The sequence below is a fragment of the Vombatus ursinus genome, unplaced genomic scaffold (genome assembly GCF_900497805.2).
Source record: "Vombatus ursinus unplaced genomic scaffold, bare-nosed wombat genome assembly UNPS02006779.1, whole genome shotgun sequence".
Taxonomy (NCBI): Eukaryota; Metazoa; Chordata; class Mammalia; order Diprotodontia; family Vombatidae; genus Vombatus; species Vombatus ursinus.
The window spans coordinates 22,448,942-22,737,299 of NW_020946557.1; the positions used below are offsets into that span (position 1 = coordinate 22,448,942).

General features: G+C 36.7%; 2 protein-coding genes and 1 pseudogene across 8 annotated transcripts; 1 reads left to right on the forward strand and 2 right to left on the reverse strand.

Annotated features, from left to right (window-relative positions):
- Nucleotides 1-4,650: 4,650 nt before the first annotated feature.
- On the forward strand, nucleotides 4,651-161,154 carry L3MBTL3 (L3MBTL histone methyl-lysine binding protein 3). 5 transcript variants are annotated; one of them, XM_027848665.1, is made up of 24 exons: nucleotides 4,651-4,738; nucleotides 25,697-25,767; nucleotides 26,760-26,871; nucleotides 35,771-35,882; nucleotides 37,341-37,500; nucleotides 39,416-39,551; nucleotides 44,136-44,186; nucleotides 50,875-50,959; nucleotides 52,360-52,451; nucleotides 57,030-57,134; nucleotides 58,466-58,601; nucleotides 63,953-64,044; nucleotides 68,823-68,974; nucleotides 77,591-77,667; nucleotides 91,593-91,678; nucleotides 95,015-95,125; nucleotides 101,983-102,097; nucleotides 106,369-106,471; nucleotides 115,492-115,641; nucleotides 116,783-116,941; nucleotides 141,498-141,583; nucleotides 148,776-148,945; nucleotides 149,189-149,251; nucleotides 159,251-161,154. In XM_027848665.1, the coding sequence occupies exons 3-24, from the start codon at nucleotides 26,770-26,772 to the stop codon at nucleotides 159,392-159,394; spliced, it is 2,487 nt and encodes an 828-aa protein (XP_027704466.1). In that variant the 5' UTR covers nucleotides 4,651-4,738; nucleotides 25,697-25,767; nucleotides 26,760-26,769; the 3' UTR covers nucleotides 159,395-161,154. The 5 variants fall into 5 exon arrangements, with proteins under 5 accessions (XP_027704466.1, XP_027704470.1, XP_027704468.1 ...); XM_027848667.1 differs by lacking the exon at nucleotides 4,651-4,738 and adding an exon at nucleotides 6,546-6,577; XM_027848666.1 differs by lacking the exon at nucleotides 4,651-4,738 and adding an exon at nucleotides 24,601-24,764.
- A 4,047-nt stretch (nucleotides 161,155-165,201) lies between these two features.
- Nucleotides 165,202-226,139, reverse strand: SAMD3 (sterile alpha motif domain containing 3). Of its 3 annotated transcripts, XM_027848523.1 has the most exons (11): nucleotides 226,122-226,139; nucleotides 225,683-225,780; nucleotides 224,724-224,916; nucleotides 220,285-220,398; nucleotides 201,232-201,417; nucleotides 200,592-200,676; nucleotides 192,194-192,361; nucleotides 172,665-172,865; nucleotides 167,078-167,249; nucleotides 166,743-166,825; nucleotides 165,202-165,684 (listed from the first exon to the last, which is right to left on the reverse strand). In XM_027848523.1, exons 2-11 carry the CDS (start codon nucleotides 225,759-225,761, stop codon nucleotides 165,400-165,402), a joined length of 1,566 nt encoding a protein of 521 aa, XP_027704324.1. In that variant the 5' UTR covers nucleotides 225,762-225,780; nucleotides 226,122-226,139; the 3' UTR covers nucleotides 165,202-165,399. The 3 variants fall into 3 exon arrangements, with proteins under 3 accessions (XP_027704324.1, XP_027704325.1, XP_027704323.1); XM_027848524.1 differs by lacking the exon at nucleotides 226,122-226,139 and having other exon boundaries at nucleotides 220,285-220,395; nucleotides 225,683-226,091; XM_027848522.1 differs by lacking the exon at nucleotides 226,122-226,139 and having other exon boundaries at nucleotides 225,683-226,091.
- On the reverse strand, nucleotides 215,227-215,637 carry LOC114033070 (annotated as a pseudogene).
- Nucleotides 226,140-288,358: the final 62,219 nt, after the last annotated feature.

Sequence of the window (288,358 nt, forward strand, 5' to 3'; positions counted from 1 at the left end):
GTAATGTCCTTTTCCCTTCACTTCACCATTTATATTATATTTTATTATCACAAACTCTGTAGTTAAGAATTTATACACATTTCTCTTGGGAACAGATAATCAGTATTCAAATTAGACTGTATGAACATTTATTTTTGTCATAGCTTGCATACTAACAGAAAAACCAAATGCAGATGTTACAAATATCAATAATTGGAATTCTGGCCAAGCCAACTTAATGCCATTTTTTTCATCCATTATTGCAGCATAAGAACAAGGATTACGGTGTTTAAAAATTATAATGTGAAAAATATTTTTAAAAGTAAAATGTAATGTTGATGATTCAATTTGAAATATTGGTTGGTTTAGAAAACATCTTACTAGAAATTTCCTGTTACTTTATTGTAATCATCAATAACACACATTTGCAAGATGGCTGACTGCAGTCTGAAATGCTGTATAGAGCAATGAAACTAATCAAAATGGACTAGCCAGAAGGGGACAAAATCTTTGATCTTGGCTTCTTTCGTACCATACTCTACTCCAAAAAAGCAAAAATACCACAGATAAAATGTGATATAAGGCAAAAATGTTTTGCTAGGCTTTTACTTTAAATTCAATATTTCCTTCTTTGTTTATGGGTAAAAATATAAAAATATGATGAGAAAACAGTTATACTATCCATATCAGTAGGCATTTATCAAGTTCCCAGAGAGCAAAGAGAGCTAAGGATTTTTTTTTTTTTGTGCAGGCCTGTGAATTTCATCTACACTCAATTCTCTGACACACTTTGCCTTTGTAGGGAAAAAGCTGTGCCAACTCCTGCAGATGTACAATTCCTCTGTAACTTATACTCTTTGAGAGTTGCTAGGGACACTGAGAGGTTGAGTGACATGTCTATATTGACACAGTCAGTATGTGTCAAAGGTAGTACTTGAATCCATGACTTCTTGCCTCCAATTCAGTTCACTATTCTTTACGTCACCGTGCCTGTCAGTGTTTGGCCAGAGCACTACCTTTAAGAAGCTTCTAATATAATGGATGAGATACGACATAAAAACAATAAAAATAATGTACACATATTTTAATGTTACATGCATTATTTCATTTGAAAATGATAACTGTATCTTGTATTTGCTTGGTGGATAACAGAGTCCAAAATATTTTAATATACATTATCTTAGTCCATTCTCACAACAAACTTACATGATTGGCAGGTTAGAGATCATTATACATATTTGGCAGATTATGAAATGATAGCTCAGAAAAGTTGTCACTTACTCAGGCTGTAAAGCTAGTCAGCAGTAGAACTGGGATTAGAATTTGGGTCTTCTGATTTTTATTCCAGTATTCTATATACCTGGGTATTGATTTTTATTTTCTCATTATAGCCCTTGGTCAACATTTTTAAATTGTTTTGGGGGTCAGACCTGTGATTTTATGTGTATGAGAATTCCCACTGTGGAAATTCCCTCATTAATGCAGATAGGCAACTCTTAGATCATCTACCATAGTCATAGATGGTTGTCTGGGCAATGAGAGGTTAAGTTATTTACTTATGTCACACAACTGTATATGTTAGAGTCAGGATTTGAATCCAAGTCTCCTGGACTCCAAGGTCAATCCTCTACTGAAGCTGATTGTCCAATCATTGTTAGGTTTGTACAATGAATACAATAAATGAAGAAATAAAATTGAAGGGAAAGCATGAATTAATTGATGGGTCTAATCTGTAGAAGGTTCTAGGAGGAGGCTGTCTTCCAGTTGTGAAAGGAAGGGGATAGTATGGTAAGACAGATAAGAGAAAGGATTGTTTCATGAACATGACACTATTGGAGATGGGAAAGGGATGCCTTGGTTCTGGTTGGCTGCAAGAAATTGATTCCGTGGTGAAGTATAGGTTGCTAGTTGGTGCATGCTGGAAGAAGAGCTAGGCCAGAACCACACTGGGGCACTGGAAGACATTTCCTTTTTTGAATGTGTCTAGGCCCCAGCCAAAATGCTTTACCCTCTATTTTTACCCTTATTATTTACATCTTTATGTGCCCATAGTTATATTTGGGGCTCCACTGGTAGAGAATTCCTGTGTGCAGACTTGAAGAAGTAGTAAAGGTGGTTGAAAATTTTGAAGTCCATAGTCAGAATTTAGAACTAGATCTGGATGGTGATAAGAAGCCACAAAAAGGCCATGAATAGTAGAAGGACGTGATTGCCATGTTTGGCATGGAAAGTGGTTTTTTTTATCAGCAGTTTTCAGAATGTTTTAAGGTGTGGAATAAAACTCTAGTAGAGAGACTAGCAATGAGGTTAGTGTAGTTCATGTGTGAGAAAATGACCTAGACCTGGAGAAAGGATTTGGCAGCCAGGAAAGGAAAGAATGGTTGGATTCTGTCTACATTGTGGAAGCAGTTACCATTAACCACTAACTGTATGTAGGGATCAAAACCCAAATCGGCATCTAAAATTGGTTTAGGGGTCAAGTTGGAAAATCGAAGAGTCTAAGAACATTAAAAAAAAGTACTAGACCAGAGCAATAGTCTGTATTCTTAACCTCTGTGTCTGTTCATGTCACTCTTTGAGTGGCAGCAAAGGGTATTTTTGTGACAGAATGTCATTATCCTGAAAGGTTAGAGATATACCCCTCAACATCCCCAAGTTTTGTTTTTCAACAACTCATTATATTGAACTATGAAAAACAATCTTTTAATTGAATTTTGGGAAGAGTTGGGTCAGAATCTTAGAAATCTTATTGATGCTCTGTGAAGATGAAAGGAAAATGAAATTTTATCAAAACTGGAAATGTCTGTAGGAGATTTGGGAATATACATGTTTTAAACAGGGTACCTCAAAAAAATCCAAGATTGGGGGCATGATGTAAATTTGGTACAGAAATTATCCAAAGAAAGTACTTAGAAGAGATTCTTGGAATGATAACTTAAAATCACTTTGAGTTTATCATGGAGTAGATGAACAAATTTTCACCTAGTTCACAGACCATATTTCTCTTCCCTTCTTTCCTCTTGCTATGCTATCTTTGGTCATTTCACAGCTCATTCTTAACAAGGCTAGTAGAGAAAGGGAGAGGAGCTGAAATTCAAATCAGTTCATTAGGGTGTTTGGTAACAGCTCTTAGAAAGGCTGGACACAGAGAAGGTTTTGAAATCAATAGCCAACTCAAAGTTTGGGATTATCCATGGTTTTCATTTATTCACACACTCTGCTTAAACCCAGCCTCCTTCACATACCCTTCAACCCAATGGCACAGATATTCAAGTGGGTTCTTTTATAATTAATTTTACAATTCAAATAAAGGAATTTAATAGTTATATTTTCTTATTTTGGTTCAGGAAAACATTTCCTCACTGAAAGATAAACATCAAGAATAATCTTAATTTTGGAAGTTTAAAAAATATGGCATACTCAACAGAGAGATAAATTTAAATTCTAGGTAGGCCTTACTGAAAATTTTCAGAAAAGGCTCTCCTTCCCTTTGTTAAGATGCAAAATAAATAGGCCTCTCTCCAGCAGAGAAGGGGCCCCTCCCCTATCCAGCGTTCAAGGACTGCTTTTACACCTTTTATTTCTGATTCCTGAAATCACACTTGCTAATCTTTTCTTCAAATTGTCAACTGTTATGGTATTGACATACAAATATTTAATACAACCCCAATTATTTGAAATTTATGAGGGTGTGTTTTGTTGTTTTGTTTTATTTAATTATATTTTTTAGCTAATAGAGAAAGAGAGGTCTAAATGGAGACATGTTGTCAATAGTGGAAAATTGTCAATATCTAAATGCAATACTGACCCCCTCCAGTTCTGATGTGTTGACAAAGGTGTACCAGTTCTCAGTCCTAGGACTTCATGGCCACTTTATAATTGAATGAAGTAATTAAAGCTTTCAATAAGGTAGTAATTTCTGTGTGTTTCATTGTCATCTGCTTAAATCACTGGTTTCTAAGTTGTGACCTAGACCTAAACGTTTCACATTTTCAATAAAAGATCACAAAACCTGAAGAACCCACAAGTTTCATAGTCATGTTTTTTACATAGTTTGAGTCCCAAAGAAACCAAATCTTTATCACTTCAAGAAGTGAAACTTTATTTCTTATTTTTCTCTACCTGTGGCACGTACCGCTACTTCTCTAGGCTTTGTGTGAGAGATGCCTTTGTAAAAAAAAAGAAAAAAAATCTTTAATGGCCGAATGCATACGTTTAAATAAGCACAGAGAAGATTAGCGGCCATGAACACTGTTTTAAGAAAAGTAAAATAAAAAAAAAAAATAAACAAAGAAACCTAAAACCTGGCCACTCATTCCCATTTTGTTTGTGTGTGTGTGTATGGCGTGTGTGTGTATGTGTGTTTTTACTGTGCCTTAACGGCTCTGAGTCGTTTGACAAGGCTATAGAAAAGATGCACCTGAAATAGTATCTGCTGGTCGCTGCATTTGCTAACAGGCTTTAAATGCTGCTTTCCAGCCGCGAAGGCGAAGCAGCAGTAATAGGGAAGCAAGAATGAGACACCCCAGCAGCAGCGGCGGCGGCGACGGCGGCAGCAACAGCGGCGGCGGCGGCGGCAGCAACAGCGGCGGCAGCGGCGGCGGCGGCGGCAGCAGCAGCAGCAGCCTTAGCAGCAGCAGCGCAGTTTCCCCTCTCCCCAGCCCTGACTCTACGCGCACATGCGCACTGCGCCCACAGCCCTGGACCATTTGTCAGGACTACTCGTGAGACGGAGAAAAAAAAAAGAGAAAATTTGGGGGTAAGAAGCGGTTGATCTGATCTAATCTCTAATTAATCTGAAGATTTGTACGTGCCAAAGCCATTCATTTATTTTTCTGGGTGAAGATGAAAGTTCAGAGACCTATAGAAGGAAGGAAGCGCACCCTCCTCTTGTGAAACGATCAGGGGAGGGGAAAAGGACAGAAGGGGCTTTTCCCCCACTTCTCTCCGCCTCTGGGAAAGAGAAGCAAACTTAATCCCGGGGAAAAAGTGGGCAAGTGACTCGGAAATGGCTGGAGAGGGGCGTCTCTGGGCATCACCCTGCGAAGTAGAGTGTGTGAGAGTGTGAAAGAGGAACAAAAGAGAGAGAAAAGAGAAAGGAAAAAAATGGGGGGGGGAGAAGGAGGAGAGACTTGTATTTTTTTTTCCTTTGGCGTGCACACAGAGGAGGGTGTGGGGGGCTGCGAGGAGGGGAGCCGGGGCTCAGCTTGGCCGCCTGAAGGCTCTCGCCAGGCGCACAGGCTCTGGGATGCGTGGGGGTGCCACCTCCCCCGCGCGCCCCCCACCCCCCGGAGATGGTCACTTTGGTCTCTTTGCTGACACTGAGCGCGGGGTTGGTGCGGGGAGGGGGAGGGGAGGGTGGGGAGCGCTGTGTCGCCGGCCCTGGGTGCGTGCATGTGTGGGTGCAGCGGAGCCGCAGCCCGGGGAGGGGGGGAGGCGACGAGCGGGCGGGGAGGGGACGAGAGGGGAGGGGGGGGTTAGGTGGTGGCTGAGGGTGGGGAAGGGCGACGAGGCGAGGGGGGAGCACGGGGGGGGAGGCAGGTCTTCCTGTGCCGATCTCCCCCGCTTCTCACCCCCCGGCCCCGACTCTCGGTCGTCGGCCCCCTTCCTCTCCTCTCCGCTCCCCCCGGGGTGGCCTTTGTGCCGAGCGAGCGCACGGGAGGGGAGAACGAGCGGGCGAGCGAGCAGGACAAGTCCGGGAGCTCGAGGCAGTGGGAAAAAGAGGCCGGGGGACTTTCTCCGGACTCGGACTGCGGAGAATAGACTGGTTGAATGTGCAAGCGCGTCTCCCCCAGGGTGTGCTCGGTGTGTGCGCGGTGGAAAGGCCTCTCCGACCCACGGCGCGCACACGCACTCATACACATACACACACACACTCGCTCGCGCATACACACACACACACACACGCAGGAGGGAGAGGAGAGAAGGGAAGAGGAGGAGGAGGAAAAGGAAAAGGAAGGGGGGGGAGTTTGCATTTTCTTCTTCTCTCCTCCTCCTCCTCCTCCTTTCCTACGGAGTGTGTGAGAATTTAATATAGATCAGCTCCAATTTCCGCCATTTTGGGAAAGTTGCACAAAAATACCCCCCCCATACACATACACACACACCCCGGTTTATTTCTGCCGGAGGCAGGAAAGTGCTCGCGGGCAGGAGGCGCTGGGGGCCTTCGGGTCCCGTTTCAGGGAGGGGGGGTAGGAAGGAAGGGGAAGGTGGAGGGGGCTGCTGGAGGACCGCCGGGGTCTGGGCTGCCGCCGCCGCCGCCGCGCCGCCGGCGGCTCACTGCACTCGGCCGGGTGCGGGCGCGGGTGTGTGTGAGTGTGCAGCCGCGGCGGGGAGAAGGGGGGGAGACGCGGTGGCGGCTGCTTCTCCCCAACTTGTTTACGCCCCGATTTGGGGGAAGGGAAAAGGGGGCTGGTGTGTGTGTGTGTATGTGTGTGTGTCTGTGTGTATGTGCGTGTGTGTATGTATGGAGGGGAGGTAGAGGCAAAGTCCAGCCTGCGCCCCCGGCGCCTGCTGCGCGTGCGGGTACAGCCGCCCGGGCGCCCGGGGCTGAGGGGTGTTGGGCCCGCCACCCGCCCGGCGGCAGGCGGGAGACCAGGTATGGGGGGCAGGGAAGTCGAGGCCGGCCGGGGGATGCGGAGGTGGGGGGGGCGATGTGGATTGGGGAGCTCCGAAGCCGAGGCTGTCCGCCGCGCACCCCCATCCCCCCGAGGTGAGGGAAGAGAGAGGGTTGCGGGGGTGGGGGCCACGAACTTCGAGCGTTTGCAAAACTTTTATTACCCGTACAGATTTTAAAAGAAAGTCCCTATGATTTTTTTTTTCCTTTTTGGCCGGAGCCCGACCCACGGTTAGACCGTGAGAGAAAGTTTAAAAAGAGGGCGGTTTCCTTTCCGCCTTCCCCTTGGAGGGGTGGGGGTGTCTGGGAGTCTGTCTGCTCCCTGCGGGGTGGGTATGACCCAGGCGAGCCTCAGTCCCCGGGAGATAGAGGTAAAATATGCCGGCTTCTCCCTCCTCCCATCCCGTTCCCCGGACACGCCGCCGACTTTGTTGGAGGAGGAAAAAAACGGAGCCTCTTTCCTTATGCAACTTCCTCAGGCGCATTGAACACCCCGGCCCTTCCCTTCCCTTCCCCCAGCTCAGGATCCATCCCTCCCTTTACCGCCTTGTTTTTTTCCCCCTTTTTAAAAAAAAAAAAAAAAAGACAGAAAAATTGATTAGGAGAGAAAGGAAAGTGCGCCGCAACCAAGGCGGAAATAGATTTCTAATTGTTCCCCAAGTTCACAAGAAAAGTCAGATTGCAGATGTGAAATTCACTTAAGAAGAAAGAACTTGAGGGTGGGGTGGTTGGGGGGGGTGTTATAACCCGCTTCAAGTTTGCAGGTTGGTTAGTTTAAAAAAAAACAACACTTGGAGCATCGTTAGTGATGCCCTCTTTTTAGATCCCGTAAAGCCAGGGACCTGGTTATTGATGAACCTCGGTCGCGTGGATTTTTGCGCAAGTTTTTCAGGGAAAAAAAACACTGGCTGAGTCGAAGAGAGAGAGGCTTTCTCCAGAAAGTTTCAAGTGCAGCAAAAATAGCGTACGTGCAAAACTGGCCAAGGGGAGACCTCTAGTGGTTAAAGTCGCGTCTTCAAGTTCGGAAGGCAAAATACAAAGTCTGGCCTTTACTTGGAGGAAAGTATCTATTTAGACCTGGAAGTAATTAGGAGCCCTCAACCAGTGTCCAAGAGTGGATGTGGAATGCTGTGTACCTAAGAACAGTGAATTTGCTAAATCATAGAGTCATGAAGGTAGGATTAGAACCCAGAGGTCTGTGCCTTTACTTGAGATCCAAAGGTCACTGGATGAGCAACAAGCATTTATTTTATTGTGAACGAGGCTGTGTTTTGAGGCAGCCTCCAACACGCATAGTACTGTTTTTGAGTTTTAAGGCAAAATAGACTTACTTGTAGTAAATTTTGTCAAGATACAAAGGCTGTTTATATTTTTAAAACATTAAAAAATGGAACAGCAGTTTGACTCAAAATTGCCTTTGATGTTTGTTTTAGTCCCATATATACTTAGAATGATCTCAATTACCTTCTGCGAAAAATGAGAGGGATTGATTTCTAAAGTTCCTGCTGTTTATAATTTTTTGTGATTCTTAGAAATCATCAGTTTGAAAAAATCGAATTTATTTTGAAAAAGCTTTTTATAATTTAAAAAAATCTTGAAATACATGGAAAGACTAATTATAGCAGTTCCTTTTATTCCCCCCTCCCACCTTCATGTGCTGAATGTATTTTTTTTTTTTTTGGAGACTTGTTAGGTTTAAAACCTGATAGATGTAGAGACTTAGTGCAGCAAGTGGTTTTCATCTTTTTCTTTAGGTGGCCAATCTATGACTTGGTAGACTTTTTACAGTTTTTAAAAGACAATTTTTGTGTGTGGCTACTGTTTGGGGCAATTAAAGCTTACAGCCCAAACGGCACTTTAGTTTTAAACAAGTTATAAAGTATCTCATCAAAGGAATTGTATTACAGGAATGACAGGTGGACAACCAGAGTACTTTATTGGTACCTTCAAAATGTCAAGAGAATTCAATGAAAGCCTGTAGCAAATTTGGTGGACCTCTCCCTACCCCATAACTTTTGGGAGAATGTTAACAAAAGTTTCAGGGGATGGCAGACACAAATGAGTTGCAATTTGTGTTGTTGGAGGGAATCAATTCACAGATCCATTTTGTATTCAGCTGTCATTGCTTCAGAACTTAGGTTTCCAATGCAGAAATTGTGGAAGAAATCTTGCCTTGGATTCCTGTGATACCCAAATAGACCTGTGATTTCATCAGCATGAGTGTTTCCTCTGTGGATGCAGATACCTTCTATGCTTGCCCATCTCATGCGACTCTTGTCCATGGCCTCCTCTGAGTTCAGTACTGGGAGTTTATGGGATGTGCTAGAGACCTTTTTTTGCTTTCTCTTGACACGTAGAAGATAACAGAAGAATACGAAAGCTGTCTACTCATATTCTTGTTCTGGCCATATCAGCAGACAATTTTTTGATCATACATTTCTGTGGGGACATCCTTCACTTCTTTTAGGTTACTCATTTGTTTTATGTTGTGCCTTGCTCACACCCTGGGCATGAGAGTGTGAGTGAGTGTGCAGCTGAGGTGGGTATGAGTAGGGGGGAGAGAGACACCGTGGGGGCTGCTTTATATTGCCTCTATATTGCCCTCTTGAGTGATACTCTTTTCTAATTTTTTGGTAATTATGAGTGTTTGATGACTCCACAGACATGAAGTGGCACTGATAGAATATTGGTATTAAAAATATGGACCTTTGTTTCTGGCAGAAATTTGGGGTCATGAAAGTTATTTTGCAGTTTCTCCTGCCAGTCAGTTCTGTGTCCACCTTGTCCTTTTGTACTATCCGATCAAGATATATATATATACACAAATGGACAAACTCTATAGGTTGTCCATTTAACTACTTGTGATATAGTCTGGACAATAGTAGTGGGTTTTTTTTTTGTTGTTGTTGTTGTTGCTTTTTGGTGAGGCAAACGGGGTTAAGTGACTTGCCCACGGTTACACAGCTAGTAAGTGTCAAGTGTATGAGGCTGGATTTGAACTGACAATAGTAATTTTTTATCCACTTGGTTTTTCCTGTGTAGATGATCCAAACTCTTTTGGGTGGTTTTGTATTTCTTCCAGCAGACTGCAAATACTCTGGGGCTTGAGGTAGCTATCATGATGTCATCTGTCAGTAGGAGTACTTGCAGGAGCTCATTATCCCTAGGGAATCCTCTTCAGATGGGACCTTGGACTGAATATTTTCTATGACATTAGTGAATACTTCTGACTAGCATACATCTCCCGGTTTCATTTGTGATCAGATGATTATCAAAGAAGGCTATCTATGTTGCTAAATCTTTCAAGGGGCCATGTGTAATTCTGATGTTTGGATGGATGATACCTTGTGGGAAGAGAGCTGTATTTTGCTGTATGAAATCAAATGCTTCTTCATAAACAAGAAACAATAAAAAGTGGGAACTTGCATTTGATACTTTTTTCAGTTAGTTGTTATTTGCTAAAGATGGGACCTGTGGAATTTAGTTTGCAAAGGCCTGCCTATTCTTCACCAGTGCCTTCATTGAAAATGTGTGTTCTCTCTCTCTGTATAGATGATTTTCATAAAAAACAAATATATGTTGATTGGGAAGTAGGAATATAGTTTGGTATTTGCTGATGTTCTTGGTTGCCTTATTTTGATATTAATAGATCTGAAAAAAAATTTTCCCTCAAACCTTGGGCATCTTCCTTTTCTTCAGATGTCTGTTGAATAGATCTCTTAGCACCCCCGCGATTGTGTCACTTCTAGAATGGATCTTTTATATTGTCTAATCTAGCTGCTTTTCCCATCTTTGTTTTCTTTGGTGCCATTTCTACCTCTTCTTTAAGTTCAATTAGTACTGTGATGTTAGAGTCCAAATGTAAGGATTCTGTAGACCTTGGTGGTTTAAAAAAAATATGTATATCTATATTTATACATATAGATATACATACATATACATACACATATATGTATATGTTGGTTATAAAAACATTTCCAGATTGTTTCCATTTTTTCTCTGTGGTTCTTCCATTTTCAACCTTAAATACTTTTGGGGTGACTTTATTTAGTTAGGTTTCTCAACAACATTTCTTAAAATGGTTTTTTTCCTCTTCTGTTTCTCCAAGGTGATATCACTCATAAGCTGCCTACATCCTTTAAAAGATTTAGCAAAGACATTTATATTCCATTCTGGTGCTGACCTTGACTACCATATATATATACATATATATGTATATATATATGCAAATACATCAAATGTTTTCTAATTAAGGTACTTTTTAGCCTCTCTCTTATTGCAGTTGATTCACATGGATTGAAGTTCTGTATGCTATTGTTATAATCTGAGTCCATGATCTTTCTTCCATCCATATCCCATTTTCATCATAAGTTACTGGTTTAAATAGGTCAGGGCAGAGTTGTTATAATTTCATGCCATATCTTTTTCTTATTTTCTTAAGTTTTGAACTCATTTTAATCCTCCCTTTAGTAAGTCAGTGTTCTAATTGGTATGCACGTGATTAAAAGATGAACCCCACATAAGTAATGAGGCATTTCCTGTTTGTTGAAATATAATCAATTTCATCTTTTGTTACGTAATTTGGTGCTCATCATGCCTATGTAGTATTTTCTGGTATTTTTATTAAATAAAGTATTCATATGTATAGCAGTGAGGCTTTTGCTTTATCTACAAGTCTTTGACCTTTTACATCTTTACAACTGATTCATATTTTCTAACATTTTTCACTATTTTCAACTATTTCTACCTTTGCATTGAAGTCACTAAGTACCAAAGTGTATATTTATTTCATTTGGAGGATGTTACCAAGTTCTTCGAAGAATTTCCCTACCTCTTCAATCCTCTGCAACACATATACAGACTTAAATCAGCACTATCTTCAGGTGGTCTTTTTGCACATATTTATAAGGAGCAATGCATTTGGGACTGATTAAATATTCCATGCAATGATATTTCTTGTTGTCTTTGGGGCATGACAAAACCAACACCTACAACTCTTTAATTTGCTTCCAAGAAAAAAACTGTAAGCCATCTTTCCATTTAGCTGTCATACCTTTATTCCCCCTACTGATTTCATTTGTAGCAAAAGATGTCATGATTAGTATGGTTCGGTTCTGTCAGTAGTGGGTACATTGTTGAACCATCGGTCATTGGACAGTGATCTCACAGTTAGAATGCCAAAGGTAGTGTTAAAGATTGTGAAGGGTCTAAAAGCTATTTGATTCTTAGCATCCTCTGTCCCCTTTTCTGACCATCTGGCACTGTCACTACAAAAGAACAGGGCCACATGCAACTGAAGTCCATCTTGTATTTTTCTTTGTTGCCATTTTTTTTATCATTTGTTATGATTCGTTATCATTTACCATAGTCAAAGAATTTGTCAGCACATGGCCTGCCTACTAGTGATGAGTCTCTCTGTATTTAGCTAGGTTGGCCTTTGGAAAACCAACTTAGAGCTTGTGTTCCTCTGGAATAGCTTTTGAAGAACCCAGGGTCGCTTATAAATCCCAATGAGATGATAGATTAGGGCTTTATGAAATAGCACCTTTTGTAATTTGTTTGTTTGTTTGCTTTCTTGCCATAACATCAGTGTTATGAGATATGTAAATAAGGTATTAAGGCTTTCCGGTACCTGGTCACAAACAAAAACACTGGATGAAGACAAGGATCTGGTGTATGGACGAGGAGAGAATGTCCTGGGGATTTTTAGGTGGAGGTTTGCAGGTGTCTCTTCTCCCTCACCTGCACCCCCATTTGTCTAAGGAGCGCTTGAATTGACAGTTTTAAACAGCCCTTAAATTTGTCCTTGATTTTTTCTGGATGGCAGGTTCTTAACTAGCATTTCATTTGCACATGTTCATTACTGGAGTTAGATTGTTTTATTCTTAAGTACTGGAGAACTGGAACGAAATATTTTAAATTTGCATAATAGCAGTAGTCTGAAAGATCTTACACTGCATCCTCAGTATAACTGCTTTTTGGGAACAGAGGGAAGTTTATAATGAGGTCCTGTGGGTAACTAAACCCCCCTTGGTTAAGGTGCAAGATAATCTGCCTCAAACCACTCCGTAGCGCAATAGAGTTATAGTGACTTTCCAGTGCATTCTGTGCCAACTTTTTGGCAGAGACAATTCAGAGTTTTCAGCTGGAGTCCCATAAGGTTTTTGTTGTAACCCATCTCTTCTCTAGAGTTTGTTTTTTTTTTTTCTGGGTAAAGGACAGGTGAGGTCAGTGGGAGGTAATTGGTCACATGGGTGTAGTATATCAACCAGTTGATATTCTACTATTTCATTCTTTGTTAAAAAATATTAAGTGCCTACTGTGTGCAGGACACTAACGTATGTTTGTGCACCTCACATTGTGGGGGACAGGGAGGAAATGAATTTTAGATAATGGAATTTACAGTGTTTGTTAATTTTTTTTATATCTTACCTTTCTTATTTTCTTCCGCGTCATCTTTTTGTTTTCATTTCTCTGCCTTAAAGATCAGGATTAGTTCAGATTGAGTGGCAACATTATAACACATGTATATAAGGTCTAAAAACCGTAAGTTATAAATAACCAAGAAAGTAATATTAACAAAGTATTTACTATATCCATCAACTTGTGGAGCACTGTATTCAACATATTAAACAGATTTGTTCCCCACTCTTACAGATATTAACCTTGTCTACAATTTAGCACAGACAGCATGAGGAAAATAAATATATGGAAACACTGCAGACAAATACTATATTTTCTTTATGCATAAAGAGTACAATATGTTGCATATTAAGACATGGTGGTTTGTTGAAATTATCTTTGTGAAAGGGAAATTTAAAGGACAAAGTATAGAGATTTAATTCCTAAATGATATGTTTTAAGGAGTGTTATGCATTGACTTTTCAAAGTACTGGAACAGGATTGGTTTTCTGTAAAAGAATATGTGGCTTCTGATTTTTAGATAGGCCTTTTTTATATAGACCTCTCTTTGTCTTTTACATAGGGCAAAGATCACATTTTTATACAATTCTAATGTCGAGGTTTTTTTGTATGAGTGTGAGTGTGTGTGTTTGTCTGTGTGTGTAAGCTGGGTTGGGTAGCAATAATTGGATACTTAAGTGATAGTAGTAAATAGCATGAACAAATGCTCCAAATTTGGAACAGTGTTAATTTTAGTTACAAAAGTGATAGGCTGATGGTCCATAGGAGAACTAGAGTGATGAGAACTTATATACTGTAATTAATATTGGAGTTATAGGAATTTGTTAAGAAAAGTCAGGATAAAAATTAGGTGACTAGAATAATGAAATGTTATAGTTGTAAGATACCTTCAGAGAAGATTTAACCCCCTCGTTTTATAGGCAAGGAAAATGAGGCTCAGATAGACTTGGTGTGGTAACACAGAACCCCGTGGTAGGGCTGAAAATAGAACTTGAGTGTCCTGCCTTTTGGATCAGTGTTTTGTCCCCCCACTTTGAACCACCCAGTCTGCTGGAACTTTAGCTGTGTAAGGTCTGGATTCTGATTGGGGTCCTCAGAATATATGTAAATCAAATATTCTTTCCATTATGATATACTCTATATTATTCATAATTTTCAACCTTTGTCTACACCCAACTTTATGAAGTTAAATATTGACACTTTTGAGTTTTACTTTTTCTTTTATTACTTTTATATCCTCTGATGAAGTTGCTACACAGTCAAAATCCAAATTATTGAGGAAGGAGAAGCATGGAAATTTCTTTTCCAAACAAAAATTTCTCAGCTAACAGATAGTTAAGATAGCTTGTTCCTAAGTAGTTAAATTTTATGTGGGGTAGGGCCGGTACCTTTTTGAACCCTCAGTGCCAAAAATTTGCTCTGTGAATAAGCTGTGAATAAGAGCTATATTTCTGCAGGTTAGTTAACCAGCTTTTACGTAGTGCATATTCTGTGTAGAAGTTTTTCCTTAAAGGAGTTTACTTTTTTTTTTCTTTGGTCCAGGTGCTATTTTTTTCTGGTTGGTATAGGAAATCTTGATGTACAAATCTTCAGCTTGATAATCTTAGGGAATCAAGAAGATCTGGGTTTAAATATCCGTGCAGAATTAGACCTTAAGGCCGGTCATTTAACCTTCTAAACCTTAACTTCTTCATCTGTAAAATGGGGCTAATAATTCTGCCTATCTCTATCAAAAAGAACAAATATATGTCTGTGTATATATGTGTGTGTTCATATGTATACAGACACCCATATATACCAATGTAAATATTAAGAAATATCCTGGAGACACTGAGGTGGTTAAGTGACTTGCCTAAGATCAAACAGTTTATATATCTCAGAGGATGGTCTTGAACCCTAGTCTTCCTGAATGTAAGGCTATCCCTTTATCTGCTAAGCCACACTGCCTTTCAAGTAGTTTATTCGAGTCTTTTAGTACCCTATTACAATGATGAGGACAGTGTAACAGTTTCGAAGTATGAAGGAAAAGAGATAAGGCCTGAGTCTCTGTTGGGAGCCAGTGAGCCAGACTCCTAGAAAAATCATGGATCAAAGACTGTTAGAGCTAGAGGGTACCCTTAGATTTCACTTGGTCTTGAGGTGTTAAATTAGCAGCCCACAAAACTCCCGAGAGTGACCTGAACCAGATTATAATGTAATTGGGAACTGCTTAAGAAATAAAATAACACAATACAATGAAGATAATGTTAATTTATGGTTTTCTAAATCATAGGGATCTGTGTCTATTTGAGTTTGACACCACTGATCTAGTCCAACTTTCTCCCCTTACAAATGAGGAAACTGAGACCTAAAGAGGTAGAGTGACTTGTAGTAAGTTGCAAAGCCAGATTCAAAACCTGATCCCCAAATCAGCTCTTTCCACAGAATCTGGTGCATTAACTTTTTTGAGGTCCTGTGGGCTACATTTTAATGCATCATCACCTTCTTTCATGTTTTGCTCTATGACAAGAATATTATGATGCTGATCTAATGGAGTATGCCCGTTTAATTTTTCCAGTGCTGGTTATTGATTTGGACTGATCTACCCACAGTCTCATTTCCAGTGTACTTTGTGACCATTGACATGTTCAGAAGATGACAGTCTGGATAGGGTATGGTTCTGACTTGGCTGACCTGTTCTGTTCCTAAGGAGGGACCTGCTTTGGAAAGAATCTGTATCATTCTGTTATGGGTAAAGAATTCTTTTGTAGAGTTAAGAGAAAAACATGATTCTTTTTTCACAGACATAAATATGATAAATAAGAATAAATTTCAAGTTTTGGGGAGTTGAATGAAGGAGGAGAAAGATGCATTTTATAAAGAGCTTTCTTACCTTCAGGTAATGTTGTCAAAATGACTCTTTATTGTGTTGAGGCTACTCTTGTTCTACTGATAATGCAAACAGGGCTGAATAGATGGTGACAAATTAGGAAGTGGATTATATCTATTCTAGCCAATATTCAGCATGAAGTCAGTGAGTGAAATCAGTCTGAGGGAGTGGTGTTGAGGGAAAACCGAAACTGGAGAAAGACATCTCCTTAAGGCATGACCATTTTAATTTACAAGATGGGTCAGGAAAGACACATTTACTGAATCTCAGGTGCATTTAAAACTTAAATCAGTGTTTGCTCAAGACATTTTTTTTTTTTAGTTTCTGTTACATGCAAGTTGATGTACTTTGCTGGTGGGCAGTTGGAATATGGAGCCTCTTAAGTCCCCTGCCTTCAAAGAGAGAGGGGAAAAAAAGGCATGTACTTTAAGAGATAACCATACAAGCCAGAGTTTGAAGTGTAAAATGAGTGGTGCAGGTGACAGGTGTTCTGCTTTACAGTGAACATCAGACCACCCATCAGACATAACAAATATTGGCTTGTTGAGCATTAGCTGTAACTAGAAGAAAGCATTCTGCAGGTATAGATTTTTTTTCTCCTCTAATTTCTTTTTACTTTTAAAATTTTAAACATTTTAAAAATTTTGAGTTTCAAATTCTATCCCTCTCTCCCTTTCCTCCCTGAGGCAGTAAGCAATCAAATATAGGTTATACATGTGCAGTTATGTAAAACATTTCCATATTAGTCATTTTGTATAAGGGGACTTGAATAAGAAATAAAACGAAAGAACGAAAGTTAAAAATAGTGTGTTTCAGTTTATATTCCATCAATATCAGTTCTTCCTCTGGAGGTGGAAAGTATGCTTCATCATCAGTCCTTTGGGATTATCTTGGATAATTGTATTGCTGAGATTAGTGAAGTCATTCACAGTTCTTCATTGACAAATATTGCTGTTACTGTGTACAATGTTGTCCCGGTTCTGTTCACTATGCATCAGTTCATGTAAGTCTTTCTGGGTTTTTCTGAAATCATCCTGTTTATCATTTCTTACACCACAGTAATATTCCATTAAAATCATGTACCAGAGCTTGTTTAGCCATTCCCAAGTTGATAGGCATCCCTTTAATTTCCAATTCTTAGCCACCACAAACAAGCTGTTACAAATATTTTTGTACAGATAGGTCCTTTTCCTTTTCTTTTGGATGTCTTTGGGATATAAGCCTAGCAGTGGTATCTGTAGGTATAGATTTGAGTATCATGGCAACTCTATGGCAGGGATTTCAGTTGCTATTTATAGAGGAAACCTGATGAGACAGTGGAGTTAAACTCTCAAGAAAAAGGAAGGTAAATTCGCAGTTAGTGACCTAGGTCTATAAAAGCCATTAAGACAAAAAAGGGAGGGGGGACAGAAAAAAAGAGGAAATATTTGGGAGGAAAAAATCAGAAATGAGTTGAAAGACAGCATTTCTGGAAATATGACCAAAAACTCATTTGGATGATAAAGAGAAACTTCCTAACTTCCTAGAAGCAGCGAGAGGCAACAATTAAGTTGTTAAAACTTTGTATCTTGTATAGTCATTCAGTGTTACAAATAAGAAAATCGTTTGACCCCTTCGAAGTGGTTTCAAGCTACAGTAAACATTGTAACACCACCAAAACTTAGAATCCTCCACTCTTTAGAACTGGAGGGGATCTTAGAGAATCAGTTTATGTTACTAGAGTACCCTATAGAACAATAATGGACTTAGAATAATTCAAAACTAAAGAGATAAGTTCATATCCAGTTCTGTTAAATATCTCAATGCTTGCCTTCCCTGAAGTGTGGCTTATGTAGTAAGGAATTGGATTTCCACTAGCTGGAGCATCTTAGCAACTAGAGAGACTCCAGCTTTATGCTGTATGTAATTGCTGGAATAAACCAGTAGTTACTTAAATAAATTATACCAGGATACTATGAGTGTTGTAAGAAATCTGTTTGATTAGTGTTGCGCCTCCCCCTCCCCCAGTCCCCAATATGTTAAAATGATTGAGCTCTGAGAAGTGAATTGAAACCCTAAGTGGTCAATATAATTTAGGTATTAAGATGATCAGACCCCATGTTTGTGGTTTTATAATTTTGGCTTTCTTGACTAAATGTTTAATCTAAATGGCATCATTTTCCTATTGACCTGCAAATGATTGATTGAGTTAAGTATGAAGACATGACTTTTCTGTGGAGAAAAAAAAATTAAAAGCAAAATCACACTCAAATCTGAATCCTGTATAGTAGTGATTCTTTAATTTAAATCTTGTTATTTGTGTACTTATGAAAACGTTAAGACAAATTAATGGAGAGTGAGCAGCTTTATTTTTAGTCTTATGATATATTACTTTTTTAAAAAAATTATGTTCTTAACACAAATACATATCTTCCTTCGAAGTAGGCTCTTTCACATTGTTTTTTAGTTCCAAAAATGTTTGTGTTTGGGTACTGATCTTTTCTAGTATGAAAGTTTTTGTTGTACTAGGTATTTTAAGGGTATTTTTGCTTCTTATCTTGTGAAGTGTATATTTAACTTAAAACCAAATAAACAGCGAGAGCAGAGCATATCAAATATAGCATGTCTTTTTACATTGTAGATAATAGTTTCTGACTCCAATTCCCATGAGTTCTCTAATCTAGATTTTTTTGGGGGAGGGGGTTAGCTTCTTTTCTTATTTTTCTAAATCTTCCCCTATCCACCTCCCCCTACCTCCCTCCTTTAGAGAGGAAGTAGGTTAGGTTTCAGCCTCAAATAATTTTATCCTTCTTATGGTAACACACAGAAGGGCAGGAAGTCGAGATTTATGAAGAACTGGTGCCTCTGGTAGCTAATCCTTTGCATATAATCATCATGGCAACAACAGTGAAAAGGCCAAATGTACCATTACTGCATTATAAACAGACGAGTCTTGTCATGGTACTATGAAAGAGGTGGAAGGAAGTAATTTAAAGGTCGTATAAATAATCAAAAATAAATAAGAAGACTATATATTTTTAAAGGGTTTTTTCTCAAAATAAGTGCTGGACAGTAGACAGATGACCAAATGCTACAGAAAGGTACTATTTTGGCATCAAAACTTACTTTGCAATCTTCTAGATTTTACTCACTTCACTAGGATTTATGAGATGGGCCCCAAGAACAAAATCTCAGTTCTCCATACAACTTTTTGCTATTCTAGTATGTGTGCAACTCAGAGTTCTTATCAGGCAGGGTGAGCACACTATCAAAGCAGGCATCTGTCATGGCTGATTGAAGTTTTTACTTTGTAGCAATATCTGTTTGTTGAAAGATGCTTTGAGTTTGACTTTGCACAGACAGACACACAAGTCATTATTGAATAAGTTTGTTCTAAAGGTCTGGGTTTTAATTTTTCTTCATTTATTCTTCCCCACTGATGCTGGATAGTAAGGAGGGTTTCCTGGTTTCCTGGGGGCAGTGATTGCACTACTTTTGCTATACAGAGAAGTAAATAACTTAGAGACCAGTTTTTATGTAGAACTTTGACTAATAGATGTTCTTTAGTTTTTCTTGATCAGGTTGAGATTGTAGACTGTACTGTTATTACAAATGGGAATTGTCTTTTCTGGAAGCAGTTAGGTGGTCCAGTGGATAGAGTGCTATACTTGGATTCAAGAAGACCTGAGTTCAAGTTAATTTTCAGGCACTTACTAGCTGTGTGACCCTAGACACGTCACTTACACTCTGCCTCAGTTTTCTCCTCTGTAAAATGGGGATCATAATAGCACCTACCTCACAGGGTTGTTGTGAGGATAAAATGAGGTAACGTAAAGTGCTTTGTAAATCTTAAAGCACTGTACGAATGATAGCGATTATTATTTCCTTATATTCTGCTTCCCCTTCCCCCTTTGTTTCTTGTTCTTCTCAGGGTTTTAAGCAGTTGAAACACTACTGTGATCATGCTTAGAAACATTCTCGTTAGTTTTCTACCACTTCCTTTGGAGGTGCATGTACTTTACAAGAGGATCTAGTTCAGTTCACTGAAGATTTTTCAAAGTGGCCACTGTGCGAGGTGCTGTACCAAGGGCTGAGACAGTGTTCAGCTTAGCATTTAAAGCCCTTCACAATCTGGCTCCATCTTAGCTTTCTGGGCTGATTATACATTACTCCCCCTCACATACTCTATGATCCGGCTAAAATGACCTACTTGCTCTACCTCTTAAACGATATTCCACTTCCTCTTTCCATGTCTCTTCATAGGCTGTCCCCTATGCCTGGAAAGCTGTATTTAACCCCTTCCCTGTGCTTGGAACCCCTAGCTCCCTTTAAAGACCAGTTCAATTGTTAACATCAATGGGAAGCTTTTCTTGGTTCTCCAAATTGTTAGTACTCTCCTGCTCCCTTCACTCTCTAAATTACTTTGTATTTATTATTTGTTTATTTAGGTATATTTTGGTCAAATTTAATCTCCTTGAGGTCAAAACATTTTAAAAAAAATTTTATATGCTGAGATTGTAGCTCAGTTTCTTACACATGGTACCTGCTTAATAAAGGCTTGTTAAATTGGCCTGAATTGTGCTAGGCACAGGATATACTAGGACAGCTACGTGTGGATAGGTTACAGGGCCTGAAGTTCAAATCCAGCCTTAGATACTTATTAGCTGTGTGACCCAATATAAATCACTTAACTCTGTTTGCCTCAGTTGCCTCATCTGTAAAAGGAACTGGAGAAGGAAAATGGCAATCCTCTCTAGTGTCTTTACCCAGAAAACCCCCAGTGGGGTCACAAAGTGGGACATGACTGAACAAGGCATAGGATATATTTATTATACTTCTGTTATCTGCTGAGATTTTCACGTGAATGAAAGAAAGGTAGATGCAGGGTTTGGCCCAAGGAGCACATATCTATTTTATGTCTCTGTTAGCTCTTATTACAAAGAAATACAGGAGCATACCCTTTTCCCATGGTTCAAAGATACCATGTCTTCTACTTTTACTACCATTCCTTTTATATATCTTTGTTAAGGCCTTATCCTCTTCTTTATCCTTTAAGGCGAATGTTCCCCAAATTATATTCTTGAACTTCTTCTGTCTTATCTCATTCATTTCCATAGTTTGATTACTATCTCTGTGCAGGAGACTTCCAGTTCTAAATCCCCAGCCCTAGTTTCTCTTCCTAACTTTGTACCTGAATCTTCTGCTGCCTTTAGGGCTGCACCTTAGTTCCTCAGAGCCTCAAATTCATACCCCAAACCAAACTTGCTCCTAAATTTGCTCCTCTTTCTGACTTCACCATTTCTTTGAATAGCTCTGCCATTCAAACAGTTGTCTGCCATGTTTGAAATACTCCTTCTTCCTCACTTCTCCTATCTAATCATTTTCCAGATCATACTGATTCCACCTGTCAAAGTGAATTAGTAACCATCGTGAGAGAATTCTTCAGATAATTTTTATATACTAACTAATTCTTTTAGAGTCTGTCTTTGACTTCTCTTCTTCCTCTCCTAATCTCTGATGTCCTTACTTGATTACAGGCACTTGTTGCTATATGCCTTAAATTTCAATAACTTCTGGTTTGTTTTTTTCTTTCCTTCTCCAATCTGTTCTTTGTACTGTTATCAAAATAGTCTTTAGAGGTCTTGATCCAGTCATATCATTCACCTGTTTAGAAGTCTTGTGGCTCCCTATTAACAGTAAGTAAAATTAAAATTCTTGTTTATCAACCAAGCCCTTCTACATTTTGACACCATCTTATCATTTCTGTGTGACCTCATAAAAGTCATCTCCATGCTCTCTGTACTTCTGAGCAGGCCTCTTTCTGTCCTTAGACCACACCTTGAACTCTTCCACCTCTGTGTTAGAACACTCAACTCAAATGTTGCCTCCTTCTGATGACTTTTCCCTTCAGACTTCACATACCTCTTTTTTGTACCTTGTGATTCACTTGGAGAGAGGTAGCATGGTGGTAGTAGCTAGAGAATAAGCCGAAGAACCAGGAAGACCGGGGTTCAAGCCCTGTGTCTCATGTATGCTGGCTCTTTGATAATGGTATGAAGAGCAAATTGGAGGAGGGAAGAAAGAGGAAATAGAAAGACCTAAAGCTATTGAAATACATGGTATGGGGCAAAACAGTGCTCTGGGCAGTCCTCTTAAGACTATAAATTACAGAGCAGGTGTAAAACTGCATTGGTAGAGGAAGTTATGTGTACCAATCAAATCACAGTTACAGTTTCTGTCTTATTCTACACACATTGTGCTTTTGTGTTATTTACGTTTGTCATCTCTCTACTTGATTGTATTGAACAATTAAAAATTCAACAAAAATACTGAATTAACTTGTCTTATTCCCTTACTTGACTGCAACCTCTGTGAGGTCAGTGACCTTTCATTACCTAAACTTTGTTTCACCACTATCATCACTAGCATATTTCTCTGGGAAAAGTAGGTACTTAAATTTTTGTTGAATTTATTGACGAAAATTGAATGAAATTATTGAATGTGGGATCAAGCAAGTGGGTTAACTGTGATGTCTTCCCTTGTCTGACCCTTCTGCTATCTTTCTCCTCTGTTTTTATGGAAGGTTCAGATTGATGAGATGATTTTGGGAAGGAATGTAGTTAGCAGTGAGTGGGCATTATGTTCCACCCATTTTCTGCAGAAAATCGTAGTTACTGCATTCTTGGCTACTGCAGTGATGAAGAGATACCTAATGTAGTTTTCTCAGTAAGTGCTTGTTAAACTAGCTACCTGGCAAGTGGTATCCACTAGAAGTGTACCCTACGCATCTTCCCTTGGTTTATAGCAACAGAGGAAGCCACGCTTTGAGGAGAGCTGTTTCTTCTCATCATTTTCAAGAAGAGGTATTTGAGATGGTCCTATATTTTAATGTGTATATCATGGGAGTAGACATCCAACATGAAGACCTAATCTTAGTTTATCATTTCAGCCAGAACTGGCATCGTGTAGATATGACGAATGATTGACTTCTTCCCCCTTCTGACTGTTTTGGCATCATAGTGACTGACACATACACAAAGTCTGGTTATAGACTCAGCCATAAGTGGATTTTGCCTCCTTTCTGTTCTACCTGCCAGTCAGGGGAGACACTGAGAAGGCCTTAGCTTACCTTTTCAATCTTGTACTTAAAGATCATTTTTTTTTAAACACCAAGGTAGGAGTCATGTATTGGGAGGGCACGGTCTTTACTCTATTTTGTCCATTTAAAAGGAGAATTTCTTTTATTCTCTGAGTAAAGGCATTCAAGGGCCCTTTTCTTTCCATTTTTTACAGTTTTTTTCTCAATTATCAAGCATTCTTTTTTTTCCCCTCCCTTCCACCTCCCCCACCCACTGAGGGAAAAAAAGAAAGAAGGAAATACAGAACCCCTCCATCACATAAATATGGTCATACAAAATGAATTCCTACATTGGACACATCCAAAAATGCATTTTTTCTTTATTTTAGTCTACAATCTCTTTGTCATGAGGTGGGACACATTCTTTTTCAGCAGAAATCTGGAATCCTGGTTGAGTATTTAGTTGGTTAGAGGTCTTAAGTCTTTAAGAATTGTCTTTCCTTTTCTGCACTCCAGGATGATAATTTTGCATATAGTGGTTGAGTTAAATATCAGTTTTAGGTTGTTGATTCATCTTAGCAACTTCCTAGCAGTGACTTAGTATAGTGGCATCAATTACAAACATAACTGTGCAACAAGGTTTTTGAACAGATTAAACTGGTTTCATCACTGCCAGTGTTGATTATGCATTCACCAGTTGAATTGAAGAGAAAAATATTCACCACAGTATTTAAAATGTTAGCTTTCAGAACTCTTATTTGTTGAAGTATAAAGTGCTTTTTTTTCCTTCTTTTTTTTTTCCTATGGAAGAGGAAAACTGAATACTGAGGAGGAAGGACTTGTAATGTCACAGAAGAGACAGCTCCTGCCAAAATAATATTGACTGTTGGCATTGGTACCCGATTAGTAGATGGAAGAAAAATGCATAATCTGTGCCAGTGGCTCCAAGACTTAGCAATGATATTTAACCAAGGTGCAAAGTAGCCACTGGCTTTAAAATTATGTTACTGGGATGGAAACATGGTAAAATACTCTTCATGCTACCATTTTTATAGAAAATTTTAAAAGTCATGATCTTCAGGGTAAAGCAATGTGTAAATTTTGAATCTGAAGCAGTATCTTAAATATATGGGCTACTAGTTACCATCTGTAACTTAAATTTCATTGTTGTGTATCGAGAGCTTTGAATGAGGAACTTATACATATCATTACAGATGACATATAGTTCTGCAATTCAGAGTTTTAAACGTTGGTCTGGAGCACTGAGAAGTTAAATAATTTGTCCAGAGTTATAGAACCAGAAGATGTCAGAAATGGTACTTAAACCCAGATCATCATGACTTGTAAGCTTGTTCTCTATTCACTAATCTATGTTGCATCTTAAGCTTAATATGATGCAAAAACAATAGACATTATTTATAAGTATTGTGTAGCATTTGTCTTCAACTTTCCTTTTTCTATAGTCATCCAAAATACATACAATATTTTAGAACAATTCTAGATTTGGGAAAAGGGCATTGGAATTTGACTAGTGTGAATTTTTTTATGGTTGTTTATGAATTTTAGGTATGTAGATTATTAATTCTCCCCAGTATTCTAAATGACTACTTATCAAGTCCCAAGCATTTTGCTTAGTGTAATGAATACTGTGCAGCAACTAGGTGACTTGACTCATATGTGCGTGCGTGTGTGTGTGTGTGTGTGTGTGTGTGTGTGTGTATTGTAATATGTGAAATTCCTGAACTTTGCTATCCCTCCCAGCTGCTAGTGAGAATTGGTTATGTTATGTTCGAAGCAGCAACTTACACAAAGCAAGAAAGGTATGTGATGACATTCAACATGGTCACATCTGACATATAATAAGCAAAAATATTTATATTGCAAATAATGTCTTGACATTATTTTTCTTTCTCAAAAAACTTTTATTATTCAGTTGCAAAAGAAAATAGTGGGACTAAACATGCTGTTTACTGAATGACCAAAAAAAAAAAAAAACCAAACAAATACCACATTGAAACTTTTCTCTAAAGGGCTATTCAGGTTATACTCAGCCTCTATACTGGAAGAAATTGTGTAATTACTGTTACTGTACCAGCTGTTAGAAGGAAGTCACTTTGCTTACCATTAGCTAATGGGAAATCAGTGCCTCTTGCTAGATAACACATATTTGGGTTAAGAGAAAACCCACTGCGTAGCTGAAAGCCGTGCTTTATAGTGGGTTTTTTGTTCACTGGGTATTTTATAATTTCTGTGGGCCAATTTCCTCTCCCTCACCCCAGTCCCCACATTTTGTTTTTTGGAGACTGAGTCTGTCTTGCCTAGGCTGGGAGTAATAGTGAGCACTGTTAGGCTGATCCCCCTGTTGATGGGAACAGAAGCTTTGACCTGTTCCATTTTTCTGACCTGAGCCGATTCTCTCCTCCTTAGGCAGCCTGATGACTCTCTGGATCTGGGGTTCACCATATTGGTATGAGTCTTAGTATGGATACCCAGTCAGCTTTAGCCATATTGCATCTGAGAAGGACCATACTCAAGTAGCCCACTGCCTCATACTCTTTGGCAGCAGGGATTATGAAAATGCCCATCATGCTTGGCCCTCTTCCTTTTTAAGCTCGATCCTTGCCTAAAACAGTGAGGGCAAATCCATCAAAAAGGGAATTCTAGTATTTTCTCAAATTCTGTGTTTTAAATCTGGACGGCAAGAAATGGACTTGAGAATACAAATCTAACGTGTCATTTTCTTCCTCTAAAGGAAGAAAATAAGAAGAAAGAATATTGAAGACGTCAGTCAATCCTAACAGCAGAACTGAAATCAGCACACAGGTATAGGCTATTCCTTGTTGAATGAAAACAATATTTAAGTATTATATGTGTGTATGTATGCATATAATGGGCAGCTAAGTGGCATAGTGGATAGAATGCTGGGCCTGGAGTCAGGAAGACCTGAATTCAAATCTAGCCTCAGACGTTTACTAGCTGTGTGACCCTAGGCAAGTCACTTAGCCCTGTTTGCCTCAGTTTTCTCAATTGCCAAATGAGCTAGAAAAGGAAAACCCCAAATGGGGTGATGAAGAGTCAGACATGACTGAACAAAATGTGTACATGTCTGTATGTTGCATGGATACAATGTAACATTGGTCTTGTTAATGTCATTTTCTTGAGAATTGAAAGTAGCATCAGAGGTTGCTGGGCTAACTTTAACTGCTTTTGTCATTTGGATCTTCTCAGACCTCCTCCCTGAAATTCAAAATAATCAACTGATTGTTAGTTTAGTTCAGTGAAAGAATTTACTGAGAGAGTTTTTACTTTTCAGTGTCCACACAGCCCACCATAATTCTTGTCAGTGTCAGACTTCTATAATAACCATATTCCCTGTCCTGCTTACTTGCTGGGCTCATGAAAACAAAACTGAGAAATCTGGTTGACAATCTGGGATCATTAAATTCATGGCAAGAATTTTTGATATTCTGTCATGATACACGTTGTTTATCATTTAAATTTAAGTAACATTAAACCGAGCAATAATTAAATCAGACTTTTTGCAGAATAGCAGAATTATTCCATGCTACTTTTTTTCTTGTTTAGCTGGAAATTCAAGTAGGACTTCTCTTATTCTTCACCATAACTTAATATTTGCTTCAGCTGCAAAATTTAAATTTTAATCTTTTATGAAGTAGTCATTTAAAAATCATTTTGGATTATGAAAGATGTAGAATTAAGTGGGTTTGAAGAAGTGAATATAAAAATTGAATCTCAGAAGTAAATCTGAGCTTGGAGTTAAGTTGTTAGTTATATGACATTGTTGATATTTTCAGTACATGCATCATGAATGAACCTGCTTCTAGCACAAGTGGCCAAGAGTTTGATGTATTCAGTGTCATGGATTGGAAAGATGGAGTAGGTACTCTGCCAGGAAGTGATTTAAAGGTAAGTTGTCTTCAGGTAGATTTTTATTGCCAGTTCATTTTTAATAAATATGTGTATGTATATCCATTCTGTCAAACACACATCCAAAAATAATAAGTACTTAAGCACACATCAAGTGAGTTCTTAGCATAGATCTGAAATTTTCTATTTATCTTATGAATTATGGGCCCCTAAAATAGCTATGAAGCCATTCTATTATTTCCAAAAATTAAAAATATTAAGAGACTTTCATTCCCAAAAGTTGTGAGGCCCAAAGGTAGAGGACAAGGGAACTTCGTATTTCTGTTTATTGTGCAGAATTTAAGTAACAACTTCAGTGTTTAACTTTTCAAGTGTATTTTAACCATGAAAAGAAATGTATAAGACTTGTCTTCTTGTTCTATTGGCTATGTTATTTTAAAAAAATTACTTAACCTCTCTATTTCAGGTTCCCTACATAAAATGGGTATCCTGTTATAATAAGAGTAAATATAATTAAATTTGTGAAGCATTTTTGCTTCTTGGGGCAAAAAAATTTAAATATATAAATGTTTTATACTTTGTTATTCTTCTAGTGTGTAAAGTGCTTTCTAAGTAAATCAAGCTCTAGTTGTCTTATTCTTTTTATCACTTTGCTAGAGAATAACTTACTAATTGGTATTATAGTATTATGATAGAGTTAATAAACTTCTTTAAAGATTCTTAATTCCTCCCATTGTAATGTATATCGAAAGTCTGTCTTGTCTTTAGTTCTAAACTTATACCTGTCTGAATATTAGAATGAATAGATTTGTCTGAAGTTAAAGGCCTATATTATATATTATTTTGGAATAGAATAATTGCACATATTTGCCTAAATGTGTGAGTTGAATGAAGATGCTATATGAGAGTATGAATGAATGTACCATCATTTGATAAGCTTCTACTCTGTATTCATATAAAAGTGACTATACATATAGATTTACAATATATAATGGTATACATATAGATCAAGTAATTGTCAAATGAATTGATTTTTTTTTGTAAATAGAATCACTTTAAATGTACTAGAGTACTTGTATTTTAAAACAATCTATTGAGCAAAAATTTTTGGCACCTGCTATGTGCCAAGCACTGTGCTTTTTTTGTTAAACAAATATCTTTTTTGTAAATAGATCACTTATTCTTTAAATAATAGATATTGTTATATACTGGTTTTTTTTTTCAGGGACACTATACCTGTAAATCAGACCCTCTTGGTAAAGATAAAAATAAGTCTTCATAGAAGGGTATCCTCAGGCTTTTCATTTCCTTCCTTTGCTCATGCTTGTCAGTGACCAAACTAAAGTTAACGTAATTTTTGTGTTAAGTTGAAGTACATTTCCAGCCAGAGTATACTGGAGCTGATTGTTAAATTTTCAGTGTGGGCATTTACACCTCAGAAATCATCAATCCTGCAACTCAGGGCTTGATTTATTGTTTTACTATTGTGTAGAATTAAGGAAAAAATGGACAAAATGTTAATAATGCAGATTAAATTTAAAAATGTGTTGTGCACATATCCCTCGGCCCCTCAGTTGCTAAATATTTACTCGCACACCCTTATATTGTTCTGTAAACATTGCTTGAGCTCAGCAGGAGTACAGTAGAAGGCTCAGGGAATGCCATCATCACCAGACAAGACCTGTGATGACTCTAGATCATAATAATAATATTTGACATTTATATAACATTCAAGTTTGGATGTAACCATTATCTCATTGAGCCTCACAACACCCCTGTTTCTACCTGTATCCCTCTCTAAATTAGATCACAGAAAAATACTGAAGGCCTATTCCACTTCTTCATTGTGTGGAGGTGGTTCTGGACTCTAGAAGTCAATGTCATTCATTGGAATTCTAGCTCTGGCAGGTTTCACCAAACTGTAATGCTTTTGAGAATGGTCCAAATATAGACTTTATATCTATCATCTAAAAAGTAGCCAAGTTAAGGCTTATCACCAAGTTAAATGCAAGAAAATTGATTTTTCATTTATGACAACTCTTAGATAGGATGGACTTAGTTGAAGAGGGGTTGTAATATTCATTAATAGAGGAAGCATCTGTATCAAATAAATGATGGATCCATGAAATGCTATATTTGAAGGAGCATTGGATGAAGAATCAAGAGATTTGAGTTATAGTCTTGGTTCTTCTAGTTTGTCTGACCTTGAGTTATTCCACCTCTCTTTCCCTGAGTTTTCTCATTTGTAGAATTAGAGGGGTTGGACATCTAGATGTTAGGAGTCCTATCCAGCTTAACATTCTATGCTCCTGTATCAAGGTTTGATGCAATGAAGATATTGATTTGGAACTTGTCCTCACATTAATACAGTTTCAAAATATGTCCTTATAAGTTTGATTACAGAGGCTTTTTACTTTACGTCATGAAAGGAATACTCCTATACATTTTTTAATAAGCTCTTCTGATTTCATTGATATAGGAAATTCTGGTTGAGGAAACTACCTTTCCCAATGCAGGTGGGCACCTGCTCGGCAATTTAGAAACTTAGCAGAGTTTCCTGGCAGCACTGAGAGATGAGGTACTCATATAGCTAGTACGAGACAGGTCTTTAACTCAGGTCTTCCTCATTCCAAGACCTGCTTTCCCTCTACTGTACCTAGTAGCCTTTCAAATTGCTATGCTATATATGCTATATACATAAGTTTTATGATGCTCATGTCTTTTTCTGTTGCCATTTATTATTATTTGGTCCAGGTGTATATTGTTTAAATTAAGTTTTATTTTAATCACCTACTGCTACTATCTTTTTGCTCTGATGTCTTTTTATTTTTCAATGACTCATTTTCTATAACAACTTATAGGAGATTTTCATCTTCTGTGCTGTCATTAGTTTAGTGAGTTTCAGACACAGTTCCATGGAGTGAAGTTCCTTCTTGCTGAATAGTTTGGATTGCTTCAAGGTTGGCCAAACAATGGAATTGTAACAGTTTCTCCATTAATTTGATCAGTATAGAAAACTAATAATACTCTTTTTAGTTTGAATTATCTAATTCAACTTTGTTAAGGCTAATCAGATCTAATTATGATATATTCACCTCATTTTGTATTGTATAGATTTAGCCAGATATAGTTTCATTATCTTTATTGGTCATTATAGTTTTCATTATTATCTTTTATTGTTGTTTTGGGCTTGTATCACTCTTTTCCCTTGAGGCAGTCCAGACATTACCAAGTCGATTATGTAGCTTGGATTCTCTAAACCATATTCTGTTTTTGTATAAAAATCTGAGTTACGTAAGAAATCTGAAGGGAATTTGCTCTTACACAAAGTTAAGGTTGCAGGGGAAACTAGATGAATCATGGAATCTTCCATATCTCTTATCCACAGTCTCCCATTGTCTGGATTTCTGTTTTTGATAGAATATAAATGTAAGTACTATAGGGTGACAGCATAGTACTTAGGGAGGCTGTTTGGTTTAGTGAAAAGAATACTGGTTTGAGGGACAGAAGCCCTATTTCTGACCAGTATCATGACCTTGTTAGAAGTCACTTAATATTTTTCTGAGCCTCGATTTTCCTCATCTAACTAATGGAGATAATAATTCATGTCATGCCTATATTCCAGGGTTAGGCAAATAAAATGTTGGATGTTAAAGCTATTTGATAACTATAAAGAATTATATAAATATAAGGTTCTTATAATGTGTTTCTGTAGTATGTAGGTTGTGATGTTAGCCTCAGAACATCAAGCTCGGCAAAACAGCAAGCTCAGGTTTCAGAAATAAATCAGTTAATGCAAGGGATAGTTTGTTAGCCCTATAGAATGTTTCTTTACAGTGGGATGTGTTGCTGTTTTGCAGAGTTTTGCCTGTAGGGTCTTCTAGTCAGCTTCACCTCAGGAAGCTTTATACATCCTACTTAACCATAACAGTTTATGGATGACAAATAGAGAAACTTGAGACTGAATAATGCAGAATTGTTGGAAAAACACTTGTCAAGTGGCCTCTAAGATCCCTTCCAGATCTAAGCCTATGATCCCGTGTAGGATTGTGACCTAGGATCAAGATTTGGAAGGGAACATGAGGATCATCTGGTTTGATCCTCTTCTGTTACAGATGAGCAAACTGAGACTCCAAGAGGTTAATCAGCTTTTCCAAAGTCACAAAGGTAAGTAGCACAGTCAAGATTTTGAACAGATTAGATATAAAGTCAGGATTTAGCATCTACATACAATAATTAACTAAATCCATTCCATGAAGAAATTTGCACATTGGTAATTATCACTAGTATTAACTATGTGAATATATTGCTTATACTACAGATAATCACATTTATATAGTGCCTACTTTAAGGTTCTCAAAGCACATTTAGCATTACAAGTCCTTAATGTAGGTTGTGGAAATATTATAATCCCCTGTTTCCTGATGAGAAATTTCAGGGAGATTCATTGTCTTGTTCAAGATTATATTATCTATAATTGTTGAAGCCAGGAGTCACACCTATTAATCAGGTCTTAATACTACAAACTTAACATTCTTTCTTAGTGTATTTTTTTAAAACATTATTAATGTGGTTACCTTATATTTTTGAGATGGTCTTTTTTATCTTATTTTCCACATGTTTCAAAACAGAACAGAGCAGTTTGTAGCATATTGGCACTCACCATAGATGGCAAGGTCCTCCAGATGCTCTAATTCATGGATAACATTGTGCTGTGATTGCATCAATCCCTGGAACATGGCAGGGCCTCCTAAATGAGATCCATAATCTCTCAAAAGAGTTTGGCCTAACAGGCCACACAGGGAAAAAAATAAAACAAAAAAAACCATATAAAATGAAGGCTGCCTATTGTCAAAGCTTCAGTTGGGTAAACAATCTGTAGAGCTTGGACAGACTTTGAAAAAACACTGAAATGGACAGTGTGCTGGGCCTAGAATTGAACAGAAGGGGAATAGTCTGAATGGGAAATTGTGCAGTGATTTCAGTGATCCTTAACGAGACTAAAAACCTGTCTTTTAGCAATAGTTTGCTTCCAGTGATGTTCTTTGGCTGAGAATGATGGAATACCACAGTGTACAAAGAATTAAAATTAAAGTTCATTCTTGAGGCAAAGAAGAGGTACGTAAAGGGGATGAGTAGGTCTCTCTGCATCACTCTGTTTCAGGAATTTAAGAAAATCTTATTGATATAATTATCCATATTTGGTTTATGCAGCTGTAGCTGTAGTACAAACTAATTTTTAAGGTACGAGTAGATAACACAGTATTGTTTGATAAATTTAACATTTTTGTCATTGGTAGTGCAGAGAACTTTTGTAGAACTGAAGCACTGTTTCATATTGCTTCAAACAGTGCAGGCCACCCACATTGATGACTTCAAAGTGGAATGCAGGTAGAAATATGTATTTCTAGATTTACCCTAAATACATTCACAACATCTTGATCAGCCTCAGGATTTGAGTGTTTTTTTTATTTTTCCAGAATGAAAGTTAGTATTAGTATTAGTATTAGTCTTTATGGAACTCTGTGCCTGAAATTTGAGTCACAATGTATAGACAACATAATTAACTTAAATCCAACATTTTCATCTATATTAATCAGCAAGTATTTATTAAATGCTTACATTCCAGATAATGTGCTAGGTGCTGAGGATGAAAAGATAAAAATGGAACATTCTCTGCCTTTAAGGGGCTTACTTTTTTGGGGAGGAAGATAATGTCTACATTTATAATTATATTCAAACATATAAGATAACTTGTAGGAGGAAGGCACTAGAAGTAAGGGAAGGAGGGGTCATGAAAAACTGCAGGTAAAAGGTGGTTTTGAACTAAGTTTGAAGAACAAGGGATTGTTCCAGGCTGAGAAGGGAAGAAATTATATACTACAGGAATGGGGTGAATCAGGGCAAAGGCACAGATTTTAGAGATGGAATGGTGTGTTTGTGTGTGTGTGTGTGTGTGTGTGAGGAATGTTAAAAAGACTAATTCGATGGGATTGTGGAATACAGAAAAGAGAAATGGATAAACAGGCTGGCAAGGAAGGTTGGAGCTAAGGTATAAAAGGGCTTTGAATGCCAAACAGTTCATATTTGATCCTAGAAATAATGGGGAGCCACTGGTGTTTATTGAAGATGAGGATGACTTAGTTAGACCTGAGTTTTAGGAAGATCACTTTGGAAGTTGTGTGCAGGCTAATTTGGAGAGAAGGGAGATGGGAGGCAGTGACACCGATTAGGAGGTTATAATTGTGCAGGAGAGAGGTGATGAAGCTATGAACCGGGGTCACCTCTGTGTGAGTTCAGAGAAGGGGATAGCTATGAGAAATGTTCCCGAGGATATATTGTGATTACCCTGAAAACAAGGATAACACAGAGGAGCTAGGTGAAAAAACAAAGCACTCAATACCATTTATTTTTATAAAATAGGGGATGGGAAAAATAACATAATAAATTTCCAATGAAACGCACTTATGTGAGGTATTTTAATTTTTGAGATGTAACAACTTTTCTTAGAAATTAACTATGCTAAAACTTAGTAAAAACTTTAGTCAGTTAGTAAAAAAGATTATTACACCTATAGCGGTCAGCCTGAACCTCACAAAGGTATTGGCTGTCTGCTCAGAGAATAGGTGACTTAAGACCAAAATATTAAGATACTTCTTGATCGTAGAGACCTATTGTTTTAGTGCTGAAGCCATCAGAATTTATAGTCTCTGTGTTACAGATCTTTATTTCAAGCGACAATAGTGGCAACTTGCATAGATAGTAGGTGTTTAATAAATAGTCGTTGAATTTTATTTTCACTTGAAGTATTTGATCCTTTTGTGGAAAGAAGCCTAGGATGGTTTGCTAGATTTAGCAGCAGTTTAGAAATTTAAACCCCACTGATTTGATGTGTTACCTAATTTTTTCATATATGCTCCTTACGTTTCTTAATGACAGAATCATCCATACCAACACTCACTTGCCTCAGCAGTGAGATGAAGAATGAAATATAAAAATGAAATATGACTTTCCTAATAGGAACTTTTAAATCCACATTTATTATTTTTCTTTGATAAGTAGTATTTGGATTTTTTTTCCCAAAATGATTACCGATGCTATTAGATTTATTAATTAACAGTAATTATTGTGACATCCTGTTTTGTCCAACCTTGCCCAGTAGATGGTACTGTTAGGCTTGTTTTGAAACTTACAGCTTTCATGCTTTTGGGTCCTGATATTGAACTTTTCACTTTTTAACATTCTATTTTTTATTGGTTTAGAAAAGTCAAATCTTCCCTCTCTATCCTTTTTTTTTTTTCACTAAGCTAAATGATAATCTGCTCATTTCTTTCTTTGTCAGGAAATACTTTTCTTAGGCACAGCAAGCAATGCTTTCTCCTTTGTTCCACAGTTGTCGGATTGAGTCCTGTCTTTCTGAAGCATTCAAAAGAACTCTAGATGTGTTCACATTTTATATGTGAGGAGAGGGAAAGTCCCAGAGAGAAAAGAACAAAGAGATTCCTGCATGGGTAGAACTGGGTCCTTGCCTGGAAAAGATGCTCTTTTGCTCTGTTTTTTTCCTACCTACCTCTCTTTAGGCCCTGCTCACTGGGAGCAGCACATTTGTCTGACTTTTCAGAGCATCCTTGCTATGTGTAAATGAGAGAAGACATTTTTACTTGTCCTCAACAGCTCTTCTGGCCTATTAACACGCATCAGCTCTTCTGCTAGAAGAAAAAGTATTGAGTTCAGTATAGCAAATAAATGCTTTGCTAATTTGATAGAATCTACTCTTTTTCTTGAGATTTTTCAGTCTTATAAAGACACTTCAGATAAATAAAATAAATTCATTTTTGTGTACCGTAAATGATAAATTTTTAGCTTGGCAGGTAGAATATTTATTTAGACAATAATTGTCTTGTCTGAAGCAGCTAAGTGCTAAAAGGAGGAGCCTTTGAATTCTCCTTTTTGAAGTAGTCTTCATTGCATGTAACATGATCATGAGTTCTGATTAATGCTATTTTTGTTTCTTTAAAATAAAAAGAATTCAGACAAAAATGAATTTTAATTAGTTAATGATCCCACTATTTCAGAGACGAAAAGACTAGGGCAAATAGAAGATAGTGTTTTATTTTTAAATTTATAAAAAATTAGTAACAAAATCCAGCCATAGTGTTTCAGGAAAATATGTTGTTAGATGCTGGCATTGCAATGACAGAAGATTTCCAACCAATGTCTTTGCTGCTTTCTTTGATTATTCTCTTGCAGGGATTGAAATGTCTCTAAGAGGGAATTGCCCTTTCTGGCTACTTCTTGAAAGCTAAATTGGCTTGTGGCTTTTAGATATGCCTTACTCTCACAATTAGTTTCACTCTTCTGCAAGGACAGAGAGAGGAATTCAATGGGCAGCAGAAAGAGATATTTACAAGAAAGTGTAGCTTCCTGTGTGTATCCAGTGCCCATCTCCATGACGTCTCTGTTATCTTCACTTTTGCCCTTTTTGATCTGAGATGTCCTGTTTGTTTTTTAAGAGTAGAGACAAGATACTGAATTTCTAGGGTCATGGAATTTAGAGCCAAAAATCACTTTATATGTCATAGATTCCAATCCCCTTACTTTACAGAGGAGAAAACAGAGGCCGCATAGAGTAGATAACTTAGACAAATGAAATTTAAATGTGAACTCTTCTCATTTACCATATAGCTGTACAGAGCAATATGTTTTTATTATTTGTTACATCTTTAGAGTAAGTTGTAGACTGCTATTTCCCATATTAGAAGCAATGCTGTTTTTTCCTTATTTTAAAAAAAATATTTTTAACCACCTATGTAGACACAATTGTTTAAAACATCTAAATAATATGCTTTACAATGAACATTTGTTTCCCATTAAATAGATACTGGGCATAAAGACCTTAGTAAATTTTGCCTCATTTCTTTTGTATTCTCTTGTATAGTTTCGGGTAAATGAGTTTGGAGCCTTGGAAGTGATCACAGATGAGACTGAGATAGAAAGTGTTAAAAAGGCAACTGCCACCACAACCTGGATGGTGCCTACTGCACAAGAAGGTCAGAAAGAAATGCCTTTCATTTTTCTTCTGTTTCTTTTCTGTTTTGAACATTTTCAAGTGTTGTAATGTAAACATGTATGTATGTAAACATCTAAAGTCTTATAATGGAGGATCTTCCATTTCAAGGGGTTTGTGAACTGGGATGGGAAAACATTTTTAATTCTTATAATTCTTGTATTTCTATGTATTGTAATTCTATGCATTTTATTTTATGTATTTAAAGACTTTATTCTGAGAAGGGGTCCGTGGACTTTATCAGACTGCCAAAGGTTCCATGACCAAAAAAAAAAGTTAAAAATTCCTGGCTTATAAGAATTTGGGGCTTATGCAGTCTTCTTTTTTGTTCTTTTTGTATATGAAAATATCTATATTTGTTCATGTTTAAATTCATAATAAAAATAAAGATTTTAAATCTAAGATAGCACTGGAAGGTGTCCATGGAACATATTCTTATATAAATTTTAACAAGATAGAGAAAGAGGATAAACTCTAACATTTTAAAATAGCTGCAGCCTAGTCTTCTAATTCTAGATGGGATTAACACAGAATGAATTGGAGGATTGGTAGCTCTCAAGCTAACTCATAAAATGACAGTCCCTCAGGTACTTTAGCAAAAGTGCCACCACTTTTCTTTAATTTACCAAGTACTTTGAGCAAAAAAATGCATTTCGAGGTCCAGCCTATATCTGGATAATTGTAATTATATATATTTGGTCTTAGACACAAAAAGGGAAATGGAGAGATGTTAATATTTTGAATTTTAGTTATGTTTGTACCTGTAATTCAGGTTAAAAAAGCCTATGTTAATCAAAAGTCTGTTTACGTGGACCACTGTTTGGGTACTATAGGAAATACTTTTTTGGTAGTGTCAAAAAAGAACCACTTTGTGAAATTCAGAACTCCAAATTAGCCACCAGGGTAGTCCTAATCTATTGGCAAATTGCATTTCTCTTTCCCTCTAAAGTTTTCTCTAGGATAGTGCTTGGATAGATTATTATTTGATTTTATTACAGATTTTTTTCCTATCTGTAAACTCTGCCTCAGTTTTCTGCCCACTATCTGCCTCTCTATCTCCAAATCATTTCAAGTATATTCTTACAGTGTTAATCAAAGTATTACAAAAGTATTATATTGTATACAAGAAAGAGCACTTCACCTAGATTCAGAAGATGGGTTCAAATCCTCACTTTATCTACCACTTACTACCTTTACGACTTGGGTAAGTTACTTGGACTCCGTGATTGTCACTTTCTTATTTGTAAAATGGATCTATTACCTTTTCTACTTATTCCACACAGTGGTTATAAGAATCATATGGGAGAATGTTATATAAATTCCTTCATGACTGCAGAACACCATATGGCTATTATTAACATTATCATGCTGGTGATGATGTATTTTGGAAAAAAAATTTGAAATGATACTAATTTAGTGATGCCCTTCTTTTACCTTTTAGTTTTTTCAGAGAAGACAGGGGTGCCTTTCCGGTTGAAGGAAACAATGAAAGTAGAAGGACTTCAATTCTGTGAAAACTGTTATCAGTATGGCACTGTAGATGAGTTTCTTTCTGGAGGAAAATTTTGCAGTCAGAAATGTGCACGTCAGAACAAAGACAAGTAAATTTTGTTTTTATCATGTGTAAAATGGGGTTTGTAAATATAAAGATAATGGGGAATGAGACCTTGAGCTTTTTCTAATTTATGTCAATTTCTTATTTTTTTAAAAACAGTTTTTTAACGCTAATGGTGGTTTTGATAAACATTTATTAAGCACTTGCTATGTGATAGGCATTACTCTAAATGCTAGGGATGCACTTAGTAAGGCAGTTTCTGCTCTTAAGGTGCTCCTTTCCAGTGGGGGAAATTTCCCAATTTTCAACAATCATAGATATTCTAGTATACATAGAACAAGCAAAAAAAAATGAGTTTACATAAACCTTCTGAACTTTTGTTACATAAAGTTTGTTTAGAAGATGTATATTTTATATCCCCTCCTGCAGACTTTCAGAGACTAATGAGATAGTTCCTTGGGAGGATAGAATTGGCTACAATTAAATATGGCAAAGTAGTAATAAAGTTGCCATTTGTGTTCCCTTCTATATTTCTTTTTATTTTTGTCCATGTAATTTTTGCTTTGTTGATACTTGTTTCTTTTTTTTCTTGTATCTTCATCTCTTTCTACTTATTTTTCCCTCTATTTCTTTTCTCCAAGACTTTCATTTTAATGTTTAAGTATACTTAAAATTTTTGATAAGCTTATTGATTCTGACTTCTATTATGTTGTTAGCTTTCTTTGTACTTCATAGGCTCCTTGAAGCAGTAATTGCCTCTTTTTCATTGTATTAATTAGATTGTTAGTCAGGAATATGATTTTTTTAAAAACATTTTTCTGTAACATGAATATTGACAATCATGGGTAGCATGGTTGAAGTGGAAAGAACATTGGCTCTGGAGTCAAAAAATTGGGGTTCAGATACCTCTTTATACTCATGTGATGTTAGGCAAGTCACTTAACTTCCCCAGACCTCAATTTCCTCATCTCTGAAACAGTCTAGTCTCTGAGGTCCCTTCTAGTTCCAGATCTTTGAGTTTATTGATTGAGCTTTGTAGAAACAAATTGTTTTTTTTTTAATTAAAAAATACTATTAGAATATGAGCTTTTTAAGGGCAGAGAGCATTTTTTTTTAACTTTCTCCATATCCCCACTGTTTAGCACAGTCCCTATCATCTAGAAAGCACTTACTAAATTTTTGTTGACTGGTGAAAATAATTGTGTTTAGACCTTTCATTTGTAACAAAGTGTTCGAGGTTCATTTGAAGGAAAATGACCATTGTTTTTGTAAAAGTGTGTACGATTAGTTAGTCAGCCCAGTACCAGACTGCATTTTAGAAGAGAAGTGTGGCACACCCTGACATGTGGTGGTGTTTGAACTGCTTCCATTTTAGAGACTTTAACAAAATCAGTCTAACCTCAAAAATAAATTTTTAGAATACATATATTTATTGCAAATAATTGTGTATTTGACACATTTAGTGGGGTTTTCTGATGTCATTTTATGGGCACATCATTTTTTAAATTGTTTCTTTTCACTGAGTAATATTTTACAAAGTTAACCTTTTGCAATTTGGTTTTATCTGTCTGAATAATAGCTAGCTAAATCCTTGCTTTAAAATAGACCTGAAGACTTTCTTCTTTTTTTTTGAAAAAAAAAATCAGATTCTTTATTAGTTTTGATGACAGATGTGAAAGGCAAATAATTTTTAACTTGTAGAACTTGTTCAACATGTGCTGCTGGTGTCTCTTTTGCAATTAATATAAGATAATTTCCACTTTCTCTACCCTGACAGCTGTCATGTGCATTAGTGGTTTTAAGTGTGCTTTATATATGCTGTCCAGTTGTGTTCCAGTTCTTCCCTTTGATTAAAAATGTTTCTATTAGAGAAATTAAATATTTTAATGAATTTGTCATTGATAATTATGTATATGTTTGACATATGGCGTCTTTTAGTAATATTTAGTTTATTTTCACAGCAGAGAACAGAAGGAAGAAAAAGATTTAGGTGAAGACAATGAAGAAGATGACTCTAAGTGTAGTCGGAAGAGGAAAGCAAAATTACCTCTCCGAGTAGAGCCTAAGGAAGATGGAGAGGAAAGAGAAGATGAAAATGTTAGTATCGTTTTGTGTAATTAAGTTATGGACAATAGTTACATTTACTCAATAGAAGTAGTAAGTTGTTTTGTCATATTATAATTGATATATTTAGTAATTATAAAATACAACTAATTTTACTTTGGGTGTATGGTTGCTTTAGTACCTTCCTTTGTATTGCTTTCATACCCATAGGGCAGCCATTTTTCAGTTCAACAAAGCCCAAAGTATTGAATCATGTTCATACCATTCTACTAGGTGAAATAAAAGGTTGAGATAGGATACCCTGTCCAAGGATACCATGTTTAGGCCTCTGCAGTTGCTTCATTGATGAAGAGCTTAAAGATAATAATAGAATCCTTATTAGTCTACCATATTGGACCTTCTACTTGAGTACAAGTAGAACAATAAAATTAGTTACGCTGGAATGCTCCTTTTGCTATTTTATTGGCACTTCTACTTTTCATAGTACTCAGTAGAGAGAGTTTCTATTTTAAGTAGATGGAAAGCAAATTCATGGTATTTCTTCATTTTCCTGAAGTGGTTCTTTGTATCTTTGCGTGAACCAGGGGAGATGAGTATGGGAGAACCTACGTCCTGTTCTAAAGATGTAAAATCAAATCTTGGCAGAGTGAATAGGAACCAAGAACATTTAGATAACTATCATCGTAAAATAAAGACAATAGGAAGTACCTCTTAACTCTGGGGATAGGAGCATTTTACTAATGAAGCCCTACTAATGAAGATGATAATGAAGTTACTAATGTAACAGTTCCAAAATTGCTCTTTTTGAAGGATGAAATTGTTAATTGTTAAGGCAAATCAAGAAGTTATTTGCTGATCTACTCTTGGTGGGGAGAGAGAGAAAGAGAGAGAGAGAGAGAGCGCTCTACCAGATAATTGAAATCATCATCACTACCCTGTCAGACCTCTGTGCCAGGCTTATGATATGTTTCCTGAACCACTAACTTATTTCTTCTTTTAGATGAGGTGTTCTATACTATGCTCTGATGTCAATATCACATCTGTTTCTGTCTCTGTGTATCATCATCATGCTTTTCCCTTCTGTTTACTGGACTTCATCATTTGGTATATCTTCTTCATGTTCCATGCTATTTATTCCCTTTTAGTTACCCTGTCTTTATTAAAGTAGATATTCTTTTCTAGAGCCACATTCCAGTGATGATCCCATCCCACTAAACTCAGTGAAAACTATGAGCTCTAACTAGCCTCCTTGCATTGGGATCTGTGGTTACTTTGCTTGCTAATCTTATTTTGGGTATTTGTGTATAGATATCTAAGACTGGGTTTTGTTGATGATTCCTTTCTTGAGTTAGATATAGCCTGTGAATTTTTGGGCTTTTTAAAATTATTTTTATTACTTTTTTATTTTATTATTTTTGTTATTCCTCATAAACAGTTTCCTTTGTATTCCTTGCAACCTCTAGTTCTACCCCTTTCTGTTTTTCCTGCCCACTGCCCTCTGTTCTACCTTACTTTCCTTCCTTTTAAATCTCAACTCTTGTTTTACCCAGTTCAACTTTATGCTGTCCATGACTTTTCAGTATTTTGCTCCATTGTTCTGTCACCACTTATTCCTCTTCAAACTTTAGTGCTGTATTACTTGGGTTGCTGCAGAACGCTGCCAGAGGAAGTCACATGATACTGGATGGGCCTATGATGGATTTATGGTTTTGTTTTTTTTTAAAGGCAACTGGGGTTAAGTGACTTGCCCAGGGTCACACAGTAAGTATCAAGTGTTTGGTATGAGGCCGAATTTGAACTCAGGTCCTCCTGACTTCAGGGCCGGTGCTCTCTCCACTGTGCCATCTAGCTGCCCTTATGATGGATTTATATTATCCTACATTGACTGAGCCTGAGATGCTGCATACCCATCCTTTTATTCTTCCTTAGACAACTCTGTGGAATTCTCCACAGCAGCTGTTCTTTTTCTTTACTCCAAAGCCACCCTAGAACAGGCCCTCATCCCCTCTAGCTTGTATTGTTTATTACAGTAGGCTTTTAATTGGTCTTTCTCTATCTAGTTGTTTCTCCAATCCATTCTCTGCACAGCTGCCAAAATCATAATTCTGAAGTTCAGATTTTACCACGTTATTCCTGTTCAAGTAGGTTCTGTGACTCTCTATTGCCTTTAGAATAAAATAGAGATTCCCATTTGCCTTTTAAAGCCCTTCACAATATGGGTCTAGTCTATCGTTCCAGGCTGATTACAATTTATTGAACACTGTACCTTAAACTCTTTTATGTGCTGCTCCCTATATATTTCATTCTGTCTTTGCATAGGGTATCCCCCATTTCTGGAATTCTCTCCTTACTCATCTTTGTCTTTTGGAACCCCCTCACTCTCTTTAATGTTTAGGTCAAGTGATACTTTTTTAAAGAGGTCTTTCTTAATTCCCCTAGCTGTTATTACTCTACTCTACTTTTGTCCTTGTGTATTTATTTTGGATATATCCAGTATTTTTTCATCTGAAAACACTTATCCCTGTAGTACAATGTAAGCTCTTTGAAGGTGTGCATTGACTCTGTCTTAGCCACAGTGCCCGACAACTAACAGAGATATAGAATAGAGATTGGACCTGTGATTTCATTGGAAGAGGATACTCCCAGGTAAATATTAGGTACTTTAAGTGCTTGTTGATTGATTCTGTATCTTATCTGACTTGCTAGGTTTATGTAGACAGTTTTCTCTATCTCCTTTTAATGATAAAGCCTTTTTGATTAAATTTGCAGGACTTAAGCAAGTGCTTTTTTTTTTTTTTTTGGTCTTAGCAGTCTTTTGTTAAGTATACTCTATCTCTGACCAAACATCCAACATTTCTGTTTTATGAGCTATGGTCCATAAATCCAAAAACTGTTCTGATATATTGTCTTCTTAACCAGCTATTCATTTCTCAGCTATCACTTTCTTTTGCCTGTGATCAGTAACAGTGATGAAAATGCCACCTGTACTCCTAAAAATCTTCAGTTTCTTGGTCAAGACCTCATAATACTTAGCAGTCCTCTTTAAAAAAAAAAGTCTTATTTTTATGGTTGTCTTTTTGTTTTATTTATCTTCAATTCTTAATGCATCTTTTTTCCCTTCTTCTACCTGTATAGCTTTTCCTTTTTATCAAAGAACCAGAGAGAGAGTGAGAGAGCAGAATATGCAATGTTCCATACCCAAAGACCCCTTCTTCTGCAATGAAGGGAGGTGCATTTTCTCAGCTCTTCTCTGTTGCCAAGCTTAATTGGACAGCATTTAGGGTTTTTTTCCTTACTGTTGACATTGTTGTACTTGCTCGCGCGTGTGTGTGTGTGTGTGTGTGTGTGTGTGTGAAATTATTATGAGTATTGAAGGAATGGGAGGATAGTAGATCACAGTGAAGGTTTACTGTAGAGGTGAAGCATAGAAAGATAATGATAGAAGGTTATAGTCAGTTAGAGTTTTAATGAAGAAAATAGAATGTTTGTGGAAAATAGTGAAATCCAGGAGGTGACTGCTTCTGCCTCTGTATGTGGCTGATGTGGTGTAGAAACATAAGTTGATCTTGGGATTTGAAGAGATTGAGTTGCAGTGAGGATAGGGTACATGAGGGAACCTCATTGTGAATGTTGATGTCCCCTAGGGTAAAGGATTAATTCTCTGGGGTTTCCTAAGTAAAATATTATATCACTTGCAAATAGCACTAATTTTGTTTATTCTTTGACATTGTTTATGCCTATAATTTCTTCTTCTTGTCCTACTGGAATCATTAGCATTTCTAAAACGATGTTGAATAGAAAGGGGAGTGAGATCATTACTTTGTTTCAATATTTATCATGAAAGCTTCTAGTGTTTGCCTATTGCAAATAATACTAGCTTTTGAGAATATATAAACACACATATATATGTATTATACTTTTTATCATATTAAAAAGATTCTTCTCTGTGCTTTGTAGAGATTTTTGGCGTAGGTGAATTTTATATTTGGTTAAAAACTTTCTTCATCTATTAACATAATCATGTGTTTTAAAAATATATCTATTTGTGATGTTGGTCTGTCTCTCTGATTTAAGTATTAGGATTATATTTTTCTAATAACTATTGTTTTGTAAATGTTTTTCTCACTTTTTGAAATAATTTATTTAGTGTAAGTATTGTTATTTAAATGTCTGAGAAAAGTTACCTCTAAATCTATCTAGATCAAGATTCAGAGTTTATTTTCTTTGATTAAGTTGTTTGACATTTATCTAGTATTTTGTTAATTTGGGAATTTTCGTTTTTGTAGGCAATTCTTTTTAAAAAAAATTCTTAATTGGGATATGATAGGTTCTGGTAATTACTTTTATTTATTCTCTGTTGTAATTTCACCTTGTTTGCTTTTTATTTTGTTTTCTCTCCCTCTTACTAGGTTAGCTAAAGGTTTATTGATTTTATTAATTTTTTAAAAAACTTTTCTGTTTTATCTTATCTGTTGTCTTGTTATTTTTTGTATTTTTTTTACTTAAAGATTTCCCATTATGTATTTACATTGTTTTCTGTTGATTTTCTAATTTTAAAAATTGTATCATCAATCAATTAATCCTTTCTTTTTTTGTTTTGTTAATGTGTGTTTTCAGAGATATAGTTTTTCCTCTGAGGACTGCTTTAGCCGCATCCCAGAAATTTTGGTAGGTTGTCTTATTTTTATCATTCTCTTTTTTATTGTTATTAATTGTTCCTGTGATTTGTTCTTTTATTATTCATTATTCAGGAAGCCATTTCTAAGTTTTTGTTTAGGTCTCATTTATTTTATTTTATTTTTTACATTCAGTGTATTTCTAGTTTTTTTTCCTTCTGGTGGGTAAAAGATGTGTTTAGTATTTTTGCCTTTTTTTATTTATAATTTTTCTGTTCCATAGTGCATGGTCTGTTTTTATAAAGGGGATGTGAAGAAATATATATATTCTTTATGTTCCTCTTTAGAATATGTTATAAATCTTTCAGTTTGTTCAGTTCTACATTTTCTTTTTTGTTTCTTTTTGCTACATTTTTCCAGCTCTAAAGAAGGAATATTAAAGTCATGACTTTTGCAATTGTTAACTTTTACTTTATGAATTTAGATGTTGCTATTTGATGCGTATATGTTTATATTAATTATTGATACTATTTCTTTTCTGTGTTTTGTTCCTTTAAGCATAATGAAATGTTTCTTTTTATCACTTTTAATATTGTGGATTTTTATTTTTGTTTTGTCTGATAGCACGATTGAAATTCTTGCTGTTAAAATGCCTGATATATAGAAAATTTTGTTTGTCTCTCATTTTCATTTAGTATGAAGCTTTATTTTTTTATTGAGGTGTATTTCATTTATTTAGTAGATTGGGTTTTGTTTTTTTCTTTATCTTGTTGGCATATTAGGGGGATTGTTTAATGTATTGATGTTTAAAGTTATAATTGTCAAAATTGTGTTTTGATCTATTTCTTTTGTGTTGATTATTTTTGTGGCCCTATACTTTTAAGTCAGTGTACTGTTCCTGACATTAGTTTTATTTACACTGTTTTGATGCTAATCTGTTCCTACAAACTCTCTTCCTGTCCTTTTGCTCCTATATGCCTACTCTATTCCAGATTCCTTGAAATTTATTTAAAATCTTTCCTCTTTTCATTTATTTCTCTTTCTATTTTGGTTCTTCTTTTTCCTAGATCAGTAAAATGTATAATTCTAAATTTTGCCTTCCTTATTTCCCCATCCCCTTTCTTTTAGTATATTCTTTTGCTGGGCCCTTTCCCAAGAATGTTTTTCTTTCCGTCATTTTCTTTTTTTTTTTTTCTATTTCCTTTTAGTAAATTCTGAATTCTCATGATTAGGGAATTGTTATTCTCTGTGTCTCTTACATAAGGGTAGAGCTTTTGAAGATTCAGATATGAACTCCCTTTTTTATGCTATTTCTTTGTAACAGGATTTATAGATATTAACAGATTATATCTCTGTTTTCTATTGTGCTTTTTTCTTAAAAGTATCAGTTCATGGAGGAAGTCACATTGGATGGAAGTAGTATCATATAGTGAGAATAACTCTGTGTCCCAAGGCATAATGCCTTCTCTTTTTCTCTATTATTAAAACATGCTCAGTCTCCACTCTGAAGGCCAGGTTAACCCAGCTGTCATTTGATGTCTTCTCTACAAGTGAGTTTTGGTTGCTTTTGGGAGTTTGTTTATACCTCCCCTTTCCCGGGATAAGATGTAACCTTGGAAGTTATAGCTCTTTACCTGGAAGGTGTTCTTCTAATGTGGAGATTTCTTTCAGACAAAACCCATTTTAATATTCTTGTCTCTTATCATAGATATACAGCTCTTTTCCCGTGGAAATGTTCCTTTTCTAGGATGAGCCCACTTTTCTCTCCATCCCAGTTCTTATTCTCCATTGCTTTTATCCTGTTCTCCTATCACACCAGCTCTTGTTGAGAGTATAAAGACATTGTCCTTTCCCAGTTCACCTACAGATTTGGTGGGGGTACATCTGTTTTTTATCTTTCCTCCTTCCATTTATGTAACTTCCCATTGTATTCACCTTCCTACGAAATATATTGGTTCAGTTATAGAGAGTCATGAGATTTAGTCCATAGAATATTAATCAGTTCTTTCTACGACCATTTTTCTCATTCTTTAAGTTCTCCTTAGGTTTTTAGTCTGTCAGGTCATTTTTGTCTTTTGACTGCTTTCCTTGTTTTTTTTTTTCCTTGTTTGCTTGCTCTATTCCAAGTGGCTTAAATTTATTTAAATTCTTTCTTTCTATTTATCTATTTCTCTTTCTCTTTTGACTCTTTTTCCTTGCTCAGTAAAATGTATGATTCTAAATCCTCTCTTCCTTACCTTCCCTCCCCTCTTTTAAGTGTATTCTTTTGCTGGGCCCTTCCCAAAGAGAGGCCTTTGTTTTTTGAATATTGTCTTCTCTTCTATCCTCCAATTTCTTATAACTGTAGAGTAATCCAGAGTTATTCAAATTTGTGTTCCCTCATAGCTGAAGATCTTTTTCCTGACTGCTTACAAAATTTGTTTGTTTAGCAAACAAATTCTGAATTATTTTGTTTGTTATTGACATTGTGACATCTAACCACTACAAGTATAGAATGTTATGTGTGGGTTTTTTTCCTCTATGTCATTTTGTAGACCTGATTAAACATTCAGAACAGTTTTTTTGTGTCATTACCTACAATAGAATGTTCAGGATTTTTAATTTGTCATGTTTTTTTCTGGAAGAGCCATGATGTTTAAGTTATCTCTCTGCATCTTATCTTGAAGGTCAGTTGCTTCAACTTTTCTGGAATTTATATGTTCTGTAACATTGCTACCTTTTCCCAGATTTTCTTCTACATCAATATTTTTATAATCCAAATTGTTATTTTTTCTTTCAGAATCTATATTTTTGGAAAGAATGCTCATCATTTTTCTTATCTCTTATGTTTATCAGTTCTTTTCTGAGAGCTCTGATTTCCAATAACTTAAATATGATTCCTGATACCTTCTTTTAACAGTTTCATTTCTTTTTTGAACCATTCTGGATTTTCTTGTAGTTGTTACATGATCTCTGGAGAAGTTGCAAGAGTTTTTTTTTTTTTGAATCAGGGAATTTTGGTTGATTTAGCTTTTGTTCATACACTTCTGTCCTCCCTTTGGGTTTTTACTCATTCTGTCTTCTGGTTTTGTGAGTGTCTTTGTTGGCTTTCTCCCTTGTCATTTTGATCATTCATCCTTTTGTGTTCCTGGTGACTTGTCTTTGGTTTCCGTGCTTCCTCATTGTCTCTTCCCCATTTCTTTGCCATTCAGATCATCCTTAGGATGGGCATCCTCACACTCAGCCTTGTTGGAGGCTCTAAGGTCTAGGTCTAGATTGTTGCTGAGAGCTAGCTCTGGCAGAGATCGTGCTGGCCTGCATTTCTCTTAAGTGGGAACTCTTTCCCTGTTGACATATGGTTCTGCAAAAGTGGTCTTTGCTGCCAGTGTTTTATATCCTGCCTCCATTCCCCCAACCCCTTCTGCTTGCTTTCATTTTCCTTCATTGTGGTTGAACAAAATCCATGTCTGCCACCTCTTATGGGATGAGGGTTGAGTTCAGGCTGAATCATTCTCATGGGTGGGAGTGGACTGGAACCCTACAGTTAGACATTGAAGCATAAGCCTACTAGTTCTCTCATGTTTGCTGTGTCCCACATATGGATTGATTTGGAGGGTGGGGTCACTAATCATTAATTGGGAACTCTATAGATATTTAAGTCCTGTGATGTTATTTCATGAGGTATGTATGTATGGTATTTCTGTGAAATGATATGACAGATTACCTTTAGTTATCTATATTATAGACACAGAACTCCAGTTATTTATTAAGCACTAGCTATGTTTTGGGCACTGTGACACAGACAATAGATGAAACAATCCCTACTCTCAAGGATTCCATATTCTATTTTGCTGGTCACATGATACCTTTAGTAGTACTTTCTTGCTTCCTTTTGGCAATGTTTTTTGTATCTATGTGAATCATAAGAAGGGAGTAGTAATCATTAGTTTTGACAAATGTTGGGAAGTTGTGATCTTTGTTAAAGATCACAAAGACAAATAACTGCTTCATTACCCCTCAACTGGTAGTAAAAGGGGAAAATTTTTTTTAATGGAAATAATCCAAATGAAGAGAACAGAAAAATCCACAAAGTATGTAGGGCTATTTGCAAACTAGAATTAAATGGTCCAAAAAATAATTCAAGGAGTACTTTCTAAGAAGTTATGTAAATAGATTACAGAAAAGAAGCCATCTGTTGAATCACTGAGAGTATTACGTTGATGTATATAGCAACATGAAAAAGCAGATAGCAAAAGACAGAATTAGTTGTTTGGCATCTCTACTACTAAGGAAGACAGTCTCAAGTATCTTTTAAAACAGGGTCATTAAAGATGTTAGATCAAATAGTACTACATGTACAAGATATTCTAGAACTTAGCAAGGAGGGGTGCATGGATATCACCAAAAACTTTGGAACTTTTGGTCACTTTACCAGCTGACTGGTAGATTGCTAATGTGAGCCTGGTATTTAAGAAGGGTTTTTGGGATGTTCTTAAAACCAAATACTTTTACACTGATGATGTTGATAAATATAATTTAAAATAATGGCATCAAGCCAGTCATCATAACCTGTTTGAAGAAATATCACAAGATTCTATAGTGGGACATCATGCCTGATTAATCTCACAGATTTTTAATGGGGGTAAATATTTATGTAGATGAAGGAGCTATTGGATGTTATCATTTACATTTTTAAAAAACTTTTCACAAAGTTGAATAAATTTCATAATAGTTAAATTCTATTGCATTTTCTCTTCTGGTCCTTTTATGACTCTTCCACAACTTTTGGGTACTCTCATCTTCTGAATGCTGTCTCTTTCCCTGCCTTCCATGAGAAGGGTAAATCATTTTCCATCTCTTGCTTGCCTCAGGGTGGTAGTCCCCTAAGGCTTTTTCCTGTACTCCGTTCTTCTCTCTTCATGCTCTATTGCTTGATGTTATTATATCATAAAATCACTAATGTTATTACTTCCACGAGTTGAATCATTATCTAGGTGCCAGTGACCATACCATTTATATGCTTTGTTTTACTCTCCCTACAGTGCCAGCTCCCTGCTCAGTAGCTCTACCTGGGTATCTCCTTGCTATTTCAAATTCAACAAGTCCAAAATGGAAATGATTATTTCTCCCCTAAACCCGCCCCTTCCCCCATATTCCAGATTTTTCTTAAAAGCACCATTATCCTCCTAGTCACCCAGATTCTGAACTTTACTCCTCCTTTTCAGCTTTGCTCTTATTTCACCCCTGTAGCTACTTGGTTTCTAAGTCTTGTCATTTCTACCTTTAGAACATCTCTTGTAACCATTCCCTTCTCTCTAATCACATAACTACTACCCTGGTAGAGTCCCTTTACCTTCACATTCTGTGATAGCTTTGTAATTGGCCCTCCCTACTTCTGCTTTTCTCCTCTCTGATCTCTTACCCTTCCTCTGTGTGGCTGCCAAAATAATCTTCCTAAAATGCAGGGCTTATCATTTCTGCTCACAAATTATCAGTGGCTCTCTACAGTATGAGTCCAACTTGCCTTTCCAGCCTTATTTCATATTGTTCTGCTTCATTTGCTCTAGTCAGGCTGGCCTGTTAGCTTTTTCACAGACTTGACATCACATTTCTCCATGTATTCGCCATGCTAGCTCCTGTGTCTGGAATATACTCCTTTCCTATCTCTGTGTTTCAGAATTTTTATCTCCCTTCAATGCTCATTTTAGATACCACATCCTCTGTAAAGCCTTCACTAATTTCCCATCAATTGTTACTTTCTTCTTACCTCCTGAAATTACCTTCCCCATATTTATAGATGTTATATCCTTCAGTAGAATATAAACTCTTTGAGTTTTGGGACTGTGCTGTTTCTGTCATTGTATCCCCAGGGTCTACTACACAGTATTTTGTAAGTGCTTAATAAAGGTTTGTTGAGCTTAATTTTGATGGAATCGACAAGGTCCATAGTAAGGCTGTTGAGGTGCCATGGGGTTGTGATGGGATGGTTTTTTTCATGACTTAGAGACAGGAAACAAAAGTTAAAGATACTTGGTTACTGCTTTCAACTGTAACCATGGAATTTCCTGAAGAACATTGCTGCAATAAGTCCTATTTTGTGTGTGTGTGTGTGTTTGTGTGTGTGTATATGCACACATGTGTGTGCACATGTGAGTGATACAAAAGAGGGGGGTTATAAGAACAAACCTCTCCAGATACTAATTTTCCTAAGAAATAAAATATCCACCAGTGGAGTCAAATTGCTTGAAGATCATGTGAGGCTGTGGGAATAGGCTACAGGATGGCAGCTGATTTTCAGTGTGAGCAAGTGCAAAGTAATGCATTTTTGGAAAAATAATTCAAATTATTTGGACTAAAATGTAAATGCTGTCAAAAAGGGATAAACTAATGGATTGAGGCTTCACACAGAAGTTTAGACTTGATCTTTGAGGTTGAGGATAATAGTGCCTGTCCTATAATATGTCAACTTGGTGTATTTCCAGAAACAAAATATTGGTTTGGCTGAGTTGGGAGTCTAAGTATACTAAGTTTTATGGTATTATCTTGAAGTGCCTTTGGCCTAAAGCAACAAAATTATGTGACAAGCTCCGTGTTCTTTGAACATTTACTAGCAGTGTATTAAACTGCAAGAATAATTACTATAAAATAAAGAGAAATGTAAGCTAGAGAATTTATCATAAAGTTTTATTTTTGTATCTTAACCTTTCCTTGGTGCAGAATTAATAAAACCTGTAAGTCATTAATTTAATTTGTTAATCTAGGAAAACAAGCATGATGGCAGAATCCTGAGGGGCTCTCAGAGAGCCCGAAGAAAAAGACGAAATGATTCCACCGTTTTAAAACAGAGTAAGTTGATGGCAGATACAATTTACTCCTTGGTATTTTTATTAAAAGGAAGGAATTTCAACCACTTTCTTTCACTGCAGTTTTCTGTTTTATTAATGAAGTATTACTATCAGCTCTTCCTTGATATTATCTACTGAAATTGTGCTTGGAAGATTTTTAGATAAAGATTGAAAGCTAAAGAGTTAACTTTCTAATGGTCTTGAAAAAAAAGTATAATACCCTCCATTTTTTCTCACAAATAAAGCTTCTAACTCCTTACCATGTTGGAAACATGACTTTCTTTTGGTAACACCATTTCCCTCATCTCACTTACCTACTGAGAGAAAAAAGGGGAATTGATCATATTTCTTGCTTTCTACTGACACATCTAGATTGTTCATTACCTTTTAACTTTGTGCCCCTTCTCTGAGGCCCTCATCTGAGGACCACCAGAACACTTTCCCAGCCTCAGTGATTTCTATAGCACCTGTTCCAATGTATTTCTTTCTGTCCTATTCCCTGTCACATTCTTACTGACTTCAACATCTACTTGGATGACCCTTCTAACATTCTCGTGTCCTTGAAATTCCATTGTAATTCTCAACTCTGATCTGCTTTAACCACCCACCAACATAGCTCCACCATGGACCTCATTATCACTTTTGAACTGCTCCACCTGTACCTGTAGTGCCTGGAACCCAGAACTTTCCTTCTCTTCTTACCCACATTCTTACCTTCCACTTCTGCCCATTCACTCCTGTTGCTCCTGCTTTTCACCTCCATCACTCTCATGTTTACCTTCTGATTCTTGATCCCTCCCTGCTTTCCCCATCTTCAGCTCTAGCTTTCCAACTTCATTTGCTTTTTCATCTGGACCTCACATTGAGCAATTTTAAGAGTACCTTTGATTGCCTGTCATGATATGGCCCTTCCCTACCCTTCAAACTTTATTTCCCACCTGCATGTACTACTGGATATTTCAGGCAAACTCACTACAGTTTTCCACTCCCACACCTTTGCTTATGCTATTCCCTCTGTCTGGAATACTGGATTTTTCCCTCCTGGCATCTTACCTTGTGTTGGTCAGAATCGTAACTATGCTTCAAGGCCCAGTGCAAACTGTGTCTTGTCAATGAAGCCTTTTATGATTCCTTAGGCCGTTCTTCTACATTCCTATTATTCTTTGCTTATGTGTCTCTTATGGCACTTAGAAACATTCTATCTTGTCAGCAGGTGTATATATCTACCAGATTGTAAACTGTTTGAGGTCCAGAGCCGTCTTTAGCATTTTAACCCTCACAATACTAATAGTGCTTTGTCCACAAATAGGTGTTTAATAAGTATTTGTTGAAAGACAGTGGGTTGGTAAAGTTTATTCACATTTTTGAAAAATAGTAGTTAACTTTTACTTTCTATCTTAGGTTTACCTCCAAAAGGAAAGAAAGCGTGGTGTTGGGCTTCCTATTTGGAGGAAGAAAAAGCTATTGCAGTGCCAACTAAGCTTTTTAAAGAGGTATGGTGCTCCTTCGAGTCATGGAATGTTAGAATTTGAAGGATAAAAGAGAATAATAGTATTATTGAGAGCTGGACAAAGCCTCAGAAGCCAATGAATGCAACCCCTTCCTTTTACAGATGGGGAAACTGAGGCCAAAAGAAGTTAAGCAGTTTGTCCAAAGTCACATAATAAAGTAATAGAGAGTAAAGATTAAAAGTGGGGTCCTGATACAAAGTTCTATGCTCTTTTCATTGTACCAGACTGCTTAAAAAGATGTCTTTAAGGGAAAAGGTACTTAAATATAATAGTTATCTTCAATTTCCGTGGTTGGTTTAGGAAGTCTGACTTGGAATCATTTCCTTTCCAAGTTTCCTACTTCAGGTTACGTGATTCAGTCTTTCCCCCTCCCATTTCCTAAATGAATAAACTATGTTCTAACAGGGTAATTTATTTTAATAGCAGAAAGTTAATTCTGAGCAGCATCCTAATAATTAATCCAAATAGCTATGGAATTGATGCTATCCAGTCCCCGCTTCATGATGATAGTGCTAATGTATACTGACCAGTCAAGGGCAAGTAATATCTCATCTACAGCACATGCTCCAGCTAGCATTTATATAGCACTGCGATATTTGCAAAGTAATTTACAAATATCTCATTTTATTGTCATAACAACCCTGTTAGGAAGGAACTGTTATCGTCCCCATTTTATATAGGGAGAAACCAGGGCAGGGAGAAGTTAAATAATAGTAAGTTCCTGAGCAGGATTTGAACTCAGGCCTTCCTGACTTCAGGTCCAACTCTCCACAGTGCCATCTAGCTCTCATGCCTGTGGAATGAGAGCCACAACCTTGATCACTGTTAATATGTCTACAAGGTAAGATAGGAGTGGTAAAATGGAGGTCTCAAAAGCAATGTGATTGTTGGTTAAAGAGATCAGCACTTCATTGATCTGGTAATAATGCATGACATTGTGTAGGGACTTGCCTGGATGATAGTGTATACAGACTCAGCAGATAGTCAGTCAGCAAGCATTCAAATTACTGTGTGCCAGGCATTGTGCCAGGTACAATATAAAGACAAAAGTGAGATGGTCCCTGCCTTCAAGGAACTTGCTTTCTACTGGCAGGGATACAGTATACTTGCAGATAAATAAATATAAGAGTTATTCAAAATGCATGCAAAGTGATTTTGGGTGGTGAGACACTAAGAATTAGGAAAGTAGGGAAAGGCACCTTGAAGGAAGTAATGTTTCATCTGAGCCTTGAAGGAAGCCAGGGGTGAGGAGGAAAGGCATTTCCAGACGAGTTGGCCTGGGGAAAGGTAGGGACACAGCATGTGGATGGGTTAAGTATGTGGAAATGTGGTTAGGCAGGAATGTAGAGTGTATCATGTGGAGGATAATGTGTAATGAGCCTTGAAAGATGGGCTCTTGTCAGATTCTTAAGGGCTTTAAATGTCAATCAGGAATTTGCATTTTATTCTGAAGGCAATAGGGAGCCACTGAAACTTTGTGCTTTAGGCAACGTCAAATTCTACTTACCAGTTCTTCTATATTGCATTCCCATTCATTTTAGGGTATTCTGACACATAAATTTTGGATCAGAGAGTTGAGGCAACTGTATAATTCAGAATAAAAGTAGATTTGCACCTCAAACACCCAAATAATTGAGGGAAAATAGTTTTTAACCTCAATTTTCTACTGTGCATGGTTAGACACATCCTGATGTCTAAGATATGAAAGTTTTTTTTTTAACATGGCTTAGAGAGAATTTAAAGATTTATTTAGATAGTTTGTGCCAGAAGTGACCTTTGAATGACAACAATTGTTATGATTTGATTGAGTGAGGGAACATTTGGGGGCTTCAGTTTCCTTTTAGCTTTTACTGGGTTGTAAATAGACATAGGAACCATGTGATCACAGATAATCGAGAGTTTATAAAGCATTCTAGAGATTCCTTTTCCTTTTTTCCTTTTCCCTTGTTTGTTGCTTTCCCTGGGATTTCCTGTTCGAATTGTGTGAATAGTCTTTTTACTACACGAAGACTATGACAGTTAAGGAGAATTGGCTTGGGATTTCATGTCAGTTTTATAGTTTGGGGAGAATAAAAGGAAATAAGCACTTATTAAATATTCACTGTGCTAAGTGATGTACAGATTTTACCTCATTTGATCCTTACAACAACCTGGGAGGCAGGTGCTGTTATCTTTACTTTACAGATAAGGAAGCCAAGACAAACAGAGGTTAAGTGACATGCCCAGGGTTACATAGCTAGTATGTGTCTGAGGTTATATTCAAGTCCAGGCCCAGTACTCTATATGTTGCATGGCCTAGCTGCCTCTAGCTTCAACACTGCAATACACATCTGTCTGTAAGAAAGTGTTACTGTTTTATTTTTTAGACGTACTCTGCCTAATATTGTTAATTGGTTCTGCAGAAATAGAGCTCGGCAAAACAACAGTATTGTTGTTGTTGTTCGGTCATTAAGTCATGTCTGACTCTTCCTGACCCCAAGGACTACAGTATGCCAGGCCCTTCTATCCTCTACTACCTTTCAAAGTCTGTCCAAGTTAATGTTCATTGCTTCCATGACAGTATATATCCATCTCATCTTTTGCTGTCTCCCTTTTTTTTTGCCTTCAGTTCCCCTCTTTTTATTGACTATGAAGGCTACTCCATTTCCTCTAAAGGATTATTGCCCAAAGTAGTATATGTCATGATCAGCTGAATTATATTTCACCCATTTCTGTCTATTTGAGTACACTGACACCCAAGAAGTCAAAGTTTAACCTTTCCATCTCCTGTTTATCCAAATCCAGCTTAGCTTAGTTCATAGATCTTATATTCCAGGTTCCTATGCAATATTGATCTTAATAGCATCAGACTTTCCTTTTATCACTAGACACATTTGCCATTGAGCTTCCTTTAAATTTTGGCCCAGCTACTTCATTAGTACTGGAGCTACTTGTAGTTGTCCTCCGCTCTTCCCCAGTAACATGTTGAACACCTTCCAACCTGAGGGGCTCATCTTCCAGCGTCAGATCTTTTATCACTTTAATACTGTCCATGGGGTTTTCAGATACTGGAGTGGTTTGCCATTTCCGTAGATCACCTTTTATCGGAGCTTTCACTATGACCTGTCTGCCTTGGATAACCATGTACGGCATAGCTCATAGTTTTATAGAGCTATGCAAGCCTCTGTGCTATGACAAGGCAGTGATTGAATAGGAGAGAAATAGCAGTATACAGGATAGCTAATTCTGCTGGATTGTGTTGTTGATGAGAGAAATGTTCCTGGGCAGCCAAATTCAGGTGGTAAAAGTTTAGAGTGGATCTTTGCAGAAAAGTGGATTATAATAGGATTTTGAGTCCATAGGACTGAGCTGAATGGAGGTAGATGAGGCTCAACTTTGCCTGGGCTGGGCTTCTTAATTTAGGATTAGAGCTGAGGGAGAGAAAGTGGCAGGCACAGAACTTAACTACTGTCATCTGTGGAAGAGGAGTTAAAGCCATGATAAAGAAGAGGTTATATTTTGGGGAAGGGTTTTGGTTGTGGATTCCCACAACTTCTTTGATTTGGCAGGAAACTAAGTGCTCAATCCCTAGGCAAAGGGACTGGAGGAATTGTGGCAAAGGCTTTGTAAGCCCTGGAATGTGGAAGCAGGGATAGCAGGTGAGAGGTAACAATGTCACCCAAGAATAGGAAAGGAGAGGGCATTGAGGATGGCTGGCTATGGCCCTTGGTGGATTGGAGGAAACTTATATTGGAAATCCTCATTACTTTCTTTAGTGGGATATGTATTTTACACCTTTGTGGTATGGCTCAGGTTCAGAATGAAAAAAAACATTTACCAGGAGATAAAAAACTGATTTCATACCTTTTTGTAAAAGGTGCATAGTAAATTTTTAAAATCTGTTACTTTATAAGGTGATCAACCAAACAACTATGTAAACTACATAATAGGCTTTTTTATTATCATGGTGGGTCTTTGCTAAATGAGATTTGTTAGGGCACTATTACTCAGGGTACACATTATGAAATTTTTTGAAAACAATAAACTGAAAATAAAGATGTGAAATTTATTTTTGTATAGGAGCATGTGCTCCTGGTATAAATTACATTTGCCAGATAGTAAATCTGGGATGTGGCATGTGGAATTGTAAATAGTGATGATTAGCAAACATTAGGGGAAGTACATCCATAGCATTATAATTTGCTTAAAAATAGTAGCAAATTATATAAAGTTTTGTAAACTTTCACTTCATAATTAACTAGCACATTTTGCCAGACGTTTTCCTTTATAAGCATTTCTACTGTGATTTTTCTGTCCTTCATAAAAATTTCTTCCAATATTTCATGTTATTGGATTTTAACATTAAATAGTTAACACTATACCAAGTGTGTGTATGTATCTTTATTTGTCTATCTTACCTGTTTATTACTTAAAAACATTTAGTATAAATATTAAATTCCCAAATGATTTTTTTTTCCGGATGATGTCTTATGGAAGTGACTCTGGGATCCTTTCACTTTTTTATCATAAAGCATAGGAGTAGTTTTGAAATGCTAAAACTGTTGTCATTTTATTTTCTAGTACCAGTCCTTTCCCTATAACAAAAATGGATTCAAAGTTGGAATGAAGTTAGAAGGTGTGGATCCTGAACACCAGTCAATGTACTGTGTTCTTACTGTTGCTGAGGTAAAAGCAACCTAATTTTCTGGGGTTTTTTTTAAAGCTTATAAATGTGAAGTTGTAAAGGATTCTAAAATAGCAAATTCATGTGAATGCTAGATGAACTCTTTATTTTTTAGTTTTTCAGAGTAGACATTATAGAATTCATCATAAAAGATTTCAGCCCTAAAAAATATACTTCATTACCCAGAGTATCAGTATTTACAATTGAGTAATACTGCTTCTCTCCTTGATTCTTCCTTCTTTCTCCTTTGAATGGGTCTATCTTTTAAAAATCTTCTCTTTTATGTAATTATATTCAAGCTATATTGAAATTGTGTCCCCAAAATCAGCAAAGTTCATCTCATGTAAATGTATTTACTTTGGTTTCTAAAGACCAAACTATTCTTTCAGGTAATTATTTGGTAAAGGCTTGGCTCTTTTAGGAAAGTAGTTAGTACAGTGTCATAGCACACTTGTTAGAAGCAAAGTAAGTTAATTATGGTTCAGTAAAGACATATTTCTAGATTTTCTGAACTATAGGTAGAAGACATATATCTTTTTGTCTATATATATAGACAGAAAGTCTATATCTTTATTTTCTCATGGGAGAAAATTTTTTGGGGACACAATTTCAATATAGCTTGAGTATAATTACATAAAAGAGAAGATTTTTAAAAGACCCATTCAAAGTAGAAAGAAGGAAGAATCCAGGAGAGAAGCAGTATTACTCAATTGTAAACACTGATACTCTGGGTAATGAAGTATATTTATTAGGGCTGAAATCTTTTATAGATGAATCCTATAATGTCTACTCTGAAAAACTAAAAAATAGATGAAGAGAGTCTATATCTTTATTTTCTCATGGGAGAAATCTTAAATCTTTTTTTCACTCTGCATGAGTGATTCAAGTCTCCAACATCATTTCCCAGATAACTCCACACCATGTTGCCTCTATGCTCACCATCATTCCCACCTCTTCTCCACAAGAATTTTAGGGATTTTCTTGCTTAATTGTTTATGTCTTACCCTCAGCACTTAGCACAATGCCTAACATATAGCAAATATTTAATAAATGTTTTATTTAGCTAGCTAACAAATTAGCTGGCTACTTTTTGGCTCAGTTTGATGTGAATAATTATTACCAATGCATATACAGTACAGTCTAGCTCCCTTTAGTACAGCCTTGGCCCAAGGTTTTTATTATGTCATTTATTTTTCTTTAATCAAAGTGGTTTTATTAGCATGGACTGCATATTCATATGTGGCATAAATGTTACAGTTTAATTTGACTGTATTATGGACATAAACATTTTGAATCAAAAAATTATTAATTAATATTCTTTTCCATGTTTCAGGTTTGTGGCTATAGGATAAGGCTTCACTTTGATGGCTATCCTGATTGTTATGACTTCTGGGTAAATGCTGATGCTTTAGACATTCATCCAGTTGGATGGTGTGAAAAAACTGGCCACAAGCTTCATCCACCAAAAGGTATTATTATACTTTTGTTTACTATTATTATTATTAGTTATTATTCATATTAATTTTGTTGATATGGCTTGTTTTTATATTCTGTTAATTTCCAAATATATCCCTTCACCCTCCTACCTATTGAATATTCCCCTATCATGAAAAAGAAAAAAGAAAAGAAAGAAAAAATTCAACAAAACTAATCACAATATCAACTGAGTCTGATCTTCTATGCAAAATTGCGTGCCTAAATTCCCCCCACCTCTGCCAGGAAGTAAGGATGAGGCATTTTCTCATTGGGGGTGAGGGGAACATTTCCTTAAGATTTTAAATTGCGTATGACCCCACCTATTTAGATAATACTAGTTTGGAATTAATAACAATAAAACATAATAATTCAGATGGTGTAAACTTAGATTGATATTTTTAATATGAGAGAAGTTTATTAAATAAATTGTGATATAAATAAAATGTTTTAAAATATTCATTTAACTTTTATTATTTGTTTGAGTCCATTGTTTTAGCCTGTTGGTATCTTTTGGAAATCTGATTCTATTTTCCAGTGTTTAACTATTTTCAGTTTTCTGCCATCTGAAAATTTAATAAGCATGTCATCTATGCCTTCATGAAAGTCATTAAGCAAAATATTAAACAAAACATGGCCTGAACTGTCATCAAACTGAGCCAAAAATTAGCCAGCTAATTTGTTAGCTAGCTAAATAAAACATTTATTAAATATTTGCTATATGTTAGGCATTGTGCTAAGTGCTGAGGGTAAGACATAAATAATTAAGCAAGAAAATCCCTAAAATTCTTGTGGAGAAGAGGTGGGAATGATGGTGAGCATAGAGGCAACATGGTGTGGAGTTATCTGGGAAATGATGTTGGAGACTTGAATCTGAGCAAGGTAAGGTGAAAACTGTCAAAGCTCAGGGTGTTCCAGGAGTGGAATCCAAGGTTCCAGTGGGGAACATATGGAGATGATGCCTGGATTATGATATGGACATAGCTCAGAGAAATCTCCATCAGAGTTCTACATAGTTGAAGTATAACACATGGCAGTGTTGTAAATGTTCTGGATAATTTTTTAAAATCATTTCATCTCAGATATAAATAATTAAATTTTAACTTGTTCAGCTGGATTGAAAACTCCTGTACTGTCCATTTTGCCTCGCACAACAGTGCACGGAGTAGTTGTTTATGCTGATTGTTTATTTTCTCAGAATAACACGTGTGTGTGTGTGTGTGTGTGTGTTTGAAGATAGGTCTTTAAGGAACTTACAAAGATACCAGCCTCAAATAATAAATAGTTTTATTAACTTGACATGTTAATAGTTTTATTAACTTGACATGTTTGTAAATTTGTGATAAGTTATCTGAAATAGTGCCAGGTGGTTAAGGAAAGAACTGTATAAGGACTGCCCATTTGTATTTTCAGTCAAACCCTCTTATATCTGACCTCATCACTCATTAGAAACTGATTTCTTTAAAATTACCAATGATCTCTTAATTGCAAAATCCACAGAACCTTCTTCTTAGTCCTCATCTTTCTTGACTTCTTTGTAGCATTTGACACTTTTGGCCTCCTTCTCCTTTAGACTCTCTCCTCTCTGTATATTCAAGACACGGCTTTTCTCTTGGTTCTCCTGCTACTTGTGTGGATACTCCTTCTCAGTCTCCTTTCCTGGATCCGCTACACCCCAACCCCTAACTATATGTGTACATGAAGGCTCTTGCTTAGACTTTCTCTTCTCCCTGCATACTTGTTCTTGGTGACCATATTAGCTCTTATAGCATGAATTAACACTTCCATGTAAATGATTCTTAGATCTATATATTCAGCCCTAGTGTCTCTCCTGAGCTGCAGTTTTGCATCTATGGGCTTCTCAACTCAACATGTCCAAAACAGAACTGATTATCTTCTTCTTGCCTTCTTCCCCTCCCCCAACTCACTCTTTTTCAAAACTTCCCTATTATTGTTGAGAGTACTACTCTCAATCTAGTCATTCAGGTTCACAGTCTCAGAATCATCCTTGATATTTCTCTCTTCCTCATTCCCCATATCCAAATGGTTGTCAAGACTTAGCGATTTTGCCCTTGCAACATCTCGTGCATACGGTCTTTCCCCAATCCAGCACGTTAATTCAAACCTTCCTCATCTCTGACCTGGACTGCTGCAGTAGCCTCATGCCTCTTGTCTCTTTTCTATCCAAACCATACTCCATACTTCATTCCTAAAGCACATGTCTACCATGTCACTTTCTTGCCTAAGAAGTTCCAGTGGTTCGGTATTGTTTTCAGAGATCAAAGACAACCTATTCTTTTCGGCATATAAAGCCATTCTGGTTTTAAATCTGGCTTCCTTTTCAGATTTGTTATTCCCTTTCACACACTTTATTTTGTAGTCTACCTAAAGGGCCTACTTGCTGTCACTCACAAGACATTTCCTTATCTGTCTTCATGACTTTGCCCAAGGGAAAAACATGCCTGGAATACTCTGTTTCTTTCCTTCTGATTTTTTGACTCTTCAGTTTCATTCAAAGTTTAGATCAAATGCCACCTCCTCTATAAGGCCCCTCTTTTCATGACTACAGCCTCTTCCCTCCCCCAAATTGCTTTGTATTTATTTTGCTTTTATTTATATTTACCTACATCTGTAACTATGAATTTCCTACAATTATTCTAAGCTTTTTGAGGACCAATACAGCTTTATTTTTATCTTTGTTATCACCAGTGCTTAGCACAGTGACTGGCCCATAATAAATGCTTGTTGATTAATTGATTGATTGATACATAACATCATTTGAGAATCATTTTAGAATTTTATTTCAGTATCTGAAAAGGTAAGATGAAAGTGGCTTGCTTAGTGTGGTGGTTCTTCAAAGGCAGGAAAAGGTTACTAAATTAAATTGCAGTTTAGCGTTTGTTATGGAGCAAAATTTTCTTGAAAATAAAAAGGAAACACTCAGAGATTCCAAATGCTATTGTCAGAAAGCAGTTTTCTGCTCTTTGTTCCCAAGGCTACCACCCTAATAGAGGCTCTCTTAGCCAATCACTCCAAATAGCAGGTACTCCCACTTGCATCCCATCTCCACACCGTCTCATATTTCATAATCTGTCAGCCTACTTCCTTACTTTCTAGTGTAGTGAAGTCATTCCTCTGCTTAAAAATGATTAGTGGCTCTCTTTGTTTTTATCTAAAAGAAAGTTTCAAAAAATAACAAGCATTTATATAGCACTTTAAGTCGGCAAAATGTTTTATTATTATTATTATTATCTCATTTGAGCTTCACAGCAACCCTGGGAGATAGGTGCTGTTATTATGCCCATTTTATAGATGAGGAAACTAAGGCACAGAGAGGTTCAGTGATTTGCGAAGGATCACACAGCCAGTAAGTATCTGAGGCCAGATCTGAACTCAGGATTTTTTGACTCCTGGCTCATTGCTCTATATGCTATCCCACCTAGCTGCCTTAAAAATTTGTATATTAATCAAATTTTAAATAAGTTAAAATTTATTCAGGAAACTTATTACTTAATGAAACTTGTCAATACTTTTTTGTGAGACAATTCTTTTGCAAAATAAATTAATCACCTTTCATTTGTCTCTTTTATGCAATTTCCCTTTTAAGTCTTAAAAAGTGAGCACATTTGAATTAAAACATTTTATAACAACATTGTCCTTCCTTTTTATCCAGCTATTTCATATGGTTTTTCTAATGGATTTTGCATTCCCAGTGGAGTGCCAACAGGGTTTTCTATTTTTAGGTTCAAAGACTTATATTCTCTTATTACTTAATGCCAAAAGGCCAGGTTACTAAACCTCTGTTTTTGTTGGGGTGAAGTCTGTCTGAAGACTGCTGATAACTAATTAACAGACCCTTGTTCAAAAAAAATGGAAGAATGATAATTACAAAAAGCTAGACTAAAACATGGAAAAGAAAAAAAATTAAAAGGAAGAAGGGTGTGAAATTTTAGATAAAATTGATATTTGTACATGGGAACATGAAAATAAAAAAAAATTGAAGTTTTGTTACTAGGTTTTGTTTTGTTTTTTTGTTTTTTTTATTTTTTTGGTAACACTGCTTTCTGAACATTAATAGAAGTAGAAGTACCCATACTGGCAGGAATAATAAAGTGAAATAGCCAATTTCCTCTTTTAGGAAGTGCTCACTTCAGTGGTATTAGAACATCAAGCCAAGAACCTTTACCCATGGCACTTAAGAAACACGTATATTGGATGCATTTTATTAGGTTTGAGGTGGCCATTCTTGCAGTAGTAAACTATGAACATCAGTGGCTCAGTGAATAAAGTGCTGAGCATGGTGTCAAGAAGACTTGAGTTCACATCTGGCTTATAATGGACAAATGACATAACCTCTGTCTGCCTCAGTTTCCTCCTCTATAAAATGAGGATTATAATAGCATTGACCTTACAAGGTCACTGTGAGTATAAAAATGAGATAATACTTGTAAAGTGCTTTGCAATCCTTAAAGTGCTATGTAACGCTATCTAGTATTATGATATATTTTTTACTTTTTTTTTTTAGCATTTCATTCATTTCTATATTGAACAAATTACTTTCTAAACACAGAAAAAAAATTGGCACAGTCCCTTACATATAATAGGAGCTTAATAAAAGCTTGTTAACCAATAGACCAAACTCTCCCTCCCCCACCCCAGCAATCCATAGGTCTTAATTCTTCCTTTTCAATAAGATTTTGCTGGGGCATTACTCATAAAACTAATGAAAAGCTTGTAAAAATGACAGTTATACCTTTATCACCTAACTACTTTTCTTTGTAGCTATTTAGAATGGGAAAAAAAAGCCTTTGGAGCAAATATTAAACTGTATATTTGGTTCTACTTGCTTTGTGTAGGAAAACCCGTGGTTGAAATTAAATTATTGTGTATTGTTTAATATTTTGATTTTTAAAATTCCAGTTACATGTGTGGTTTGAGATGTGTTAAAGTGGAGGGTAATACTGAAATAAGTGAAGTTTTGTTTTTGTTTTGTTTTTAGAGAGGGGGTGTATGTGTGTGTGTGTGTGTGTGTGTGTGTGTGTGTGTGTGTGTGTGTTGGGGGAGTCATAATGAAAAGAATGTTAGACTTGAAGTCAGAAGACATGTAGGTCATTATTAGCAGAATAACATAGGCAATTCGCTTAATCTTTCTAGCTTCACTTTCCTAATCTGTATAGTGGGGTTAATAATACCTATAATATTACTTGATCAAGTCAGATAAAATAAGTTAAAAACACTTGGCTAACTTTAAAACCATAATTCTTATTATTATTGGCAGGTCAATTGAAGAAAATTTTGAATCAGATTTTGTAAAGTGAAGTAAATTTGTCTTAACACATGTTTTTAGGGTATAAAGAAGAGGAATTCAATTGGCAAACATACCTTAAGACATGCAAAGCACAAGCTGCTCCAAAGTCCTTATTTGAAAATCAAAATACTGTAAGTATTTGTCAGTGTACCTTCTGATGGAGATCAAGAATGTGTTTTCTAGGACGTGATGCTTAGAAATCATAGCAAGGAACTGTGGCAACTTTTATTGCTTAATGTTTAGTTAATATGAGAGCTACAGTAATCTCCTTGCTGAAGAAAAGTTATACAATTACAATTTTATATTGAAAGATATGTTTGAAGGCAATATAGCACAAGTCCTGGTGCCTTTTCTATTTGTAAAATGTCTGTTAATTAATAGGACCTTATATGAACAACTTAGGTTTACTGGGATATTCTTTTTCTTATAGCTATTGTATGCATATTAACTGTGGTATCTGTTAGCTGAGTCTTGATTATATACATGAGGAATCTAGAATAAGTCAGTTCAGTTCATCTGTGTGGGCAAGGCATCAGTGCTTGGTGCTGGGAAAACAAAGACAAACAAAATGGTCTCAACCCTGCAGGAGTTTGCATTCTTCTGATGATATAGGTATTAAGAGATCAGTAAATACAAGTTAAATTTGAGGAGGAAGAGAGCTCTAATCATGGGGCCAGGAAAGGCATTGAAGAAGAAACAATGTTGATCCAGCTAGAAAGAAGCTAAGGATTCTGAGAGGGAGGTAAGGAGGAAAAGTGTTGCATGACTAGAGGAGAGTCTTTTTTTTTATTTTTTTTTTTAGGCAGTTGGGGTTAAGTGACTTTCCCAGGGTCACACAGCTAGTAAGTGTCAAGTGTTTGGTCTGAGGCTGGATTTGAACTCAGGTCCTCCTGACTTCAGGAGCAGTGTTCTATCCACTGCGCCACCTAGCTGTCCCAGGAAAGTCTTTATAAAGGCATAGAGACAGGAAAATTGGTGACCAGGTTGGCTTGAACAGATTACATGAAGAATGATTGCATAGGAATGTGGTCTGGAATCAGACTGTAGGGAGCTTTAAATGCCAGTTTTAGGCATTTGTGATTTATCTTAGAGATAATAGGGAGCTAGGGAAGATTCTGTTCAGGGGAGTGACATAGTCAGAATTTTGCCAGTTTTGGCAGCTCTGGGGAGTGTGATTTGGAGAGGAAAAAAATCTTGAAACAAGGAAGTGTACCAGTTTGAAAGCTGCTGCAAAAGTCCAGTGGAGAGGAGATGAGGGTTTAGAGTTGAATCTGAGTGTGAGAAGGGGACAGATAGACACAAGAGCTATTGCGGAAGTAGCCCTGATAAGACTTGGCAACAGATTAGACGGAGGGATTGAGGGAGAGGGAAGAGTTGAAGAAGACTTTGAAATTGGGAACATGAGTGGCTAGGGCTTGGTGGTTGGTTCTCTTAATAGTGATTGAAAGTATGGAGGGGAGATGGGAGAAGATAATGACTCTATTATGGATGTGGTAAAAAGACAAGTAGGTGGAGCTGTCCAGCAAATGGTTAGGTGGGAACAGTGTACAGGAGAGAGATGAAGGTGACTCTCTAAAACCATAAATTGCAAGGTGTTGCTCGGCATTGTTAGAGGTATTTCCCACATTGAGGATTCCCTTCACCACTAAAATCACAGCTCTAGTCCCATGTGGATTTGGATATCCTCTGCATAGAGATAATTAGTTGAACCAGTGAAATCAGAAGAAATCACCAAAAATGAGTATATAGGAGAGATTCTGAGAGAACACCCATGCTTAGGGAAAGGGAGGAGTGATGAGACAGGTAGGAAGAGATCCAGGAGAGAGAGCTGTCATGGAATCATCTGCAATGTCAATAGTTGCACAGAGGTCAAGTAGAATTAAGACTGAAGGCACTAAGACCCTTCAAGAGAGCAGTTTCTGTCAAGTGATATGGTTGGAAGCCAGATTGTGATGTGTTGAGAAGTGATTGCAAGTGGAGGTAATAGAGGCAGTTAGTGTAGATGGAGTTTGACTGTGAAGGGGAAGAAGAGATATAAGATGATAGCTTGAGGATCAGGTGAAAGTTTTTTAAGGATTATGGAGACATTGGCACTTTTTAGGCAGCATGAGAGGGAAAGGAGTCAATATATGGAAATGTTGAAGATGAGTGAGTAAGAAGCACTAAGGTCACTGCAGGAATGATGGACCAGGCAAATAGGGAGATGAGGTGGACTTGGAGGTTGCAGTGAAAATAAAGAAGTTTAGGAGAAAAAGGAAGATAGATGTGAAAGGATAATAAGAGTTTATGGTCAGGGAGAGAAATTTGAGAGTTCAAGATCATAGATATAATGTAGTTATGGGTATTGTAAGTATAATGTAGTTATTATGAATGAGAGTTCATTTATTACCATCCCTGTGGTGTGTGAGGTGGAATGATAATGTAGGTCATGGAATTCTTTTCTTTCTTTCTTTTTTCTTTTTTTATTGCTAGGCAGTGGGGTTAAGTGACTTGTCCAGGATCACACAGCTAATAAGTGTCAAGTGTCTGAGAACAGATTTGAACTCAGGTCCTCCTGACTCCAGGGCTGGTGCTCTATCCACTGCACCACCTGGCTGCCCCAAGGTCATGGAATTCTTGTCTCCACTAGAGGATACAGTCTTTAGATGCACATGTAGGAAAGAATAAGAATCTCATTTGGCACTAGCTGGAAATATGGTATGGTATAATGAGAAGATGACTGGATTCAGGCCTGGACTTTCGTTTTGGCTCTGATAATTACTATGTAGGTGGCAAACAGCAACTCAAGATCTATGAGCCTGTTTCCTTATCTATAAGAAAAAAGAATAATAATTCTTAAACAGTTTACCCTGTAGGGTCCTATTTAAGAAGAGCTTTGTGACTTTGCCATGCTATAAACTTGTCACTCATAAAGTACTATATTAGATGGATTGTGTCAAAGACTAGGTTTTTTTTTTCCATCTTGTTCTTATTTAGGTCTTGCTCCTGTTGCCACTTTATGAGGAACTAGCACTTTATACATAAATAACAAAAACTGAAGCGATTCAGTGCTTGCATTGAAATCAGGGTGTGTGAATGATCCATATAGCTCAAAAAAACATGGTTCCAGTGATCTTGCACCCACCTTACACCCACCACCATTAGCCATTTCCCCAGCTAGTATGTGGTCCACTTTAAGGATTCCTTAAGGATTTTTAAGAGGCACCAAGGAAACTTTTAACACTTTGCCAATAGTGGAACAAATTATCTGATCCAACTGATGATAGACTGGTTCAAGTAGAGTCCTAGAAAAGGAAGAAAAGAGGCATTTCTCAGCCTGGTAGAGCTGGAGGGAAGCCAGACTATTATAAGTGAAGATTTTCACCAAGATCACAGCCTAATTGTTGAAATGTAAATCTGGCATAGAGAGCAGACACTCTTTTTTTAAACCACTGAAATCCACTTAAGTAGAAAACAGCTATGCGGGAAGATGCTACGCCATACTTCCTGATCCCCTTTTGGTCCCTTGCCTGTAAGCTTCAGCAGGGATTTTATTCATTGTCTCACTAAATTCTTTTCACTGTTGTCCTATAACTTAATATATGTTTTTCATATAAGTGATAACTCATTCTCTTTGCTAAAATTACTTTCTGTTGCAACTCTCAAATATTTATGGGCAGAAATGGGCAATAAATAATTTTATGACATAATTCCTTTAATAAAAACTTAGGTAGAAATGTTTCCAGGATAGCAGTAGAAGTACATCCAGCTTTAGTGCCTAGTTCATCAATTCAGGGAGCATTCATTTTACATGCTTACAGAAATATCATTAAAAATTGCTTTGTACATTGCAGCTTTCCTAATTCTTCATTATAGTTATAGTAAAAAGGATCATGAGATTTATAGCTGGAGGAGGCCCTAACAATCAACTTGTTCAACTCATTGTGGGAATAAATATCTATTTTTGCATAATGAGGTTAGAACCTGATGCCTAACTTTGTCATTTCTATAATACTTGAGCATTTTCAATCCCCCTAAGGTAAAGGAAAAGTAGTAAGTTAGACACTGAGAAAGGATTGAAGAATTATGTAATTGTTATACACATATCAATGCTGCTATTAGGAAAGAAGTCCTATTTTAGCCTTCTTAAAAGATAGGAAGAAAAATTTTCATTTTTACTCTCTCTCTTCCTCCCCCCCGCCCCGTCGTTCTCCCTTCCTTCCTTTCTTTTTTTAACTACATTTTGATTTCACTGTACTAGTTTCTTCATGTTCCAAATGCTTGGTGTAGTCAGCTGGTTTGCTTAAAATACACCTATTTTGAATGATTTCCTCTCTGAATAGCCATTTTCTACTAACGTGGAAATATTACAGCAAGACACAGTCCTTTGCACATAATAGATGTTTTGTAAATATTTTTAATTGCATTAAATGAGATATCTCTGGCATTGGATTACAGTAGTCATTTGCTGTCCTTCCTGTATAAAAACAAGCCACTGGCAGTTGAGAGTGTGCTTTTTAGGATTTTTTTTTTTGGCAATGATAATGGATTTGGACTGATGCTTTCTCACTTGTGTACAGAGACTACTGGTTAAGTTCTGTAGTCACGAAGCAGGACAGTTAACTAAACCTTATGGGGTAAGTCTACATCTTTAGCCATACTAGCACTCCATTCTCACCAACTGAACTCACAAGCCATGGATGGTAAAAATAAATATATCTTAATGCCTGGTGCATCTGAAAGCTTTGGTTCAGTGGCATAGAGACCTACTTGACTCCTAATGATACTTTATGAGGAGCAGCCATGCTGTAAGATGAGCACCTCATTAAACCAAGCTACAAATGCGTTGATTGCATTGATAGTTGGTGTTATGGGTAGTCTGAACATTCAAGGTATGTATATCGTTAATCAAATCTGTGTTTCTGAGTAGACAGTGATCCCATCAGGTTTTCGTGTCGGAATGAAACTTGAAGCTGTAGACAAAAAGAACCCTGCATTCATCTGTGTTGCTACAGTAACAGATATGGTGGACAATCGGTTTTTGGTGCATTTTGACAACTGGGATGAAAGTTATGATTATTGGTAAGATTTTTTTTCTCCTTTCCCATTTCTATAATTTTGTTACCTTAATTTTGCTTTTGTGCATAGCTTATTTATCAGTCCATTATAGCTGAATGCCACTGCTCCCTTTTTATATTCACTTGACTCTTGGAAAACCTTGGAATGGCCTGAAGTCAAAGGGCCTCTCCTCACCCAGACCCTTTTGGGTACTATTTTCCTTTTCTTTTTCCTTCCCTGTCCCAGCCACTATCTTTAATGACTGTTTTTCCCTTCTCCTGAGACCTTACTCCTTACATAACTCTAGAGCTAATTTGCAGGAGCAGGACTGGTGAAGACAAGTGTTGGGATAACCTTCTATTGCCTCCCCTCTTTTGCTCCTTGGCTGCTGGTGCTGGCTTCCTCTCGTTTATTAAGAACCTACTGTGTGCCAGACACTGTACTAAATGCCGAGGATACAGAGAAAGGTAACTCCAGGAGTTCACAGTCTAATGGGGAGACAATTTTTATCTATTTGTATCCCAAGTACCATCGCTAGTTTCTTTGGCAGATGCCAAGGAAACAGTCATGTCAGTTGCCTTCTCAGACTTCATCCATTCACTTCAGAATCCCTGTCTGCTCTCCTGACAGGAAGTGATCTGAATAATTTGGTAATGGTTTTCTTCTGAAATATTGGTGAACTTTACTTCAGTCATTTGTATGTACTCCTGTGCTTTCTTCTTGAATTGAAGAAGGAATCAATCAATCAACAAATATTTATCTATGAACAAATGAGTAAAAGATATACTAAGTGCTTACTATAATCAAAGCATTGTTCTAACTAAGCTGTAGGAATACAGATAGAAAAGTAACACGGTCCCTGCTCTCAAGGAATTCATATTCTTTTTTTTTTTAAGCCAAAGACAGGGTTTATTAGAACATCTGTCATATTGGGCAGACTCTTAAGGAGTCTGAAGATTAGTAAGCTATTGGCTAAATTTTAAGAATTTGAGCAGTGGCTAGATTATAAGAATCTGAGCATCTTAATGGAGACAAGATGGACCTAATATACAGAAAGCCTGTGGGAGGATCTAGAAGTGGCCAAATAGTTTGGGGTGACAGGAAGAGGGGCCTAAGGAGATCTGGATGGGAGAGGAAATGGCCAGGGGCCATAGGGAGGTAAGACAATGGAGGGGAGATTGAGCATAGCCACAGTGAAAGGCCTGTTGATGGGATTATAGCCTCATGTTAACCAGAGATTTGGCCATGTGGGAAAGTGTAGGGTTTTTCCTTTCTGGGACCCAGATCCCAACCCTATCATTCCCCCCTCAAACAAATGGGACCCAGATTCTTTTGGAGTAAGGGGCAAAGCTCTCAGTTTCTGAAACTGCTTCCTGCTGGCAAGGGGCGTAGAGCTGTCCCTGCCTCAAGAGGGTCCCAAAGAGGAGGTTGACTGGAACTGAGCACAGGCTGCATCTAGGGAGCCATGGGGGGACATTGGCTGGTACTCGCTGTTTGTTACCAACTGTAGGTGAATGGCCCATAGTCTGGAAGACATAAATCTGACAGAAAAAACTGCAGTGCCCAGATATAAAGCAGGGACTAGATTTAGGGCCCAAATTTGAGAGGATAAAACCATCCTTAGCTCTGTTTGGATTCAGGTAATTCAGTTTTCCAACCATGCAGTATCAAATCCACCTCATAGCCAGACTCAAACATTCCCTTTCAAAGGAACATAATGGGGAACTGAACTAGGAGGATCCCATCTTAGACTTAGCCTAAAATTGAAGGAACTCATATTCTAATGGTTTTAGCTGTAAGTTGGATGGATAAGTCTCTGCTGATATAATTGTATCAGTTTCAGACTTTGAACCATTTGACATGCCAAGGACTTCGTGATAAGTACTTTATTTATTTTTTGGGGGGGTCTTCATTAGCTGTGGTTGTAGCACCTACAGGTATAGCTGTCAGGCCACATCTCTACAGGAGATACTTCCTGAGATGATGGCGGAGGACACTGTTATTCCCGTTCTCAAGCTTCTGGGGTTCAAGATCAGTGTCCAGTGGGAAGAAATGGTCAAGGAGATGGTATTCTTTTGGCATGTCTGGTACCTGTTACCTCCTGTTTCTCCCTCCAGATGCCTTTTTGAGACTTATTATTAGGTACCTTATTAAGTGCCTACTATATGCTACTTAGATACTGGAATGTGCACATAATAAGCACTTAATAGATGCTTGTTGTTTGATTGCTCATTTGAATAGCAGAATAAATCATCACATAAAATATTAATTTAATAAATGATATTCAATAATTAAATATTTTACTTAATGATTGTATTACAACAATAAGTAGTAAATACTTTGAAAAGGATCATCAGACTTTTACCCACAAGTCTGCAGTGTTAAAAAGAATAGTATTTTAGCTTTCCCAGTTTATCCTCATTTTCAAAAATTGATGGAAGGGTATTATAAAATTTGATTTTAATGCCCAGTATGAAGGTAGAGTGAAACTGAACAGGAAAAATTATTGAAAGCAGAATTTTCATCTGTTTATTTGATTCCAAGATGTGTATTTCCATTAAAAGTATTTTTAAAAAATGGTTGAACATTTACCTTTCACAGACATCCATAAGTCATTCACCTTCATTTTCTTCTGGGGTAAAAAATGGAATTCCTTTAGTTCTGCTTTTATAGCCTGAAATAACCAGCTTTAATACATGTTCAGACTGTAATAACATACTCTTAAGTGTTTGTGTAAATATATAACTATGAATATTAAGGTATCATTAGGTTTTTTCCCCACAGAGAATAAATGTCTACCACATTTTTCACTTTGTCTCCTCCCTCCACCCCAACCTGCAATTAAGGAACATTTTGAAAACACTTTAAATGCTCTGAGATATCTGCAGGGTTATTTGATATTTCACCCTTTGATCTTTGAATTGTGGAAAGATAGCACTTATTTTTAGTAGTATAAACTTGCTCACCAGGTGTGTAATTGAGGTTACAAATTGGATTGCTTTTCCTGATCTAAAGTATTTTTGGAAACTAGGAGATTGTTCTCAGAATTTAGTCAGTGATCTTTTCAGTGAGAATGTGTGTGTTTTTTAAAACCTCATTGAGAGTTACTTTACCAAAAGCAGAAGCTTACTTTTCTTAGTTAGAAATGTTTTTGTCTCTGTAAATAGATCACACCGCTTAATTTAGTGTCAAAGGCGAGTTTATTTCTGTAATGGAAAATAGTCATTCTGAATTGAGGTGATATTTGCATGCCATAACTAGAAGCCAGTGAACACAAGAGATTAGATTCCTAAGACTCAGCGTACTATCTTTTGTTCTATTAAAAAACCAAAATTTTCTTATAAGGTGAGGTGAATCCTAAGATTCAATAGAGAATTTCTAAGTGCCAGGAAATTAAAAAGTTCTGAAAGCTTGAAACCTATTTCATCTGCCCATTTATGTCAGCAGAAGTATATCCGGAGCTAGGAAAGTGTACCTAAGATTGAAATAATATTCCTTCCCAAAATGGAAATGTGGTTATTATCTGCTAATAGTGTTAATTTGAATTTGAGTTTCTTGTATATCAGTAACGCTTATTTTTGGGAACTGTTAAATTTTGCCCCTTTGGTATTCATCATACTTGGCAGAATGACATTTGAGTCTGATACTAATCTATGACTACTACCCATCATTGTTTTCCTTTTGGTTTTGTATTGAGCACTATAATTTAGCAAAGAAATAATTTTGTATTTTCAGATGTAAAGGAATGAGGAGCTAGAATAAAAATGGAGAATATTACGTTGATTAAACATTTAATCCATGTCCAATGAAAACTCCACTTCAAACATTTATTCTTTTGGCTACTTCTTCTTAAAAAGAATTATTAGAGCAATGATTTCCTCACTTGACCTTTTCTTTAAGGAGCATAAGGCTTAAAAGCAGCTGATATTCGATATGCTAATGTAGTCAGATTAAATTGGAGCACTTATTTGTCCCCTGAGTGAGTCAAGATGAGGGACGTAAGTGGATTTATGAAAAAGGAAGCTATAGTAAATAGTGATGTTGCCCATATTACATATTGCTTCTAATCTATTGTGTGAATTTGGTTAGGTATCCAACTTATTTGTAGCTCTTATTTCCATTGCTTCTAACCTATTGTATGAATGTGGTTAGGTCCAACTTATTTGTACCTTTGATTTCCATCGCTTCTAACCTACTGTGTAAATTTGGTTAGGTATCCAACTTATTTGTACCTCTGATTTCACATACTGTAAATGTAAACAATAATTGCTCCTAACTTACCTTACATGTTGTTGAGTAATTGTGATATACTCTGATGCTCAGAACTCTTCGGAGAGAATCACTCTTGAAATAATAGTTAACTATTATGAAAGACCTGAGTTTCCTGAGCGAATTATCTGGTCCAGTAGTTTAGAGATAGGATACATAATAAATGTATGGGGCTTATTTTGTACCTCCTTGTAACTTCTCACGTATCTTCCACTGCAGAAGGAAATTTAAATCTGGTTTGGCACAGTCAGTAGTAGGGTATTTAAAAGTAGTTTTCTGAGCAGTGCTATCCTGCCTTTAGACCCATCAGTGTATTTCTCCTTTTTCCAAATAGTGCTCTTTACTTTGTTTTCTAGTCATAATTTGAAACCACTACAGACCATTTCATTATCTATGTTTGTGCTTCAAGAAGACTTTCCAAGTCTTCTTGAAGATTATTCAAGCAATTCAAGGGATAATTTATTATATATGTGCTGAAGAATACAAAAGCAATAAAGTTAGAGGCTTCAGCCTTATTTACATTAATATGTAATACAAAAATGTCTTTTTGGTAATATTTCCATTTATGATCACTAGATGGGGCTAAGAGATGATTCTTTTTAGTCCTGCAAGATGGATTTTGTAACCTGCCAACTGTGAAATAAATTGCCACTGCTGATACGTTTTTGGTTCTTTTTTCCCCTTCTATTTTTATTGCTATATTGAAATGGCTTCATTGTTTGAATAGAGACTGTGGTCAAATTTTGGGGACTCTGACAATTTTGCATATAATTAAACTAGTGTAGGAATAGGCCAGAATGTGCTAGGATGAATATGTTTTATTACATAGGTTTAGAGAGAAATCCTCTGTTTTGAAAATAGGTTTTTATTGATATCTTTTGTTTTTACTTTGTCTAGATTTCCTCATATATCTTTCTTCCTGCCCCTCCCTGAGAGTCATCCATTAATAACAATTTTTTTAAATAGGAGGAAAAATTGATTAAAACTCATAAACACATCGAGAAAATCTAATGTTATATGCAGTGTCTCATGCCTTTAGACCCTGATGTCCACTTAGGAGCAGAAAGAGGTGGCTTCTCATTTTTCTTTTTTGGGTCATTCTCATTTCTCTTTTTTGATTTTTATTATTTTTATAATTATTATAATTTTGATTTTATAATTTCACAACATTCAGTTGAATTGTTTTGTGGTTGTTGTCCTTTCCATTTACATTGTTGTAATCATTTTGTGTATTGATTTTCTGACTGCATACTTCACTTCGAATCAGGTCATGTGTTTCCATAGTTCTATATTCATAATGCTCATCGCTTCTTACAATACAATAATATTGCATTATATTTATGTATTACAAGTTGTTTAGTGATTTCCCCAATGGATAAGCATCTACTTTGTTTCCATGTTTTTGCTACCAAAACTAGGTTTGCTGTAAATATGTTGGCTCATATGGAGCCCTTCTTTTTTTTTCAGTGATCTCCTTAGCATATATGCCTAGCAGTGGAATCTCTGGATATGGACTATTAGCCACTTTATTTGCAGAATTCCAAATTGCTTTCAAGAGTGGTTGTATTAATTCATAGTTCACCAATTGTTTATTAGTGTGCCTGTCTTTCCATAATCTCTTTAACAATGACTTTTATAATTTATCATCTTTTATCATTTTTACCAATTTGTGCGGTGTGAGGTAAAATATCAGAGTTGTTTTGATTTGCATTTCTTCTGTCATTAGACACTGGAACATTCATTCACATGGTTGTTAATAGCTTGTAGCTCTTTTCTTGAGAACTGTTTTTTGCTATCCTCTGACCACTCATATATTGAGGAATGACTTTTGGTACTATATGTTCTTGTTAATTTTATATATATAAAAATGTATATATAAATAATACACATTTTATCAAAATAGATCAATAGTTGATACAAAAATTTTTCCCAGTCAGTTGCTTCTCTTCTCATCCTAGATGCACTAATTTCTTTTGTTTAAAAACTTCAATTTCATATAATTAAAATGATCTGTTTTGTCTTCTGTGATTGTCTGTTTCTCTTGTTTGACTGAGATTTCATCTGCCTATGTCTGTGAAAAGTATATGATATTCTTCTCTTCTGACTTTTTTATGGTTTGATCTTTAATATTCAGGAAACACATCCATTTTGAATTTATTGTGGAATGTTAGTCTAAACCTAATTTTTACCAGATTGCATACCCAGCAGTTTTCAGTTGCTTCCACTGCTAAGGCCTTCCTTTTGCTATTAACTTTCATTTACACTGTGTATCTCATATATAAACAATTATTAGCATGTTGTCTTCCCCATTAGAATATGGACTCCTTTTGCCTTTCTTTATATGCCTAGTGCTTATCACAATTTCTGGCACATGGTAAGCATTTAATAAATGCTTGCTGACTGGTTGACTGACAGTTCTTACGACATAAGGAGTTTATTCCTAGGTAATTGATATTTTGTGTTTACTGAACACTAGCATATTAAATTCCATTAGTTAAAATTTTTCTTCGTCTAATCTTTGTCTATTTTTTTAGCCAGAACCAAATGATTTGGATGATTTCTCCTTTATAATATAGCTTGAGGTCTGAAAGTGCTCTTTTCCCTTCATTCCTACCTTTTTTCATTATTTCTTTTGATATTCTAGATCTTATGTTTCTCTAAATGAATTTTGTTACTATTTTACTAGCTCTGTAAAGTATCCCTTTGATTGCTAGCAGCAAGAGTGAAAATGAACTTTGGTAGTATTGACATTTTTATTATATTTGCATGGCCCAGGCATGAACAATGAATATTCTTCAGCCATTTAAGTTGTTTGAAATCTTATACATTTAAAAAGCTAAACATTGTTTCTCATATGAGTTGAAGATCTTACTATTATGAATATTGATAGATGATTCAAAGAATATAGTACTATATATTAGGGTTAGAGCAGAAAGAAACAAACCTCAGCCTAGAAATTTATTTTTCCAAGATGTTTTCAGTCCTTTATTTTTTATTCTCTTTAAATACACTTATTTAGCAAGGAGATACTGGGTTTATTACTGTTAGTTAGCTTTTCTTTGTGGTCAGGAACTTGCAACCCCCACTGTCTGTGCATCTGCCCAACTTCTAATTTCCACACTGCTACATTGAAAATTGAGATGTCCTGCCCTTTGATGATGAACTTAATAGAAAATTTAATAGAAGCTCATGAAACAGAACTGGTCCATTTGTGTCTCCTGAGCTATTTTTTTCTAATTTTTTCACTGTGTAACTCGTGTAACTATGAACCTAAATTTTCATTGATATGCTGTATTCTTGAATGCTGGAGGAGGGTGGGGACAGGAAAAAAATGAGTGTAGTAGGTGGGGAAATGGTGAAGGAATGGACTTCAGGTGTTACACTAGTCTGTAGCTATATACACACCTCTTTCTCTCTAATGGGAGAAGGTTGAGGACAGGCATTGGGGAACTCTTCCTAAATTCCCTTTTTAAGAAGGGGGAACAGGACAGACATCTAACAATTTCCTACCCAACTATGGGACTTCATCATGCTTTCACTTTTCATCTCCTCACTTTTCAGCTTTGTTTTATATGTTGTCTTCTTCCATTAGATTGTGAGCTCCTTGAAGGCAAGGTTTGATTATCTTTTGCCATTCTTGTCCCCAGTGTTAGCACAGTGCCTTGCACATAGGAGGCATTTAATCATGTTTTTTTTCCCCTAGAGATTGGCTTGTGTTTGTTAGTGTCAAGTGTATCAATTATTCATTTAAAAGTGTGTGGCTTATATTTTGCAGTTGTAGTTTAAAAAAGATTATTTAGTTTCTATAAGTTCTCCTCTGGAAGAGTGAAAGATCCATTATATAAATTTTTAAAAATCAACTTTTATTAAGCACTTATTGTGTGCTAAATACAGGGAAATGAATAGAAAAAACAAGACAGTCCCAGCCCTCAAGGAGCTCACTTTCTGTTTGGAAACAACAACTTCAGTTCAGCTACAGGGCAGATTGAAAAGTCTAGAATTCTTAAGGGTTCAGTAGCAGGGCAATTGGCAAGGTCCAGGGATCCGTAGGGTATACCAGCAGAGTAGCTAACAGTGCCCCATGGTCTGGAGGCCACCGAAGCAGAACACATGAGAAGGCCTCCTCTATGGGGTCTGGCCTGGGTTAGAGTGGAGGAAATGGAGTGTTCTGGAGAGGTGCTAAGGGATGGCCCACCCTGCTGCTCTAGATGAGATCTAATGCAGTGTTTCATTAAAACTTTAAAAAATTAGGTTGGCTGTGAGAAATAAGAACTATTCGTTTAAAATGGTCTTCTAACCTTGTTAAATCAGTGTGTTATTCTTAACATGTCATTCGTAACAGTGGAATTTCATTATTTACCTTCTCCTCAGGTGTGAAGCAGCAAGTCCACACATTCATCCAGTGGGTTGGTGTAAAGAGCATAGAAGGACCCTTATCACTCCACCAGGTTTGTGCTGTATTACATATTTATGACTTTTCAAATATCCTCAACTAAAAGTAATATTAGATTTTGTCCGTAATAGAAATCACTACATAATCTTTAAAAGAATTTAAAATTATATTTATAACTTTTTTCATTTATACAGCTCAAATCTATTCTTTAGATTCTGTATTCATATTTGAATGTGTTTCATCACCATAGAATTGAATTATCTAAGATTGGTAAATTAGATATAGGATTTAAGGTAAGGCACGAAATATTTATTGAATGTCCTTACTATGTCCCAGATTTTACTGAGCACTGGGAATACTCCCTGTCATAGTGTATATAGTGCTTGACGTGGAGTCAGGAGACCTGGGTTTGAATCCCACTTTGGGCCAGCTCTGTGATCATGGAGCAAATCATTACTTTCCAGAGCCATATTTGCTTGTTTGTAAAAATGGGAATAATACCAGTGCTACCTAACACAGGGTTATTTTGAGGAAAGTGATTTGCAAACTTTAAAATTCTATATAAACTGTCATCTTTATCATTACCATCATCATCATCATAATGTCCTCTTCATAGTTCCACTTCAGTGCCTAATGATAGCATGGATCTGACCCTGAGTTCTTTTTTTTTTTAATTTAATTTTTATTTTTTTATTTTTAGGGAATTAGGGTTAAGTGACTTGCCCAGAGTCACACAACTAGTAAGTGTCAAGTGCTTGGTCTCAGGTCAGATTTGAACGCAGGTCCTCCTGACTTCAGGGCTGGTGCTCTATCCACTGCGCCACCTAGCTGCCTCTTGACCCTGAGTTCTTGAAGGCTGCTCCAGTCAAGTACAAGGTCTTATGGACTGTAGCATTATGGAAAGGCCTTGAGTTCCATCAGCAGATTATGTCTATGTCTGCTTCCCAAGGATTAGCTTAGTTAAGGACATAGAGACTTATCAGCAGTATGCTGACCACTGAGTGATGAATTCTTTAGTCATGGAAACCTGTTAAACAAAAACAAATACCAAAAGGCCCTCAGTCATGTGTAGCTGTTTGTCTTCTGATCAGCAGGTGTCAGAATGATATAAAGGAAAGTGGAAGGTGCTAAGTATCACCCAATTCTTAGATGTCTGTAAGCATCTCATGTCATAGTGCTTATGAGATACACACACACACACGCACACACACATACACACACTCCACATTTTTTTTTTTGTATAAAGGCCACCATAAGATATTTGCAACTTATACAATGACATCTGTTGTAGGATCATGAAGTACAGAATTTTTATGGAGAATTTGAAAGGACTCTCCAAATTAAATACTTGCTCATTTTGGTGCAGAGGTGGGCAGTGGGGGAAGATGGCAAAAAAATATGTTGGAAAATATGGTTCAGGAATAAAGAATAAGAGAGACTAAAAATTTATTACTTCATATCTATACATAAGAAAATAATTAGGAGTTGCTGAGTGTGACAAGCATCAAATAACATCATAAAAATTAAATTTATAATATTTTTGCAGAAAGGAAATGACTCATAGATATGAGAGTCATTCTTGAATTAACTCTTTGTGTATAATCAGACTACCAGGTTGCAAAACATTGTAGACAAAGAATTATGAAAAGTAAACAGAATAGGAAAGACATCATAACATAGTGAACAAAGACTGTTAGCCTTGAACCCAGGACAATCTGGGTTTAAATCCTGCCTCTGACACATACTGACTTTGCTACCTTAACTTTTAACTTTTTTATTTAGCTTTTCATTTCACTTAACTTTTCAGTGCCCCTGGTAGCTCTGAAAATACAGGTTGCAGAAAAGTTTTGATCTTCATTGGTAGAGGGAAATTCCATACTGTGGATTTCTGTAAACTAAATGAAATTATACGTGAGGGCACAAATAAAAAAAGCAGAGTAAAAATGTCCTTAAAGAAATGCATGAGGGGTGGAGCCAAGATGGCAGAGTAAAAGCAGTGACTTGCTTGAGCTCTGCCCCCAAACCCCTCCAGATACCTATAAAAAATGGCTCTAAATGAATTCTAAAGCAGCAAAACCCACAAAAAGACAGAATGAAACAAGTTTACAGCCCAAGACAGCCTGGATGGTTGATCTGAAAGGTATATCACGCTGGGTGGGGAGAGGAACACAGTTTGGCGTGGGCGCGCAGGCCTCAGCAAACCTGGAGCAGGCCTCAGAGGAATGAATCACGGGCAGCTGTAGTGGCTTCCAGACTTCTCAACCCACGAACGCCAAAGACAACTTAGAAGGTCAGTAGGAAAAGTCTGTATCTACAGGGAGAGAGAAGCAAGGTGGTTTCAGCCCCAGTCACCGAGCCTGGCTCTGGGGTGGCAGCTCCTTCCAGAGCTTCTGGCCCACAGACTGAAGGAGAATACAGTGGCTGATCAGAGGAGGATTGCAGGGATCTCTCTGTTGGTGCAGGATTCTCTTGTTTTGCCCGTGCTGCTTGGGTATGGGTTACAATTCTGGGTAGCGATTCTGGGTCAAGGAGGAGTGCTGGTGTGGTGGAGCTTGTAGTGGTTGTGGAGAGGAAATCCTCCTCACAGTTCCAAGATGGAAAAGAGTGCTTGTGGTCACTCATATACCAGGGCACGGGCCAGGAAAAGAGTAAATACGTCACCCTTGATCATAGAACCTTGAAAGAACTGAAAATTTACAGATCCCTAGAAGTATCTCTGAAAACAGCTGCACAAAACCCCTGAAGCTTGGGACAGTATATTCTCCACACTGGAAGTAGACCCCTACCTTAACAAAAGAATTTATAACTCAAGTAATTGGCTGAGATGATGAGCAAGCAGCGCAAAAAGAGTCAGACTATATTATCTTACGTTGGTGACAAAGAAGATCAAAACATACAACCAGAAGAAGATAACAAAGTCAAGGCTCCTACATCCAAAGCCTCTAAGAAAAAATGTGAATTGGTCCCAGGCCATGGAAGAGCTCAAAAAGGATTTTATGCAAGAAAATCATGAAAAAAAAGTCAATGGCTTGCTAAAGGAGACTCAAAAAAATACTGAAGAAAATAACACCTTAAAAAATAGGCTAACCCAAATGGCAAAAGAGGTCCAAAAAGCCAATGAGGAAAAGAATGTCCTAAAAAAGCAAAATTTGCCAAATGGCAAAGGAAGTCCAAAGGCTTACTGAAGAAAATACTTCCTTAAAAATTAGAATGGAGCAAATGGAAGCTAGTGACTTTATGAGAAATCAAGACAATGTAAAACAAATCCAAAAGAATGAAAAAATAGAAAACAATGTGAAATATCTCCTTGGGAAAACAACTGACCTGGAAAACAGATCCAGGAGAGAGAATTTAAAAATTATTGGACTATCTGAAAGCCATGATCAAAAAAGAGCCTAGACATCGTCTTTCAAGAAATTATCAAGGAAAACTGCCCTGATATTTTAGAACCAGAGGGCAGAATAGAAATCGAATGAATCCACCGATCACCCCCTGAAAGAGATACCCAAAGGAAAACTCCTAGGAATATTGTAGCCAAATTCCAGAGTTCCCAGGTCAAGGAGAAAATATTGCAATCAGCCAGAAAGAAATAATTCAAGTATTATGGAAACACAAACAGGATAACACAAGATTTAGCAGCTTCTACATTAAAGGACCAGAGAGCATGGAAAATAATATTCCAGAGGGCAAAGGAGATAGGATTACAACCAAGAATTACCTACTCAGCAAAACTGAGTATAGTCCTTCAGGGGAAAAAAATGGTCATTCAGTGAAATAGGGGACTTTCAAGCATTCTTGGTGAAAAGATCAGAGCTGAAGAGAAAATTTGACTTTCAAATATAAGACTCAAGTGAAACATGAAGAGGTAAACAGGAAAGAGAAATCATAAGAGACTTATTAAGGTTGAACTATTTACATCCCTGCATGGAAAGATGATACTTGTAACTCATGAGACCTTTGTCAGTATTAGGGTAGTTGGAGGGAAAAAAATTATATGTATGGATAGATAGATAGATAGATAGATAGATAGATAGATAGATAGATAGATAGATAGATGGCACAGGGTGAGTTGAAGATGAAGGGGTCATATTTGGAGAATAAAATTAAGGGGTGAGAGAAGATTATACTAGGAGAAGGAGAAAGGGAGAGGAAGAACGGGGTAAATTATCTCACAAAAAAACAGAAAAGAAAAGGCTCTTACAGTGGAGGAGAAACAGGGGAAGGTGAGAGGGAATGATTGAATCTTATTCTCATAGGATTTGACTTAAGGAGTGAATAACACACACTCAATTGGGTGTGGCCCATTTCATTTTTTGACACTAGTAATTTGGTTTTCTTTTTTAAATTAAATTAACCAATGGTTTATCTATTTTATTGTTTTTTTTAAATAAAATCAGCTCCTTGTTTTATTCATTAGTTTAATGATTTTTTTACTTGAGATTTTATTAATCTCTCCTTTGATTTTTCAGGATTTTTATTTTGCTATTTAGTTGGGGATTTTTAATTTGTTCTATTTGTATTTTTTTTAATTATATGTCCATTTCATTAATCTGATCTTTCTGTCTTTTACTGATGTGCATGTTTAGAGGTATAAAATTTCCCCTACGTTTTGCTTGACTGCATCCCACAATTTTTGGAATATTTTCTTATTGTTGTCATTCTTTTTAATGAAGTTATTGACAGTTTCTATGATTTGTTCTTTGATCCACTTATTCTTTAGGATTCGATGATTTAGTTTTCTGTTAATACAGTTTTTATTGCTTTATGGTCTGAAACATTTAATGGTCTGATACATTTAATATTTCTGCTTTTCTGCATTTGGTTGTGAGATTTTTATTACCTATAAGAGCAATTTTTGTGAAGGTGTTATAGACAGCTGAGAAAAAGTGGATTCCTTTCTATTCCCATTTATTTTTTCCAGAGGTCCGTGATATCTAATTTTTCTTAAGATTCTATTCATCTCCTTAACTCCTTTATGGTTAGATTTATTTAGCTCTGAGAGGGGAAAGTTGAGGTTCCCCCACTAGTATAGGTCTACTGTCTATTTCTTTCTCTAATTCATTTAATTTTTCCTTTAAGAATTTGGATGTTATACCATTTGGTACATATGTGTTTAATATTGATATTACTTCATTGTCTATGGTGCCTTGTAGCAAGATGTAGTTTCTCTGCTTATCCCTTTTAATTAGGTCTATTTTTGCTTTTGTTTTGTCTGAGATCATGATTGCTACACCTGCCTTTTTTTATTTTTGGCTAGGCAATGGGGTTAAGTGACTTGGCCCGCGTCACACAGCTAGTAAGTGTTATGTTCTGAGGCTGGATTTGAACTCAGGTCCTCCTGAATCCAGGGCTGGTGCTCCATCCACTGTGCCACCTACTTGCCCCATACACCTGCCTTTTTTACATTAGCTGAAGCATAATAGATTCTGCTCTAGCTCTTTATTTGAATTCTGTATATCTGTTTCAAGTGTATTTCTTGTAAACAACATATTGTTGGATTCTGGTTTCTAATCTGTCTAATTTAGTTTTATGAGTGAGTTTATCCTATTCACATTCACAGTTATGGTTACTAACTGTGCATTTCCCTCTATCCTATTTTCTTGTGTTTATCTTTCTTTTTCTCTTTTTATGTTTTCCTTCCTCTAAAGTTTTGTTATGCTTCTGACCATTGCCTTTTTTTATATGCCTTCCCTTTTATCACCCTCTCCACACTTTTTTTCTTATTCCTTCCCTTCCCCCACTTCCCTGTTGAGTAAGATATATTTGTGTGTTTATGTGTCTTTCCCCCCTCTTTGAACCAATTTAGATGTGAACAACATTCAAGCATTCCCCCCCATTTTCCCCTCCATTGTAAAACCTCTTCCTTAAGTGTCTTTTATGTGACATAATTTTCCCCATTCTTCTTCTCCCTTACCCCTTCTTTCAGTCATCCCTTTTTCTTGCCTGTTCATTTTTTTAACATCATTCCAAAATAATTGATTCATTTCTGCATCTTCTTTCTATGTAGAATCTTTCTAACTGCCTAATAATGATAAAGTTCTTATTATCTTCTCATACAGGAAGATAAAATACTTAACCTTGAGTTTCTTATTACTTCTTTTTCATGTTTACCTTTTTATGCTTCTTTTGAGTCTTGTATTTGAAAGTCAGATTTTCTATTCAGCTCTGCTCTTTTCATCAGGAATGCTTTAAAGTCTTCTATTTCATTAAATGTTTATTTTTTTTTCCCTCGAAGGATTATATTCAGTTTTTCTGGGTAGGTTATTCTAGGTTATAATCCCAGCCCTTTTTCCCTTTTGGAATGTCATATTTCATACGCTCTGCTTTTTTACTGAGATGGCTGCTAAATCTTGCAGCATTAACCTTTTTAGAATTATGTATTACTCCTTGTTTGTTTTCATGCCCTTCTTTATGTTCTTAAATGTCATGCTTTCTAATTTATTTGTTTATTTTTTAGGCAATTGGGGTTAAGGGACTTGCCCAGGGTCACACAGCTAGTGTCAAATGTTTGATCTGAGGTCAGATTTGAACTCAGGTCTTCCAGACTTCAGGGCTGGTGCTCTATGCACTGTGCCACCTAGCTGCCCCTCTAATTTATTTTTTTAAATGATAAAAGAACCTAGCACTTCATAAGATAGTCCTCTTCACTACTGGACAGCCCTGATTGTTAGGAAATTCTTCCTGATATCAGGCCTAAATTTGCTTCTGCCACTTCTACCCATTGCTCTTAGTTTTGCTCTCTGGGGCCAAAGAGAATAAGTCTAATCCTCTTCCACACGATATTTTAAATGTAGAAAGGACAATTCGCTACTTAATTAGAATTTCTTCATCATCAGGAATATATAGATCTCGATCTCAAAGAACCAGCCTGGATTAGTTGAACTTTTAAATAGCCACTATGGTTTTATCTTAATATATAGTACTAATTTCAAAAGAATCAAGAGAGTCATAATTGCAGAGCTGTGCTGAGGCCTGAATTATAAGCCTAAAGCTCCCAGATGCTTATCTTTACAGTAGTAGAAAGAACAGGACTCAAGGTGACAGAAGTCATTTTCTTATGCACTCTGTCCTTTGTACTCTCTGGTGCAAGTTAATGAAGTGATATACTTCTCACCTGTACCTCTTTAACCCCCATCCATCTTGAGGAGAACTGTGATCAGAAAGATGGAAAATATTGTTGTGAAGTCAGAGGGGCAAAAGAAAAAAGGTTTGTGTCTTTTGTGTGCCCTCCATTGAGCATAACTGCTTAGTTAAGGGTACTTTGGCTGTAGCAGCGGTGATGTACTAAGCTAGCAATGTTGCTTTACCCTGTGCAATCTAATGGTTTATTAAGTAAATCTTTTGTGATCCCTTCTGGCCTTCTAAGGTACTCAGCCATCTTTGAGTACTCAATAAATACTCATCCTAATGGCCACTGTATCCAAATGACTAAACTTTCTTTCTTATCCTCTGAGAGTCAAGAAATTGGAACGGAGTGCAGAAGTTATTTCTTCCAACCCATACCTGAAAAAGAATACCCCCTTGTTTCCTGGTTCTGCCTTCTTGGGTCAAGCAGAACAAGTCCAATGTCTCTTCCACATGATAACTCTTCAGAATCTTAAATACAGCTGTCATCTCCTTATTGATTATTTTTTTCTCCCAAACTAAATATCCCTAGTCCCTCTAGCCCTCACCATGCTAGTCAGCCTCCCTTGTATCCTTTTGTCAGTGCCCTTCCAAAAATACGGTAGCTCATCATTATGCCTTGTCAAGATTGATTTTCATTCTGATGCATTAGCTGTCCTTTCCAGCATTGTGTCATCTCTACGGATTTTGATATATGTGCCTTCCATGCTTTCATTCAAGGCATTGATAAAAATATTAAATAGTTATAACCCTTGGGATCAAAGGACTGTAGAGTTAGAGCTGGAAGTTAAGTCACTTACCTCAGGTCACTTATCTAAGGTAATAATAAGCAGAGCAAGGATTTGAACCTAGGTATCCAGGTCATCTGGCTGCAAATTCAGGATCCCCTTATTTTGTAAATGAGGAAACTAAGTAAAGGACTAAAGGTCTTATAGCTATAGTGTTTCAGATGAGATTAGAACTGTATCTTTTGCTTCCCATTCTACCTTTATCAGGTCCAATGTTCTTGCCACTGTATGAATCTCTGGTCTGCACATTTTTTCTGATAATGGGAAACATCCAAAATAGTGTTTGTTACATCATTGGTTTGTGCCCTCTTAAGCACGGTATATACATGCTTTAGGAATTGCCATAAAAAATAGGAAAGAACATAAAAGGTTAAATAAAAATTTTGATGACATGAGTTTGAAAAGCTTTTGCACAAGTAAAATCAATGCAGCTAGAGTAAGAAGAGAAACTGATTATTAGAGAAAATACTTATATAATTTTTCTGATAAGGATGTAATATCTAAGATAAATAGATAACTAATATAAATATCTGAAATGGTGTGGTATAATATATAAAAGAACTGGACTTAAAGCCAGAAGGACTTGGATTCTTTCTTGCCTCTGACCCATGCTTTATCAACCATCAACCTTCACTTCTGTCAGAAGATATTTAGTATGATTCATCATTAGTCCTCTGGAATTATGAGTGGTCACTGCGCTGATCAGAGTTCTTAAGTTTTTCAGAGTTTTTTTTTTAACTTTTTACAATATTGTTAATGTATACATTATTCTGGTTCTGCTCACATCATTCTTCATCAATTCATATGAATCTTCCCAGGGCTCTCTGAAACAAATCACTTCTTTATTTCTTTCAGCACAATAGCATTACAGTGCATTCATGTACCATAATTTGTTCAGCCATTACCCAATTGATGAGTTTCCCCCAATTTCCAATATCCCCCTAATTTGTAATTACAAAAAGATGCTGTAAGTATTTTTGTACAGGTGGATCCTTTTCTTCTTTGAATTCTTTGGGGTATGGATTTAGTCGTGGTATTGCTGAATTGAAGGATATCCATAGTTCATTAATTTGGGGGGCATAGTTCTAAATTGCTTTACAGAAGGCCTGAATCATTTCACTGTTCCATCAAGAGTACATTCGTGTTCTTGTTTTCCCAAAGCATCTCCAACATTTGTCATTTTCCTTTTGTTGAGGGAGGTTCAACTTTGTCAATCTGATGGATGTGAGGTAGACCCTCAGAGTTGTTTTAATTTGTATTTCTCTAATTTCTAGTAATTGGAGAATTTTTTATATTGCTATTCATAGTTTGTATTTCTTAGTTTTGCAATTTTGAAAAATAGTTTTTTAAAAAAGAGATTCTAATGTTCACCCCTTTGACTCAGAGGTCCCACTGCTAGACAGGTTAAAGGACAGAGCCAGAAAGAAAGGTCAAAAATACATGAACTATTTATAGCAACATCTTATAGTAACAAAGACCTGAAAACCAAGTAGATGCCTATAATTGGGAAATGGATGATCAAAACTTGTATATGAATATAATGGAATATTACTTTACCATAAGAAATGATTAATACAAAGAATTCAGAGAGGCATGAGAAGATATATATCAAGAAACAGTGTCATGAACAATATATGCAGTGACTGCAACAATTTAAGTGGATAAAATTTAAAAAATGAAATTGAGCACAGGATCATTGCAATCACCCAGAAAATAAACCTCACTTCCTTCTTTCTAGAGGTGGGGAATTCTGGATGTGGAATATATCATACTCTATCAGACTCAATTGATTAGTTTTGTTGAACTGCTTTGCTCCTTTTTTATTTTATTCTTTATTATAGGGGATAACTCACTTGGGGAAGGTATATACTCAGAAATAGAAGTGAATAAAAAGATTTCAATTTTTTTTTAAATTAGTACAATAAAATTCATATTAAGTTAGTTTTAGAAACTAAGAGATAGGGATAGTTCAGTATCATGGGAAGGGCATTAGCCTTCTAATCAGGCAAACTTGGGCAAGTCACTTAATCTCGTTAGTTATTCATCCATTTAGCAAACATTTATTATGTGTTTACTTTAAAGACTGTTGTGCTGCTCCATGAAAGAAATAGCAAGTTTAGGTAAAGACCTTTAAAAGTTTTAGTGTAGAGCTCAGGGTCTCCATGGTTTTGGAAGCTAGATTCTTGATTTCCTTACTTGTAAAATTGGAGGTGAGAGTTGGCTTAAATAACATCTAAGACCCCTTCTAGTTCTATTAGTCTACCATATAGAATAAATATATGCCCCACCATCTTTTACTTGCATTGTATTCACATGTCATTAAGATGACTTAAATTTCCTGAGTCATAAATCTTACATCTCTCTTCCCTCTCATGTGACTATTTAATCTACAGCAGACTGTGTACCTTGCTGCCACTTGAATGTCCCTGTTACACCAATCAGAGCATGTTCTTGTACTGACTAACCATAGACAGAGAGATTCTCCTTTCCCTTTAGGTTTCTAAGCACATCATAGAAGGGATAACTTTTCTTCCTTCGTTATCATGTTTGATATCAACCCTTATTGTTGAGAACAGGATATTTATTAAGCACACACTCATTTTCTACAGAAGTCAAGGCAGCAAGCATTTATTAAGGACCAACGATGTTCCAGGCACTGTGTAAAGTACAGGGAACAGAAAGAAAGACAAAAACCAGATGTCCTCAGGAGCCCACAGTCTAACACTGGAGAAAAGTGGGCTGTGCATACAAATGATAAGGCAGTTGTGTGATGTTAGGAGAGAGTGCTAGCCTTGGAGTCAAGAAGATTTCATCTGATTTCAAATCATGCCTCAGGCTCTTAATTATCCATATGACCCTTGGAAAGTTAGCCTCAGTCTACTCGTCTGTGAAATGGGGATAGTAATAGTATCTACCTCACAGGGTTGTTGTAAGGGTCATATGGGATAACATATATAAAGCATTTTGTGAACCTTTAATGTGCTATAGAAATGATAGCTATTATTATTATTACTTTTTGTCGATTGTGTGATGGTAACTGCAGTTTTGTCAGAGCAACTTCTCTTAGATTTAATGCTTTCTCAAAGGTTCATCTCCTTGAAGTCATCCATGGCCATGCTGCAAAATGTTAGCAGCAGTGTTTGTCAGACTTAGGACCCAAGTCTTTTACTCTGGTGTAGCAGTTATATTCATTTTCAGTACTGTTGTACTCAGTGGTTGTTTTCTTGGGGTTTCAATTTTGGCTGCTTTAGTATTTCATTTAGAGTCCCTGGGCACTTAGTTACCCAGGGAACCATTTCTCATAAAATTTATTTATAACAAACACATATCTAACAAGCTAGCATGCAATCAGAATTGGTGACACATATATTAAGGAGGGCAAAGTGCCCAGAAAATTCTTGTGAGCTGGACCCAGGTGTGTCCTGTGACTCACTTGACAGTAGAGACCATGTGGTTATAAGCCCACATAAACTTTCCTTTCCACTACCTTCCCCTACCCACCATCCTGGATTACCCTGGCTTTTCTTGGAAGTAAATCCCTCTGGTTATCTTTCCTCTTTACTCCGTCACTTGGTGATCTCATTAACCCCAAGGCTTTAATTGTCATTGCTAATGTGTATAATGTCTAGATCTGTGTGTCCAATCCTACTCTCTCACTTAACTTACCATCTTGTATCACTTCATGCCCTTCAAACTAGATGTCCCGTAGGAATCTCAAACTCAAATGTGTTTGAAGTAGCTAGATAACATAGTGAATAGAGTGCTGGATTTGGAGTCAGAAAGTCCTAAGTTCAAGTCGTATTTCAAATGCTTAATATGCTTATGGGACCCTGGGCTTGTCTCTTAACTTCGCTGTACCCTAGTTTTTCTCGTGTGTAAAATGGTGAGGTTGGCCTCAACTTCTGAGGCCCCTACAGCTCTAATTCTATGATTCTGTATCTAAGACTCATTTTTTCTCCCAAAACTACCCTTCATCTGAACTTCGCTATTTCTTTTGAAGTTGCTACCATCATTATAGTCATCCAGCTTTTCGATTTTGGTGTCATCCTTAACTCCTCATTCTTATTCACCCCCCCGTCAAGCCGGTTGCCAAATGTAGTCATTTCTGTCTCCACAGCATCTCTCAGAAATATCCTTTTCTCACCATTCAGACAGCCACCACTGTAGGCCAGACCTCACCTAGACAATTTCAATATTATCCTAATTGGTCTCTCTGCTGCAAATCTCTTTCTACTTCAATCTACCCTCCACACAGTTGCCAAACTGATTTTCCTAAAGCATAGATTTGACCATATCACTCCCTACTTAGTAAACTCAAGTGGTTCCCTATGTATTTTGTATATAGTTGTGTACAAATAGGTGAATCCGTCTAACTATATCCATATCTACATATACACATAAAATTTCTCTCTTCTTAGAATGTAAGCTCTATGAGGTCAAGGGCTGTTTTTGCTTTTGTCTGTCAGTATCTGTCATTTGAGAGGAGCTCAAAAAATAACTTGATGATAAATGGAATGATTGATTCCTACATGCTGTTCTTTATATTTGTGGAAAGATCTTCCTAAATTTTTTTATTCATTCATTTATTTTTAACATCCTTTAAACATTTTTTTGAGTTACAAATTCTCTCCCTCAAACCTCTTCCCCACCCATTGAGCAGGCATACACTATGATATTGATTATACATGTGGAGTCATACAAAAATATTTCCATATTAGCCATGTTGCTAAAAATGAATAAAGAGCAAAAAACATAAAAAAGTGAAAAAATATGCTTCAGTCTTCTTCACTCATCAGATTATCATCAGTTTATCAGATCTCTCTCTGGAGGTAGATAGCATTTTTCATCAAGGATACTTTGGAATTGTCTTGGATCATTGCCTTGATCAGAGTAGCTAAGTCTTTCACAGTAGATCATTGTTAAAATATTGCTGTTATTGTATACAATGTTTTCCTGGTCCTGCTTACTTCACTTTGCATTAGTTCATATAAATCTTTCCAGGTTTTTCTGAGAGCATCCTGCTCATCATTTCTTATAGCACAACAGTATTCCATCACAATCACATACCACAACTGTTCAGCTAATTCCCAATTGATAGACTTCTCCTCAATTTCTAGTTCCTTACCACCACAAAAAGAGCTGCTATAAATATTTTTATACATATACGTCCTTATCCCTTGTCTTTAATCTCTTTGTAGTATAGACCTGGTGGTGGGTTTGCTAAGTCACAGGGTATGTATGCACAGTCTTATAGCCCTTTGCTATAAATTATTCCAAATTATTCTCCAGAGTGGTTGGACTATTTTACAGCTCCAACAACAGTACATGAGTGTCCCTGTTTTTTCAAATCCCCTCCAGCATTTATCATTTCCCTTTTCTATTATGTTAGTCAATTTGATATGCATGAAGTGGTACCTCAGAGTTGTTTTTACTTTCTATTGTTTTTAAGGAATACTCTGGTCCTGTAGATTTTTGACTGTGGGCGGGAATCTACTTTGGCTAGTTTAATTATTTAGCCATATGACTGAGTGCTATAAGCCAGGTCTTGTATGGGATATGAATAATGATCCCTGCCTCACAGATGTTCAAATCGAGTTGAGGAGAAAAGAGGTAGATATATAAATACATAGACTGGTATATAAAAACTTAAATAATGCAAAGTATCATATTATTAAGTGACAAATGTGAGTTTTTTCTTTTTTTCTTTTTTTAAAAAATTTAAAACTATTTATTTAACCTTATATTTTTAAGTTAAAATTTCTGAAGGTGAAAATCAAGTGGTCAGAATGAAAAGAAACCAGTTAATTTATATAGCTGACCTGGAATAGCATCAGTGTGTGACCTATCTGAAAGGTTGTTTGGGGTTATTATGTGAAAATGGGCTCAGAAAAAAAAAATTTTTTAAAAAAATAAAAAAAGAATAAAAAATTTAAAAAAAATTTTAAAATGAGCTCAGAAACCATAATGTTAATATTTTCTGCTTATAGCAATAATTTTGTACATTATTTTGTGTATTAGAATTTAACTTTTGTCTATAGATTTTTCTTTGTTTTTAATCTCCTTGTAGATTACCCAAATGTGAAGCATTTTTCCTGGGACAAATACTTGGAAGAAACTAATTCTTTGCCTGCTCCTGCTAGGGCCTTTAAAGTGGTAAGTGACTGTATTTTATGGTGTCCTATTAATTTTTGTTAGTGAATACAAGTTTTTTTTTTATTTTTCTAAATAAATTCTAGAAAATTACAAATGGTTACTTTCTTAGCAACTTTTTGCTTTTCAATCCAGGTGAACACTTTTAGGAACAAATTGTTTCTTTTATTAATCAAAACAACCTTGTATGGTACTTTTACTGAGTTATTCATCTGAATAAATTTAGTCCACTTTTTGAAAAATTAAATTTTATTTTATTTTCATTTCCAAGTTTTCTCCCTCCCTTACCTGTTAAGAAGACAAGAAAAGCAAAATCCATGTGTGTGTATAGTTATGTAAAACAAATTTCCTAAGCCATTTTTAATATTATATTTTAGTTTTAGATGAGAGATTCATCCAGTGGAAAAAAAGAGCGCATTAGATCATGCTAAAGACACCAAAATAGAAGCAGATGGGGAACAGAAGCAAAAAATAATCATAGGCTTAAAAAAATTGTACATTTGAAAGTTAAACTAAAGAATCCAGTAGTTCAGGATTATTTTTAAAAATACAAGAAAAAAATTCAATGCAATTTTGATTTGCCATTGATAGCCAGCAAATGATTTTTTGAGTGAAAGGGTTCACTGAATTTGATTTGCTACATGCCTAGTTTATATATGAAGTGCAAAAGATAGCATATTTGACTTTAATTCTATTGTTTTCCATAAAGTCATTAGAAGCAGCCTAGAGTAAATGGTACTATCATTAGCTGTGTATTTTTCTAACTAGACTTCCTGAGAACCTTTTCAATGTAGTATGAGAGGCTTTTGTTTGATCAAAACTATTTTTCTGTAGTTTCAGTGGAAATGCCATATGACAAGTTAAGCTGTACTTGATTGTTTTAATGCTTTTGGTCCGATGTATTTATTGAGTTAAATGCAGCAGAATCTATTTATTACAGTATGTTTCTAGCATCTGTCTTGATGATATGAGGGATGACTAAGGCATGACATGCATGCCTCTCTCCTGTTAGGATTGGAAGTGACCAAGTTTACTGTGAGAAGAGAGATAACAGAAATGCTGTAGCATTGCTTTTTCTCCTTGCCACAAACATTTACTTTGACAGTTAGAAGAACAAAGTCCTTATTTTTCTAAGAGTTCAAAGGAAAAAGGAAGAGAAAGATCTGTTAAAAGCATTTGTATTTGTCTTTTTTTTTTAATATGGCTATTTAGTCTACAGGAAATAGGGAAGACTTTTCTTTGGCATCATTTTATAGTTGCTAGGATATTAAGTTTAAAAAAATTACTCTGTGGTAATTAATTATATCAGACTGAGAGAAAAACAAAGGGGAAAGATACCTTATTTTGTAAAAAATAAAAGTTTCCAAAGAAATGTCTTATTTCAGTATATGTGTGATCCTGTACAATATAAGATGAAGCTTGTTTTATCAGTTATGAGTTCCAGAGAAAGAGTAATTTGTAGAATAACCCACCATTTATTCAGTATTGTCAGTGAATCAAGTATTCCACAGGAATACATTTTCCAAATAATTGATGTTTATCCTTTGAAATATCAATTTTTTTAAAAATGAGGGAAAATTTCCAAATGTGTATTATATATCTTTGCTTTCTTAAACAGATTAAAATATGCTAAACATAATTTAAACTTATTGATAACTCAGATTTATAATCATTACCATTAATTTTATACTATAGCAATAGTTTTTCTGTTTCTTGCCTCATTGTTAATTTCAGCTGTGATTTTTATTATCCATGTGCCAGCTTTTAATTTGATTCTTATCTACAGAGGTCTGAGAAATCAGATGACTTAAGTTAGAATTACTTATGAAATTCAGTTTACAGTAAATCCTGTGGATTGAAGTGTAAAAGTGATAAAGTCTTGACTTTATGACACATGTTTTAAGACTTTAAAATCCTTTTTTTTTACTAACTTTTTTCCCTGCCTTTGAAGAAAGTATGAGAGTCTAATTGTGTGTGAGAAGTTTGAACTTTAAAGTCCTGATCTCTACATAAGTGGAATATAGAACCAAAGGAGTTTGTTGTTACAGTCTGGCAGTTTAGAACCCTCAGGGAATGAAATGCTATAGGTAGCAGAGTTTTCTAGATAGCTGACAGATTAGCCCATTAGGTACTAGAACATTTTTAAACATAGTGTATTGAACAGCAGAAGATTGCTGAAAAACTTATCATTTATATTGATGACTGACGGATGGTTGATGTTATGAGTATCCACTGTCATGATATATTTGTGATACAGGTGCAGATACATCAAGGTGGGGTGTGACATAGGTTTGAATGGATCCTGATACTTTGCAACTGGCTTTCTTTGGAAGAAGTCCCCAGATACCATGTTCCTTTTGGACCATTCACCTTTTGCTTCCAAAAGTAGAATGAAATGATCAGCTGCCTGACTTCCTGAGGAGAGTAGTTGGACTGCTATTTTTGCAAAGCTAGTTAACAAATCAAATGTTAAAGCAGCTTTCTCCTTAGTGGTTTTCTTGACTTCCAGAAAAGTATTGTCTTTATTTTTTTCCCCAGTGTCATTTGACTTGTCAGCACCATTTAAAACATCTATGTTTACCTTATCATTAGCCCACTGGATGGATCAGAGTGAGCATCAGCTCACCATCCATCATTCTGTCACTTGTATTCCTTGTTCATGGAGTATGGAGTGAGCAATAAAGCTGTCATGGAGATTGTCCTCTTCTTTTAGTGTGGCACACTGATGCTTTCAAGGGCTAATAAGGCATGCCACAAGTATCGGTTTCTCTAGTTTTCCTTCTAGCTCCTACATACATACAAAAGATCCTCTGTATGCTTTGGTCTGCAGGAGCTCTCAAATTCTTTCAGGTAGGGATAGCTTTTTCCAGTAGAACTTGGATGCCATAATAAGATAGCCCCCAACCAAGAGAACTGAAGTCCTTTATGCCATATGTCATGCTTCTGGTAATGAGATGTTTTGTTTTTTTTTTTTTTTTTTATTGGCTGCTCTTGGATTAATTTGGATACTAAGAGCGTTGAAGAAATGAGAAGACAGTTTTCATGGAGGCCTAGTTTTCATAGTCATGCCCAGTTTTTGTGCCAAAAATGTATTGTTCACAGTTAATTTGGAATTCCTGTGGACTTTTCTACAAAATAGGCCTTTTACTTCCTGAACTGAATGTGACTTTCCCCTATTCTGATTAATTCTCTTGTCTGGACCCATCCTATTGCTAACACATGTATGCTAATTAGATTTTAAAGGTTTTTTTTCTTTGAATTAGATTTCTAGCATAAAATGTGTACCTGATTTAATTGTTTTTTAAGCATTTCACTAAAAATCGTCTTCTATTATTTCAGAAACCACCACATGGATTCCAGAAAAAAATGAAATTTGAGATTGTAGATAAAAGAAATCCTGTGTTTATTAGAGTAGCAACTGTTGCAGATACCGATGAGCACAGAATAAAAGTAAGTTTTTCTCGGTATGCATGTGTTTTTTAGTAGCAAGCTTTTCTGAGTAAAAACATTAACAAGTGGTATGTTACCTTGTGATGATACCATGCATTTTAAAACTGGGGGACATTTGGGGGTTGTCTAAAGTTTACCCACTACTCTTCCCTCCGCTTAGGTTTGTATAATAAAACTTAAGATTTTCTGTCTGTACATCTGGTGTGATAACAAGTGTTGAGTATGTGATGGTGATGGTGGTGGTGGTAGGAAAGTGGTTTTGTGTTTATATGAGTGATATTCAGTTCACAGAAGTAAGATAATAGCTGATGTTTATGTAGCATTTTAAAGTTTGCAAAATACTTTGTATTTATCATTCTGATAAATATGAAATCTTTACAGAATATATACCTTGAGTCAAAATATAGGAAGATAAATGCCTTTATTTTGTTTTAAATTTGGATTTTTATTTACCTTTGCATTGCTTTAAAATGCTTTTAATAAAAAGAAACAAGTAAATATGTGTAAAGAAGGTGCTTTTCTTGGGTTAAGAGAAGATCATAGACTGAGAGTTGGTCCTCTTGTCCAACCTCCTCGTTTTACAGATGAGGACATTGAGGCATACAGAATTGAAATATCGATCAGTTAAACTCTTTCTATGTGCAAGGCAACAAGCTAGTCAGTGGAGATATAGAAACAGACAATTTAAATCCCCTCTGCCTTCCACAAGCTTATATTCTGTGAGTTAGGTAGTAACAGACAAGGTCAACATTCAAATTATTTTCCTCTGATTCGAAATCTTATGATCTTTCCACTATATCTTGTTGATTTTCATGCAGGGCATGCTCAAGTACAGTACAGTATAATCAACAATATTGGCCTAGGAATCCGAAGGCTTGAGTTTTGGTTCTGGTATCACCATTGATTAATTATCTACACACTCACACACACACACATTTAATCCTCTGTGTCTCAGTTTCCTCATTTGCAAAATCAGAGTAATAATAACTAACCCTACTGACCTCATGAAGTTGATCTGAGGATATGATGAGATATAATTTCTATCATTTTGTAAATTATAAAGAATTATATAAAAGTATAAGGCATTATTTTATCATTGCAGAATAAGGATTGTAACTTTTAATTACATTATGTTGGAGACAAGAAATTCTAAGTGGTGTATAAATATCTTAGCTTATTTTTAGTAAGAAAATAGTCTGTACAATAATGGAGAAGTAAGGTATTTACTGCCATGTACATAGTCTGAGGAGTCATTAAAATATCTCATTTTAGGGGCCAGCTAGGTGGCATAGTGGATAGCATACTGGCCCTGAAATCAGTAGGACCTGAGTTCAAATCCAGCCTGAGACACATAACACTCACTAACTGTGTGACTTTGGGCAAGTCACTTAACCCCAATTGCCTCACACACAAAAAATAATAATAAATTTTTAAAAAATGAAATTATAAAAAAATCTCATTTTATGAGTGAGGAAACTGAGGCACAGAGAGTAGCAAAGCCCAGGCTATCCTGTTGGTCTCCTGATTCTTAGTCCAGTGCTGTTTCCCCTGGTTAGTCCTTAGTGTCTAAAGAAATGTTAGGTATTCAGCAGTCATCTTCATAATAGGGATAGTGATTGTCATGGCTAAGGGTGAGTGATAAATATACTTTTGTTTATAAGATTTTAAAGAAAGGTCAGTGGACTGATCAAAGTGACTTAAGCAACTAGATTAAGCAAAGATGACTAGAGTGGTAACAGCATTTAATAGCTCTTAGTTCTTCTTGGAAAGAATGCTGGATTTAGAGTCAGAGGTTGTTATTGTTCAGTCATTTTTCAGTTGAGTCTGATTTTTTTGTGACCTTGTGAGTTTTCTTGGCAAAGATACTGGAGTGGTTTGCCATTTTTTTCTCCAGCTCATTTTACAGATTAGGAAACTGAGGGGAACACTGAGGATTAAATGACTTGCCCAGAGTCATGTAGCTAGTAAGTGTCTGAAGCCAGATTTGAACTCAGGAAGATGAATCTTCTTGACTGTAATTCCAGAATTCTGTCCACTGTGCCACCTAACTCTGCTATTACCAGTCTTTTGGCCTTGGTCAAGTTATGTACCGTCTTTGGGCCTCAGGTGACTAGGTTGGACTAAGTGATACATAAGTCCCTTCCTAGCTCTAAATCTTTAATTTTATGAACAAAAATATATATATTTTTAGGGGGAAAATATGCAGTCGAGTTTTCTTGACTGTGATTCACATTGGTTGTATCCCATAGGCAGTTTCCTCTTAATGTTGTTAGTTAAAATAATGGTCAGAGCTATGTGTATGGGGGTACAGTTTATTTAGGACCTATGTCCCCCAGATTTCTATATTTCTCTTTGAGGGAAAGGAAATCATTGTTTCATTTTTCTATGGTGTGTATTTATACCACGTATCTAGTATTATTATTGTAGTTTCCTGACAAGCGTTCCATTTTTGTACAAGGTATTACATAATAGGAAGAACCATATCATTTTACTTTTCCAGAACTTTTCTGTTGTTCATTCAGACTTCTTGACATTCTGAGACATGAGGTCAGTTAAAATGAACCCTCTTTAAATAGTCAGATGAGACCATAGAAATTCTGGTAAAATAATTAATGCAGTATTGGCTTCCAAGGCACAGCTATTGTTTGGGAGTTAAGGTTAATTTATAACATTAATTTCAAGTGGTGTATCTTAAGATACATTTTCTGATTTTCAAAGAGCAAGAATTTAGTTTATAACATGAAGGTCTTTAACCCCTAGAGCCCCCCACATTTCCAGAACACCTACCAGCCAAGTATGTAAGATGCAATATTTGTCTGTAGCAAGTAAGGTACAGTAAACATTAAATAGTTATCTTTAAGTAGCCAAATTGAAAAGATTTAAAACACATGCTAAGAATCAGTATGGTATGGTATCATTTAAAAAAATCTCCCCACCTAAATAGTCTCTCTTTTTAATATAGCTTATGTTTGCCAGGTGTTGGAGGAGGGAAGTAGGAAACTTCCAAGGATAATTTATTAAGATATTAAGGTTTGTGATTCCTAGAGTAATGGTTTATAACCTTATGCTTTAGGTTGGAAATAATTATTTTAATCCTAAGAAAATAAGAATGAATTCCTATTAAAGATAGTAATTTCATCATTAGGATTGCTTTTCCCCCGTTCCAAGCAGGCTCACTAACTGCTTTTTAACAGCAGAATTAAATATTTTAATCCACGACACTTTAGAAAAACTAAATTTCCTAACAGTTATATGTTTTTCTCATTTATTTGGTTTTAAAACATAACCATTCCAAATGCAGATGTTCTGTAGTCAAAAAATGGGAAACAGTAGCATTGAATAATTTATTTGTCCTGATCACAGTAGGTTAATTTCAATATTTTAAATGGTATTTTCAGCTCTTTTAAATGGTATTTACAACTGTATTATTCAGTTTGAAGTACAGCTCAATACTCAATGCTCAAATGAATCTTTGATTTCATTGATTTACATGTTATGTATTGCATCCAGTTCATGGCTACCCTTCACTTGCAACTCTTATCAATATCTTTCATTAGTTCACTAATTGGAGTCTCCCCAAAGTGCTGAGAGTTTTCTGCTTATCCTCTTGACATCACTAAGATAGCAGTGGAGCCCACAGTATGTCCAGTGATCATCCTTCACTGTTCCGTGTACCTTGGCCACCTTTTTTGCTCATATATGTCTTTAGTGACATCTTTTACTTTGTTTCTTCTTTTTAATTTTTGTCAGTAACAGATTGCAGACTACCTGTGTCCACCTCGCACCTTTCCATTGTCTTTTGGGTGATTTTCAATCTTGTTTCTTCAGAGGCTATTCCATCTGTTCATGACTATAGCATCAGAATGGGTGAATGAATGAAAAAAGCATTTATTAGGCACTGATATGCCTAGCATTGGGGAAACAAAGAAAAAAGTCAAGTCAAAACAAAGAAAAAAGTCAAAGAAAAAGTCAAAGAGCTTATAAAACATAGGACAGTGCTGGCTATGAAGGAATATTTTGATCAGAGAAGTCACATAGATGGAGTTACAGGGTACCTGACTAACATGTCCTTTATAGAAATGGTAGTTTGATTTGATTACTGTTCCAAGAGTTAGAGGTGGAAAGGTGTACAGGTTGGGTAGATAAAACATGACCCTGGCCTGGGAGTAGCACCATGATAGGCTCCAGGCCTGACTGAGTATGGTGAAAATTTACCATTCAGAAGCCAAACTGGAGCTGGCATGGCGGGTTGGAAGTAGAAACTGGAGTGCAGGAGCTTGGCATGATACTGATATTTCAAAAAGCTGAGTCTTTATTTTATGGAAAAGTTTGTATTTATGAAACTGCAGTTTCCCAAAGACAGTCTAGCCCTATTTAGTTTTCAAAATTCTGGTTCTACTCATTGTTGCAGACATTCTTTGCCCTTGTGGTTTATACCTTATCTTTCAACTCCACCCTCATTCCCCAGTATTTTGCAATCTGGTGACACAGGCTTTTTCGCTCTGCCTTGCACAAGACTCCATCTCCCAACTCCAGGAATTTTCATTGGTTGTCCCTCATGCCTGGAATTCTCTCCTTCTTCATCTCTGCCTCCTGGCTTCCTTTAAGTTATAGCTAACAAACATCCTCTTGCATAGGAAACATTTCTGAATCCCCCTTAATGCTAGTCCTTTCCTTTCATTATCTCCATCCTATCCTGCCTATCCTATCTGTGACTTGCGTGTACATAGTTGTTTGCCTTTTGTCTCCTCATTTGTTTTTGAGCTTCTCAAGGGCAGAGGCTTTCTTTTGCCTTTCTTTGGGCAGAGGCTTTCTTTTGCCTTTCTTTGTAGCTTAGCACAGTGCCTGTAACATAATAGGCTGGTAGTGCTTTCAGTTTAGCCATCACAGCCATTATCTGGGGAACCAATTCTAGTGGATAAAGGGTCAACCATCCCACCCATATGGCAGACAAGCCAGCCTAGCTACAAGGCCCCCAGAAAGAGAGAGGAGGCAAGATATTCCAGGCAAGTCACTCACCACCACCTTGGCCATTGTCTCCCATCAGACCTTAATGGAGATAGTCATGGTCTCTGAATCCAAGAATTTTGGGAAGAACAATGCTTCTAGCCAATGCTTCAGCCATCCATCTTGGAAATGAACCCTGGTGAAGATGTAGTCCAGCAAATGCTTTTTTCAGATGCTATATGCAGCCTTAGCTAGGGAAGACCTAGAAAATAAAGTTCTTATCACTCAAATATAGTTTAACATCATGAACTGATAAGATTTAGTCAGTAGGAATAACATTAAAGAAGAGATACCACCATCTGTTTCGCTGTTACTCCCTAAGGACCATGGGACCTTTCCATCTCACTTAAACCTGAAACCTTCCATATGTGTTGTCTTTCCTCTTTGCACTTCCTTTTAGCACAATGCTTTGCACATAATAGGCCCTTAATAAATGTTTTTTTGAATTTATTTACTCATTCATACATTCATTCATATTTGCATTAAGTTCCTCTGCATCTTGGATATCAGATTTGATGCAAAAAAAAATTTCTCTATTGACAGCTTTCATTCTTAGGGCTACTCACTTTTTTACTGCAACTGATGACTTAGGAGATGAGGACACCTCACTCTTTTAAATTTTTTTTTATTTTGAACTTAATCATCAGCAAAACATTTCAGTGTATAAAGAGGAACAAAAATATTGTATTTTATAATAATAACGATAATAGCTAATATTTATATAGGCTTACTATGTTCTAGATACTGTGCTAAGTGCTTTATGAAACTATGGAGTTCTTTCATAGTTTTTTTTAAGTATTACATTTAAGAAAGAAGAAATAAAATTGCCATGTTTGTCAGTGTCCCTTTCTGAATTTTTTTCTTCTGTGTATGTAAAAAATAAACTCAGGATCCTTCTCTTGTACCTCTGTCCGCTCACATTTCTTGCTATCCCTCCTCCATTTCATTCCAAGTAGGAGGTTTCGTTTTCTCTGTAGTGGTGTAAGATCTGATCTTGACATCTGAATTCATTTTCTTATATATGCATTGAGACTTGTGGTATTTTTATAGGAAAATGCCTTTTGTGTTCCAGACAGCTGAGTTGTAGAGGAGTTTTTGGAACACAACCTGTTTTAAGTTAGAAATCGCATATATCTTTTTAGCTATTTAGCTAAAGGATAAGCCAAGTAATTCCTTTCATTGTAGCTTCTGGTGATGAAGGAGGCAAAGAAAAGAAGTTAAAAGAAGACAAACAGAGTCACCCTTAATAACTAAACAGATCAATAAAACAAAAATCCAGCAAAGGGGAAGAGCTTTCAACCAGCTACTGAGCAGATTAGGTTTCACCACCACCCACAGTTATCTCTTGTCTTTACAGCTGGTGACCATGTAGCTATTAATTCAGCATCATGAGGGATTCTTCCTTTTGGTACTTGGGCCAACTCTCCTCCAATCAGTCATGCATGCTTTTTAGATATCACTATCAAACAATGAAATGTTGACTGCATCAGTGATTGTTGTCCTACGGACTTAATTTTTACTTAAAATTTTAAAATAGCCATTATTTTTGCTACTAAAGCCAAGTGAATAGCATAGTTAAGGTTTAATTTAAATTATTTTTTACTATAGTTGCTCCAAGATCTCTTTGCTTCAGACTTGACCATTTGATGTTTCTTACCATTTTCATACTTTGTTTGAGGCTACATAATAGAGGAAAATAACTTTAGATTCCTTTAAGTAGCATAACAGACATTAGCATCTACTTGACAAATCAAAATATAATGAGTTATTAATGTAGACATTTTTCCTATTTTTATTATTCTTATTCCTATTCTCTGAAATATATTGTTTATCTTTTCTTATGTCTCTAGGTGCACTTTGATGGCTGGAGTAATAGCTATGATTACTGGATTGAAGCAGATTCTCCTGACATCCATCCAGTTGGCTGGTGTGCAAAAACGGGACATCCTCTTCAGCCTCCTCTTAGTAAGAGAGCTTAGAACAATAATAATGACAACAACAATAAGACCTAGCATTTATATAGCACTTTAAGGTTTGAAATCCTCAAAAAAGCCCTGTGAGATAAATGACATTGTTATCGTTATTCTACATGAGGAAAGTAAGGATGAGCGATGTCAAGTGATTTGACCAGGGTCACACAGCTAGGAAGTGTTTGAGTCAAGATTTGAAATTGGGTCTTCCTGACTCCAGTTCCAAGCCTCTATCCGTTGGGCCACCTAGCTGCCTTAAAAATTATTATGGATTAAAGAAACAACTAGGCATCTTGACTGTTGGATTATCCCTTGCCAACTTAGCCCTTATTATCCATTGTAATTTTTTCTCTTCGTTTCACAAATTATTTTGCCTTGAGATATTGAAATTAGTTGGGAGGAGAAGATATTACCCCCATTTTATGTATTGGGAAACTGAGATGTAAAGAGGCAAAATAGCTGGCCTTCTTATTTATTCTCTATTGCTATATCCTCCCCATAACCCCAAGGGTCTAGGATATCAGAAATTTGTGGGCCAGAAATGTTTGTGCCAGAGATGTTATCCACAGGGATAAAATTATTCCTGTGTATGGAGCTGTTGGGGCCAGCTGAGGAGTTGAGAGACTTTTTAGGGATCTATTGATTTTAACAGTACTATTTCCCAAGCAGTGAGAAATGGAGAATATTCGTACTTGCTGACATTTTATAATCAGGAGAATAATTTAAGAAGTTGAGATGGTAATATAAAATAAGACTGATGTTAAGAAAGAAAATAGTGTCAAGATGCATCTCCTACTGTCAGCTGAAGGGGAAATTTCTTTTATTTAAAAAAAAATTTCTCAAATGACATATAAACAAAAATTTTTAACATTTGTTTTTAAAAATTTTGAGTTCCAAATTCTCACCCTCCCTTCCCTCCTGACTCTTTTTTGGGAAGGCAAGCAATTTGATCTAGATTATATATGTGCAGTCATGTAAAACATTTCCATGTGAACAATGTTGCAAAAGAAAATGCAGACCAAAACAAAAACCTCTAGAATAATAAAGAAAGTAAAAAGGCATGCTTCAGTCTGCATTCATATTTCATCAGTTCTTTCTCTTGTGGTAGATGGCATTTTTCATCATAAGTCTGAAGGAGAAATTTCTAAAGGCAGAGGAAGGGGGATTGGACTAGACCAGTGTACCGGATCTCTATTTCATTCAGCTCTACAGTCTTTCAAACCTAAATTGCCAGTTCTCTCTTTTATTACCCATAAAGAAATGGATCCACTTCCCTCCCCACCCCCATTTTCAAAAGATACTATCATTGAGTTTTTATCATATTATTTCTAATTTTAACTTTCCTTATTTTATGCTTGTTTTTGATGTTTCATAATTGATTCATTGTGTTGACTGATTTTACTTTCATACAGCTAAAAATTGTAATCATTATTTTAGGAAAGAATATGTAGGAACAATATTTCTTGTATCTTTCCATTCCTTTCCATTTCCACATCCACCAACCTAGTTCAGGTCCTCATTGTCTCTTATCTTGACTGTTGTGATAATTTTCTAATTTCTTTTTGTTTTCAGTCTTGTCCTTTTCTATTGTTCACACCGTGGCCAAACCAATCCTCTTATATATGGTCAGTCAAAAAACTTTAGTGTCTCCTCCTTGCTTGTTTTTTTTTTCTTTAAATTAAAAAAAAATTGACAAGCATTTATTTTCTTTTCCTCTCACCTCCCCTCTGTCCCCATTGAATAAAAAAAGGGAAAACCTTCATAACAAATACACAAAGTAAATTCCTACATTGGTCATGTTCAAAAATGTATGTCTCATTTTGCATCTTGAGTCTGTCATTTCTCTTTTATTTCTTTTTTTACCTCCATTGCTTGTTCAATGTGGATAAGTTTCATGGTGGATAAGTTTCATGCCTGTCTGGCCACAAGCCAATTTTTTGACCTTATTTCCTACTGCCTTTTTACATACCCGGCATTTCAGCTACACTAAACTACTTACCATTTACTGATTTTTTTTCTCTTACCCTCTTACCTTTGTGTCTTTATATCACCCATCCCTGGCACGTGTTCAGCTTCACCTATGGAAATATTCTTCCTTTAAGGTTCAGCTCAGAGGTCACCTCATCCACAAAACCTTTCTTGATCCATCTCCTTGAATGTCTCATGACCCTCTCTTTGACGTTATATTTGACTCTTTTGTATTTTTTATTTACTTTATATTTTTGCTGTATGTGTGTGTACATATGTGTATATGTATATATATGTATATATATACATATACACATACATTTACATATATATGTGCATATCTATCTACTTTTTTCCTCCATTGGAATGTAAATTCCTCAGGAGTAGGAATTGTTTCACTCTTTGTATTTGTATCACTAACACCTGTACCTGGCACATAGTAACGGCTTAATAAATGTTTGTGATTGTTTTTATGTCTCTTACTCATTTAATCATGTTCTGACTAATATTTATTTGTGTTTCACATATAGAAAATCATAAGCTTCTTGGGGACAGGGACCATATTGTTTTAAATTTTTATATTCTGACCATCTAGCACAGTATTTTGGACTCTTTTAAGTACTTAATAAATGTTTCTTCATTTGAGTGATAGAAAAGTTAACGATGAACACAATTGCTTTAGGAGAGCACATTTTATTGTGTATGACTTTTTGCTTTGTTTATTACATTGGTATGTATTTGAAGTAAAAAACAGATTTAATATAAGCTTTTTATATTAAAGGGATTTGAAAAGCTTTAATGGAAGATTATTCAGCCAGTGCACTAATAAACACGTGTAACAATTTTATTAGCTGTAAAATAGATTCAGTGATAATACTTCGCAAGATGTATGGGATTTATCTTGGGTTTTTTTTTTTTTTTTAAAGAAAGCTTTAAATTAGGGATAGGGGCAGGGATTTGGCAGGAATCTTAGCTTTGCTTTATTTGTGAGTCTGGTATAAGATAAGGAAAATATAGTCCTTTTATTGGCATAGGAAATTTCTACCAATGCAGATGGGTTACTCTTCTACAGTTTATAATTGTAGAGAATTTTTTAGGACACTTAAAGGTTAAGTAAACCTCCCAGAGTCACATAGCAAAGATGTATCAAAAATGAAGCTTGAACCTAGGCCCTCGACGTATTGAGACCAATTTTCTATTCACAATGCTATACTTCCTCTTAGATGAGAGTATGATTGTAACTGGAAATTTTCAAGGTAATTAAATTGTTGAATTGGAGTATATGATTAGATTTTCATAGTTCCTTAAAAATGTTTACTAACTAAATTAATTTAATTTACTCTATAAACAGAAGAAAGACAGGAGAGGTGACTAGAGAGCTGGCCTGGTGAGTTAGGAAGAGCTGGGTTCAAATACTGCTTCTGACACACACTGATTCTGTGGTTCTGGGCAAGACACTGAATCTTTCAGTGCCTCAGGCTGCTCTCTAAGACTATGTTGCAAAGTCTAATACGGATGAAATCATTGGTCAAGTACTGCCCCCTTATTCTTCCCCCTGCCCCCAAGAGGAAGAGCACCTTGCAAGAACGTCATTTGTTACAGGCAAATATAGGAACAATGGTCTAAAGAGATAGCTAGAGGGAAAGGGAGAGATAGAACGTGGTGGGGTAGAGAAGAGAGAGGGAAGGAGAGAGACAGAGAGAGACGGAGAGAGATCGACCTACTAAATCTGAGCAGACTGTAGTATTGTTTTGGTATAAAAGTATAGGTTAAAGCAATTGTTATAGGAACTCATCAATACAAAATTCAACTAGAATTTGAGATTATCTGGACAAGAACTAAGTCAAAATTAAGGACATCTTCTGCTTTCTGTATTGACCTTGCATGTGCCAGTGTTTATTTGCTTTGTCTCCCTTTAGACTATAGCTCCTTAATCTCAGGAGCTGTTTTTGCTTTTTCTTTGCTTCTCGGAGCTTAGCAGAGTACCTTGCACTTCATCATCATCATCACTAAATAAATGCTTGTTGATTAGTTTATTGATTGATAGTACATATGAAGAAAGGTTTAATAGAAATGTTAAAACAGGATTACTTGAGGCATCCTTGAGTTTTATAAAAGGACAGACTGTTTCAAAGCATCTTTAAAAATTGAACATTTTCATTAGTCTTTCCAAATTTAAGGCAATGTATCAGCTGAAGATAGATTTCAGGCAGTTTATTTCTCTACTCTGATCTCTGTTCTGTTCCTTCTTCAACTCTGATCTTCTGAATAACTTTATTCCTTACTTTACTTCCATAGGTCCTCTGGAATTGGTGGAAGCTTCTGAGCAAGGAGGCTGCCCAACTGCGGGATGCAAAGGAATTGGCCACATAAAGAGAGCTAGACACCCAGGCTACCATAGGTAGATATGCTCATTGTCCCTTGTCTTACATTGTTTATGTAAAAGAGTGCTTCCTCTATGTGTCTAAGGTAATCTATCTGTTTTAAAAGAAGTGACAGCCAGGTTTTACAAACAGATCCTTACTAAGGGCGATTGCCATGGTAAGCATGTAAAATTAAGGGTACTTATAGAGTTGTGGGGAGGAAATGCATTTACAATAAGTTAACTTGTTAACCAAGAATAGATTCAACTTGGCTGTTTGGCCTTTTATTGGCAATATGCCTGCATTTGAGGGAGTTTGGATTAGAAAACAATCATTTTGATCTTTGACCACCTGTGATGATAAGGGTAGGTACTGCCAAGAAATTTTCTTGTGTATGCCCCAAGTGACCTGAATATTTTAGTAATATGAGTTGAAATTTCTGTGAACTTGCAAGGATTGCAAAAGTAAACACTAAAAATAATATTCAGAAATATATGTTGGCATTGATTTTTCTCTCCTGTATTATATATGTAGAACTGAAATCTGATTTGCATAATTAAAGTTTTTGTACATTAGACTCTTATAAAGTGTGAAATATTAATGACATGCTAGAAATGGTTTTAATTTAATTGGGAGTTTTAAGGGGAAAAGTTAATCATGTTTAGGTTTTTAATCCTAAAAGCCCTAACTTTATTTGCTCATGTCAAACTTGGCAGGAAATATCCTATTTCATTAATTAGCTAGCTCCATGCAAGTAAATTTCTGAATGATTCTAAGGAAAAAAAATGAGATTTCTTCTTTATCTGATATGTACAGATTGAAGAAACCAGGTCATATCTGAAAATCTTAAGATTATACAACCTTCTTCCTCATGAATTAACAGATGGTACAAAATTGGTATAATTATCCTCATCAAGCTACAGTTTCCTTCATTCTGTCATCTCCTCAACCTTGATTTAAGAAGGGAAGCCTTTTTATACCCCTACACATTTTTTAAAAAATCGCATGGAGTGTCACTGGCACATGATATAAGCGTTTAGTGCTTGGCTGCCTGAAAAGGAGGGAAGAGCCTGAAAGTAGGACTCAAATTTTCAATGGAAAGTTTTAAAATAATTTTAATTGGTCAGTTGGCAGCAGATAAAGATTGAGGTCATCAGATAACTATAACTTTGTGGAAGATAACATGTTTGAAAATAAAGACCACGCAGGATTATTTGATATGATACTAGTTATAATCATGTGAATAAGTACACGCTGAAGTCATCACTTTGAAAGGATAAAGCATGGTTAGAATTGCAAAGAAAATATGGCGCTCTGCAAGTTATTGGGTGCTGGACGGTAAATGTAGTCATCTGTCTACTTTAGGGAAATCTAGTGGACAGAAATACTTCATTAATCGTTGCTAAACTACCACTTGAAAGTGTAATTTTTAAATTGGATGGGGTGCTGTCTACTCAGATGATTTATTTCATAGAATAAGATAAACAGAACTAGACTTCATCACTTCATTTAGAAAGGAATCATTCCTTTAGAAAGGAATCAGCTGGATTCTTCTCTCTAGCAGATTGTCATCTTTAATGGCTGTACTAAAAACTGCTTTGTTTCAGAGGAAGAGTTATCATTTGGGAAGTTGAATTTTCTATTTATTGTCAGTTCACTGGCTTGGATGCCCCTTATGGGGAAGAGATCTCTGGAGCAGGAGGTATCCTGACTCTTCTGAGTGATCCTATTCCATAGCTTCAACTCTATTGCCATATTTTTAAAGCTGTTTATTATGAGGGCTAGATACTTATTTTTGGAAGGAAAACTCTTTGGTAGATTTTTGTAGTGACAGCTGTTCTATGAATGGCATTTACTATGTTCACTTCATAAGAATTTGCTTTTGGCTTTTTTGAAAAATTATTATGTTATAGGAAAGTAATTTGGGAACAGTTTTTGTTGGATTTAAAATGCATGAATGAAATAGGTATTATAGTGACATGTCTCGGTAAATGGCTAAGGAAGTACTTCAGTGAGAATAAAATCAGTTTTGTGAAAGCCTGAGCAAAGAGTTGTCTTTTGAACTGGTTTTAATGGCAGGTTACTGGGAAGAGAACAGTTTCCTTTGCTCCAACTAGATGATAGAATATGAGAAACATCTGATTTCACTGAAGGATCAGGTTGGAGATTAAGCTCATTTAATCATAACTTCCTTTTATTTGCAAATTTACTGAAATTTAATCTGTATGTTTTACCTTCTGCTTCCTTAGCATCCATCCCTTCATTTCTGAAGTCTTTATATTCTAATTTTCTGTTTCCATCATTGTCCTGATTCTTTTATCTTGAATGTAATCAGTGGTCTCCTAGTTGCTAAATACAATTTTTTTTTTCCAGTCCTCATGCTCCTTGATCTCTTTGAAACACTTGATACTATCAGCCACTTTTTCCTTCTTGAAACTCTCCTCCCTTTGAGGTTATCCTCCCCCTGCTCTGTGTGTTTCTTCTGCGTACTTTGTTATGTGCCTGTTGTCTCTTCTGTTATAAAGTGACCTAACTTCTTTAGGTCAGGGACTTGTTTTTTTGCCTTTTTTTGTATCCTTAGTGCTTTAGCACAGGTAATAAGTGCTGGCTGTAACATAGTAAGCATTTAATTCTTTGCTGCTTTTTGACTGACTGTCCTTATTAAATCTTCCACCTTTCTGACGGCTCCTCCATCTTCTTTACTGTTTCTTCTTCCTTCTTCTATTGCCTGAATTAAGACAATTTCCAAATCCTATCTTCTCTTTTCTCTCTGACTTAACTCAGGTGTCTTCCTTGGAGATCACACAACTTTATTTATCATTTGCATACAGACAACCCTCAAACAAAAATCTACATCTGATATCTTTTGCCTGAACTCTAATTGTTTTACCTTTCAGATGAAAACTTCTACTCCCTCAAAAAAGATTCTCCATTTCCCAACTTTGGGCATTTTTACTATCTTTCACACTTGCCTGGAATGTTCTTCCTCCTCATCTCTACCTCCTGGCTTCTTTCAAGTCCCAGCTAAAATCCCACTTTCTACAGGAAGCCTTTCTTGCTCCCTCTCAATGCTGATGCCTTTCCTCTATTGATTATTTCCAGTTAATTCTGTATATATCTTAGATGTACATAGTTGTATGTATCTTATCTCTCTCAGTAGACTGAGAGCTTCTTGAGAGCAGGGAATATGTTTTGCTTTTGGTGTATCCCCAGAGCTTAGCACATTGCCTGGCACATAATAGGCACTTAATAAATGTTTGCTGACTGACTTGCATGTCCCACTGCCGTTTCAAACTTGTCAAGTCTAAAACTGAACCTTTTAATCTTTTCCCTGTTAGCTATTTTTCTTGACTAATCTATTTCTTTAAAAAAAATTATGAGCTTAACAAACACAAAATAAAATGGAGTCGTCTGTGTATAAAATAGAACAGAATTTTACGTGAAATTGTGAATCCCTATTGTGTACATCCTTTTTTTCCTTTTAAATATATAATAAATTGAGCATGTAACTTTCAGATCTGCCCTGCTTATCTGTGATTCTGTCTGCCCTTCGTTCTGTTCTTTTCTGTGATTTAAAAAAATGCTTCAGTGACCCTCTTTTCTATCTTGTTTTCTTCTTTGTGGCAACCCAATTCTGTCACTCCCTGTCTCTCCTTCACTTTCCCAATTGAGAAACAAAACCAAAACTCTTATAACAAATATTCCATCAAGAAAAATAGGTTCCCAAATTGGCTGTGTTTCCACAGTGAAAATGTTATTACATTTTACCTTGAGTCTTTTGGCTCTCTGTCAGCAAGGGGATACCATGTTCCTTCTGGAATTGTGATTGCTCATTGTAATGATCAGAGTTTGTTTTTTTTTTTTTTAAATCATTTAATTTTTTTAAACTAAACTCAGAAACCAAATAAAATTAGCATTTCCATACACATAGTTAGAACAGAAGAGAGCTGTGCATGAAACTGCAAATCTTTTATTATGTAGAGCTTTTTTTTTTTTAAGAATATCATAAATTCATCATGGAATCTTCAAAGCTGCTCTACTTGTCTGTGCTTCTTTCTGGTCTTCCTTCTGTTATCTGTTTTTTGCAAAACATATCCTTAATCTCCTTCTCTCTCTTATGTCTTCCTCCATGCTCTCATCTCTTTCCCTACCCCCCCTCCCCAACCCCTATGAAAAGAAGAAAAACTTTGCCAACCCTTTTATAATTCTACTTTTAATTAGCTCCTGTTTATCTAGCACCTAGCACAGTGCCTAGAACATAGAAGGTACTTAATAAATACTGACTATTGACTACATCTTTTCCAAGGTTACACTCTTTAGGCTGACAAGTAGTGCAAATAATATGAAGTATAAAAAATAGTTCTTGGTCTTGTGTAAGTTTTGGTCTTGTTTCTTCAATGTGTGTGACAGTATATGTGTATTTGGTTATTACAGTTAACTGCCATTGACCTGAATAGCAGTAATATATGATAGTATATATGTTTTTGGTTATTACTTATAACTGCCATTGACCTAGACAGCAGAACCAAAGAAGTGATTTCAGGTACCCAGGAATTTGGGGTTTATAATAGAAGTTATTTTTCTCAAATGTAATTTGTATTGTCCTCCATAGCATGGTATATAGTATTAAGAAGTTTTGAGTATTTAATACTGTTGTGAGTTTGTGGAAGGTACAGGGATAGTATATTAACAATGTCAGCAAGCCTAGTGAATCAACAGACTGATCAGATTGTGGTAGAGATCAAAGGATAACAAATCTTCACACAGTCTTTATCAGACTGACACAAAGGAAAACTTTCAGGCTGGAGAACCACAGAGTCTGCTATTAGGGCTTTCTTTTTTCTTTTTAAAATTTTTATTTATTTTTAACATTCTTTTAAAAAATTTTTTTGAGTTCTAAATTCTCTCCCTCCTTCGTGCCCCTCCTCTACCCATTGAGAAGGCAAGAGATGTGTGATCTCAATTATACATGTGAAATTATGTGAAGCATATTTCCGTATTAGCCATATTACCAAAAAAAGCCAAAAAAATAAAGAAGGTGAAAAAAAACATGCTTCAGTCTGCATTCAGACTCCATCAGTTCTTTCTCTGGAGGTAGATAGTATTTTTCATCCTAAGTTCCAAGTTCTTCGGAATTGTCTTTCATTATTGTATTGCTGAGAACAGATAAGTCATTCACAGTTAATCATACAACATAGCTGTTACCTTGTACAATATTCTCCTTACTTCACTTTGCGTCAGTTCACTTTGTGTACCTAATGTATCCCACTGATCCAACTCTCTGTTTCTTAGCCAGTAACAGATTGTTTTGATGATTACCACTTTATAATATAATTTGAGATCTGGTACTGCTAGCCCACCTTCATTTTTTTTCCATTGATTCCCTTGATATTTTTGACCTTTTGTTCTTCTAAATGAATTTTATTGTTATTATTTTTTCCATCTCTATAAAATAGTTTTTTGGTAGTTTGTTATGGCACTGAATAAGTAAATTTAGGTGGAATTGTCATTTTTATTTTATTACCTTGGCCAACCCATGAGCAATTAATATTTCTCAGTTGTTTAGATCTGTCTTTATTTGTGTGAAAAGTGTGTTGTAATTGTGTTCATATAGTTCCTGAGTTTGTCTTGGGAGATAGACTCTCAAGTATTTTATGTTGTCTGTAATTACTTTCAATGGAATTTCTCTTTCCATCTCTTGCTGCTGGACTTTGTTGGTAATATATAGAAATGCTGATGATTTAATGTGGGTTTATTTTGTATCCTACTTAACAAAATTGTTGTTTCAATTAGTTTTTTGGCTGATTCTGTAGGATTCCCTAAGTCATATTGTATCTACAAAGAGTGATAGTTTAATTTCCTCATTGCCTATTCTTATACTTTAGTTTCTTTTTGTCTTATTGCTACAGCTAGCATTTCTAATGCAACATTGAGCAATAGTGGTGACAGTGGGTATCTTTGGAATTCTTACTGTTATCTCATTGAGAAAGCTTCTAGCTTATCTCCATTACAGATAATGCTTGCTGATGTTTTTCAGTAGATACTCCTTATCATTTTAGGAAAAGCTCCATTTATTCCTAAGCTTTCTGGTGTTTTTAATAGGAATGGGTGTTATATATTGTCAAAAGCTTTTTTTGCATCTATTGAGATAATAATATGATTTTTATTGTTATTGTTATTGATATGGTCAGTTGTGTTGATAGTTTTCCTTGTATCAAACCAGCCCTGCATTCCTGCTTTAAATTCTGTCTGGTCATAGTGTTTGAACTTGCGATATATTGCTGTAATCTTGCTAGGGTTTTATTTAAAATTTTTATATCAATATTCATTCATTAGGGAAATCTATAGTTTTCTTTCCATTTTTGCTCTTCCTAGTTTAGGTATTGGTACCATATTTGTGTTATAAAGGAATTTGGTAGGACTCCTTCTTTACCTATTTTTCCAAATAGTTTATAAAGTATTGGAATTAATTGTTCTTTAAATGTTTGAGATAATTTACTTGTGAGTTCAACTGCTCCTAGGAATTTTTTCTTAGGGAGCTCATTGATGCCTTGTTCAATTTCTTTTTCTAAGATAAGGTTATTTAAGTATTCTATTTCCTCTTCTTTTAATCTGAACAATTTATATTTTTGTGAATATTCATCTATTTCACTTAGATTATTAGATTTATTGGCATTTAATTAGGCAAAGTAGCTCCTAGTAATTGCTTTCATTTCATCTTCATTGGTGGTGCATTCACCCTTTTCATTTTTGATACTGGTAATTTGGTTTTCTTCCTTTTTAAAAAACAAATTAACCAATGGTTTATTTTATTCATGTTTTCATTGTTTTTCTTACTTTCAATTTTACTAATCTCTTTGATTTTCAGTATTTCCAATTTGGTCTTGAATTGGAGATTTTTAATTTGTTCTTTTTCAATTTTTTTTTGGTTGCATGCCCAATTCATTGATCTGTTCTTTCTCTTTTTATTGATGTGTTTAGAGATATAAATTTTCCATAAAGTACTACTTTGGCTACATTCCTCAAAATTTAGTATGTTGTCTCTTTGTTGTCATTCTCTTTAATGAAATATTTGATTGTTTCTATTTGTTCTTTAACCCACTCATACTTTAGAATTCACTTATTTAGTTTCCAATTAATTTTAATCTATATTTCCATAGCCTTTTATTGAATGTAATTTTTATTGCATTATGGTCTGAAAAGTTTGCATTTAATATTTCTACTTTTCTGTATTTGCTTGTAAAGTTTCTATGCCTTAATACATGGTCAGGTTTTATGAAGACGTCATATACAACTGAGAAAAAATATACTCCTTACTATTTCCATTCAGTTTTCTCCAGAGGTCTATCATATCTAACTTTTCTAAAATTCTATTCATCTCCTTAACTTCTTTCTCATGTAATTTGTGATTAGATTTATCTAGGTCTGAGAGGGAAAGCTTGAGGGCCCCGACTACTACAGTTTTACTGTCTATGCACCAAATAGCATGGTATTCAAATTCTTAAAGGAAACGTTTAATGAGTTACAGGAAGATATAGACAGTAAAAGTTGGGCTCTGCGTCTGGAGTGAAGGAGACACAGTCCAAGCCTTCAGGTTTTTAATGCTGCTATTTTCAGAGCTAGTTCTGGGAGTCTGTAAGTTTTGGGTACTTCCCAGGCGGTATGATCCAAGGAGAGGTTTCCTGTTTTCCTGGCCTATATAGGAAGGGACCTTGTCCCCCTCCATTTGCAAGTTCTAATGCTCCTCTTGACCCAGGAACTGTGACCAGGTTCTCTGCTCTCCTTCAGTACTCTAGTGCTCCTTTCTGCCTTAGAACTGAAACCAGGGTCCCTACTCCCTTGGGAGCAACCACAAGCACTCTTCCCAGCCCTGGAAATGTGACCAGTAGCTCTGCCCCGCTATAACTACAAACACTAGTGCTCTTCTTTGTAACTCAGTATAGGCAATGCAACAGGATCCTACAGCCAGTGCCAGCAAAGGGTCCCCTGTAATCTCTTTTTGACCAGTTGTCCACCCCCTTACTGTCTCTAGACTGACAGCTCCCAAAGCTGCTGTTGCTGCTGCTGTTGTCCCAGTCACCTCCAAGGCTTGCTGCTGGTGCTGCCTTAGCATGCACTTCCACCCCTGGCCTCACAGACCTTTCCTGCCAGACTCTTGAGTTGTCTTGGCCTGGAAAAATGTCTCATCCCAACCTTCTGTTGGTTCTTCCACTCCAAAATTCAATTTGAGGTGTTATTTTAAAATTGTTTGGAAGGGAATATTGGGAGAGTTCAGCTGAGTTGCTGCCTACTCCATCGTCTTAGCTCCTGACCTCAGGGGCTCTCTTTCTTTTCAAACTTTCTCTGGTGGCTGCATTTTGGAGACGGTGGACTTCCCACATTGATCAGGTTCATGACAATGCTTCTTCCTGGTTGGTATCTGGAAACTCTACAGAATTTTGACTGGCTTAATGATTGAGGTTGCTAGTGCTCTGGATCAGGTGTCATAAGGTCCATTGATACTCCTCACCTCCTGAAAAGAACAGTCCCCTTATTAAGACCCCCTTTTCAAGGAGAAATCTATGTGACTTGATGGTTCCATCAGCTCTGGTACTCTATTGGCACTTCTTAAGAGAGAAGAATAGTTCTTCTGGAAAGTCTGCAGAGCAGTTTCATTAGCAACTCTGGAAGAATATTAGGAATCTTGATGATTCTGGGCCGGGGAGAAGGAGGGTGGGGGGGGGGGGGGGTAATTGCAGAAACCCTGCCTGCTTTCTGCCTCTACTCACTTTTCTTGAAGGTGTAACTCTTGGGGATATCCACAGACATTACATCCATCCATGAAGCCAGAAATACTCATATTAACATATTTCTCAGAATCTAGAGCAAATAGAGTTTTTCTAATTCAATAAATGCCATAATATTTTAAATATAAAATACTCCATACTATGTATTTCTTTAATCCTTGTAGTCTTTCAGTGTATTTATGGAATTTTTGTTATCTTTAAAGCTATTCCCTTTAACTGAGAAAAATGAGTATTTTAATAAAAATGGTTCTTCTGTTCTTTTCATCTTTCAGTGCTATCAATTGTCCTTATTCAGAAATCAATTTGAACAAAGACCGTATCCTCCCAGATCGTTTAAGTGGTGAGATGTCTCCAGCTAGCCCATCATTAACAAGGAATAAAAAGACGGAAATAAATGAACGCTCCTCATCTCCTGAAATCAAGTAATTAAAATAATTATAATAATAATAATGATGATAATTAGCACAAGGCTGTTATTAAATGCTGTTTTATGTTTTCAAATGCATTACCCAAAATATTGTTTAAGTCTAAAATAATAACATAGTCAAAAACGAGAATATAAAATAATTTATTTGAGTAGTGATTAACCTTCTTAAGAAGACTTTAGGTTTTGTAATGAATCATAAACTTTAGCACAAGAAGGAAGCTTAGAGATCCTTGACTCCAACCATCTATTGTATAGATAAGAAAAGTATGGTTCAAGGATAACATTTGCTCAAAGTTTTAACAGGTAGAAAGAAGCAGTATTGGGACTTGACCATACGTTTCCAAATTTCAAATCTTTTGCTTTTTTCTCCTTTTTGGTGCCATCTTTCTTACCCATGTGTTTATATACTAGATGACAAAAATCTGAAAATGCCATTTTTCCTATTTGGGCATCAATAAAATGGCCCTGGGTGAATTGAGTAAATCAACTACAGTTTGTATGGACGATGGCTTTTTTGTGTTCCTTGTAATTGTGAAAACAGTTAACTGCTGCCCTAGGAGCTTCATCAGTTATCATTTAGTATTTGGATTCATTTTGAGAAATAGTGTGAAGGAAAGAGAGATTATTTTTTAACCAGTGCTATTTGAGAATAATGGGCTATTGAGGAATGTCTTTAAATAAAATAGCCAAAGCCTTTATTAGTTGGAAGGGCTAATTAAAAGTGGATTTAGTAGAAAAATAATTCTAGATGTGAAAATTTTTGGAAGTATTTTAAAAAATGTTTAAAACTTGGACTAGTGCAGAGGTTTTTTGATGGTGAAATATTTGTATTTTATAACCTTCATGGCATTGTAAAGTTGAACATCTGAACTGATGCACTAAAATTTCTTTGCCAACTAAATATCCATAAAATATCACCCAGAATTCTCTCTAACTTTTTTTGGCCTAAGTGGTGTTTTATAAATGGCTTCATTCTCATGGAAAAAATTTTGCCCTTCAGATCAGGAAAAAAGTCCAGCGGCATACAGCTTCAGGTATTAGCTACAATGATGAGTCTTTAACCTTCAGACATTTAAATTAAGAAGACTTAGGGTTTGGATTTCAAAAGTCTTTCCATTTGTTTAAAATATCAACAGAAAATGTCCTAGTCCTGAGCACACTGACTCCAAATCGTTGATTCAGAATCGATCATTGGGAAAATCTGTGCCAGAGAAAAACATACAGGAGGATATGGAAGGTAAACCTCCTTACAAGAAGCCACTGCTGTGTGATGACAGTGAAAGAAAGTCATCTAGGTAATTTTCTTTTCAATCACTTTAAAAATAGTTGAGAATGAGCTTTATCCTTTTACTGTTGGCAGCATATGTAAATCATGCTTACATTTAAAGAATCTAAGATTTCACAAATAGATCTCATGTATATGGTATTTGTTTGTGAAATTCACAAAAATAGAGGAATTATCCCATATGCACTTTCAGATTTTTGGTTTTTTTTTTTTTGTTTTGGCAAGTCTTAGAAATGATGATAATAATTCCTCCTTATATCATTTCATCCAAATTACAAATATTTGAATATATTTATGTACTTAGGATACTTTCATACTTATGATAAATCAGACTTTTCTATTAAGACTTAAACATGAGAATCTCACTGTAACATTGCTTTTTTAATGGGCCAGATTTTTGGAAATTACATTTAAAAAGTTTTAGAATCTAAACCAGTACAGGTTTTGGGTTTAGTTTGGCTTTGTGAGGAAGGTGGGGGGTGGGGAAGGGAGAGTAAAGATTTTTTTATGGAGTTCATTATTTCAGATACATTTATGAAGCTAAAATTCAGGTAATATCTGAGGTAATAATACTGAAATTTCTTCACTAGATATTCCTTCTACATAATATGATTCAGAAGTCACTAAATAACATTATAGTAAATGGCAGGTCCATCTTTGTCCTGATACAAAGAAATTTATTTACTAAAGTACCAAAAGGACTTTGCTATTAGGAAATCTTATCCAAAAGGTTTCAAAACATGACACCAATCAGAGAGAAGCTCCAGTATACCTACCTCCCTTAGGTTTGTTTGCATTCTTATAAGGAATAATTCACATTAGTTCAATTAAATTTTATGCACACATATTCAGTGCCTATTACATGCAGAACAATATTCTAATTGTTGTGTCAGATGCAAAAAGTCAGAAAAACTCATATAACAAGTACTAATAAAAGTACTGTACTGGGTGCAAGAGAAAAAAAAATAAGATTTCTGATTGAGTAGGTTGCATAGAGTCAAGGAGGGCTTCATGCATGAGGTGTCATTTGAGGTAGGTCCTGAAAGATCTGTTTTATGTCAATAGGCCAAAATTGGGGGTAGGGAGATTACAGACAGAGGGAATGGAATAAGCAGAGGTGTGGAGGTAGGAAAGTGTGGAATGCACACAGACACTGGAGTCATCTTGTTTGTCTGGAACCCAGAATATGGGTTGGGTGTGGAGGTAATGTGCAATGAGGGAGGAAGGACCTTGAAAGCTCGGGGAGGAAGTTTGCATTTTATTTAATAGGTAGCAGTTGAAAGTAGCTAGATTCAAAGTTTGTTTTTTTTTTTTTTCAGAACTGTGTTCTGTCCATCCCAGTATTTTGCCTCTTACAGAGCTACACAAAGTTGTGTTGTAGAAGGACATAGTAATCTTTCTTTTTATTAACTTAAAAGGTTAAGTGACCCCCAAATATTCTTATCTTGCTTTTATGGATAAATCTTAGTAAGCACTTAATAAATGCTTGTTGTCTAGCTTCTTCTTGTATCAACTCTTGAGAAAATGACACAAGCTTATTACTTATTCTATAAAGTAATACTTTCTTGAATTGATATGAAACATACTGCAGTTTCTTTGCCAAGAACCCAAATTAGGTCACAAAGAATTGGACACGACTGAAACAACTGAATAATAAACAACAACAAATATTTTTCTTCAGGGAATAAGCTCTTATTCTAGTGTAGCAGGATTTGGTAAATAATAAATGTATCTTATTTTTGTACATACTGATCATAATTTAAATTCTGCAAATATTATTTTTGTAGATTTCAATCATATGATTCTTAGCCTTTGTCTTAACACATTCAAGAATCTTTTAATTTGTCCCTCTGGATCACCCTCAGTTTCATTATATCTTTCCTGAGATTTAGTAACTGTAATTAAATGTTGTCACCAGTTTCTTCTGTGGCTTCCTTTATGTGAAGATTCCAGCCACCTATGCAGATTATACTGCTTCCTGCCTATACATCCCATACAATTTTTGTCACGTTTTCCCCAAAAATATTCTCGAGAGGATCAACCAGCTGTGATAGCAAGTTTATTCTTGTTCTTTTGATAGTTTGGGGATTATTACTTTACCACTTGGAATGTCTAGCTGTATGAAGCTGGGTCCTGTGCTCTAGCTTTCTTTTAGCTGGAGATTTTTACCTGTCCCTGCTGCCCTCATTAATTTCCATAACAACCATTGACTGCAAAGATGGACATATTAAAGAACTAATGCTAGTGCCTTCCTTCTATTGATTATCTCCAGTTTATTCTGCATTTATCTTGTTTGTCCATTTACTTTTTTTAATGTTGTCTCCCAATTAGACTACTTTGTATCCCCAGTGCTTAACATAGTGCCTGGAACATACTAGGCACTTAATAAATGCATAGTGATTGACCAATTTTGAGCAATTTCCCCCATAACAGTCTAGCCCAGTCACAATCCTATATCCAGATAATTATCCATTTGTAGCACTTGAGTCTAATTAGAGTACATATAATAAGGCAGTCTTCATCCACTGGCTGAAGCATAACAAATATAAGCTCCTGCTATGCTTATTGATTTTATTGACATATTTGACATCTTAATAGCAAAATACAACCTTGAGGCCTCTCATTTATGCATAAAAATGAGGCAAGATTCTATTAGTTCTCATAAAGATTTTTATAGAGATGTTATAGAGGCCATTATTTGTTAATGTATTCTTGGCTAGCATTCTTGGCTAGATTATGTGTAATTTTTTATTCTTTTAGAAAACTCTCCCTTTTGGAAATGTCGTTTAAATCCAACTTTTAATGTTATGTTGCCCCAAGCATAGATTTCTTCATATGTACAAAGTCAGATCTACTAACTTTATCTTCCTAAGTGCCATTACTACTTCACATTGTGCCTCAGGTTTACAGTTAGTAGGTTATAAATATGATGATTGTTGAGAATAGATAACTGTAAAAGTACCAGCAGACCTGTTCTTCAAAAACCCATTTTGTTGTCTTTTTGGTTTAATATCATAATAATAATAGCTAGAATTTATGTTATGCCCACTCTATAACAGGCACTATGCTAAGTGCTTTACAAATATTATATAATTTAATCCTCACAACAGCCCTAGAAAGTAGGTGATACTACTTCATGTTGTGATTGAGGAAACTGAAGAAGACAGAGGTTAAATGACTTGCCCAGGGTCACACAGCTGGTTAAGTGTCTGAGACTGAATTTAAATGTGGGTCTTCCTAACTTCAAGCCCAGCACTCTATAAACTGTACCACTTAGCTGCTTCAGAGGCTCTAAGGAAAAAATGTTTTAACTTGATCACACATCAGGTTCTATGCATATTTTTCCCTGCTCTCCTACCATAGTACCTTGCACGTACTCGGTACTTAATAAATATTTGAATTAAATTAATAGCTCTTACTGTTTGCTAGGCAAAACACTGCCTTGAGTCCATGAAGCCAGTTCTTGCCATTTTGTTCCTATCTTTATTTCTTTCATCTACAGATCTCTGGGTCATTTCCTAATTGAATTTGTATGAGTAAATTTGAATGAGTATGTCCTTACTTTAAGGCTTACTTTACTGGTCATAACTTTTTTTAATCACTGTCTCTAAATTGGACACCAGTGAATCAATACAACCCTAAGGTCTAAAAGGGAACTAAAATACATACTGTTAATTGTAAATGTTACTCTGTCTCTCTTGTGAATGATAATACAGAATAGCCCTTTAACTTGTAAGCTTAAAATACGTATATCCTAGGGTACTCACCTCTCTTTGCCTTTACCATTATCTAGGAATCTAGGCAGGAAATGAGCTACTATAAATATTTTTGTACATATGTGTCCTATTCCTCTTTCTTTGATGCATTTTGAATACAGATGTACTAGTGGTTATGCTTTGTCAAAGGGTATGCAGCATTAATATAACTTGATTTTTTTGAAGATAGTTGTGTGACTGTACTTTTTTTTTTCAAATTACTGGTAGAAACATGAATTATTTGCCAATAGTTCTCATTTTTCTGTCAAGCATTCTAGATATTTAAATGAATTAAATTGCTGATGATCTCCAAATGTCACAGGACTTAATGATTTTTTAATTGAGTGATGAATTAACTAATTGACGATGGTGATTCCTTTTCCTGATTGTTCTTCTGTTGTCCTATGCACCTTTGTGATGTGATTACTAGGGTGCTAGGTACCACTGCTTCCATGGCTGGAGGCAGGGTCAACTTCTCCCTTTAGCTTCCCTTTCCCCATTCCTGGCCCTGTTCTCTTTTTGGAGGGAATATTCCCTTTGTTTATTCATTCACATATTAGGTTTATATCAGAGAAATATATAATCTTTAAGAAAAAGTTTATCTCCTCAAATTATTTAATTTCTTTATAGGCTTTTTTTTTTTTTTTACTGGGAAGAAGAACCTACATATCCTATTGGGGTAAAATACTAATACCTTATATTTGCATAGCATTTTATAATCATCATAGTATTCTCATATGTTATTTTATTTGATCTTCATTTGAGGAAGGCATGGCAGATATCTCCATTGTATAGATGAGAAAATTGAAGACTGAAAGAGGTAAAATAATTTGCTTAAAGTCACATAACTAGCCAAGGAGAGGAGGATTCCCAGCATAGCATCATTTCTCATGGAAGACCTCTGATTCTGTTCCAGAGGGAGGAGGTACTATGTGATTCTGTGTTTCCCTCCCTCATCATAGTTTTCTTTTTTTGGTGGGTGGGGAAGGTAGTTGGGGTTAGGTGACTTGCCCAGGGTCACAGAGCTAGTAAGTATTTGAGGCCAGATTTGAAATTGAGTCCTTCTAACTCCGAGACTGGTACTCTCCTAATAGTTTTCCAATTCTCACCCTTTCCTATTAACCTTATCCAATTCTTCATTCTCTAGGGACTTCAGTAAAAAGGGGCACTGCTACACCTACAGTTGATTTTACTTTTGACCTTACCAGCCTCAAAAAAAATTCTACATTTCTTCTCCTTCTCCCAAACATAACTAAGCCCTAATAATATCACATACCCTTTGAGATCGAGTTTTCTGTTGAAGAATATAAACAGTATAAAAATTTCATGTAATGTGAGGATTATTGAAGCTTTCTACTTAATTAAAAAACAATTAAATCCTATGGAATTTAGAGATCATCAGCAATTTAATTCATTAAAGTATCTAGAATACTTGATAAAAAAATGAGAACTAATTGGTAACTAATTCATGTTTCTACAAGTAATTTGAAAACAGAACAAAACAGAAAGTGTACTTAACTACCTTCAAAAAATATCAGCCTTTGGAAGGCTGTGTTTACCCATTGATACACCGTTACTACTATGTCTATATTCCAAATTTATCAAAGAAAGAGGAACAGCACATATATGTACCACAATATTTATAGCAACTATTTTCATGGTGGCAAAGAATTGGAAACTGAGGGGGAGTATCCATGAGGTGGGAAATGGCTCAACAAGTTGTAGTATATGAATGTGATGAAATACTATTGTTCTGTAAGAAATGTTGAAGGAAGTGGTTTCAGAAAAACCTGGGAAGACTTGTATGAAGTGATGCAGAATGAAATTACGCAATAACAACAATACTGTAAAAGCAAACAATTTTGAAAGACTTAGAAACTCTGATCAGCACAGTAACCAAACAGAATTCTAAATGATTCAAGATAAAACATGCTATCCTCCTGCAGATAGAGAAGTAGTGGGCTCAGAGTACCTATTGAGACTTAACCTTTTTTTAGTCATGGCCAATTCAGGAATTTGTTTGGCTTGAGTGTACAATTTTGAAATGGGGGATTTTTTTTTTTTTTTTTGGTTTTTGTTTGTTTGTTTGCCTTCACAGTGTAGGTGAGAAGAGGGAGAGAAGACAGATCTTTATGAAAATAAAATTTAATTAAAAAAATAGCAGACTCTCTTGAGGGCTATTGATAACCTGATCCAGGGCGTCAATTGATACATTTAGCAAGAAGTAAACCCTGTCAGTTGTATAATTATGTGCCACCTGTGTGCTCTAGGGCTCAGTAGGAAAGGCCAATCTTAGGGCCAGGAAGATGGAGCCCAGTCAACTACTTAGACTTGCCATGCAGGTGGGTCTGGGATAGGGAGTAAAATCCCCACGGCTACTCCGCAGTTTTTCATTTATCTAGTTAACCAACTATATTCATTAGTTGCTACTGTCCTGCCATGTCGGTGCTCAGCCGACTGACACCATATAGAATTGCTTTGCAACAGTCTGCTATCAATTTTAAATCTTGTCCGTTCTGCTAGTCACAGACATAAACCAATATCTTCATTCCCAGCACAAGCATCCTCTTCCAAGTCTTATTTCTTCCCCCGTGGACTATTATAATAGTTGACTAAATGTTTATGTGCCTACTGTCTATATCTTCATATTCCCTGGGTCATCTCCCCAGTGCATCACTCTCTATCACTCTACTACTCAGAAACCTTCAGTGTTTCTCTGTTGTTTTTCAAATAACGAACAGATGCCTGATCCTAGCATTTAAGACTATCCACAGGCTGTTTCCAATTTAGATTTTCAACCTTATTCTGCACTGTTCCCTTGATTTACTTAGTTTTTGTTTCAGCTGAGCTAGCCTGTCTTATCTGTCCCAGTCATTTGACAGGTAAGGAATCTAAGGTTCAAACCTTAATCTCTCCAAGGTGACTGTGGCAGAGCCAGAACTTAAACCTCCACCCTGAGAAGTCGGTATTCTTCATCTCTTTGAGTGGAGCTAGACCTCATTGAGGAGGCTCTGACTGGTTCTAAGTCGGAGCCTTCGGAGACTCTCCCATCCAGGGATCCCTACTACTTTTGGGTCTCAAACTGAGTATTGTCCATGATAGTTAGAGCATAAATTGCTTTTACCTTCATGGTCTTTTTGCTTGTGCTCCTCGTGAGAATTACAAATCACCATGACAAGTGTCAGATGAAATAATATTTCCTTTTTTTTTGCCTGTATATATGTGAAAAAAATAATCAGTGCCAACTCCTTGATTATTTGTCTTTTTGACGAAATCTCGGAATGCTTTTTTTTCGCATTAAATTTTCTTTTTAAATTTTCAACTTAATCATCAACAAACAGAACTATTTTAATAAAGATAATTATAATCACTGATACTTTTAGTGTGATTCAAGATTTGTGAAGTACTTTACATGTTATCTCTTTTTATTCTCACAATTACCCTTTGAAGTAGATGGTATTATCCCCATTTTGCAGATAAGGAAACTGAGGCAGATAGGGGTTGAGTGACTTCTCCAGGGTCAGACAGCTAGTAACTGTTCAAGTCTAGATTTTAATTCAGGTCTTCCTGACTTCAGTTCCAACGCTACCCACTATACCAAGCTGCAAAGAAGAATAAGAAAAGACTATAAGAAACTGTAAACTAATGTAACATGTGGATTTTTTAAAGCATGTATTAGGTTTAACAAGGAGGTAACAGATTTTTTTCTATGAGCTATTTTTCCATTCAGCTGAAACATCTTTATATCTTCTTGTTTCAATTCTAGTGAAAATGTGAGTATTCACATGGTTTTATTCCTTCAGTATCCAGTATTTATTACTGGACAAAGATTTCATAATTAGAAGACTAACAGCTAAATTAATTTTTATGAAAATGAATTTTTATGAAGCCTGTTATCCTTAATATCTTCTATTTTCCTATCACTGCAGAATTATAAGGGCCACACACCATTTGTCATTTTTATTATTTCATAGGTTATCATAGCCAAAAAATTAATCACCTAGAGGCCAGCCTTCTGATGATGAGCACTCTCCACATTTAGTTAAGATGGCCCTCTTCTAGCAGATAGTCTGCTACTAGGACAGTACTCAAAAGCCAGTCTGTCAAAGGGTTTGTGTTCTTTAGGAACTCAGTCATTTTCATTCTACATTGGGAACCATAATGGTCTTTTTTTAAAGTCCTTGCACATAGTAAATTTTTAAGCCTCACTTTGTTGAAATGCATAAAAATGAAGTAAACATATATTAATTATAGGAGTATATAAGTGCTTACCTAAAACTATTAGTGGGAATAAGGCTGAATTTGGTGCAAGAGTACTTAAAACAGAAACACCATTTAACACCTGGTAACTTGGGGTAAATCACGTCCACTTTGAAAATGTTAAAGAAATGTTACATATTTTTATGATTACTTTTGGATGTTTCTGACACCTCCTATTTCAGCAAGTCCTTTTTCATTACTGAATCTCAGTTTCCTCATCTGTAAAATAAGAGAGTTGAACTAGAAAACTTCTAGTCTCTTCAGGCTCTAAATCTATGAATTTTAGAGCTCAATTGAAATTAATTAAAACACATTTTAATTTTGAGGGCATTGTCTTATTGTTGACCATATAAGGTCACTCTAAGAGGTTTGCTGAAGGAATTGTCTATAGCAAATAGGAATTAATTTGTTACTTTTTAACTATATCCTAATTTCTGTTTATTTATTATCAGACCATCATGTGTAAAATCTTTAAATATTTCATCTGTTGAAATTCTGAATCACATTGGTACATTTTGTGGGTAGCAGCTGCAATTTGGGTTAAAATACTCCCAGCTCTGGTGCCACCTGCTGTGATACCAAGGCAACCAATTCAAAATGAAGAGGAAAAAGGCCTGGATTATTGTTATGTGTCTGTAAAGTTGTTGGAACAATATTGGAGCGGAGATCTTATTTTATGTCTTTGAACACTATTAATTTCATGCTCAAGGGACTCTTAAATACTAGAAAAGCAATAACATCTGTCTCTCTAAAACAAGTGTTTTGTGCTCAGTGCTCTGGCCTTCTTATGAAAGATATATCCATAACCTGAATCTCACTTCTTGTAAGTTTTTCTGATTAGTTCACAGGGTTAATTATTAGTACATCCTGAAGATTCTCTTTGGTATCTTGATGATATTAAAATGGTTAACATTTTGCATATTTTACACTTCAATAACAAACTAGGTATTAATAAGCAAGCTTAATAATTTTATAATTGTCAACATCATAAAGTAATTTTTGACTAGATGACATAGTAATGAAAATTTTTCATAATTTGATGATCTTTAAGCTCTGAAATTCTGTTATCTTGTGATTCTAATGGTTTTAAAACCATAAACATTTAGCAGTAAATAAAACTGTTCTTGTACTTCATCTTAAAGGAAGTTCATTTTTAAAACATTGTTTGAATGGTAACCATGGAAATAAAATTCAAACCTCATTGGTCACAATGCCCATTTCCTTCCTATCTCTTTCTCCCATTTCTTTCCTATAAATTACTTTTGTCCTAAAGTTGAAGGGATTTAAAAATAAGAATAACCAAATTGCTCATAGAGCAAGGATTCCTGTTCCCCAAACTAGTACTTTTATTCTAGGTCTCATTCACAGACAAAGTGCCTTTCCGTTAATTACTCATCTGGCTGTGTTTCAGTTCTGAGATGGCTTCAACAAATCCAAACCAAGTTGTTGTGGCAGAGAAGGGAAAGATAATTTTCAACCACATCCCCAGCCAAAATAAAATTTAAGAAAACAACTCCTGGGTTAACAAACTTGTGTACCTGAGATATGAAAGGAAGTGCTGGCGGTTAGAGTGACATGCCCCTGAGTCCAGGGGCTGCCTCTGCACCTTCAACATACCATTATTTTTTTTTTAGCTTAGATGCCTCTGAATTTTGTCACCTATCCATCTTGGTAACACTTATTGGCACCTGCTACTTAGGTTTTAAAAAAAGAGAGAATGGCCCAGGGAGGTTAAGAGGACTTCAGAAATTAAAATAGAAGAAAATATAGCCAAAAAATAATAATCTTGATGAGGAAGAAAATAGGGAGACATCTAAAAAAGTGACTATTTTTTTTAAAACAGCTATTTTTTTTAAAGAAACCATTATTTTTTTAAAGATTACTGTTCTATTTTAACGACTACTCTTTTTTTAAAAGGCACGGACCATGGGTAGAAAGAAGGGCACATAGCCAAGGGTGAACATAAATCAAAGACTTTCAAATGGATCAGTGTCATCCCCAGAGACTTCCAGCATACATTCCAGCCATAGGGAATCCCTTCTCATCCTGGACTCCACTCTAGGTCTTCTACATCACAGTGCCGAGATGTGTGGTAACCATGCATCTCTCTCTGTTTTATGCTTCACCTAATAGTTACTATTAGAGGGCCAGTGAATTGGGGTTACTTCTGTTTTATCTTCTGAATGACCTATAAAGCACCAGGTTATACTTAATCAAGTTGAAATGCTTTTCATAATCAACAAACTAGTAGCACAATGGGAGCAAGTGTTCTCTTCATCTTTGGGTCAATTGTGAGACGATAAAGATGTGGTCCATTGTTGAATATCATGTGTGACATCCTGCTTTTCCCTTACTAATTCCCATATTGAGGATGCCCTCAATGTGTGTATGATTGACTCATAAAGATTTTGAATTGGCAGATGAGTGGACATTTGAGTCAGGAAGACCTGAATTCAAATGGGGCTTTTGACATTTAGCAGTTGTGTGACCCTGGGCATATCACTTAACCTCTCTTTACCTCAGTTTCCTCATTTGTAAAAGAAGGATAATAATAAGACCTACCTCTCAGGATTGCTGTGAGGATCAGATGAGATCGTAATTGTAAAACACTTAGTTTAGTGCCATAGTGAGCCATATATAAATAGTGGCTGTTGTTGTTGTTGTTGTTGTTATTGTATAGGTCATCAATTGTCGATGTTCCCTAAATCACCTTTTTTGAATTTTTTCCCAGCAAATTTGATATATTTCTCTCTTTTTGATACCCGATAAATCAGTTCCTCAGTACTTTCACAATCATATCACCTCTAGCCCAGATATCGTCTCTGTAGCCTTGTTCTTCTAGTCCAGATGCTTTTCCCATCTTAACTCTCATTAGTGCTATTTTTACTTCCTCTGTAAACAGAGAAATGAATGGCATGGATATATGAACCTAGTATCAGGAATGTTTGAGGGTATGTGCGTGTTTGCTTTAATCTAAAATCTTACTTTCTTTTTTCCTTTCGGCCTTTTACCTTTATGCCACAGTTATTAGCCTGTGGAATCCTTCCCTGTCACTGCAACAGTGACACCAATACCTAAGCAAAGCCAGTGTACAGAGCAACCACATATTACAGAGTATAGTCCATTCCTCTTCTGTAGTCATAGGTTCAGAGTTCCATAGCTGGAAGGGACCTCAAAGGCAATCTAGTCCAGCCCTCTGCTTTTACAGAAGAGGAAACAGTACTGAGAGGAGGGAATTGTGTTTCATTGTCAGTTTTCCAGGACTGAGATTATCCTTCACAGTGCCTTTATTATTGTTTCAGTTACTGTAGTAACCTAAAATGGGTGTATATTGCTATTTTTGTTCTTTCTTCACAATGCATCTCTTCAAGAAACTAGTTACTTGTTTCTCACAATTCTTCATATTTATTGTTTCTCATGGCAAAGTCACACTCTATTACATTTTGTTGTTCAATTGTTTTTCAGTTGTGTCTGATCCTTCATGACCCCATTTGGGGTTTTCTGGGAAAAGATGCTGGAGTGGCTTAACATTTCATTCTCCATCTCATTTTACAAGTGGGGAAATTGAAGCCAGCAGGGTTAAGTGACTTGCCTACGATCACACAGCTAGTGGCTGAGGCTGGATATGAACTCAGGAAGATGAGTCTTTCTGATTCTATGCCTGTACTTTTTTCACTGTGCCACTTAGCTACCTCTCTCTTTTATTGATATACTACAATTCAGCCATTCCGAAGTTGATCAGCCCTGTTCTAGCATTGGGGATATTAAAAGCTTCAGATGAAACTTCTTAAACATGCTGAGTATAATAAAAAATATGTGTAGAGAACTGTCACTTACCTCTGACTAAGTTTCCTCTCTGTAAGATGGTGGTAATAATAGCACCTGGAGTCAGGAAGACTCATCTTCATGAGTTCAAATCTGACCTCAAACACTACTAATTTTGTGACCCTGGGCAAATCACTTAACTTTGTTGGCGTCAGTTTCCTCATCTGTAAAGTGAGCTAGAGAATGAAATGGCAAACCACTCTAGCATCTTTGCCAAGAAAATCCCAAGTGGGGTCATGAAGAGTCAGATATTACTGAAACAACTACTCAACAACAAAATTGAAGACCTTAAAGCACTATAAACGCAGGTTATTATTATTGTTGTTGATATAATTAAAATTCAACATTCAGTTAAAATTCAATAAACTTTTGTTAAGTGCCTAGTATGTACTGGGCAGTGTACTAAGCGCTTCGGATATAACGTAAGAAAAGGACAGTCCCTGTCCTAAAGAAGCTTACAATCTAATAGGGGAAAACAACATACAAAATGTAGCTAGAAAGGAGGAGGTGAGTTGTTGGGGGGGAGGGGTTCAGAAGACACCAAGGAGGAAGTATCTTGTTCTAGGGAATTGAAACCAGACAGATCTGCAGCTGCTATTATCATTGTGTTTTGTTGTTGCTATGCTTTTATTGTTAATTATAAATGTGTATTTCAAACAATTAGAAAATCAAGTAAGAAACAAGTCCCTGCTGCTTGGGAACAAATTGTATAATGTTGACAGATGAGAAAAATCAAAACTGCTATTTGCTTCTACCTTTTCTAACATAGGAAATTTCATCTTCAAATGGTTTGTTAAGAGAAAGTTGAAATCTAAGGTAAGAGGGGGTATTAAGAGAGGACCCTAAATGAGTTTAAAACTCCAGGCCAAAGGTAATATAAGAACTTGCAGATGTGCTCACAGTATCACTGTCAGTGAGTATTGAGAAAAAGTTTGGAATTGGCAAGTCCAGTAGACTATTAGACCTAGGTAACTTATAAGCCTTACCTAAGACTACCTAGATAGGAAGTGCCGTGAATAGAAGTTGAACTGACCCTGGAACTGGTGTTCTTTCAGCCTCATCTTTGAAATGGGTATTTTGGAGCAGGGAGTCCAATTAGGAAGCTTTTTGCAATAGTCCAGTGAAGATCTGATAGAAAGTCTGGAGTGGTGGCAGCTGTGTGTGTGGAGAGATGTTCTGCAGGTACAGTCAGTGAGACCTGGTAACTGATGGGCTGTTGTGGGGCAAGGGAGAAAGTGAAGAGTTAAGGTTGGCCAACCTTAGGAAGTTTTGGGGAAAGATAATGAATTCTGTTTTGAACATGTTATGTTTGTGCCTGGCTTATAGAAGTTACTTAGTAAATGTTGATTAAAATACCTACACAGTATTAGATTTGTAATGTCTAATAGGCAGTTGATGACGTGAGACTATAGATCAGGAGATAAACCAGTGTTGGTTTTATAGGTTGAAAGTTATTTTCAGAGAAGTGACAATTAAATCCTTGGCAGCTGATGAGGTCATTAAGAGAAAAATCAAAGTGAAAAGAGGATCCAAGACGAGCAATTTGATAGATCAGAGGAATGCCATGGACATAGTATATGTTTATTACAGTAAAGTACTTGACCACATCTATCATGACATCCTAATGGATAAGAGGGAAAGATGTGGGTTAGATAAGGAAATAGTTAAGTGTGTTTGTATTCAGCTGAATAAACATAATAAAAAACTGACAATACGTGGATCCATCTCAGTCTAAAGGAAGGTCACTAGCATTAGTCTCACTGTTCTCTGTGATAGTCAGGAAGACTACAGATGACATTTTATGTTCAATTTGAATTGTAGCTTCTCTAAAGAAGAACCGCTAGCATGGGGAGGGTTCTGGAAGCCTTGTCATATGAGGGACAGTTGATGGAGTTGGAGCTGTTTTTCTGGAGAGGAGAATACTTGGAAGCGGGGTATGATAGTTGCCTTTAAATACTTGGAAGTATCATTATGTGGAGAAGAATGTAGACTCTTTCTCTGTTGTTGGTTAGAATTTATAACAGCAGATTTGGGCACAATATAAGAAAGTTCCACTAGTTGCAGCCATCCCAGACTCCTTTTTGATGCCTTTTTTGATGAGTTCCCCATTCCTAGACATGTTTGAGTAGAGACTAGAAGGAATGTTCCATATAATGAGAGCTTGGACGAGGTGTTCTAAGGTCACTTCAAACACTAAGGTTATACAAGGTATTAGTGTCTCATTCTTATGCCAGATGATCGTTACTGGCTGTGTAACCTTGAACAAATTACTTAACTTCTCTGGGCCTCCATTTTCTCACCTGTAAAAATGAGAGAACCAAGAGAGATTTTGACTAGATGATTTTGAGGCTCTCTTCCAGCTCTAAATCTATAAACCTATGATTGTCAATACATTCCTGATTATCAAGAAAAATTCCCTTCCCTGCTTTTTTTTCCCTTTGTAACAAGAATTTATGACCTGACCATGTAGCTCACTGAGTTTTGCTTTCAAATGAACAATAAATGAGGTCAGAGATTACATTTTATGTAGCAAAAACTCAAAGCACTTACATTTACTGCTGTAGTGTTTGCCTCACTAATATTTACTCAAATGCATAATTAGGACTTGATAGTAAGACATCCAGAGTGTGATGCATAATTACAGAAGAAAAAGAGAATTATAGGTCAATGAAGCAACGTAACTCAGTAAAGAAGGTTTCTTATCCCTTGTTTGGATTTCAGTATGCTTTAGTTAGAGGCTAATATTCTTTAGTAAGAAGAGTTTTATTTAGCTAAAATTCTGTAACAATTCCTGCTGAGGAAATGTCAAAATAAATTGGTCCTTTAGAGGGGAAGTTATTTAAAAGTCCTGAAATCCCAAGAGGGAAACTGGTTTTTAGTGCATGTAGAAAGCAGGGCTCCTTATTTATCAAAATAGGAGCATCTTCTCTCCTAAGATAGAGATGGTAGTTTTCATTGTTAACACAATCAATGGCAGTGTCAATGTTACCATGAATATGTAAGTACTTTCACATTCTTAAGTACAGTTCTTCACATGGAAGAAAGGAAAAAACCCTCTGGTTATCCGTATTTTGACCTAGAGAAAAATATATTATGACAGTTTTGGGAAAGTGTTTTACAACTGTATATCTTTTTTATAACTGCAAGTATATATAACCAATAAAGATTTATATGTAGTGGTTTATGGTTTACACAGTATTTTCATATATACTAACTTATTTAGATGTGTGAAGGGGTTTAGGGGGAGGGAGGAGGGTTAAGAGACTTTCCTAGGTTAATTGATTAGCTCATGGTCATAGATCTAGTAAGTGTCAGTACAGGATTTGAACCCAAGTCTTTCTGACTCCAAGGCCATCCCTCCATTCATTATGCTATGCTGCATTTCTGCTTATGTTACTAATTAAAAAGAAAAACTAAGAGAAAGACCTTTAATGTATTGAGTGTAGAATCTCAATGAAGTATTTCTAGAAAAACTTGAAAAAGAAGCACAGTATATGAAGCCATGGAGAGGTTACCATCTGTGCCGATGGAGAGCATCTTTGCTGATAAAATTATATTCTTTCAAAGTTTCAAAGGTAAATAAATTATATACATATACATACATATGTATGTATGTACACATGTCTGTATGCATATGCATACATCCATATATGTGTAAATATATACATACACAGTGCATGTACGTACATACACATATATACATACACACATGTGTGTGTATATGTATATGTATGTGTATATATATATATATATATGTACACACACACACACTTGTATATTTAGATAGATATCTGTCTGTCTATTCAAAATCAAGCGTTTTATCCAAATGGTCTCAGGGTATAACACAAAATAATTTGAAGTAAACTTGAGTTAAAATATGAGTAAAAATTTAAATATTCCAGGATGAAAAAGCATAAAGTATTATGAAAATAGCAGCTATCATTTTCCTTCTCTTTTGGACTAGAATAAGCATGCAGAAAGTTTGAGAGATACTTCCTTTTTCTTCCTTGCCCTTAAAATTTTTTTATAAGTACGTTTCAGTTACTATTTAGTAGAGTACTTGGATGCTGTCTAAAGCATTAGGAGAGATTTATGCATTTATCCTGCCATTTGGATTTTGAACAAACATTACTCCATTTAAAGTAGACTGTGTTGATACTTAGGAAGAGCACTTTGGTCTTCCTTACATTTTCTACTGAAAAGGATAAACTTAAGTGTCATCATAATGGGAGAAAAATGCATAAGGGGATTGTGTAGGTAGAAAAGGACAATTCAGCAGGTGCCAAGGAAATACGTAATTTCTTCCAATGGTGGGCTACAGTGCTCAAGGAAAGAATGTATAGCTTGTGTATTTTGAGAACATTGGCCAATATGGATCTATATTTGGAAACTGTTTGAAAGGACAGAGTGAAAGTGGGAGCAATTTGTTCTATGGTTATGCTCATCTCCAAACCTCTTCCAGAAATGTTAACTGGAGTGTGTGGGCTCTGAGTTCCTTGAGCATGTGTTTGTCTCTGGTTGTGTCCATTCACCACATGGGAGCGGGTACATTTACATAGTAGGATTTGGTTTGATGAATAGCTGAGGAGTTCGTGGAGGCTCCATCCTGGATAAGCCATTTGATAAGATTCATCCTTGATGATACACTCCTCCCTAGGAACAACTCCACATGTTCAAAATAAAATTCATTATCATTACTCCCCTACTTCAGCCTTCTTCCAAACTTCCTTATTTCTGTCAAGAACACAACCATCCTTGTACAGTTCACAGCCTTGAAGTTGTATTCCCAACTCCCCCAAAATGAAGTATCTAATTGGGTGTTAAGTGTTGTGTATTCTGCCTTCACAATATCTCTCCCTTTTTCCTCTCTGTGTACCCATCCTCGTTATCTCTTGCCTGGATATTAAAAATAGCCTCTTTAATTGATCTCTCTGCCTCTTGTCTCCCCCTTTCTTCTCCAGTCTGTCTCTCACGTAACTGCTAAAGGGATCTTCCTGAAGCACTGTGCTAATCATGTTAAACATTTTATCTGCTTGTTTGGAATAGTTCCCTTTACCTCTAGAATTAAATACAAATACATTTCTTTGTCGGTTAAAGTCCTTCACTGATTGGCCCCAGCCTTCATTTCTCATCCTATCACATACTATTCTCTACACTTCCAGTGACCATGCCAAATGGTTACATCTCAGTGCCTTTGCACTGGGTTTGCACTGGGTTTGCACTGGCCTGCAATGTCATTTCTTCTCACTTGTATGTCATAGAATCTCTGGTTTCCTTCAGAATTCTCAAAGCCATCTTCTACTTGAAGCCTGTCCTAGTTCCTTTCCCTCCAGTTGTTTGTACCTCCCCTCCTCCCCACACACACATTGCCTTGTATATATTTTATAAATACTTGGACATGTATGTATCATTGTTATCATTAAAATGTAAGTTTCTTGAGGGGAGGAGGGACTGTGTCATTTTTTGTTTTGGTATTCCTAATGCCTACAACAGTCCATAGTACACACTTAATAAATATGAATTGATTAATTGATTGAGAAATGGATTGAAAGGCACTTGACTACGTCAAGGGTTAGGAAATCAGAAAGTTAGAGTTAGTAAATATTTTTAAGCTCGTACTATGTACCAGGTGCTATCCTAAGTGCTGGGGATACAAAGAAAGACATAAGACAGTTCTTCCCTTCAAGGAGTTCATGATCTAATGGGAGAAGACAATACATAAAAAGAAGCTGATAAGTGGGGAGGTTAGGGATTGGTGGGTCCCTGACATGGGAAATAATATGAGGAGATGTAAGTTACAGAGTGAATTCATCGTACAGAATGATAAGGTTCTGGAGATGATGAAATCTAAGTGCTCACCCCAATGGGAAATGGTGAGTTGAATTCCCTGGGTGACCTCAAATTGGGGTCTAGGAGGAGCTTCCACATATCTACTCCCCACCCTCTCCAGCCAGAGGGAAGGAGGGGCCCCAGGGGCAGAGGGTACATGAATCCTTTATGATAAGTCACTAAGATCTATAGAAAACCTAAAACTCCAAAATTAATCATTAGATCTACTAAAAAGTAAAAATGACTTTGTAATTATTCTTCTTTTTTCTGGGAAAAACTAATTAGAGCAACAAAATGGCTAGAAGAAGCAAAAAGGGCCTGAATAGTCCATACTTTCGCTAATTGGACCTGAATAATTAATAAAATTAGTTGCTCATTTCGAATAACTTGCCAAAGTTATAGAGAGCCAGGAGTTTGTTATCTATCAAAAACTACACTTTTTTTTTAAACTTAACTCTTCAAAAAGCTGAATTAGTATTAAAGAAACAAAGTTTTCAAGTTATTAGAATACAAAATATAGTCATCTTGAATTCTGGATCTCTGAAATAATTAGTAATAGCATATGATAGATAATATGTTCAGTTTTTAAAAATATGTAATATTTAAAAAAACAAATGAATGGGGGCTTAGAGAGGGGGATAGCTTTCATTATAAGAAATCAGTAGCTAAAAAGGTGAAGTGTTTTTTTAAAATTGCATGAAGTACTGATCCCCAGAAATTATACTATAAATGTGTATGTGTGCTGAATAATCATTGTACCTGTTCAACAGCTAAACAAAGAACTTTCCCTCATTAGTAAAACATTTATCAGCCTAGAATTTATGATTTGAAGGAATATCCAGTTTAAGATAAGTTGGATTTAGATGGCTTGAAGGACTTAGGAAAAATTATTTACATTCCAACTGGTCCCTTTAGTATAATGTGATTGTTAATAGCAGCCTTTTAAAGTCACTGAGGATGATCTTGTCCTTTTTTGATTGTTACTGTTACTGTTGTTTTGACCAGGTTTGTGATTTCATTGGTGTAAGGAGTGCTCAATGAGGAGCTTTATCTGATATACATCCTTTCTGTGCTGTGACACTGCCACCAACTGATATGCGTCCTGATCACCTCATGCCTGGACTATTACAATAGCCTGCTGATTGGTCTCCCTGCTTCAAGAATCTCCCCATTGTGGTCTATCCTCCACTCAGCTATCTGTGGTTCAGGTCTGACAGTGTCAGTCCCATCTTTAATAAATTCCAGTGACTCCCTGTTCCAGGATCAAATATAAAATCCTCCTTTGACATTCAAAGCCATTTATAACCTGTTGTTCTACTTCACACCTTATTAACCCCACATACTTAGTGATCTGGTGACCCTGGCCTATTTACTGTTTCTCAAACAAGACACTCTACCCCCCAAATCTATGCTTTTTCTGTGGTTGTTCTCCATGCCTGGAGTGCTCTCCCTCCTCATCTCTGCTCCTGCATCCATGGTTTTCTGCAGTTCCTATCTAAAACCTCACGTTCTGCAAGAAGCCTTTCCCCATCCTCTTTAATTCTAGTGCCTTCCTTCACTTGATTATCTCTAATTTCTCCTATCTATATCTTGGTTGTACGTAGGTCTTATCATTGTCTCCTCCATTGGACCATGAGCTCCTTGAGAGCACAGACTTTCTTCTTGTCTTTCCTTTTGTCCCTTGGGATTAGCACGGTGCCTGGCATATAGTAGGTTATTAATAAATACTTCTTGACTTGATATTACTTGAGGAATGTATATATAGTTTCAGCAATCTAGTCCTAGAAAGTTAGCTTCCTGGAACACTGAAAGGTTCATTGATTTTCCTAACGTCACACAGCTAGTATGTGGAAGGGCAGGATTAGAATCCCAAGATTTCCTGACATCAAAGCTGGCTTTATATCCATTGGGACACACTGTTTCTCACTGTTGTTATTATTGTTAGTAAAATACCCTGAATTGTTGCTGTTACTGTTAACAAAATCCTACTGTGATACTTCTTCATGTCATGAAAGTGATCTTTGGTTTCTAAGTGCTTTACCAGTGAAGCTGAAGCTGTAGTAAGTCCTACCAAATGCTCAGAGTATGGACCTAGCAACAAAACAAATCTGTTTACTAAAGTCAGCGAAAGTTTACTAAAGTCCGTAAACTAAAGTTTACATCCGATATTTGGCCAGCAGGTGATAGAATTTTTTTGGCCACGTAAACTCAGATGAGTGGTCTATTAAGGCAGAAAGGGCTTATCTCCATCCAGAAGATGGTAGCACCCACACTAACAATACATTTCCTTTTAAAATCAAAATAATAATGTTAACATCTGACATTAATATAACATAGTGCTTAATAATTACAAACCATTTTACATGTATCCATTTTATTTGATCCTCATAACAACCCTGTGAGTTAATATTGTGTAATCATCCCCATTTTATAGATGTAGAAATGGACTCAGAGAGATTAAATGACTTTCCCAACATCTAACAACAAGTTAAGAAGTAACTCCAGAGCTCAGTGTATATCATCTTCTTCCTCAATCCCAGGACCCTTTTCAAGGAAATTTTCTTATGTTTAATATCCCTTTTTTTCTCCTGAAATGTCAGTGACTATCTTATATTGTTTTTAGTATATTACTTTCTGTTGCCTCTGATTAGATTTTAATGTCTATAGTGATAACCAGCAGAATTACTGATTGTTGTTTTTATTTTTTTAGAATTCAGTTAATATTTAATAAATCTGTATTATGTACAAGGGGCAACTAGGTGGTACAGTGGTGAGAGTGCTGGCCCTGGAGTCGGGAAGACTCATTTTCCTGAATTCAGATCTGCCCTCAACCACTTACTAGCTATGTGACCTTGGACAAGTCATTTAACCCTGCTTACTTCAATTTCCTTATCTGACAAATGAGCTGGAGTAGGAAATGGCATACCACTCTAGTATCTTTGCCAAGAAAACCCCAAAAGGGGTCACAAAGAGTAGGACATGATTGAAAAATGACTGAGCAACAATAAATTGTGTGGAAGGCAATATGTTAGGTACTGAAGGTAGGAAGGCAAATAGTAAATAGTCCATTTAACCCTAAGGACCTTACATATACATAGGTAAATAGATACAATGTATTTTAGAGACAGAGCACAGAAGATCTTAGGGGTCAGGGAAGACTTCGTACCTAAATAAAAGTAAAAATTCTATAAGGGAAATATGAAGAGCAAATTTGTTTTAAGCACTGAGGATAGGTAATGCTCAATATTGGGGGATGGAATGGCAAGTTCAGAGGACAAGCAGTATTTCAGTGTGTCTGGAAAATAGAGTGAATGAAAGGCAATAATATAAAATGAGTCTGGAAAGGTAGGCTAGATCCAGATGGTGAAGAGCCTTAAAATATTAATCAGAATAGTATATACTTTATCCTAGAGACAGTAGGGACCTACTGGAGTTTTTTTTGTGCAGGGAAGTTAAATTCAGATTAAGATTATTTTGACAACTGCGTGGAGGATAGTTGGGAGAAGGGAAAGACTGGAAGCAAAAAGACCAACTTGGAGGCCATTAGAATTGTTCAGGCAAGAGACGAAAACTGCCTGAATTAGGGTGGTGACCATGTGACTGAGAAGAAGAAAACAAATCTGAAAGGAGTTGTGGAGTTAGAATCCACAGGACTTGGCCACAGATAGGATATGGGAGGTGAGGAAGAGGGAATGATCAAGAATGGCTCAGAGGTTACAGGTATAGTAGACTGAGAGGCTAGTGAGCCTTTCAACACAAATAAGGAAGTTAGGAAGACAAGTGGGTTCAGGAATGAAGATGAGCTGTGCTATTTTGGATGTGTTTAATTTGAGATGCCAGAGGGACATCCAGGTATAGATAGTTAGTAGGCATTTGATAAAGCAGAACTGGAAAGGCTGGATATATGGGTTCAGAAGTCATCTACACAGAGATGATCATTAAAGTACTGGGGGAAATGAGATCTCAAAACTAGAGAGGAAAGAAAAGCGGGGCCAAGACATTTGGAGGACCCTCACAATTAGATGACAAGAGACGGCTGAAAAATCAGCAACAGAGACTGAGAAGGATCACTCATACAGGTAGGAGGCAAAGAAGATAATTGTTATCACAACAACCAAAGGAGAAGAGAGAATCCAAGAGGGGCATTGGTCTGAATGAAGACTAAGAATAGGCTATTATTATATTTAACAGTTAAGAGATCATCTGTTATTTTTGAGAGAGAAATTTCTGCTTAATGGCAGGATCCAAGCCAGATTGCTGTGGTTTGAGAAATGAATAAGTGGTAAGGAAGTGGGAAAAGCATTTGCAGATAACTCTTCGTAAGAGTTCAGCACTGAAATGGAGGCAAGATATAGGGTGGTAGGGTGTGAGGATGGCAGGATCAATTGAGGGTTTATATGTTTTGTTTTGTTTTGTTTTAAAAGGTAAAAGAACCTAGACTTATTTGTAGATAGTGAATTAGAAGCTAGAGAAAAAGAGGAAATGACCAGTGGGGCAAAGTTCTTGGAGGAGACAGGAGAGGATGTGATTTAGGGCACAAGCAGAGTCCAGGAGAAGAACTCCATCTTCCCCATTAGTGGAACAGTGGAGGGTAGGTGCTAGAGGGGTTTTTGGGGGGATTTCAGGTGAAGGACCTCATGATGCATAGTCTCAGTTTTTCTCAGTAAAATAGGAGAGTGTCATTGGCTGAGAAAGAGGTTGGTGTTGCAGTGAGACCTTGAATAAAGAGAAGGTTGGGAACAGCCACTTTGGGGAAGGAAATAACTAATCAGGGTAATTATAAAGCAATGAAGCAATCACAACCTTATAGAGTTTAGGTAACATGTATTTTTAGTGGACTCAGTCATCCCAGGGCATGAGCTCCTTTGGAGAGGTTCAGCAGCCCGAGAGTATGAGTAGAGTGGTCAAAACTTGGAGGTGTATGCCCTAGAATTAAGGATGGGCAGCGCATAAACTGTGGAACAAGGGAACAAAGGATTTGAGGTCAGGGTTAGGGTGTGGGGGAGCATTGGTTAATTATAGGAGCCAGATCGGAAAGGGAGGCCAGACCAGGCATTGTAGACTGTGAAAGCAAAAAGTGTTAGAAGGATTAGAGGTCTCAGTGAGGATAAAGTGGAGGTTTAGGAAGAGAGAGAAAAGGGTGAGAGGTTATGACGAGCAATTTCAGGGTTCAAGATCATGGAAGTAGTGCTTCTGAGGTCTAAGGTGTGACTACACCTGTGGGTAACTAAGGTAGAATGAAGAATTTTAGGTTAATCAGAAAATAGTTTTTAATCATCAAGTGGTTTAATAGTTAATCAGAAAGTAGTTTTCACCTCTAATCCCTTATGATCAAATTAATTTCTTCTAAATGTCATTTTCGTGACTTAAGATGGTAATTAAATGAGTCCAATTCCAGATGGGTATTTTTTTTTATTGTGGTAGTTTGACCTCAGCTGAAAAGCTTAAGCTTAGATGATTGAAGCTCTTACCAAAAAGAGCCCTTGTAGGAAATGAGTAACGTTTTCTTAAATATTGATTGTGTGCTCAGCATTATGTTGTAAGTGCTTTGTCTTGCCACTACATTCAGAAGTCCAGAATAAAATTAATACCTTTATCAACAGAACTACAGAAGCCTTTTAAAATTATTTATGACTTATTTCTGAAGTTTTTAGTCACATTTAAAAGTACATAGTAGAAGTATGATCTGTATCCTCAAAGATCTTGCTGTGAGAACAGTGATCAAACTATTTCTTACCATTGCTACTGGAAAAGGAACTATAATATGCTTCCCTGTGGCTTTATTCACAATCTCTGTGACACCCCAGACCAAAACACCCATTCCTGGCCACCACTTCCCTGTATTTGTTGTCTCCCCCATTAGACATAAATTCCTAATGGCCAGGGACTGTCTTAACTTTTGTATTTATAGACCCAGTGTGTAGCACAGTGCCTGTCATGTTAACGTAACAAACAACTAACAGTGGAAAGGAGAATATGATAAACTACCAAATTGTATAGATTTGTATAATTGTGTTTCAGATGAGAGAGATTTAAAGTCATCATAGAACTTGATCAGAGTCTAGAAGGGTCAGTAGGATTTGGTAGAAAAGATTGTAGTTCCATTAAGCTGACATTTAAGATAATTATATGAATCTACCCTTTGGTTCCTTCATCCCAAAATAATGAGGCTGACTTTTGTCTCTGACTTGAGTGTAAAGGTCTCTGAACTGACACAAGACTCGGGAATTCTACTCCATTTTGGAATGTCCCTGGGATTTAGCCCTGGGTCATCCCCGAACAGGGGAGAGATCCTGTAGGTTAAAGATGAACTGGCCCTAGTCTTTTTTCTTTTTTTAAACTAACAGTATCTCCTGGAATCCAGTAAGTTAAAGATGAAGTGATCTTGGTCTGGGCCTAAATTGTTGCATACCCATTAGGCCAGTACCAATCTATGACTAAACCTCCAGACCTAAGTAATTGTCATGAGCATAAACCTTTCTTTTAATACAATAATGAATTAAATAGAATAAATAAAATTACCCTCTCATACCACAAGAGTATCCTAGTAGTACAATGTGAATGAAACTGTCCATGTACAAAATAACCCTATTTGTAAATGGAATGAAAGCTGAATTTTCCAGGACAGTTAATACTCTCAGAAACAATACAAAGAAAAATGACAACTCTTTTTTTTTTGATAAGTAAATGAATGTCTTGAGGAAAAATAGAAATGTCTAGTTTCTTTCTTGCTGTTATCATTTGCAGTATATAGAATACATTGAGTACCTTCATATAAAGAGCTATAGCTATTTTCTCTGACTTTTTTCAATATTGACAAAAGAAACAGTGCTGCTAACAAACATTCGTAAGATTTTATTCATTGTATTAAATCACTGAAATACCTATTTTTATCAGAGAACAGCAAATTGAAGATAAGCCTATCAAGGAAGAATGTGAAGAAGGGATAAAAAATGAAGTGAGAACTCCAAATCAAACCAAAGGTAATTATGGCATTCTTATATTCCTGACCTATTTTTATGACATTGATTTTATATTGATCATCCTAAATAGTAAAACTGAATTTCTAAGATTATTTCCATAATTAAATATCAAATCAGTTTGGTTACACCAGTCAGTCCGTAAGTTGTATATTAAGTATATTTGGTGATACTTCATTACATAGATTTAATTTTACTGTGGGTCAGATCATATCCACTGACATGTAATCCCTATGACTCATATAATAAGCTTGGTATAACGTCAGAGAGCTATAAAATGTCAGTCCTTTCCCCCATCAGGGCCAGTGTTATAAGGTGATCTCCTTGTTGTATTTTCTTCTATATTTTTTAAACTTATCTCTTAAATATTTATTATATTTAAAATATTATATAAAATTATATTTAAGATATATCTCAGTTCAAACTTAATATCATTTCCACTTCATTAAAACAAATCTCTTGAGTGATAGATACTATAACAGTGTGAGAATTCTATACTTTAAATTGTGCTAGATTCAGTTTTAAAGACCTCTGACTTATTAAATTGCTCAATTTTTAAATTGGAAAGTGTTTAGAATTATGCATTCCATATATACTTTATATATGATTATATAATTGTTGAACATTGTTTTTGTAATGCATCTGCCTGATGATGTAGTTAACATTTGCCAGAGTGCTTCTTGGTACTTTGACTTTGCTTGTGCATTTTTATTTTTTAATTACGTAAGAGACAAGAATGGTTTTAATATCCCTGCTCTCATGTAAATGACATGTTCTTTAAGTGATGCTTTTGTGCTTTTTCATCTGATTTTAGTTAAGCAATTTTAAAAATTAATTTAACAGTCATCTCCTATGTAGTTATCAGCATCTTGTTGGTACTCATTGTGTCTGGTCATTTAAGTGGGCAGAAAATTGCTCAATTCTGAAGGCTTGTTCATTCTTCCAGATCAATAAGTTACCATTCAATGTATTTAAAGAGCTAAAAAAAATTTTTTTTACTATATATGAAATAACATAAAAATGTAATCCATCCACATATAATGGAATTTCCTAATTTACTGGAATATCCTGTTTTTTAATCAGGCTTCCAGAAATTCACATGCTTTTACAGCCATTTTTTCATCAATACAAGCCTAGGTTTTTTTTACTTTTTTCACTCATTTTGTTAAAGGGTCCCTTGAATTTGTTCTTTTGAGTTACCATATTTTCCAGAAACATTGGGCCCAAAGTATGCAGGGGGCCCTGACCATATCAAGGAGAAAGGCTGCCCCTTCCTCCCTGCCTTGCAGCTGGACTCCCTATGTGTCCTGGTGAGTCAAGACACACCAGTCAGTCTGCACAGACTAGGAAACTGCTTGTGCATCTGGGACCCTTGTAGATAAGCAACCCATCTTATCTTCATAGTCTGGCAGTTCCCAAAGGAAAAGAAGGCTGATTTTGCCATCTTAATTATTCATGATTTCTCCTCCCTTGCCAGTTCCATTTAGGTGGAGATTTCTATTTCTCCTCCTCTTTGTCACAATTTCATAAATATGCAAGCTTCTGTTTGAATTGTGAACTCTTTGCCCTGGCTTAGGGTTCCATGTGCATTCTCTTATAATAAATCTAGTTGCAACGCAGTGTCTCATGGACTTGTGACACTGTTTTTGGTTAACAATCCTAAGGGTCAAGATTCAACCTAAGCGTTTATGCTCGTAGGATTTTAACTTTATGAAGCCCAAAGATCTGAGAAGATGCCTATGACTTAAAACTACTCCTAGAGTACAATTGAGTTTCAAAGCACATAGGCTCAAAGGTGTAAATCAATGCCTTAAAAATCTGGTGGTTCCTGTATGTCCCCTAGCTTAGTGGGATGGAACTATGAAAGTCTTATGGAAAATTTTGAAACCTATGCTTTCAGAGCTCCTCACTCTTAACTTAACTCTTAACCAACTCTAGTAGGCCCAACTTTTTCACTTGCCACTACACTAAGTAAATTTTACTTGCCTATTCAAAATTCAGTTTGCTTCTCCCTTATTAATGCCCAACTCAAAGAATACATAGAAAGCTGGAAGGGACCTCAGATGCCATTTTGTCCAGCCCCGTCATTTTACAGTTGACTGTAATGATTATTAAATGATGTGCCTAGGGGGTAGTGTTTAGTGGTTACTGAAAATAAAGATTTAATTTTTTTTCTCGATCCAAGTTCATGGACCCCTTGAAATCTATGGTAGATGGATCCCTAGGCAACTTAGATCTAATTAATACTGAACTGAAAGGACTGGAAACAGATTGAATATGTGGAGAGAATGCAAGTGAGTAGTTGAGGAAGACAGTAAGAGTATGACCTTGGATGATGTTGTGTCCATAGAAGGATAGAAGGTGGTGGTGACCCTAAGGGAAATAGAGACATTCAGAAGAAGGGAGGGTTTGAGAGGAAAGATGAGTTCTATTTTGAACATATAAGTTGTCTGTGGGACATCCAGTTTAAGATGGTGATATGAGAATGAAGTCAGGAGAAGTGTTAGAGATTGATAAATAGATCTAAAAGTCATCAGCGTAGATATAATCATTGAACCCATGGGAACCAATGAGATCACCAAGTGAAACAGTATAAAGGAAGGAAAGAAGAGGGCCTGGGAAAGAACTTTGGAAGTCAACCTTGGTTAGTGGACATTATCAAGAGGAAGATCCATCAGAAAAAAACTGAGGAAGAGTTTGATAGATAGAATCAGTCAGTCAGTAAACATTTGTTAAGTTCCTACTGTGTGCCAGACACTGTGCTAAGCACTGGGGATACAAAAAAACAGTTCCTGTCCTCAAGGAGCTTATAATCTAATGAGGAAGACAACATGAAAACACATCTATACAAAACAAGCTATATACAGGCTAAATAGGAAGTAATGAACTATATACAGAGTAAATAGGACAGCCAGAGGAAATGCCCAGAGCCAAGATATGGAGTGTCTTATTCATGAAACAGCCAGGAGACCAATATTACTGAATTGAAGAGTACATGTTGGGGAGTATGGTGTGAGAAGACTGGAAAGGTGGGAGATGCTGGGTTATGAAGGGCTTTGAAAACCAAATGGAGCATTTTATATGTATTGCTGGAAGCAGTAGGGAACCACTGGGGTTTATTGAGTAGAAAGTGCCATGTTTGGATCTCTACTTTAGGAAAATCATATTAGTGGCTGAATTAAGGATGGATTGGAGTGGAAGAGAGACTGAAGGCAAGCAGACCCACCAGCAGGCTATTGCAGTAATCCAGGTGTGAGGTGATTAGGGCTTGCACTAGACTTTGGCAACAGAGTGGGTATGGATTAGGAGTGATAGTGAGGAGGGAGTCCAGGATGATTCCTAGACTGTGAGGAACTAGGGACTCCCTAGCAAACTGAGGGGCTAGAGGATGATGTTGCCTTCCATGGCAATAAGGAAGGTAGGAGGAAGAGAACAAAGAGAGTGCTATTTTTGTCGATTGCTTTTTATTGTATCTTGCAGTGCTGAGCACAGTGACTGGCACATAGTAAGCACTTAATAAATGCTAGTTGACTGACTCACAGTGTCATGAAAACCTAGGAGAAGAGGTGATGGGGACGGTGTCAAAGGCTGTAGAGAGAGGTCAAGAAGGATAAAGATTGAAGAAAGGCCATTAGACTCATTAATTAAGATGCATTTGGTAACTTTCAGGAGAGCAGTTTCAATTGAATGATGAGATTAAAAGCCAGACTGCAGAAGTTTTAGAAAAGAGTAAGAAGAAAGGAAGTGGGACGCTGATTGTAGATGGCTTTCTACAAGTCACGAAAGGGAGAAGAGACATGGGATGACAGCTGGCAGGAATAATTAGGTCACATGAGAGTTTTGTAAGGACAGGCAAGACATGAACATGTTTGCAAGCAGCAGGGAAGCAGCCCGTATTTAGGGAGAGATTGAAGATCTACTGACTTAGCAAATGAGCCATGCTTGTGGTATTCCAAGTCAGAGTCTAGCTGGCCAGTAGTAAACTATGTTTCACTAAAACTTTGTATTTATATAATACCCTTCTCTAAGGGATATAGTACAGATTGTAGGCATTGCCTCATATGTCCTTTAAGAATTTCTCCTTTTTTAGATCCTAGTTGAATTTATATGTCTTCTTCTCCTGTGATAGTTTTTAGGAACCTAGGGTCACTTCCATACTGTGATATAGCATCAGAGTTCTATTTGGGAGGTCTTTGTACAGAGTAGGAGCTTTAAATATTTATTAGTTGAAAGGAATGAAATTAAAGAAACATATATTGATATGTTTTCAAAGTTTTCAATGATCCTTTTCAAAGTATTAAGAGCTGCCAAGGATAGAGTTCTTTATCCTTACTCTGTGTACGCAAGGTGGCATTGGGGATGCTCAGGGGTCTACAGGAAGTTGGCAATGCACTATTTTAAAATATGTACCTAAGAGATAGGATAGATTTGACACCTCGGTTCAATCTACTGTGTACTGTATTTGACTAATGGGGCCTCCCACACCATTTCCTTGTTTGATGCATAGAAATGTTGGGGGAAGGAGGAGATATGTGAGGACATTAGAAATCACATACAAAATACTCCAATAACAACACCTTATTAACAAATAAATATATTGGAAATGGGGCAAAAAGATTGATTGTTTTACCTTATTCTGAGTAGAGTAAATGTATACATAAAAATAAGAAAGGACATTCATTTTTCTTCCCAGTTTTCCTTTTTTTTCCCAGTTTTCCTTTTTTTTCCCTTTCCTAACAGGAAATAGTATTTTTTTTTTTGCTTTAAAATACATTATGAGGTTTCTCTTGGCATTTTATGTTAGTCATTTTGACTAAGTTCCATGAATAAAATGTTTGTCAAATTGTATTTATGAAAATAGAGCAATTGCAGTTTTTCCCCGTGGGCTTAGATAGAATATTTTAATCAACATTTGCCTACAAAATTGTTCTTCTGTATTTTTACATCAAATAGGAAAAAAATGAGGGGAAAAACAAGTTAGGGGCTGGGTTAAGACTCTAATGGGTATTTTCTTTTTAAAATTTTTGAAACTATAGTTGTAGCTACCTGACTAAATAATTACTTCAGGGTACCACTCATTTTTAATGAGCTTTAAAAATAACTTCTCCTAGGCTGTATGGAAAATGTTTTCCTGACACACTTCTAGAACATACGAACAGCTTTTAGATCCTACCACCCAACCTCCTCCCCCACAGATACAATTTGACACATTTTTAAGCACTAATGACAGCTCTTCAGAGTTATCCACTTGGAATTCATGCCTTTGCTCTTCTATATCCCTTGCTATACTGAAAAAGTGTGTAAAGAAGTATGACGCCCAGTGGGAATAGGAATAACAATTTATTTTTATATGTATTTTTTCACTTATATAGCACTTTACTTACATTATCCTGTTTGAGGCATGAAAACAGTTTGAACCTATTTCCTTTGCCGAAATTTAATCTCCAGATTCTCAGAAAAGTTCATTAAATTATACTATGCAACTAGGCAGTTTGGGAGGGGAGGGGCATATAAGCCTGGTATGCCCAGAGCTGCAAGCATGCGTAAGTGAGAATGTTATTCTACAAATATGTACACAGATTTTTCTTTATGCTTGGCATTACACTAATACTTTAATCCAAAATCCATTTGAATTTATCCTGTAGTCTCTGCCACATATTAAAACTAAAACATGGAGTAATTTTTTTCCCCGTATAATCCAAGATGAAGTTTCCCACAATCAGATTCCAGTTTTATCTGTCCTGTTTCATTGAAATTTACTTAACCCTTGGCTTTTGTTTCTAGGGTGCATTTTTTTTTATAGGAAAGGTGTTGAATCTGACTTATCAATCAGATTAATTCTCCTCTATCATTATCGGTCAAAAAAAGTAGCCCATTTTCTTGTGTCATCCATGAATTACCAAAAGGGCCAAATATTCTTAAAATGAAAAGAGGCATGAAAATGGCGGCGGGAGAATGGTCAGAAGATATCATTTCGTTTATGTAAATCAAAGATGAGCATTTTGTTGTATATGAGTTCTCCTTTCCATAGCGTGAGATGAAATATACACTCAATTAGGCAGATGTAGGGAATACTCTGAAAACTTTGAGCTGATCCTCTCTTTGTAGTTGTTGTGGCTCTGGTTCTAAAGACTACTGTAGGAGGAATACAGGCAAAGTGCGACTAACACAACCCTTAGCAGGAAAAGGTGAAAATGGAGTTGAGCTGCAATGATGGAGCAAACAGTACAAGTGTGGACAGAAAAATTTCAGAAAAGAGGAAATGTCAAAAGTTTATTGTGTTGCAGGCAGAACAGAATGCCCATTTTTAGAGGAGTTGAGCACTGCCATATTCTGGTTAGTTCCTAGGATATTTATCTCTGGATGCCGGGCACTACTTGTGAACCTATTTAAAAAAAAAACAAAACTGCATTTCAAATAAGTGTTTATCTCTTACCAAAAGTTGAGAGGAATATTGGTAATATTTTCCAAATTGTTCTTTATCTATATTTGATCTCTGAATCATTTAGAGGAGATAGAAAATGTGCTCATATTGACATTTGGCTTTTTTTTTTCATCCTTTGAAGTACGTGTTCTTCCCACTATTCATTTTACTTTAAATCAAAGATCTTAAGAGTTCTAGAACTGAAAAAGATCTGAGTTCATTTAGTGCAGCTGACACATTGTACAAATGAAGAAACTGAGGACCATAAATGTTAGATCATTTGCTCAAGGTAACACAACTGAAAGAGCTGGGACTAGAAAGAACCTCCAAGCCCGTGTTCTTTATATAACAGTAAGTGAGAGCTTTCTTCTGGGAGCTTTATTTTTGAAAAGGACTATACATTCAGTTTTTTCACATGTGCTTTTCTAACACCCATTAAATCCTGTTTGGGGAGGAAATAAGAGCAACACAACTGCTTGCTTGAAATAAAATTCTTATTAAATTCTGGATGAGAAATAGTCGCAAAATAATATTTGGAGACATTAGATTTCAGTTATAGTGAAGTAAAGTGAATATATTATACATAAGATATTCTAAGTGTTTCAGAAATGAATTGGAATCAAATTCTAGTAAAATCATTATATTCCAATCTCGTCCTGGAGAGAGAGAGAGAGAGTATGTCTCTCTGTCTGTCTGTCTGTGTTGTTTATGTCTTGCTGGGTCTGTTTTGATTTCAGTGAGTAATTTATCCTGTGTTTGTCTACCGACCAGGTATAGGTACAGAGCCAAGTTCACAGCAGGCTCAGCGCCGGTCAGCTGTCTTCCTGTCCTTTAAGTCACCAATTCCTTGTCTGCCCCTGCGTTGGGAACAGCAAAGCAAACTTCTTCCAACTGTGGCTGGTATTCCTGCCAGTAAAGTTTCCAAGTGGAGCACAGATGAGGTGCACTTTTATTTCTTTAGCAATTGTGAGGGGAGGGAAAGAAAGGGGAGAAAAGAGGAGAAATGATTGGTGCTCTGTGTTTTGCTCTAAGAAGAACCTAGTTGGCCCATCAGTTTTCCTCAGAGGGGAATAATGAGACCTGGGAATGGGTAACAAGAGCCATTATATTAAACACTTTGAGTCAGTAACATTTAAATTCTTAGTTGTGAACTTGAAATTTTGATGTGATTTTTTTGGGGGCAGGTGTCAGAGTTTATACAGAGCTTACCTGGGTGTGAAGAACATGGCAAGGTGTTTAAAGATGAGGTAAGTATTCTACTCAATTCTAACAGGTGGTTTAATGGATTAGAATCTGAAATGCTGTGGTAAGTGGTTGGGGACAGAGGAGGATGGTAATCTAGGTAACAGGATTGTAAATTGCTAAGTTAATTTTAATTCCCTAAATGAGTAGGAGTTAATGAACTTATATAAATTTCTTAGAATAAATTAGGATTGTTAAATCCTATTATATTAGCTCAGTGGTGTAGTAATAGGTATATGATAAAAACCTTGATGGAATGTATTCGTATAGTATATGGCAAAATGTAAGAGCTAATTTAAGTTTGAGGGGGTTGTTATATTGTTTTGTTTGTGTATGTGTTTAAAAAATGTATATATCTACATATATGAGTGGTTTAAAACTTATATATAATAAAACATATATGGGTGCATATATTGTGTGTGTGTGTGTGTGTGTGTGTGTGTGTGTGTGTGTGTGGAGGGAGAGAGAGAAGTAGAGATGCAGAGAGAGAGAATGAGGTTTGTTTTTTTTTTAACATCTTTTTTTCTGAATATATTCCCCTTCCTGGCTCCCAGGCCTTCCCTACAAAGTGAGCTGTCACTTTTAAAAAAGTAAAAGAAGGGGGAAGAGGAAACCTTTGAGCAGAACTGCCCATAAATGTGTGTTTAGATAGATCAGGAACTATAGTTCCTCATTCTTTTCTTTCGCCCAGATCATCTTAATCATACCTAACTCTCGTTGGTTCATAATTGTAATCCTATTTGCTTCCATTCACTTTAGAAAACTTCTAAGGTTATTGTGATACTAGGATAATCTATTTGATACCTTTCACTGTAACTAAAACCAGTTTTCATAAATTTTCTTAGAACTAAGTAACTGAGAAATATTTAAATTTGACTACCTTTTCTGTTCATAATATTAAAAAATTATTACTAAAATCAAATTCACTGTCATCATAACATTTATTCAGAATTCAGTGACTTCTAAGAAGTAGTGTTATGTTTCTTAGTAACATTTGATACTACAGTGCTTTTTGAAAGATAGTTTATGTACATTATTCTCACACCCAGAAGGGCCACACAACATAGAGAATAAAGGAAATGACCTTGGAGTTAAGAAGGCTTGGGTTCAAGTGTGGCTTCTGACACATACTTGCTGGGACAAGTCATTCAACCTCTCAGTGCCCCCAGCAGCTCTTTAAATCTATAAGTTTCTGAGTGGGTTTCCATCTACTTAATGAAGGAGTTCCCCCACTGGAATTTCCCTCTGCCAGTAAAATCACAGGTCTTGTCCAAAAAAAACTTATATAGCCACATATTGAATTTATCTCTGTTAAGAGTGATTTCATAATGGTCTGCAAGTATATTGAAGATTACAATAATAAACAGAGTTGTTCTGCATTAGGGGAAATATTATTAGATTGAGGTATAAGGGATTTTGGCTAAACAGTGGAAGAGATTGGCAGAGGAAGATAAAGCCTAAATTTCACTTCAGACCTTTTAGAGCAAGTTACTAGATTGTCATCCTTTTGGAATAGAATAGTAAATTACCTACGAGAAACAGATCAGGTTTTAAATAAAGGCTAGGAAATTGACAAGATAATCCTTGGAGGGCTTTCCCAGCCCCTGGTTTCTTCAGTCATGGGCGGGAATACACACATAATCCAACCCAGTGTAATGGGGATTGATAATGAGGATAGTTCTGCTAAGGATTCTTGGCAGTGTATTTGTCATTTTATGTACTAAATATACATATGTGTATGTAAATTGAAACAATTCCTTACTGAATTACATTTTAATTTCAGGGAGGCGTTTATCTTCATATTCCTCTGCTTATCTCATGGCAAATGGCTCCTAACACTTTGAGCTTCAGATTTATTTATATTCCACATTCCAGACTTGGTCACACAAATAAATGATCTCTAAGACAAATCATTAAGTACACTAAGGTAGCCCCTCTTTAAAAGAATTCTTGGTTGAGTTGTTTTGTAAAAGGAAGAAACGTCTAACTATATGGTCATTCTCAAATTAGTTTATAACTTGTGTAAATTTTACCTGTTATTCTGCTCCATATTACAAATATATATATTTTCTAACCTCTGCTCTCTTTTAAACTCTGTTCTCATTTGGCAATCTGTTCATTTATTTCTTATTGGTTTCTTAAAATGTTCTCTACAGTTGTTTTTCTGTTCTTTTTAAGTCTCTATTCTCAGCAGACCACCTTCTGCTTTCCTGAAGATTTAGGTTATCCATTGTAGATTCTCTCCTCCTACCCAGTCCCAGTAGAGGAAGTGGCTCCCTGCTTTGTCAAAGCAAATTCTTCTACCTGTACCCTTGACTCCCTCCTCCCTTTCTTCCCTTGCATCTTGCAGCCTCTAACTTTCTATTGGTTGGGTGATATAGTGGATAAAGTGTTAGATTTGTGTTAAGTTGAAATGAGTTGGAATCCTTCTTCTGATGTTTACTAGTTGTGTGACCCTGGGCAAGACATTTAAAAACTTCTCTGTGTTTCAGTTTCTTTATTTGTAAAATAAGGTGAACTCAGTGGTCTCTAAGGTTCCCTTTTGTGGCTAATTCTGTGATTCTAGGGTCTTGATGACAACAAACTTACTAAGGCTGTTCCTGGCCTTTAAATAAAGCATACAAATGCACAAACAACATCCAAAACGTTTTTATTTACCCAACTATCCCTTTAGCCTGTCATCATATGTTTTTACTTCCATTCATGCCAAAGCTCTAGGAATAGTAGTCTTCACTTACTGTTTCTCCTTCACTGTCCATTCATTCCTCAAACCCTCACAATTTGGTTTATGTTCCCCTAAAATTTGCCAAAGTCACTAATGTTTTCCTGATTGCTAAATTCAATGATCTCTTCTCCATCTTCATTCTCCTTGACTTTTCTTTAGTATTTGATGCTGTAGACCAAAAGTATCAAACATGTAGTAGGTGGGGCCTACAACATTCCAGAGTGGGACCTGGACCAGATTAAAATGTAATTGGGAAATAGTTACCAAAATAAATAAACATGCAATAAACATAGAAAATGTTAATTTGTGGTTTTATAAGCCAGTGTGTGGCCCACAAGGATCCTTAAGTACAGTAAAGTGGCCCCCATTTCTGTTTGAGTTTGACACCACTGCTGTAAACCATCTACTCTCATCTTCCTTGGCTTTTGTAATATTGTATATTATAATATTGTAATATTGATTTTCTCCTAATTCTCCTTCTGTCTCTATAAACATTTGTGATTATCTCCTTAAATTATTTCTCTTCTTTCTCCTCAAAGGACAAAACACTGTCCTTGTTCTTCTCTCCATGTATTCTCTTTCTTGTCAATTTCATCTACTCCCGTGTATTCATTTATCACCTCTATGTAGATCACTCCCAAATCTGTATTTCCTTCTTTGACCTCTTCTCCGAGTTCATTTCTTGTTTTTAATGCCTACTGGACATCACCCCACCTGGAGTGCCCCGCTGACACCTCAACTTCAGCATGCCTTAAATAGAACTTAACACCTGCCTTTATCCTAACAGTATTCATATGATATCACTACCATTATTTATATCAGTCTGGCTCAAAACCTTGGAGTCATTTTTAACTTGTTCCTCACCAAAGCCCATAGCCAAGCAATGACAAGCCCTTTTGCTTCTTCCCCAAAAATATCTTGTTTGTGTGTCTTCCTTTCCAGTACCATTTAAATGACCTAGCCTCCCTGTTTCCAGTTTCTTTCCTTTCCAGTCTATCTTTCATAATGATGTCAAATATTCTTCTCAGTGCATAGCTCTGATCATACCACTTCCCTATTCAAAAGCCTTCACTAGTTTCTCTTTTCCATTTAATGAAATACAAATTCCTTAGTCTGACATTAAAGGCCCTCCACAAATTAACTACTGCACTACCCTTCCAGACATTTTACATTACTCTATTATGCATCATAGACTCCTGCGAGACTCAACTTTTAGCTCTTTGTAGGGCTCATCTTGACCTTTCGTGTCTTTCTGTATTTGCACATTCCATTTCCTATGTCTAAAAGTGGCTACTCACATTTCTCTGCCTTTTGAATTATTCTTTTCCTCCTCTTAGGTCCAAGTCAGTTTTTACCTCCCCCATTAAGCTTTCTGTAACCCTCTTTTTTTCCACCTTTCACCTTCCCCTTTAGCTCCTCGACTGCCGCCCTACACACATCTAGAAGTGATCATTCTCTCCTTGTATCTCAAGAATCTACTATGATCCCTAGAATTCTATTTTTTCTCTCCTGTTGATCAAGTATAATCTAGTTTATATTACAGTTATTTGTGTGCATGTTTTATCTCTTTAGTATGTTGTGAGCTTTTCAGGTTGTTACTTATTTTTCTATCTCTAGTAGAGTATAAATATTTCAATTTAATTCAATAAACATTTATAATATTTACTATGAACAATATGAGAATAATGTGTTCAGTTCAAAGTCCTAAATTCAGAAGGAAAGTATTAGCAAAACCTAGAAAATGCTTTGTAAGTTGGCCTTATAAGGAAAACTTAATAGTTTTCAGGTGTAAATAGCTACTGTATGAATTTTGTTTCTAAAAGATATGGAATTGGAGTGTTATCAGTGGAGGCTAGGAAAGCACCTCCTGAAGATTAAAAAAAAGGAAAAAAGTCATCTATTCCTCTGAAATTTGTTTGTGTACACCTACTTCCAGTGCAGTGAAGGGTTATTAGCTGGCACTCTGGTCTCTTCCAGCCTTATTATTCAGTAAATTATCACTCAGCAGGACCTCTGTGGTCTTAAAAAAACTCATGGCCCTATCCAAAGGAGCAACCCACCTCTTACTAGAAGACTTAGGACTTGTGGTAGCAATATTATTATTGACTTTAAGAGAAGGAGATTACAGAACAGTCTCTGAATTTATGAGTCCAAAGTTTTCACCAGGAATCACTCAAACCTATAAAAATATCCCTTCAGAGTTGCAAATGTAGAACCTTTACTAGAGAGAAAGTGGTCATACCATAAAAGAGAAAAAGAAATTTTCAGTTTTTTTTTTTTTAAACCAGTTCTCAAAAGATTCTTACCTCCAGGTCTACAGTTTTGCAAAGAGAATTTCAAGACAAAGAAACATTAGTCAAATTTAATGTTTTTATTAGGTTGCGGTGATATAAACCACAATACATTAAAATAAAAAAAATTAAACCTTATGGCAATAATTATTTTAGATCTTTCATGGAATCTTATCAATGAAAGGGATCTTATAGTTAGTTTAGATTTTTATTTTATAGTTAAGAAACCAAGTCCCAGAGAGATGACACATATAGAATCGCTCACAGGCTAGTGACAGAAATGAGACTAGAACCGTGCTTTGGTGCTCTCAAATTTAAAATTTTGATTTCTTTTATGTCTGAATTCAGTATGCATAGCTGTACATGATCATCAGATTTTATTTTTGTTCTTCTAGTGAATGTGTCTAAGTAGCAGTCTACTGAAAATATTTGCCACCTTGCCTTTCCCACTTTTAACCTCCACCCTCTCAATGCCTTTCCTTCCCTGGAAGGCAGCTTTTTATGATTTTCCATCCTAAGTCTCTCTGGGACTTTTGTCTCCGTCGGTAAGCATTACCTTGTTGGCAGGACTTCAAGGGGGTAGTGATTACAGTGACTCAAATTAGTCATTGCTGTTCATTTCTTAGGCTCATTCCTATGTAAATGTTGACAGTTTCTTTAATGCTGTTATGGAATTCTATCAGAGCATTTAAGCTGAGAACTCTGGGTTTGGTTCAGTTAATGTGTTAATAAACTTCGGTTTCTGGCTGATATTTCATGAGATAACTTGCAAGCACTCAAAAATGAAACTATAGCAGATATCTTCCTTAGTCTTAACTCAGTTAGTTTCCTAAGCCTATGTAACCCTAAAAGACCAGACCATCAGCCCTTTTAGGGTATGATGGCAGCATGCTTCCTTATTAGCAAAGAGTTCTTAAGAATTCCCTTTTTCAAACACAGCCCATGCATAAATTTGTTGCTTGGAGCTTTGTTAAGATAAGCATAGGTAGGGGCAACTAGGTGGCGCAGTGGATAGAGCACCGGTCCTGAAGTCAGGAGGACCTGAGTTCAAATCCAGCCTCAGACCAAACGCTTGACACTTACTAGCTGTGTGACCCTGGGCAAGTCCCCGGTTGCCTAAAGATTAAAAAAAAAAAACAATAAGCATAGATAAAATGATGCATGCCAGCAAGATCAAGTCACAGATCTGGAGCTTAAAGGAACCTCAAAGGCCATCTTGTGCAGCCCCCTCTTTTTACAGATGAAGAAACTGAAGTCCAGGGAGGTTAAATGATCTGAACCTAAGTTATACTGTTGTTCCGGAGCGAGTGGTGCCATCCCTGTTTTTGAAACAGACTAAATAAAAGTAGCCTGGAATTCACTTCTTTCCAAAGGGTATGGAATGTTTCGTTGCTTTTCAGTTATAGTATGCCCAAAATAATATTACTTCATTTTTCAATAACATTTTTGACACATTATAACTAAACCTCACTGTAATGTTTAAACTCCCAAGCCATATCATCATCAAGGGATGCTAATTAGGTGATCTAACTCTGCAACTTTCTCCTTGTAACATTGTTTTTCCTGATGCTTTTGAGAATCAGTGACATGAGATGGGATATAACTGTGTTATTATTATATCATGAATCCGTGAAGAAAGATATTTTGTTTTCAGAAATCTGAAATTGGCCGTTTCATAGGGATTAGGGGTGGGAAGGACCTTAGAAATCATCCAGCCCCATCATTTTACAGTTGAGAAAACTAAGGCCTACTTAACAATTTAACAAATATTATTGAATTAACAATTTAATAATTAGGTACTTAATAAGTATCTAATAGTACCAGACATGGTGCTAAGCACTTTTTAAATATTATCTCATTTGATCCTCACAAAAGCCCTAGAAAGTTGGTGCTATTATTATCCCCATTTTACAGTTGAGGAAATTCAGGCAAACAGAGGTTAAGTGACTTGTCTGAGGTCAAATATGAGGCTGGATTTGAACTCAGGTTTTCCTGACTGAGAGTCCAGTCCTCCGTCCACTGTACCACTTAGTTTACCTGTAGGTGGTAAGCAGAAGAACCAAAATTCAAACCAAATTCTAACTCCAGATCACCAAGTATTTTTTGGACCTGTTTTTACCCAAACTTATTTTGTGGCATAGTACACCTTGTAATCTTCCAACCAAATGCTTGTGTAAGAATTTTGCAAATAAGTTTATATTTTAAACTCATGTTGCCCTTGGCTGCAGTGTCTTTCTGCTTGGCAAAGAAAGCACTTTTTTTTTTCCTCACTGAAATGGCTCTGTGACCTTCCTTGTTGTGGCAATTCCTTTATATAAATTTAACTTCGGTAGGAAATTACAGTAGTCTGTAGCACTGTCTTTTTGATTTCTTTGTTTTTCTTTCGTTCATGGGTTGCCATGGCAAAAAAATCATCCCTAAGTGGTAATGACCTTCTGCATATGTAGCAGTGTTGTTCTTCAGACAACAAACTCAATCTCTCACCAGAATTATACTCAAAGCATCTACACCTCTTGACTTTACTTTGAGTGCTTCTTATTCTCATGTCAAAACAGGACCCTGTACATTTGGTTTTGGACCTAAAATGTCCATTTATCAGGAATAAGTTGTTAGTCTAGACAAGGGTTCTTTAACTTTTTTCTCTTTGTGGATTGCTTTGAAAATCACTTGACAAAACCAATTAATCTCCTCAGAATACTGTTGTTAAATAAATGAAATACATAGGATTACAAATGAAATCAGTTTATTAAAATGCAGCTACCAAACCCACCCATCCCCTTTAAAAACAAATAAACAAACAACAACACCAACAAAAAAAAAAATTCATAGACTCTTAAGTTCAGAACCCTGGCTCTAGAGGAAGACTGATGGAAGTTTGAAAGCAAGGAATGTTTAAATTCTGGAGAAGAACCCAAGGAGCATGATAGCTATTTTCAAGTATTTGAAGGGCTGCAGAAGGAGGGTGAGACTTGTTCAATTTGGTTCCAGAGGTAACAGCCAAAAGCAGTGATTGGAGGTTGCAAAGAGACAAATTTTGGTGCCATATAAGAAAAAACTTTTTTTTTTAAAAAGCAGCTAGAGCTTTGCTAAAGTATAATAGACTGTCACAGGAGGTAGTAGGTTCCCCTTCATAAAAGTCTTTAAGAAAAAGCTGACTACAGAATATCAAGAGAACTAATGAAAAGAAATGCAGGGGAAGGTGGCCTAGCTATTCCAGATCTTAAATTGTATTATAAAGCAGCAATCATCAAAACTGCTTGGTACTGGCTAAGAAATAGAGTGGTAGGTCAGTGGAATAGGTTAAATATGCAAGACACGGTAGTCAGTGACTATAGTAATCTATTATTTGATGAACGCAAAAACCCCAGCTTCTGGGATAAGAACACGCTCTTGGAAAAAAATTGCTGGGAAAACTGGAAAAGAGTATGGCAGAAACTAGGCGTAGACCAAAATCTCACACCATATACCAAAATAAAGTCAAAATGGGTTCGTGATTTAGATATCAAGACTGATTCTATAAGCAAAGTGGGAGAGCAAGGAATAGTTTACCTAAAAGATCTATGGAGAGCAGAAGAATTCATGACCAAACAGGAGATAGAGAACATTACGAAAAGCAAGATGGATAACTTTGATTACATTAAATTAAAAAGTTTTTGCACAAACAAAGCCAGTGCAATTAAGATTAGAAAAAAGGTAGAAAATTGGGAAAGAATTTTTACAACCAGTCTCTCTGATAAGGGCCTCATTTCTAAAATATATAGAGAATTGAGTGAAATCTATAAGAACACAAGTCATTCCCCAATTGATAAATGGTCAAAGGATATGAACAGGCAGTTCTCAGATGAAGAAATTAAAGCCATTCATAGTCATATGAAAAAATGTTCTAAATCACTGTTGATTAGAAAAATGCAAATCAAAACAACTCTGAGGTACCACATCACACCTATCAGAATGGCCAACATGACAAAACAGGAAAATGATAAATGTTGGAGAAGATGTGGGAAAATCGGAACACCAATGCATTGTTGGTGGAGTTGTGAAATGATCCAACCATTTTGGAAAGCAATTTGGAACTATGCCCAAAGGGCTATAAAAATGTGCATACCCTTTGACCCAGCAATAACACTTCTAGAGCTATATCTCAAAGAAATCATACAAATGGGAAAAGGACCCACATGTACAAAAATAATCATAGCAGCTCTTTTTGTGGTGGCAAAAAATTGGAAATTGAGAGGATGCCCATAAATTGGGGAATGGCTGAGCAAGTTGTGGTATGTGAACATGATGGAATACTGTTGTGCTCTAAGAAATGATGGAACAGGCTGACTTCAGAAAAGCCTGGAAAGACTTGTATGGTCTGATACTGAGTGAAGTGAGCAGAACCAAGAGAACGATGTACACAATAACAACCTCGTTGTGCGATGACTAATATTGATAAATTTAACCCTTCCCAGCAATACAAGGATCTAAGACATCTCCAAAGGCCTCGTGATGGAAAATGCTATCCACATCCAAAGAAAGAACTATGGAAGTTGAATTGCTATTTTTTTTCTCTTCTGTTTAGTTTTGTTTCCTCTTTCTGGTGCTTCCTCCTATTGGTTCTAATTTTTACTTACAACACCACTAATGTGAAAATATGTTCAATAGGAATGTATATGTATAGCCTATATCAGATTGTGTGCTATCTTGGGAAGGGTGGTGGGGAGGGAGAGGGAGAAAAATTTTAAACTCAAAAGCATATGGAAGTGATTATTGATAAATTAAAATAAATTAATAAAAAATTTTAAAAAAGAAAAAGCTGACTAATTATCAGGTATACTGTAGTGGGAATCTTTTTTTGGGTGTAGGTTAGACTGGGTGGTCACTGAGGTGTCCCTTTGTGTCCCTTACCTCTAAAATATTGTGATTCTGTGTCTTCCTTAACATTTCCCACCTGGCAGTATTAGATTAATTCATGTTGATGGTATTTTTTTCTTACTTTCTTTTAGCAAATTGATGGAGAAGCATTTCTGCTTATGACTCAAACAGACATTGTTAAAATTATGAGCATTAAGCTGGGACCAGCTCTAAAAATCTTCAACTCCATCCTGATGTTCAAAGCTGCAGAGAAGAACTCACATAATGAACTTTGAAGACAGCGAAAGCCACATTTCATCCTTTTTCTGCTTTAAAGCTCATGTCTTATTCAAAGCACAAGGACTGTTGCAGCTGTTAAGTAAGAATTCTTCGAAGTCAAAAATCAGTGCTGCCAGATTATTTATATTCATTGAGAGACAATATACATGAATTATTATGGAAGTGCTTGGGTTTTTATTAAGGTACTGTAACAGATATCATCTTTTATTTCTGTTCATTGAGCTAAATTTACCTTTTAAACCTTTTTGAGACTTCAGAAAAAAAAACACCATTGTTGATTATTTATGGTATAGTAAGATTGGGAGGGATGGGGAATTATGAACTTTCTGCATTTTGTAAACATCGTTGAATTATCTTTCACATACACTGTTTCTTTTTCAATATTTGCAGAAACCTTTTTATACAATCAAAATAAAATGAACTTTAAACCCAGTTAGCCAAAATCTGGCTATGAGTGTAGCCAGTTGGGACTGTTATAACTATTGTTAATTTTGTGCCATATTTTGAATTGCAACATTTATGCTGAGTATAACTTTGCAAGTCATGAAATTGCCTACTTGCTTGTAATAATTCATTGGGGCTGAACAGTTGTAAAAATTAATTTTTTAAGTAAATCAGTGTTTTTACTTTTGCACGACTTATGAAATGTTAAGCAAATTGCTTTTTCACCAGCGTCTTTACTGTATTTACCAAAAGACCAGTATATAAAAGACTAAAATTGAAAAAAAAATAAAACTTTACCTAATGTATTTGAATGGCATCAATCTAATACTCCACTCTAGTACTCCAGGGGTTTATAGGAGTCAACTGTTATCAAAGAGTAAATGAAGTTCTAGTATGGGGACAGTTTTTAAAAGGATCTTCAATATTTTCGTGAGACTTAAGCTCTTCTCTGAGTCATTGATATAACCGTGTACTTAAAGGTCCTAGTGCTTAGGAGGAATATGCTATCCTTTGAAAAAGACCTATATCTCCCTTCTTTCAACAGTCCTCCACACCAAGAGGATTCCTTCAGGGTCAGCTGAGGAGAGAGAGAGAGAGAGAGAGAGAGAGAGAGCGAGTATGAACAGATTATGCTAGAAAGGGAAGGTATATGGGAGAAATACTGATGGAGTCATCTGTTGGACATGTTCAGGAGTCAAGAAGATGAATTTCCAAAGCATGTATAAAATGCCCTTCTTTTTGGAAGGACTGTTTTTTTCTACAGAACTCTTTGCCAGGTGTTAAGACATTGCACTCAATATATAATGGTACAGAACAGATGCACTTTAAGTGAGAATACTCAACTACCTATACACTGAGAGCTGGTGTAATGTTTTATTTTATGAGGATGCACTTCGCAGGAAGAGGATGAACGGCTTCATCAGCTTTCCACTGCAGTTTCTAATTCCTTGGAATGAAAAATTGTTCAAAGTACATTTTTGTTTGAGCTATCAAGTAGCTTTGTAGCATGCTGTCTTAACTCTGGGGAACTTCTACCTCTCTCTTTAGTTGGTCTCATGTCTTCTAGTGTAAAATTTTCTTTGATATCTCCAGCTCTGCTAATACAGTACTTCCTTTGCAGACTTCTGAGGGGGTCTCTTAGCATCCCTTTTCATCTGCCATAATACAAGGTAAAACAGGGTCAGTGAAATAGCCTGCAGTACCCCATTCATTTCCTTGCATGAATTTGCATTACTGACTTTTTTTTTAAACATTTTGTTCAGAATTTGTACATTCAAATTACACTTGTTATATCTTCTGACATGAAATAAAATCTGAATTGGAGATGCCTTTTCACATTTGTATGCTTTTTAAGAGAGGTTGTCACAGCAGAAGAGCAGGAACGTGCTGTGGAGATGGAAGATGGATAGCTGGGTCACAAATCTAAAACCACTCCCAGTTGTCTGTCACACTGCCTATACTTAACTGATGTGCTGTTCTACTCTAATCATAGGCAGTGAAATTGATCCACCTTGGGGCCTTTCTCTCTGGCTTAAAGACATTTCAGAAACATCTTCTTATCCCAAAGTTTCATTTATTCTAACTGGCATTTTGTGACTCATCTGAGTCACCAAGGTAGCACATGCAATTTAAGTCCATACACCTCCTTAGCAGTGCTATAAGGATTTGGGATGTCTGAAGAAAGGGGGACAGGGGGAGAGGAAACAGAGAAACTTCACCTCCTTCAGAATGTGTCTTGACACAGTTTTTCAGAGAGAAAACATTAACAGCAAGTACCAAGCACTAGAGAGAAATCAGATGAGTCAAGTTCATCCACAAAAGCATTTCCATACCTTTGTTGTGGCCTTCAGTTGTTATATGCTACAGCATCCCTCTGTTGCCACCTTCATCTCTTTGGATAGGGACATTAGGCCCCAGTTCAAAAGAATGAAGGGCTACCTAGAGTGCTGGCCTCAAACATGAAGAATCCCCTGCTCTGGAAGTCTTCATACTGGTTAACAAGGTAAACTGGGGAAAGAGGATTAAGATACATGGATGTCTTTGATGGGAAAGATAAAACAGGGTCAGTGGAAAGAGTTTATTACACCCAATTCATTTCATTGCACAGGTGTCAGTAAGGTTTTTTTGCTTTGTTTTGTTTTGTTTTACATGCTCAGATTTGTATACTCAAATTACTGGTTTTATAGATCTGGGGACACATTAAACCTGGAATAGCAGGATCCTGATGAGAGTAAAACAAGAGAAAGTAAAGATATTGTCATGAAGGGACAATAAAAAAGTATATTAGGGACAAAGGGTAGCCTATCATGATAATAAAATAAATATGTAATATTTCTTTACTCAAATTACTGGTTTTATAGATCTGGGGACACATTAAACCTGGAATAGCAGGGTCCTGATGAGAGTAAAACAAGAGAAAGTAATGATATTGTCATGAAGGGACAATAAAAAAGTATATTAGGAGCAAAGAGTTGCCTATCATGATAATATCATGATAATATATTCTGTCTTGGAATAACCAAATAAGATTTAACTTGGGGGTGGGGTGCAAGGTGGTGGCCCACAAATAGATTCCAAAGGGTCAGTGATCTTGGACGAAAAAAAAAAAGATCGTATCTTCATTTCAACATACCAATTTTCTTTATGATTTTCTGCATTTTATTTTATGCATTTGAAAACATCATTCTGAGAAGGGACCTGTAGGATTCACCAGCTTGTTAAAAGGGCCTTTGACACAGAAAAGGTTATTAAGAACCCTTGAATTAAGGGGTGATTTGTAGTAGATTTATCTTCTCAACAAGGATCAGTGACTGATACTTTCATCTGAAATATCTCATGATTTAATTATTAGGCAAAGGCCTTTTTTTTTAAGAAAGAATTGATGATTCTCTTAATTTCTCAAAGCAGTTTTATACTTATATTACAAGGATCTGTGATTTTTGTTACCGTGGGCTCTCCCAACATTGATGTATACTACAGCCTTCCTTTGACTTGGTAGATGATTTTTGAGAGTTGGTATGGCTGAATAATTCATTACTCCTACTGAGAGTTGACCAGTGATCACTTGTCGACCTAGTGATAAGTATCTCCAGACTTAGAATGGTCCAGCACTGACTGGGCTTGTGCTCTGCTGGCTTAACCTTTGAGAACTCAGGGTCCCTTGAGTTTAAAAGCAATTGTAATGACACAAGATTTGTCACTACTTTCCAGTGAAAGAAGTCCTGAATATGTTACTTCCTCCAAATTTCGTACATTTTATTTCATCTTTTCAACCTGAGAATTTTTTTTTTAGTACATAAAATCTAATTCAAGAGTTTGTAAATCTAATCGAAAGGGACTGTTAACTTGTTTTTAATATTTGATAATTATTTCAATGCAATTGGTTTCCCTTGTATCCTTTGTATTTTATTTTATGCATTTAAGAACATACTTTAGGAAAGGGCCCATGGGTTTTACCAAACTACCAAAGGGGATCTATGATCCAGGAAATGACATTTATGACACATTCAAATGTGTAAAACACATTTCAAGTCAGTTTTGCATCTTCTTGTTAGTTACAAGCTAGTAACCAACAATGCCATTTTTGTAATAAAGAGAAAACGTCAGAAATTGTTTTCCTTGGTGAAATACCTTATTTGAAAACAGTGAAAATACATTAGTCCTGGTATATAACCTCCCACCCACCACCCATCTCCAAAAAGTATAATCTCAGAATTCTCTATAAGCTGTAACAAAATGGAAGAGAAAGAAAGGAAACCATCATTCCAAACAAATGCATCAGGACTATGGACAAAATCAGATTGTGGGTATGGGAACAGCAGATGAAGTCAGGGCAGGAATGGCGGGGTAGGCCTAGGAAAAAATCAGAAACTGGTGGCCAATGTGGAAGTGGGATTGAGAGAGAAATAAGGAAGTCTATAAGGTAAGGAGGAGACACACAGCTAAAGTGCATCAGGACAAGAGAATGGGTTGAAACCAGTTAGGCAGAGCAGAATGAAGGACATACATCAATATCAAAAGTCCAATAGGATGGGTTACTGGGTCAGGAAACGGGCAGATAAACAGGAGCTCGCAATTTCACAAGAACTAAAAAGTAGCACAAGGCAGAGGAACCACGCTTCCAGGAAACGATTCAGAATCCAAGTATACCACATGAACAACAGACATGCCAACAAGGAGACCTCAATGCAACTCAGTTCAGCAAACATTTGTTAAGCACCTGATACATGCAACATATATACTAAGATGAAACAACATAGTGCTTGCCTTCAGAGAGCTTACAATCTAGTAATGGGGATATGACATGTATAATGTAGACATAATAGCTTATACAAGACAATGTGGTAATCTTGCTAACAGCGGCAGCTCAGGCAAGGATTCCTGTTAAGACAAGCATCAAATTCCAGGGTAAGGAGAGTAAAATATGTTCACATGGCGACATAGGCAGAGTGAAAGAATGGAGAGGGGAGCAAACCTTGACACAAAAGATATTTAAGGTAGAAATGTCTTCAGTGACTGGGCCAGTCAGAGAAGAGAGCTGGCCTTGGAACCAGGAAGACTAAGTCCCATCTCCTACACATATTGTCTTTGCGAATGTGAACATTTAACATCTCAGGGCTTTAGGCAACTCTAAGATTATAAGTTACAAAGGAAGAACTGGCTGGCATTGGTAGAGCTCCCAATGATGAAATCACAGATCCAGTCCCTGCCACTCTCGATGGCCACATGGTGAGGGATATAATATTTAGGTAGTCTTCATGTTGTGTCAGCATCCTCATGATATTATGAGAACTTAGAGAAGGGCCATTGCATGAACCCTCTGCATTGAACCTAACAAAAGGCAAGGATAAGCGAGGGACAGCATGGCCAGGCACGTGGGGTGAGAGGTGGAGGGTGGCAATCTGCATCTTTGGATAGAATACCCACCTCAGTAAATCACACTCACTTCGGAGTTTCCTTTTATAATTCAAACTTTTAACAACAGCCTTGGTTAAAAATTCAGCCTGAATATAATAAGTATTTCTTTGAGATCAGGAAAATGAGGCCCAAACAAATGCTGTCCAAGGTCACACAGATAATAAGCAGAAAAACCAGGATTCAAACTCAGGTCCTCTGCCTCTAAATTCAGCCCCCTTTCCACTATGTCATGCTGAGGTGGGCTTGTCATGTAGCAAGAGGGAGTGATAAGATGGGACAGTTTAAGTAATGTGCTAATATACACTGCAAGGAAAACCTAAAGGGAGATCTCCAGCACATTGGGTCGTTTCCTGTGGAATGATACAGACAAGAACTGCACAGAATGAGAAGGCATTAGGTGGCTTGCAGTCTGGAGATGAGACCTCAGAGTCATTAAAGTATATAATGTCATTAAAAATTACTTTAATCTTTTAAATTGTAAGAAAAAACGAATGAGGCACAAAACTCAGATACCATGAACACTTCTCTAACATAAACATACATAGTCAGCAACACTCTAGTATCTGCCCCCTGCGCAACAAATCGATCTCCTTTGAAAAGAAAGTTTCACAGGCATTCCTAAGAGTATTTTGGGTGGTAATTAAATGAGTGGCTGTTGAAGTTCTTCATTATTTCCCATTTCTCTAATAGAAGGAAAATGTGGACTGCTCATATCAAAGATCAGTGTGTCTAAAAAGTTCAGTGTGTGATACAATCTTCTTGGATACTGCACACCAAACACATGAAATGCAGCTATGAGAACAGCCAGGGCCATGGTGCAGTCATCCACTTGGGTCAATTTTTCTTTTTCAAGGTACAGAGTAAATTCACAAGTATTGATGTTGAAAGGGTTTTTAACTTTTAAGACTGGTGTTGACACTTGCACCTGGAATAAAAAAAATAAGTGATTATTACATATCACTGTGTGAAGGTAGTAAGCCACATTGCAATCTGAACTGGATTATTATAGGAAACAAGTTCAGAATTATTAAATTTGGCAAAATAAATTCCCTCAAATGAGAGGTGGTCTTAATTACCTGTTTCACTTTCAAGCAATGATTCCCAGGCTTTTTGGTTTTCAGAACCCTTGAATTAATTTTTAAACTCTTAAAAAACATTTAAAAAGAGCTTTAGTTTATGTGGGTTATATCTATCTATCTATTATATCTAACTGTCTTAGAAATTAAAACTAGTAAAATTTTAAAATATTAATTCATTAAAAATTAACACTTAAGTAACGTGTAATAACATACATAGTGGGCTCACTATATATTAACACAAATATCTTTATGAAAAATAACTATTTTCTAAAAACAAAAAATTAGTGAAAAGAGTGGCATTGTTTCACATGTTTTTTTTCCAAATGTCTTTAATGTCAGGCTTAGAAGACAGCTGGATTCTCTTATTTGCTTCTGCATTAAATCTGCTGCAATATGTTGTTTTGGTTGAAGTATATGAAGAAAATCCAGCCTCACACAGATCTTTAGTTGGAAAAAGGAGTATTTTAATAGACAAATAATGTCTTTAAGGATCATGCATCATGCAAGGAGAGACAGTATTGTATAGTGGATATGGCATTGCATTTTGAGTTAGACCTAGTTCAAATCCCACCTCATACACTAGCTGCAAAACCAGAGACAAGTCACTTAATCTCTCTATTCATCTATAAAATAAGAGTTGAATTCCATGGCCTCTCAGGTTTCTTCCAACTCTAAATTGAAGAGCCTTTGAATCTGTTATAACAATGACCTAAGCAAGGCTTCAGCTGAGAACCAAATCTAAGATCCTCTCATTCTCAATGTCCAATCAGTCTAAGAAACTGATTCTGCAAAATGGAGTGAAAAAAGTTTTGTCTTTAAAATAACAATAGTCAGTCAGTAAACATTACTCTGATAATATGCCATTATTTTAGTATAACTGATGTTAGCTGACATATTTGCATACCTCTTCATTCACAACAACAAATAGGGTGGGATCATCACCAAAAACATCTGGTAGAAGTAAACATGTGGCTGTCATCTTCATATCTGTCAAAAGCAAACATATTTGTAACCCAAATGAAAACAAAATAGACATTCTGCATTCAAATTTCTAGGATTTTATTTTCTTTAAGCCTTTTTTGGGGGGGGAGGGAAAAGAGCCAACAATCCTTTAAAGTTTCATCTACTCAGTTCCTTCATTGAAATGCATCATAATCCACTTAACCTGATTGGTTAAATTGTACCTGATTGGTACTGCACGCTGTGTCACTAATACTCTCCCAGGCTGTTTTTACTAACATTTTAGGATGTCTTCATCTGTAAACTGCTTCATTCTCTCATGCAACATAGCTGTGATTGGATTTTCCACCACTGAAAAAGAGGTCAGTATGTTTTCTGAATAGGTCTCCAAAATCTGTCGTGTTTTCTTATAAATGTCGGTTCTGGTGAGCAGCTGGAATTCTCTGAACAGCTGACAAAAGGGAAAGACAAGATAATATTAATAACAAGGAAAACCAATCTAATATACAAAACTGAGAAGTAAGCTGATTTTTAGAATCTTATTAATTTTCAGCTACTGATTTGAAATCTCAGCAGTTTCCACTAAAGTCTTCCTCTATAACTTCATAATATGCAGAGTTCTCAAAAGCTTTCTCTGCAAGGCACAAACCCTGGTACAGCTTACCAAGCAGGGGACTTGGTGATAAACTATTTGTTGTCTAAGAGCCAGGCTAGTTAAATTAACCCCTTTTTAGATCCAAGATCCACTGGCTTCAGAGGGGCAATGGACCAAGGAATATGCTAGCTCTTTCAAGACCCTAAGTCAGAAGATGACATGGAATTGTTTAAACGGATAAATTTCTGAAAGGACTGTCTCTGTTCAAACATATCATCCTGTTTGGATGGACACCAACTACCCTTCCCATGTTCATTTGGCAACATGTTCATATTGAATCCTACCTTCAATTATAGCCAAATTTGTGGCAGACTGTCCAGTTATTCTCCCAACCCATATGTCAGAAACCCATTGAGGTTAGGAGCCATAGCAGCCTAGGAAATATTGAGTCCATTTCTGCCACCTGGAGACTGAGCTCAACTCAAATAGGGAAAGTGGATGAGTATTAAGATTTCCTGGAGAGAAACATGAACAGAGTTCTTCACTTATTTAATTCAAGAGGTGAGTTCCTGAACAATGTTGTTTCTGATTCTTAGCCTCCTAGTTAAGAGGCCTGGGGTTTCCTGGTTAATTCAATCCTGGAATCTAACCTTTTAGCCAGAGAAGAGGGATTTCGTGGGATGTGCAAACCTCACACTGTAAATAACTCTGTGTTCAGGAGTTTGGGAACTAGCTTCCCCTCAAGGTAATGGAAATGTCAGTAGAACACCTCTGGTCAAGAGAAGAAGATTGAACATAGGATTCTCAGTGCTCAGAGGAGCATGACAAGGGATTAAGAGCATGATATGGGGTGCAAGGGATTTGGACTCTGTAACCCACCAATATAGTGAGTTATCTGGATAGTGTGGGTTCAATAGGAACAGGGCTTGCCTATCTAGGAGTCTACTCCCAAGTGCATTTACCTTCAAGGGAAGTTCCAACTCTCAGGGCAGTACCATGATGTGGGATGTATATTTATAGATTTCTATGGGGTTTAAAAGAGATTCACACTGAAATGTTGAGGTGTTGATCATTTAAGTTCAGTTCCCTTCCAAGTGGAATCAAAACCATAATTGTCTGAGTCTGGTGGACTTTAGGACCTTGTGGAGGAAAAAAAAATGTCAGTCCTATTTGATTGGAAGGAGAATTGAAATGATTTTTTTTATGGACTACTGTTAGTAAACAAGTTTTTATTAAGCACTTACTTTGTACCAGGGGGTGGGCACCCAAGAAAAATCAAAAACAATGATGCTATCATATTTTCTGCATTGTCTCTGCATATGTTTATGTAAGTCCTTTGCACCTCCTATGCTTTTTGGTGGGAAGAAACCTTGTACCTTATGTTTGATACTTTGAAAACTTGTACAGGATGTGGGTTTCCTTTAACCCATGTATGCGAAAAATTAGATATAAAGTATATTCAGAGGCTTTCCCAGAGTAAACTCTGGATAGGGGCATAACAAGCCAAAAAGAAAGGGATCTTTTAGTTTACTTCCCACAGTCTGATCTGTTCTTTGCAAGTCCAGAACTTAGTAAACCCACATATAGGCCTGCTTGCCACCATAGCCAGTAGTCCTGCAAATGTAATTTCTCCTACCCATCTCTAGATGGATAAATCTTCACCCTCAAGATCAAACTGTTAGGTTCCTACCTAGTGACAAATAGGTGGCTCAGTGGATAAAGCACAGGACCTGAGGTCAGGTCAAGTTCAAATGTAGCTTCAGACACTAGCTGTGTGGCTTAGGGCAAGTCACTTAACTTCAGTCTGCCTCAGTTTCCTCGACCATAAAATGGGGACAACAATGGCACCTTTCTCTCAGGGTTGGTATGAGGCTCAAATGAGATAAAATTTATAAAGCACTTAGCATAGTGCCTGGCACATAGTAGGTACTTAATAAATGCTTATTTCCTCATTCTCTCTCCTTACTGTAGGTCCCAGCTACAATGAACTCAGAGGTCATTTATAAACGTTTGTCATCTCAGCTCTGGTCCAGAGAGAGTAAGCACGCCATATTCCAAGCTGCTTGAATTGTAGTCAAAACATTAAATACCCAAGTTAGTCTATTGGAGGTCCCCAAACTTATTTGGCCTACTGCCCCCTTTTTAAAAAAAATTACTTGGCGCCACCCCCCAATCTACTTTCTTTAATCCTTTAATGTTTCTTTTTCTTTTTTTTGAAAAGATTAAAAAGATCCCTCCCCCTGGATCATTTCAGCGCCCCACACTTTGGGAAACCTATGCATCAATGGCCTAGGGAACTTGCCCCAGTAGGTCTGGTTGGAACAATGTGCAAAGTACTCAGTCTGAATATAACATACTCCTTCTTGTTCTCAGTAATGCTGGGGAATCAGGGGACTGGTTCTGTCTAACTTAGGCATATATGGGATGTGAAGGACTTAGGTAACCCTACTGAATGTTACCTAGAAAAGATTTATGCTGCATTTGGCCATAGCCTAGAGTCAAACTCTGAGCTAGTGCTCTTACCCCAAGAATGGTACAATGGCAATACTTTTAGCACAGCAAGAGCAAAGAAGTTGCCAGGCAGAGACCCTACAGTTGTATGATCAGCCTAGCTCTGGGAGGACCATTTTTGGCTTTCCTGAAATATTAGTTGACTGAGCTAGAAGATGATAGGCCTGCGTGACTTCTTAGAGAAGAATCAAAAGACAGGCTCACCTGGTTCTCCAACTTCCCACAGGAGCCTCATTGCTATTTGTTGGGAGAAAACATGGGGAATTTCAATTCTACCATGACTATGGATACATGAATTCCACTACTAGCAGGAACTGGTATCCATAACCTTTGATATTTGACACAAAAGATCAGTTGGAAAAGGGGGTAATATTCACCAAAATAGGCCTTTAGTCACTGTAATTCTGGTCCAGATATGAAAAAAAAAATGAAAGTCAGAACTGGAAACCAGATAACAACAAATAAAAATGAAATATCTGCCAGAATTTCTGTAACAGCCTATTTTCTTCATTCAAGGACAGTGGAACCATCATATTTGAACTTTAAAATCTCAGGCCCCAATGTGCTAAACGAAGAAGCAGAAATGGCACTAATGAATACAAAGATGAAAAGAGCATCTGGACTAGAGGAAACCCATATGGTCAAAGTGGATGGGGGGGTGGGGTGGGGAGAGGGAATTGAGAAACTGTTTCTTAAGATAACTGAGAGACAGGGAGATATTTGAGGGTAGGGAAAAGATCATGGATAGAATTACTACTGAAAAAGGTGACCTGAAAGACAATTAAACTACAAGTCTACTTCCTTATCTCAATAAAATCTTTATAGGAATGTGCATATATCGTTGACGAAAACATAATAAGGGAAGTCAGCTTCTGCAACCAAAATTCTACAGCAGACCACACCTTCAGTCACATAACTGACTGAGGAGTATAATATACAAGATTATTGGTTTGTTAATTAAAAAAAGAAAGTCAACTAAGTAGAACAAAATACAATTTTTAAGGCTCTCCTCCATTAAGATATTTCCTTTACATGTATTCAAATCATGCAAAATTACTTTAGAGATGTAACAGAGAAGACTATGTAGAGACTTTTTCCTGCTGTCTTAACAATCAATTAACTCTAACCCTAACCCTAAATGCACATGGTTTGATTCTAAATGCCCACCATTCATTCCTAACCCTAAGCCTAATTGCTCAGGGTTCCTAGACTTTGACAAAAAAGCAGAGATCTCGAGGAAAACAGCAACAATCATAAAGGTCATATTAAAAAACAAGACAAAAAGGTAATGTACTTCTGCCTCTTAAAATATTTTCTTTTTTCATATTTAATATTTTATTTCCCTCCAATTATATGTAAAACAATTTTTAACATTCTTTTTTCAAATTTTGAGTTCCAATTTCTCTCCCTCCTTTCCTACCCTCCTCCCCCATTGAGAAGGCAAGCAATTTGACATAGGTTATACATGTGCAATTGTGTAAAATGTACTTCCATCTAAGTCATGTCTTAAGATATTTTCAGAAAATAATGCCAATCTACCCACTGGAAATTTGAGAGGTTTCACCTACTGATACTTAACAATTTTATCAATCAAATTTATTACCAGATTACCATCACAACACTAATGATTTCTTTTAATATATATTACTATTAAAATGACACTGAATGAAAATAGTGTATCTAAAGGATATCTCAGCCAATTCATTGGGAGGAATATCTGATGTATGATTGGAATTTTTAATTTATATTCATCCATAATAGAGATCTGTGGCATTCATTACCCTAGGATACACTGAGACCACTCATTTTAAAAAACGTTTAGGGGAAGTATAATGGAGTCATCTCATCATATCATAATTGAGGAGAATGAGGCATTGGAGGAGAAACTAGAACATCGTTAATCCGAACAAGATCCAGGGGGTTGATGATTGCAAGATCAGTGGGGCAGTCAAAAGAGTTCATTCACTCTTGGGCTTCTACTAGCTAAAGTATAGTGTCCAGAATGAGTGAAGTCTCACTATCTGTACCCTAGTCAGACTACGTTTAGTTCAGTTCTGAGCACCACAGTTTAGAAGGGGACACTGACAAAGTTGGAGCATATCCAGAGGAAATTAACTGGGATGAAGAGGAGATTCGAATCCTCTTATGAGAACAGGTTGAAGAGAAACCTATTTGAAGGGTTGTCATATACAAGAAGTAACTGGGATTATTCTGTTTGACCCAAAGGGCAGGACTAAGAATAAGGGGTAATTTATAGGGAGATTTTGGCAGCTATTAGAGCTGCCTTAGGAGCATGGTGAGCCCCTCATCACTAGAGGTCTTCAAGTGAAGGTTTGGTGATCATTTGTTTGGGATGTTGTTGAAAGGATTCATTATTTAGGTGGGAGGTGGTGTAGTTGGCTTCCGAGACCTCTTCTACTTCTTGAGTTTCTGAGATAAAGTGTCTGTTGACCTCCCCAATAACAGGCATGGGAATCAGTCATGAAATTGAGCAGGCAGTAGAATGTGGACTTCAGGTCACAGCTTCCCTATCATGGCTTTAGATGATCAACAGTAAGCTTTAGAAGGCTCTATCCTATTGCAGACCATGCTAAAGCATGACCTCTGAAATAGTTCATATGAATGACCCATTTTGTAAATCAGACATCACATCATTGTTTTTGTACAACAATCCAGTGGCTACCGGGAGGGTCCAGGAGTGGAGGGGAGGCAGCATTATTGAGAATATAATGATAAAGTATTTTGAGTGAGAAAATCTACCTGATAAGGACACTTCAAGAAAGGAAACATTTTGAGAACTTCCTTCAAAGGTGTCTTGTTGTTAATCATCTTTCTTCGAATTTCCAAAGTCTGGCTCATCCTGTTGTCAATTTCTCCCCAGTTCTTTTCGACTTTGACGTATTCTTGATGGAACCAGTTAATATGTTCATCTACCTCAGAATCTAAATAAACATCTTCTTCCTGCAAAATATTTACAAATCATCTGAGTTTCCAAAGGCAGTTTGAGACTTTAAAAAAAAATAGCATTTGCAATCTGTTCCTGCACATGCTTAATAATGCAATAATTAGTTAAGCATTACTATTAACAGTTTTACTTTGGCTTTTGAGTAGGGTGCTAATAAACGGAATCTATTAGACTGCAAACAACTTGGCTAATTAGGCCCCATGACTGTGCTGATCTGTATTGTACAAGCACAAAGAGTTATTGCATCTCCCAAACCACTTCACTAGCAGTTAAACCAGATATTCCCAAAGCCATAATTTTGCCCCTTCTCCATTTAACTATTAGGATAAAGTGAGAAGACAAAAGAAACAGAGGTAAGAAGAGAAAAGAAAAGGAAACACTTCACAGCAGTTTTTCCCTTTCAAAATAATTCCCGAGTAGATAGGTTCAACTTTGTATTACATACATTCTACATTCATAACATCATAATATACAATATGATTTAGTGTTCAGAATGATGAGTTTAAGGCATAGTGAATAATGCTGGACTTGGAATCAGCAAGAACTGGGTTTGAATTCTGCCTCAGTTTCCTCATCTGGAAAATGGGGATATTGATACTCATACAACCTACCTCAGAGCTATTATCAGAAACAAATCTAAATATCCCATATAAATGTGAGGTATTGTTATTTCACTCTTTTCATCTTTTTTGATGAGGTTTCAATAGAAACTGTCCTAACATGTCATTATCCCAATCTTATCCTTTTGTATTCTGTTCTATGGACTACTGTACAGATATATAAAATGCCTGATTTTGCATAGTTGAATAAAAGTATTAGGATGTAAGCTCATTTTCTGTAGGCTCACTGCAAGCATCCTCTCTACAACTCCAGCAGTAGACAAGATGAGAGGGATGTTATGTAACTTATTCCCATATGATTTTGATCTCCTGGGCCGGATCTCTGAACTTTGGAAGCTTTCCAAATAACTGGGAGATAATGAGTCTTTGGGGTGGCAGCATCTAATAAAAATTATGGTCTCGTGTTTTTATGAGTCAATGTCATATCCAGTCTATTATGGGCAACAGTTTGTTTGTTTTTTAAATGGTCTGATTCTAATGCCAGTTATAGGTTTAGTTGTCCAGGAGATTTGTCTGTCAAACTATGAAAGATAGTGACCTGGTATATGATAGATGCTAAGCTTTTATAACCTGTAATGCTATGTCTTGCATAGTCTTTAATGTTTCCTTGCATAACTTAAAATGATTACCAGATCATGGCATCCTAAGAATAATTCTTCTGTAGTTTCTGTTGGCAGTGTCCTGAATGGCCAGCATTTCCAGAAACAAAGCTTTGTGATTTAGCAATTCGTTCAACATTTCTTTGTTGAGATACTGTTGGCTGAGTTCACGTGTATGTCACCTATAGAGATTCCTTTTGATTTGTCTTAGATTTTAGTTATTCCATAAATTCAATCTATTCATCCAGAGGAAAGCCATTTATGGTTACATTGGATGAACTGAATTACATTATTATTACTCTTATCATTTTGAGATGCCGAATCAAAGAAAGATTCAATCATGTTCATTATAAATTGGGGGAAGGTAGGAGAGGACAAAATAATAGCATTCTAGTTGGCAAGCGGTTAAACTGAAAAATTAACTGGAATCCTCTATTCTCTAATGATCTGTGTAAAATGAAGTTTTCATATACCAAGTTTTGGATTAACATTGAGAAGAAAAGAGGTCAATCTTTCTAATAAAGTCATTAGCAGGCTCTTCCAGTTAGCTACAGAGGAGGTTAAAATATCTGTCTAAATATGATGGCAAGTTCCTATTGCAAGAATTAAAAAAAAATACTGGTAGATGCTTTGGCAATATAGCTTTTGCTCGGTATACAAGAAAATCCTAGATATATTGATTGACTTGCACTATAATCTGTGCAATTCATTCTCTCACTGACACATTAATTAACTCATTCAACAAAGATTTATTATGCACAGAGGAAACGATGCTAAGTACTAGGGCTACAAGTGCAATGGGAACCTAAGTCTTTGCCTCCCAAACTTTGTTCCTCACACTCCAGTGTTTCTAGTGCTTTTTTTTTTTTAAAAGTGTGTATTAGTTTCAGGGTAATTGCAGTTTCTAGTCACTTGAATGGATGAGAGGAGTCAGGCAAATGCTAAGAAGTAGGCATGTTTTCTTCTAGCCCCAAGAGACTCAATGGGAGGCATTAATCATGTCACAGAGCACCTTAGGGCAGGGAAGAGGTCATTGGAATTCAGTGCCCATCTCTGCTAGGAGCTAGGGCTAGCCAATGTCAATTGAAGCAATGCCTTCATTGCAATTATATCTTCCAAATCCCTTTTATATCTCACAGCAAGGCAATCCTTTCATACCTCCCTAATCAATTCACTATCCTAGGCACCATATTGGCTATTCTAAACTTTTTCATCCTTCCTTCATCCTTCCATGTCACATCTCCTCCTGTCATGTGTGCTGAGGACTTAGCTTCATATTTCACCAAACATTTGGGCCATTTAGCAAAGGTTCTCTTTTTTCCCCTCTTCCTTATCTTATATTACTTATAGGTCTTCTCCAATGTCATCTTCTTCACTTGTCTCACACAAAAAAGTGACCCTTCTTGTCAAGGTGAAGTCTTCTCTATGGACCTGTGATTTCCTTCCATCCCATATACTCTAACAGAGTGCTTCTTCTGTCATCCCCACTCAGATTTTGAGGTTCTCCCTATGTACTGGCTGCCTCCCTATCATGCACAAACATGCCCATGTCTTCCTTGTCCTTAAAGAAAAAAACAAAACTCTAACTTGATTCAAACACGGACTAGCTATTCATTCCATTTCTTTCTTTTATAGCAGTTCTTAAATACTTCGACCTTTCCTCTCACTCTTTAAAGTCTAATAAATAGTTCCTTTCCTCTCACTCTTCTAAACCCTCTGCAGCCTTGCTTGCGACCCCATCATCCAACAGACACTACTTTTTCCAATGTTACCAATGATTTCTTAATTTCCAAATCTAATGGCCTTTTCTTGATCTCCATCCCTCTTGAGTTCTCTGTTATCTCTGACATTTTTTTTTACATTTCCTGCTGTATACTCTCTCCTCTCCAGGTTTTTGTGACAATGTTCTTTCCTGGTTCTCTTCTACATATCTGACTATTATCAGTCTTCTTTGTGGGGTTGCTCTAGGTCAAGCCCACTACCCTTAAAGCTCTGTTGTCCTGGACCCTTTACACCCACTATAGGATCTTGCTCAGTGATCTCATCAGCTCCCATGTCTCTTATCTCTATGCTGATGATTCTCAGATGTCCTGATCCAGGCTTAACCTCTCACTTAACCTTTAGTTTCACATCACCAACTACTATTGGACACTTTAATTAGATGTCCTGTAGACATCTTAAACTTAACACCCAAAAGTGAAGTCATTATCTTCCTGTCTTCCCTATAGCAGAGGTATCTAACACCTGCAGGGCTACATGCAGCTCATACTAGATTAAAATATATTTAGAAAATGTTTCATAAAATAAAATACAATAAAACAGAGATAATAGTCAATTGTTTTCTAAACATAGTTAATGTTCTAGGTAACCATGAACCCACAGGGATCCTCATGTACAGGTTAGTGACACTGGTTTCCATTTGAGTTTGACACTACTGGCTTAAACCATGGGTGATGACCCCATATGGGGTTCTAAAAAAATTGGCAACAGTAAAAGGTTTCTGAATGCATAATGACCAAAAAATAATTAAAAATCAAAAGCATAATGAATCTGAAGTGTTTCTGGCAGCATTTGCCTGTGTTGCATTGTGAAACTTCATTGCAGCTTTGGTTCTGAACACAAATCGTGCACACTTTGCACTGTGCATGCCCTCAGGCTGCACACAACACCAACTAATACAGAAAGAAAAAGGGGTCATGAGTGGAAAAAGTTTAAGGAGCCCTCATATAGGGCACCACCATCCTCTCAGTCACTCAAGTTCCCAACCTTGGTCTCATCCTTGACTACTCGTTCTTGCTCACCCTACACATCCAGTTTGTGGCAAAGCACTACCACTTCTACCTTCCCAACACCTTTTGTGTATGGCCGCTTTCTTGACTTGCACAGCTAACACCTTGCTGTAGACTCTCATCACTTCATGCCTATGCTATTGTCATAGCTTTCTGGTTCGTTTCTTTCACTCCAAATGTCTCTTCACTCTAGTTCATGCTTCACTTAGGTGCCCAAGTGAGGTCTGACCACATTACTTCCCATCCTCCACACAATAAACTCCAATGCTTCCCTGTGACCTCCAGGATCAAATATAAAACCCTCTGTTTGGCTTTTAAAGGCCCTGCCTCCTTCCTACCTTTTCAGGCTTCTTCTGCTTGACTCCCACCCATGTAGTCTCCAGTCTAGCAGTACTGACTTCCTTGCTGTTCCTCACACAAGACACACCATCTCCCAATTTTGGACATCTTCATTATTTCCCCCAATGCCTGAAATGCTCTTCTTCCTTATCTCTGCCTCCTGGTTCCCATAGCTTCATTCAAGATTCAACTTAAATCTCACCTCCTGAAAGGGACCTTTAGCAATCCCTCATCTAGTGCCTTGACTTTGAGATTACCCACCATTGATACTATCTATCTTTTATGTACATAGTTGCTTGCATATTTTTCACTCCTCACAGCAAAATGCCAGTTTCTTGAGGGTAGAGACAGAGTTTCTTATTTCTTTGAATTACCCATGTTTACCATAGAGCCTGGCACATAGTAAATGCTTCTTGATAAATGATAATAAATAATAAATGCATGGGGGGGCAGCTAGGTGGCACAGTGGATAGAGCACCAGACCTGGAGTCAGGAGGACCTGAGTTCAAATCCAGCCTTAGATACTTAATAGATAGCTGTGTGACTCTAGGCAAGTCACTTAAGCCCCATTGCCTCCAAAAACAATAATAAATGCATGGTGACTTCCAGGTGATACAAGGAAACCTGAGAAGGTCCTTTGTAATCCTGCCAGGTGAAGATGTAAGATCAACTAAAACAAAAGAGTCAAAAGTGTGTTAATTAAGCCAGCAGGCATGTTGGACTTTGCTAATTCCTTGGAAGAGCAGTAAACACTATCTTAGGGAAAAGAAAGCAGATGGCAGCAGGAAAAACTATGGACCTAGTGGCCATGACAAAGCATGTTACAGATAGAGCTTAGAAGCTTCAATGGAACTGAGAGCCTAGGGCAATACTGAACCACATGTGGGCCCCCAAAACATAATAAACTACAAAGACCAAGGCCAGGAGACAGATCACAGAAAATGGAAGAGATATTGGAGAGGCAGGGAATTACTACCCAGGTATCAGAAGAGAGAATGGAGCCAAGAAGCAATAAGGCTTGTTATTGTTGTTCAATTGTTTTCAGTCATATCCAACTCTTTGTGACCCCACTTGGGGTTTTCTTGGCAAACATCCTGGAGGGGTTTGACATTTCCTTCTCTAACTCAGGAAACTGAGGCAAATAGGGTTAAGTGAGTTGCCCTGGGTCGCACAGTTAGTAAGTTTCTGAGGCCTGATTTGAACTCAGGAAGATGAGTCTTCCTGACTCCAGGCCCGGCATTCTATCCACTGTACCAACTAGCTGTCCCAGCACTAAGGCACAGAGCCACAATATAGTCGCATAAATCTGGACCATTCCCTTTACTGGTGCTATGAGTCATGTGGACTATATGAATCAAGCGGCGGCCAGGAGAAATCAATTCCCTAGACGTCTTAAGATTTTTCCTTGCTTTAGTGTTCTTCAACACTAGGCTGATGCTATGAGTCTCAGGTAAAACAATCTTTTTTATTATTCTGTGTTGTGTGAAACAGTTCCATATTCCATGCTATGGAAGCCCAATGCTTACATAGGAATGGAGAGCCCTTTGGCTAGAAATGAACCAAATTCAGATATCCAGGTTCCCAGGAGAAGCTTCAAGTGGCAGTATAACCCATATTCATTAAAGGAAATATGTGGAGATTAAATCATACCCATCCGATTGTTTCTAGATAGGTGAATCAAGAAAGTTCTCAAGGTAGAAGACAATAGTCAGAATCCATGTTTGGTCTTAAAGACAGGGGTTAGTCCAGGGACAAAAAAATGTTATCCAAAGTAGCTTAAACTAGCTATCACAGAATTTCAGACTTGGAAGGGACTTCAAGTGCCATATACCTGAACAGATTCCCTCTACAACAGTGGTGTCAAGCTCAAACAGAAACAGGGGCCACTAAACCATACATAAGGATCCCTGTGGGATAAATACTGACTTTAAAAAAAACATATACTGTAAAATTATCCATATTCTACTATATTTTTATTTATTTTGTTAATATTTCTCAATTATATTTTAATCTGGTTTGGGCTGCACTCAGTTGCACTGTGTATTTGACACCTCTTCTCTACCACATACCCAGGATATGGTTATCTGGCCTTTACTGGAAGACTTCTAGTGAGACAGAATCTACTTCCTCCCAATTTCTCTCTCAAATATGTCTCATTTCATTCCTTTACTATATAAAACTTGATCAAGGGCCTACTGTTCTATCCTGCTCTAGGGACTTTTGGTGATATAAATATAAGTGAGGGAGTTGGTTCCTAGCCAACTGATTTAGTATCCCTTACTGTACCCTCTCAGTCTCTCTCCTCAAAGAAGAGGAAGCCATTGGGGGAAAAAAAAAAAAAAACTAACTATGCCCCTGGCGGCCTATAAATAGCTAATACTTTACACCTTGGAGTCACTCACAGTTCATCAGTTCAAGTCAATCTAGACTCGTGGATCCTTGTGCCTATACTGAAGAATCACAGAAAGGAAACAATACATAGAATTAGAAAATGGGAGACCACAAGAAGCCCTGTGGAGCTAGGAGAGTGGAAATGCAGACAAAAGCAAGGAGACACCAGGATGGAACCTGTATAGGTCAATCAGGCATGAGAAATATTATGACAGACACCATGTCATTGGGACTCTGTCAGACTACCAGACTGGGTGATAAATCTATAATTCCCTTTTTCCCTAAAGCTCCTTGTGTATCTTTCTTTGTTTTAAGGAAAATCTATTTATCATTCTTTGTTTTAAATGCTTACTTTGTCTTTATAAATAGTGTTAATCATAGGCGTTTCCTAGTCTGGGCATACTTATCAAGAATTCAGTTGGAAAGAGGCAATTGAGGAGGAGTTTAACACTGAGGTGTTTTGTCAGAGTGCTGTCTCTGGCTGGGGGCCCAGAGCTTTTTATTTTTATTTTTTTATTTTTTAAAGATTGTTTTGTTACAACTTCCCAAAGCAGAAAAAGACTGTTTATACTGGAAAACTCATATAGATAATGGATCAGTTGTAGAATGTTGAAATATAAGGTATAACTAGGAGTGGCTGAACGATCCTGATTATTATCCCCCATTCAACCACTACTCTGCAAAGATAAAAAGGACAAAAATTCCTGACCTCTCTAGCTTACAAATTAGATCATGATAAATGCATAACAGAGATATAAACAATGGGCTATGAGAATTCACAAAAAAGAAAGATCATTTCTGACCTGAAGTATCAGGGAAGCTACATGAAGGAATTAGTCTTAAAAGACATGTAGGATTTCAGTAGGCAGAGATACAAAGGGAGAGCACTCCAGGAATTAGGAAATTGTAAGAGCAAAGACTAAGAGGTCAAGTCAAGTCAAAAAGCATTTACCAAATGCCTATTATGTGCCAGGTACTGTGCTAAGTACTAATAACACAAAGAAAGGTAAAAATAACCCCTACACTCAAGTAGTTTACAATCTAATGGGGGAGACAGCATGCAAACAACTATTTACAAACAAGTTACAGACAGGATAAATTGAAAATAATCTCAGAGGAAAAGCACTAGCATGAAGGAGGCCCGAGAAGGACTTTTTGCATAAGGTAATATTTTAGATGATTCATGAAAGAAGCCAGCAAAGCCAGGAGGTGGAGGTTAAGAGGAAGAGAATTCCAGGTATGGGAGACAGCTGATGAAAATGATTGGAGTTATGAGATAGAATGCTTTGTGTGAGAAACAGCAAGGAAGTCAGTGTCACTAGTACAACCCATGGAAGAGAGTGAGATGTAAGAAGCCTGAAAAAATAGGAATAGCCAGGCTATGAGAGTCTTCAAAAACCAAACCGAGTATTTTATATTTGTTTCTGGATGTCATTGGGAGCCACTGGAGTTTTTTGAGTAGGGTAGGGAGTTCTTTGGTCAGACCTATGTTTTAGAAAGATCATTTTGGCAGCTGAGTGGAGTATGAATTGGAGTGAAAAGAGACTTGGAAGACCAAACAACCAGAAAGCTATTGCAATAGCCAGGCATGGAGTGATATGGGTCTGCACCCACCCTGGGTGAGTGCAGAGAAGGGAACATATATGAGCTGTTGGGAAAGTAAAAATGACAGCACTTGGCAACAGATTGGATATGAGGACTGAGAAGAGTGAGGAGTCAAGAAAATATCCAGGTTGTGAGCTCAGGTGGTATGCTCCACAGTAGTAAGGAGGTTAGGAAAAGGGGAGGATTTGGGAGAAAAGAAAATGACTTCAGCTTTGGACATGTTGAGTTTAAGATAGGATGTTCAGTTTGATATGTGTAACAGGATGGAGATATGAGACGAGATCAGGAGAGAAGTTAGAGCTGGATAAATAGATCTGAAAATCATTAGTATAGAAATAATAATAGAAACCATGGGAGCTAATGAGATCATCCGACAAGATAGTGCAGAGGGAGAAGAGAAAAGGGCCCAGGAGAGAGCCTTGGGGGACACCCATTGTCAGTGGGCATGATCCAGAGGAAGATCTAGCACAGGAGATTGAGAAAGAGCCGTCAGACATGTAGGAGAAGAACTAGGGAGAGTGGTGTCTAGATGGCAAAAACCTAGAGAAAAGAGGGTATCATGGAGAAGATGGTAAAGAGGTAAAGAAAGATGAGGATGGAGAAAGGGTCATTAGAATTAGTAAATTAAGAGATCATTAGTAACTTTGGAGAGAACAGTTTAAGTTGACTGAAGTCAGAAGCCAGCCTATATAGAAAAGAGAATGAAAGGAAAGGAAGGGGAAGCACTGATTGTAGATGGACTTTTCAAGGAGTTTAACCATTAAAGGGAGGAGAGATAGCAAAGTAAGATTCATGGAATTCTGTGAGTATTAGTATTCTCATACTCCAGTATGATACTTCTCATTTCCTGACTGTTTTCTTGATTCATAGATCAATTGCGCTTTAAATAACCACTGATAGAATGTAAACTTCATGACTTGAAGGATTATTTCATTTTTCTCTTTGTATCTCTGGCTCTTGGAGCAGTATTTGACAGGGTAGGAGCATCATAAATATTTAATGATTAAGTAAACGAATTACTACCAAAAGTGGTTATTATATGTACAATATGAGTGAGGCAGGGGTGGGGGTGAAGAGGGTGTGCTTTTAAGTGCAGAGAGAAGAATCTAAATAAAATAAAATTCTTACTAGCGTGACAAAGAAAAGCAGAACTGTGCTTCCAAATCATGTTTTCTACCAATGCAATATACCTTCTCTTCAAATTATAGTCTCAGTTGTCTTAGAATATGGAAGTCTTTTTTTTTAAGGAGATCTCAATTCATCAGATGGATCGAGATTGTATAATAAAAAGGTGGAAGAAAGCATCTCTCAGCTGAATGTGAGCACCTGAATATGGCAGAGTTAAGAATTTTTCTCTGAGTTGCTACAGATGGAAGATGAGCAGTTAATAGCAGTTATCAAAAAATGGCTAAAGAAAGGCTAAGATGAGAGAAAAAAATCTTATTCTTATATTGAGAGAGGAGAACTAGAGGATAATAGATTTGGAACCGAAATTTGGAACCTTCAAAGTTGTCTAGTCTAGTCTCTTCATTTTACATGTGAGAAAACTGAGGCCCAAGAGAGGTGAAGGGACTTGTTCCATGGCTAATAAATGACTAAGCCAGAATTCAAATCAAGTTCTCTGACGATAAATCCAGTGTGAGAGATGAAGACAGCCTGAGTTTTAACTGTACAGAAACAGTAAAATATTCCTTTTGCTGAGACCTTAAACAAGTGAAGAGAGTGAAAGAAAAATTAACAAAGAAGCAATTGAAAGCAGAGGAAAAAAAAAACATGACCTAGGTAAGAGGCTATTTCTACCCAAAGCAACAAAAGGTATTGAAGGCAAAAAAATGAAATACAGAGTAGGCATAGGGAAAATTTAAAAAAATACTCAGACAAAAGGAATGAGTCCCAAACTGCCAAGAAATCCTGTGAGATAAAGTCTAGATAAGCACCATGCTGATTCTGTACTTTTACCCGAAAATGTCATCTTCCTGCTTATAATTGAACCTCCTGGCTCCCACATTAATCGTGAGCAAGGTAGAGTCAGAAGCCAATCATTTACCTATCATCTCCAAAACCAAGTGATGAGTTCCTAGAATACTAGCACAGTAGATTTAAGTAGATCAGAGTCATTCAAATGATAACTTGGACAGTTATGAGGGTGTGGGTGTTTCTTCTGTTCTATACTTTCTAATCTGGATTGTGGCAGAAAATGGAAACTGCTATGCATAAAAGCAAAGAGAAAGTCATTAGAGTTTATCTGGACCAAACCCTTACAAATGAGGAAACTATGGCTCAAAGGAATGAAATGATTTATCCAAGATCAGGCAGGAAATGGCAAAACCAGGATTCAAATCCAAGACTTCTAACTCCAAATCCAAAAATTCTTCCCACTAGATTACATGGCTCAATATAGCATTATTTAAAATATAAAATTGTTGCTCTTCCTTTATACTTTGCAGATATTTTTATCTGTATCCCATAATCTGAATGAGTTTACATACAAAGTTTACTTGAGTGATGAGGTACTTGAGGTATGGAAATCCATTAGGAGGTTGTTGCAATCTAGGCAAAAGGTGATGAGCAAGTGAACCAGGTTTTATCTGGGTAATTGGGGAAAAGGGGTCAGATGGGAGAGATGCCTTAAAGGTAGCTGGCACCTGATTGCATATGTGGAGTGATGGAGACTGATGAGTCAAGGATGGTACTGAGATTATGAATCTGGGAGACTGGAAAGATGATGGTGTCTTTGACAGAAAAGAAGTTTGGAAAAGAGGAGGTTTGAAGGGGGAGGAAGATAATGAGTTCAGTTCTGGACATTTTAGTTTTGGGACTTCCGGTTTATAATGTCCAAGGCAATTGCTACCAACTGTTGTAATATCCATTTGTCCTCTCACTTGTCCTCCAATGATTTGTCAGACAGTATTATTCAGAACTTCCTCTCTTATTCCAATGCTCATTCCATCCTCCACTAAAGGGGGATCAGAAATGATTTTTTTTCACTCTGTAACCTTTAACAATTTCTGAGCAAAGTGTTAAGCAGGTGTTTTAGCCTCTCTTCAGAAAAAAAAGTATATATGCTTTCACAAGGTGGGGTACCCCATTCACATTACACTGCTATTTCCAAACCCACAGCTGACTTTTAACGCTTTTCAGTATTAGTAAATTCACCACCTGCTGATAGGAGTAATTGCTTTACACACAGAATGCAATTAACTGTCAAGATTTTTTTTCTTCTCTTGCTGCCTTGCTCAATTTTACACCACAGGAAATACTTCTGTGTGAAAGGCCATAAAAATGATTGGTATTTGCAAAATAAATCATTATACTTTGGGTGCTATGAGAAACACTGCAATACACACTGTAACAGAAATCCAGGGGAACCTAGTAATGTTCTTAGCATTCAGCTGTGATGAAACCAGCTGCTTGCAGAGAATCAAAATTTTATTTCCTTTTCAAATCCAAACAAATTAGTCTGGCACAATTGTTTTCTTGGTTTTCAGAGTTAGTGGGGTCAAAATATAACCCTGTAGGAGAATAAAAAATATTTTGGGGCACCTGAATTGCAAGATCAATGTTGGGTAGTGATGGTGGTTGGCTAGTTGAGGTAGCAAATCTAGCAACAAGTTATTTTAATGATGGTCTATTTTCCTAACATTGTGTTTGGTGCTAGTTGCAAGGGAATAGGAGCTGGGCTAGTAAAGAGGAAGCATAAAATATTGTTGTGAGTTATGCTGAAGCCAGCTCAATCGTATCAAGACATGGTTAAATTTTCAATGTGAGCATTTACAGTGTGAGCAAAAATGAACAAACTACAAATTGGGATTTTGATTTATTGTTTTGTTGATTTCTAGACTTAAGAAAGTGATAGATAAAAATGTTGATAATGTAGATTAAATTTAAAAATGTGTCATGTCTACATTTTTTTTCAAAGAAACATTTATTAAACATTTGCCAATACACTCCATGATGCCCTGAAGGAACTTACATTACTTCCTATTATATCTACTTCATACCCCATCCAAAGTAAAATTTGACATGTGGAATATCCATCCTAAATGTGAGATTCATTTTATATTTTGATTCCTTATGCCTTTAAAAAAATTGCAAGAGTTTTTATTAGCTTTTGCTATGGTTACAAGGGAATAAAAATGACATCACTCTACCTTTCCAGACTTAATCTTATATTATTCCCTTCCATGCGTTCTATACTCCAGTCAAACTGAGCTACCATAGGCCCTTAACTCTTACACACCTTCTGGGATTTTGTGTACAAAATACTTAATACCTGGAATGCCTTCCCCTCCTCTTTGTCTTTTGAATTCCTACCTATCTTTTAAAACACACCTCAAATGTCACTGCCTCTGTGAGGCCATTCATGATTTGCTGGTCCAATATTACCTTCCCTCTTAGACATCACAATACAAAACAAAATACAACATTACAACTCTCTTTGTTTAAAAGTGTTTTAAGCTTCCAGAGATCATGGAATATTCTTATTTGAATTTTATACCTCCCTAGCACAGTATACTGTATACAACAGGAACTTAAGCAATGTGTTATTGTATGGTAAGCTGTGTTTAAGGTACCGTTGAATCTCTAAGATCCTTAAGGTCTTAAGATTATAGACATAGAGCAGGAAGGGCTCTCTACAATTACTTAGTCCTGACCCTCAATTTATAGATGTCTCAAGTCTATGGAAATTAGGTGATTAGCCCAAGGTCACAATAATAGTGATAGTAATAGAGGTAGATAGTAATAGAAATAGAAGTAGAATTTGAACTCAGGTCTTTAGAATCCAGAGTCTGAGCTCAGCACCATGCTTCTTCCTATATTTGTCCTTGGGTCAGTGGTGGGTGTTCAGTGCCTTGCACAAAGTAAGCACTTAAATACCTACTTGCCCACAATTAAGGAAATTTACCCCAAATACTAGAGATCTAGGATCAATTTTCAAAGTTTTTAATGTTTTGATTTCCCTTCTGTTTAACAATCTTACTTTAAAGCAGATAATGGTCTTACCTTTCCTCTCCCAGCCCCATTCCATTTAAGTCTTTATTATGTCAGATAGGGAAGCTGACTCACAGACTTTCCTTCAGTTGTGCTATCTCACAACTGGTTTTATCACCATAACAAATATTACGTCATCCTTGGATATTGGGAAAAAACCCTAACCTTAAAAATGCTTTTGTCACTTAGTTGTTGTTGTTTGTCCTTCGTTCTCAAAGAGGACTGTGACAACAGGAAGGTGATGCCATGACTTGCAAGTGAATTGGATTAAAGTGAGGGAGGGCTGTGTAAAATCACCAGCCTCACTCTTTCCTCTAGAGCCTTGGTAGATATACTCCCAGGTGTTTTATACAGTCTACAGTTATTTTAAATGGGGTATCTTTAACTATATCTTACAGGATTTTGTTGGCGATATATAAAAATGCTGATGATCTATGTGGGTTTATTTTATATCCTTCTACTTTGCTAAAATTATTCTTTCAACTAACTTTTTAGTTGGATCTCTAGGACTTTCCAGATATATCATCATATCGTCTGCAAAAAGAGATGGTTTTATTAACTCATTGCCCATTCTGATTCCTTCAATTTCTTTTCCTTCTCTTATGGCTATTACTAGCATTTCTAATACAATACTGAATAATATTGGTGATAATGGGCATCTTTGTTTCACTTCTGATCTTCTAGCTTATCTCCATTACAAATAATGCTGGCTGATGGTTTTAGGTAGATGCTTCTTATTTTAAGGAAAAATCCATTTAGACCTGTGCTTTCAAGTGTTTCTGATAGGAATGAGTGTTGCATTTGGTCAATAACTTTTTCTGCATCTATTGATACAATCATATGATTTTTGTTACTTTTATTATTGATATAATCAATTATGTTAGTAGTTTTCTTTATGTTAAACCATCCCTGAATTCCCGGTATAAATCCCACTTGGTCACCATGTATAACCTTTGTGATATATTGTTGTAGTCTCCTAGCTAGTATTTTATTTAGAATTTTTGCATCCATATTCCTTAACGAAATGACTCTATAATTTTCTTTCTCTGTTTTTGCTCTTCCTAGTTTAGGCATCAGCACCACATTTGTTTCATAAAAGGAGCTTTCATTATAACTATTATTCCAAATAATCTATTTAATATTGGAATTAGTTGATCTTTAAATGTTCGGTGGAATTCACTTGTAAATCCATCTGGTCCTGATTTTCTTTTTTTAGGAAGCTCACTTATCACTTATTCAATTTCTTTTTCTATAATAGGTTTATTGAGATATCATATTTCTTCTGTTATGTAGGTATATTTTTGTAAATATTCTTCTATTTCACTCAAATTGTTCAATTTGTTGGCATATAATTGGACAAAAATAACTCCTAATCATTACTTTGATTTCATCTTCATTAATGATACAGTCAACCTTTTCATTTTTGATACTAGCAATTTGGTTTTATTATCTTTTTCAATCATATTAAGCAATGGTTGATCTATTTTATTATTTTTCTCACAAGACCAACTTTTATTAATTCAATGGTTTTCTTACATTCAATTTTATTAATCTCATCTTTAATTTTTAGAATTTCCAATTTGGTGTTTAATTGTAGATTTTTAATTCATCTTTTATTCTAGTTTTTTACATTGCCTACTCAATTTATTAGAAACCGAACATCGTTAACAATTGAAATATTAGAACATTTAATTCCATTTTCTCCAATTCCATTCATTACCTGCTTCATTGCTCCAGGAAAGAGTTGTTGGACTACAGTGAAGGGCCTATGGTAGTCAAGATGTGTACTTGTTTTATCAACCATGTAGTATGCAAGTTCCTTGAGGATGAGGACTGTCTTATTTTGTCTTATATTCTCCCTTCTCTCACTAGTACCTTCCATGTGATAGACTTTGTTGAATGAATAAATGAATTGTAACAACTTTGTGTTTTCACAAAATAAAATATTATAACTTAAATATTCTATTTTAGTATCTATAGGCAATAACAAATTCATCATCTCTTCCTAGATTCCTTCTTTAATCATATGATCTCATCATGACCAGTACTTTAAAAATCTAAACAGATTGATTCCTCTGCTTTTAAAGGTCTCTGCTGTGTTTATATGTATCACTCTAAATCAATAAGAAGTAATTTGACTGTACTTACCCATCTAACAGCAACAATCTGCCACTACATTTTCCCAAAGCAACAAGATTATTTCATGATTCCTTTAAAAATGTTGTTCACACTTTGATGTAGCAATAAAATAATTTGTTATATAGCCAAAGTACTCAAATTGGTGTGCATATGTGCATGCACACATATAAAGATGGAGATCAAAAAGATAATCTCCTGGAAAAATACTCAATCAACTCAGTGGGTACTTGATGAAGGAATGATAAAGTTTCACAAAAAAAAGACGAATAATTCACTTGTAATGTGAACATCCAGTGGCATGTTTTTCATATGTTACTCTATGAAAATCCATCCTTTCATGCCTTTTTTAATATCTACCTTTTCTATTTCCATTATTTTATCATTCTCACACATGTCAATCAAAGCTGTCATTGTTGAGACCTGCTAATATAAACAACATGTATGTATTTTAAAAGCTATTTCTTTACCATCTGTTTCTTTTTAATTTTTCTTCACCTTTCACTCCTCATGCCTACTGTTGTAGGACTGTTTTCTTTCTCTCCCTCCGTGTCTAACATTTTTTTTTTCCTGCCAGAATGACCCTTGGAAGCAGAATCAAGGCCCTGAAAGATTCGCCCTTGCATTTTTTCAAGTTATTTCGAAAAGCGATCTTCAAGTTAATATGATATTTATATCAGTACCTGAACTGAAGGGCTTCTCTACAAGATGCGTGATCTTTTTTTTTTCTCAATGCAATTGGGGTTTAGTGACTTGCCCAGGGTCACACAGCTAGTAAGTGTCAAGTGTTTGGTCAGAAGCCAGATTTGAACTAAGGTCCTCCTGACTTCAGGGCCTGTGCTCTATCCACTGTGCCACCAAGATGCCCCAAGATGCGTGATCTTAACAAAGCTATTCGCATCTTTGGGTCTCAGCTTCCTTATCTATAAAACTTTGTTCAGTCCTTTTTCAGTTGTGCCTGACACTGTGACTTCATTTGGGGTTTTCTTGGCAAAGATACTGGAGTGGTTTGCCATTTTCCTTCTCCAGCTTATTTTACAGATGAGAAAACTGAGGCAAACAGGGTTAAATGACTTGCCGAGGGACACACAGCTAGTAAGTGTCTGAGGCCTGAACTCAGGACTTCCTGATTCTCGTCTGGTGTTCTATCCATTGCGCCACCTAGCTGCCCTATGTATAAAATGAAAAGGTGATTTTTAAGGTCTCTTTTAGCTCTAAGATTCCATGATTCTATTACTCCAAAAGGAGTGTTCTTGAGCCACTCTTCATTTTTTATGTTTCTAATGTGCATAGGTGTAAAAGGATCGAGCTGAAATTCTTGTAGACTCTCATAGTCTAAGCACATAATTAAAGTTAGCAAGTCTCAGTAGACTTGGGATGTGTTTATGTGTTTATGGCAGCACGCCTCTTAGATGCCAGGCATTGTGGAGGACATAGAAGTTAAAATCCTAGTCCCTGACCTCAAGGAGCTTGCAATCTAGCTGAAAAGACAGAATTAAAAGAACTATAGAATACCTAAGAGTCAGACCTGAGCTCATACCTGGTTTCCGTTACTTCCTAATATTGTGAACCTGGGCAAGTCATTTAGCCTCTGTCTGCCTCATTTCCCTCTTCTGCAAAATGAGGATAATAATAGCACCTACTTTCCAAGATTATCATCAGGATAAAATGAGATAATATTTGTAAAGTGCTTTGCAAACCTTAAAGTACTATATAAATATTAGCCATTCTATAATAATAATAATAATATATAAAATGTATGCTAGTGATTATCATTATTATTATGAGTAGTAGTTGGAATAAATTTCTTTCTCCTTTTCTTCTCTCTAGCTTCTTTTCCAAAATGTCAACATCCTGAATCATTTTAAAGTGGGGGCAGGGAGGGTCATACAGCCAGGAAATATTGAAGCCAAGATTTAAATTTGTTTCTCTGGACTCAAGGTCCGGCAATATAAATCTTCAAGTTTGTTTGATACTATGGAAGGTATAAAGTCCAGAAAACATTTGTCTTTGTTTTACTATAATGCAGATAAATTCTGGCTGACACACAGTAGGCACTTAATAGACATTTGTTGCTTGACTGACTTGTGTTCATCTGTTTCTCATAAACTAGCAAGTATTAAGATGCTAGATTTCTTTTCAGCATCTTCAACAAAAGTTTAAGCTATTTAAAAGTAAATTCGCATCATAGATTTGTGCTTTTTGCCTAGATAAACTTCACTCCTAAATTTAATATAGAACACATTATAATTTTATGGTTGAACCAAATTACCTATAATACCCTTATGTTCCTAAACTAACAAAATAACAGGTGTTTAAAAAGCTCAGCTGCACTTATTTAATTCTTTCCCCCAAAATTTCCATTTTTTCCCAGTTGGTTTCAAAATGCCTGGAAAGTTTCCATCTTTAAATCCAGAGCACTTTTCCATTGATTACATATCTTTGGTCAAAGACAACTACAACTCCAACTCATCTTAAATATCAAATGTGCTATCTAAATTTAAACATGCATTAAATATACATTTTTACCAAAATGCTGCGTTAGTTATGACACTGGATTGAATCCTGTATAGAACATGTAGATGTAATATCTACCTCTTAGGAACGTTCAATCTAGGAGTAACAGTAGACTTCTGTTCCATCACTGAAAGAATTTACAAATCAAACAAGTTTTCTTTAAGGACAAGCAATTTTGAGACTAAGCTGGGATTTGCAGTTTGATGCTGTATTAAGGTTACGGATGAAGTTTGTGGGGGTATGACAGTAACTGCCGTGTAAAAAACTTAAAGGTTTACAAAGAGGTTTGTTTTTCCCTTTCACAATACTCCTGAGAGACAGCTATTGCAAGTTACTATTTCCCTTTCACAGACAGAGAAACTGATTTTTCCTAGCAGTTTCTTCACCATGACCTTACTTGTGTTCCGTCCTTCCCCTATACCTCCTCTCCCTTTCCAGGAAGGAAGGAAGGAAGGAAGGAAGGAAGGAAGGAAGGAAGGAAGAAAGAAAGAAAGAAAGAAAGAAAGAAAGAAAGAAAGAAAGAAAGAAAGAAAGAAAGAAAGAAAGAAAGAAAGAAAGAAAGAAAGAAAGAAAACAAATATTTATTAAGTGCCTACTATAAGCCAGGAACTGTGCTAAATGTTTTATAAATATTGTCTCATTTCATCCTCATAACAACTCTGAGGTATGTGCTATGATTACAATTACCATTTTATATTTGAGAAAACTGAGGTAGACAGAGGTTAAGTTACTTGTTCAGGGTCACACAACTAATAAGTGTCTAAGGTTGGATTTGAATTCAAGTTTTCCTGACTCTAGACCCAGTGCTCCATCTGCTGTCTCTTTCCAGCACTCCCGTTATATATTGTTTTCCTCCATTAGAATGTAAACTCCTTAAGGGCAGAAACTATCTTTCTTGCTTGTATTCCTAGTATAACATAGTGCCTGGCAGCACCTAAGTGCTTCATAAATGACCTATTATCTATCTATCTGTTTGTCTGTCTATCTATCTATGACCTAGGACTAGAACCCATGTCTCTGGATTAATAGTCCAACACTTTTTTAACATGGTGCCACACTGCCTCACCAGGCCTGTGTCAAAAGAATCATCCTTTAATGCCTGCACCTTCAGAGGTCATACATATATTCAAACAATGCTGCCTTGGCTCAAGGTAATTTTGTAACGTTTGAGATTGCTTTCAAGACCAACTTACAAGTGACTTAAGAAAATTAGGTACATTAATTTTTTAGCCACTCCTTGTATTTTCAGGGAGGTCATACAACTTTCAAATCAATTGGAAACAAATTAGTGCCAACTGTTTCACCTTGAGCAAGATGCCAAGATGCTCAAACTTACTTTGATCTGGACAATTTGGATTTCCTCACACCTGATTTCTGTGAGAGATTTCCTTGTCCGTCCTTTTCGGTGGCCGAATTTACACTTGTTCCTCATCACCTGCTCATCATCTTCTATGGGTCTCCGAACGTATTTGAAGCGGTCTTTGAGAGCTCGTTTCCACAGGAACTGCATAAAGGAACAAATAGACTTTGGTTACTCACCATGAGGCTTTAGACAATCCTCCATAAATCAGGAGATCTCGCTCTACTGTCAGTTCTGGCTTTGGAGAATTTTCACACTACATTCATTTGCTGAGGTTTAGGAAAGAAGTGATACTGGTCTTTGGCTACGAGTCCTCTAGATGGGGGATGGAACAATTCTCAAAAAACACTTTTCTGTCATCATTTGGAAACCTTTTTGGCTAACCCAGTTACCAGCATGGTGACGCTGAGACTTTGTGTTTGGAAAAATGGGTGAGCAAGAAAGAAAAATCCCAAGGAAACATTTTTAAAAAATGGGCAGACCTGCAATGGATTCTAATGGTTTCTGATCACACTGGAGATTTCAGTCTGCTATCCTGTTAAAGAAGAAGAGGAAGTATGTGTGGTCCAGTGAACTAAACCAAAGGTCTGGAATTCAGGATGTAATTTCTTTGTTTTGTTTTGGTAACTGTACCAAAATAGGCATATGATTTCATTATGAATTCCAATCCTCCAGCTTACTTCTAATGTCCTGCCTTCCATAGGAGAATCCTGCTATACTGTAGATTGATTAAACCACATGTGGGATGTTGAGTATATAATTCCAGGCACCACATTTTTGGAAGGACACTGACACTCTGGAGAGTTTCAGAGAACCACAAAGATGACAACAGTCCTGGAGACTATGCTACATAAGGATCAGTTGAAAGAATTGGTAATAACTACTCTAAGTCTATATGTGTATGTATGTGGGTAAGGAATGGGGAGCATTTTATACACACACATACACACACACACACACGCACACATACACACACTACATAAAGGGCTGTCATAAAACAAAATTGATTAGATTTGGTTGTCCAAAGGGCCAGAGGGAAGAACTAGGATATATAAGTGAAAGATGCAGGTAGACAGAATTAGGCTACAAAAATATGTGGGGAAAATCCCCTTTTAGAAGAATGAAATGAGTTGAATTGACAAATAGTGGATTTCCTATCTCTAGAGGTCTTCAAGAAAAAGCTAACCAGTTGGGGATATTGTAAAAGAGATTTCTGTTCAGATGTATGTTGGACTAGATGTCCCCTGAAGTCTTTCCAACTGAGATTTTGTATTTCTCTTGTTGCAGTGTAGGGTGTAGATGAGATAGACTGATTATGGTTTAGACAGGGGTGGGAAACCTGAGGCCTTGAAGCTATGTGGAGCCCTCTAGGTTCTCAAGTGCCACCCTTCCACTAAATCCAAATTTCAAAGAAAAAATCCCCTTAATAAAAGGATTTGTTCTGTAAAACTTGGATTAAGTCAAAAGGACACACCCAAGGAACCAGAAGGCCACATGTGGCCTTGAGGTTGCAGGTTCACCCACCCCTGGTTTAGAATAGAACAAGCCTCCTGCTCACCTTGCTTAAGCCCAATTAACAGAGTTTTTGCTGCCAACTCTGTTTCTCTTTAGAAACAAAATATTACCATGATGTCTTATAAACAGGTCTAGATGAATTTACCTTTAGGTCTAATTAAGTTGTTGGTTCCTGGCAATTATAATAGAGATGGCTGAGCACTTCCTTCATGCTTGTGAAATAGCTCCCTACATAGCTATATTAAGCATCAAAGATTTTGAACCAGAAGGGATCTAAAAAGTCATCTAATTCAATTTCCAATATGGAAGCACTGGATTAAAGAGATCCAATTTCAGTGCCCCCCCCAAAAAAACCCCTCCATACTAAATTATTATAAGATGCTTGCTCTTATAATGTAAAATATATACATATGTAATATAAAATATTATATATAGTATTTTTAAATGAAGTCTTTAGCCTTGTGTTAGAACATTGAAATATTTCCACACAGTTTGAGTTTAATGGGATATATCTTATCAAGCAACTGTAAAGGAAATTAACTCTTAAGAACACTTCAGAATTACTTCTATTTCTCAACCTGCCTCTTTCAATTTGCTAATTTTTTAGTCAGAGCAGAAAAAGGACAAAATTGGTAAGAGCCACCACATGAAAAACTGGAGAGAAGAGATTATCAAGGAGAAGAGACTGATTACGTGTCAGAGGCTGCAGAAAGGTCAAGAAAGATGAATACTGAGAAAAAGTCATTAGATTTGGCTTTTAGAAAATCATTAGTAACTTTAGAAAGGGCCATTTTAGTTGAATGATGAAGTTGGAAGGTAAAGAGCTAAGAAGACAGGGAGAAGAGAGGAAGTGAAGGTACCCATGGACATCTTAAACTCAGCATGTCCAGAACTGAACTCATCATCTTTTCCCCAAAATCCTCCCTTCCTCCTGACTCCCTACTATTCTCTCTCTCTCTCTCTCTCTCTGTGTTTTGTTTTTTTTCTAGGCAATTGGGGTTATGTGATTTGCCCAGGGTCACACAGCTAGTATGTGCCAAGTGTTTGGTCTGAGGCTGGATTTGAACTCAGGTCCTCCTGACTTCAGGTGCTCTATCCACTGTGCCACCTAGCTGCCCCTTCTGACTCCCTATTATTCTTGAGGGTACTACTATCTGCCTAATCACACAGGCTCAAAATCTAGGTGTTATCCTACTCCTTCCTTACTCTCTCTCACCCCTTGCCCCCATCCCCACATATCCAATCTGTTGCCATGACCTATGGATTTTACCTTTGTAACATCTCTCCCATATGCCCCCTTCTTTGCCCTGCCACTGCCACCACTCTCCTGAAGGGCCTTATCACCTTCCAAATTCCAAAAGGAGGTAAAAGATAGTCCCTGACCTCAAGGACTTTACAATCTAGTAGGGAAGTTAACAAGCAAAGATACACAAAACAAGCCATATACTGGATAAATAGGAAATGACCTAGGAAAGGCACTGTAATTAAGAGAGTTTGGGAAAGACTTCTTGTAAAAGGTGGGATTTTAGTTGGAACTTAAAGGAAGCCAGGGAGGTCAGTAGTTGGAGTAGAGGAAGGAGATTGTTCCAGGCACAGGGGACAGCTGGAGAGAATGCCTGGAACTGAGAGATGGAGTGCCTTTTCCATAGAACAATTAGCAGGCCAGTGTCACTGAATCAAAGAGTAAGGTATAAAATGACTGAAAAGGTAGGAGGGGCTAGGTTATGAAGGGCATTAAATGCCAAACAGAACATTTTATTTTTGCTCCTGGAGGCAATAGGAAGCCACTGGAATTTATTGAGTGGAAGTATAGGAGTCTGGTGGTGACATGATGAGATCTGAGTTTTAGGAAAATTACTTTAATGGCTGAATGGAGTGGGGAGAGACTTGAGGCAGACTGACCCACCAACAGCTTATTGTGATAGTCCAACTGTGAAGTGATGAGGGCCTGCACAAGAGTGGTGGCAGTATCAGAGGAGAAAACGGGGTGGATTCAAGAGATGTTGCAAAAGTGAAATCAACAGGCCTTGGCAATACATTGGATATGGATGGGAGAGCTTAGATATGGGGGGGGAAGGGGTGAGAGATAGTGAGGAATGTAGGATGACTCCTAAGTTGTGAGCCTCAGGCACTGGGAGCATGGCATTGTCCTCTGTAGGAATAGGGAAAGTAGGGGAGTGGAGGATTTAGGGGGAAAGATAGCGAGTTCTGGTTTGGACATTTGAGGTTAAGATGTCTACTGGACATCCAAATCAAGATGGCTGAAAGGCAGTTGGAGATGAGAGACTAGAGGTCAGTCAGCAAAGAGCTTGGGCCAGGATAGGTAGATCTGAGAATCACTAGCACAGAGATAGTAATTAAATCCATGGTAGCTGATGAGATCATCGAGTGAAGTAGCACAGAGGGCGAAGAGAAGAGAACCCAGGACAGAACCCTCCAGATAGACGACATGATCTGGAGGATGATCCAGCAGAGGAGACAGAGAAGGAGGGGTCAATACTCCTTAATGATAGTGCTTTCCCTCCCTTCATTATTTTCAATTTATCTTGTAAATAGCTTCTTTGTATATAAATGTTTGCTCATTTTTCCCCCATTGGACTGTGAGCTCCCTGAGAGCTGGAACTGTCTTCTGCCTTTCTCTATATCCCTAGTGCTTGACACAATACCCAGTATATAGTAGGCACTTAATAAATATTTATTGATTGATTGGCATAAAGAATTTTTTAAGAGGTTATTTGCTAAATGCCCATTAGAATATAAATTCTTTAAGGTCAGGTACTGTTTTTTATCTTTATATCTCCAGCACAGTATTCAGGGATACAAAGTAATTGCTTAATTAATTAATTGCTTGATAAATACTTGTTGACTGGATGCCTACCTTCATTAAAGGCAGTATGATACAGAAGATAGGGTGCTAGACTTGAAGCCAGGAAGAAACCACATTCAAATTCTGCTTCAGACCCTTATTAGCTGTGTGACCTTGGCTAACTCATTTGACGTCTTTATCTCCTTTTCCTCATCTGTAAAATTACAGGTCTAGATGACATAATAGTAATAAGAATAACAAAGTAGCTAACATTTCTATGACATTATGTGCCATACAATTATGTAATTTGATCCTTACACCAGCCCTGCAAGATAGGTACTATTATTATCCCCATTTTATAGGTGAGGAAACTGAGGCAAACAGAGGTTAAGTGACTTGCCTATAGTCACACTGCTAGTAAATGTCTGAGGCTGGATTTGATATCAGGTCTTCCTGACTCTAGGACCAGTGGTCTATCCATTGTGTCACCTTTTAAGGGGCTTTCTTGTTCTAAATCTGTGATCCCATGATTCTTTATCATAGAGGCAGTTCTACATTCAGCCAATCACAAGCTCTGGCAATTCCAAGCTGGAAAGTCTTTGAGTATGGGCCTGGAGACAAACCACATACTTGTATCCCTAAGCAACGACAGAGAAGTCTATCAGTAAAAGCAAAATCAGCAGGGTGATACCTATTTCTGACTGCAGCAACTCACAAACACTGTCTTCTAAGGTATAAAGGAGGTTGTGATTTGTCCTAGCACATGAAGCTTCCCCACTGATTAGATTAGAGATCTTCTGAGATCCTACAGAAGTACCACATACCCAGAGAGTCAACAAGCACTTATGAGCACACTTTCTGTGTGCCAGGCATTGTGCTAAGTGCTGAGGATACAAAGAATACAAAAAACACAGTCTTTTTCCTCAAGGAGCTCACAGTTTAACATCTCATAGTAAATAGATAGGTTCATATGAGATATGCAGAGAGAGGATAGAAGGTAACCTCAGAGGGGAAGAAGGCACTAGCAAAAGGGCATGTATTGGGAACAGGGCATTGGGTACAAATTGGGAAAGGCCTCTTGCAGAAAATAGAATCTGAACTGAGTCTTGAAGGAAACCAGGAGAGAATCCAGGAGGGAGAGATGAGGAAAAAAAGTATTCCAGATCTAGGAGACAGCCAGTGAAAAGATGATACCACTGGTGGGCAAATGACTAATTAGGAACTATCCTGCTAGTGATTCATGACTTCTCCATCTCTATACCATTCTACTAGAAAAGGTATATGAAGATCTCCCGTGGAACTTTTCCATGTATTTTATAAGTGCATTGAAATGATCCATGCCACTGAACATTCAGAAAAGTTTTCACATTCTTCCTATTCTCAGAACATTTCTACTGGCTCCATTCTCAGCATAAGAAAAATGATAGAAATTTGGACTCATTTACAGAGTGATTTTTGGCAACTATCTACTTGTTCATGTTTCAACTTGCAACATTCATGCCCACATTTGGACTATCGTTTATTAAACAATTTTGTTCATCTCTTCACCGGCAAAGCTTTTTGAAGGCAGAAACAGGCAAAATGTATTCCATGATAAGTAACCATCAGTTATGCTTTTTAACTGGTAGCTAGGCGGTGCAGTGGATAGAGCACTGGATAGGACTGGAGTCAGAAAGACCTGTGTTCAAATCCAGGCTCAGACACCTTCTAGACATCTTCTGGGTGACTGTGGGCAAGTCACTAAACCCCTTTTTGCTCAGTTTCCTCATCTGTAAAATAAGTGAGAGATGCCAATGGCAAACCACTCCCATATCTTTGCCAAGAAAACCCCCATTGGGGTCATGAAAAGTCAGACACAACTGAACAATAATTGTTTTTAAAATGAAGTCTTACTTTGATATTCACTAAACCAAGCAGATGTTGAGCCTTAAAGAGCTATACAAATAATATCTGTCACCTCAGACCAAGGAATGCTGTTTAGGTTCCTGAGGTGGAAAGAACTATTCATCCCCAAGGTAGAAGAAATAACTGAAAGAGTACAATGGATTTCGAGTCAGAGGACCAGGGTTTAAATCTCATCTCTGCCACTTCCTACTGGTGTGACCTTGGGCAAATCATTTAAACTCTGGCCTTAGTTTCCTCTTCTATAAAATAAAGGGGTTTGGGTCAGATGGCCTTGATGGTCCCTTACAAATCTGATCCTATGATCCTAAGTCTCATTATTCCCATTTTATGCATATTTAATTGAGGCCCAGGAAAGTGATTTGCTTAAAATCAATGGACTATTTATTGGGCCATAAGAAATGATGAGACAGTTTCAGAAGAAATGAGGGAGGACTTGTGTGAACTTATGTTGAGTGACGCAAGGAGAGTAATTTATACAATAACAGCAACATCCTGAAGACAAAGGACTTGGGAAAGACTTGATAATTTTGCTCAGTGCCATGACCAGCCACAGCTCTGGAGGACCAATGATGAAGTACATTGTCACCTTCCAATGAAGCAGCTTAAATGTAAACTTAAAATGTAAAATGAAACATATTGTTTTGGACATGGCTAATGAGGTAATTTGTTTTACTTTACTACATTTGTTTTAAGGAGATGAGAGTGAGAGAAAACACATGCTTGTTAAAGAAAGAAGGACCAGGATTTAAGAATATCTGGAAGGAACAACCTGTGTTCAATTGATGCAATGCTCTTTTTTTTTTTCCAAAATCCATAAGACAAAGAAAATAGAAATAGAAGGAAAATTTTGATTTTTAAGCAAAAAATTTAACAATATTGTTATTATATTGTTATGTCAGTTGATGCCATTGGTCCTTTTAGTGTTACTCAAAAAAATTTTTTTTTAAATATCACTGGACTAAGAAACAGGACCAGATGGGCTGATTCCAAGTCCCTTGTTCTTTCCTCATCACAGGCCATTTTGGTCACACTTACAAACAATGATTATTGGGACTCTAGGCTTCTGGATCTAGGAATCTGAACTAGGCCATAAACAATGATTAGTGTAGAACTTTCTAGGTCCTCAGGCTTCCTGCCTCTTTTCTTTTTTTTAAAGGAGTATACAAACCAATCTTCAGAGCTCAGAGACGGCGGAAGAAAGGGAATTATAATAGCTAGTATTTATTCAGCACTACAAGATTTGTTATTTCATTTGGTCTTCACAACAATGCCCTGTGATAGATGCTGTTATTATCCCCATTGTACAGATGAGGAAACTGAGGCTGGGAGAGGGTAAGTGACTTAACCATGGTCACATAGTGTGTGATTGTCTGAGGCTGGGTTTGAATGCAGGTCTACCTCACTCCAAGTACGGCACTCCATTCTATGCCACCTAGCTACCTAAGGGAATTTTACATTGAGGGTCAATTAGAAGGCAAGAAAAAAAGATCAAGAGACCAAGAAAACCTGATAAATATGATGATGAAAATGATGCAAAATAATAGTATCTTTTGAATAGGAAAGATAGCTTTTATCTCCCAATTTTTCTACTATCTCTCTACTAACCCCTACTATTCTAGGAACACAGGTGGAGGAACCAGACCTGTGATTTCATTGGTATAGAAAACTCTGGAAGAGGAAATTCCTTCTGTCAATGCAGGTTGGCACCTTCTCTTAGAGAGCTGCTTAAAGCAACTGGGAAGTCAAATGACTTGTACAGCATCACCCAGCTAGTATATGAGGCAGGACTGTTATGCATATCTCTACTAAATTCTTATGCATAGGCACAGAATTACTTAAAGTTAAGTAAGGTTAGGGGTGGCTAGGTGGTGCAATGAATAGAATGCTAGGCCTGGAGTCAGGAGGACTTGTGTTCAAATCTGACCTCAGACATTTACTAGCTGTGTGACCTTGGACAAATCTTAACCCTGTTTGCCTCAGTTTCTTCATCTATAAAATGAGCTGGAGAAGGAAGTAGCAAACCACTCCAGTATCTTTGCCAAGAAAACTCCAAATGGGGCCACAAAGAGTCAGATACAACTGAAAAATGACTGAACAACAATAACAACAAGTAAGGTTAAGAAGATTTATATCACTGAGGATACTTACAAAACCACTGCCATCTTCATCAAGGAATGGGTACGCCTGAAGCAGGGCATTGACAACATCATTGTACTGCTGGGTAGTTGGGTACCTGTTCAAACAAGATGACGAAGAGAAATGATTTCAAAGAATCTCTGAGTTAGAAGGGAACTCAAAGGTCATCTAGAACAGTGGTGTCAAACTCAAATAGAACTGGACACCTGTAACCACATATTGATTTAGAACACCACAAATTAACATTATCTATGTTATATTGTATTTTTATTTATTTTGTTAAAGAATTCCTAATTACATTTTAATCTGGTTCTGCCTGGGAGTTCCCCAGTTTTGACACTTCTGATCTAGACCAACCTGAGCAAGAACCTTTTCTGCAGAGGTCATTAATAAAAATAAGCTTGTATTCTCTCCTTTTAGCAAAATTGGGATTTGCATAATAGCAGATGGATTGTGATTATGTTTCCTCAAATCTCTCTACTTATAGTCCTATTAGGAACAAATGGGAGTAGACATTTGAATAATAGGTACTGTTGAATGCTTCAGCAACTTATCATTTAAACACTGAAAAGAGCCAAGTCTGTATGATTTAGAGCCTATATTGTGAACAGATGCTCCCCTAAAGCAATATATCCAGAAAATTCATACTTACAATGATCCTTCGAGATACTTTGTCATGTCTGCCTGTAAAAACTCAATGATCCTTATCCTCATGCTGTGATCTGGACATTTTTGCTCAGTTAACATGCATTTGACATCATATGGGAAGTCCGGTAAAATATAAGATTTTGTCCACTGTAGTGCCTTGTTCCTTGCTAGAAGATGTTTCACATTTTTTCTGTCAATCAAACCAAATAAAAACAAAACAAAAATTAGTAAACTACAAGAGGTATTTTCATTTCTCATTATAAATCTCATTCATTCCTTATCTTTGTTCTAAGCAACAATGATGTCAATTGCTTTCTGGGGGTTTTCTGATTAGGAAGTCACTTGGGTGGGTGTGATATTCTACTCATCTTTGCATACATATCAGGGCTGCCTAAGCTAGCACAATTCTTTCCTGTTTCTGGGTTCTTCTATTCATCCTATGTCTTTCATTCTCATCCCTTTCCCCAAATCTCTCCATCAAGGGACACCAACATGATGTAGATTTTTGTTAGGCCCTCACCTGGAGCAAAATTCCAGAGGAACAGAGACCAGGGGCCAAAGGTTCCCAATAAGACAGAGGTCTCCAGACAGATGGGAGGATTCTAATTAGGGAGAGGGCAGATGAGTTATGGGAATTGGGCCTGGGATTTAGAGAGCATTTTTTGGGTCTCTTAAGGGGAAAGGAGAACCAGGTGAACAGGAAGCCGCTGAAAGTGCCTTGGAGATGAAAAATAACTCAAATAAAAGCAAGACAACAATAACAACAAGCAAGCAACATAATTCCCTCCCTTCCCCCACCCCAGAATCTTGCATGATGACTGCTCATTTGCTCTCTCTTCCCCGCTTTCAACAAGATGTCCTTATCTCATTTCCCATGTCACTGATGCCAAGAGAGGGATTATGAAGGGTAGTACCAGCATTTCTGTCCTACAGAATACATCGTGGGTATGTGAACTGTCAGTAAATGTTATTCAGATAGTAGCCTCACTGTGCAGATCAGAGGAATTGAATTTTCCCTTTGTGTGCAATTACAAGGCTTTGAAAGGCAGCAAAAATGACTTAATGATGTTCTTGGGGCAGAGTAGATTCCAAGCTATGCCAACTAATACAAATTCAATCTAATGTTACACAAGACAAGTGACTCATCAAGAATTAAAAATAAATCCTACTTTGGCAGCAGATGCTGGCAGCCATAACTTTAAACACTCATACACAACATGCAGATGGTATTTGTACTGCCTAAGGTAAAAATAAATAAATAAATAGATTAATAATAAATAAAGCTTCATAGTGAGACTAAATAATAGGACTAGTCATATCCATTATTGAGTTTGCCAGTGGGCAAAATGAAAGCAATTTATTTTGAGGCCATCTCCACCTCTCAGCCCTGTATCATTCAGAGAGGCATGACCTACATTTTAAAGGATTGTTCTGTTTGTTAGAAAAATTACTAACTTGTACATAATGTGTTCCAATAATATTGCTCAAGGAAGTTATAGACACCAGAAAAGGTCCCATATACACAAAAATATTTATAGCAGCACTTTTTGTGGTAGCAAAAACTAGAAATAAAGCAAATCGCCATCAATTGGAACATATCTGAACAAATTATGGTACATAATGTAATGGAATATTACTGTATTATAAAAAGACAAAAATGAGGAATTCAGAGAAACTTGTGAAGACTTATATAAGCTGATATAGAAAGGGTGAAGCAGAACCAAGATAAAAATGTACTTAATTACCACAATAATGTAAATAAAAACAACACTAATAATGGCAAACTCAGATCAATTCAATGATTAATCTTGACTCCAGATGATGAAACATACATCCTTTCTCTCATAGAGAGGTATTTACTACAGGTAAGAAATGAGGCACATAATATCAGACATGGTCAATATTTCTGTTTGTTTTGCTTAACTGTACTTTATTATAAGGAAAGATTCTATTGGAGGGGGAAGTATTGTGAAGTGACAACAATGTAAAAAAAGCATCAATAAAATATTGAAAAAGAATAAAAGGAAGCCAGCATATAGGGTCCAAGTGAGGGGTGTTCAAGGCTCTGGTGGTGTTGTCTAAGAACTCAAGAATCCCAGCATGGTCATGAGATCCTGTAACACATAAATAGGAGATCCCCAGGTTATCAAATTGTGACAAGGCTTGGGAAAGATCTGAGTGGAGACCCAGATTCTATGCTGGAGAAGCTCAGCAGTCTTGGTCGAGCTGTGGGTCCAGATGCCCAGTGGCTAAAATGTTCCCCTCATCCCTTATTTTTGAGGTATGAGTCTTAGATGATATGGTTTCTTCAGCTACTCTGGTACCATAGTAGGAACTGAGAGTTTATGCTCTTTGGGAATGGGTGCTAAGTTATGTTTTCCTATTGCTGTAGGAGAGGAAGGAATGAAGAAAAACATGAAAACATGGGAGGGAGGGAGGGGAAGGAGAGAGATCGAGGGAGAGAGAGAGAGAGAGAGATCGAGAGAGAGAGAGAGAGATCAAATAGCACATAGATGATATACAATGCTGGAGGTGACACAGTTTTGAAGGCACTGAGTCATTGATTCTCAAGATTCTAAAAGAGGGAGAGATTCTAAAAAGACAATCAAAGGCACATAAAAAACTACCATACCTACTCTAATCTCTGTAAAGTATGGTACTTATCTACATGCAAAAAAAGGGTTGTTGTTATTCAGTCATTTCCAGTCTTTTCTGATTTTTTGTAACCCCATTTGAGGGTTTTTTTGACAAAGATACTGGAGTGGTTAGTTACTTCTTGAGGCCAACAGAGTTAAGTGACTTGCCTAGGGTCACACAGCTAGTAAGTGTCTGAGGCCAGATTTGAATTCAACGAGATGTCTTCCTGATTCCAGGCTCAAGACTCTACACTCTATCCACTGTATCACCTAGCTGCCCTTCCCCTCTCTCCTCCCACCCCCAGCAAAGGGTATACTTGATGAAAAAAGGAAAAGATAAGCTTTTGCAACCAATATTCTATAGCCAGTGACACAAAACTGGCTGAAAGGAGCAGAGAATATAAGGTCTCACTGAATTTATTATCTGTTGGTTATAAAGAACAGTCAGTGTAACAGAACAAAATGCAGCTTTAAAAGTATCTCTCAGGGCCAAGTAAAACACAGTTACAGCTATACTGCTAAAACAATTTGTGGCATCTATTCAGCAGGACATAAATGACTACAAAACATCTGATGATGTTTATGCTTGCACAGTTTTCTGTGGCAGTGTCCATAGGTGAAGAGCATTTCCCTGAACATCGTCATTAACCACCTCCACCTCTTGACAAGGTGTCATGCTGTTATTTTTCTGGTTGACCTCTTTTACTAAAATGGTCCATTTCATAGCCACATGGATCCTCCCCAGGCCCTGTTCCTCCATCTCATGCCTCCAATACAGATAACATGATTTTTTTTTTAAAAAAAAAAAGACTATGTTTCTTCATCTGTGAAATTAGGGAGGTGAATGAGCTGATCTTTAAGGCTTAGAACAGTGTTGAATACTCAAAACACATTCACTAAATACTCATGTATTGACTAAATCCATTTTGACTATTTTTACATCCTTGCTTAATATGATGAAAACTTAAGATGATGTGGAGACATTTAAGTAACATTCAAGCATGAAGAAAAATAAATAAAGGAATGATCTGCACTATGTTAATACTGTCTTTATTTCCAGAAAGCCATAACCAAAGCAATACCATCTTTAAGACGAGAGAAAATGCATGAAAGGATACATAAGCCACAGAACAAGATTCAATGGCCAATATGGATGATAGGCTATGTATCTAATCTAAGAGCTTCTTTAAAGGAAAGTTCACTTTTTAATTGGATCTTGTGTTTGTGACCTGAATCAGATCAAGGCATCCCCAACTGAGGCAACTTCAGGCATTAGGTATTGTAATTTATGTAATGAGCACATAAAAATAGGATAATAACTGAACAGAGGCATTAAGGTTCTTGATGTTACTCAACCATGAGTATCATTAGCCAAAAGATATCTCTTTAGCATTTCAACTAGTCGCAATGTCATCATGTCATGACTTTACAATGTTACAGACAGGTTTCAAATACTACCAAACTGAACGCATCCAAACTTTTGGGACTTCACATAGCACATTGTTTTGTATCTCCTTAGTGCAGTTATCTTTGTTATGTTGTTTTATAGTTTATCTTTGTTATGTTGTTATGCTATGCTTTGTTACATTATATTATACTAACATTAATGTTACATTATACTATATATTGTGTTCTAATTACCTCTGTTTGTCTCTTCTGGCCTGTGACTTACATGAGGGCAGGGACTATGTCTCAACAAAGCTTTATACTTTCCCCTGCACCTAGAATAATGTTCTCATATGTAGGTGCTTGATAAACATTGTTTGAAAGAATAAATCAGCTCATAACTCTTCTCTGTTGCCCTGACTTTCTGCATCATGTAAATACATTTTCCAAGAGTGCCCTTGCTATGGACAGTTTTCTACGAAGGGGAAAGGGCTTGTATTGCTGTCTTTGACAAAGTGGTTCTCTAGAAAGGAGAACGGGGGACCAGAGTGGAGTTCCCTTTGCTGTTCTTATTTTCATGTCTGCTGTTCACTTTGAAAGCAGTGCTCAGACTAGGTCCAAAGGTAAAAAGAGGCCAGTGAAAAGCGACAGGCACCACACAGGGACTGACTAAAATGTTCATGACCTGACAGGCAGAATAGCCACATTATGCTGTAAGAAATGATGAGCAGGTAGACCAGAAAAACTTGGAAAGACTTAAATGAACTGATGCTGAGTGAAGTAAGTAGAACCAGGAGAACATTATACACAGTAACAGCCACATTATGTGATGACTAACTTTGACAGACCGATCTCTTCTTAGCAATGCAAGGATCTAAGACAACCCCAAAAGACTCATGATGGAAAATGCTGTCCACATACAGAAAAAGAACTGTGGAGTCTAAACAGATCGAAGCATATTATTTGCTCTCTTTGTGTGTGTGTGTGTGTGTGTGTGTGTGTGTGTGTATGTGTATGTATGCTTCTTCTTTCTTGTGGTTTCTCTCATTGGTTCTAATTCTTCTCTACAACATGACTAATGTGAAAATAGAATAAATATGAATGTATGTGTTGAGTCTATATCAATTTACATGCCATCTTGGGGTGGGGTGAGGGGAGAGATGGGGAGAAAATTTAGAACTCAAAATCTTATGGAAGTGAATGTTGAAAACTAAAAATAAATAAATTTTAAAAAAGAAAAGATGAAAAACAAACAAATAAAAAAGAATCCTTTAAAAAAAGAATAGCCACATTAAAGAAACTCACAACTTCACCAGGCTTGGCCCTTCTGCTTCATAATTGTACTCCTAATTACATAATCCTTTACACTCCTAGAACTCAGGGATCAGGTATTTAGAACCATTGAGAATATGATACCATGTACCACTTGAATAACCATAAAAATAAATAGCATGGAAACATCTCGAGGTTTAAGAGATCAAGAAAAAAAGGAGGCATGAAGGAAGGTACAAGAACACGAAGAAATGTGTTTAAAAACAGCTACCAATGGATTAGTTTGACATCTAGTGAGTGAGATCAGAAGGCTGTTTGGGTTGCTTGGAACATGGTTATAATTTCTACTCATTATCTAACCCTGAGACAGAAAAATAGAGGCCCCTGAGATATGAACTAATTCTTCAGAATTACAAGCTGGGCAAGAATGTTTAGCATATAGCCATGTATATTATTCAGGAAAGACTGTCTTTGTCTTCCTATGCCGATATTTTTGTACTTCTTTAAAACGAAAAACAACTCATAAAATTATGTTTTGGAAGGGAGATGAATCTGTAATTTTGTTGGTTTAGAAAGCTCCCAATGAGAAAACTACTTTGATAAATGCAAATCAGCAGTGTTCTGCAACATTTTTGTACTTGACTGACCAGAAAAGAGAAGAATGTACAATTCAGGAGATTCTCAGATAGTCCAGACTGAAGGGACAGGCTAGTTGTGGGCCAGGTAAGTGACAGTCTTCAAATAAGATAAATAGTTATCTCTTGCATAAATTGAATGGTGTTTAGGGAAGATGCTCTTTTTTTTTTCATCCAGCTGTCGGTACATTTCACTTTGATGCATAACACAAATGCTTTGAGATCTCAGGTTTTTTTGTGCAATTTACTATTTTGCAACCTTTGGCCCCCATATCTGTCACTTTATAAGACTCACAGAGGCTTAAGTGAATGGAATGTATGTTTAGAGGCACATATGACTCTATTCAAGCATAGAGAGGAAGAAAAAGGAGGGAAGAATATGTGAACAGCCAATAGCAAAGTACTGAGTGATTACAAATAGAACTCATTTAAATCGCCTGATGCCTGTGCAAGTAGGAGATGTAAATACATGGTGGGATAAGTGCCGATGAGCTTTCTCTAGAGTTCAATGCAATATAGAAAACAAAGCATCAATGATAATTTCCCTAACTCCCCATCATCCTTAGCCTAGGCATAAATCTAGATATCCAACTAGAATCTTGGTCTTTAGTTTTAGGACTTGGAACCCTGAGATTATGAAGGTAACAATTACACACACACACACACACACACACACACACACACACACAGAGAGTTCCTCTATTTCCCCCTTTCTCCACCTCCTTATGTAGGAAATTAAATGGTAATAAATTGTCTGTGCTAACACTGAAAAAGGGTAAAATGCTATTCTTTGTAGTGTGGGTAAGCTTGAGCTAAGAAAATTCAATTTGGTTCTTGTTTTTATCTGCCTCTCTAATGGCAAGTTTCAAAAGCCTGTGATGGACAATAGGCCATTTTCAAACTGTATTGTCACTTTCCTTGTAGGTCAAACTGGGGTCCAAAATACTTCTTGTGTTTCAAGTGCTTTATTATATGTAGATTTCAGTGATTTTACCATCTTTTAAGCAGAGGTAACCTGACTATATGATAACTTTTCCCTACAGTCATAAGATAATGTGTTTATATATGGATTGGTCCTATAAGATCAAGTCAAGTTGGTGCTATATAACCTCCTCTCTCCATATTGTGCATAGACAATGGGCACTCACCTTTGACCACCTTGCTGCTCAAGATTCCGAGTTCAAAGGATTCAGATTCTATAACTGGATCAGTCTTATATCTAAAAAGTGAGAAAATCTAAGGGAGGATGGGGAATGGAGAAAGAAGTGTTGAATTTTCAGTTTATATATTGGGTAGTGGATTCCATTATTGGTCCCCAACCAAATGATCTCTCAGTATAAGGAATTCAAGTGATCTGACTCATTATAGACTAGTCATTTGTTCAGGGATTGAGTGAATTCAGTAACTCTAAATAATGTATAATACTGAAACTGCAGGCAAAACTTTAATGATAATCTCAGCCGAAAATAAGGTATTTATTTAGGTTACACTTTCCTAAAGGAATGCAGCCCAAAACAGTCATCTACATAGCTAGGTGGTGCCTCTTCTTTAAAACAAAAAAGAACTCATAAAACTATGTTTTTGAAGGGAGGTGAATCTGTAATTTTGTTGGTTTAGAAAACTCCCAAGGAGAAAATTACTTAGATAAATGCAAATCAGCAGTGTTCTGCAACTTACAGTCTTAGGAAGTTATCTGGGGCAGTGAGAGGTTAAGTGTCTTTCTCAAGGTCACCCAAGATTAGAACCTGTCTATGTCAATTCTTCTTGACTTGGAAGTTAGCTCTCTATGTACTAGACCAGGGTTCTTAACCTTTTTGTGTGTTGTCATAGGGCCCTCTCATAGTCTAGTGGAGTCTATGGACTCCTCAGAGTAATGATTTTAAGGCAATACAATAAAATACATAGGATTACAAAGGAAACCAATTATATTGAAATGCAATTATCAAAATGTTTTTAAAAACAAGTTTATAGACCCTAGGACCCACGCTCTAGGCCAGGGCACCTCTCAGAATAGCTAAGACTGCCATTTTGAGCTAATGTCCAGGCTTCAGAATTAAGGGCAATGCACAGCCAAGTTGTCCAAATTTTTTCTTGATGTAAAGAAACATTTCTTAACAATTAGAGCTTTACCAAAATGGAATGGATTACCTTGGGAGGTGGGAGCTTCTCCCTTTCTAGAAGTCTTCAAGTGGAGATTAGATGACAGCTTGTTAGAGATGCTGTAAAGTGGATGGATTCTTGCTTAGGCTTAGCATTAGGCCATCTACTTTTAACGTCGTATTGATTAACTCTGCTATCTAGACTGATGCCAGTTGGATGTTCTCTTTTTAGAAATTCCAATTGATAAGGGAAATTACAGAGCAATTTTACTTGCATCTGGACTTCTTTAATTTCCTTTTGCCCCACGTGGCCAGGCTTTCAGGATAGAAATTGCAATTTTTTCGGTATGCCTCAGTGTTATTGAATCCATCAGCATACTATGAACCTTGATGCTACTTAGGCATGAGAATTAATGGAAATAGCAATCAAAGGATGGTTCACCCTGAAAAGTCCCACAGGACTCTTTTATTCCCCATTCTGTTCATTGTGTGTTCAATTCAATTAACATTTAATGATACATATAGAATTCCAAGGATAGACAATACTTAACCACCCATCAATTTATGGGAACAAGCTTTTTACCAGAAGTTGTGTTAACTCAACCTCTGTAAAAATAATAATAGCTTGCATTTATATAGCACTTTAAGGTTTGCAAAGTAATTTACAAATATTATCTCATTTTACCCTTGCAACAATCCTGGGAGGTAGGTACTATTATTAGCATCATCATTTTACACATGAAGAAACTAAGTTAAACAGGTTATGTGACTTGCCCAGAGTCACAACTAGTACCTAAGGCAGATTCAAACTGAGGTCTCCCTGACATTAGGTTCAGTATTCTATTCACTGTACCACCTAGCCACCACTAAATCTTTAAAAACCCATAGATCGTTAGAGATAGAAGGAAATCTTTTGCTGTCTCCTTACTTTAGAAGATTAGGCAGATTAGGGAATTCTATTCCAGGGAAGTTAGATCACTGGGTTAGGGTCATGGCTTCTTAGTGGTAGAACAGTGTCTCCTTATTCCTAGCCCACTACTCTTTCCATTATGACACACCGTTCCTTAGCCAAATACTTTAATAATTCTTGCCTTTGGCATATGCCAGGAAATAATGCAAATGTGATCATGTCAATCCATCTATATTCCATGTGTATTACAGCATGTGTGTCCAAATAAGTCAAAAGTATTATGGAGAAAAACAACCTGAGAGTTGTTATTTTGATTAAGCACAGATAATGGGATAAGCTCATATTCTGTTTATTACATATAGTTGGAAAAGAAAAATTTAGAAGAGCTGAAAGAGTTTCTGAAGATCTAGTTCAACCAGAGCTGAGGGAAACATACCCTCGATGACTGTCCTGGGATTTGAAAATGAATAAATATCAGATCCTCAACAGAAAAGCCCAAGGGTCAAGGGGCCTTTTGGGGGGAAATTATTTGTACTTTGACATACTTGCTAAGAAACTAGGCCCTTTCATGCCCCCATGATGTTTGTTTGGATATACCCCCACTTCTGTAGGGAAGGTCTCTAATCTCCTGGGAACCAAGAGAAAGAAGGGAGAAGGATCATGAAAATGCCTAGACTTCTCTTAGCCCTTTAAAGGAACCCAGTGCCCAAGCTACATTTTCCTATATTCTCCTCCCCATCCCTCATGTTTCCAACTGTTTTTATTGGATATGTTCTCAGTTTAATCTGAGATTTGGCCTTTGCTGGGAGGCAGATTGTCTTTCCCATTGCCACTCAGGACTTGGATGGGCTAGTCCATGGTGACTTTTATAAGTGTCTTCTAGACAGCTAATGTATCTAAAAGTGAAATTCAAGCAAAAAATAAATTGTTTTCCTCATTTTCCACTCCGTCAAGTCAACAAGCTTTTTTTTAAAGCACTTTCTGTGTTACAGGCATTGTGCTAAGCACTGTTTTTACAAAAAAGGGCAAAAAGAATCTGTAATCTCAAGTAGCTCATAATCTTGTTGTTTGTTGTTGTTCAGGCATTTTTTTTCAGTTGTATCTGACTTTGTGACCCCATTTGGGGTTTTCTTGACAAAGATACTAGAGTAGTTTGCCATTTCCTTCTCCAGCTCATTTTACAGATGAGGAAACAGAGGCAACATAGTTAAGTGACTTATTCAGCGTCACACAGTATTAAGTGTCTGAGGCTAGATTTGAACTCAGGTCTTCCTGACTACCCACTCAGTACTATGTCTGCTGCACCACGTAGCTACTCCTAATCGAATGGAGGAGAAGCACAGAGAGCACTAATATCACACAAATAGTATGTATCAGAACTAGGATTTCCTGACTCTTGGGTCACCCCTCACTGCCCCCTCATTTACCATAAAATATTACAGTAAGCATTTGCTAAGTCAAAGCTAATATGCAGTTATGTCACTATGGAAAGAAAATATGTGCATTCATTTAAAATATAATGAAGTTGGGGCTGAAGTCATCTTTACTAGTTTCTTTTAAAAGACTTTTCTAACACTCACATAATCTTCTATCTATTCTTTAAGGAGCCTCTACCCAAGTAATGAAATAGTATAATACAGTTAAGATAGATAAGCATGAGGAATATAAAGAAATCTAGAGAGACCCAATGTTTTGGGGGGGAAAATCAGCACCAGATGAACTAAATACATACTAACTGTAATCATATAAAAGGCAAAAGGAAAGGAAACAAATGGACAAATAATAGAAGTTGAATCAAAAAGGACTACCTGACAAGTAGTGATGTGTTAAAGTTCATTCTAATGTAAAGTATGATAAAAGTTTAATTGGTTTTATTTTTGTTTAATAAAGTTCATAATGAGTCTTCTTTTTTAAGAAAAAAGAAGCATCTACAAGTTTATTTTAATTCATGCCCTCCTCTAACTGGGCAACAAAAGAACAGAAAGGAGCCATGATTGAATATCATATAAAGGAATGAGCTTTGTCTGGAACAGATGCTATGGCTAGCACTAATTACAACCTACTTCTCCCAAGTAACTTCCAGAAGACTACTGACATAGCAGCTCAACTGCTTCCTAATGGAAAGGACCCAGTTAGTCATCAACTTAAACAAATGCGACATGTCCCCATGAAATACAAATTCAAGGTATCACCCAGTGACATAGTGTCAGTGCTAGCTAGATCTAATCAGTCCTATTTAGGTGAGAAAGACTTGAAGAACAGATGGTTTCAAACAACCTTTTGGTAAGCAAGTTTTTCGTATACTGTTTCCACTTGGTCGGATCTTCCCAGCATGTTGTCCTCAAATTCCTCATCCTGTACCATAGACAAATGATATTGACTAGGACTTGGGTAGTGTTCTACCTCTTCTTGCTCCTTGACATCTCTCTCTTGAGCTGTCCTTGAAGATAAAACTTACTTGTTAGATTAGGATTCCAACTCAAGATGCTCTCTTATGACCCTCAGCATGCAGCAAGCATTTATGAAGCAACCACTATATACCAGGCACTGTATTAAGTGCCGGGGATACAAAGAAAGGCAAAAGATGGTCCCTGCCCTCAAGACATTTACAGTATAATGGGAGAGATAACATGAAAACCATCATGTGCAAACAAAATATGTACAGAATAACTAGAGATAACAGAGGCAAGGCACAAGAATTAAAGAGGCTCAGGAAAGGCTTCTCTCATAGGAGATGGGAGGTTAGATGGGACGAGAAGGAATCCAGAGAAGCCAAGAGACAGAGATGAAAGGGGAGAGCATTTCAGGCAGTGACTACATCTGGACTCTGGAGATAGATTATCTTGTGCATGAAACAGTGCTACACTGTTATCTCTAATATATGCAAAGAACAAAAAGAAATAGATTGGTAGATCCTGGAGGAAGGATTTATGGCAATATCTAGCTAAGAGTTGCACAGAATGGGAAGCCACAGGGGTTTTGTAATCTAAATTGGCAGAGGCAGTGACCACACTGAGGAAATCATATGTCATACTGAATATTTTAAGTTTTAATATCAACTGGTTAGTAAGCAAGGGGTGAAGAGGCTGCTTATCTTCCAGAACAGTTATTTGTTGCCCTCAGGGAAGAAGAATATACTTATTCCCTCCCCCCACTATTCCTACTTCCTGAGATCAGAGTGAAGGAGAATTTAAAAGCTTTCATTGGGAAAGGATGAAAAGGAAAACTGATGCTCAAAGTTGTAAAGAACTAGAATCTAAGCTCCTAGAGGGCAGGTCCTGTTTTATTTTTATCTTTGTATCCCCAGTGCCTAGTATAGTTTCTGGCACACAGTAGACATCTAATTAATTAATAATTGAGTTAAGCCTATTGAATTAAATTGAATTACTGATGAATGTCAAGCCATTCCCAGAGAGCTCTCATTTCTCATTTCTATTTTGAAATCTTCCTTTCACTAATTCTACAGCTTTAATGGAAGCTCAATATACATCTATAGAGATCTATAGGAATAATGACTATTTTTGGCCTCTGAAGTTATTCACTTGATTACTGTTCTTAGCCCTTTTAATATCAGTAATGTGCCATAACACTAACATGCAAATCAAAACAATCCACATTATTGGGGAAATTTATCCCACATGAATTAGTAACAGCATTATTTTTTTAGAATAGGACTGTCTAGGGTTGTACCTGAGCCTGTACTAGAAATGGAAAGAAGTATCACAATTTCATATGGTTCCCTTCCTCTTTTTAATCACCTAAAGTCCTTAAACCCTTTTTCATCTCCTGCCAAAAAAACTCCCAAATATTCTTGTATGCTTCAAAACTTATATGGCCTCAAGCTCCAGGAGGAAACTAGATCAAGGAATTGAATACTCAAGATACATAAGATTTTAGGAGAGAACCTAGTTGCCTTTGAGGAAATTTTATATCATAATTCAAATCACCTGGCTCAGACAAGCTATATCCTTGGGTCCTGAAAGAACTGGTTGGGTGTAATTTGAGCTACTCTCAGTGCTACTTGAAAGGTCATGGAAAAGGGGAAAGGTCCCTCAAGATGGAAGAAGGGCAAATTTTCAGGGAAAAAAGGTAAGAATAGAATCTATAAATGATAGGCCGATGATCTTGACTTCAATTCTTGTGGAAATTCTAGAAAAGATCATTGAAAGATTTTTGGTGAAAGGGAAAGGGAAGTGGTAATTTCTGGTGAGTGCAAAATAGTTTTGTGTTATTCAAATTTCCTTTCCTTTTTACTTGAAGATCTTCCTCCTGGTCACTTGCAAAATTTGTGGTTTGTCATTGGAATTACTAAATTTCGTTAAATTTGGTTGGTCTTGGAGTTTGCCTTGCAATCTGTGGATCCTTACAAAAGCACTCTATTTTCTATGTTCAGAAGTTCTGGGCCATTTCTTTTATTATTCTCTTAATTATCATGTTCAGCTTCTTTGATTTTTAGTGTTCTTCTGGGAGACCCATGATTCTTAAGTTGCTCTATACATTTTGTTTTCGGGATCAATATGTTTTTTACTTATAAAGAGATGTTCTTTTTTAAATATTATTGCTGTTTGCCTCTTTCTTCTTTTAAAAAAATAAATTTTTTATTGATCTCTTGTTTTTAATAATATTATTATCTTCAGTATCCATGCCTCTTTGCATCCCAGAGGGCCACCCCAATAAAACAAATAGTATTTTCTAAAAACATAAAAGAAGAAAAAGATGGAGGAATCAATAACTAATGAATACATTGGAAAAAGTCTAATAACATGTGCAATGTGTAACACCTATGGGCTTCCCACTTCCAAAAGAGGTAGTTTGGGATTGTCTTCTTATAACTCTTCATTAGACTCATGCTTGATCTTCATAATTTTGTTACATTCACTTTTGATTTCCTTTGTATGTGGTTGTTCTTTTCATTTACATTGTTGTATCTATCTTTTATGTTGCTTCTTGGATTCACTTAATTTACTCTGCATCAATTCCTTCCATGTTTCTGTTTTCCTCACATACATCATTTTTTTTCACTTTTAATAAACATTTTATTTACTGACCAACAAACTAGTTCTATAACCGTAGCTTCTGGAAGAACCACTTGTTTTTGCCTGTCTTGTACCTTTCCTCAAATTTGACCTTGGCCTCCCTCCTCACCTTACGTTTTAGTGCAGGGTCATGGAACACATCCTTGTTGACAACTGTTTTGTCCAATGGGATATCCACAGAGTATCTGGTGGGCATGAGGTGGTTGTAGTTATAAACTTTCACAAAGGACTTTATTTTTGATCTCTTGGCAATCTTCTTTTTGCCCATTGCTGCAGTCACTTTGTGAGGGTAGCGGTCAATACCTGCCACCAAGGCATGGCTGTAGGGCCTGTCGGCAGTGCCATCATGAATGCTTTTGACGATGACAGCTTTGCGCCCCAAGTACCACCCAGCCAGGACCAGCACCACTTTTCCAAGTTTCATGAACTTGCCCATTTCGACATGAAGACCATACATCATTTCTTACAGCACAGTAATAGCCCATTACATTCATGTACCACAATACGCTTAGCTATTTTCCAATCTACTTTGTTTCCAATTCTTTGCTATCACAAAAGTGCCGCTATAAATATCTTGGTGTATATGGGGATATTTGCTTTGCTTTCACCAGAAGTCTTTCACTTCTGTATATTTTTATTCTCAATCAATTTTTTCTCTCTTTCAATTCTTTGGAGATATTTTCTATTGTGGATTCAAGTTTTTCTATTTTGCCAACTATTTCTGCTGTGTAGGTCATATATTCTACTTTTACAATTCTTATTTTTCTTTTGAATCATTTGGGAATATCAGGCTGTGTTTCCATGCTCTCTGGAAATCTACAAGGTGTTTTGTCTCTTCAGATGTTGATTTAATTTATTTTATCTTGAAATATTCATTTGGAGATTGGACTTGTTTGATCTTGTTTAGCTGTACTAGTGGCCACTTCACTTCTGTTTTCAATTTACCTGTACTCAATACTTTTTGCTGAGTTTTTTTTCCCCCACCATGAGATCTTTGCTAATTGCAGTCTTTTTTCCCCCTCTTATATTCCCTTATTGCTCACTTTCTAACTTCTCCCCTCTTTGATGACAGAGCTAATATCCCAGAGCTGTACTTCAAAGCTACCTCGGCACCCTTCCATTTTCACTGATCTCACTCTCTGCCCCAAAAGACATTGCAGGGAGAGGAAGAAGTGTCCACAGCTGGATTCCAGTCCCTTTTCTTTCAGGTCTGGTGCAGCTGTCCTCCACACACATTTACCTGCCCCTTCCCCAGTTATCTCTACTCTAGTTCTCTGGTATTCTAGTTCTCTGGGCATGCTGCTGCCCCAGTCAGAGAAAGCTTCTGCTTTCCTATATCCACACCTCTTTTGTATAGGGGTAGGGGTGAATTTGGGAGGGTGATCAGAGTTGAGTTATGCTGTTTGCTGCCACAGAATAGTGGGGTTAACACAGGATCAGGTTGTGCTGACAGAGGCAGCAATAACAGCAAAAAAAAAAATTGATGAGTGGATTCCACAGTACAAACCTGGGGGACTTGTGGGGAACAGTGCTAAGCAAGCATGTTAAGGATCAACTTTTTTTGCTGTTAATTTACCTGACTCTTACTGGTATATTGACCTCAATTACTTCATCTCTGCATATACATATACATATACATACATATGTATCTATACACTTATGTGTGTGTGTATATATATATATATATATGTGTGTGTGTGTGTGTGTGTGTAGGTAGTGCAATAGATAGAATGCTGGGCCTGAAGTCGGAAAGACTCATCTTCCTGAGTTCAAATTTAGCCTTAAGCACTTGCTCTCTGCATGACCATGGGCAAGCCATTTAGCCCTGTTTGCCTCAGTTTCCTCATCTGAAATGGACTCAAATGAACTGGAGAAGGAAATGCAAACCACTCCAGTATCTTTGTTAAGAAAACCCCAAATAGGGTCACAAAGAGTCAGATATGACTGAAAAATGGCTGAACAACAAGTGTGTGTGTGTGTGTGTGTGTGTGTGTGTAATTTGTTGGTAACATGACCTGGAAGTCTGCTAAGTGGTGATTTCACAGAGCCAGCACAGCTTCATCAAAAACAGGTCATTCCATACTAACCTTATTTCCTTTTTTTTTAACTGAGTAACTGAACTAGTAACTGAGGGGGAATGCTATAGATATAATTCAACTATATTTTAGCAACATTTTTGATAAAATATCTCATATTATTCTTGTAGAGATGATAGAGAGATATGGTCTAAATCAGATATCAAACATATGGCCCATAATATGCCCAAGTATAGCCCAAACCAGATTAAAATGTAATTGGGAAGTATTTAACAAAAAAATATAATAAGATATAGATAACATTAATATATGGTTTTCTAAGTCAATATGCAGATTGCTGGGATCCTAATGTACAATTCAGTGGTCCCCATTCCTATTTGAGTTTGACACTAATGGTGTAAATGATAATAAACTTAGATTCAGAACTAGCTCAGATTGTGTGACTAGACTCAAAGAGTCATTGCTAATAATCCAATTTCAATGTGGCAGGAAGTCTTCAGTGAAAAAACAATAGGGATCTGCTTTTGGCCCTGTGCTGCTTAACATTTTAATCACTGACTTGGATGAACACTTACTCATCAGATTGGTGGATGACATAAAGCTGAGAGGGGGTGCTTAATACATTGGGTAACAGTTAAGATTCAAATGGATGCTGACAGACTAATGCACTGGGCTGAATCTAACAAACTCCTATTGGTATAAATATAACACAACATTTGGGTGCAAAATATAAGATGTAAAAGGTAAGGTTAACCACAAGTAGTATCCTACAAGTTCAATGAGTCATCAATATGACGTGGCTGCCAAAAAAAAAAACAAAAACAAAAACAAAAAACAAAAAACAACAACAACAACAAAATAAAACTCTAACATAGTCTTGAGCCACACTGCCCCCAGGAAGGAGTCCCATTTGACTTTGCCCTTATTGGACCTCATCTGGAATACTGTGTTCAATTCTGGGTCCCTTTAAGGAATTGGGCATGTTTAGCCTGGAGAAGAAGACTCAGGGGGAACATGATAAATGTCTTAAAGTATTTGAAAGTCTTTCTTCTGGAGAAGGGAGTAGACAGATTCTGTTTGGTCCCAGAGGATGGAATCAGAAATAATAGATGGAAGTGGCCAAAAAAAGAAAAAAAGAAAAAAAAGAAAAAGAAAATTTAAGCTTGATGTCAGGGGAAAAAAACAACTTCCTACCAAAAAGAATTTAAAAGTTTATTGAGTGGTAGTGACCTCTCCCTCCTAGGAAGTCTTTAAGCACAGAATGGACAGCCCCATATATATTATAGTGGGGAATCCTTTCATGTACAAGTTGGATTAGAGCCTGTGATTCTATGGGACTGATCTAATAAACCCATTACTATTTTCCTCTGGGGGCCAATCCCATCATGTCTCTAAGGAAAATAGATACTTTGGCAGAACCCCAAATCTACACGGAGGACACAGCCCTCTCCTAAAATAATAATAGCACAAAACCTTCTAACTAGATAAGAAGAATTCTTTCTCCTTAGATATCCTCTATCTGATCCCTGATCCAGGTCCCTTATAACATATAATTCTGCCTGGAGGCTGGATCCACTGAACAAAAGGCCTAAGTCAAAAGGATACCTCTTTAAGTAAGTGCTTTCCCAGACACTCTGGGTATCATAAGTAGCCTTTCCTGCATGCCTACTAGCCTGGCTGCAGATCTAGAGCCTACCTAGTCTTCCTGGACACAATAACTCAAAAGGCACTCCCTACCAACTGGTCAACCTACCTTGCATGACTCCATTTTGTGCTGTCTGCCTCCTCTAGTGCCCATTTCCATGGGGGAATTACAGTATTATAGATTTCAAACTGAAAGGCTGTATTCACGCCCTTGGGGCGCTTGAGGCCAACAGTGATGTAGCTAGTATAGATCCTAAATGGTAGTGACCTAAGAGAGTGCAGCTCTGAGTACCTTTCCAAGGCCTTCAGCCTTAATTGATATATAATTGTTTGTCATCTTCAGTATCTTAGTTTTTCTCAGTGAAATAGTGCTTGGATCAGTGGTCCTATTGATTTTCTCTCTCAACCTGTCTTGAGGGTTGAAATGGTCCAACATATGTATCAAAGCACAGAACTTAAAAAAAAAAAAAAAAGAATAAAATATTCCAAGTTTTTCCTCCATTTTAGCCCTCTTCCAATGACTCATTGGTCATGAAGGCACCTGTGGGTTCTTGATGGCTATGTCAGTGGAACACACTCTCAGGTAGGTGCTGCCATACTGGAGAAGCTTTGCATACAGGCCCAGCACTGTGTTGTATGGCTGTTATCTGGGGCTCAGCCTAGTTAAATTCAGAAGCTGATCATTAAATATTAGCTACCAGTTGGAATTTTTTTTTTGTAATTATAAAAACTGCCTACTAAGATTTGAGGGATGCTCTGCATCACTGGAGGGAGTAGTCAAAGATCTTTAGAAATATTGGAACAAGTACCTCTCTCATATCCAGAAAGTGAAAAAGTCTCAATAACACTTGTCTGCTTCACAGGTAAAGAATACAGCCCCGTGTACTCAGTTAATCCTCACAATATAGATCATTCCCAGAAGTGGATAATTTGTTTCTGAATGGCCTTGACAATTGACTCTACTCCCCATTTCACTTGGCTTGGGAAACCACAGCTAATATGCAGTAGAATAAAGCTGGGAAATAAAATCCTCCAACCAAAGATTCTCTCAGTCAAATACTAGTTTCAAATACATTTGATTATAATTCCTTTTCTGAAGAAAGAATGCAAGGGAGGTTTATTAAAATGCTAAACATTTATGGGATTCCCCCCTTTTTTTTTTTTTAGGCAACTGGAGTTAAGTGACTTGCCCACGGTCACACAGCTAGTAAGTGTCAAGTGTTTGGTCTGAGACTGGATTTGAACTCAGGTCCTCCTGACTTCAGGGCTGGTACTCTATCCACTGCGCCATCTAGATGACCCCAATTCCCCCATTTTTTAAACATGGAAAATCTTCAAATGAAATAGCAATTACTCACTTTTAAATCCAGTCAGCAAATTCAGAAAATATCCTACTGACCTACCTTTGTTTCAGCACCCTTTGGTCAACTCGTCCAACATCAAGGTTTTCATTTGGATGAAAAGATGCCTCCAGCTGGGCATTGCTGATGGAATTATAGAAGTCCTCATCAATGCTGCTAGGAAAGAGATATATTCATGGACAGAATAACATAAGTAATTCCTTTAACAGATTAACTAATAGCTATTGAAAGACCGACTTCATCCAAGGCCACTTAAGTGGAACTTTATCTGCTGACTTCTTACTATTGTGGCTTGGCTGTCTACCCAGAGATGACCATGATTGTCTTTGTCCTATACCATGCTTTATCTTACCCAACAGAATTTAAAAAAAAAAAGTTACCACATGTATTTCTATAATATATATGCAGCCAGAACCTCAACAAGGTCTTCATATTCAATAGATGACCAATCAACCAATCAGTAAACATTTATTAAGTGCCTACTATGTGCCAGACACTGTATAAGAGCTGGTACAAACTTCAGGGACTTCCCTTAAGAAGAAAATAGTGGCTTTGGTTAGCTCTTTAAAACTGTAATCCCAGGCAGCATATTCAGTATGCCCCCAATACTCTTTTTTTTTTCTTTTTGCTTTTATGGTGAGGCAATCGGGGTTAAGTGACTTGCCCAGGGTCACACAGCTAGTAAGTGTCATGTGTCTGAGGCTGGATTTGAACTCAGGTCTTCCTGACTCCAAGGCTGGAGCTTATCCACTGAGCCACCTAGCTGCCCCACCCTAATACTCTTTTAAAAAAAAGAGTAATCTTATAATTATAAATGACTGCTTTACAAAAAGCAATCTATGCTCCTTATAAAGCTGTGCATTAGTAATCTGCATAGAGAAGAGATATATTGTTTAGTATGACTCAATATTTACCCTATCTGTTTACCTAATAGGGGTGTTTGCCTGTTAATCTTTCATCTCTAGGTTTGTTTATAGTTCCTTCTCATGAATCATTCCTGATTCACTGAACATTTAACGCCTTTACCAGCAGATTGTATTTGAATTCTTGGCTAGGTATGAAATTGACTAATTAACTAGGTTTTTCAAAGACTAGAGAATTGGGTTTAGAAAGAGGAAAATCTGGGTACAAGTCTTCCCTGTGACACATACTGGTTGAGTGACCTTAGGCACCACACTTAACCTCCCACTGCTTAAAACAAGACTGTAATTTTCAGCTAGCTCTGTATAAGGGAGCTAGGGAGGGTGAAGGGAGGTTCCTCACCATGGGGGTTCCCCTAAATCACAAATCCGGTCCATACTATAACACAGCCTCATATTTAAAGAGGAAGTATCTCAGGAGTGGGATTCATAAAGAATAATAAGGACTTCCCTGAGATTCTTTGTGTTTGTGTCCCTAATTGGCTACCAGTTGGAATTTTTTTTTTAATTCATAAAAAGTTCTACTAAGACTTGGAGAGATGCTCTATTATCACTGGACAGGGTAGTCAATCAGAGATTTTTTAAAATAGTGGAATAAGTACATTTGTCATGGTAGCCACTGAATAGGGGGCAGCTAGGTGACTCAGTGGACAAAGGGCTGGGCTTGGAATCAGGAAGACTTAACCTGCCTGAGTTTAAATCTGACCTTAGATACTTACTACTTGTGTGACCCTGGGTAAGTCATTTAACTCTTTTGCCTCAGTTTTCTCATGTGTAAAATGAGCTGAAGAAGGAAATGGCAAACCACTCCTGAATCTTTGCCAAGAAAATCCCAAAATGGGGTTATTCCTCTCATGAAGAGTGGGACATAACTGAAATGACCAAACAAACAACAGGTACTGAATAAATGCTCATTGATTGATATTCTCATGAAGTTATAATGCATATGTGAAATAAACGGAAGTCCTTTGTGTTTTCCACATTCATAGACGCATAAACTAGGGCACTGAGACTAAGTCACTGGAGTTATAGGATTTAAAGCTAGTTTAACTAGCTCATCTAGTTTAACTCCCCTCATTTGTCAGAATGAAAACAAGGCTTAGAAAGCAGAAGTAACTTGCTCAAAGTCACAAAGGTATTAAGTGAAGTCAGTGGTCTTTTAGTAGCCCAGCCTAAATGGATCCCAACTCATCAACTGTGGAGCATTCTTAAGTGACTTGCAGTAAAAACAAAGCTGCCTCAATGTCACATGCATTGTGCCTAAGGAAGCAAAATCTCACACAAATGGAGAATGCTAGCACTGAGCACGGACTAGGGGGCAGGCAAGGTAGGCAGTTGTCCAGGGTGCAACATGGAGGGGGCAGAAGTGCAATGAGGAACTGATAGTTGTCTACCTCCACTACTCCTATCCCTGATCAGTATCAACATGCTTCATTTACAACTTTCTGAGCTACAGACTGACCAGGATAGATTTGGGGATAGATGTGATAAAGGGAACTTCCAGATGAGGAACCATTATTAACTTTCGTCAGTAGCTTCACTCAGAGTCTTAGGAGTTGCCTAGAATATTAAGAAGTTACATGGCTTTCCCAATGTGGCACAGTAAGTATCAAAGATAGGATTTAAACCCAGGTCTCCTTGACTCCAAGTTTAGCTCTCTAGGCTAAGCTGCCTGTACTGACCAAAGCTGTTAGAAACTGTGGTTTCTATTGTAGAAAATTCTACTCTCCATGACATGCTGGCATTTATTTTGAACTAAGTGAAATTATATCTGTAACAAGGAAGACTCAAAACCATTTCTGGCCTGGGTGGGGTGATGGAGATTTTCAAACTTCTCGGGGTGTGTGATAATGCCTAGACCCAGGCTTTTGCTAGGAAACTACTTTAAAGTCTTCAGATCTCACCAAATTCAGTCTCTTTGTAAACCCTTTACTGAAAGGTATTACTATAAGAGATTCTGAACTTCACCACAATTCATGCTATTCTATGCATATTAAAAGCCATAATTTTCTTTAATGAAACAAATAAGCTAAAAATCTTTAAAGTCTAACTTCACAAAGCCCCCCACCATTAGCTGAAGCAGAGGTCATCTCTTATGCCCTGTGTGATGATAGGCAACTCAGTACACCTTTCTGGACCTCTGTTTCCTCATTGTTAAAATGAGGGGATGGGAGGAGATGGAATCCAAAATCCTTTCCATTTTAGGTCTATTTTTTGATCTGTGATCTTTCCCAATGTGCATGCTTATTCACTTTTTCTTCAAGAGGACATTTTGAATACTCTAGAATCGTTCTTAACCTTTTTTTTTTAATGTGTGCCTATCTTGTAAAGCTTATGGACCCCTTCCTAGAATTATGCATTGAAAAATGCATAAAATAAAATACATAAGATTCCAAAGGAAACCAAAGGTTAGCAAACAACAAAGACTTAATTTTTCCCTCAGAAGTTCCCAGACCCCTTGAAATCTATCTATCCATGACCCCAAGTTAAAAACCTGTGCTCTAGAAGCAAATTTTTAAAAAGGGGTGGAGGTTGGAAACATAGGATCATCTATCAAAGATCTGGAAAGGAACCACTGTCCCCAGTTCACATTTAAATGACTTGCCCAAACTCAAGCAGGTACTAACCTAGATTGCATTGTTGGGGGAAAAGCAAAGGCAGAAGTATAAACACACTAAAAATCAGAGCACCTAGTATAAAATCGATTCCATCAAGCCCATATGAGCTTTAAAAAAAAGAAGCTAGAAGTATACCAGAAGTATTTTTTTTCCACGCTTTCCAAATGAGCAAACACTTTCTGAATGTCACAGTTCCATAAGACTCCGACCAAACTTATATACCTGAAACTATCATCAAGGAATATCTTTTTTAAGGTGAATCTTGCAAGCAAAAACTCTTATTTCACTGTACAATTTTATACTCCAAACATACATAGAAGCAAACAAACAAAAGTCCAAAATCATTGAGCTGCCACTATGTAGTTCTCCCTAGAATCTCCCTAGAATGCTGCTATGCTATCTTAGGGTTCTAAAGAAAACAGTTTTTAAAACCCCTCAGTTACAGCTGTGCTTTCACAAATTATAAAGTGGAGACCCCTAGGGGAGAACCTGAGTTAGAGAGGAGATGGAGTCCCTGACAAAAAGTTTGGGAACCCTGAGTAAACAAGACCAATAAAGAGCCTGACATAAACAACCACTTTTAAATCATGAGATCTCTGAGAGTATTACAACTCCCGTTGCACATGTTTCAATTGTTAAGGAGAAATTACTCTTAGTAGGAATTTATCTGCATTTATCACTCTTGCAACCATGAGTTTCAGTGTTTCAGTGGAAGCTGGTAGTGAACACTGGGCAAGTAACATATAGTATCTTCACTATTCTTAAATAATCTTTGTGAAATTACCTTCTGCAAAGAATGTTACAAAAATACTCCCAGTATGACTGAAGATGTTTATGGTCTGCAAACTGAAGGAAGCCCACTAGAAAGCTTTCCTGTGAGTGTACAGGGCCACTGAAGAATAGCCTGCATCCCAAACAAGGATCTTTTCGGCATCACACTTACTGATGGACTGTTTCCGCTTGCTTTGGTGGGGCTATCACTCTGGAATTTGCAGAAGGTTGTGGCAGTTCTTCATTTTTTTGCTTGTATTTTTTAATTAGGTCCATCAGAACTGCCTGATGTCCAATCTTCTTTACCAGTTGCTGAACCATCCGATCGTTCAGTGCTAGGAGAGCAACCCCACTCACTTCTTCCTCTAGGGAAAAAAGAAAATCATTTCGGTTTTTTACATGACAGTACAATAAGGAATCAAGCATATAAAACCGAGGCATACTCGAAAGGCAAAGCCATTGTCTGAGAGATTCCAAGAGACGGTCATCTCGAGCTCATCTGAAATGTCTTTGATGGACAATTATATGAAAATTGCATTTTTTGTTTCAGTTTGGAAACTTTAACCTTGTCTAATCCCAAACCTATTTCCTTCCCCCAGAAGAATATCAGACCAGAGGGCCACTGTAAGGATTGTTACTTCCCCATTTTAAAAACTGCAGATGCCTGAATTTCTCCACTAATAGACATTTGTGAGCGGAGAAAAAAAGCCCACTCCTGGGAAATTACCAAGGCAATCTGCTAGCTCGCTCCCAAACTGGCAAGTGGTACTCCCACACCCCCAATACTGTAACACTGAACTCATTGGTCCTGAATTCTTAAAAAAAAAAATTTTTTTTTTGAAAGTGACATGAAATGCACCCCCCCACACACAGTGGATATCAATCTTCAAGAATGTTAGGAATCTAATTTCTGATTTGGATTTTTTTTGAAATACCCCATATCTCACCAGTATTAATTGGTCTGATTCAAACTAAGTTCCATTCAGCAAAGAAACTGAACTTTTCTTACCTTGCTCCAAAGCAGTTACACTCAAAAATGTAAGACAATTAACTCAAAATGAAAATAGACTGGATAGCAGAAAGTCTAAATTAGTCAGTATAAACATGCAAGCATACATATACACAACTCACCTTGAAACCTATGAACTAGTTCTCCTAAATTTTTTTGCACCAACCAACTGCAGACCTGATCAACTGACCAAGTTTCCATGGCTGTATTAGAAGTGCACCTGTAGAACACAGGAAGGAGGTTCTTGGCTTGGTTGATTTTTTTTCAAATGCCCAGGTCTCCAAACTCAAATTCCTCTTATGTTTAGCTGGTCCTGCCCTTCTAAATATTAAGCTCCTTTCAGGTTTATATTTTAGAAAACTGTCTTAAAAGACATACTCGTAGACTAATAAAATAATAAAAAAGATAGGCTCATAGAAAACAAATCACTAATTTCTCAACCTCTCTCCAGTTCTAATTTCTTCAGTATCTTCTTCACCTCTTTTTACTTTTCCCCCCACTGGCATCCCTCAGCTCTTCTAACAGACAGCCTCAGACATACAATGGTACCCAATTCCTTACCATTAACACCCAGGTTTCTTCACAAAGAAAAGAAAGGTGTGAAATTTACCACTACCAGGCTCATCAGGAAGTGGTTGACATTTACAGAGGGGGGAGTTGGGGAGGGAGGAGAACTTAGAAAGGATAAGATAAAAGTCTGCCAGAGATGTTTATTGTAAACCAAGAATAGTTAACCCTTTGCTGTCTTATGGCTAGCATGGAGATTCAGTCCCTGCTCCTGATTACTCGGTGAGATGGAAGGAGAAGAATGACTAGTGACGATGCAAACCTATAGAAAATTTACAGGGGGAGATTTTGGAATATTTTTGCTTTCTTCTATTATTCCTGCCCCTGTCAGAATTTAACACATTTTCTCAGACACAAAACCAGCAGGGACAAGCAATATCATTCTAGGGAAAATTACCTGGGTTGGGGTTTTTTATTTTTTAATTCTTTTGATTGCGACCTTAACAATATCAATAAATACAAACATTTCAATATACAAAGTAGAACAAGAAAGAGGATTATATACAAAAATGTAGACCTGTATAGTTTGTTTTTTGAAAAGAAAAAAGATTCCTAAGTTTATTAAAGTGGTAACAAAATTTTATGTCCCCTTCTGTTCTTTAAAAAATTTTATTCTGTGCATTAGATGTTTTATTGATGCTTTTTTTGAATAGCTATCACTAACCACTAAATCAAACAAATAGAAGCACTACACATACACACATGTATGTATATACACACAAAGATACACAACACACATATATTTAAACAAAACAAATCAACACATTACCCATGTCTTTTTTTCGCTATGATACTTCCATGAAAGAAATGGGTAGAAAGAGTTCTAAGATGTTTACTTAGAAAGCTATTTCCAGTTGCCACAATTCTCTTGCATCTGCTTTGAAACTGTTATGTGAATCCATTAGCTTTAGTTTTAATTCTAGTTCTTGTTTACCAAAGGCAGTTCAGACTATATTTTTATGATTGATTTCAAAGTCACAGAATTTTAAGTTTGAAGGGACCTTAGGGTAATATAGTTCAACCCCTAATCTCCAAAACATCCTCATCACAACTTACCTAACAAAAGTTGATTCAGTCTCTGTTCAAAGACATCCAGTGAGGAAAACCCCACTACCCTCCTCCCTACCTCCATCCCTACAACTCTATCTGCTTCTGGAAACCTCTGTTAGGAGATTTTTTTTTCTGACATCAAGCCTAAACTGACTCTTTGTAACTTGCTCCTGGTTCTGTTCTATTGGACCAATCACATTAAGCCTAATCCCTTTCCCTCAAGGTAGTCTTTCAACTTTTTGAAAATAGCCATCCTATTCCACAGTACTCCACCCCAGGCTAAATATCACCATTTCCTTTAACTGACCTTAATATACCAGGGAATCAAGAATAGAATAGAAAGAGACACAGCTGAATCTATTGAATAGGCTGATTTTGGGATCAGGAGGTCCTGCTGTTGACATATACAAAAAGACCTGCTGTATGATAATGGACAAGTCACTTAACATCTTGACTTCCAGAGTCAAGAAGACCTGAGTTCAAGTATTGGTGACACTTGCTAGCTATACAATTATGGGCAGGTCCCTTAACCTAATAGCACAGCCCTCTAAGACTAAGAAATCAGAGCTGAGTTGTTGATCTGCATTTGTGAAGGTAATCTTTGCACTAGCAAGCAGATAACTTACAGATCAAGTTTTTAAAAAATGCAATGGGGAAATCATGAATATATTCCAAAGCTTCAGTCTTTAGAATATTCTTTGACTATTTTTTTAATTAGAAAATTTCAACTGGCATTCTAAGTCACCAAGTTTTGACAGTGTAATCATCAACTAACTCCTCCCTGGAAACTTGGAAGAAATTGCCTTCTGGCTAACCAGCAGGGGAAACATTAGGGAAAAGCAAACACATTCTTTAATTTAATTTTCTTAAACTCCTTTTGCCCAGAAGTTCTGAAAAATAAATACAAACATATTTTTTGCTATTGTCTAAATATGCTACTGTTTCCTACTTGTCTGGTCATTGTGAGGATAAGAAGGGGGAAAACATGTTTTTCATGCTTGACAAAATGAAAAACCAGGTCTCCAAAAACCATTTCCTAGAAATCATGTACATTTCAAAGTAATAATAAGCCACATCCTCATAAAGTATTCACAAACATGAAGTTTGAAAATTTTTAACATAAGGGTTAAATGAAGAAGAATGTCCTTCTGCATGACAACAGTGGATTTAATTTGATATGACAACAGTAGACCCCAACTCCTCCCCTAGGCTAAGCAGCAATAACAGGGTGTGAAAAGTCATTATTTGCTGAGAGCTCTGGTGTAAATTAAAAATCACACCTTCCTGTCACACTTCTTGCTTCCTTGTGAAGAGTAGAACTAAAAAAAAAAAAAAATCCTCCAAACCCCTAAGATAAAAAGGTATGCAAAGCAGAAGATACTTTCCTTACAATCCTATTTAAAGTTTTGAAGGTTTAAAGAGAAGGTTGGAAAGTTGAATATAAAAGTAAATAAAATGAGCATTTGAAAATCTTTTATCTTTAGCTTTGTGCCACATAGCTGTCAATTGCCACATTCTTGTCTAAAATCATTAGGAAAATGCAGTCAGTTGTTTTGGGGAGAAATTACAAGGGTCTAGCAAAAAAATAAGTAAATGGATAAGATCATAGAATTAGTCTTACAAATACAGAACAAAACTCCCTTTACTAAATCCCAGATTTTAAGAACAACCACAGCAAAAGTAACCAACCAACCAGCCATACCCCTAGAAAATGTTAGAAGTCATCTGTGCTAGGTAACTTCACAAGTAGGAATGAAAGTGCTCAACAGTTCTGAGGAGTTCTAAAGACATTTTGCTAAGGTTTGAAGATTGTAAAAAAAAACAAAACAAAACAGTTTTATTTCTGAAGGTTTTAAAGTGAAATAAGACAAACAGAACTACTACATAGCAAAATTCTGGAGACTGGGAGTAACCACAGCTGGTTGCAAGTGCTAATTGGTTAACTTATAGTTTGATATAGGAAGCCAATACCAAATGTTAAAACAACCTCACCCCAATTAAAACCAGATGGGCTACGTACGAATATAGCTGAAGCAATTTAAAGTGGAGGGAAATTATTTAGCATATGTATTTAATACTCCGTGGGATAGCTAGAAGGTAACAGAACAAATTAGAGAGAAATTGATTGGGACCTATGAATTCATTAATTGTAGAGCTCTCCCTAGTGTGGAAACATCCTCCACTGACATTCACAGGTGATTCATTTATAATTTCCAGTTACTCTTAGTTGCTTGGAGGCACTAATAAATAGGTTCAGTGACATGGCCAGGGTCTCTGTAGCAGGAAAGACTTGAGTCTTGAGACTTCTGGTGGTAAGATGGTAGAGTGAGGGTTCTGAAACCCTCCCTAATTCTCTTCCAAACAAGTAGGACACTACCTCAGAATAAAGTACCTTGGAACTGTTATAGGAGCAGGGAAGCAGTTTGCCAGCCTGGCAGGAAAGGTCTGTCTCACTGGGGTGGGAGGGGAGTGAGGTTCAAGAGCAGCAGCAGCAGCAGCAGCAGCAGACAGCTGCACTGCAGGGGGTCTGCAGCAAGGCTCCAAGCCTGGGGCAATCTACCATCAAGTCCCCACCAGGAGCCCTCAGGCAAGTGAGCAGTCTGTGTGGGGCATCGAGCCCCCACCCTATCAACCCCATCCCCAGCGAAAGCCACCGGCAAGGCCTTGACCCCATTGCTGACCAGTAGTGAAGCCTTGCCCTGGGGGCCTACCATTAGAGACCCTGTTTCCAAAGCAACCCAGCAACAAGATCCCTCCTTCAAGACCAGCTACCAGAAAGACTTTGTTACCATAGCAACCCAGCAGTAAGGCCCCACCCCTGGGGCAGGCCAGCAGCTAAATCCTACACCCAAGGGAGGCCAACAGGGAGGCCCCACCAACCAATACAAGATCCAAGGGGAGCCTATCCTCCAGAGAAAGCAAGTAGCTAAACCTTGAGACCCAGTGAGTGAAAGGCCTCAGAAAGACCCAGAGCCCCAGCACAAAAAACTTGGGATGGTGCAGGACCAGAGCTCAACTCTCACATAAAAACACCAAGTCACAAAAAAAAGGGCAGAAAAAAATTAGCAAAAAAACAAAAAAAAAAGCTTGACTATAGAAAGTTTCTTTGGTGACAGGGAGGATCAACACATAAATTTAGAAGATGACAGTAGTGTCAAAATGGCTACATGTGAAGCCTCAAAGAAGAATGTAATGTGATCCCAGGCCCAAAAAGAATTCCTAAAAGAGCTTAAAAAAGGATTTGAAAAAGCAAATTAAAGAAATAGAAGAAAAATTAGGAAAATAAATGAGAATAATGCAAGAGAATCATGAAAAAAGAGACTTAATAGCATGGGGAAAGATATACAAAAATTTACCTGGGAAAATAGTTCCCTAAAAAATAGAAATGGTCAAATGGAAAAAGAAGTATAAAAGCTCACTAAAGAAAAAAGTTTCATTAAAAATTAGAATTGAACAAGTAGAAACTAATTATTCTGTAAGACATCAAGATACAATAAAATAAAATCAAAAAGAGTAAAAAAAAAAGAGAAGAAAATATGAAATTTCTCTTTGGAAAAACAACTATCCTAGAAAATAGATCCAGGAGAGATAATATAAGACTTATTGGACTACCTGAAAGCCATGATAAAAAAAAGTCTGCACAACATCTTTCAAGAAATTATCAAAGAAAACTGCCCAGAAATATTAGAACAAGAACGCAAAATAGAAATTGGAAGAATCCACCAATCTCTGCCTGAAAGAGATCCCAAAATGAAAACTCCCAGGATTAACACAGTCAAATTCCAGAGCTCACAGATAAAGGAGAAAGTATTGCAAGCAACCAAAAAGAAACAATTCAAATATTGTTGAACTATAGTCCGGATTACAGAGGATTTGGCAGCTTCCACAATAAAGAACTACAGGGCTTGGAATATGATATATCAGAAGGCAAAGGAGTTAGGATTACAACCAAGAATCACCTACCCAGCAAAACTGAATATAATTTTTCAAGGAAAAATGGACATTTAATGAAATAGATAAGTTTCAAGCATTTCTAGTTAAAAGACCAGAGCTAAATAAAAATTTTGACCTCCAAATACAAGACTCAAGGGAACCATAAAAAGGTAAAAGAGAAACAAAAAAGAAAAAAAAACATAATAAATTCAATAAGGTCAAACTGCTTACATTGCTATATGGCAAAGTAATATTTGTAACTCTTAATTTTATTACTATAAGAGCAATTAGAAGAAGTATATGTAGAAAGAGATTATGGACATAAGTTGACTTTGATGGGATGATACCCCAAAAAGCAAAATAAATTGGTGAGAAAGAAAATTTCACTGGAAGAAGGAGGTGGGGGAGATTGAATGGGGTAAATTATCCTACATAAAGGAGGCATGAAAGAACTATTATAATACAGGAGAAAATGGGGGTTGGCAGCAAAGCTTAAACTTTACTCTCATCAAAATTGGCTCAGAGAGAATAACATACACACTCAGTTGGATATAGAAATCTGTCTTACCCTATAAGAAAGTAAAAAGGGATGGGGATGATAAAAGGTGGAGGGAGGACTGATAAAAGGGAGGGTATATGGGGGAAGGTGGTGATAAGAAGTAAAACACTAATAAGGAAGGCAAGGGTTGCAGTAAGAGAGAGAGGGGAATAAACAAGTGAAAATTACCATGGAGGGAAATACACAGTTATCATAACTATAAATGTGAATGGAATGAACTAACCCATAAAATGGAAGCAGATAGTAGAATGGATTAAACACCAGAATCCTACAATATGTTGTTTATAAAAAACACATTTGAAGCAGAGGGTTACACACAGGGTAAAGGTAAAGGGCTGGAGCAGAGTCAATTATGCTTTAGTTGAAGCAAAGAAAGCAGGGGAAGCAATCATCATGTCAGACAAAGCAAAAGCAAAAATAGACCTAATTAAAAGAGATAAAGAAGGAAACTATATCTTGCTGAAAGGTGCCATAGACAATGAAGTCATATCAGTAGTAAAGATACATGCACCAAATGGTATAGCATCTAAATTTTTGAAGAAGTTGAATGAGTTACAGGTGGAAAGAGATAATAAAACTATACTAGTGGATGACTTTGCAGATGATACAATGTTATTCTTAGAAAATCCTAGAGAATCAACTAAAAAACTACTTGAAATAAGTGACAACTTTAGCAGTTGCAAGATACAAAATAAACCCACATAAATCATTAGCATTTCTATATATTACCAGAAAAGTCCAGCAACAAGAGATGGAAAGAGAAATTCCTTTTAAAATAACTTTAGACAATATAAAATATGCAGGAGTCTACTTGCCAAGACAAACCCAGGAACCATATAAACACAACTCTAGAACGCTATTCACACAAATAAAGTAAGATCTAAACAATTGGAAAATATTAATTGTTCATGATTAGGCCAAGCCAATATAATAAAAATGACAATTCTACCTAAATTAATCCATTTATGTAGTGCCATACCAATAAAACTATTAAAAATATTTTATAGAGCTATAAAAATAACAGAATTCATCTGGAAGAACAAAAGCCCAAGGAAATCAAGTGAATTACTGAAAAAAAATGTGAAAGAAGGTGGTTTAACCATAGCAGATCTCAAACTATATTATAAAGTAAACTATATTATAAGCTATATATATTGTATGTATAAACATAAAACTATATATCAAAACAATCTGGTACTGGTTAAGAAATAGAGTGGTAGATCAGTGGAATAGATTAGGTACAAATTATATTATAGTAAATGACTATAGTAATCTAGTATATGATAAATCCAAAGATCCAACCTTTTGGAATGACAAAAACTTCTGGGAAAACTGGAAAACAATATGGCAGAACTAGGTGTAGACCAACATCTCACGCTGTATGTCAAGATAAGGTCAAAATGGGTACGTGATTTATACATAAAGGGTGATACCATAAGCAAATTAAAAGAGCATGGAATAGTTTATCTGTCAGATACATAGGTAAGGGAAGAATTTAGGATGAAACAAGAGATAGAGACCATCACAAAATGTAAAATAGATAATTTTGATTATATAAAATTAAAAAGTTTTTTGCATAAACAAAACCACTGCAACCAAAATGATAAGGAAAACAAAAAACTGAGAGAAATTTTTGCAACAGGTATCTCTGATAAATGCCTCGTTTCTCAAATATATAGAAAATGGAGTCAAATTTATAAAAATACAAGTGATTCCCCAATTGATAAATGGTCAAAGGATATGAAAAGGCAGTTTTTAGACAAAGGAATCAAAGCTATCTATAGTCATAAGAAGAAATGTTCTAAATCACTATTGATCAGATAAGTGCAAATTCAAACATCTCTGAAGTACCACCTCATACCTATCAGATTAGCTATTATGACAGAAAAGGAAAATGATAAATGTTGGAAGAAAGGTGGAGAACTGATCCAGCCATTCTAGAGAGCAATTTGGAACCATGCCCAAAGGGCTATAAAACTGTGCATACCCTTTGACTCAGCAATACTGCTATTAGCTCTATATCCCAAAGAGATTAAAAAGGAGGGGGGAGGACCTATTTATACAAAAATATTTACAGTAGTTCTTTTTGTGGTGGTGAAGAATTGGAAACTGAGGAGATGCCCATCAATTGGAGAATGACTGGACAAGTTGTGGTTGAGGAAAGGATAGAATTTGGAACTTAAAACTTTAAATAGGGGCAGCTAGGTGGCGCAGTGGATAGAGCCCTGGCCCTGGATTCAGGAGGACCTGAGTTCAAATCCAGCCTCAGACACATAGTACTTACTAGCTGTGTGACCCTGGGCAAGTCACTTAACCCCATTGCCTAACCAAAAAACAAACAAACAAACAAAAACAAAACTTTAAATAAAAATGTCAAAAAATTTAAGAAAAAAGACTTGAGTCTTCAAGTATTTCTGACTTCCTCTCATGATTCTAGAAATAGGTCTGGATTGGAGTAAGTAACTCTTGAAGCTCATTCTAACTTTCAAAATTCTATGATTCTGTGAAATAACTAATTTTAATTTTATTTTTTATGATGCTACTTTTGTTAACGTCATTCATTATTGCAATTTACAGTGGCAAAGAGAGCATTCCCAAAAGATTCTTAGGGACAGCCCTATCCCTCGACTGGATCAGTACTTCATTATGCCTTGGGGAAAAAAAAACATTGCTCACCCTTACTATAGCTTAAGTGATTGAGTTACTTACTATACCTTACTATAACTCAAGCTATTAGAAAAATATATTGTCTGGGTAAAATATGGTATATAACCCTAACAAGGTTACTGTGGTAGAAATTAATAATAACAACAATAATAACAGCTAATTTCTATCATTTATATATGTATATATGTGTGTATATATATTATTCTTATGGCTATTTAAATTATAGCACTTTAAGGATTTCAGAGCTCTTTACAAACGTTACCTCGTTTGGTCCTCACAACAACCCTGGGAGGTAGGTGTTCTTATAGTCCCCATTTTATAGATGATGAAATTAAGGCAGAAAGAAATTAAGTGACTTGCCTAGGGATATACAGTTAGAAAGTGTCTGAAATTGAACTTGAACTCGAGTCTTTCTGATTCCAAATCTACCATCAAACTGCATAGCTATGAGAGTATAATATGATATTAAATGTGTCTCCTCAGGTCACTGTAGAGTTAATTGGGTAGTGATAAAGCCTGGACTTAGTGGATTGAGTTATTACCAGTTATCCCCAGTTTCTATCTTTTTCCTTTATTGACCATAGATTTCCCTACTATATCTACCATTTTCTCCTCCCCTCAAAATCAGGCATTAATTAATATATTTCAAGTTCTCCATGTTGTTGGTGATTAATTGTGTATGTCATTCCCCTCCAGCATAATTTTTCCACTGAAAGAACACTGACTTTGGAGTCAGAGGACTCAAATGCAAATGCCATCTCAGATGTTTACCACCTATGTGACCCAGGCTAAGTCACTTAACCTTCTTGGGCTTCAATTTCCTCTTCTGTGTCTCTGACGTCCGTTCCAACTCTACATCTATGACACCGTAAAGTCTGATTGATTTGCCAATGTAATTCAGAACAAGTTTTGACTCCTTATTCTAGAAGATCAGGTGAAATGGGAAATACAGTTAAGCTTTAGTGAAGGTAAAGAACACAGAATTTACAGTTAAAAAACTTTGGTTCTACTCTCAATTCAACCTCTTACTATTTACTCTAGGTCTGTTTCCTCATATTTAAAATGAGGGTGTAAAACTAGATCTTCATTAAGGTCCCTTCCAGTCCTAAATCTAATCCATTTTTTCCTTTTACCAAGTGTCAAATCCATGTGTCTAGACATGCATTATAGGATTAAAGATCTAGAACTGGGAGGAACTTCAGAAGCCATATGGTTCAACTCTCTAATTTTGCAGATGAAATTGATCTCCAGAAAGGTAAAATTATTTGGCCAAGTTCACACAGGTTTTAGTAAGTATCAGACAGGTTTTGAATCCTGGTTCTCCAACTCCAGAGCCCATCAACTTTCTACCATACTACACTTCCTTTCCATTACAGTACTATAATGAAACATACTTTTTTCATCTTTTCATCAACATGTACTGTATAATCAAATTGGCACTTACTTTCCTTCTCAAATTTTGTCTTCTCTTTTTTGCTCCCCAGTTACTACCTTTCCCTATTGATCATAGACTTCCTTACCATATCTCCCTTCCTCTCCTCCCAAAAAATCAGGCATTAATTAACATACTTTCAGTTCTCCATGTTGGTGGTGATTCACTGTGTGCATCATTCCCTCCATCATGTTTTCTCCTTCTTCAAATTCTACACAGTAACTGAAATAAAATCCCATAGATTCCAGGAAACCTGCCCTGGTGACTCCTGTCTATGAAAAACTGTGGTCCACAGGGCTCTATCCTTTCTCCTATAATATTTATTATTAATGTTTACTGGGAGTGGGTATATCCAATCATTGACCTAGGTCTTCTTCCTCCCCCTGATTTAACCCTTTGTTCTAGTATTGCAGAAGTCTCTCTCATGAGGTGTAAAGTACTTATTACTTCACTGATTAGGACTTTATTTTGGCCTTGACAATCATCTGCTTGATTAAGCGTGAAATTCCATTGATAAAACTAACTCCATGATGAGTTGTAAAGTCCTCTTGCTCTCACTGTTGAGGACTTTGCTCTTGTATCGGTTTTATCTCTTGGATAAGGTATGAATTCTTTGCCTTTTTCCCTGGATACTTGCTGCCTTGAAACCATGTTAATTATTACTGATGATTGATTTAGAGGCAATTCACATACTTGAATTATACTTGAACTTTAAAAGGGGCACAGAGAGAGGTTCAAATTTGGAAAGCCCCAGTTACCCAGATGCCCCAGGTACCTAGGATAGAGAAGAGAGGGAATATACAGTCAAAGTTAATTCTCTAGAAGGAGGCTTGTGCATCCATGATGCTCTGATCAAATAACTAATACCAAGTGAACAGCACCCAGTGGAGAAATTTCTAGCCCAAAGTAGGAATTGTAAGTGAGGAGGAACATCAAGCAGCCAATTAATGTCTTGCCCATAATAGTCTGGTGGGTCATATGAACTATGTAGGTCCAGGAGAAGGTATTTTACTATTGACCCCAAGTGCTTTCCTCTTGAGGAGGATATACCCAACCTGGTTCCATTAGTCAGGAAAACTATATGGGCCCCTGAGATGCAGAGCTTCATTGCTAGATAACTAGCTCCAGATGTACCATTTCATTTCATACTTACGATTTATGATTTAATGAGCTTCCAGCAATGTTCTTTTCACTCTTTCTTCCAAAATGAATTCTCTTGCATTAAAATCACAGAATCACAAAATTGGATGCCTGCCTCTTCTTATAAAACCTGGCTCTTTCTGTCTGCACAAAATATGCACAATTATGTCCCTCAATTTTCAAAAAATTATGAGATTGGACTAAAATTTTCAGGTGTCAAACTCAAGGCCCTTGGGAAGCACACAGGTGGACAAAACTCTAGTGGGAATGGAACCATCCTTTCAAATAGCAATGACAATATTGATAGCATTAGATTTTGGTTCCATAACTGGAGGGCATAGAAACAGAGAGCAGAAGGGATATTCAAGATAGCAGGCAAGAAGGAGCAGAGTCAAGCATGTATGGAGCCTGCTTAGATGTAGAGGACCATATAAAGCACTCACCAGGGCTCCAGGTTAGAAGTTCCAGGCATGAAATGGTTAAGTTCTCTAAGACATGGTGTGGGGGGGGGGGCGGGGGACAGGATAGAGTTCAGCAAGGCTGGGGGAAAGGTAACAAAGGAGTAGTTACATAGTGCTTTTAAAGTTTTGAATGTCACAACTTTGTGGACTAAGTGCTATTATTATCATCCCCATTTTACAGATGAAGAAACTGACATTTCATTTTCCTGACTATGTATCTTGAAACTGAAAACACCAGCTTTCCACATAATTTATTTCAGCATGGAAGTCTGCTTAATATCATTCCCAACATGTACCTCAAATTCTCAGTTTATTTTGTGATGGGTGCCAGGGAGTATGACTAATTTTTTAGCTCTGAATGATAATAAAAGCCTGAACCTTCAAAATCTTATAATTATGCTGTTTCTTTAAAGTTAGATCCTTAAGTTAATCTGTTAGAATACCATGACACTTTCTTTTGCCTCTTAGTGCAACCCCCAGCTCATCATTCCAGTCTTGGCTTTTTCCTCAGACTGTTACTAAGTTGGAATAAATTTGTCACTAAGTTTGAATAACAGTACCAGGATGGAAGAAAAGAATAATGGATAAAAGGATCAATGTCACAGATTTAGGGCTAGACAAGTCCTCACAGGTCATCTAGTCCAACCTCCTCATTATATAGATGTAAAAACTGAGGCTCACAAATGTTAAGTGACTTGCCCAGGGTCACCCAGCTAGTATATGTCAATGAATCTAGGTCTTTCTGACTCTGAGGCTTGCCTTCTATGTACTATTCAATGCCACCTTTCAGTAATAATAAATAATAAAATTTCTGAAATGTTTTTGACCACCTTCATATTTACTTAGTCTAATATTTACATATTTGAACATGAAGTAGGGAACGGAGGTTATGGTTTAAATAATTTTTTAAAAAAAATATTGCTCCATCAGGGGGCAGCTAGGTGGCACAGTGGTTGGAGAACAGGCCCTGGAGTCAGGAGGACCTGAGTTCAAATCCAGACACTTGACACTTAATAATGTGACCCTGGGCAAGTCGCTTAACCCCATTGCCTAGCCAAAAAAAAAAAAATTGCTCCACATCCTTGGCCACTTAAAAAAAAATTGGCAGGGTGTCTGCCTTTATTGTAGCAAAAAAGATAATATGGATAAAGAGCAATGGAGCCAGAGGGACAAAGGGCCAGTAACCGAGAGCTTGCTATGAACCAAAAAAATGGTACAAGGCAGGCCAAAAAAAAATGGGGCTGCAGTAACAAGGGAAGGGCCCAGGAACTTTGGCTGCTTGATGTCCTCATTTTAGAAGGAAATCCCAGTTTCTCTGAGTGGATTCCAAGGAAGGTTGGCTTAGAGATGGTGATAACGAAGAGCAGCTGGCAAGGTCATGAATGTAGGGTAATGAAACCTGGTTGACTGGCAGAGGCTTCTCTACCACACTCAGTTTAAAATGTTGGAATTGATAAATTAAAAAAAAAAAGATTCAAGGAGAATAATTTAAAACATTTAAAATAAAAGTGCCAGTGGGCCGGCAGGCTGGGCTGCAGGTAGCCCAGAACACTCCCTTATGGGGCCAGAACCAGATGCAAATAGAATGGGGAAATATTTAACAAAATAAATAAAAATACCATTAAACACAGAGTATGTTAATGTGTGGTCTTCTAAATTAACATGTGCCCACAGGGATTCTTATGTATAGTTTTGTGGCCCTGTTTCTTTTTGAGATTGACACCACTGATTTAAAAGGTAAATTGCATAATAGTGGGAGGAGAGCAGAGTGAAATAATAGATGTAATAATAGCTAGCATTTATATAGTATTTTAAGTATATAAGCACTTTAAGGTTTGTATAATGCTTTATAATTGGCAGTCATTAAACATTTATTAAATGCCTACTATGTGCCAGGAACTGTGCTAAATGCTGGGGATATGAAGAAATGCAAAAGACACTCTCTGACCCCGAAGAGTTCAACATTTAATACAATCTATAAAAATGTAATCTTATTTTATTCTTACAACCCAGAGAGGTAGATGCTATTATTAGTATTACCACCTTACAGATGAGTAAACAGGCAGATAGAAGTTAAGGACTTGATTAAGTTTGGTCAGGTATTAGTTGTCTGAGGTCTAATTTGAACTCAGGTTTTCCTGACCACAGGCTCAGTGCTCCATCCACTGTGCCACCTTGTTGCCTAACAGAGAGGTCAGAAACTCCTCTTAGGGAAAAATTCTGCAATATCTTAATCACTTTGCTTTTGTTTAATAAAGACAACTATCTTGATAAATCCACTATTAAATACACTTCATTGATTTGTGAGGCAGTCATAAAGTTTAAGAGAAGAAATGACCTGCCTGTAAAACATCCTAAAATATACCATTCTTAAATGATAACTAATTAAATTCTTGGGTGGGGGGGGGGAACAGATTTGTTTCCACTGAATAGGTTCCCTGGAGAATGCCTAAGAAAATGACTATTAAAGTTAAAAACTTTATATATACAAATATGAAAGTTAGTAAAGAATAGTCACTATATTAATGCAAAATAAAATCCTACCTATAACTTTACCCTCACTTCATTTCTCTTACTTGTGCCTTGGATCCCTGAATCCAAGGAAAGGAGTGGTAGGAATCTAAAATAGGAGATAGGAGAAAGAAGTAGGGAAAAATTGGGGGGGGGGTGTTAAAAAATTAAGCATAGTAGGTATCTGTTGGCATTCATGGGTAGGGCCAGCTTTGCAGCTACCATCTTTGGACAAGGGACTCCTGCCATCTTCAGATCTTTTCTTTGTAACCAAACACCCTCTACAAGAGCAGAGAGACTCCAGATGGAGAAAAGAGCTTTCCAGTAGTCCCATCACCTCATTAAACACAGTCCTCATGAAATAAGTTTGATGAAGCTCTTAATTGGTACTGTAAATTTCCCTATAATGATAGTTTACATTTACACAGTATTTTAAGGCTTGAGAAGATTTACAAACATGATTGTTTTTGATCTTCTCAACAATCCTATGAGGTAGGTGCAAATTATTCCCAATTTATAGGTAAGTAAACTGAAGCTCAGGGAATTAAATGATCTACCCGGGCCACACAGTGGATAGAGCACCTGCCCTAGAGTCAGGAGGACCTGAGTTCAAATCTGGTTTCAGACACGATACTTACTGTGTGACCCTATGTAAGTCTTTTAACCCCAATCGCCTCACCAAAAACTAAAACAAAACAAAAGAATTAGTTCAACATCTAGCTTCTACATGAAGCTTTCTCTGACGCCGCCCCCCCAATTCCTACAGCCCTGTCTCCCAAAACTGTTACATTTTATATATATATATATACACACACATATATATATATACCCACGTATATATATAATATACACACATATATGATATATGAAGCATATATAAAATTACATTCTACTGTTACCTAATAAACTTTTCAAACCCGCAGGGGCAAGTTTATTGTTATTCATCCTTTGTTTTTTGAAAAGGATCCATGACATCATGGAGGGATGTCTTGACTTGCATATGAATTGGATTTAAGTCACACACTGACTTCTCAAGCAGATGATAAGTGCCTTTATCTTCTTTTTGGGGGTGAGAACTACTCCCACCCCTCCAATCCATTTCTTCCTCACTCCCTTCCCATATCCTCTGAGATCCAGTGACATTGGCATCTTTGCAATTTCTCAAATAAGATACTCAAACTCCCTTTCATGGCTTCCCTAGCTTCTTTTAAGTCCCAGTTAAAATCTCACCTTCTACAAGTGGCCTTTCCTCTGTTGACTATCTATAATTATTTATACACACTTGTTTACACGTGGTCTCCCTCCTTAGATTGTGATCTCCTTGAAAGCAGAGACTGTCTTTTGTGTTTCTTAGAATCTCCAGCACTTTGGATAGTTCCTGGCACATAGTAGTCACTTAATAAATGCCTATTGACTGACTGGATGGATGGACCAATAACAATAATAAAAGGTAGAATGTAATAAGGACTAAAAGAACTTTGATTCAGGCAAATTGTTCCAGGGAATTTTGAGAAGGGAGGAGATAAGGGAGGCAAAAGATCATTGGCTCTGCTTCAAATGGCACTTCTTATGACCTCAAACAAGTCACAATCTCCCTGGACCTAATTTTTCTGAACTTTAAAATGAGGGGGTTGGATTAGATGGCCTCCAAAGTCCCTTATAGCTCTAAAATTGTGATCCTATGGGCCTCAAAAATGCTGAGTAAGCACAGACTATTTTCTATTGACAAGCCTGGAGAAGGCTTCATAGAGGAGATATCATTGAAGTTTGACCTTGAAGGAAGAAAAGTATGTCAACAGTTACAGAAGTTGAGAGAGTACCTTCTAATCATAGGGTAAGGGCACTGAAAAGAGGGGTGAAATAACAAAAGATCATGGAACAACTATTATATTTAACTTACTGGAATATAGAGTATGAGTTTTGGGAAGGTGATATAAAATCAACCATGATTCATTAATAACAAATATTTATTAAACATCTCCTAGGGGCCAGACACTGTGCTAAAAGCTGAAGATATAAGGGTGAAAAACAAAACAAAACCCGACTCAGACAATCTCTCTTCAAAGATCTTCCATTTAATTGGGGGTGATGGCACACACACATACGTACATAGGTATATGTTTCAACAGTCAGAAAGGCAGCTGGAGCAGGCAGTGTGGAGCAATTCTTGCTTGGTCAGATATCAAAGATGTCAAGGTCATCTACTGTATCCTGGGTCATCACCAGTCATCTTGACTTTCATTTTGCCACTGGACTTCAATGACTCTGGAAGAGAGAGTAAAGCTGATGACTTTGTGCAACTCTGTCTCACTTAAATCCAATTCATATGCAAGTCAAGACATCCCTCCATGATGTCATTAATCCTTTTCAAAAAACAAAGGATGAATAACAATAAACTTGCCCCTGCGGGTTTGAAAAGTTTATTAGGTAACAGTAGAATGTAATTTTATATATGCTTCATATATCATATATGTGTGTGTATTATATATATATGTGGGTGTATATATATGTGTGTGTATATATATATAAAATGTAACAGTTTTGGGAGACAGGGCTGTAGGAATTGGGGGGGCGTCAGAGAAAGCTTCATGTAGAAGCTAGATGTTGAACTAATTCTTTTGTTTTGTTTTAGTTTTTGGTGAGGCGATTGGGGTTAAAAGACTTACATAGGGTCACACAGTAAGTATCATGTGTCTGAAACCAGATTTGAACTCAGGTCCTCCTGACTCTAGGGCAGGTGCTCTATCCACTGCGCCACCTAGCTGCCCCCCTTGAATTAATTCTTGAAGGACACAGAGGATTGGACAAGGAGGAGAGATGGAAGGAGTTCATTTCAGGGGCCAGAGAGAGAGCCAATGCACAGGAGGTGGAGCTGTGTGATAGAAATAGGAAGGTCAGTATGGCTGTATGGGAAGAGTAGTCATATATAATGAGACTGGAAATGGGTCAGGTTGTGAAATACTTTAAAATCCAAACAATGAAATTTATATATATTTTTTTATTATTTTATGTTTATTATATTTTATTCTTTAAATAAGAAGATACTACTAGAACTGAAGCTAGAAAGTTGGAACCAGTTTCATAGGGTAAAATATAAAGAACATTATCAGGCAGCTAGGTGGCGTGGTGGATAGAGCACCAGCCCTGGAGTCAGGAGGACCTGAGTTCAAATCCAGCCTCAGACACATAACACTCACTAGCTGAGTTCAAATCCAGATACATAACACTCACTAGCTGTGTGACTCTGGGCAAGTCACCAAAGTTACAAAAAAAAAAGAAAAAACCTTAAAAGTAAAGAACATTGTATTTAGAGTCAGGGGGCCTCAACCTTAATCCTGATTCTGCTTTTTACTACTTTTGTGATCTAGGGCAAGTCAATTAACATCTCTGGGCTTTATTTTCCTCAACTATAAATGAAGGAGTTGGATTAGATGCTAGATGACCCTTAAAGTCTTTTTCCAGCCCTGGTTACGTGGGTATATGATATTTCTAAAGTACTTGTTTGACTGACAAATGTAACTTCTTGATCCATGACCTCCAGTGGCTATCTTCAGGATCAAATACAAGTTGCTCTGCTATTTAAACTCCTTGACAACTTGACTCTCACCTACCTTTCCAAGCTCATTGTACAATAGTGCTTTACGTATGCTCTTGAGCAGCATTTGTAACCTTTCTGTGTGTGTGTGTCATGAACCAATGATAAGAGAATTTTTTTACTTAACTTTCTTATCACTCCTAACTTAAAATGAACAAGTCATAACTAGTTAAAGACTGCAGAATTAAGCTGAGACATCAAAAAAAAAAATACTTGTGGACTGAATAGGTGTAGAGGGTCTTTGGCATCTAGGTGGCAAAGTGACTAGAATGTGAGACTTGTAGTCAGGAAGACCTGAGTTCAAATTCTGACTCAGAAACTTATCAGCTGTGTGACTCTGGGCAAGTGACTTTGACTTCTCTCAGCCTCAGTTTCTTCTCCTATACAATGAGGATAATAGTAGTCACCTACATGGTGGGATTATTGTGAGGATAAAATGAGGTAAGCACTTTGCAGACCTTAAAGTGCTACATAGATTCAAACTATTAAAATATTAGATAGGAATTTACATTTTATGTTGCAGATAATAGGGAACTCCTGGAGATTTTTGAGTAGACAGGTGACATGATTAGAACAGTGCATTAGGAAACTTATTCAGCTTGTCTTGGAGTGAAGAGAGAATAATAGCAGGGGACAGCCAGGAAACCAGCAGAGTGCTTCAGTCGAGGAGATGAGAATGTGAGCTATCATGGCGGCCCATTAGGTTAGCCAAACTAAATTGAAGGAACAATTTGCCATTTAGAAACAGAATACATCTCCTCTGCATCAACACTAGGATCCCATATAAAATTCTCTGTTTGCCTTTTAAAGTCCTTCACAACCTCTCTCTCCCCTACTCTCCTATTCTTCTTACAACTTCATTTCACATACTCTTTGATCCAGTGACACTGCTTCTTGTGTGAGGAACTAAGTGTTCTGCACACCACACACTCCTATTGTGACTCCAGGCATTTTCACTGACTTTCCCCAATGCCTGGTACGTGCTTTCCCCTTATTCCCACCTCTTAGTTGCTCTGGCTTCCTTCAAGTCTCAGTGAAAGATTCACCTTCTACAGGAGTGTTTCTCTATCCTTCTTAATCTTAGTGCCTTCTCTATGAAATTACCCCCCACCCTCACCCCCTGAGGCCATCTCCGCTGGACTCTGATGGCTCCAGAGGAGAAAGTGTTGCTGGTGACTTTGCACAGCCCTCCCTCGTTTAAATCCAATTCACTTGAAAGTCATGACCTCACCTTCCTCTCTGAGAACAAAGGACAAACAACAACCCCTCCCTCCCCCATTTATCTTGTATTTATCTTATTTGTGTATAGTTGTGTCTTCCATTATACTATGAGTTCCTTCAGAGAAGGGAATGTCTTTTGCCTTTCTTTGTATCCCCAGCACTTAGCTCAGTACTTGGCACAAAATAAGGGATTAAATAAATTCTTGTTGACTAATAACAACATCGAGGTGGCATAGAGGGTGGAATGCTCAGCCCCGAGTCAGAAAGACTCAACTTCCTGAATTCAAATCTGACCTCAGATACTTAACTAGCTAAGTGACCCTGGGCAAGTTACTTAACCCTGTCTGCCTCAGTTTTCTCATCTGTCAAATGATCTGGAGAAGGAAATGTATACTCCAGTGTTTTTGCCAAGAAAACTCCAAATGGGATCACGAAGAGTTGGACACAACTGAAATGACTAAACAGCAACAAAGAGACACAACCCTAGTATCATCCCAAGCATCCATAGCCAATGACAGATTAGCAAAAGCAAGTAAGAGTTTATGATTAGCTTAGTGAGACTTTCTTTCCTGAAAGAAAATAAGGGTCTCAAAATGAATTAGCTGAGCCTGGGGGAACACCTTGTTATAAGGCAATCATTTCTGTTCTTTTGGTTGATAAACATGTTTATTGGTAAGCTTGAACCACACTGAAAGTGTTGGATGTGAATTTCACATTAAGCCAGTTCTCACACTATCCTTCTAGCCTTGAAGAATTGAAATTAGACCAAACCAACCAAGAATTGAATGAAAAATGTCAAGTAGTTGTTTGAGTTTCCATTAGGCAGTTATTTCTTAAGAAGGAATCATTAAAAAAAAAAAAAAGCTAGGGCCAGTTGAAGTTTGACATTTTGACCTTGAAAGATTATTGAAAGTAGATGGACTGATTTTTTTTCCTTTTCTATCTAAAACCCCAAGATGTAATTATTTGAGTTCTATCTCCACAGAAGCAGACTGTCTGAATATGATTACTTTTAGTGTTCAAGTTGTTAAAATTGACTTGATTTTCAAAATTAATTTTATGGAACATTACTCTCCAATATAACCTAATTGCTTTGGCAGTAATAACCAAGACACTTTGTTTTTAAAATGTAAGTAGTGTGTGTAGCCTTCTAGTATGCATTTGCTTGACAGGCAGCTGTGAAATTAGGATGTCATTCCAGAATTCTTTTATGCACCTGTTTGAAACTGAGTTCAGTTTCTCCCTTGCATTTATGCACATCCTCTAGAGTCAAACCAAATGGAGACCTGAGACCAAAAAAATTAGCTTCCATGGGGAAGTATGATGGAATTCTCTTTCAACCTGATGTATTGTTCAATAGATTTGTATACACTACTGATCAAATCACTGCTTCTGAAACCTCTCAAATTCAAGGGGTAAAATCCTGATATAATACCAAGAAAACCAAGCCAAGGAAACACATCAGGCCTGACCCCAGTGTTAGTTTCTTTAAGAACTTCAGGGTGCCTTTTGCCTCTTACAGGTTAGCACTCTTAAAGAAACAAAAGAAGACAGAAAATTGGATTGTGATAGGTTAGTCAAAAGATAAATCTTCCCTAAGGTTTCATAGAATTCAGTGGGAATGACTGGCCTGGAAATAAAAAAGGGAGTAAATGAATTCTGGGGGCTTTAATAAAGATGATGCTAGGTTTTTCCTACCCTTAAAGGCTCATCCTAGATCCAGTAGTTAGTGTGGCCACAGTTTAGCTGCATGGGGAAATTTAGTAATTCTCTCCCTTAGCGAAACTACCCTGTTTTCATGATTCCTACTAGCTAGGTATGGTGTTCACACCTTTGTGATCAGTGCTCTCTGCCAAATGGGGTGCTATTTTACACAAAAGGTGATAAGGCTGAAGAATGTCAACTATTTTTTTAGGGGGCAGGGGAGGCAGGAGAGAAATAGCACCACTTTATTTTGCTCTCTATTCATCTCCCAGGAAGGTATGCAAATTAAGTTACAACCAAAAAAAAAAAAAAAACCCCAAACCAAAACCAAAACCCTACCTTGGACTACATGCATAAACTATATTCTTGTGGACTCCGCTCAGAGAATAGAAATGTTGCTGACTTCCCTAAAAATATGTGTACTTTGCCTAAACCTATCTGCCTTATCAAGAGAGAGGAGAAATAGGCAGTAGCTTTTGTTTTAAGGGGAAAATTATTTTCTCATTTGTGTTTTGAAAATTCAATAAACATTTATGAAATGCCATAGTTGGTATGGCATATTGTGGTGCACCCTAGGAGATGTATGAAATTTATATAAGACATAATGCTTGCTGTCAGTCTAGTAAGAGAATAAGACAAATAATTATAATACACTATATAACATAAGTCTGTCGTAGAGGTACAGGCAACCTGACAGGTAGACAGATTTCTGAGTGTGGAAAAGAGAAGTTCAAACACTACTTCTGATGCTTCCTAACTATAGGATATTGGGCCAGTTACTTAGTCTCCATGTGTCTTAGATAACTCTTTAGGATCACAGATTTAGACCTGAAAGGGTCTCTAGAGGCCATCTGGTCAATCTCATTTTTATCAGTGAATAAAGTAAGACTTAGAGAGGAGATGAAATATTGCCCAAGATCATAGGTAATTTAGTTTGATCCAGGCCTGGTCTATAATTCAAGAAGTTCAGCAGATAAGGGAAGCTGGCAATTTAAATTGCGACCATAATTTTATATTGAAAACATGCAGACCACTCCTAAATAGTCTTTATGCTTGTGTTATTCATATGTTCCATAAGACAATTTATTATCATAATAATAAAGTTGGCAATTTCTCTAGAATTAGAGAAAATTTTTTATTCAGCTAAAACCACATACACTGAGCAAACATTGTTCTTGGCAAGTAACCAACATTTTTTTTCTTAAGGGGTCCATAAACTCCTTCAGGGCAGGAACTCTTCTGTTTTTATCTGTCTCTATTACTCTCTAGCCCACAGAAGATGCTTCTTAAATGCTTTTTTGAGTTGAATGGGTTGATCTGAGTAAGATAGATAGCCAAAACAAATGATTTCAGGTAGCAAATATATTTATTGCTATTTTGGGACAAAATGTCTCATTAGCTAGTATCATTGGCTATTTTCTACATATAGACACTTAGGTCTAAGTTATGGACATCAATTCCGATTCTGACACCCCTGAAGTCAATTATTTAATCAAAGATGAGTGGTGTTAAATAATAGCATATTGTACTACCTTATGCCTGGAATGTATTCCTCTACCACCTCTTTGCCTGTTGAAATTTTACCCATCCATTAAAGTCCAACCAAAACGCCATCTCCTTTGTGAAGCCTTCTTACCCAGGTGGTAATGATTTTTCTTTTCTTTTCTTGTAACCAACATAGCACTTTGTATTGCCTTACCAATTCATATCACGTATTATAGGTTTTTTAATGTATTATGTTTCTCTGCTATACTGAAAGCTCCTTGAGGTCAGGGTTGACTTTTTGTTGTTTCTTTTACATTTTAAAAGAAATCTTTATTGATGCTTTTTGTTTTTATATCAGTCATTTCCTGATATACTTTACTCAGAGCCTTGCCTTATAGCAGAAAAAAAAAAACCCAGTTAAGTTAAACTGACACAACTACATTTGATAGTGTAAGCAACATTCTGCTCCCATGGTCCCCAACTTCTCCAAAAAAGTGCGTTTCCTGTTCTCTTCTCTAGGACATAGATTAATCATTATAATTACATAGTAATTTGCTTTATTTTTGTTTTCTTTTCATCTATATTACTATAGTCATTGCAAGTATATTTTTTTCTCAGTTATCTTTGCTTTGCTCTGCATCAGTTCAAGCAATCAATTCTCAGAATTCCTTATATTTTCTGTTTCTTATTTGACAATAATATTCCATTAGATTGACATACCAGTTTGTTCAACCATTTCCTAATCGAGTACCCACTTTGTTTCTGGTTTTTAACTATCATTTTAAAATGCTACTATCTCTTCATAGTGAAATGTAATGTACCACTTCTTATCTATTGCAGTAAATGAACAGTTTTGGGCATTTATTTATAGAAAATTAGCTTGCAAATAGTTTTTTTTTTCCATTTGGTGCTATGGTTTGTTGTCTGCCTAGGTTAATATTATAATGTTAGCTTATGCTGAAGCTGACCATGTGTCATCACTTTTATTGTATTGTAGTTGTACCATATGTGATGAATGCTTTCCACCTTCCAGCTAGTACCCACTTGCCCCCCCATATGCACATATACATACTCATTGTCTTTTCTGTTTCTGACAAAGGATGTTTTACAATTGTATTCATGCAAATCCTGGATATATCCTGGCAGGACAGTTTCCAGATATTTCACACCACTTGGCAGCCACCTTGAATTTGATTTCAATTAGTCATTTCCCCCTGGTTCCAATCATTGCTATATGAAAATGCTGATGATTCCTATCAACCTAGCCTGAATTCTGATATTTAACTAAAGATTCAGTTGTTTCAACTAGTTTCTTTACTGCTCTGGGGAGTCAAAGTAAATAACCATGTCATCTGTGAATCAGGATAGTTTGATCAATTCCCTACCAATATTTATACCTTTGTTATAAGAGCAATGGCTCTTGTCTTATTCTTATCACTAACACTTCCAGAAGTATGTCAAACAATAGTGGGAAGAGGGGGAAACTTTTGCTTTATTCCTGTATTTATTAAGAAAGCTGCCAATATTTCTCCATGTTAAACAATACTAGCCCTTTAGGCTATATATGTATATGTATGTAGATACACATATATGTGTATGTATCTACATACATATACATATATTCTATTACATAAAAGGTGCCATTTTATGGTTTCACACATTGGAATAATAATAATGACAGCTTGCACTTACATGGTACTTTAAGATTTGTAAAGGGCTTTATGATTATCTCATTTTAACTTTACAATATTAATGCTGTACCTTGACAAAGGCTTCTGTCATATTCATGGATATAATGATATGTTTTTTTAAACCATTTTTAAATTTTAATATGTTTAATCACTTCAATTATTTCATTGTTGTGCTACTCAAATTTCTGCTATAAGTCTAACTAGATCATATAGTAAATATTTTTTAAAATATTTAACTGCAGTTTTTTAAACTAGGATTTTATTGAAATTTTCTGTAACAATATTCAGTAGTGCAATTGATCTATAGTGCTCTTTCTTTATGTTATCCTTCCCTGATTTAGGTTTTAGGACAATATTTGGTTCATAAAGAAAGTTTGATAGAGCGTTGCCTTTCTCAATTACTGAGAATAATTATTGTAAGATAGGTGTTAATTTCTTTTTCAACTTTTGATAAAATTCAGTTAGAGACCAGAAATTTTTTCTTTAGTAGTTCCTTTAAGGCTTGTTAGGTTTTATTTTCAGATAAGTGTGTTGTTTAATATCTCTACTTTCTGTTTTCTTAATTTGGGTATTTTATGTTTTTCTAGGTAATTATCATCTCATTTAAATTCTTAGTTTTGTTAGCATATAAATATCTTTATTACATTCTGATAATTCTTTTTTATTTCTTCTCTTATAAATTTACCTTATTCATTTTTTAAATTAAAAAAAGAATATTCATCTGAAGGAACATAAGATCAAGAAATTCAAAGGAAACAATGAAAAAAATGAGAAGGAAGAGAGCCTTGTCTTTCATGATATTAAAATACTGCAAAGCTGAAATCATCTAAACTATTTGACTCTGGTTAAAAAATAGAAAAGTGAATCAGGGGAACAGATTAAATACACAACACACAGAAAGGAATGAATATAGTAACACATTGTTGAGTAAATACAAAGACCATAACTATTGGAGAGAAGGTAGGTGACACAATGGATAGAGTGCTAGACCTGGAGTCAGGAAGACCTTTTTCAAATTCAGTCTCATGCACTTACTAGCTGCGTAACCCTGGGCAAGTCCTTATCTGCAAAATGAGCTGGAGGAGGAAATGGCAAACAACTCTTGTATTATTGCTGAGAAAACCACAAATGGGGTCATGAAGAGTCATACAAGACTGAAAAATGATTAAACAACAACAGCAACAATAACAACATAACTACTGGTATAAAGACTCACTATTCAACATTTACAGTTATGAAAACTGGAATGAAATTTTGCAGAAATTGGGTTTAGACCAACATCTCATATCATATACAAAGATAAATTGCATGTTTGCAACTTATTTAGATATTTGACTTAGATTTAAGGGGAGAAATCATAAACAAATTAGAGAAGCAAAGAAGGAAATACTTTTAGCAACTATGGATAGGGAAAGAATTCATTTTCAAACAAGGAATAGAGAGGACCAGAGAAGTTAAAAATAAACAATTTCATAAAATTTAGATAAAACTGTAAATAACAATTTTAAAAATTGAATAATATAGAAAACTATATAATAATGCAAAAATAAATTTGATTTCATAAAACTTAAGAGCTTTTAGACAAAAAATCCCTATGCAGTTAAAATTAGAAGGAAAAGTTGATCAGTGGAAACTTTTTCTGTAGCAAGCTTTTCTGATAAAGGTCTACTATCCAAAATATATAAGTCAAGTCACTAAGCATTTACTAAATGTTTATTATGTGCCAGACACTGTGTGAAGCACTAAGTACATAAAGAAAGGGAAAAACAGTCCCTCAGGAAAGTCACATTTTAATGGGGGAGATAACATGCAAACTACTATGTACATACAAGAAATATACAGAGCAAATTTGAGGTAATCTTAGAGGGAAAGCAGTAACATTGGAGGAGGAACAAAGAAATGCTTCTTGCAAAAAGTAGAATTTAAACTGAGTCTTGAAGGAAGCCAGGGATGCCAGGAACACAAGAAGGTAGAGAATTCCAGGTCTTAGAGAAAGTCAGTGAAAAGGTATAAAGTAGGTAAATGGAGTATCACATGTGATAAACATGAAGGACATTGTTGTGGGATCATAGAGTGTGTAGAGGGGAGTACAATTTAAGAAGGTTGGAAAAGTGGGAATGGACCACATTGAGATGGGCTTTATGGAGCTAAATAGTATGAGGTAATAGGGGAGTGACACTTTCAGATATGTTGTTCAGGAAGATCATTTTTGGCAGCTGATGAGCTAGAGTAAAAAGAAACTTGAGGTAGTAGGACCAAACAACAGGCTGTTGCAAAAAGTCAAGCCTTGAGGTGATGAGGTCTTGTACAATGGTGATGACTGTGTCAGAATAAAGAAAGGGGAGTAAACAGGAGAAATTGTGATGGTCAAAGTGATAGGACTTGGCAATAGATTGTATATATGGGGTGAGTGAGAGTAAAGAGTTAGGGTTAACACCTAGATTGTAAGCCTGGGTTACTGGAACAATGATAGTGCTCTCAACAAAAACTGGAACATTTGGAAGAGGGGAGGATTTGGGGGAAAGATAGTGAGTTTAGTTTAGACATGTTAAGTTTAAGACATCTATGGGATATTCAGTTTGAGATGCCTAATAGGCAGTTGGAGACAGGAGATTGCAGGAATTATTACAAATATATAATAACAAGAGCCATTCTTCAATAGATAAAGGGTCAAAGGATATGAAGAGGAAGTTCTCAAAGGAAAAAAGCCAAGCTATCAATTGCCATATGGAAAAAATGCTATGAATCAATTATAATTTTTAGAGAAATGAAAATTAAAATGCTGAGTTTCCACCTCATAGCCATCAGATTGGAAAGCATGACAAAAAATAGAAAATAGCAGTTGTTGGAGAGATTTTGGGAAAATGGGCATCAATACACTGTTTGTAAAGCTTTGGATTTGTCTAGCTATGCTGGAAGACAAATTAGAACTGTGCACTCAGTCTCTAAATTGTGCATACTCTTTGACCCAGCAATACCACTTCTAGATCTATTCTCCATAGAGATAAGAAGAGGAAAAGGACCTATGTATACAAAACTTATCTATAGAAGCTCTTTTTGTAGGAGAAAACAACCATAAATTAAGGTGCATCAATCAATTGGAGAATGGCTTATAATGGAATGTTATTGTACTTAACCAAATCAAGAAAGAGGTTTCAGATAAACCTGGGAAGGCTTCTATGAACTGATGCAGGGTAAAGTAAGCAGAACCAGGAGAACTATTTATACAATAAGAATAGCATTGTAAGGAAAAACAACTTTGAGATACTCAAGGACTCTGTTTAATATAATAATCAACCACAATTCAAAAGGACCAATGGATGAAGCATGCTATCCCTTTCTTGAAAGAAAGGTGATAGACTCAAGGTCCAGAACACGTTTTTTGAACATGTTCAAGACGGGATGTTATTTTTATTGGATTTGGCTTTTACTTCTTAGGAAGGCTTGAGTTTCTTTTCTTTTTCTGATGGAGAAGGAGTAAAAGGGAGAGAAAATAGATATTTGTTAATTGAAAAAATTAAATTAAAAAAGAAAGTTACATGGTGAATTTATTATATATTCTGATGATGATAGTTTCATTGTCTATGGTGTCTTAAAACATTGTTCTATTTCCCTGTTTATCTCTCTCTCTCTTTTTTTATGCAATTGGGGTTGAGTGACTTGCCCAGGGTAACACAGCTAGTAAGTGACACGTATTTAGTCTGAGGCTGGATTTGAACTCAGGTCCTCCTGACTTCAGGGCCAGTGCTCTATCCACTGTGCCACCTCGTTGCCCCCTTGTTTATCTCTCTCAACTATACAGGCACACCTCTGACACATCATGAGTTCAGATCCAGACCACTGCAGTAAAGTGAATATTGCAGTAAAGAAAGACACACAATTTTTTTGGTTTCCCAGGGCATATAAAAGTTATGTTTAAGCTCTACTGTAGTCTGTTAAGTGTACAATAGTATTATGTCTAAGAAAACAATATATATGCTTTAATTAAGCATACTTAATTGCAACCAAAAATTGGTTAAAATTAACCATCCATTGAGCCTTAAATGAGTTGAAATCCTTCTGCTGGCAAAGGGTCTTGCCTCCATGTTGATGGCTGCTGACTGATCAGGGTGATGGTTGCTGAAGGCTAGGATGATTGTGGCAATGTCTTAAAATAGGACAACAACAAACTTTCTCTCACTGATAGACTCTTCCTTTCATGAAGGATTTATCTGTAGCGTGCAATACTATTTGATAGCATTTTACCCACAGTAGAACTTCTTTTAAAATTGGAGTCAGTTCTCTCAAACTCTGCTGCTACTTTATGAACTAAGTTTATGTCAACATTCTTCAATATTGTTGTGTCTCAGGGAATAGAGAGGCCCGAGAAGAGGGAGAGAGAAGGGGAACAGAACAGCCAGAACACATACAACATTTATCATTTAACTTCTCCATCTTATAGGTAGCTCCCCAAAACAATTACAATAATGTAAACTGAGGTAGACCCTCTCTTGAAGGAATTTAAATCTCTCCTCCAAAGGGAAAAATACCCAGAGAATGCAAAGGCTAGTCCAGATTTAAATCTTCCTTTTCCCTAAAGGGAAGAAAACCAGAGAAAGATGATGCCTGTGAAATTAAAGAAAGGTTTTTATTAAGCAGGGGGGAAAAAAACCCAACATGCACATGGGTACTGTCCAGCCTGTGCTGAACAGAATTCCATGTAATGGATGGGAAGAGTTTAGTGCCTTCTAAACAAAGGAAGGCAAGGAATTTGGGGGGAAAGGTGGGCTTAGAAAGGAATGAGTCAGTGAGCTCCATCACCAAGGGGACCTGGGAGCTAGCAATTCCAGGTGTCAGAGCTGTGGCCCTTTGATACATAAATCAGAAGGCATTCTTGGTGATAACCAATCCATAGTTCAAGGCTTGATAAGGAGATAACTCCAAAAACAGGATATTCTAAAATCCCCATAACCAAAGTTAGGGAAATCTCTGGAGATAAGATTGTCTCCAAAACCCATAAAATAGGATGTGTCCATGGTCTCATAACCTGCAGACAGGGAAGTCTCTGAAGATAGGGATGTCTCTTAAAGGTTTATAAGTCACCAAATGGTTCAGGGTCTGCTTCAAAGCTGGTATAGTCTTCTTTTAATTAATTAATTTATTTTTAGTTTTCAATAATCACTTCCATAAGCTTTTGAGTTTTAAATTTTCTCCTCCTCCCTCCCCAAGATGGCATGCAATCTGATATAGGCTCTACTTATATGTTCATATTAAGCATATTGTCATATTAGTCATGTTGTAAGGAAGAATTACAACCTATAGGAGGAACCACAGTAAAGAAGGAAAAAAAAACAGATCAGAAAAAAAAGAGCAAATAGTATGCTTTGATCTGCATTTGAACTCCATAGTTTTTTCTCTGGAGGTGGATAGTATTTTCCATCATGAGGCTTTTGGAGATGTCTTATATCCTTGCATTACTGAGAAGAGCTAAGTCTATCAAAGTTAGTTATTGTTCAACTTGGCCGTTACTGTGTACAACGTTCTCCTGGTTCTGTTCACTTTACTCTGCATCAGTCCATACAAGTCTTTCCAGTCTGCTTGCACATCACTTCTTATAGTACAATAGTATTCCATTACACTCGTATACCACAACTTGTTCAGCCATTCCCCAATTGATGGACATCCCCTCAATTTCCAATTCTTTGCCAAAAACTGGTATAGTCTTAATTGGCTTCAGAGTTACTGATTTTCTGCATGTCCAGCTGGATTTATTCTCAGTGCCTGTGAAGGATTATTGGTATGTCAAGTCATTCTACTTCTTAGTTAATACAGTCAATCCTCATATAGCTATTCTCAGTTACCTGGATAATTGGGGAGCTCAAGTAAGTCAAGGTAGTTAGTATACTCATTTACAGATGCACTCATATAATAGGAACATCAAAGATCATCACTCACAGATCACCCTCACAGTTATAATAATAATGAAAAAGTTTGAAATATTGTGAGAATTACCAAAATTTGACACAGAGACACAATGTGAACATATGCTATTGGGAAAATGGTGCTGATTGCAGAGTTTCCACAAAACCTTCAATTTGTCAAAACAAAACAAAACAAAACAAAACAAAACAAAACACACAATGTCTATGAAGTGCAATAAAGTGAAACACAAGAAAATGGGGTATTCTTGTATACTTTTATTTTGCTTTGTCCAAAAGTCTGATTTCAACTCCTGCTTTTTTTAGAATTACTTGATACAAGGTATATTATTATGGGGCCTTTCATTTTCAGTGTGTTTGTGTGTCTCTTTACCTTTTAGTTGTATTTCTTAGATGCAGCAAACTATTAGGTTTTGGGTCTTTTTTGTTTTTAATTTATTCTCATTTAAGGCTAATGTGTGTTTTCTCCAATTGTATTACTTTCTATAGACTTTTACTTCCTTCATCTTTTAACTAAGTACTGTGTCACTTTTATTAGTTTTGCTTATGCTCATTTAATCCTAGTCTATTCCCACAGTCTCCTCCCATTACAACAATCCTCACTTACCCATGCTCTCACAAGTTTCTTAGACCGATTAAAATTGTCAACTTATTTCTCAAAACTGGTTCGTTAATTTCACACCTTTAAAAAAAACCACCACCATATCTCCAATCTGCCTTCTTCCCACTCACTAAGTGGGTAGTTCATAATTCTCTCTCCCCTACTCCTACCCCAGTCTAACTTCATAACATAAGTATCATTATTTTGTAGTGGTCTTTTCTAAGAATAAATGAAGAAAGCAGTTATAAAGCCCTTATGTGCTAAGCACTGAGGGTACAAATAGAAAAGTAAGATAGCCCATATTGTAAAGGGGCTGACATTCTAATGGGGTCCTCCAACACATATGGAAGATTTCCAGCTGGAAGACAGATGGAAAGATCCCATAGTATGGTATGGCTGGCAAAGCAGGTGATGTCTCTTCTTTAATGTTATTTCTACTGACAGAATCATATCTACTTCTGATATTAGATGACTTGACAATGCCAAAGATTTTGTTGACAAGAATTTTCTCTTTTGCGTCTTTAGCAGTTGTGGCTGCAGTATCAACACATACTTCTCCAAAGGGGCTATTCCCCAGGATCAGGGTCACAGGGACTGGGCTGGAAGCTCTTTCACTCCCCAGGCTCCTGGCAGTCTCCTTCACCTAGTGGTTAGGATGAGGGTGGTGGTGGTGACCCAACCAGTCTGACACATGCCCCTGCCTGTCTCTTCCTCAGGGTAACCACTGTCTCAGCTAGGCTGACTTACCCATACTATAGTTGGCACCTGGCTGGCCAGTGCTGGGGATGGCTTCCAGTTCTTTCTCTCTTTAAATTATTTCCTCTTCATTTTCTATATAGCTTGCTTTGTACATATTTGTTTTCATGTTGTCTCCCTCATGAGGATTGTAAACCCTTTGAGGGCAGGGACTGTCTTTTGCCTCTTTTTGTATCCCTAGTGCTTATCACAGCGCCTGGTACATAGTAGGTGCTTAATAAATGTTTATTGATTAATTGATTGAAAGAAACAGTTTGAATTGGTTCTCTGAGACAAGGAACTGTGGTACTGGAGGATCCCATTTCCCAAGGGTTGCACTATGCTCACAAACTGAACATATGTCAACCATGGCAGAACTGAGAACATATGCTCAACAAATACTTTTCAATGAAATATTTCTAATTTCATTGTAAATTACCATGTGCCTGGATCACATTAGATTTAGTAATTCACAAAGGAATCGAAAGCCTTTTACCATCTGTCTCCAGTCTATCTTTCTAGACCAATTTCACAACATTCTCCCTCATATATTCTATATTCTATCCAGTCCAGCCTATTTGCCTTTGCACAGACTTTCTAACATGCCTGGAATGATCTACTTCTTTACCTCTGCCTCCAGGAATCCTTACTTCCATTCAAGGCTCAACTCAAATGCTGCTCCCTATATAAGGCCTTTCTTCATTTTCCCCAACTATTAGGAATTTCACCCTAACCCTGAGGTTATTTTGTATTTTCATGGTATATATTCTCTATTTCCTCATCTATGTAAATGCCATTTTCTTCTTATAGACTGTACTAAGCTCTTTGAGGACAGACATCTTTTACTCTTTGTCTCAGTCTCCAATGTCCTTGCCCATAGGAGGTACTCAATATATGTGTGTTGAATTAAGTTGTATTTAATCATATGTGTATAGTTTATCCAATAAGCTCAAGCCCAGTGGAGACCTTTTTCTGTACACTGTTCATTTGGAGAAATTACTAAAATTAAAAGAAAAAAAAGAAAGAACCACAGAGCTCTGATCATGCACCAATATTCTGATGTGAGCTGTTATGCTCTCTGTTCCTTTACAAGCTAAACAATTATACAATCCAGTCTTGGAAATGTCAGAACTCATGAAATCTGCATTTCATTAGATGTGTGGCTAAGCACTCAAGGTGTGATTCTTATAAGCTCAAATAAACACCTTTAATGTGCTTGATCTAATGATTGGGAATTGTTGCATTTACTTAATAGTAGCTAACCACTATTTTATACTACTAAAATCTATAATATTCTTGGTAGAGTTATTTTCCTTTTTAGTTGCTGAATTCTTTATAGGTACATTTGGGCTTCTCAGTAGATTTTTATTTCTCGTAATTTTAATTTTGGGGAAGGCATTTGGTTCAATTCTCACCTTTTTATTACATAGTAATTTACTCCCGTTTATACAGGGCAATTTGATATGAGTTTATATTTGATTCTGTAGCTACTGTAGTTAACTCTCTCTCACTTTGCTCCAAACTTTGTTCTAACCTTGATTTTAATTATAAAAGCAGTTACAATTCTATTTGTCCCTTGGATGAGCAGTTTTGGGGATCTGTATCCACTTACTCTCCTATGGTTATCATTGTATAGCACCTAATCATCACAGCTCTAGGTGTTTTATTAAGATGCCCAAAGGCTGGCCAGATTGGAACCTACTGTAATGCACGTAGAATACACTCTATCAGAGGGAGACACACATCATTAATCACCCACAACCGTGGCAGCAAAAGCAGAGAAAGAGCTTTCTCCTGCTCTTTTGTAATTATTTGGCTTTGCATCAACTGCAAAAATGAACTGAACAGAAGCATGATTCTGTCCTTAAACGTCTGCCATATTCCTCTTAGAATAGTTGTGATAACATGACTATTACCTATTTAAAGGATATCTGTACTCATAAAAGTTCTTCATGGAGGATACCCAACACAGAATACCAATGGAAGAGGCATTTTCTATGGTTGGTCATGTCCTTCAGATATTCTTGCTTGCAAATGTTATTGCATAGATTACATCAAGCCCCAGATCATTACAGAGCCTCTTAAATGAAATAAAGAATCACATGGAGTTATCGTAACAATACACATAAAAATAGCTGAAGAATAGAATGCTTATTGCTTACCATGGGTTCATAACCTAGTGTCCACAGACCTCAAATAGATGCATGGGTAGATTTCCTGGTGGTTTGTGAACTTTTTTTTTTAAAGTAGAGGCAGGGAATAAGCATTTATATAGTGCCTACTACGTGCCAGACACTCCATTAAGTGCTTCATCAATATTATCTCACTTGATCCTCACAATAACCCTGTGAGATAGATACTGTTGTAAGCCCATTTTACAGTTGAAGAAACTGGGGCAAACAGAGGTTAAGTGAGTTACTCAGGGTCATAAACCTAGTAAGTGTCTAAGATCAGATCTGAACTCAGGTCTTCTAACTCCCGGCCCAATGCTCTAGTCATTATACCACTTAATTATCTAAAACTATTATTATCCCCATTTTACAGATGAGGAAACTGAGGCAGACAAAGTTTAAGTAACTTGCCTAGAGTCACACAACTAGTAAGTATCTGAAGCTGGATTTGAACTCAGGTCTTCCTGATTGTAGGTCCAGTGCTTTATCTACTGTACCACCTAGCTGCCTCTATTATATTTAATATTTTGATAACAATAGTTGGATTTTATCAATTTTTACTTTATACCTTTAAAGGCATTTTTTTCTGAGGAATCCATAGGTCTTACCAGATTGCCAAAGGTGTTCATGATACACAAAAAGCTAAAAACACCTATTGGATGAACAACCCATACAGATGGTCTGCCAATGTGTAGTTATTCGCCAACTTGGGCCCTGCATCAAATTAGAAGAAGAGAGCAGGATAGATTACATTTAGAAAGATATACAGTTCAATGACTCTAAGCTTTTCACTAATAGCATTCAAACAATAATAAAAAAAATCACAAAAAACAAGAACAAAAAAAACTCAAAACAAAAAACCTCTTTTCTACTGATTTCCTCCGAAAGCTGATTTGTGAGTAGGAATCATGGACTGCCCCAAATTCCTAAAACTCAAAATTATGGATTACCTCAAAGGCAATAAAAAGACATATAGTTGTTAAATACGAGCATATTACCAATGATGACTCATACAAAAGAGTTGTGTAAAAGATATCAGCAAATATGTACAACCTGAAAAGGAAGTAGATTGGTCATGTAGGAAGAGTGAAGGATGAAAGTTGTACAGCCTGAGTGCTTCACTGGTATCCTGGAAATGTTGGGGGAAAAAAAAACATCAAAGAAGACCCTCAAGGCCAGGTGGACCTCCTAGGGAAGATTTCTGGGATGACAGATAAAAATCGAACAAGATAAGAAAGTTGGAATGGTTTGGTATTTGTACCCACAGAGGATGTACCAATTTATTTGAGATTTCTTACTACCTGAACTGTGCCAGATTAGTTTTGTTAGTTAAGATACAGTTATTTCAAGGCCCTGGGACTTAACCATGTGTTGACCAATTAGCTTTGTTAGATCCACAGACTTCAAGTTTAACCTTCAACAATTACTGTCCTACCACAGGGTCTTGGAATTAGGCACAGGGGGCCTACTTTCCTTTTCATAGGCTGTCCAGCACATCCTGAAGGAGCTCCTTCCTCATCTCTGTTTCCTGGAATCCTTACTTCCATTTAAGGCTCAGCTCAAGGGCTCCTTCCTGCTGTTGCTGTTCACTTGGTTCAGTTGTATCTGACTCTTTGTGACCTCATTTGGGGTTTTCTTGGCAAAGATAGTAGAGTGGTTTGCCATTTCCTTCTCCAGTTCATTTTACAGATGAGAAATAGAAGCAAACAGGGTTAAGTGATTTGCCCAGGGTCACACAACTAGTAAGTGTCTGAGGCCAGATTTGAACTCAGGAAGATGACTTCTCCTGATTCCAAGCCCAGTGCTCTGTGCACTATGGCGCCACCTAGCTGCCATTCTACATAAAGCCTTTCTTTATTCCTCCCTGTACCCCAAACTATTAGGAATTCTACTCTACTTCTAGTTACTTCCTTTTTTACATCTTAAAATTTTCATTATCTATGTATTGGTCATTTCCTCCTGGTGGACTCCAAATTCCTTGAAGTCAGAAACCTTTTCTCTTGGTTTTCATTGTTCTGGCCCATAATAGAAACTTAATAAATACTGTTGAATTAAGTTGAATTGAATAGTATGTCTATAGTTTAGCCAGTGAGATCAATGGAGGCCTTTCTTAGCACAGCTGTTCATTTGGATAGTGAAAGGTTGAATGATAAGAACCTATCACTAAAGGATTTGACAGTTAACAGCTAACAGGTTGTTATTCTTGCCTTCCTTGGAGCCCTTGGCATCCTGGTTCTGAGAGCTAGTCAATTTCAAGCCTAAGATATTAAGATATCAAAATTCCATAGAATACATTCAACAAAAATTATGGTAGAAGATAAAACATTCACAAAGTCCCTCAAAGGCGGATAATGAAGAGACATCAATCAGGGCACTATCCCCTCATTAATACCAAGGATCTGTACTTATACAAAACATCTTCCAGCAGAAAATGGTGAAAAGTAATTAAGGATGTATTGTTTACTGAAAAGGGAAATAGAGTGTTAGGAAGGGAGTATGGGGGTGTGTGTATGGGTGTATGTGTGCTTGTGCATTATCAGGAAGGATTACTGAATTTTAAAATAGAAGAAACCTTAGACTAGCTCTCTCATTTTATAGGTGAGGAAACCAAGGCCCATTGAATTTAAATAAAGTGTTCAAGAATAAAAGGTCCAGAATAGCAAGGGAATTAAAGAAAAGAAATGTAAGGGCAGGTGGCCTAGCCACACAAGATCTAAAACTGTATTATAAAGCAGCAATCCTCATACTGGCTAAGAAATAGAGTGGTGGATCAGTGGAATAGGTTAGGTACACAAGACACAGTAGCCAATGACTAAAATCATCTACTATTTGATAAATGCAAAGACTCCAGCTTCTGGGATAAGAACTCACTATTTGACAAAAACCGCTGGAAAAAACTGGAAAATAGTATGGCAGAAACTAGGCATAGACCAGTATCTTACACCATATACCAAGATAAGGTTAAAATGGTTACCCAATTTAGACATAAAGGATGAAATTATAAGCAAATTAGGAGAGCAAGGAATAGTTTACCTGTTATTTCTATGGAGAAGGGAAGAATTTATGACCAAACAAGAGAGAGAGAATATTATCAAATGCAAAATGTATAATTTTGGTTACATTAAAAATTTTTTGCACAAACAAAGCCAATGCAACCAAGATTAGAAGGGAAGCAGAAAGCTGAGAAACAATTTTTACAGCCAGTGTCTCTGCTAAAGGCCTCATTTCTAATATATATAGAGAACTGAGTCAAATCTATAAGAATACAAGTCATTCCCCAATTGATAAATGGTCAAAGGATATGAACAGGCAATTTTCAGATGAAGAAATTAAAGCTATCTGTAGTCATATGAAAAAATGCTCTAAATCACCTTGATTAGAAAGGAAAATTAAAACAACTCTGAGGTACCCCATCACACTTATCAGATTAGCTAACATGACAAAGCAAGAAAATGATAAATGTTGGAGAAGATGTAGGAAAATTGGAACTCTAATGCATTGTTGGTGGAATTGTGAACTGATCCAACCATTCTGGAGAACAATTTGGAACTATGCCCAAAGGGCTATAAAACTGTGCATACCCTTTGACCCATCAATGCCACTAGTAGGTCTATATCCCAAAGAGATCATAAAAAAGGGAAAAGGACCCACATGTACAAAAACATTTATAGCAGCTCTTTTTGTTGGTGGCCAAGAATTGGAAATTGAGGGGATGCCAATCAATTGGGAAATGACTGAACAAGTTGTGGTATATAAATGTAATGCAATATTATTTTCTACAAGAAATGATGAGCAGTTGGACTTCAGAAAAACCCGGAAAGACTTGCATGAACTGATACTGAGTGAAGTGAGCAGAACCAGAACAATGTACACAATAACAATGATATTGTTCAATGACCAACTTTGTTAGACTTAGCTCCTCTGAGCAATGCAATGATTTAAAAGTCCAAAAGACTCATGATGGAAAATGCTATCCACATCTAGAGAAAGAACTATGAAGTCTGAATGCCGATTGAAGCATACTATCTTCTCTTTCTTTTTTTGTTTTTTGTTTTTTCTTTCTCATGGTTTTTCTCTTTTGTTCTGATTCTTCTTTCATAATATGACTGACTAATGTAGAAATGTTTAATATGATCATACATGTATAGCCTATATCAGATTGCATGCTATCTTGGAGAGAGGGGAGTGGAGGGAGGGGGTGAAATTTAGAACTCAAAATCTTACAAAAGTGAACTTTGAAAACTAAAAATAAATTAATTAATTTTAAAAAATGATGTGTTCAAGGTCACACAACTAAGCAGAAACTAGATTTGAACTTAAATCTTCTGACTGCAAGTGAGTTGTATTCATAGCTCAAAAGAGCATTTTTTTAACTGAATATAACATGAAATTTTATAATAATGGAAAGGAACCTGGACAATGAGAATAAAATAAACTCTTACTGTATCCTACTAGGATTGTTGTGTATCATTGATTCACCTAGGGCCTGCCTCATGGTTTGGAGGCCCTACAAGGGCAGAGCTGAGTGTATGCCATCATTTCAAGGGTAGAAAACAATTTTTTCCTGTTAAATTACCAGGAAAGTTTTTGGGGAAACATATGTGCAATATTTACTTTGAAATGCTTTAATAATGTATTAGCTTATCAGATTTGATTTATCAAGTGTTATTTCTTCAGACTAATTGAATTTACTCTTAAATGTTTTACATTATTATTTCAAATGGAGCTATAGGTTGCTGGATTTTAAGGAATCAAGCATCTCCTAGTTTTTGCCTTTCCATTAAAAGCAGGACAGAGGAAAACACCAATTTTATAATAGAATAGTGACAGTTGTTAAATTCAAAATGTCCTAAGCAAAATTCATTATCTTTCCCTCAAGACCCAACACTCTTCCCTGAACTTTTGTTTTTCTGTCTAGTGTACCACCATCCACTGGGTTTCCCAGGTTCTTAATCTGGGCATTATTCTCGATTCCTCACTCACTCTCAACCCACATTACCCAATCAGCTGTCTAACCTTGACATTTCTACATCATACAACATCTCTTGCATCTGTTCCCTTCTCACTACTCACATTTGGGCTATCCCCTTTGTTCAGCTCCTGACCACCTCTCACCTAGACTATGGCGTAGCCTCCTAATTGATCTCTCTTCCTCAAGTCTCCCCCTTTCCTACCCTTACCCCAATCTCTAAATCATCTTCCGCACAACTGCCAAAATGATTTTTCTTAAGCATAGCTCTAAGCATCCCACTCTTCTACTCAATAAACTCCAGTAACCCCATATTGTCTCTAAGATAAACTATAAATGTCTTTGTTTTTTAAAGCCCTTCACAACCTGGTCCCAACCTATCTTTCCAATCACATTTTAAAATATTCCCCTTCTCACTCTCTACAATCCAGCCAAACTGACCTTACTATTCCTCACACACCACACTGCACTCTGTATCTTTGCACAAACTATTCTTCCTGTCTGGAATTCACTTCCCTCCTCACATCCCCCTGCTATAGTGGTTCTTAACCTTTTTTTGTGGCATGGACTCCTGTGGCAGTCTGGTGAATTTCACAGACCCCATCTCAGAATAATGTTTTTAAATGCACAAAATAGAATACATAGGATTACAGAAGAAACCAATTATATTAAAAGAGTTATCAATGAACAACAAAACAAACCTTTATGGACCCCAAGTTAAGAACTTCTACCCTAGTAGAGGATCTCTCACTTCCTCCAAGACTCAGTTTAAACACCATACTCTATATGAAAATTTTCCTAATCCCCTCAGCTGCCAAGGACCTTCCTCCCTAACTGCCTTGTTTATTGATTCTTTATGTACTTACGTTGTTGTTGTTGTTTGTCCTTTGCTCTCAAAGAGGACCATGACATCATGGAGGTGATGCCATGACATGCAAGTGAATTGGATTTAAGTGAGGAAGGGCCGTGCAAAGTCACCAGCCTCACTTTCTCCTCTGCAGCCATGGGTCCAGTGGCCAGATAACCCAGATCACTCTGGCTCTCATTGATTGGCACATAATGGGTCCCAGGCCAAGCCCCACTTGGTCATTGTTTGGGCCCTGATTGACTCACAGTGAACATAAATAAGAATGTGCTTATGTATATAGATGTTGTGTCCCCTAAAACAATATAAGTTCCTTGAGGATAAGGACTGTTTCATTTTTATCTTTGTATCACCAACCAATCAATCAATAAACATTTATTAAACATCGGCTACAAAAAGAGGCAAAAGAAAGTCCCTGACCTCAAGGAACTTACAATCTAATGAGGAAGACAACATGCAAACAAATGTATACAAAGCAAGTTATAGACATAGTGGCCACTTAATGATATATTGATTAACTTCAGAAACTTCCATAATGTCAGGTAGAGATGCTCATTTTCAGAAAAGAAGCTAGGTATTTTTAAGGTAAACATAATTTTTGTCACATGAGATTATCAATCTTATTTTCTTAGCTATCCCTATTAGTTTCTGTTTATCAGTTTTAATCTTCATGGACTTGTGAAAACTAAAGATTGGCTCTGAGTTGAAGCAGTCTTCTTTCTTCCCTTCTGTGGTATAATTTATCATTTTTATTTCACTGGAGTATCTATCGCCCTTGAAGTGCTTGGCTACTGCCTGCCCAGTCTTTCTTGAACTTTAGTTAAGTCCAATCCCACTATTCTTGTTTTATAAATTAGGTAAAAAATGATCCAGAGAGGTTAAGTCACGCAAATTGTTGGTGGCAAAGTCACAACTAGAAACCAGATCTTTTCCTTCCCAGTCCAATGTTCTTTTTACCCTACCATGATTAGCATGCTACTTGATGGTCAGTCATTTTCCATCATGTCTGACTCTTCATGGCCCCATTTGGGATTTTCTTGGCAAAGATACTGAAGCAGTTTTCTATTTCCTTCTCCAGCTCATTTGACAGATGAGGAAACTGAGGCAAACAGGGTTAAGTGACTTGCCCGGGGTCATATAGCTAGTGAGTGTCTGAGGCTAGATTTGAACTTGGGTCTTCCTGACTCTGGGCCTGGTACTCTATCCACTGAGCTACCTAGCTACCCGATTAGCATGCTACCCATGACTTAATACTAACTCCCAACAAGGGAATTTTCACTGCCTTGGGAATTCTGAGGGAAAAAATCTATGCTTTTAGAGAAACTGTGGGTTCAGAAGCAGAGGAAGGAAGAAGCTGTGAAAGCCAAGAAGCTCATGACAATGGTCAGTCGACTGGTAGAGGTGGTGTGTACCTCACTGTCCCCAAATAGCTTCTCCTACATAATTGGATTTTTTTTTCATTTTATTACTTACTTTACGGATCTATACCTCCAGTGCTGTACCAATTATAGTTCATCATACCTGCTTATATAATTCTTATTGACATATTTATATTAACAATAATAATAGCCAATGTTTATATTGTACCTACTATGTGCTGGGGGCCATGCTTTATAATTATTATTTCATTTTCTCTTCACAACAACCTTGAGGGGTAGGTGCTATTATTATCCCCATTTTACACTTGACGAAACTGAGGCAAACAGAGGTTGTGACTTGCCTAGGGTCACACAGGTAATAAGTGTCTAAGGCCGGATTTGAACTCAGATCTTCCTAACTCCTGATCCAGCACTGTGATACCTCATTTGTTGAAATATTGAGAGTTTTGATAGGTGAGAGAATCTGGGAAAGGATAACGCAGGTAGTTTAGGAGCATGGAGTACTTGGTGATACAAGACAGGCCTGGGTTAGATATTTTACCATTGGATTTAGGGCAGTTTTAGGCCCTGGCATCTTCAGGAAAGAAGGACTAGGATGTAGAAGAGCAGTATGTAGAAAGTGAGGCAGAAGGGTGGCAAGAACAAATTTTATCTACTTTCAAATTTTCTTCATGCCCCCCTACTCAAAGGCTTCAGGGCTTAAGCTAGTACTATTATCACTAGAATTCAGTCACATTATGGGTCAAATAGACTTCTGTGTGCTAACCTGGGAATCTAACCACTAACATTTGTAACATTATTTCTATGGGAAAATTCATTTGGGGTTTTAAACAGCCGTATTAACACAGAAACTTTGGAAGCACAACCCATTAAGACATTGGGGACTGTCTTTATCCCTTTCTGTACTGAGAAGCCACTTGTCTGCTTTTATTTCTAAACTTCAAAGTTCACTTTTAAAATAAAGGTGACTTCTCCATGGAATTCTAAAGTCTTTGCTTTCATGTGAAGGAATAACTTTAGGTTTTAGAAATTTACTTTGGAACCTTCTGGTTATAGCTATGCCAGGAAATCCTGTTGAAATTCAAAAGCTATCTGAACTGTTCTTTGGGAGAGATTAGAGCTGCCTGTTTCACAAATGCCTTAAAATTATACTTGACACCTACATTTATTTTGTTGTTCTAAGATGTATCTGAATCAAATCCAGGTTTTGGGTCTGGTGGGATAATAAGTGGTAGGATCCAAAGATAAATTTTGTGAAAAACCCTATAGTGATAACTAAGTAATCACTGTTGGCAACTCTCAAAGGCCTCTTATCAGGGCTTCTAAGACAGCTTTCCTCCACCATGGAGGAAAATATTCTCTGGGCTATAGTGCTATCTGTGGTTAGCATAATATTACCTCTTATGGCAATTCAGATTAAGCTGTAAGGCCTGACATTCTCCAACCAGCTTTTAAATCTATTACTTATCAAATAGTTCTCAACTCTTCAGTATTAAAGTCCAAGTAGTCAAAACCCATGTTGTCCCTGGGTTCATCAGTTCTGTACCCTCACACTTACAGATCCCAGTCCAAATCTGGGGTCTTACAATGGTAATTTGTCCTACTGGATCATTAACTACCACTTTGTTTGAAAACTGGTAATATCTAAAGTTAGCTTTTATCTCGTGGCTCACTGTGCTAACAGACCCAGGCAATGAACAGTGATGAAATAGTCTGGTATATTAATGTGGACATTAATGAATGGTAAAGAGTAGAAAGTGTTATCAACCCCATTCCTGAATGAATTCTGTGCCTTCATTTACATTTCCACTAACCCCTACCATAAGCCTATTGGCTTGAGAAATGGGATCTTCCAAGAATGATGCTCTAACAAAGGAAGTCATGGACTTTGTCTCCCTCTCTAGCTCCTCTATCCACTGAGGGCCAGGGGACAGGAAATATGGAACTTTCTCTTGAATCTTTTCTTTTTTTTTAAATTAAATTTTCTTTTTTATTTCAATTATAAAATATTTTTTCTCCTTCTCCCTCCCCTTCCATGGGGAAAAAGAAAAAGAAAATTCTTGTATCAAATACACATAGTCAAGCAAAACAAATTCCCATATTGACCATGTCCAAAGATGTGTGTCTTGTTCTGCATATTAGTCTCTCACTTCTCTGTCAAGAGGTCTGGAATCATGATCGATCATTGCAATGACTGGAGTTCTTAAAGCTTTTAAAATTATTTCTTTTGAAAAAATTGACATTACAGTATAGGTTGTTTTCTTGATTTTGCTTACTTGAGTCTTCATGAGTTCAACCGACTAGGTGCAGTTCAACGAACTAGGTGGTGCAGTAGATAGAACACTGGACTTAGAGTCAAGAAGACCTGAGTTCAGATCTGGTCTCAGACCCCTACTAGCTATGAGACCCTGAGAAACTTGACCTCCGTCTACTTCAATTTCCTCATCTGTAAAATGGAAATAATAATAGCACTTGCCTACCAAGATTGTTGTGAGGATCAAAAAAAGTAATATTTGTAATACACATTGAAAATCTTAAAGTCCCATATAAATGCCATTATTAATCTTATTTTTTTCTGTAGATTTCTCTGAAACCCTCTCTTCATTGCTTATAGCACAGTATTTCTTTATATTCATATACCAAATTTGTTTAGCTATTCCCCAGTTGATGGGTACCTGCTTAGTTTCCAGTTCTTTGCCACTCTAAAAAAATTTTTTTATAAATATTTTTATATTTTTTAAAAATATTTTTAATTTTAAAAATTTTAATTTTTAATTTTTAAAATATTTTTATACATTTCAGATCTTTTACTCTTTCTTTAGTCTCTTTAGGGTACACTCCTAGTAGTGGTATTGCTGGGTCAAAGGATTTGCACAATTTAGTAACTTTTAGGCATAGTTCCAAATTCTAGCTTTCTATGAGTTCCATAGATCCAACTTTCCCAACTTATATTTGCAAGTTTGGTCCTCAGGGAGTAGTTCCTACCTTAGCTTCTAGAAGTAGTACTGTAGATGACTACTACTACAGTAGCTCCTGAGCCCCAACTAGTGTAATTCCCATTACAGTTAGCAAAAAGACATAATTAGCTTTTAGTAAAGGTATTTGCTCAAATGGCATAGTAAGAAAAACAGTTATTAACCCTTTCCCCTACCCCTAATAAGCTGAGGGGCACTTTCCCACCTATATACACTCTACTTACAGGGACAGTAGATATAAACTTAAATGTTTTTCTAGTGAGGCACACACATAGGGAATACATGTAGCCAAAGCAACTCACACCTCCTGGTTTCCCAAGACTCAGGTTTTTTCTTCTTCATAAAGTTTGTATGAAGTTCACCGATGGGCCTAATGTCTCTTCTGATTGGTTGGGCTTCTTGGACTTGCTACATGAGGAGTAGCTCTGGTCTCTACCACCTATAGCTTCAGGCTCAACTACAGTCCTTAGCTGGTATGCTGCTGTGCTCTCTCAGGGAAGTCCAGCAAAACAGCCTAGAATTGTCAGAAGCCTCTTTAGTTCCATTTCCACTGGGGTGTGGGCTTTGAGGTTTGATGCTTCTCTGGCACGAGGGAGGAGTGATTTCCTTTCTGACAAATCTCTCTGATTCCCTTTCTGACAAGTCTTCCTGGTTCCAGGTTGGATTTCCTCAGTGAAGGACTTTATCTTAAGTTTTAATGACCATCTAGGACAATTCCCAAATCTTCAACTCTATGGGCTAAGCTATAACCAGTTTGAGGGGGATGTAGAAAGATATAGTCACATCTGAAACTACCTTGTCTCTATTATCTGTCTTTCCCAATCTGCAAATTTGTCGGTATCTGAAAGGGCACACCCTTGTAGGACTAACAGAATAGTTTCTCAGGCGAGCTGAGAAGAAAGCTGAGGTAAAATTGAATGCCAGAGAAATTGAAATTCCCAAGGATGCATAAATAACATAGTTCAGTGAAAAAAGTGCCAAAGTCAGAGTTGGAGAACCTGATTTTGAACTGTGGGTTCTGATACTTACTGCTTGTGTGACTTCAAGTCATTTCACTTAAGTAGGCCTCAGTTTCCTAATCTATAAAATATGGTTGGTCTAGATGACCACTGAGGTTCCTTTCAGGTCTACATCTATGATCCATGAAACTCATCAATCAATTGGTAAGCTTATATTAAGCATCTATATACACCAGGTATTATGCTAAGGACTGGGGTTTATCCCTCAAAAGTTACAGTCTCTGTCCCCAGTTTGCTTACATCCTACTGGATAAATGTAATTTTGAATTAATGACATTCAGTTTAGTTTTAAGGCCTTCCACAGTCAGGATCCAAGTTACTTTTACAACCTTATCTTCCATCATCCCATCTGACAATCCTCTGTCCCAGAACCATTCTGCCCAATATCGTCAAAATAGATGTTTCTGAACCTTCACACATGCTACCTCCCTTGCTTGGGATGCTCCACTTATTTCACTCTTCATAGTAGCTCATTTCAACTCAACTTGATAATTGATGAGTCCTTGCCTGGAATCATCATATTATCAGAAGTCTGAGGCACAACATTCGCTCCTCTCCTAGCTCACACCAGCCACCTTGTCTGCTGAGGATGACCCCAACCCAGGGTCAACTAGATGATGGGTGATGGGTGAGTCCTTACCCTACCAAAGCTACCATATCATCTTTACCACTTCACTCCCCTTTCCATCCCCACTTTACGTATTGTCTCCCCCTGCCATTTGAATATAAGATTTTTGAGAGTAGGGAAGATTTTGTATTCTTGTTTTTGCATCTTCATTGCTTAGCACAGTGCCTAGTGTATAGTGCTTAATAAGTGCTCTCTCTCTCTCTTGTTTTCTTTCTCTATCCTTCTCTCCCTCCTCTCCCTGACCCTTTTCTCTATCTCTGTCTCTTTCCTATCTCTATCTCTGTCTACCCATTTCTCCGTCATTCTCATTTTTCAAGGGTCAGCTCAAGTCCTAATTTCTGCATGAAGTCTTTACTCATCACTGAAACCTATAGTACATTTTTCTTCTTGTGAATTCCTCTGACATCTATTGTCTGTCCCACTTATTTGGCCTACACCCTTTTTGTTGTTGTTGTTGTTCAGTGGTTTCAGTCATGTCTGACTCTTCATGACCCCATTTGGCAAAGATAGTGCAGCACTCTACCATTTCCTTTTCTAGCTCATTTGACAGATGAAGAAACTGAGGCAAACAGGGTTAAGTGACTAGCCAAGGGTCATACAGCTAGTGAGTGTCTGAAGCCAAATTTGAACTCAGGTCTTTCTAACTCCAGGTCTGGCACTCTATCCATCTATCTATGCCACCTAGCTGCCCACACCCTTTTTTAGGGAGAACAAAAGGCTAGGATTGAGAAGAGGCCTTGACTGATACTCACTTGCTATCATTTTAATTTTGGGGGGCTTCCTTTCTTCTGGGTGTTATCTACAGATAATTGTTTAACTCCAGCTCCAATTCCAACTCCAGGTCTGTATTTCTCTTATACTCCTATAGACTATAAATGTGTAATATTTTAGTTTCAAGCAATGTAGGCTTAGTAGCAATTAAGGTCATTAGCATCTCACTGTTTCATTGCTCTAATGAATGAGATTTATGGTTATAATTCACAGTATGTACAAAAATCTCCATAGGAAAGCAACCCTAGTGTAGTCAAATGTTGGTTGAATTATGTAAAGGCATTGGGTCGTGGTGGGTAGAATGCTGGATTTGTAGTCAGGAAGACTTGGGTTCATATCCTGTTTGACTATGAGCAAGATAAACTTTTTAAGCCTCAGCTTCCTTATCTGTAAATCGACAGGGTTGGACTAGATGAACTTTGAGGTCTCATCCAACCGTAAATCTACAATCTGATAATGACAAGAGATTTTCTAATGCTTGAATTTTTTTTTTAAATCCCCAAAGAACCCTTATGAATGTTGTGCTCTCAGTAAGGTAATGAATGAAAGCTTCTTAAGTGAGTAAAGAAACTGAGAAAAACTGTAAAAATAGCCATAATATAAAGGACCATATATTCTAAGTGATTGCCTTTTAGCATCTATTGATAAAGCTGCTGTACTTTAAAGATTTGGGGATGACACTTTGGTTTTCAGTGGCTTTTTTATTCAGATGGATATGTTTCATGTCTGTGAAAAAAAAGTGAGGTTTTCTTCTTCTAGGCAATTTCATAGTAGTTCCTATACTTGGTAGTTCAAGAGAGTAGAAAAATGATTTAAATCCCCTAGGATGTATGCATCTGATAGAGAGATAGGGTATTGCGGATGGTGCCAGAATATTTTGTTCATATGGTATTTGAAAGGGATATTTGAAGAAGCACTTTGATCAGTAGAGTCCAGAAACCAAAAGAAGAATCCTTGGCATGGGATAGGAGAAGGGAAGGCTATTTAAATACAGTACAATTAGATTTAATAATTATATCTATCACAAGTGCCACATGCTATCCACCAAATTTTCAAAGAATCAGAGGAAGGCTTGTAGCACATTGGGTGGATCCTTTATGGGGGATTTTTGGAATGACAGACAAAAACAACACAGGCTAACAAGATGTGGAAGGATCACCATCTGTCCATGTAGAAGCAAGAACATTAAGAAAATTGCTATTCCATTAAAATATCAAATTCTTAATTTGTCTCCCACTTTTGTCAAAATAAGTCTTCCCAATTGTAGGGGAGAAAATACTCCATCAATTCTGCAATTTCTTACAGCTAGATATTCTCCTCAAGTCAGGTTCATACCTGAATCTAGGAAAGGATTGATGTTCTACTTCTGTTCCTAATAATAATAATAATGATAATAATAATAATAATAGCTAACATTTAAATAGCACTTACTATGTACTAGGCACTGTGCTATATGCTTTACAAATATTATCTCATTTTCTCCTCATGACAATCTTAAAAAGGTAGGTGCTATTATTATCCCCATTTTACAGTTGAGGAAACTGAGGCAGAGGTTAAGTGACTTGCCCAGTGTCACACAGTTAGTAAGTGTCTGAAGATGGACTCGAACTCAGATCTTCCTGACTCTAGGCCTACTGCTCTATCTCCTGTGCCACCTAGCTTCAAAGGAAGTTAAAGCTGCTTCTTCTCTGAAGAAGCTGTTTAAGGACTCCCCAGTGGCGACCCAAGCAAGGCAAGCAGAGATATTGGCTACCTAGAACATATTGGTATGCCCTTAGAGAGGGCTGTGTATTAACAGAGTAGACACTGTGCTCCTTCGTTTAATACATTTGAGTAATTTTTTTACTTTTTGATCTAATACTGTAGTATGTAATAATGATAATAGTTGATACTTCTAATATTATTAATAATAGAACTTTAAGGTTTACAAAGATATATGAGTATATATGTATATATGTATGTGTACATATACATAAGTATATATATGTGTGTATATATATATATATATATATATGTAAATACCTCTGCTTGCTATATACCCAGCAATGGGATTTCTGGGTAAAAAAGGTATGAACAGCTAAGTAATTTTGTAATTTAAACTGTTTTCCAGAATAGTTGGACCAAATTCACAGTTCCACCAGGAATGTTTTTCAGTAGATATCTTTGCATAGCCCCAGTGACAATTCCATCTTTTATCATACAATTTTCATCTTTTATCGTCTTTGCCACATTAAGGAGTATGAAATGAAATAACAGGGCTGTTTTAGTTTGCAATGTTTTTCTTATTATTAGTGTTTTGGAGCAATCTTTCAAATGGTTGAAGATGGTTTACAGTTCTTTGGAAAACTGTTTATTTATATCCTTTGACCACCTCAGAGGTCTTATATATTTATGTTAATTTCCCATATATCTTAACTATTATTCTTTTTTTTTTCCCAGAGATAGCTGATGCAAACAGTTTTCTCACTGAATATTTCTCTTGTTGGTTGCATTTTGTTCATTTAAAAAAGTTTTCATTTTATGTAATCAAATTTATTGTATGTTTTATAATCTGTTCTATATTTTGTTTAGTTAAGAATCTCCCCCTAGCCATAGTTGTCAAAGTTGCCACATTCCATTCTTTGAATTTTAAATGATGTGATATTTATATTTAGGTCATGTATCTATTTAGATTTTATTGTCATATATGATGTACAGTGCTGTTCTTAACACTTTGTTATACTGCTTTCTAGCTTTCTTAGCAATTGTTGTCCAATAGGGAACGCTTCCTTCAGTAGTTTGTGTTCTTGTATTTGTTAAACTCTGGATATCTGCATTTGATTGTTTCTATATTTTGCTTATCTCATCTGAAAGACTGATCCACCTATCTGTTTCTTAATCAGTAGCAAATAGTTTTGGTGACTATTGCTTGCCCTATAGCAGGGGCTCTTAACCTTTCTTGTATCATGGACCTCTTTGGCAGTCTGGGGAAATTTATGAACCTCTTATCAAAATAATATTTTAATGCATAAAATAAAATACATAGGATTACAAAGGAAAGCAATTACATTGAAGTATAGTTATCAAAATATTTTAAAAATAAGTTCATAGATCCTAGGTTAAGAAAACTTGATCTATAACATAGTTTAAGATCTGGTCATAAAGTAGCCCTTTTATTCTTGCTTTTTTCTCATTATTTAAAAAATATTAAATTTTGTGTTCCTCCAAATTTATTTAGCTATTATTTTGTCTTGCTCTTTAAAGTTGTCCTTTGGCAGTTTGATTGACATACCACTAATTTGTAAATTAATTTTGGTAGTATTGACATTTTTATCATATTGATAAGATCTAACCATGATAAATGATCTCCCTCTAAATCTTCCTTTATTTCTATAGTTGTATTTCTGTAAGTCCTGAATATATCTTGATAGATTAACTCCCAGATATTTCATGCATTTTTTAGTTATTTCCAGTGTATTTTCTCTTTTTGTAATTTCTATCTGGTTTTCATAATTTCTTAAAGATGATCAACATTCATCATAAGATTACATCTACAAGTGGCTCTTACACTGTCGAATATAACTCAAAAGTAGTTCTTTGATATTTCTTAACAGGATGGTGGAAGAGATGAAATCTTTTAAAGGGTGGAATTTGGTAGAAGACAACAGTGACAAGGATGTGGAGTGAGTGGCATAAACAGACCTCTAATGAGAAGGATAGGGAAAAAATACTGTCTGAATCATATTTAAAGAATGAAAGATGACGTAACAAATATGTGTTTCTTATTTTCTAAAGAAATTAAATGCTCTGAACTACTGTGAAGTGGCAGTTTTGTAATTATGGTAGAGAAGTATATCATGAACAGTTACTGTATTGTCATCTAAGTTGTAAATGCATTGTTAATATCCCATCCAATTCACTTGCAAGTCAAGATACTACCCTCCTGATGTCATTGGTCCTCTTTGAGAATAAAGGGTGGACAACAGCACCAAAGGATGGTCAATGACAACAACATGTATTAAAGTTTTTGGTGAGTTTTTGTTTTTGGCATGTTTTAGCAAAGTGTAAGAGCAAAGTTCCATTTGGATGCCTCAAAATGGTGCAGAGGTGACCCGAAATCCTGGAAGGCTATTTCAGTGGTTCACAAACTCTGGGAGGGTCTGCCAGGATATGTAGGCTTTAGGTATAGTCCACATGGAAACCACTTCCACACATCTGGTGGCTTGCTCTCCTGACTTTTCAAATTCACAAGATGTATCCATTTCCAATCTTTCACCCAAAAGTAGGAAATAAAAGACACTTGAAAACAGCCATGTGAGAATGAAGACTTCCCTGGTCTTGAAAGATCAGTGCATTCTGAATACATCACAGTTTTGGCTAAGCCACCAATCAGCAGTTAATCTCCTCATTATGTGGTCAGCAGACCAGAACCAGTAACAGAATACCCGTGGATGCTTCAAGTTGGGAAGCAGGCCTCCTCTATTATACATCATCATGGCTTTTTGGAAGCTGGTTCCCCAGCCTCTACCACTTGGGGGTTGCATCAGTTGAGCATGCCTGCACATGCTCCTCTTCCCTGCTATTTGTGTGTGCTTTGTCAACTTTGAAGTGCTATATAAATGAAACAACTTTTTATCTATGCAATATGATTTTTTATAGTGCTGAGAAGTAGCATACTTTAAGTCTTCAAGAATTGTACAACTGCACATGTGTACACTCCCTGCAACAATGGCAATGCTTTTATGACATATTATATCCTACTCCCACCATGGCCACCCCTACTAGAATGTAAACTCTCTGAAGTTGAGTCTCTCTCTCTCTCTTTTTTTTCTTTATATCCCCAAAGCCTTGCAAAGAGAAAATGCTTCATAAATGTTTGTGAAGTTGAATGGAATTCTAGATGAGATGTAACTGAAAAGTGAGTCCATGGCTAAGTTTGGTGCTGATGAAGCTCTTTAAAACAGGGCTCTGGTTAGTGGACGGGGAACTTTGCTGGACCAGGCCCAAAGCCATTCCATACTGCTAGGGCCTGCTAGAGCTTATGTTCTGCTGGTATAGTCTCCACACCACAATGAGGTACCAAACAGCGCTTTAGAAAAGTGGTTGAATAATAGCATAAGATCAATAAATAATTGCTGGTTGACTAATCCTGTTATTCAGTTTTGCCTGTCATTTTCTAGATGTTAAAAACCTTTGTTTTGAATTCTCTATTCACATCCTTCTCAGTAAATACTTTTTTTTGTTGTTGTTGTTGTTGACTAGGCAATGGGGTTAAGTGACTTGCCCAGGGTCACACAGCTAACAAGTGTCAAGTGTCAGAGGCTGGATTTGAACTCAGGTCCACCTGACTCCAGGGCTGGTGCTCTGTTCACTGTACCACCTAGCTGCCCCCCTCAGTAAATACTTTGAGAAATAAATAATTAAATTTAAAGTTTTCCTTTTCTTATCTCAACTTTGAGCATTGCTTACATCTTGTCGATTGTTCTGTAAGTAACTCATAGAAAGATTTGCAGTAAGATAACCTGTAACTTGTACAGCTAGGTAATGCAGTGGATAGAGTGTTGGGCCTGGAGTCAGGCAGAGTCATCTTCTTGAGTTCAAATCTGTCCTCAGACACTTAATTAGCTGTGTTACCTTGGGCAAGTCATTTAACCTTGTTTACCTCAGTTTCCTCATCTGTAAAATGAGCTAGAGAAGGAAATGGCAAACCTCTCTAGTATCTTTGCCAAGAAGACCTCAAATGGGATCACAAAGAGTCAGACATGATTGAAACAACTCAATAACAAGCTTGTATATTATATAAAAAGTAAATTATGCAAAAGGAGAGGTTTTAGTTAATGCTCAAATCATGATCAGCTGTGTTGCCCCTATTTTAGAGATCCAGTGACCAGCAACTTAAGTCCGTTTAACCAAGTAGTATCTGATTAGTTTTTACAAAGGGATATTTACTTCCAAGATACAACAAGAACAAACAAATAAACTTTTTTTTTTTTTTTTTTGCTCAACACCTCTGAGGCTGAAGAGATTAAATATTTTGCCTAGGGTCAGAAGATAAAGTGTCTGAGGCAGGATTTGAATTCAAGTCTTCCTGATGCTAAATCTAGTACTCTGTCTACTATGTCATGTTGCTTTTCAATAAATAATCATTTATTTATTGTTTAAGTATTGTTCTGTGAATCATGGGGAATATAAGGAAGGACTTGACATGTCATGGTCTCTCTTTTTAAGAAACTTACAAACTATGACCTACATTGGATGGTTAGATATTGTCATGAATAGAGACTGGAGATTAGCCTTTACATCTTCATGTACTTGTTACTAAAAACTTCCATTTTAATAAAATCCTAAATAGCTTGGAAGTTCAAGTCCATGGGCAGCAAGTTGGTGCAGTGAATAGAACACTGGGCCTGAAATTAAGAAGACCTACGTTCAAATCTAGCCTTAGACACTTACTAGCTGTGTGATCCTGGGCAAGTCACCTAACTGGTCTGCCTCAGCTTCTTCATCTGTAAAATAGGGATAATAACAGCACCTAACTCCCAGCGTTGTTGTGAGGATCAAATGGAATAATGAGAAAGTGCTTAGCATAGTGACTGGCACACAGTAAATGCTATAGAAATATTAGCTATCATTATTTTATAATTATTTGTAAAGCACCTAGCACAGTGACTGGCACAAAGTAAGTGCTTAATAAATGCTCCTTTCCTTCCTTACTTTTTTCAAGTCCTTTGTAGCAATATGTAAAAAAGACTAGATTAAAACAAACAGCAACTTCACAAAATCATGGCAATCCCTTTAGTGTACAAAAACAGTTGTCATTTTGTTCAGGAAATACTTACAAATATTAGCACCAGTCTCTAATGATGAAAACACCACTTTTTAATGTGTTAATAACATTTCACAGCAGCAAGCAAATCATTTTGTGAAATTATACCTATAATATTGCCCCAAATGATTATTTTTTCTGTATAGATGCTTTATTAATTTTTTTTTGCCAGATATGCAAGCCCATATTTTCCTGATGTCAGGCAACATCATGTGAAACCAGTAATATAAAGTTGCTTTTCCCTGGCTTCTAGTTCACATATTGTAAAGTGTTTGTGAGTAAACGAAGGTGTGGATGCATTCAAGAAGAAATGAAATTGAGAACTGTGAATCGTCATGAATTGTATTACTTTTTAGTGGAAATAGATTTAGCCTGTTCCCCCCGAAATTATAGTCACACACTCAAGAATAACTGAAAGTTGACTCTAAACCAGTTTTTCAGAGACTATTTGCACTAGGGATGATCAGGGACTAAAGTCTAGTATCCCGGTGCTACAGTCTGCTCCTTACCTCCATTTAAACTCCATTTAAATTCACCTCCAGTGGGCCAATCCAAAAGAGAACGAACTATTGGAAATGGCAGAGTCTTATCAATCACATACAATTCACACCAATATGCATTTGCCTGGCAGAATTCCATTTCACCTTAGTCGGTATATGCTCAAACGCAAAACCAAATGCAGACTGCCATGGATCTAGGGAGCAATTTTGCACAATCTGTTTTCTGGGATGTTTTTTACTATGTGGTACTAGACCTGAAGTGTAGCTAGGTGGCATAGTGGGTAGAATACCATGCCTGGAGTCAGGAAGACTCGAGTTCAAATCCGACCTCAGGACACTTACTAGCTGTGGGACCCTGGGCAAGTCACTTCACTCTGTTTGCCTCAGTTCCTTCATCTGTAAAATGAACTGAAGAGGAAAAAAGGCACACCACTCTAGTATCTCTGCCAAGAAAACCCCAAGTAGGATCATAAAGCATCAGACATGACTGAACAACAATACCAGAACTCTGTTTTGTTTCTCTGAAGTGATATGCTTGTGCAGGACTAGCTGCAGAGTCTCCAGAAGCCTTTATAACTCTTCCACTAATATCCAGGAACCAACTAACATTTATTGAGTGCCTGTCTGCAATTTGCTGAAAGCTGTGCTAATTAAGCTTGGCTCTCTCTTCAAGCCTCAGGAGTGTACCTTCAATTCTGTCCGTTCTCTACAGTGGATCACAAAAGATCCCAATCGGTTCAAAAATAGTTTCTCCTGAAACCCTGAGGCTGATGCAAAGTAAAGAGGACTCCTGGGGTGGGGGGAGACATGTGGATTTGTGGGTTTCCTCAGTCAAAATGAACTCTGAACCTCCACTAATAAAACCTCCATTATTTGGACCTGGTTATTTTTCAGTTAATGCTAATCACAAGACTTTGACAAAATGGATTTGGCTCTCCAAAAGAGTAGACAAATCTGAATACTACCTGTAGCATTTTTTCTCAGCATATAATTTATAAACAAATAAATAGGACATTAACAACTAACATACAATGCATAATAAAACAGTAAATCATCTACAATGTGTCTATGAGCAAAAACACTAAAATATGTCTAGTAAGGGGTTGCAAACACTCTATTTTTCCAAATCTCTGAAGTCCCATAGAATTGCCCTGGATACAGGAGTTCTAGAAAATGTGTCAGTCAGTCACCAAACATTTATTAAGTGCTGAGTATGTATCAGATATTGTGCTAATGACAAAAGATACAAAGAAATTTAAAACTCTTTTTGTGGTGGCAAAGAACTGGAAATTGAGGGGATGCCCATCAATTGGTGAATGGCTGAACAAGTTGTGGTATATGAATGTAATGGAATACTGTTAAGCTTTAAGAAATGATTAGCAGGCAGACTTCATAAAAACCTGGAAAGACTTGCATGAACTAATGCTGAGGGAAGTGAGCAGAACACAGTAACAGCCATGTTGTGTGAGGACTAATGTTGATAGACTTAGCCCTTCTCAGCAATGCAAGGATCTAAGACATCTCCAAAGGTCTCATGACGGAAAATGCTATCCCCACCCAAAGAAAGAACTATGGAGTTTGAATGCAGATCGAACCATACTATTTGCTATTTTTTTCTTCTGTTTTGTTTTGTTTCCTCTTTCTGATAATTCCTCCTATTGGTTCCAATTCTTCCTTACAACATCACTAATGTGAAAATGTTTGGTAGGAATGTATATGTATAGTCTATATCAGATTGTGCACTGTCTTGGGGAAGAGAAGAAAAAATTTAAAACTCAAAAGCTTATGGAAGTGATTGTTGATAAATCAAAATAAGTAAATAATAAAAAAGAGTGATAGCTCCTGGTAAAAAAAAAAAAAGATAGAAAGAAAGGTAAAAGGCAGTCCCTGTTCTCAAGGAGCTCATAGCCTAATGGGGAAGACAACATACAAACAACTGTACAAACAAAATATATACAGGATAAATAAGAAATAATGAACAAAGGGAAGATGTTAGAATGCAGGAAGATCAGGAAAATCTTCCTGGGATTTGAAGAAAGCTAGAAAAGTCAGGAGGTAGAGATAATGATCGAGGAGATTCAAAGGACAGACAACCTGTAAAAATACAATTTGAGCCCCACTTGAGTAGGCGAGCAATACAGTTTCTATAGGATATTTGACTCATGCTTCCAGTAGAACCAGTTATGAGATTCCACTGTTGAAACTCTAGAGGAACTCTGGATCTAGGATCAGTCTTGGCTTAGTCTGAGTCATGGACCTTGTTTCTGCCAGTCTTGTCACCATCAGGAATTTCTGACCTCTTTTGACCACCATTAGCCTATCACTGAGCAGGGTGATAGGTCTCAATGTCCAACTCCAACAAAGAGAACCCCGCTGCTACCTTGGTGCTCTGGTCTCACCTCTCCAACCTTGAGCAGGGCACTAGCTCTCCCACAGCTTCCTTTCCTATCATCACTATCCAGTGAAAGCCCCAGGATGCCTTGCAGGGTCACGGCAGATAGTGGGAGAGGGATGTTACAGTTTTAATTCCCTTAACACACTAATTTCCCTTTCAGAATGCTCAATACTTGCAATGCACACCTTATAAAATTAACTTCAGTGTAGCTTCAGGTTTCCTGGCTCTTACCTGTGGTAACCTAAGGTCTTCTTCAGTTTGTATCAGTCCCAGAATTCCAAATTGAACTAATCCAGAATGGATAAGGATCTTTTATGGCCTAGAGTAGAGGAAGATTTGATGGAAGGCATCCTCTGTAACTCCTCTAGGGATTGGAATCACCCTGATGTGACTTTCCGAGCCTGCTCCCTCTCAGGTGGAGTTGATTTATTAAACGACTTTACTTATTAATTGAAACCCCTATATGTAAAAGCTAAACTTACCCCTCCCAATGATTTTGTAGCTACACGGGAGCAAAGGCAGAAAAATGTCCTTCATCTTCATGAAAATAGGTAAAAACTTCAGTAAATAGAAATGTTTATTGAGTTGAGTTGGATTGAACTGCACTAGTAGGAAAATTAGTTCACTTGTAATGAGGAAAGGAAGTTTTAATTCTTAATTAAGCTAAACTTGATTCATGCTTGGGGCGTATGAGGTTTAAGAAGCAGCTGCAGATTATCAGCTGTATATCATTTCCAGATCATGCTTTTGCCGCGATACAGTATTTTACATCACATTGTAGTTGCTATTAAAGCAATTGCTCACATTTCTATGGCACTTTGCAGTTTCCTCACAACATCTAGGCGAGATAGGTAAGGCAAGTATTATTTCCATTTTACTCATGAGGAAACTGAGGTTCATAGAGGTTAAGGAACTTGCTCAAAGTCACTTGTACAATAAACGGTTGAGAATGTAGGTCACCAGACTCCAAGGAAGGAAACAAATATTTATGAAGTGCCTACTATGTACCAGGCATCCTTTGCGAACATTACCTCATTTAAGACTCAGAACAATCATGGGAGGAGGGTGTTATGTTCCCCAATTTACAGTTGAGAAAATTGAGTTAGACAGAGGTCAAGTGACTTTGCCAGGGTCACAAAGCTATTAAGTGTCTGAGGCTGAATTTGAATTTGGATATTCTTGGCTCCAGACCCAAAGCTTTATCTACTGTACCACCTCTGATCTAGGGATCTTTTCAAAATATAATAGTACTTCTCAGTAGTTTTTCCTCCCCCTCCCCCCTGTTTTATCATGAATTTAACAATGATCGACAAACAAATCTGTCTACAAAAAATAAAAAAGATGTAACTTCCATTAGTTTACTTTTTAAAAATTTAGATTAAATCTTATTTATTTTGAAGCTCTAAAGGGAGTATTTTATTTTATTTTACTCTTTTTCCACTTAATAGTATTTTATTCTTCCAATTACAGTAAAGATAGTTTTCAACATTCACTTTTATAAGATTTTAGGTTCCAAATTTTTTCTACCTCCTTCTCTTTCCTCCCCTCTACCCAAAACAGCAAGCAATTTGATATAGGTTATACATGTACAATCATATTAAACATATTTCCTCATTAGTCATGCTATGAAAGAAAAATCAGAACAAAATGGAAAAACCACGAGAAAGAAAAAAAGAACAAAAAATGTAGAAATAGTATGCTTCAATCTGCATTCAGATTCCATAGTTTTCTCTCTGTATGTGGATAGTACTTTCCATCATGAGTCTTTTGGAATTGTCTAAAGATCATTGTTTTGCTGAAAAGAGTTAAATCTAACAAAGTTGATCATTGCACAGTATTGATTAAATCTTACAAGGTAGCAATAAGTGTCTTGTTTGTGTGCCTTGGGAATATCTTTGTCTTCTTTCATGTATTTTTAATGTCTTATTGATTTTTTTCTATGCTGTTTAATTTCTTTATTTTTGTATCTCTATCACTACCCACAAATTCACCAGCCCAAAATAGAAACCCTCCCATATAACAAATAAACACAGTCAAGTAAAACACACTGACATTAATTATACCTAAAAATGAACACCTTTTTCTGCACCTCTACTCAACTTCAGTAATCTTCCTAAGAGCTCATCTGTGATAGCTTTAACACAGAGAAACCCATAGAAGGAGAAACTCCAAGACAAAGAAGAGTCCTTGATAGCCCTAGGAAATTCTGATTCCATCTTTGGCAGTTTACTCAAGAGATGCAGAAAGTTTGACTTTGAACAACTTTTGGCTTCAGGTTTTTAAACAAAGGTCTCATTGAAATGAAGAAAGAAAGGCCAGTTTTCTAATACTATTATCCTTACGGAACAAATTTCTGTCAGGTTGAATGTACCATTTCTAAGGGGTGGAGAAAGGCCTTGATCCCATGATATATGAAGATCAGGAGAAGGAAAAGAATTTATATGTTCTAAAATATCTGTAGCAGCTCTCTTTGTGGTTGCAAAGAACTGGAAATTGCAGGGATGCCCATCAGTTGAAGAATGGCTGAACAAGTTGTGGTTTATGATTGTGATGGAATACTACTCTGCTATAAGAAATGAAGAGTTCAATGATCTTAGGAAAACATGGAAAAATTTACATGAAATAATGAAGAGAGAAATGAGCAGAACCAAGAGAATGTCATATACAGTAACAACAATATTGTTTTAAGAATAACTTTAAGTGAATAAATTATTTTGGCTATTGTAAATACCCAAAATATCTACAAAGGAACTATGAAGGAAGACACTATCTGCGTCTAGAAAAAGAACTGATGAATAGATGTATAGAATGATTTTACATATATACATAAAACCACATATATATCTATATATGTGTATGTGTCTATACACACACATATTTGTGTCTAATGGTAGCCATCTCTAGGGTGGAAGGGAAGGGAAGAAAAAAAGAAGAAAAAAGAAATGTATGTGATAATTTTATTATATATTTAAAAAATAGCAAGTTATGTATAATAGCTTTGCAGTTTCATATGTAACTGTCTTTTTTATTATTGTACTATGTTAATGCTTGTTTTGTTCCATAAATTAAAAATAAAATAAATAAAAATTTAAAAAAGAAGGAGCTGAGGACATTTAATATGGAGAAGAAAAGAGAGGGTAAAGGAATGACGGGATGTGGCCTGACCCTTGTCTATAAATACTCACTGGACTATCATGTGGGAATTACTTAGATGCTTAATATGTTTTGGTTTTTGACTCTTCCATTTTGGGAAGCATGAGATGTTTTTCTCTCTTCTACCAATATTTGGTGTTTACTCAGTTTAATCACTGTCTTCATCCCCATTATGGATGACAAGTATTTATAATAGTAATGCATGAGAGAAAAAGAAGATAGACTAGTGACATAGAGACAGTGAGGTATAAACAATTGCCATTCCAAATATGCTACTGTTATGGCAGGAGAGAGTAGGGAAGCCCTGAGAAGACTGGGTTGGACTTCTTGTAATGAACTGGTAGGAGGATATGTCCAAAAGCAACATGTGAAGAACAGGCATGGAGGGACTGCTATCTACATGATTAAAGAGATCACAGATTCATTGGAGTAAGAAGCATTTGAGCATAACAATTGCAATGTCACTCTTAATATTAATAATGTTATTCCCATACCAAGTGTGACACAGAAGGGCTTTGTTTTGCTTCACTAAAAGTTCTCCCTTACTGAGCTCCCCAGGTTTGCTGTGAGGGTCAAAGGAATAAACTTTCTAAACCAGTAAGCACCATTTGAACGTCTAGTGAGGTTTTCCCAGCTTTTTACTTAAATTACAACAATGTGGGGAATACAACACTGTGCAAACGTAAGTCATGTCAGGAGGCCCACCGCTATTAAGATATGGAGACACAGAACATCTCCCAGAAACATACCAAAGCAAGATAATTGCAAAGCATCTTCCCTAGAGCACCACCAGTTAAAGCTTGCCATCTGGGATGAAAAGACTTCTGTTTTCATTTGCAATATTGCATTGTAATGAAGTTCCTCTCCCTTTGCAACAATAACATACGCCATAAGCACCTGCCAGGCACCCAGGGGGTTGCCAAATTTAATCTTTCAGAGGACATGGGAAATAAAAATGGCATGGATCAGTTCTCTTCTAGCAGGACTCACTCCCACTTATCAATTCAAATCAACAAGCATTTATTAAATATTTACTATATGCCAGCACTGTACTAAGCACTTGGTATCACATATTAAAAACCATAATGATATTGACATGGAAGGATGATTTATTATTATAGTTATATAAATTTACATATAATATAAATAAATAATACACTATTATAATTATATATGTTTGCATGTACTTATAATTACATATAAAATATAGAGCAGCTAGGTGGCACAGTGAATATAGTTCAGGGCATAGAATTAGGAAGACTTATCTTTCTGAGTTTAAATCTGGCCTCAGAGACTGACTAGTTGTGTGACCCTGGGCAAGTCACTTGACCCTGTTTGCCTCAGTTTCCTCATCCGTCAAATGAGCTGGAGAAGAAAATGGCAAACCACTCCAGTATTTTTGCCAAGAAAAACCCAAATGGGGTCACGGAGAGTTGGACATGACTAACGAATGATTGAAAACAACAAAAATCATCTAATATCACATGTTAAGAACCATAATGATTTTGACACTGAAGGATGATCTATTATTTATTACTATAATTTATCACAATGTGAGGCACTTGGCTATGATTCTGATCTTTCTCATTTTGTGTTCAGATCCAAGTATGGAATGAATTTTCCATGTTATTGCAAGGTGCAAAGATTATACTTATTACCTGGTAACAACAGCACAAGGTTAACCTCAGGCATGAATAGTCATATGCATAATTACTTTATTATTAGTTATTTAGTTTTGCCCTTTTCTATAGAATGTAATCTTATCCCAGGCAGGGACTATTTCACTTTTTATTTGTACACCTATACCTAGCACAGTTCCTGGCAAATAGTAGGACCTTAATAAATGCTTACTGATTGCTTGTTTGATTATTTTTCCCTTTCAAGCAACCTAACCTCATCATCCTCTTATTTGCCTTCAACTTCTTTTTCTGCACGGATAAGACACTGGCAGTCTCTGTTGCTCATAGCCATGTGTATATTTATTTTCCCCTTGATACACCAGCAAAGCTTGACGACTTCAAAAGCAATTTTACTAAGAAACTAAGGAAAATAAAACAAAGCAACAAAATTACTAGATGTGACTAAAAAAGATAAAAACAGGGAAGAAATTTCCTGGATGCTAAACACAAGTACATTCAGATGATGAGTCTAAGGTATTTGAGTTGGTGCAGTTTCCATAATGATGCCATTTGGCAGCCTCTTTCAGAATCTGCTTCCTAGTTCTATCTAGGGGGTGGGCCCCCAGGATTTGAACTGTTGGCTCACTTCAGGCCTCCTCTGAGGCCTGGCTACCTGGAAAAAGTAAGGTGCTTTCCTATTTGTATCTCAAAGATTCTATCTCAGGTTGACTAGAACGCTGGATGGAACCATTTCACTCAGTGATATCTTGGTATTTTCTTTAGTTCTGAGGTCCAGGTTCATTTGTCCCATTTCATTTGTCTGAAGCATATTCCTTTCCTAGCTAGGTGTTAAGAATTGGATTGTAACAGTCACAGCAACATCGTGCAATGATCAACCATGATAGCCTTAGCTCTTCTCAGCAATACAATGATCCAAGACAATTCCAAAAGACTCATGATAGAAAATGTTATCCACATCCAGAGAAAGAACTATGGAGTCTGAATGCAGGTGGAAGCATACTATTTTCATTTTTTTTGTTTTCTCTTTCTCATGGTCTTTCCTTTTTGTTCTGATTCTTCTTTTACAACATGACTAATGTGGAAATATGTTTAATATGATTGTACATGTATAACCTATATCAGAGTGTTTGTTATCTTGAGGGTGGGGTAAGGGAGATAGGGAGGGAGAAAAATTTGGAACTCAGAATCTTATAAAAGTGAATGTTGAAAACTATCTTTACATGTAATTGGAAAAAAGATACTATTAAGTGGAGAAAAAAAGAAACATAAAGCTACTTAAATAAATGGAGTGATAGTAAAAAAAAGTTTGATTGTGAAATCACAGCACCTCAAAAGCTAGAAGACACATCAGAGACCATCTACTCAAACTACTAGCTGAAGAGGAATGCACACTAGGAATGATCCAGATTTTGAAGTCCTCTATTGAGGGAGAACCCACTTCCTCCTGAGGCTGCTAATTTCACTTTTAAATAGTCCTTATTGTTAGGGAGCTTTCTCTTACAACCTATCTACATTTGCTTTTCTGCAATTTTTACTTGCATCTCCAGAATCTGTATAGGCTTGGGCTCATCTTCCTGGAAGTGGTTGTCTTATACTCCAAGAATTTGTCTCAGGGGTTGCTTTCTTCTGGACAATCAGCACCCAGACCAGGAGCTTCCAATCTCTTTAACTCCCATTGTTTCCCATAAGGCTAGAAACAGCCACCTCAGGATTGTTGTTTGATTATACATCCTCAGAAAAGGACGCAAAAAGCAGAAGAGGCAGCCAGAGAAGTGATGTCCAATCTCAGGCTTAGCTTACTTTACAACCTTACAACTTATAACCTTATAATCAATTTTACAATCTTACAACACAGGTTCTCGCTGACACATGTCAACAGACACTATAGCTGCTAGAGGGAGAAAAGGGAAGAATACATTCCCTTTATCCCTTAATGGCAGTCTAAGGGAGAGGCTCAAAGAGTCCCAATACACTCAACAGATAGGAAGGTAACAGATAATGGAAGTTGGTTGTCTTTTTAAAGTCTACTGGGGCAGCCGGGTGGTGCAGTGGATAGAGCCCCAGGCCATGGAGTCAGGAAGATCTGAGTTCAAAGGCAGCCTCAGATATATACTAGCTGTGTGACCCTGAGCAAGTAACTTAACCCTGATTCCCCCCCCCCAAAAAATTAAAAAAATAAATGAATAAAAAAGTAAAGTCTACTGAGCAGACAGCTCTTCCTGACTCAGTGGCCAATCCTATCTGACTCAGCTCTCCTC

Excerpts from the sequence above, each read along its gene's own strand:
- L3MBTL3 (XM_027848665.1), top strand. The coding sequence starts at position 26,770 with ATGAATGAACCTGCTTCTAGCACAAGTGGCCAAGAGTTTGATGTATTC. Across the intron at positions 91,679-95,014 it reads CTGCTAGGGCCTTTAAAGTG|AAACCACCACATGGATTCCA; the intron begins GTAAGTGACTGT and ends CTATTATTTCAG. Across the intron at positions 116,942-141,497 it reads AGTGAAAGAAAGTCATCTAG|AGAACAGCAAATTGAAGATA; the intron begins GTAATTTTCTTT and ends TATTTTTATCAG.
- SAMD3 (XM_027848523.1), bottom strand. The coding sequence starts at position 225,761 with ATGGAAACTTGGTCAGTTGATCAGGTCTGCAGTTGGTTGGTGCAAAAA. Across the intron at positions 224,917-225,682 it reads ACTAGTTCATAGGTTTCAAG|AGGAAGAAGTGAGTGGGGTT; the intron begins GTGAGTTGTGTA and ends TTTTTTCCCTAG. Across the intron at positions 200,677-201,231 it reads AAGTATCTCGAAGGATCATT|GTACCCAACTACCCAGCAGT; the intron begins GTAAGTATGAAT and ends TTGTTTGAACAG.